Consider the following 288,358-nt stretch of genomic DNA (forward strand, 5'->3'; position numbering starts at 1 on the left):
CCGGGCTGCCGAAGCAGAACGTGCACACTTAACCACTGCACCACTGGGCCAACCCCAGCATCCTTTCTTTTTGGCTTGAAGAACTTGCTTTACCATTTCTTGTAAAGCAGGTATAATGGTGATGAACTCCTTCAGCTTTTGTTTGGGAATGTCTTCATCTCTCCTTCAATTTTGAAGGCTAGCTCTGCTGTTTAAAGCATTCTTGGTAGACAGTTTTTTTCTTTCAGCACCTTCAATATATCATCCCACTCTCTCCTGGTCTGCAAGGTTTCTGCTGGGAAATCTACTGATAGCCTTATGGGGCTTTCCTTGTATATGACGAGCTTCTTTTCTCCTGCTGCTTTCAAGATTTTCTCTTTGACTTTGATTTTGACAGTTTTATTACAATGTGTTTCAGTGACGTCTTCTTTGGGTTGAAACTGACTGGGGACTTCTGAGCTTCATATACCTGGATGTCCATATCTATCCCCAGATTTGGGAAGTTTTCAGCCATTATTTTTTTAAATAAACTTTCTGCAACTTTCTCTCTCTCTCTCCTCCTTCTAGGACTCTCATAGCTCAAATATTTTTTCTCTTGATGATGTCCTAAAAGTCCCATAGGCTTTCTTCATTCCCTTTCATCCTTTTTTCTCCTCTGACTGGATAACTTCAAATGACCTATCTTTGAGTTCACTGATTCTTGTGTCTGCTTGATTGAGCCTGTTGTTGAAGCTCTCTATTGCATTTTTTAGCTCAGTCATTGCATTCTTCAGCTCCAAAATTTCTGTTTGTTCTTTTTTTTTAATATTTTCTCTTTGTTGAATTTCTTATATTGTTCTTGTATTGTTTTCCTGATTACCAAATTGTTTGTCTGTGTTCTCTTGTAGTTCTCCGAGCTTCTTTGATCAGTTATTTTGAATTCTTGTCAGACAATTTATGGATCTTCATTTATTTGGGGTCAGTTGCTGGAAGTTTATAGTCTTCCTTTGGTATTGTCATGTTTCCCTGATTCTTCATGATCCCCAAAGCCTTATGTGGTTGTCTGCACATTTGAAGAAGCAGTCACCTCTTCCAGACTTTATGGACTGACTTTGGTATGGAAAGGCCTTCACCTGTGGGTCGGGGTATGCAGGAGCATGCTGTTACCCCACAACTAGTGGTACAGGGTGCCATGTATGGGGGCAAGTAGTGGCTCTTGGTCTGAGGGGACGTGGTGTCTCAGGAAGCTCGGGTCCACAACATCAATAACTGCATGATCCTTGGTGGTGAGAGCTGTAGTGGATCCACAGTAGCTATAGCCTGTTGAGGTCCTCAGCATCACTTCCAGTTCCAGTTGTGAGGGACTGGGGCAGGTGGCAGTGGTAGCCAGAGCTGGTAATGTGTGTATACTGGCTGCAGGGACCAGCTTCAGATGCTCACATAGTGGTAGGGGCTGGTTACATGCACATGTTGCAGCGGTGAGGGCTAGGGCCAGCAGTGGGGGCTGGGGCCAGCTGTGGGTACATGAGCAGCTATGGGGTCCTGAACTGTTGGCATGCACTTTTCTGCTGCAGGGGCTAGCTGCAGGCACACATGGTGATGCAGGCCTGTGACAGTGGTTGGGACTGGCTCCCAATCCACGAGCAGCTGTGAGTGACTTGGCTGTTAGCACGCACTCATATGGCTGCAGGGCCTGGTCAGAGGCATGTGCACAGTGGTGCAGGCTCATGACAGGAGTCAGGACCAGCAGTGTGCAGATGTGCTACTGCAGGAGATATGTGTTCACAGTGTTCAGGGCATTCATGGTGGTGAAGGCCAGTGAGAGGAGTTGGGGCTGTGCCTGGGCACTTGAGCAGCTGTGAGGGCCTGGGCTGTTGGTATGCCCTCATGCAGCTGCTGGGGCTAGCTGCAGCTGCACACGTGGCAGTGAAGTTTGGCCACAGAGGCCTAGGCTAATATTGTGCACTTGTGTAGCCACAGAGACCAGGGCTGGCTGCTGATGTGGGTCCCAGGGCCCAGGGCATCCACAGCAGTGCTGGCTACAGTCGTACTGATGGGCAGGGTGGGGAAGGACTCAGGCAGCTGGAGTCTGAGAACGCAAAAACCTGTGGGGCCCTCCGCGGTGAAATCTGCAGGCGGTCTGCAGAATCTGTGCTCGCCTTTGGTTTCTTCAGTGGCAAAAGCTGCTGGAGTTCTCTGTGGAGCAGTCCAGGATGGAGTCCTGAGTGATAAAAGCTGTGGGTGTCCGCAGCATCCACAAAGGCTGTTGGAGTCCTCAGCAGCAAAGGCTGCTGGGGTCCTCTGCAGGGTAGGCCACTGGCAACCACGGTCACTCTACCACACGGCTACTAGTGGCCCTGGCCCTTCTTATTTGTCCCTATTAGTCTCTAGATGTGTCAGCTATGTTGGTCTCTGGGTGTGGTGAAACTGAAGTGGGTCCTTCATACAGTGCCCCAGAAAGCTGAGGTAGCTAGTCACTCAGCCCCTTCTCCTTCTCCCAGTGAGGGAAAGTTCCATCTTGGTGCTGAGCAGTGCCTGCCTGTGGGATGGGACAGAGCAGGAAAAATGAAACTGTTGTTCCTACCCTTTTCTGCTGTGATTCACAAGTTTTTTTTTCTTTACTGTGTTGCTGAAGCTTTTTAAATGGACTCCTGAGCCCTCCAGAGCCATTTTCATTCGAGAATAGCTAAGTGTTGGTCTTTGTAGGGGGTGGAGGCTGGATCTCCTATTCCACCATCTTGGTGACATCACTCTAAGTTGCAGTCTAAGAAAAATGGAAACTACAAGATAGTGGAGATAAAACTTAAATTTACGAGAAAAATAACTGGAACCTAGAATTATATAAGCACTCAAACTAGATCTCAAGTGGAATAGCAAAAAGAAAAAAATTCTTAGACATAAGGAGAACCCAGAAAATTGACCTCCATAGACCATTTTTTGAAAGACTGATCGAATTAAGTTCTCTAAAAAATAAATAAGTAGAAATTTGTTTATTTGTTTTTATTTATTTACTTTTTTGGTGAGGAAGATTGGCCCTGAGCTAACATCTGTGGCAATCTTCCTCTATTTTGTATGTGGGACACTGCCACAGCATGATGTGGTGAGTGGTGTATAGGTCCGTGCCTGGGATCCGAACCTGTGAACCCCGGGCTGCCAAAGTGGAGCATGCAAACTTAACCACTATGCAACCCAGCCAGCCCAAAGTTTACATTTTTTTTTTTTAAAGATTTTATTTTTTCCTTTTTCTCCCCAAAGCCCCCCGTACATAGTTGTATATTCTTCGTTGTGGGTCCTTCTAGTTGTGGCATGTGGGACGCTGCCTCAGCGTGGTCTGATGAGCAGTGCCATGTCCGCGCCCAGGATTCGAACCAACGAAACACTGGGCCGCCTGCAGCGGAGCGCGCGAACTTAACCACTCGGCCACGGGGCCAGCCCCCCCAAAGTTTACATTTTTTATCTGCAAAGTTTAATGCCAGAACTGCTTATTTTTTCTTTGTAAATATCTTGTGCTCTTTCTTCTGGAAACTATTAGAATTTTTCTATTCTTAGAGTTTAGGAATTTTACCCAGATATAAATGGGGGGGGGGAGGTTTCCCCTAGTCAAACCTGCCTGGAATTTGGTGTATCCTTTAAAAACTGTAGATTCATATCCTTCTTCAACTTGCAGAAATTTCCTTCTCACATTTGTGTAATGATAATCTTTTGTCCATCGATTCCTTTTACTTCTTCTGTAATACATTTTTTTTTCAGTTGTTTGATTTAAATGCACTGAAGTATCTGACTCATATTCACTATTATTTCCATGACCTTGCATTTATGCTGTTTTTTTGAAATATTCCCTCTACTTTGTTTTCTGGGTCACTAACTCAGGTTTTGGTAGTGAATATTCTCTCTTTTGTATCAACTGTGCTTTAAATTATAAATATATAACTATATATTTCCAGAAATATATTTTGTGCTCTAATTGAGTCTCTACTAGTAGACTTATATTTCTTTTCTTTCTTTGTGTGTGTGTCTGTGTGTGTGTTTTGTTCCAGTTGTTCTCTGTTTTCTCCAGAAGCTCTATCTCTCTGGATATTCATTTTATTTGAATTGCCTTTTTTTAACGACTGGGCCCATTCATAAGTGTTGGCTCACTGGGGTCTACTTATCAGAAAACTCTGACAGTAGTCCTGCAATTAATGGAGAATGTAGAACTCTCTATTCCCTTTTATTGGTGATGTCGTAATGGTTAGGAACCAAGGTAAAACTCATTGCTCCTTTGGTTTCCTTACCTTCTCTGTGGTAAAATAAATTCTGTTGCCAATTCTTTTTTCTTATATTAGAATATTGCATCACTATCCTTTGCCTTCTGACTTTATATTACTCCAAAATATTTAAGAGTGGAGAAAATTTTTAAAACAAGAAATTTAAACAAGGTCTCTCAATTGTAAAAGAGGGAAAGGGAAAATAGCTTGTAATGATCGCCACTCCAGAACATATATCATATTCCACTGAACTAGAATAGTATCATAAACAATGGGGCTAGAATGTCTTCAATGACAGGACAGCAGCTGGTAACCTTTCCTATCTCAGTAGCAAGCTGGTTGGCAACTTATGGCTATCCCAGATCCTGCCTCCCCGGCTGGAAACATTGTGTGCTGTCTCTTGTTGTTTTCTCCCTTCAGGAGGTTTGGTTATTTGTTTCCAAAAGCAGTACCATCCAATAGATAGAAATGTTAGAAATATTCTTTGGCACTAACTGATGTGTTAGCCACTAGCCACATGTGCACTTGAAATGTGACCAGTGAGACTGAAGAATGGAATCTTTAATATCTTAAATTTTAATAAAGGTAAATTTAAAGAGCCATCAGTGGTTAGTAGCTGCCACATTCATAGTACAGCCCCAGAGCGTGCGTTATAGATTTCTCAGCCCAGTTCCTTTGATGAGCATAGAAAAGTCTGGGAATTGCCTTGGGCTGAGGGAGATCAATTACATGCATACCTTGGCATGTTGGAGGTTTTCTAGCAATCCAACCCTCTCAAACCCAACTGAAATATGAGATGATTTCATTGTATGAGTTTCAGTTGGCAGATGACAAGCTACAAAATATCGCTTAGTCATAACCTTTTATCTTGACTCTAATTACCTCATTCTCTCTTTGCAATAGTAACAGTCCCCAGGATCTTGCCTGTGTCCTAACAGCCTTGGCTTAAGAGCTTTTCTCTGCCTCTGCTCTTGCCTTGACTGGGATACTGACACAGAACTAATCTGCGCTTTGCCCCAAGGCTGCGTCCAATTCGATCAGTGCATTTACAGTGAGGCATTATTACCTCTGCCTCTCAGGGGATGCCTGGTAGATGTCTGCTGAGATCAAGCTTTGCTCATTCCTCTGGCCCTCCTGGTATCTACATTTCTGAGTAGTGCAACTGTTTAGAATGTAGAAGAGAATTTGACTCATGCAATTTAACAGACACATGAGTCTCTGATGTTAGTCGATCTGGGATCATTGGCTACAGTCTGAAAAGTGAGCAAAATGGTTCTCTCCTCTTCTCTGTCTGCATTCAGTAACGCTAGCTGGTCTTCCGTATACTGAAGGACACAAGAAGGAGCCAACAGACGTCAACATCTGATTTAGAGGTACAGATTTTTCTACCAAATCCTCTGAAACTTCAACTATAATGAACCCAATGTCTGAGTCCTTGAAATAATAGACGATAGTCTTAATAATGACTTTGCTATTGTATATCATGGATTCCCCAGGATGGATTATCACCTGTAATACTTCTTTCTGCAGGTAGCCATTTTTATATGTCAGGACTTTTTGTTGTTGAAATGAAGAAGAGCCTGTTACTGACTTAAGGGAAAATTGAGATTTGTTGTTTCACATAAACGAAGCTCATGAAAGGCGAGGATCCTTGAACCATGGACCAAATGCTATCAGGACTCCATCTTCATTCTTCATTTCCGCTTCTCCCTCCTTGTCAGCCTCACTCTCTTAAATCAGTTTTCTCAATGAGCCTGTCAGTTCCCAGGCTCACATTTCCCAACTTTGTTGCTGTAGAGAAAATATTTCCAAATTTATTCTAATTAGAAAATTCCTGAGAAAATATTCTGCTTGAATCACATTCTATGACCACCATTGCCTTCCTCTCTCCTAATACCACCAACCCTTCTGTGGCCTCAGAAAAGCTGGCAACTCTTACTAAAACCACTTATTTTTAATGAGAGGATAGATGCAATTCCTCCAAAAGAAGGAATTAATTCCTAGAAAGAAAAGAGATTTTCATAAGAAATTGGTTGATAAATCAGACATCCAGAACTCTCTTGTGACCTTATCCTTTCCTCTAGCTCAGAACCTAAGGAAGGGAATGGATTTAGGATATAGTACCATCGTATCACTTACTCATCTAAAAACATATCTACTCAGGCATTTCTGGAAATAAGTGGAAATTTCTGCCGTTTGTTCAAAGTCATTGTGAAGTTTCTAGAAAACGCCCTTACTCAAAACAGGTACATAGAGAATTACTGAATTTGCTTTGTGAAATAGAGCCAAAAACTTCTGTAAAAAATGAAGTGTAAAACTCCAGCCCCATTGGACTCTCTTCACTGGTCAACTGGACTCTTAGCTCTTGCTTTTCTCTCTTATCCCCCTGCCTATCTTTTCCTTTGAACTTCTTGTCTTTGACCTTAATCAATCTGTAAGTCACTCCTATACACTTTGGTTTTTCCCACTCCTGTGTTTTTTTTGTTGTTTTTTTAAACAGATTTCATTTTTCCTTTTTTTTCCCCCAAAGCCCCCCAGTGCATAGTTGCGTATTTTTTTTAGTTGTGGGTCCCTTCAGTTTAGTTGTGGCATGTGGGATGCCGCCTCAGCATGGCTTGATGAGCGTTGCCATGTCTGCGCCCAGGATCCCAACCTGAGAAACCCTGGGCCACTGAAGGGAGTGCACGAACCTAACCACTTGGGGCTGGCCCCCTCACTCCTGTGTTTTTTGATAATACATGAGCTGTTCCTGCTTTTATTGCAAAATGAATCCTATCCCCCTTGACCGCTCAGAGACTTAGTCTTTGCAATTACCTCTATTCTCTCCTGCATCACTTTTTTTCCCTTTTCTGTGAGCGCATTCCCATGAGTATTAAACATGTTGCAGTGTCTACCATGTTCTTCTCTACTCCCCTTGAGAGGACATACATCAAAAGCTATACTCACTGAGTCTACCCCTATTGTCGTTCTAATCTACTCCAACCAGATGTTCCCATCACTCCATGAACTGCCAAGGTCACTGTGCCTTACATCTTATCAAATCCGCTGTTCAATTCCAAGTTCTCATAATACCTGAACACTCATCAGCATGTTGTTTAGTTGGTCACTTCATCCTTTTGGGAACACTTTTGTTCATTTCACTCCTGGGACACCAGGTTTACACAGCGTTTCTCTTACTCCACCCTCTACTCCTTTATTCTCTTTTGCTAGTTCTAACTGCTTTGTCTTCAAAATTTTGAAGTATGGAGGACTCGGTGCTTAACTCTCTTTTCTTCTTCATCTATAGACTCTTTGCCAGGTGATCTCATCTACTCCCATGGTTATAAGTGAGCAAACACGTGTCTACATCGTGATGACTTCCAAATCCCATATTTTCTATATCCAGCTGCCTATTTCACGTCACCTCACAGATATCTGATGGGCATGTCAAATTAACATATCCAAAACCAAACCTCCTAACATGCTTTTCCCCGATCTTCCCCGCTTCACTAAATGATGTCACCATTCTCAGTTGTTCGGACCAAAAGCCTCAGATGAATTTCATGCCATTTCTCCCTTTATACCCATATCTAATCCATCAACATTTAGGATATTTGTAGATTATTTTCCTAATCTCACTAGTTTTCACCATTTCTCAGCTAATACCCTAGGCTAACCCTTCTCGTCTTTCACCTAGACAAGTATACTAGCCACCTAACGAATCTCTTTGCTTTTACTTCCGACTCTTTAAAACTTTTGACCCAAAAGTCATATCAATCTTCTAAAGCTATAAATAAGATCACACTATTCCCTTCTTCAAAACACTCTAATAGCTTCATTTTAGACATAAATAAACTCCAAATATCTTGCTATCACCTCTAAGGTCTGAATGACCTGGCTCCTGAGCGCCCCTCTGACCCCACCCCTAACCCCATCACGGTTCCCATTGCTCACACCTCTCTAGCCCCATAATCCTTGCTCTTTCTCTAACTTGCCAAACTCCTTTCTTTCTCAGGAAAAAGTTCCTTTGTGATTGCTGTTTCTTTAGAAATCATCCCTCAGATTTTTTTCAGGACCTTCTTCCTTCATCAAAGTCTTTATTCAAATGTTACATCTCCAGAGGTTTTACCTGTCCACCCTATCCAAAATAGAAGCCAACCCCCATCCATTCCCTTCCTCCAGAATTTTCCAATCCATGGGCCATGAATTATAACGGTCGCCAAGCATTGATCCCCTTGCCTCTTGGGATGGGCGGACAATGCCTGGGAGACTGTATCCTCCTATCCCTGAGCCACCACCAGTTCCCCCTCACTGGGAGCAGCCTTAGTTCCCTTAACTCAATGTACTGTTAAATATTAAGTGTTGTTATTTATTATTTGTCATTATGTGAATGAGTTTGGGAAGCACGCTGTTTTAGCCTGTCTTATTTCTTTCTTATTACACTCATTAGTATAAATGACTCAGTCAGATGAAATTATATCAATCAGTCAAATGAAATTATATTATGTATGTATGTGTTTACTTGTCTGCTGTCTGCCTGCTCCAGTAGCATTTTACTCAAAAATCACAGGGACCTTGTCCGCCTTGTATATCTCTGCGGTTTAAATGAGAATTTCTTCTTGTTTGTACCTGATTTTATTGAGATATAATTTACATACGGTAAAATTCACCCTGTTTGGTGTGCTGTTCTATGAGTTTTTTTTAGGAAGATCAGCCCTGAGCTAACTACTGCCAGTCCTCCTCTTTTTTTGCAGAGGAAGCCTGGCCCTGAGCTAACATCTGTGCCCATTTTCCTCTACTTTTTTTATATGTGGTACACCTGCCACAGCATGGTGTGCCAAGTGGTGCCACATCTACACCCGGGATTTGAACCGGTGAACCCCAGGGGGCTGAGAAGCGGAACGTGGGAACTTAACCTCTGTGCCACCGGGCCGGCCCCTGTTCTATGAGTTTTGATGAATAACAAGAGTCACATAACAAACACCACTATCAACCTATAGAAGGGGTTGTAGTCATATCCTCTCTCCACCTGAGCCTCTGGCAGCAACTAATCTCTCTTCTGTTCCTATAGTTCTGCCTTTTCCAAAATGTCAAATAAATGGAATCGTATCAGATAGGTGATTTGCAAATATTTTCCTCCCACTCTGTGGTTTGTCTTTTCCTTCTCTTAATGATGTCTTCTGCAGAGCAAAACATTTTAATTTTGATGAAGTCTAATAGATTATTTATTTTATGAATTGTGCTTTTGGTGTCATACTTCAGGAATCTAACACAAGGTCACAAAAATTTTGTCCTAAAATTTCATCCAGAAGTCTTTAGGTTTTTCAGGTTATTTCTTTCCTTTTCAGTGAGCTTTGGCAGTTTGTATCTTTCAAAGAATTTGTTCATTTTTTCTATATTGTTGGATTTTTGACATGAAGATGTTCATAATATTCCCTGACTTTTATTGTAATGTCTGCAGTATCTAAAATGGTGTCCCCTCTTTCTTGTCTGATATAGCAATGTTTGTCTGCTTTGTTTTTCTTGATCAGACTGGTTAGAAGACTTTTATTTTTTAATTTCGTTGATCTTTTCAAAAGAACAGCTTTTCATGTCATTAATTTTCTCTATTTTCTGTCAATGTAATTTTTTGTTGTTGTTGTTGGGAAAGATTGACCCTGAGCTAATACCTCTTGCCAATCCTCCTCTTTTTGCTTGGGGAAAATTAGCCCTGAGCTAACATCTGTGCCAATGTTGCTCTATTTTGTATGCAGGATGTCTCCCCAGCATGGCTTGATGAGTGGTGTAGGTCCGTGCCTGGCGTCCGAACCCATGAACCCCCCATGGGGGCCACCGATGTGGAGCACACCAAACGCAACCATGCCGAACCCAACCACTACACCACCTGGCTGGCCCCTGTAAATGTAATTTTTGTTCCCTTGTATGTATGTTTCTTTTTACTGGCTGCCTTTCACTAGGTTGTTACTGGGAGGGGAGCGGTTGGGTCAGGAGTCGAGCTAAGTTTGGGTTTTACTGTTGCTATGGTTATCTGTAGGGTGCCACCACTGCCAATTCCTCCAGCCTTACCTTGTGCTCCAAGTGTGGTATAGTTTGACAGAAGATTTTTCTCCATAGTTTTGCTCCACACTCAGCTTTAAGGCTTTCCTGCTGCCTCTGCCTCTGAGAGTGTCTCTCGCCACTTTCTGGCACCTCAAAGCATTGCAGTTCTGTATTTGTTACTTGGTATTTGATAACCTGGTTGGGAGTGGGAGTAATGGAGATGTGTTACAGTTGTTCTGGCCAAGCTTTATCTCAGAGAGCCCCTAATCCCTGGTTCTCAATGATCCTTCTCCTTCTCTGGTGGCAAAAGACTTCTAATGCTCTGTGCCCAGGAAAATTAACTGATCCCCCCAACAGGGAGAAAGGAAGGTGATTTCCTCCTCTCTCTCTCTCTTCCTAATTTTCCCTAGTTGCAATGGGTCTGTACCTTGGGAATGACAGTCTTTCCCTTTCGATTCAAGATTTTTAAAATTTTTCTTAGGGGAGAAATATTCATGTGGGATTATATGCCTTTTCTGCAGAGTTGGTCTCTCCCCTCTTCCAGGCCTAAACCACAGAAGGAGAATTTTTCTCATCTTCTGCCCTGACCTCAATCTTTCTCATGAACACTCCAGGAAGGTCCATGGAGAAGAATCTACTAGTGAGCCTTGTATCTGGATCTCCCAGGCCCTATACTTTCATGCCAGCCTACACTTGGCCTTTAGCAACTCACTAATAATTTTAGCTGCATTGTTCTTACCAATTATATGCCAGCCTCATCTCCCTCCCATGCTCATGTGGAGGTGAGCCAGTGGTTTTGTCCTGTCTCTTCTTGGAGGTGCTTATAATTCCTTAAATTTCAGGCAAGTTGTTTGTCTTGTAACCCTAACTCATGGATGGATTCAAGAAAAGTTATGATTTTATAGATTATCTCGCTCTTTTTTATCTGTTGGGCGGGAACAATTTGTCAGCTTTCTATGTTCTAGGTAGAATCTTTCAATGAGGGTATTTGTTAAAGAAAAGATGTAAGTTTCATCTAACTCTTATGGTATTTTTTTTCTGGCTCAGTAGCTCAGACCCTTTTCTCCCATTTGGGATACTGTTGAAGTTGTTTATCTATACTAGATGCTTAAGATTTTTGGGGAAAAGAAAACTTAAAAAAATCTGTAAACGGAGCCGGCCTGGTCGCATAGTGGTTAAGTTGCGCACTCTGCTTCAGCAGCCCGGGGTTCGCCGGTTCGGATCCCGGGTGCAGAACTACGCACTGTTTATCAAGCCATGCTGTGGCAGGCGTCCCACATATAAAGTGGATGAGGATGGGCACAGATGTTAGCTCAGGGCCAATCTTTCTCAGAAAAAGAGGAAGACTGGTGGCAGATTTTAGCTCAGGGCTAATCTTCCTCCAAAAAAAAAAATCTATAAGAAGGATTTCTACATCCTGGTAGTAATGGAGAATTGATACTAGCTAGCTGCCCTGTATTGGTTTCCTCTTGCTTCTGTAATAAATTACCACAAACTTCATGACTTTAAACAGCACAAATTTTATCTTACAGTTCTGGAGGTCAGAAGCCGAAAATAGGTCAGCAAGGCTGCATTCCTTCTGGAAGCTCTATAGGAAATCTGTTCCCTTGCTTTTCTCAGCTTCTGGCAGCAGCCCACATTCTTGGCTCATGGCCCTGCACCATTCCGGCCTCTGCTTCCATTGTCACATCTCTGTCTCTCTGACCCTGTCCTTCCTTTTTCTCTCTCATAAAGACCCTAGATTACATTGGACCCACCCAGATGGTACAAGATAATCTCCCTATGTCAAAATGCTTGATTTATGCACATCTGCAAATTCTCTTTTACCGTGTAGGGTAACATACTCCAAGGTTCCAGGAAGATGGGCACAGACATCGTTGGGGAGCCATTAATCAGCCTACCACATCTTTCAACATAAATAGGTATAAAACTAAATACAGTATTTGATGCAACTAAATGCAGATATTAGCCAAGAGGTAAGACAGGACTGAGAGCTCTGAGAGAGGGAAATCATATAAGGTCACCCTACAGTTGGCCTAGGATTCCGCGCAGATGTGCTTTCTGGCAATGGCATAGGAAGGGGGAACCCAAGCAGAGCTGAACTGAGGAAAAAGAGAACAGAACGTAGGGAGGCTGCGGTCTCTCTCTTCTTTGCGTTGCTTGTCCATCTTCTTTCTTTCAGCTGTTCCCTTTATCTGTTAATATCCCTTTGACTAATTGCGTTTCTATCTCAACTGTCTTCAGTTTCCCGACATTCTTTCTCATTACAGGCTTTATAGTCAACCAAAGTAGCTATTTTAGGTCTTATTGAATTTATAGTATAAAAGATTGTGTTGAGTGTTGTAAATGTTCAAAGTAAGCACAGTGAAGACTATTTATTTCTATAAGTTTAAAAATCAATCTGAATGAATCTACTATTAACTTTGCTATAGCTCTCAATTGATTTTCCTCTTCTTAGGTCTCTGGTCCTTGATAGGAGAAAAAGTGAAATCTACCTGGTTATAAAAGGTTTCAAATAAACATGTGAGACCGCTCTGGTTTCAACAAATGGTTAATTTCTGCCAGATCTAGTAAAATCGATTTCATCAGGTCAGACTGTGTTTAAAGTGCTATATGTGAAATCACATAAATACAGTCCAGGATTAATATCAAAGATAAATTTAAGAATACAAAAGCCATTAACTAAATTTATTCTGTCAGCAATTAAAATATAAAAACAATTCTTTCAAGATTTGCCTAATTGCTTAAATTATACTGCTTCTTTGTAATATGCCTGTCATGATTTTGACTTTTGTAGCGCTATTTCTAGGTTCCCATAAAAAGGAGTGACTTTGAATTCTCCTTCCCTTAGCAAGTTTTCCTGTCTAAGCAAAAAGTGCCAGTTAGAAATCATTCACAGACCCTATGGCTGTCATTTGCTTTTCACCAATGGAGATTTCATTAACATACTCAATTTCCTGTGAATCTTTTTTCCCCCATAAAAATAGTTGTCATTCCCCTAACACCTACAGTAATGGTTAAGTGTGCAGGGTCTGCAGCCAGACTGTCTGGGTTTTAATCTCCAGTCCACACCTTCCTATCTTGGTAATCTTAGGCAAGTTATTTAAACTCATTCTGCCTCAGTTTCCTCAACTATTTCACAAAATATCTACGTTTGTGAAGAGGCTTTAGGGATTAAATGACTGATACTTATAAAGCATTTGGAATCGTATTGGATATATAATAAATAGTCATTAAATGTTAGATATTGTTATTGTTACTACTGTAACTATTACTGATACTCCCATGACCACAGCAACTCGCCTTTGCATCATTATCCTAATCAGCACTATAATCCTACCAAACGTGTTTACTTCCACTTAAAGAGGAGGCAACTAAGGATCAAAGACGTTAAATGACTTTATTTAGTTGCAAGTAATTGTGGAGTTGAGATTCGAATACGTCTCTATCCACTTTTGGCTACTGAGACTTGCTGTCTCATCAATGTGAATGAAAAGATAAATGTCCTTGAGTGGTTAAATATCTCCTTCCCACGCAGTTTGAGGAAAGATTGAGAAAGGGGCTTCTAGTGCTCAACAGGCAACAGGTGTGGTTTGTAACCCAGGAGAACCACCTGATGGCAGGGTCTTCTCTGAGCTCGGGCACTCTTGGCAGAGCTTTGTAACTGCAGGTGGGGAAAGTGCACAGCAGCTGTTTTGACAGCCTGGTGAGAGAATCTTGTGCCATACGCCAAGACTTGGGGTACCAGCGCAGCCTCTTTGCTTGCCTGTATTCATATCCATCTGTTGTAAGTGGCATTTTGCCGAATCGTAATGAAGGAACCAACCGAAGAGGATTTTCTGAAAAAGAAGCTTTTCCTCCCTCGAAATGTGACCATCTGCCTGGGGCCTGGAGATACCCTGGTTTTATAGAGCCTACATACAAAGTCACACTAAATTCTTATTTCACAGAAATGTCTCAATGATTGAATATTTCTGGAACATGCATAGCTTCCATTAATTTCCAGATGTTTCAAAATATTTGCCTTAAAAATAGAAAGGCAAGGAATTAACATATTTAAAGTCTACTACATACTAAAATATTTGCATATATTATCTGATTTAATCTTCACAATGATTTTAAGAGTCTGGAGCGAATATCTTCTTTAACAAGTACGGAATATCAGACTCAGAGAGGTTCATAAAATTGGCCTGTCTCGTCACACAGCTAATAAGTGGTAGGATTGGGACTGGAATGAAGGCTTTTATCCTTGGGCGTGTACTCATTCCCTTAGCCATGATGTCTCTCCACAGCCACCTCTACAGTGAACCATAATATATGTTTTCCAAAGCCTTGTTTCTTACTTTTTCTTCTGTAGCTTTCTGCACAAGCTCAATGTCCCATATGATTTGCTAGTATTTATAGCTATTTTAGAAGATAAGATTACTGAATAAAAGTTGGTCCTAGCTGTAATAGCTTTTGTCAAAATAAACAAGAGCGAAAGCCCTAGCTGCCTGGATACCATAAGACATCCTTTGAAGTTTATGGATTGTTTTCAACATTACACACTAAGACTGGATGTTTTTTATAAGTGTATTGGGAAGTAAGGTGGAAGGGCGGATATGTGTTTATATAAGGTAGATATTTTTCAAATGAGAATTAAAGTGAAATAAACCCATATGATCCAATGTTCTAATTGGGTTCATAAGCCAGCATAATGGTGAAGAATTGGCCTGAGATGTACTTTGTCTGGTTGAATAATTTAAGTCTCTGTAAAGAGGTAAGATGGGCAATGCTGAAACTATAGAAGTGTCACTGTCTAATATGTCCAATACAAGTGGATATTTAAATTTAAATTAACTGAAATTAAATACAGTTTTAAAACTCATTTCCTCAGCTGTACTAGCCATATTTCAAGTGCTTAATAGCCATATATTGAACAGTGAAAATATAGAATATTTCCACATTGCAGAAAGTTCTATTGGACAGTGCCGTATAGATTTTCAGATTTTTTAGACTGCATGCAGTAAGTACATTAGCTTCTTAGTGGTTGTTAGGGGGTCATATTGGAGCATTGGATTATTCTCAGATAGTAGAAAAGTAGAGATGCTACTTAAAAATCATTCTGCCTTAGCAGTTTTCAAGGGCAATTCTAGTCTATCCTTACTGTTCAGAGTTAAAAAAAAAAATACTAAAGGGATATTAAAGACTGCTTTGCTCTTCTCCTATTAGCTAAATAAAATTAAAAACATGATTAAAATGTGTTATATGACAACATAGACTGATTTATCTGTCTCCTAAAGGTAAATGTTTATTTGTCATGTCCTTTAAATGAGACCAGCAAGCCAATGGAATCCAATGGTATCTTAGTCAGTTCAGGCAGCTATAACAAATTACAGTAGACTGGGTGACTTAAACAACAGTCATTCATTTCTCATAGTTCTGGAGGTGGGGAAGCTTAAGATCAGGGTGCCAGCGCCAGCAGATGCAGTGTCTGGGAGGGCCCACATCCTGGTTTGCGGGTGGCCATTTTCTCCTTGTATCCTAACCTGGTAGAGAGAAGGGAGGGAAAGAGAGCTCTGTTGTGACACTTCATATAAGGGCACTAATGCCCTAAGGAGAGCTCTGCCATCATGATCTAATTACTTCCCAGTGGTCCATCTCTAAGTTCCATCACACTGGGAATTAGGATTTCAACATATGAATTTAGTGAAGGCACACTCATTCAGCCCATAGCAAATGGGTGCCCACACAGAAACCTGGTGAGAATGTCTAGGATGCTTCTGGAATTATTTCAGATGACTTTCCATTTGTGCATTTTGCCACCCTGCCCCTAAGCTTTCCTAATATCTGGATCCCACACATCCATTCCTACAATCTGCCAAGGTCCTTTGCATTGGCAAGGAAATTTGTGTTTTTCCAGCTGAACTTGAACAATTTTTATGCTACTTGGTCCCAAATTGAGACTTCCTAACTAAGAAGAAGAGATGTACTCTCTTAAGCCCACTGTGTGATGTGCCACAGCCTTCCTCAAGCACCTACTTGACATGAAAGATGAATGGGACATTTAATTCAATCTCTGCAACCATGGAGAAGAGAAGAAAAAGGACTTACTTTTGCATGAAAATTGAGCATCAGCAATGGAAGCAAACTTTGAGATCACAGATTTAACCTATAATACTTGATTTAGCATGACTGCAATGACTGAGAGAAAGAATGTGATGTCCGCAGAGTGCTAAAGTGAAGTGACATATTTCTCGGAAGTCCTTTGCCTGTGGTTAACCCAAATCAGCTCTTTTTCTTCACCTGTCTAGTTATGCCGCTTTTCAATTAGACAATTAGCCATCAAGCCTCTTTAGACATTAAGTGAAGGAAGGAGATGCTGAAGACGTTTCATCTGACTGGGAATGATGCATTAGCATCTTGACTGTGCAAAGCCAGGCAGGAAAGAGTGTCTGATGCACAGTTTTCAGGTTGATATTTCCAAGGATGATTTCTCTCAACTTTATTTCAGAGATTGGTTGAGCATTTGAAATATAAATTTTCTTGAGAGCCCTGAATCTAATAAAGAAGATGGAATTCAAAATAGTCTTGGTCCAGGAGTGAGAGCAATGAGGGTTACAAATGAAATGACTTCTTTATCTATTACCATTAGGTAAAGTTTCCCACATCTAAATAAGCATCACTGAAAAGCTTAAGAAAGACATGTGGTCCTGCTAGACTGTTGAACTCTGCTGTTCAATAGAACTTTTGAGTCTCTACCACGTGCCGCATACTTTTCTGGGGTACCTGTGTTTAAAGAGCTTCTGGTCTGTGTGCCATCATAGCCCTGAAGGGTTGTTTTAATTATTAAAACACAAAAACAGCAAGGCATTGATTCCAATATCGTGAATTAAATTTTTCTGGAAATATTATCTTCTGGGACTAGGTAATAAAAAAAACAAGGAGAGATTAGTCCTCCTGGTGAATATCCTTTGATATTTAATTGGGTGACATTTATTTTGACATAGGAAAATATCATTGCTAAACACGGCCAATATGGTAAAAAAGAGACTTATGAAAAATTAAATAATTTAATGGGTTGATTACCAAAAAGCACTGCTCAGATGAGGTTTGATATATGGTGGCTTTGAATACAAATATACTCTTCTTAAGCATATATTCAGTATGAATTCAGTGTTCATCAGCATAAGAAAAGCTTGAGAGGAGCCGACCCCATTACCAAGTGGTTAAGTTCTTGTACTCTGCTTTGGTGGCCCGGTGTTTCACCCGTTCAGATCGTGGGTGCAGACATGGCACTGCTCATCAAGCCATGCTGACGCAGTGTCCTACATAGTAGAACTGGAGGGACCTACAACTAGAAAATACAACTATATATTGAGGAGCTTTGGGGAGAAGAAGAAAGAAAAAAAGAGAAAGAAAAGCGTGGGACAAAGAGTAGCTTGACATTTTGTACATCTTGCAAACTTTTTGCTCTTTTGAATAGAACCTGGGTACACTCCTGGCCTTGAGCCTACTCTAACTTTGGCAGGAATGATTAGCAATGAATGAAACAATATCTGTTTATGAAAGCAATGTTGGAGAGCTACATGAATAACTCACAGGCTAGGCAGCTCCAGAGTTGCAATCAGTTGCAAAGGTGATTTACTATTTCTGCAAAATGCTCTAACTGCATTAATCTTTGCTGGGAACTGAGTCACTGCAGAAAGTGACACAAGATATAAGTAGCTTCAGTCAGAGACCAGAATAGAGTACTGTCAGATAACTTCCAGAGGCTCCGATGAATCATCCTGCTACTTATTTTGAGCAGCCCCACAAATACAACAGGAAGGTAAGAAGCAATTCAGTGCCTTGGTGGCAGGTCTTGGATTCATTTTGACTTTTTTTTTTTTCTTGTGCCTATAAAACTGTCATCCCTAAAATAAGAAAGGTCAAGAGAGAGAAGGAAATATGAGTGTGACTGGTGTCATCTAAGGGCTCTGCTAGGGCCACTGCATTGCACAACTCCCAGGGCTGCCACTCCTGCTGGGTTGAGCAACATGGAGTCTTACAACAGGGTAGCCCTATGGATGTGGCATTCTGGCACTCTGCCACACTATGTCCTTGAACTTACATTTTTATCTCGTCATGCAGATCCACTGGTATTTCCCAAATCTGTCCTATCTTTTCATATTTCTCTAGCTTCCATTGGGGTGTGTGTGTGTGTGTGTGTGTGCATGTGCATGTGTGTAGGAGATGGGGAAGGAATACTTAACTCTTACTCCTCTCGTTTCCGTGCTTAATGGAAGGAAAAACACAGAGAAGACACTTCTGACATCTGTCTCTCACTCACTCCTCTCTGTCTTGCTGAGGGTGAGTGGGTGTTGTGCAAGTGATTGGAATGGACTCCATAAGTTAACAACAGCATGAGTTACACAATAGACTATCCTGGGAAAAAGGACATCTCAAAAGCCAGGGCAACAAGACAGAAAGGCATGCAATTCTCTGTCCCTCCATTATCCCAAGGAGAGGCATGCCAGCCCGGGCACCTACTAAACCCAGAATGGGTTCTGCTCCAGTGGAGGGACTCTCCTCAACCACAGTGCCATGATTGCCTCTTCTTATAGGATAAGCATGAGAAAATGGCCTTGTCAGTGGAGAAACACACAGCTTGCTTGGCACTGTGCAGTCTGGGTTTGTAGTGCTTGCTCTTTACTATATTGTCTGGAAAGCCAGCTACCCCTCACCTGGAGCTTGAGATCGGTGGGATGATGCCATCTCCTAGACCATGGAAAGAGTGGTCCCAGTCCTGTGGAATTTAAACTTGAAGGTTTCCCCTTCAGCTGGGAGAAAGGTGAGCTCCCAGATTCTAGCTAGCTTGTTGGCTAAGCAATATAAGATCATGGTTGAGCAATTCTGCTCCTTCACTAACACCCCCTGGGGGAAGAGGAGATATTCATCTAATTGGTGAGTTTGGGAAATAGAAGCAGGGACGTGTGGCTTAGTATCTTCTGTTTTTCATTTTCCTACAGACCCAGTCTTTCCTTGATAATACAGATTCTCTCCTATTACACGTACTTTTTCAGGAGAGACTATGCTCTCTAGAAGTTTATTACTTGTCTCTTTCTGCCTAAAAAATTGCCTCAAAACTTAGTGACTAAACAACATTTATTATCTCACAGTTTCGTGGATCAGCAAACCACAAAATCCAGGTGTGGCTTATCTTCTGCTTCACAGTCTCTCAGGGGTTGAAATTAAGGTGTTGGCTAGGGCTGAAGTCTTCTCAAGGCTGACTTGGGAAGGAGTCACTTCCAAGCTTCCTCATATCATTGCTGGTGGTTGGCCAGAAGACACTCTCAAGGTCCTTTCTATGTGCTCCCCTCCAGGACAGCTCTCAACCAGGTAGCTTGTTTCATCAGAGTGAGCAAGCTGAGAAGAGCCAGGAAGTGAAAGAAAGGGTAATGAGCGTGAGGCAAGTCAGAGCTTCTTTATAACTCAGTCTTGGAAGTGACATCCTTCTTGCTGTATTCTGTTCATTAGAGGCAAGTCACTTGTCCCACCCACACTCAAGGGGAGGGGACTATACATGGACATGAATACCAGGAGTGTGCCAGTTGTATACCAGCATCCCTGGGATGTGTCTACCGCGTGAGAGTATTAGAAAGGGTTTCACGGCCAAACATCTATATCACTTCCTTCGGTATATACTTCATCAGGAATAAAGCTAATATCTGTATCTCCATTTGCCTGGCTCTGAGTCTTTCTTATAGTTAAATCTGAATTCAGAGTGGGTGAGAGATCTTTGTTCTTACGTTTTTTTCTTCCTAAATTTTTTCTTCTTCACCTACATTGACAAAACTTACTAATTTTTCAAGATTCAAACTTAATATCTTTGCCTTTAAGAAACTTTTATTAAGCCCCAAGGAACCAATATTAACACACTCATCAGTTTCTGGAGGTGTTGTCTAAGTACGCAAGAAAAGATAACTAGGGTTATTTTCCTTGAACCTCAATAGAGAAGCACGTAGAGGCTGGGGTGGGTAACCTTTCAGTAAACTCTACTCCTAACCCAGCCCCTGAAGATGAAACCCGAGGCACCCTCTTGTTCATCTATCTTTTTTTTCTTTTTTTAGCTTATCTATTTTTCTGCAGCTTTATCAAGATAGAATTGACAAATAGCATTGTGTAAGTTTAAGGTGTACAGCACGATGACTTGATACACATATATGTTGTGAAGTGATTACCACAATAAGGTCAGTTAATGCATTAATCACCATACATAGTTACCTTTTGTGTGTGTGTGTGTGTGTGCGTGGTGAGAACTTTTAAGATCTATTCTCTTAGCAACTTTCAGGTGTGGAATATAGTATCGTTAACTGTGGTCACCAGGCTGTACGCTGGATCCTCAGAACTTATTTATCTTCTAACTGGAAGTTTGTATCTTTTGACTAACATCTTCCATTTCCTCCACCCTCCGCCCTTGGCAACCACAATTCTGCTCTCTGTTTAAATGAGGTCAGTGGTTTTAGATTCCACGTATAATCGAGATCATACTACTTTGTCTTTTTCTGTCCGACTTACTTCACTACCAAATTCCATGTCTCTCCTGTAGGACAACTTCAGTCCTGTAAAATGAAGTGGCTGCATTACTAAGCCCTCCTCCTTACCTCCGCATGGTGGAGCCTTACAGTCCAGAGGAGGGCTCCAGCTTCTGTGGGGTGAACTGTGATGCTTGTCACTCCCAATTGCACCCATTCTGGAGGAGGCTGGAGATGAGGATAGGCTCTAATTAATGAGCAAGATTGTTTTCAGGTAATATACATCCTACACTCTACTGAGGAAATAATGTTCTGTTTGTTAGGTAAAACCTATTCAGATCTTAAGAGTCAGTGGGACCTCATTGTTGTGGTGTCTTTGATTTCTTATCTGCTCAAATGGGAGCAATTTGAATTATTTCAATTGGAATAATAAAGAACCTCATTAGCTTCTTAATATCTGTTCTTGTTATTTCCATGAATCTGTGTCAGTCTTGATCAAGTCTTCCGATTCAGCAGTCCAGTTCTGATGAATGAAATTTTGAGTGTGTGTGTATGTGAAAAAGATTGCCAGTTTCCCTTACCATATTAGCAAACAAAAAAAATTAAAATAAGTAATCTATGCATTTAATGAAACAAGATAAGGAGAGAACACAAAAGAGAATAGAAGGAAGAGCTTTATAAAAGAGAAAAAACATAATATTGTAGGCAAAAAAATGCAAATAAACTTGAAAAATAAAATGCTTGTCTGGCAATGAGACTATAAGATAATGCTTATATCAGTTTACACCAATGAATTTAGACACCTAGATTAAATGGTCAATTTAAGGAAAACATAATTGAAAAAATTGCTCAAAACATTTGATTAAATCAATAACCAGAAAACAAAATTGAAAAGTGATACTTCTAAGTATCACCCTACACACGGTTTTCTTGGTGCCTTTCTAGTCAGTCTGCAAGGAACTCTTTATTCTTATGATGAAACAATTCCAGAGCATAGGAAAAGAAGTTCTCAAAATTATTTGCTACAGGTTATATTGCATGCATACCAAAATCAGACACAAATAGTATATGTCGGGAAGAAGACCAGAGAAGGAGTTTCCAAACTGACATAAACACAGGTTAGGAATAGCAGCCTGTTGTATGACGTTATGCCTAACTGCTTGTGGCCAGAAGGGACAGAGAAGAATCTTTGGACTCTGGCTAAGAAGATTATTTTTATTCAAATTTTGATTGTCATATTGAAAAAGAAAGTGCTATGTAATTATATGGATAAGTACATTCATTTGGTAGTTAGTTTATTTTATAAAAGGAGATATGTACATTTAATTCAGTACTACTAATTCCCCCACATGAAAAAGAAAAGTTGTTATTAATCAACAGTGCATTTTACAATAGAGGGCATCTTAGAATCTAAGAAAAATGGCAGCAGACGTGGTAGAGTCAAAAAGAAAGTTCAACAGAAGCAGCCTTGGAGAACTAATTAAAATCTTACAAACAAAGTGAAGGAAAACTTCAAGTAGGAATGTTCGCTTGAAGGAGGCCTTGAGAGGTTCGTTAAAATATCACAAACTGGGTTAAGTATTACTTCAATGAGGAATGAATGGCATAAACTATGAGACGGTAGAAAGCCAAGGCTTTAACCTGAGGGGCAGGGACAGAAAAGAACCAGGAGGAACATTCACATGAGAAACAAAAACCAATTTGAGGAAGGGTAATAATTTCATGTGAAACTGGGTTTTAGTCCTTCCTATTAGTTCAATGAGGAAAGGCATATCAGAATGGATTTGTTCATAACATGTAATGTGCATAGAAAGATACAAGATTGGGGGGCGGGGGTATCATGAATATGATTAAGGTTAGGATAGTGATTAGATATGAAATTATGATGATCTGCCAATAGAAAAGTTATAGGAAATGTGTTTCAGCCATGGCACCTCTCTCCTGAACACAGGAAGAGTGTTGTTCAAAGACTTTTACCTGGAACTAAGAAAACAGATTTAGTGACGTGTGATGGTTAACTTATGTATCAACTTGGCTGGGGCATAGGGTCCCCAGATATTGGGCAAGCATTATTGAGGCTATTTTTAGATGAGATTAACATTTAAATTGGAAGGCTTTGAGTAAAGCAGATACCCTCCAGAATGTGAGTGGGCTCCATCCGATCAGTTAAAGGCCTGAATAGAACAAAAAGATTGGCCTCCCCCGAGGAAAGAGCAAATTCTCTGGCAGACTGCCTTCGGATTTCTGCAACATCTACTTTTCCTGGTTCTACAGCAGATTCTTAAACAAATTCTACAGCAGTTTCTTACAGAAATTATGGTGCATCCACTTTCTGTACTATTATGCAGCAATTATAAGAAGGATTATGAAATCTTTGCATCATAAAATCAATATTTATGGTGTAGCAGGAGACACAATTATTTGTACACCACAATTATAATTTGTGACTAATAGAAGTAGGGACAACCCTAGGATGTCCACATCCTGAACAAAGATTTTTTGGGGGTCTTTGTCTATATAAATAATTTTACTGAAAAATGTATTACAAAATTCATCAGTCCATGTGATGTATAGTGATTAATTAATGAAGATTAGAATAATGAGTAGAGAAGAGATTGTTACATATTTGTAATCGTGTCCTCAGTGCATGTGCAGATTCTTCATGGTGTCCGGGTACCCCATCTCTTCCTGTTCAGGGCCAGGAACTATATCTTTGTGCTCTTTGTTATCAAATGAACATTTTGTCTACTTTTCTATCTCCTGTTGTGAGAAAAGGTAGCAATACTGTTATTGCTCACAGTCTTGATGGTGGTGGTGGACACTCAGTGGCTCAGAGTCCTGATCTCATTCTGTGATAGCATTAGAAATCAGAAAACTCACTAGTCAAGATAAATATATAGAAAAATACAGAATACCATGTTCTTATAACAGTAGTGGGTAAATAACAATTCTAGTATAAAAGTTAAAAGACAAAAGTATTAAAAGAACTATATTATTTTAATGATGCACAAAATAATTAGCTGCAAATGATGACATCAATAATATATCATATGAGGTAAGAGGTAACGATGTAGAGTTTTCGTATGCAAGTGAAGTTAAATTGTTATCAGCTTAAAATAGCCTGTTGTAATGTAAGACATTTTATGTAAGCCCCATGGTAATCATTGTCCCTTACAGTTTTCTTTAGGTTTTTTCTTGCAAGGTTTGACATTTTGTGTCATACAGGACCCATGCACACGATCATCGGAAGGTTTTTCAAAACCTCCAAATCACAGGCATTTCTTGGATTTCCCTCATGTTTAGCATTAACAAAATGATAGATATTAAAATTACATGGGTCCTACATGTTACAGAGGGGAAAAAATGCTTTCATTCAGTCTACATTCACTGTTTTATAAACAGTGGAGACCTCAAGTTAAAAATAGAAAACCAATTCCTATACTTCTGGAACTTAAATTTTATGGAGAAATGGGCCATAAACATAACATATTTTGACATGCAGACTCTGCACTGAGGGGGCATGCAGGAACATTAGCGTCTACTTTTGTTGTTGTTTTGTTCTTTTTGGTGAGGAAGATTGACCCTGTGCTAACATCTGTGCCAATCTTCCTGTTGGTATGTGGGATGCCACCACAGCATGGTTTGATGTGTGATGTGTAGCTCTCTGCCTGAGACTTGAACCCACGAACCCCAAGCCAACAAAGCGGAGCATGTGAATTTAACCACCACAGCACCAGGCTGACTCCACTAGTGTCTATTTTTGACTTGAGGTTTCTGAATGTGGGAAGCTTGATGGAATAACACAAGAGAAGGGAAGAGGATGTGGGCCAAACCCCTTCTAAATCAAGGTCTCTGGGTCTTTGGAGTCATTGGAAAGAACCTAAGCAGTTTGTGTAGCAACATGTAAAGGAAGCCTGGTCTGCCCAGGAAGTCACCAGGCCAAGAAAGCGAATCCTCTACCCAAAGGACTGCTTTTGGGTGAGAAACGTGGTGGAGGTCCACCACTGATGGGCCCATGATGGAGGGAGCTTTCTCCAAGTCATATCAACTAAAATTTCCCAACATCTCTCAAAGTTTGGAATAGTACCATAAGGCACAGAGACATAAATTCCTGCCCTGTTTTAAGTAAATCAATGGTAAGAGTATAAAGAGATTTTATTTCCCAAGCTCACCATTATACAGCAGGATAAGCTGGTGTCAGACTTCTTTGCAAGTTCTGAAGCCTGGACACAAAGAGAAGTTTAAAAACAAACAAAAACAGCAAAGACAACAGCAACAACCACTTTCACTTGCTCCCATCTTTGAAAATCTTCTCTTAAGGAAAACAAAGACATTGCCTAAATTTAAGTCTCATTTATTCCTTCCTAGCTCATGGCATTATTTAAAAATGAAGCAAAATTTATTTTCCTGCCTGTTGAATAAAGCATAGCTGAAGTAACAGAGCTGATTTCTTAAAAAATTTGTTAGAACCCGTTCTATCAATTGAGTGTTTACCCAACCAATAGTGCTTCGCAAGTGTTGTTTCTGAAACTCAGAGTAATTTTTTTTTTTTTTATTTATTTTTTTATTAATGTTATGATAGATTACAACCTTTTGAGATTAGAGTTGTACATTTTTGTTAGTCATATTGTGGGTACACCACTTCCCCCTCCGTACCCTCCCCCCACCCCCCCTTTTCCCTGGTAACCACCGATCAGATCTCCTTCTCAATATACTAATTTCCACCTATGAGTGGAGTCATATAGAGTTCGTCTTTCTCTGACTGACTTATTTCGCTTAACATAATGCCCTCGAGGTCCATCCACGTTGTTGTGAATGGGCCAATTTCGTCTTTTTTTATGGCTGAGTAGTATTCCATTGTGTATATATACCACATCTTCTTTATCCAATCATCAGTTTCTGGGCATGTAGGCTGGTTCCACGTCTTGGCTATTGTAAATAATGCTGCGATGAACATAGGGGTGCAACGGACTCTTGAGATATCTGATATCAGGTTCTTAGGATAGATACCCAGTAATGGGATGGCTGGGTCATAGGGTATTTCTATTTTTAACTTTTTGAGAAATCTCCATACTGTTTTCCATAGTGGCTGTACCAGTTTGCATTCCCACCAACAGTGTATGAGGGTTCCTCTTTCTCCACACCCTCTCCAACATTTGTCGTTCTTGGTTTTGGATGTTTTTGCCAATCTAACGGGGGTAAGGTGATATCTTAGTGTAGTTTTGATTTGCATTTCCCTGATGATTAGCGATGATGAACATCTTTTCATGTGTCTATTGGCCATATTCATATCTTCTTTTGAGAAATGTCTGTTCATGTCCTCTGCCCATTTTTTGCTCGGGTTGTTTGTTTTTTTGTTGTTAAGCCGTGTGAGTTCTTTGTATATTATGGAGATTAACCCTTTGTCGGATAAGTGGCTTGTAAATATTTTTTCCCAATTAGTGAGCTGTTTTTTTGTTTCAATTCTGTTTTCCCTTGCCTTGAAGAAGCTCTTTAGTCTGATGAAGTCCCATTTGTTTATTCTTTCTATTGTTTCCCTCAACTGAGGAGTTACAGTGTCCGAAAAGATTCTTTTGAAACTGATGTCAAAGAGTGTACTGCCTATATTCTCTTCCAAAAGACTTATTGTCTCAGGCCTAATCTTTAGGTCTTTGATCCATTTTGAGTTTATTTTGGTGTGTGGTGAAAAAGAATGGTCGATTTTCAATCTTTTGCATGTGGCTGACCAGTTTTCCCAGCACCATTTGTTGAAGAGACTTTCTTTTCTCCATTGTAGGCCCTCTGCTCCTTTGTCGAAGATTAGCTGTCCATAGATGTGTGGTTTTATCTCTGGGCTTTCAATTCTGTTCCATTGATCTGTGGACCTGTTTTTGTACCAGTACCATGCTGTTTTGATCACTGTAGCTTTGTAGTATGTTTTGAAATCGGGGATTGTGATTCCGCCGGCTTTGTTTTTCTTGCTCAGGATTGCTTTAGCAATTCGCGGTCTTTTGTTGCCCCATATGAATTTTAGGATTGTTTGTTCAATTTCTGTGAAGAATGTTCTTGGGATTCTGATTGGGATAGCATTGAATCTGTATATTGCTTTAGGTAGTATGGACATTTTAACTATGTTTATTCTTCCAATCCATGTGCAAGGAATGTCTTTCCATCTCTTTATGTCATCGTCAATTTCTTTCAAGAAAGTCTTGTAGTTTTCATTGTATAGATCCTTCACTTCCTTGGTTAAGTTTATCCCAAGGTATTTTATTCTTTTCGTTTCGATTGTGAATGGGATAGAGTTCTTGAGTTCTTTTTCTGTTAGTTTATTGTTAGTGTATAGAAATGCTACTGATTTATGCACGTTAATTTTATACCCTGCTACTTTGCTGTAGTTGTTGATTATTTCTAATAGTTTTTCTGTGGATTCTTTGGGGTTTTCTATGTATAAGATCATGTCGTCTGCAAACAACGAGAGTTTTACTTCTTCGTTACCTATTTGGATTCCTTTTATTTCTTTTTCCTGCCGAATTGCTCTGGCCAGCACCTCCAGTACTATGTTGAATAGGAGTGGTGAAAGTGGGCACCCTTGTCTTGTTCCTGTCCTCAGAGGGATGGCTTTCAGCTTTTGTCCGTTGAGTATGATGTTTGCTGTGGGTCTATCATATATGGCCTTTATTATGTTGAGGTACTTTCCTTCTATACCCATTTTACTGAGGGTCTTTATCATAAATGGGTGTTGGATCTTGTCGAATGCTTTCTCTGCATCTATTGAGATGATCATGTGGTTTTTGTTTTTCATTTTGTTGATGTAGTGTATCACATTGATTGACTTGCGGATGTTGAACCATCCCTGTGTCCCTGGTATAAATCCCACTTGATCATGGTGTATAATCTTTTTGATGTATTGCTGTAATCGGTTTGCCAAAATTTTGTTGAGGATTTTTGCATCTATGTTCATCAGTGATATCGGCCTGTAGTTCTCCTTCTTTGTGTTGTCCTTGTCAGGTTTGGGGATCAGAGTGATGTTGGCTTCATAGAATGTGTTAGGGAGTTCTCCATCTTTCTCAATTTTCTGGAACAGTTTGAGGAGAATGGGTATTAAGTCTTCTTTGAATGTTTGGTAGAATTCTCCAGAGAAGCCATCTGGTCCTGGACTCTTGTTTTTGGGGAGGTTTTTGATTACCGTTTCTATTTCCTTACTTGTGATTGGTCTATTCAGATTCTCCATTTCTTCCTGATTCAGTCTGGGGAGATTGTAGGAGTCTAGGAATTTGTCCATTTCTTCCAGGTTGTTCAATTTGTTGGCATATAGTTTTTCATAGTATTCTCTTATGATCTCTTGTATTTCATTGGTATCTGTTGTGATTTCTCCTCTGTCATTCCTGATTTTATTAATTTGCGATTTCTCTCTTTTTTTCTTGGTGAGTCTGGCTAGGGGTTTGTCAATTTTGTTAATTCTTTCGAAGAACCAACTCTTTGTTTCATTGATCCTTTCTATTGTCTTTTTTGTTTCAATATCGTTTATTTCTGCTCTTATTTTTATTATTTCCCTCCTTCTACTGACTCTGGGCTTTGTTTGTTCTTCTTTTTCTAGTTCTGTTAGGTGTCGTTTGAGGTTGCTTATGTGAGCTTTTTCTTGTTTAGTGAGGTGAGCCTGTATTGCGATGAATTTCCCTCTTAGGACTGCTTTTGCTGCATCCCAAATGATTTGGTATGTCGTGTTCTCATTTTCATTAGTCTCCAGATAAAATTTGATTTCTTCTTTAATTTCTTCAACGATCCATTGTTTGTTCAGAAGCGTGTTGTTTAGTCTCCACATTTTTGCACCTTTCTCTGCTTTTTTCTTGTAGTTGATTTCTAGTTTAATAGCATTATGATCAGAAAAGATGCTTGATATTATTTCAACTCTCTTGTATTTATTGATGTTTGCTTTGGTTCCCAAAATATGGTCAATCCTTGAGAATGTTCCATGTGCACTTGAGAAGAATGTGTAACCTGCTGTTTTTGGATGAAGTGTTCTATATATATCTATTAAGTCCATCTGGTCTAATTTTTCATTTAATTCTATTATTTCCCTGTTGATTTTCTGTCTGGATGTTCTGTCCATTGGTGTTAATGGTGTGTTGAGGTCGCCTACTATTATTGTATTGTTGTTGATGTCTTCTTTTAGTTCTATTAAGAGTTGCTTTACAAATTTTGGTGCTCCTGTGTTGGGTGCGTATATATTTATAAGTGTTATGTCTTCTTGGTGGAGAGTCCCTTTTATCATTATATACTGTCCCTCTTTATCTTTCTTTATCTGTTTTGCTTTGAAATCTACCTTGTCTGATATTAGTATAGCGACACCTGCTTTCTTTTGTTCGTTATTAGCTTGGAGTATTGTTCTCCATCCCTTCACTCTGAGTCTGTGTTTGTCTTTGGGGCTGAGGTGTGTTTCCTGGAGGCAGCATATTGTTGGATCTTGTTCTTTGATCCATCCTGCCACTCTGTGTCTTTTGATTGGGGAGTTCAATCCATTTACATTTAGAGTGATTATTGAGATGTGGGGGCCTTCCACTCCCATTTTGTGTCTTGTTTTCCGGTTTTCTTCAGTTTCCTTTGTTTCTCGTCCCATGGTTTAATCTGTTCTGATGTAGAGCTGCTACTCTCTGTTGTTGTCCTTCTACTTATCTCCTCTGCTCTTGGTTTTGTAGCCCCTTTCCTTTTTTGGATTTTTCAGGAGTGAGGGTTTTCCTGAGGATTTCCTGAAGAGGAGGTTTTGTGGCAATAAACTCCCTTAATTTTTGTTTATCTGGAAAAGTTTTTATTTCTCCATCGTATTTGAAGGATATTTTCGCTGGGTAGAGAATTCTCGGCTGTAGATTTTTGTCCTTCAGATTTTTGAATATATCATTCCACTCTCTTCTAGCCTGTAAAGTTTCTGCCGAGAAATCTGCTGATAGCCTGATGGGGGTTCCTTTGTAGGTTAGTTTCTTTTGCCTGGCTGTCCTTAATATTTTCTCCTTGTCGTTGACTTTTGCTAGCTTCACTACTATATGTCGTGGAGTTGGTCTTCTTGCATTGATAAAGTTTGGAGATCTATTGGCTTCTGTCACCTGCAGATCCATCTCCCTCACCAGATTTGGGAAGTTCTCAGCCATTATTTCTTTGAATAGGTTTTCTGCCCCTTTCTCCTTCTCTTCTCCCTCTGGTATACCTATAATCCTTACGTTGCATCTCCTAATTGTGTCTGATAATTCTCGGAGAGTTTCTTCATTTCTTTTAAGTCTTGCTTCTCTCTCCTCCTCTGCCTGCAACAATTCTATATTGCCATCTTCCAAATTGCTAATTCTTTCCTCCATATTATCGGCCCTACTGTTCAGAGCATCTAGATTTTTCTTAATCTCCTCTATTGTGTTCTTCATTTCCAATATTTCTGTTTGGTTCTTCTTTATCGTATCAAACTCTTTTGTGACATAGCTCCTGAACTCGTTGAGTTGTCGGTCAGAGTTCTCTCTTAACTCATTGAGAATCTTAATGATGGCTGTTTTGAAGTCGTCATCATTTAGGTTATATATCTCATTTTCTTTGGGATTGTTTTCTGTGTATTTGTTACCTTCTTTCTGTTCTGGAGATTTAATGTATTTTTTCATATTGCTTGATGTTGTTGATTTGTGCCTCCGCATAGAGATAGAGTTTAGTTGCTCCTTTCACTTGTTTCAGCTGCTGTGGTGGGGGGAGCCGCTGTTTATACTTCACCTACCAGGAACCCTGTCCGTAGTTGCTAACTGGGCCTGGGCCTCTCTTCGTAGCCACAGTGGCCCTTTGTATTCCCTCCTCTGCCATGGGGGCCATCACAGGGGGGCTTCAGGCTGCAGGTGCCTACTGTTGCAGCCCACCTAGATGTGCTCTCTCCTTGGGGTCTGCAACGGTGTTATGGGCTTTTCCAGCGGCCAGGGGTGGGATCACTTATATTTGTTGCTCCGTTGCTCTCTGCACCCACCAAAACTCACTTGTCCTCTATGGGTCGCAGGAGAGCTATTGGCATCTTCTACAGTCTGTGGTTAGTACACCTAGCTATGCTGCTTTTGCCCTGGGGTCTTCCAGCCTTGTGGCTGGCGGCTGGGTGCCTTCTACTGGTGCTGTGCAGAGGCTTTCCCTAAGGCTGCTGTGAGCCTGTAGGGTTTCCCACTAGGCTACTAAGCTGGGTCTCTGGAACTCTCTCCAGCCCCAGTCCTCTCTGAGATCTCCGGCAATCCCTAGCCTCACGGGGCGGGCAACGGCAGCTGGGGGTCGCCCCGCCCTCAGGGCTTCTCTCCCGGCCTCTGCCGGAAGCCCTGAATGCTGGGCGTGGCCCCTCTGCTAATGGCAGACAGAGAGTTTTGTCTGCTGCCTGGCGGAGCTCCGGCACTTCCCCTCCGGGTCGCAGGACCGGCCTTTGAAACTTCCCCCCGCCCCGGTCCTCTCCGAGATCTCCGGCAATCCCTAGCCCCACGGGGCGGGCAACGGCAGCTGGGGGTCGCCCCGCTCTCTGGGATTCTCTCCGGGCCTCTCCCGGAGCCGTGACCGCTCAGCGTGGCCCCTCTGCTAACGGCAGACAGAGAGTTCTGTCTGCTGCCCGGGCGGAGCTCCGGCGCTTCCCCTCCGGGTCGCAGAACCGGCCCCTGAAACTTCCCCCCGCCCCGGTCCTCTCCGAGATCCCCGGCAATCCCTAGCCCCACGGGGCGGGCAACGGCAGCCGGGGGTCGCCCCGCTCCCTGGGACTCTCTCCGGGCCTCTCCCGGAGCCGCGAATGTTCAGCGTGGCCCCTCTGCTAACGGCAGACAGAGAGTTCTGTCTGCTGCCCGGGCGGAGCTCCGGCGCTTCCCCTCCGGGTCGCAGAACCGGCCCTTGAAACTTCCCCCCACCCCGGTCCTCTCCGAGATCTCCGGCAATCCCCAGCCCCACGGGGCGGGCAACGGCAGCTGGGGGTCGCCCCGCTCTCTGGGATTCTCTCCGGGCCTCTCCCGGAGCCGTGAATGTTCAGCGTGGCCCCTCTGCTAACGGCAGACAGAGAGTTTTGTCTGCTGCCCGGGCGGAGCTCCGGCACTTCCCCTCCGGGTCGCAGAACCGGCCTGTGAAACTTCCCCCCGCCCCGGTCCTCTCCGAGATCTCCGGCAATCCCTAGTCCCACGGGGCGGGCAACGGCAGCTGGGAGACCTCCGTGCCCTCCGTGTCTCTCTCTGGGACCCTCCGGGCGCCCCGAGCACCAGGCTGGATCTCCCCGCCAATGGCGGGGAGAGACTCTCCCCGCGGGCTCAGGTGTGCAACTCCAAAGTTTCCCTCTGCGTTTAGGAGTAATTGCGGGGGGTTTAGGTAGGGTTCTGGTCACCTGTTTCCACCGTCGCTCCTCTGTTGTGTTCTCGCTCCTGGCCTAGATGTGTGTGGATCCTCTGGGGGCGTCCGTTGGAAGAAAGCCGCTTGCGGGTACTAGGCTGCCCGTCGGGGTCGGAGAGTTTTCACCTATTTCCACATCCTCCCGGAGGAAAGTCCATTCGCCTTCCGATGTATAGTCGCGTGGGTGTCTCAGACGTCCTGAGATGTTGTCTGGATATCCTTTGTCAAGCGATAAGTGTCCAAATAATTGTAGACTCGAAGGGCGAGAGACAAAGAGGACTACTCACGGCGCCATCTTGGACCAGCCTCCCCCGAAACTCAGAGTAATTTTGAAATTGCATTTTGGAAGTCCCTCCAGGGTCTACAGCAAATTAAAAAAAAAAAAAAAGTTCATGGCAGAATTTTCGACCTAGGAGGATGCACTTGACTTTGGGAAGCATTTGAAAGTGATTTTGAATCACGCGGTTGAAGAGGTCAGTGATCACAAAGAATATGCTATCTTTGAATGTTGCTTCCTTAGGAAGCAAAACTAATGGTGGTGATGATGATAATAGCTTCAACAACTACCGTTCACTCTATTAAATGCTTCCCAGAAGCAAGCTCTAGGCTAAGCTCTATATGCATTATCTCCTTTAATACCTTTGATAAAACCTTCTTAGAGGCCAGTCTCACTGGAGTGAGCAAATAAGGGACAAACTAGTAGAAGATAAGGGCGTAAACATAAATGCAGAGGTAAGAGGGGTAGCATTTATAGGGCATTGTAGCTCATAGTAAGAAATTTGGCTTTTTGGCTTTTCCTCTGAGTAGAAACACAGTCACGACTTACATTTTTATAGAGATAAACTTGGCTACTGATTTTAGGATGGGCTTCAGGGACAACAATGACAGAAGCAAGGAGCTCAGTAAGACCCTATTGCAATAATCATGGTGAGAGAGAACGGTGGCTTAGACGAGAGTGGTGGCAGTAGATATGGCGGGAAGTGATCAAATACTAAACATGTATTTTGGAAATAGAGATGATCAAATTTACTGATGAACCAATAGTAGAATTTGAGAGGTTAAAGATGACATCAAATATTTGGCATAAGCGATTAGAAGAATGGAGTTGGCATTAATGAATGTGGAACAGTTCATAAAACGCTGTTTTTATAGAGGAGAAACTCATCTAGAGCTTAATTTTGGACATGTTGAGTCTGCCAAGTCTACTAGATGTCCAAATGGAGATGTCAGGCAGGCAATTGGATGTGCAGAACTGTAATTCAGAGAAGTTGTTTGGGCTAAAAGTATAAAAGTATGAGTCATCAGTGTGTAGATTAGATGTCTTTTCAGTTCCATGTTAAATAACTTGTCCAAGGCCCATGTGGTAGAGTTGTCTGAATCTGAAACTTGTGATCTTTCCATTAAACCATGCTGTTATTATCATATTATTTTTTATTTGCAAATTTACCAACACTATGAAATCATTCATTCAACAAACATTTGTTGCACCCTACTATGTGCTGGACATTCTGCAAGTTGCCGAGGATAGGGTGATTAAAACAAGATATGTGTGATTCTTTGTCTCAAAAATTGTACTGTCTAGTTGAAAGAGCAGTCTCAGACAATCTGAGAAGATCACAGCTTAAGAAGTCCATGAGCTCCTGCAGTCTCAATGACAAAAATGGCAGCAAAGAAGTGACTTTAGGCCAACTGTGATATTTTTAAGTCAAGATGTAAAATTAAAATTTAACACTTGTTTTGATTGAATCAAATAAATGAATTCCTTTTTGTGAGTTGCTTTTGGAAAATAGCCAAGTTACCATTAAATTTTATGTTAACTGTTAAAACATAATGGTCATACTTGAGTGAGAGCCCTAACAAATTAAACATCAATATTTATTAGGTTCAAATAAACCCTTTTATCTGCAAGAGAAGAATTTTCTTTGTTTTTGGATTAGCACTGGGCCTTGGCATCAGGCCGAATCCTGTCTTCTCTCACGCCCACTTTTGAGTTCTGTTTCCTGCTTCCCACCTACTCTCTCTTAGGGACTTAAATTCACATTGTCTCTGGCTGCCCTCTTTCTATCAAAATCTGTTCCCCAAAAATGATGAGCATTTGTAATAAATACTTTAACGTGCATGTAAGCCAGCTCTGCCTTTCTTGGGGTTATATTTAGTTGGTAATGTGGCATTTCTGCTCCACTGAACAAGGGTTAGGATGTCTATGTCCCTGAGTGTGGTGGCTTTGTAATGGGTCAGCTTGGCTACGCTAAACTATGTTCTCCGGAAGTTCTTCCTCGTGTGCTTTTGTTCAGGGTGGACTATATAGACGGGTGAGATTGTTGTGTGAGATTTGGAGGGCGGAAGTGAAGCAGCAGCCATCTTGTAGCTCACACGTGTTGTCAGTTATCTCCTGGCTCTCTTCATTGACATGGAGCAAAGGCCTGTGACAGCCCAACCTCCTCAGGATCCTCCTTCTGCTTCTCTGATTCCCGAGCATGTGTGTTTAGCTCCATGGCGAAGAGCTAAAAACACATGGCATGGACATGTGTGCCATTAAGGTCAGAGGCAAAAAGAGCTGACACAAATCTCAGTCCATCTTTGTGGGCTACTACTCATGCTTGTGGGTTCCAACTGTTTTTTTTTTTTTTTAATAAATTTTTAATTTTAGAACAGTTTTAGATTTGCAAAATTATTATGAATATAGTCAGGGTTTCTACATACTCCACACCCAATTCTCCTTTTTATTAACATCTTACATTTGTTTCAACCACTAAACCAATATTAATACATTATATTATGAACTGAAATCCATACTTTATTCAGATTTCTTTACGTTTTACCTAAAGTTCTTTTTTGTTTCATGATCCCATACTTTAGTAGTCATAAGTGCTCAGGCTTCTCTTGGTTGTAACAGTTCCTTAGATTTTCCTTGTTTTCGATAATTTTGACAGTTTGGAGGACTACTGGTCAGGTATTGTGTAGAATGTTCCTCTATTGGCATTTTCTGATTTTTTTCCTCATTATCACACTAATGAGTTTGGAGTGAGAAGAACACAGAGAAATTAGCATTCTCATTATGTAATTTCAAGGGTACAGACTATCGATATGATTTATCACTGTTTATGCTAGCTTTGATTACCTGGCTTGAGGTGGTATTTGTCAGGTTTCTCTGTTGTAAAGTTATCATCTTTCCTTCTCCCTTCTATACTGTATTCTCTGGAAGAAAGCCACCATGCTCAGCTCATACTCATGAATGGGGAGCCACGCTCTACCTCTTTAAAGGCAGAATATCTACACCTATTACCTGGAATCCTTCGGCAGAGGAGATCTACGCATTTTCCCCCATTAATTTTTTTTGTTTAATCATTTACTTGCCTCAGTATAGACTAATGAACATTTATTTTATTCTTTGGGGTATAATCCAATACTATCTTATTTTGTTACTCAAATTGCTCCAATGTTAGCTATTAGGAGCTCTTTCAGTTGGCTCCTGTGTCTCTCTGATGTATCCCCATCACAGTGATTTTTTTCTGAGCACTTTCTTGCTTTCTGGCCCTATAAGATGCTTCAGTCTCATATTGTGTATTTCCTGCCCCAGTCCTAGAATCAGCCATTTTCTAGGGAGTTCTGGTTCCTTTTATTGGAGAATGGTATTAGAACCCAAGATCTGGATACTAAATGTCCTCATAGCTACAGTGGAGTTTTTGCTTTTTGGTCCATACAGCTGATGGAGCCAGAATATGTAGGTGTGTATCCTAACCAGTGTATGTTGATATAACTATAAATATTTCCATATGTAACCCTCTGTATATTAAACTACACATGAGTTCATATTGCTTTGTCCAATGATCCAGCTTATTCTTGCTCTTATCCACTTTATATTCATTTTCCTTTCCCAACTGCCTACCCTGTGCACTTCATGATCCAGCATCAGATGGGTATATAACAGCATTACAGAGACTGTTAAACCAGCTTTCACAACTGTGCAAGGTTAAATCCCTGTAACGAAAAGAAATTCATATTTATCTATCCATCCATCCATCTATCCATCTGGATAGATATGATATGATATGAGATTAATATAATATAATATAATATGATATGTCAGTGCTGTTTAGCCAAAGATCACAGGAACACCTGAAGCTAAAGAAGTTGTGTTTATTATTCATTGTTTTAAGGGAAAATATGCACCACAGGGAAATGTGGGGTATCTCAGCAAAAGGATATTAGAAAGATCTAGTAAAAGATTTGGCCTTTGGTTGAGCAATTTTGGGGAGGGTCTAAGGAAGCCGAGGTGTGATCTAAATTGGATGTTTTTGGAAAGTAGAGGCAATTCTATGATTGGATATTTCAATCCAATCCATAGGGAGGGCATCCAAAAGCAGAGATAAAGCTGTCCTTGGTAACGAAGTATTAGTCGTTCCTTTAATGAGAGGGGGATGTTTGGTATTTTGTGTTGCACAGTGACCTTGTTTGAGGTAGATGTTCTGTGAGATTGTTTATGTTCAACAAGAGAACAATATGATTTAACTGTAAGCATCAGTACGTAATAACATTGAGGCTTAGCTATGAATGTCAGATCAGTTCCAAAAAATAAGGTTTCATAAAAAGAAAACCCGTCTATCTATCCATCTATCTATCTGTCTATCTATCTATCTGTCTGTCTGTCTGTCTGCCTGCCTGCCTGCCTGCCTATCTGTCTGTCTGTCTGTCTGTCTTTCTATCTATCTGTCTGTCTATCTATCTATCTATCTATCTATCTGTCTGTCTGTCTATCTATCTATCTACTCTAGCAGTTCTGCTTCTTTAATCAACTGATCTAAAGTGCAAAGTGAAATCCCTGAACTCTTAGGCATTTACTCTTCAGCTTTGCTGAGCTCCCTGCATTTCCCGGATGAAGGATGAAACCAATCACAGAATTACATGGAGGAAAATCTCACGGGGGCAACAATTTAGAGCAGGGAGTTTTATGCAACCCAGCTCCGAAGCATATCAACCATTGGCCAGAACTGGAAAGGGAGCCTCCTTGGCAGGCACAGTGTGACACTACATTAGCACGGCGTGTTCTGCCACGGAACCAATATTGAAAACATTTGTTCTGTTGCTTATTGGGATAGAGGGACGGTGAAAAGCATTCATTCTTGTAGCTCTGAAAGCTTTCGCCTTGAGATACTCGCTGGGTACCATCTGACAGGTTTTGTCCAAGTAAAGAAGAAATTGAGTGTTTTTAATTAGTATGGGACCATGCAGCAAATCAGGTTTTCTTGGGGACATAACGTCATTTAGCAGAAAGAGGACTGGGCTGGGAATTGAGAGAAGTAATGATTAACCTTCACTCTCCGCAGCCAGCTGTGTGAGCCTAGACAAACGACTCACCCTCTCTGCACTTCTGTTTTCTTCGTCTCTAAAATGGAGAGGCTTCACTCATTTATCTCTCATAGCCTTTTTGACTCAAATTTTCTTTGTGCTTTTCATATGGCAGCAACTTGAGTATAAAGAGAAAGCAAATATTCTAGATTTCATTATATCTGTGGAGGAAGAAGCAGAATTTTAAGGTTAAAAGCAAAAAATATCACAATCAGAGTCAATCTGAGATATTTGGTTGGAAACTCAAAATTCCCATATTCCTAAAAAAGAACATTTGGGATTCCTAGCTACATCTCTATCATATAAAACATTTTCAAGATGCTTTTTGTCCTTATGGGAAATAGGAAAAGGGTGTAAGAAGTAGGAAGAGAGGATTGTTTATCCTTGTTTTTTGTTTACGACTAATACACGTGTTTTGTTGAAAAAGTAAAATATACTCATAAGTTGAAAATACATTTTTTATCAGTCTGTAACACTACCATCTTTTTAATGTTTGTTTTTATACACACACAAATATATACACAGAGATATTTACATATGTAAATAAGTCCTTTTTACAAAATATATACTACATAAGCAATATGATTGCCTACTTTTTCCCCAGGATTTATTATCATGCTCTCTCTACATCAGTAAATATAGAATCGCATCAGATTTTTAATGTCTGCTTAGCATTCAATCATATCGATGTGTATGGGAACGTGGGCTCACTCCTTATCTTCATTTGTTGCTATCTGTGATATCTTGGACAAATTTATTAATCTCTCTGAGTTTCAGTTCTTTCATCAGCTAAAATAGGGATAACTTCTTTCATAAAGACCGTTGTGAAGATTAAATGAGTTCTTGTCAAACATGTGTACTTCCCAAACATAGTAAGGCAAAACAAACAAATAAGAAGTCTACCCGTGTGTCAATGTTTACCCACACTTTGTTTACATTTCACTATAGAATACCTCAGAACATTTATTATGCCAATGTCTTAGTAATGAGTGCTTCTAAGGTTACTTACCAGGGAATTCTATTTTTTTTAACACAGTTGAGAAATAATTCATATACTATACAATTAACCAATTTAAATTCGCTGGCTTTTAATGTATTCATAGATATGCAACCATCACCACAATTGATGTTAGAACATTTCCATTATCCCAAAAAGAAACTTTGCAACTCTTAGCTGTCATCCTACCCCCAATGCCTCATCTCCCCTGGCAATCACTAATTTACTTTCTGCCTCTATAGATTTGTTTCTTCTAGACATCTCATGTAAATGGAATCATACAGTAGATGGATCATGGAATCTTTTGGACACTGAGCACAAATTAAAGCCTTTCAGAATAGTGAGAGACAGAGCATGTTTTCAAAAACACTACTTTGGGATATCTAATGTCTGTGCATTCAATAAATAATACTTTCCTGTGTGTGTTAGAGACTCAAATTGTTAGGTAATGACCAACAGTAGAGATTCCAAATGATTTCTGTTTCTGCAAAATATGAAAAGAGGGCTCTTTGTAGGAGGGGAGTGAAGAAGGAAGGAGGGATACAAATTAACCTTTGTTAAGAACTTTCTAGGCGGGGCCGGCTCCATGGCTGAGTGGTTAAGTTTGCGCGCTCCGCTGCGGAGGCCCAGGGTTCAGATCCTGGGCGTGGACATGGCACTGCTCATCAGGCTACGTTGAGGCGGCGTCCTGCATCCCACAACTAGAAGGACCTGCAACTAAGATATACAACTACGTACAGGGGGGTTTGGGAAGATAAAGCAGAAAAAAAAAAACCCAGAAGATTGGCAACAGTTGTTAGCTCAGGTGCCAATCTTTAAAAAAAGAAAAAAAAGAAAAAAGAACTTTCTAGGCAAGTGGAGAGAAGATGGGAAAAGAGCATCTAAACTGGTATCTTAGGAGCCACACAGGGCCCTAACATTTTTTGAGGAAGGACTCTTAAAAAGTGAAGCATTGGGCCAGCCTCAGAGGCCTAGTGGTTAAGTTGGACACTTATGCTTTGGCGGCCTGGGTTCAGATCCCATGAGCAGACCTACACCACTCGTTAGCAGCCATGCTGTGGTGGCAGCCCACATGAAAAAGAAAAAAGAGGACAATTGGCAATGGATATTAGCTCAGGGCAAATCTTCCTCAGCAAACAAACAAATAAATAAATAAAAATAAAAAATGAAGCGTTAGTGCTCCCTGTGATCTGGCCATCCTGGCATATTTGCTTTGACAGGCATAAGAATATGCAGTACAGGAAATCAATAAGATAAATCTTTATGAATAGTGCATAAATTTGGACTAGCAAGCACATTACACAGATATGGACAAATGATATACATTCTACTGACTGTGAAGGGCTGTCTTCCCAGTGCCAGTTCAACTATGAGAATTAATGCCAGTTTATATAATTCTTTATTCCTCTCTGTTTGCCTTGTGTTTGGGTACATCACTAGACCAAGAAATGCCAAAAGGGAGAGCCTGGATAATTTGCTAAAAATGCAGATTGATGAGTAATCAATTAATTAGAAGAATAAAAGATTGTTATCAAGCCAAAATTTGGTGGTCACTGTCCTAAATTCTTTGTGTGCATTATCTCATTTTGGAATTAAATCATTCATTTACTCAACAAATTATTGTCAAGTACTACTATACTACGGCAGACACTGTTCTAACCATTCACAATAGATCAATGAACAAGAGACACAGACCTCTGCCTGCGAGAAGATAACATTCCAGCAAAGTCATCTTGGATTTCCTCTTTCCTCATTCCACATTCAAACTTTTAGCTATATCATGTATTTGTTTTCGAGAGTTTGAAGACAAATTAGGGCTTTTTCACCCAGGTTCTGCTTGGTAATCACCTCTGAGCCTTTAACAAGCGCACGTGCCAGGCCCTCTATCTGGTGATTCTGACTGAGTAGGTGTGGCCCTGGATGGATTTAGACATCTTCATGTTTTTAAAGTTTCCCCCAGGAATTCTGAAGTGCAACTAGGGCTGTGACCACTGTAATAATTACTCACCAATGAAATCAGAAAGGAACAGGGCTGTTATATTCCGTTTCTGTTCCTTCCTAATAGCATGGGCATAGTCTTTCAAACCCAACTGGGCTATTCTAAATCAGCACGTATTCAACAACCATTTATTAAGTACATGTAATGTGTTGCATACTCTGTAGATACTTACATGCTGCTTTAAGTATTGTGTGCAAACATAATTTTAAACTATCACTTTTTGATTTAATGATTTTTAGAAATTTTTGAAAAATTTCTATCTGCGTCACCAATGGAATAAGTAACACGGCTTTTCTAATGAAAGATAAGTATTTTTTATTCTTCACCAAGATTTCTAACTTTCTGATAAGAATAGGGTCATTATGTCAAAATAATACATCGTATCTTCCCTGCATATGGATAGACAGTTGTGCTGGATGTCATCTTTTGTCCCCTCCAAATCCACCATTTGCACCCTGTTCTGTGCCGTGGGAGGCTGACCTCTGAGGACTATGTTAATGGGCTACCCTGAACCCTGGCATTTGATTGGATTTGGCTGGTTGAGAAGCAAGCAAATAAAGGAAGAGAGTGTGAGATAGCCCTGGCCCCTCTCTGTGGACTCACCCACATTGGCTGTGTCCCTTAAATGAAGGGACTCCTCACAAGCAATCTGTACACACAGCTATTTCCGAATCTGGGTTCCTATAACCACTCATTCCCTTTGTGGTTTGGGCCCAGGGTTAGTGAGACTTTCTCCTGATTTTACCAACTCCTGGAGCTTCATTAATCTTTTGTAAATAGTCCGTTTATTAACCTCTTTCCAAATTACCCTATTTAAGTATGCCATCTATTTTATGGCAGTGTTGTGACTGATATGGCAATTCGTGTGGCTCTAGACTCCACTAACTTTCATGGCGCACACAGAAGCAGACCAGAGAAAAGATTCTGCAATAGACAGAACCATCTTTGATCCCTGGGTCTGGCACTTATGAGACGTGGCTTCTGCCATATTATTTAATCTTTGGGAGCATTGTAAAATGCTTTGTAAAGTGAGATAATGATGGACTCTAACTCATAGGTTTGTTGTGGTAATTAAAAGAGATACCAGGGTGGAAGGGATTATGGTTGAACAAGATCAGCTGTACCTTGTTAACTGTTTACGCTGGTGATATGTACGTAAGGGTTCATCATTACTATTCTCTCTACTTTCGTGTATTTCTGAAACTGTTCCTGTATTTAAAAGTAGGCAATGTATTCTTCTTTTTACAAAGAATACTACTGGGAATACTCTAAGAGCTGAGATTGACCATGGATAGAAAAATAATCATTACAAAGCCTTAGTTCAGTCTTTGTGTAGCCAGAAGATGTCCATCAAAGGAGAGATGGCTTTTCTCATTGAAGATACATATTAGAGAGCATAATATCCTCATAGGCTTCTGGATACTATTTGGCCTTAATAAGATGAACAAACGCATGGCAACTTTTGCTCACTATGTAGTGCAGCTCTCCATGTAAATAGCATGAATGGTGCTATTCACACATGGACGCTGCGGGGTTATATGGTACATAGGGAACTATTTCTCTTCCATAATATAAAATTGTCCTGAACCGTCTTCAATGTTCCAGGACTTGTGAGTTTTGCGAATGTAAATCATTATCTTTGATCAACTCCAGGACTTTGAAAAGATTGGAGCTAAGCCTGATCAACTGAGCACATGACCTTGGGAAAGGTGAATCCATTTGTCCACGTGGCCAGCCGGTCTTCCCCGGGTAATTTCCTTTGGGCTTTCACTATGCTCTTCTTCTTCCATTAGGAATTTCCCACGTTATAGATCATTCAAGGAAGCTTCAGAGAATTTAAGTACCACTTTAAAAGCCCTTCAGCTGGTAAGTGGGGGAGCAAAGAACGCTTTTCTACTTTAGATTTTAGTGGAGAATATCCTTAAAAATAAAACCAGTCATTTGACTTGAGTAGTAAAAAATCAGGCACTTCACAGTTAGACTCTCTTCAATTTTGGAGTCACTACATCTGCCGTCTTCAGATCTATTTAATAATAATAATAATATTGATAGTGGAGTAGTTGAGGGGCAGCAATATTTAAAGACAACATTAAGTTATTTAAAGTGGGTCCAAGTTTACTTTAATATGTTTACTATCTTATCAAACTTCTGGGAGAGTGGGAAATTCAAATGGCCTGGAACGGATAGTTTCAGTGACAGATAATAGGGAAAGTACAGCTTTCTTCTTATCACGTAAAGTATGATCTCCATATTGTCATTTTTACTGCAAATTGCAGCGTGAAAAATTAAGCAGAGAATTGCTCGTGAGGTACAAATGATGGCTCCTTATTTACACTCAACTTGTCCTAACATGGAGTGATATTTTAGAATGAAGTCCCTCATATTGTCATTAATGTCACTATAATTATGTCATTATTGATAATATTACCATAACATAATTTTATTAGGAGTTTTTCCTTCAGATCCAGTGATGTTCTAGTATAACAGAGAATAATAGCTCAGTGTAATGACTTTGGAGCGTAATTTTTGTTAATATGCTTCATTAAAATGTCAAGAACGTGCTGAATACGATGACCTCATTTATTTGAGGAGATTTAAAAATCCGCCCCTGTATGTTCATTTAGTTTGTGTGCCTTTGAAATGAATCAATAATACTTTTGAAACGGAAAGTCTAAATTCCACCAAACTCGGGGATAGACAATAGAAATCACTCTATTTTCTCCAACTCCTCACTCTCATCAGTTAACAACATAATACCGGGAAAAGATAACGTGCTAGAATACTTGAAAAAGTGCTGAATGATAAGGATGGAGACCAAGTCTTAATAGTGTTAGGCCATTTCTTGGTTATAGGATGGCAAGCAGTTCCCTTTGCCTCTTCCAAGTCAACTGGCCATCAAGAGACACAGTCTGGTGGCCTGAAGGCTGCATTTAGTAGGCATGTCATATTATGCATTTTCTAAATTTGATTCTGAGTACCTGTATGTGATGTGGGCTCTCTGCAGTTAATTACATTTCCTACCACTGCTTTTTCCCTGTCCCTTGACAGCATTTAAGATTTTTGAGCTCTGAATTGATCCTGGTCTGAGTCTTTTGCAGCCATGGGAACATAAGAATTTTGGATCCTGCTGGAGCAACATATATTTTCCACCATTTCTGTGTCTGAACTCTAAAGGTGTGAACACATTGTTTTCCTCTTTTGGCTTTATTGTGCATTTTTTTCAACGAAGTTCTGCACTCTCTGTATCATAATATTTACCTCACTTGTTCTCATAATGCTTTCTAACCACCTCTGCTTTTATGTAATAAATATTGACATAATATCTGCTTTTAGATTGTTAATACATTTTCGGGCTTATAATCTTCAAATGGACAGATGTCCATTACATCTTCCACTGCTGTCTTTGTTAAAGAGGAATTACTTCATCAGAGACACGTTTTTAGAGCCTCTGACAAGGCAGATATTTTTATAAAAACATCTGACTTTATTGATTTGAGTCTCTTGCCTCAGCTTACCCACAGTCATCTCCAGGAACTATTGTTCACCACAACTCATGTTTGTGCATGTGTTACCTCTCCACTGAGCTCTCCAAAACACCGGCATTTATTATATAGGGGCTTCGTTTACACAATGATTCTGCTTACTCATCCCATATTTTATAACCAGCACAGCCTAGATGAGCAGGAGCAAGTTGTACAGCACTTTTCCCAAGTCACCCTCATCCACAGTTCTGGAGCCCTATTTTCTGATGCTTACATTAATGAAATTTCCATTACTAAGTCTCTTTTAGTTCTGTCTTTAAAAAGATTTGTATGTATTTGAAAAGTCACTTCATATAGAATATTTGTAACAGGCAGAAAATTTAAAAGATAATTGTAAGGCATAAAGACTATTTGGGAATCACTCACGTAGCTATTACCTACCTTACGCGGTAGAATATTGTCCCTTGCGTATAAACCCTCTGTGCACACACCTGCCTCTGGGATAGAGACCAGCAATGGCCTGAGCTTTGTGAGAACCATTCTCCTGCTTTCATGTATAATTTTACCACGTTATGTATACATCCTAAAAAAAAGCTTAATTTTCCCTCTTAAAATTTTAAATAACTGAAAAAAACATTTCTATAACTGGAATCATTCTATAAATATTATTCTGTGATCCGCCTCTTTTGTTTACTATTGTGTGTGAGATATGCTGATGTAAAAGCACATAGTTATGTTATATTCATTTTAATCACTATATAGTATCCCATTGCATGGATGCATCACAATTTTTGTATTTCTCAGGTGTATTATTGATGGACTTTTGGGGTGTCCAGTTTTGCTTTATTACCAATAATGCTTCTATGGACATACTTGTATATTGCTCCTGGCACAGGTTTGCAAGAGGGAACTCAGGGATATCCTAGGAGCAGAATTATTGCACCCTAGGGTGCGTGTACCTTCAATTTTTCTAGATTATGAAAAATTGATTCTGCAAAACTCTTTTTGCTCTTCCTCTAATACACCTGAAAGGATATTGAAGATGCCACCAATTCAACCTACAAATGCACAAGATCAAAAGCTCCCAAACCACCTCAGAAAAGGTAGCCAAATGCCATATTTTAGAATCTACTTGGGAGAGAAATACTGCAAATGTGTGAGGGGACCTCAAAACACTTTAACCTCAGAGAATATGTTTGTGAAAATGAATCACAACACTCAAATGAGTACAGAAAAAATAATTAGGTAGAGCCATGGCAGCGTCAGGAACAGATCTGCATAATTCCAACAGCATTTTAGGGAGAAATGTAAACTAAAGCCTCAAGTGCCTTGTTAAGCCAGTGTCAGTAAAACGTAAGCCTCAGTAAATGAGCTGTGTGTTTGCCAAGTGATGAAATCATCGCAAACACTCAGAAAGAGGTTAACGTGTAGAATCTACACGGATTTCAATATAAACGTCTATGCTTTAAAATATTCTGCGGCAGTATTTGCAAAATGTTTGCAGAGTAGTTGCATTTATAGCGCTGGTCTCATATAATTTACATGTACTTTTCCATAAAAAAATCTCTTGATGTGCAAATGTGAATATCAAATTAGAAGCGGAGGTTTACCCAAACCAACCGTCTCAAGACATATGTAAAAATAAGCAGAATTTGTGGAGGTAGATCGTTTGTTATCTTAAAATGCTTCAAGGGTTCTCTTGTAACTTGCAGAATAAAGTCCCGATGCTTTAACATTAGCATAAACTCCTTCCAAGACGCATTCTCATTCTTCAGCTAAGTTCCCAGTCGTTCTGCATGGACTTTCACATATTATACTCTAGTCATAAGAAACTGATTGTGGTTTTGCCTGCTTTGTAGTTGATGCTGTTCCCTCAATAGAGAAAATCCTTCCCAACTTCCTTCATTTGGCTAACTCTTACTTAGTTTTCATGAATAAACCCATGTTTCAGTGAAACTTAACTAAAGCATTCAGATTTAGCTAAGGATGCCCCCCACTCCACAGCACACCACACAGACCTTTATCTTTCTACTTCCTGTGTTGCATTTACAGTCACTGTTTATATGTCTGGCTCTTCCTGGAGTTTCTATGCTCATCAATATCAATCACTCTATCCGTTCATCGAAGTAAACTGTGAGCCTGACACAGAGTAGGCACATTATAAATTAAATACTTGTTAACTTGAATCTTCGTGAGTCATTCCTAATTCACATGTATGAAATGATTCTTTTGCCATTATCAGTACAGAATGACTAGATTCAAAATTGGGCATTGTTATATTGGGAACCTTCATAGGTGAGGCAATATAGGTAGGTGAATAGGGCTCATGAGAAGGGTGAGCTGAGCAGGACCCAGGAGAGACCCCATTGTCCAGACAAAACAGCTCACTCAGCCATATTTTTCAAAGTAGGATGGACTGCCACAGACTCAGTTTTGTGCAGAGGTTAGGATGGTTAATATGGGGACCCAGCAGTCTTCCCTGAGCATCCATATTCCCAGTGTAGGCAGGTGGTTATTTTCTAAGCCCTGCCAGATGGAAAAGGGGAGGAAGCAAGCTTACTATAGATATATGTTCTACCTCTGCTGAAATTGGCTGAGGCCAGCATTTGGTTGGGAGCCAAGAGTCTGGTGAGTGTGATCAGGAAACGGTGGGTTCTTTTATGAGCAGCATAAGGAGGCAAGGGCAAGAGGATTCAAGCCAAGACCGACAATAAAAGAGAACGGAGGTTAGTCCACTTTGCAAGTGGAGAAAATTTAAGCCCATACTTCTAAGGCCAACTCAGCTTGATAGCTTTTCATTTTACAAAAAAAACCCACTAACAACCATTATCTAATTTGAGCCCAACAATCCTGTGAATTAGATTTAAAGAATTTTGAGCTGGATGTGACCTCAGAGTTCATCTGGTTTGGTGCTTTAAACTATATTTGGCTGTGAAAGCATCTCACTCAAAAATCCAATTTGCAAACATAAGATGCTGTGGCTGAAGCAGGGAAAGAGGAAGAGGGACCTTGTTGCATGTTACTGGCACTCTCCCCCTCCCCCCACCTCCCCTGAGGCCACGTTACCCCTGAGGGCTCTGATTCAGAATAGAGATTTAGAACCACTGATCTACTAACACAATCCCAATTTTCAAGACGAAGATACTGAGGACCCAAAGGTGAAGTGATTCACCCACTGTCCCACAGAGATTATATGGCCAAGCCAGTGATCCTTTTGAGTTGAAACGACTATGAAAAATAGGGGCAACCTATTAGTAATCTTGTTTTGTCAATGAAAAAGCTAAACCTTGGGGCAACTAGTTGACTGCCCAAGGTCACGAGGCTAATGAATTCCAGGGTCAGAACTATAACCCAAGTCATCTGAAGTTACATGTAATAAACTTAGACTACCATCAACATTTATAAATTTATGATGGCAATTATATTACACTGCAATTCATAACCAATTCATCAGAATCAGCTGTAGGTTTTGTTTTCAACGTGTGCATGTTAAGGTCCAATCATATTTATAAAAAATTCAACTTTCCAGTGTTGGAACTTGGGTATGTGCATGTCAGAAAGCTCCCCGAGCTATTCAGATGCATCCTCATGGTAAGAAGACCCAGTACAGAGGTTTAGTGTCTGCTTCACCAGGAAACCCGGGCTGCCAGAGAAGACTTTGTAGAGTGTCATGGGCCAACACTTGTAGATTTATAGTGGCCTTCTGGAGCACTGTTTTGAGGATTTTGAAAGCATGTGCCATCTCAGCAACGTCTACCTTGAGCCTAAAAATGGAGAGCTGAGGAGCACACATTGTATTTTTACCCTCCCTTCCTCCTTCCTTCAGTTGATTAACAAAATTATAAAATGTATAAAGTATCTAGTCATTTAGGTAAGGAGCCAACAGAATAAATATATCTCTGACCAGAATCAATCATAATAAATTTAGATATATTCCCACACCCAAAGAGAGGGGCTCTCCTTTACAACGGTAAGATCTCTAGCATGGCAGTCTTTGTTTTACAGTATATTCCATAGAAATTTTTATTCTATTAAATGTTAGTATACACTAAATTCATATTAACTAATTGATACAAAATTAAATTATTACACATTTAAAATTATAAATTAATTATACAAAATTAAAATATTATCAGACAAGTGAAAGTTACTTTGACCACCAACCTCAATCCCACTTCCTTTCCCGGAAATAATGACTGTTATCAGTTAGGTATGTTATCCTTCCAGATTTTTCTCTGCATTTACACAGATATGGAAATTCAATGCTGATGGCAATCTGAAACATAGATGACTCCTGGTAGGAACTGTTGTCAATCGAGAATACTCATTTTTCACAAGCTCCTCACTCATTGATTTATGCTAAAATTCCATCTCAGTTTTGGGAAACACTCAAAAATGTGCAAGAACAAAGTGGCAAGGCTGGGCCTCAGTTATAAAGTTTGCAGCCTTTGTCTGAGGGCTGGAGGAATCAGTGGCTGCCCTGAGAGGCCCCAAGCCTGAGGCAGGCAGTTGATCTGTCTGAGGCTGACAGTGGACAGTGAAGGCAGAGAGAGTCACCAGGCCGGCTCTTCCCATCTAAGAATTAGAGGAAAAGCCTGGTCTTTAGCTTGCTGGGTTTCAGCTCAGAGGTGAAAAATTAGAAGGATGTTCTTGTTTTCTTTGGATAAACACCCGTAAGTGGAATTGCTGGATCATATGGTAGATCTATTCTTAACTTTCTGAGGAACTTCTGTACTGTTTTCCATAGCATCTGCACCAATTTACATTCCCACCAACAGTGTACTAGGGTTCCCTTTTCTCCACATCCTTGCCAATACTTGTTATTTCTTGTCTTTTTGATGACAGCCATTCTGACAGATGGGAGGTGATATCTCATTATAGTTTTGATTTGCATTCTCCTCATGATTTAGTGATATTGAACATCTTTTCACGTGCCTGTTGGCCATCTATATGTCTTTTTTTGCAAAAAATGTTTATTCAAATCCTCTGCCCATTTTTTAATCAAGTTGTTTGTTTTATTGATATTACGTTGTGTAAGTTCTTTATATATTTTGAATATTAACCCCTTATCAGATGTATGATTTGCAAATATCTTCTCCCATATAGTAGATTGCCCTTTCACATTGTTGATGGCTTCCTTCAGATGATAACTAGACTTATTACGGTATTATTTCATAATGTATATGAATATCAAATCACTAGACGTACTCTGAAACTAATAGTATATTGTATGTCAATTATGCTTCAATTATAAACATTTTTTGAAGGATGGCAAAAGTAGGAATTCAAAAGGATTTTTTTTTCGAGTGTTGAGAATTCTACTAGAACACCACTTTTTTGAAATTTCCTAAAATGGAGGATATCAATACCTGTTGCTATTTACCTGAGTGTGTATGACGAAGCAACAAGAAATAAAACCTTTTATTGTGAAGAGGGGAAAACATTTTGAAAACATTTGTCCCTGTTCTTTGAACCATCAATGTAGGAAAAGAGAATTTAAAAAAATCAGCACACTCCATACACTTTTGGATTATTTTTTGGTCATGCATAATTCACACAGTTCAGCTCATATTTAAGCCTGCATCCTACTCAAACCTATTTTTCAGCGATTGCCTGAATGTCAATGGTGATTTTGCACATTTTACAGTCGCTTTCATAAAGTGGTAAGTGGAAAAAAATTCTATTTTCCATTTCCTGGCAGGTTTTATTTTTGACCCTTCACTTGCCAAAATATCCAAATCCCAAACTCACACTTTAGAGGTGCCATTTTTGGTTCTAGCTTTATTTTTAAAAATTTACAGATGGAGTTAGTTGCTCATTCTATCTCTTTATTTTCTCTAAAGCCATATAACTTCTGGAGTGTGAATGAGAAAGCATGGAGAGGCCTGGTGCGAGAAATAAATTCAGTTAAAAGTTTTCCTCTTGGGTGTAAATTATATATTATGATTTTTATATTCTACTCATATTAACACAACCAATGCACAGTTCTAAAGGTATAACTCCTCTGCCTTTTCATTTTAAAATCTTCTGAAAGAGGAATGTACTATTTGATCATCTACAGACCTGTGGTCCCTACTCCGATTGCTCATCAATCTGACCAGTGGAGCTTTTAAAATATATTGATGCCGGGCACCATCTAGAAGTTTCCGATGGGCATCTCATGTTTGAAATCTTGTCCAGTGACTGTAATAGGTAAACAATCATTGGTTTGTATAACAAGGGTAAGTACAAGTCTTAACTATACTGAGCCATTTATGGAAGAAGTATTTGATGGACGCTTCAATAATAAACCACATACTCCCTAAACTAAGATACTTTGCACTTCTTTTTAATGGTTGTAGGCTAGAATATGTAACTCAAGATGCCCTCCAAAGATAACATTTGTAATTTTCCTCTGTCAAATGTTAGCATGTGTACCACTCAACTGCAGTATTCATTAAAAGAAATCTAGGAACCTAGACTTGTGGATCAAGTATCCTTTTTAATTGAAATGCTTTCGAGGTGTTTGGGATATATTCAATGAATCACTAAGAATATTCAAAAGGGGAAATAAATCTATCTTTCTTCCCTCTCCCTAGAATAATGCCTCTGGATATATATGAATGCATCAAGTTGTCTAAACATGACAAAGTTATTATAATTATTTTCTTACTTATCTCCTGACTCTTCCTTTATGAATATATTACACTACAGTAATTCTATTTAATAGTAACCTAGCAACAACATGCCTGAAGGAGGTTGTTAATTTGCTGAAGATGGAAAGCTTTGCCATAGACAGTCTGTGTAAGACACACATTCTCCATGGGCTAGAGCTCATGGAAAAACCTCATGACTCCCCACCTCAAAAAAGTTAGGCTAACTGTGGAAAAGATCTCAATTCTCTCCCTTTTACCTTTTTGTAAGTAATTTTGAGATATTTGTGATAAGATCCCTGTTTTAACAATTTAAGCAAACAACAATGAACAATTCTTATAGATTTTATTTCTATTGGTTAAAAACCAGATGCATATTGCAAGAGGCAAAAACCTTAGTCTGTGGATCTTGGTTACTTTCTTAGGTCAGTCTCCTCTTGACTCAGGCTCTGATTGACATGACATGAGAAAAGGCCATAACTTTTCATGAGATTTTGACTTTCTATCCTAAATCATTGAACTGTGTGTCTGGGTGGGTATAAATATAGGTCTTGTCTTTCCTTCTGGAGACAATTTAAGACAGGAGGTTGAATAACTCCTGCATTCATTATTAGTTGGAACATTTTATTGATCTTTATGATGAAATATGCAGTAAGAATGTAAAATGTTATTAAAATAATTCATCATTGTTTTCTTTTATGATTTTATTTTTGAGCCTGCATGTTATTCTTCTTGATACATCAGTGTTACTTTATTTTCTCACAAGATAAACATAATTTGATATCACCTTTAAAATATAGTGCCCAAGGCAGGAAATCATCTCCAGAGAAATTTTGTTATTAGCATACATATATGGGGTATGCAAATACAAAAAATTACTTGCACAAAACTTTCCCTAAGGATTTAGAGACCCTTTGTAGCTATTATCTACCGAGTCTTTAATACAATCCTGACACGTGGAGAGTCAATATTATTATATGTTTTATTTGTTCATTCAAAAGGTCCTTATTATTCTTGAGCTCAAATTGAGAGACCTATTAGTATTAAGCACTATTAACTGCTTCTAGGTTTTAAGAAGAGTTTATACAATTATGTACATTCATATATTGTATATGCACATCGTACATTTCACATGAATATGCGTATATAACAGAGCATGTGTGTATAAATGTGCATCTCATGTATTTTATGTATCTGTGTTTGATATTTGTTCAGAATTCTTTTTTGTGGCTTACTTGGACAATCTATTATGATTTACATTATCTCTAGACCATCTACATGGTTCAAAAGAATTAATATTTAATTCATGGCATTTGAAAAGAGAAGAAACTATTAATTTTAGCTTAGTTTAGGAAAGAGAATATGAACCCAAATCACAGGTTAAAACAAATGTCCCAGGGTAGAAGGCTCTTTCGAATGTGTACATGCTGGGCCTCAAGACAGATGTAGATTGTAGAAGTCCATAGCCACTTTTGGGTTTTTGGTTACTTGAGGATTCTCTTGAGAGGGCTGGAGAAATAGGGAGTTATCTCAAAGAGGTAGAAATTATGTCGATTATAACAGCCCTAGTTTGTAGACAGTTAAAAATCTCTTACCTGGGAAAAAAGAGACAACTGTTTCTGGGTTCCTCTTACACAGACTGGTGCATCAAAAGTGACAGGCTTATCAAAGCGTCTGAACGCTTTCCCTGTAAGGTTGAGAAGAAGGCCAGGATATTTGCGTTCATTCCTCCTCTTCAACATAGTACTGGTGTCTTAGTCAGTAAAATGAGGTAAAGAAAAGAAACGAAAGACATGCAAATTAGAAAGAAAGAAGAAAAACTGCTTACACTTGCAGTCAACATGATTATGTAGGTAGGAATTTTTAAACACCCTCCTAGGGCTAATAAGTGAGTTTAGCAAGGTCACAGGATACAAAATCAACTCACAGAAGTCACTTTTCTGAGTTGAGTGTATTTCTGTATACTAGAAATGTATAATTAGAAACCAAAATTTAAAGGAAAAAAATGAAATCAATTACCATAACTGCAAAAAATGAAATATGTATATATCTCACAAAACATATACAGAATTTATATGATAAAAGTAAAAAAATTCTGATGAAAGAAATCAAAGAAGACCTAAATGAGACACATACAGTGTTCATGAATTTGAATATTCAATATAGTAAATGTGTCAGTTCTCTTCGAATGGATCCATAAAGTCAATACACTAATAATCAAAATGCCAGTAGATGTTTTTGTAGATATTCACCAGGTAATTGTAAAATTTATATGGAAAAGCGAAGAAACTTCAACAGGTACAATAATTTTGAAGAAGAATAAAGTGGGAGGAATAATACTACCCAATTTTAAGACTTATTATAAATGACTACAGTAATCAAAACATTGTGATATGGCCAAAGATACAGACACATAGATTAAAGGAAGAGAATACGTAGTTCAGAAACAGACCCACGTAAATATGGACAACTGATTTTTTTTCAAGGAAGATTAACTCTGAGCTAACGTCTGCTACCAATCTTCCTCTTTTTGCTAAGGAAGACTGGCCCTGAGCTAACATCCATGCCCATCTTCCTCTACTTTATATTTGGGACGCCTACCACAGCATGGCTTGACAAGTGATGCTTGTCATAAAAAAATGATAAATTGGAGTTCATCACAATTAACTTTCTTTCTGTGCAGAAAACATCTTTAAAGAAGGAAAAGACAACCAAATCGGAGAAAATATTTGTGGATCACATATCCACCAAAAGACTTATATGAAGAATAGATAAAGAAAAATAAAGCTCAACAATTAGAAAATAACCAACCAAATGGAAAAGTAGGCAAAGGATTTGAACAAAAACTTCACCAAAGAAAATATAAGAATAGCAAATAAGCATATGAAAAGATGTTCAGCATTACTTGCCTTTAGGAAAATACAGATTGAAACCAGGATGAGAAACCATTGTACTTCTTATTAGAATGGCCAAAATTTAAAAGAAAATTACAATAAATTCTAGTGAGATGTGGAACAACTTTATCTCTCAGACATTGCTACTGAGAATGCAACATTTCATAGCTGCTGTGGAAAATAATTAGTTTCTTGTCAATTTAAACATATACCTTTCATATGACCCAGCAATTCTACTTCTAGGCACTTATCTTAGAGAAATGAAAATTGACATTCTCACAAAAAACTGCATATTAGTGTTTATAGGAGCTCTATTCATACTGCCAAAATTAGAAACGACTCAACGTCCTTCAATGGGAGAATGAGTAAATATATTGTGATAAATTCATGAAATGGAATACTATTCAGAAAGAAAAAGGAATGAACTACTGATACATGCAATAAGTTGGATGAATCTTAACGGTACTATGCTGAGTGAAAGAAGCCAGTCTCAATGGGCTAAATAGGATGTACTTCCATTTATGTGACATTCTCAAATAGATCAAACGATAGTGAGCGAGAACATCTCTCTGTTCTAGGGGGTGGGTTTGCGGGAAAGGTGTGACTACGAAGAGATAACGCAAGAGAGTTTTTTGGCATGGCGGAACTGTTTTCTGCCCTATTATGAGGATGGTTAGGTGTATCTATAAATGTGTTAAAATTCATAGAACCGTACATCAAAAGAAAAGGTGAATCATAGTATATGATATTTAAAAAATAATATTAAAAAAACATGGAAATCATCAAAATTTACAGTAGTTATCCTTTTAAAAATCTCTCTTCTGGTGTTTCACAAATATATGCAAACACCCTACCAGTATAAAAACAAAACAAAATCAAACAGAGCAAAATAACAATGAAAAGCAAAACAACATCAACAAAGTTTTAAAACAAGTGCATTGACATAAAGAACGTATTGTTGGAATTCTGCAAAAACGGCATATAATATTCATCTTGTATTAAAATATCCTTCTGGGGTTTATGGTTAAGAAACTTCATTCTGAATAACCACTCAAGGTTCTTTTCTTTCACACTGATATTTTGATTAATAAGTTTTTACTCCAGGAAGCTATCCACAGATTACTTCTGAAATCTTTCTTTGAGTTTGATAGACTACCCATATGCATAGTAACACTTGAATTTTAATGTACTCTCTAAAGATTATCCAAAAGCACTTAATGAATACTCGGTTCGTGTAATCAGATATTGCTATTCACACCTTGGGATTCCAGAGTACATACATATTAAATTGGAATTAATATTTATGGTTATTCCCATAATTATTCTATTCTGAAACACGAAGAAAGCTATAAAGGTTTTATCTGATTATTGACCTAACAAGATCCAACTCCAAATGTATCTACTTCACAGATTTAAGAGCAATGAGTCAATTTACAAGGAAGATGCAATTTACAAATTCTTCACATGTCTGATACAACTAAGATTAAACACTGCACTTAAAAATATTTGAGTCTTTGAAATCATGCATACATTTTAACCTCAAGATTTATCTCTTTTGCTCTTCTGGCTGAAAAGTTTATTAGATGATCTCTTCTTGAGGTGTTCATTTCAGAGAAACCTACCTGAATCTGTCAGAAAAAGCGTGGCTGTTTAATATTTAAAAGCACAAATCCCTATATTTTTACCAGAAGTAGTTTTTGAAAAGCTGTTTTAGAGGATTTCATCAAAAGTAAGTTTGGTTCTCATTCCTTTTAATTGAACAAAGAAATATTGCACTAAATTATTCATTTCTTTTACAAATATATATGTATATTTTTGTAAAAGCACCTATTATGTACCAGGTTCTGAGAAATGCCCTGGCAATATAATGGTGTTATGGACTGAATTGTGTCCCTCCTCTCAAGAATTGCCAACCTCCAGTACCTCAGAATATGACTGTATTTTGGAGATAGGGTCTTTAAAGAGATAATTAAGCTAAAATGAAATCTTTAGGGTGGGCCCTAATCCAGTATGACTGAGGTTCTTATAAAAAGAGGCGATAAGGACAAAAACCCCCACAGAGAGACAGCCATGTGAAGATACAGGGAGAAGGCGGTCACCTACAAACCAAGCAGAGAGCCCTTAGAAGGAAACAACCGCCGGACACCTTGACCTCGGACTTCTAGCCTCCATAATCGAGTGAAAATAAAGTCCTGCTGTTTCAACCACTCCCTGTCTGGTCCTTTGTTACGGCAGCCCTGGAAAACCAATACAACATGGTGAAGAAAATAGATGCAAATATGTGCCCTGCAAATAAATCAAGTAAGCAGGCAGAAACAAAGGAATCGCAGAGGCCAAAATTAACACAGATTCTAAGAAAATTGTGGATGCTACAACAGAATAAAGCAGGGGTACTTGATTTACTTTTCAGGAACATGGAGGTGGTATTTTAAGGTGTGGTTCAGATATGATAGTTGCCTGGCTAAATAAAAGGAAAATTATTCCAGGCAGTGAAAACTGTGTGAGTAAACTCCTGGAGACAGTTTGTCCCCCTGAAATGACTGAGCAATGCCATGTCGATGGAAGCTGCTGAGTAAAGGGGAGAGCAGTGGATTGCAGATACAGAGACAGGTGGGGCTGGATCAAGCAGAGCATTTTAGGATTCACTTTTAAATCTTCAGCTCATTTCTTTCTTTTCTCACTTTTAACCTCACCTTTAGCCTTTGACACCTTCTAGGAGACACCTTCTGGTCTTTCTCCACTGAATTTATTTTCTAGTACTGCTGCTTCAGGCTGCCCTGTTCTTGTGTTTTGAATGTTCTCTAGATCTGCCTTCTGCTAAGTTCTGAAAAGAGTAAAAATTAAAGTGAGACATTTCAAATCTCTTTGATCTTAATATTCTGTGACTCGAGCAACTTTTTGTCTCAATTAATTATTATATGTTGCTTTGAACTTTGGATAGATGCTCAGCAGCAAGATAGGTTAAAGTAAATATGTGCTGGCACCGGCCTGTGGCATAGTGGTTAAGTTCGTGCACTCTGCTTCAGCAGCCCTGGGTTAGCAGGTTCGGATCCCGGGTGTGGACCTACACATCACTTATCAAGCCAGGCTGTGGCAGGTGTCCCACATATAAAGTAGGGAGGCACCAATGTTAGCTCAGGGCCAGTCTTCCTCAGCAAAAGGAGGAGGATTGGTGGCAGATGTTAGCTCAGGGATAATATGCCTCAAAAAAAAAATCATAAATAACACAAATAAATATTTGCTATAAGATTTAAGCCATGGCTCATTAAAAAAAGCCCTACAAGTATGCTCTCATCAGTATAGGCTGTATTTATTTGTTTGTTTTTGGTCATTCACTTACCAAATGTTTATTGACTGTACACTATATACTAACTTATATGTTTAACACTATCCCTCCTTTCTTGGTTCATAGCATCTAGAGAGAGACAGACATTAAGAAGCCCAATACATAAATATGTAATTACAAATTGTGTTGCATGCTTATAAAGAAACAAATGGGTACAGAGATTAAAAAGTAAGTACCAAAAGGATAATCTAATAAAATGGAACATTTTCATCCTTGAAAGATGAGAAAGGATCCGCTATGTAAAGTGACGACAAAAACATTCCGGGTATAGGAAATTGCAAATACAAGTACCTTGACGTGGGGATGACCTGTGTATTCTAGGAACTAGAAATAAACCAGAATGGTAGGGGTATAATGTGACAGCGGGTGAGGTTGGAAAGATAAGCTTGAAATAGATCATGGCTCTGTAGGGTGTGGCCAGGAGTTTGGATTTTATTTAAGGTGCATTGGGAAGTTAATAGATGCCAGCAGAGTAGTAAATGAATTAAAGCAAAAGTCTCAGCAGAAAAATTAGAAAATTATTCGGCAGTCTACAGCTCAGATTTCTTCTTGTCCTTAATAAGAAGGAATCTTTTAAGATTGTGTGTATTTCCCTTTATTTTCTGAATTTTAACTGTAGGTGCATGATTAATTTAATTCTCTGCCCAGACTGGTTTTTATTTAAGCTACTATATTTGTTTCATTCAGTTTCATTTAAGGTATTTTAGAGCAGTATTGTGTATTACATGGTAAAAAGAAATATATCCCCTTTCATAGAAATACTCTCAATAAAAGAATAAGAGTAAAAATTGGGAGAATGATTGCATGTGTGCATTATTATCTAAAAAAATGTGGTGACTGACCTCCATCATACCAAATCTGGTCCAAAAAGCCTGAACTGAAACTTCGCTGTAGGACAAGGTTCAATAAAACTCAGCTCTATTTTGGTTTCTTTACCTGGTAGGTAAAGAAAACTTAAAGTACAATTAAACTGAGAAAGAATAAATCCATTGTGCTGAGGCTTGCTTTTGAAGTTTCAGCAGTGGTATAATTAAAGTAGGATTTCTGTAGGCAGCATGAAGCAGAAAGAGGAGTGAGTCAGCTGATATGAAACGGAGCACCTTTAAAAAACAGCAAAAAGTGTTAAGATTAAAGTTATTTAAGAAGCACAAACCTTTACTGCGTAGAGAGGTTGACTTCTTCGAGCTTTTGAAATTACCTTTCAAAGGCCAGGGGAAGACATTAATAAAAGAAAAACGTAGGATGAAGAATAGGAATAGTTTCTCGATATTGTGATGTAAAAAAAATCCTGAAAACTCTTGCAGATAAAACAATGAAGTTCTATCATTTGAAACATTGAAAATAGGTTGAAACAGAACCACGTGATGTATGATATTGTCTAGGTAGAAAATAATCCTTTGCCCCAAGAAATATCCTATCACAGTTATGTCAACATTGTTTTTTCCTTTATCAATGTAATACACGCTCATTTTGGTAACTCTGGAATTTGCGAAAAGATAGAGAGAATACAAATGTGCTCAGCATTTCCGCCACCCAAAGGCATGACTGCTGATGGCCTGGTGTTCCTCCAGTCCCTTTTCTAATGCCGAGTGTTTGACGGAGATTGTGTTCCATCCTCAGTGTGTGTTCTGCCTCCCCCTTCAACCCGATAACCCTCCTATCATCAGAAACTCCTGGCAACTCAACACCAAAGGTCCACTGTAGTCCACGTAGTAAATGCACAGCCATCAGCTCAATAGAAGCTCTGTTGTGAGGTGGTCAGGCTGTTAATCATTTTTTAACATATGTTTTTAAAAAATGGAAGTAACAAAAAATGGATTATTCATAATCCTAATGGCCAGTGATAACCACTGTTAACGTCTCTACATATTTTCTTTTGATCTTTCTAAATCATTGCCGAATTTTCTGTAGAAGTGTCTCCCAATTTACATTCCCACCAATAGCAGCTGGGGGTCCGTTTTCACTATAGCCCCATTGAGAGTATTATCTTTGCAAACATTATTTATTTTTCTCAGTTTAAAAGGTGAAAATGGCATCTTATTAATGTTTTTTTTTTTTTTGAGGAAGACTGGCCCTGAGCCAACATCCTGCCCATCTTCCTCTATTTTGTTTTTTTTCACTTAAAGATTGGCACCTGAGCTAACAACTGTGGCCAATTTTTTTTTTGTTTCTGCTTTATCTCTCCAAATCCCCCCTGGTACATAGCTGTATATCTTAGTTGCAGGTCCTTCTAGTTGTGGCATATGGGACATTGCCTCAACATGGCCTGACGAGCGGTGCCATGTCCACGCCCAGGATCTGAACCAGCGAAACCCTGGGCCACCGCAGCAGAGCGCTCAAACTTAACCAGTTGGCCACGGGGCTGGCCCCCCTGTATTTTTATATGTGGGACGCCTACCACAGCATGGCTTGCCAAGCGGTGCCATGTTCGCACCTGGGATTTGAACCGGCGAACCCCAGGCTGCCGACAGGCTGCAGAAGCAGAACATACACACTTAACCACTGCGCCACTGGGCTGGCCCATTGTTAATCTTTTAATGTATATTACACGACTGTTATTCAAGTTGAAGTCTTTTTTTTAAAGATTGGCACCTGAGCTAACGACTGTTGCCAATCTTTTGTTTTTCCGCTTTTTCTCCCCAAATATTCCCAGTACATAGTTGTATATTTTAGTTGTGGGTGGGTCCTTCTAGTTGCAGCATGTGGGATGCCGCCTCAAAGTGGCCTGATAAGCGGTGCCATGTCTGCGCCCAGGATCCAAACCTGCGAAACTCTGGGCCACTGAAGTGGAGCGCACAAGAACTTAACCACTTGACCACCAGGCCGGCCCCTGAAGTCTTTTTTTTTTTGATACTTGTCTTTCTTTGAAGATTCTCCTGTGCCCACTACCTTCTTTAACACTTTTTAATCTTTTTCTGCTGTTTTGTAGGATCTGTTTATGTATGAAGGATGTTAATTCTATGCCTGTGGCAATGCTTTTTAAAAAGTTTTGTTGATTAACTTTTAATTTGCTTTCAGTGTTTAGTAAATAGAGAAATATTTAATTTTTACATATCCAGATTTATCAATGTTTTTATGACTTCTTTCCATTTTTTTAAGCCCCTTTGAACAGCTGACCACAGTCTAAAATCTAAATATTCACAATTTGGTCTCCTACATCTTTTTATGGTTTCACTGTTTTTTACAATTAATTCCTCTTATTTATGAGAGTATTTATTAAACAAGTATTAAATGAATATATTCTTATCGAAAAAGTTTCAAGAGATATCTAAATCTTCAGACAATTTGAGAGTTTTCCCTTACTTCCTCCCTCCGTTTTCTTTCCCCTCCCAAAGAAATAAACAAAGTTAATATGTTGATTTATGTGATGTGTTTTTTCTAAGGATCTATAATACACATCTATACATATACATACAAATACACAATTACATAAATAATATTAAATTATATGCCTTCTTTCTTGTCTTTCTTTTTTATTAATAGCAGTCATAAAGATATTTCTTTATCACAGAATATAAATCATTTTTATTATTTTTAACAGTTGCATAGCATTCCATAATATGAATGTATTATAACTTATTCAACTATTTCCACATTGAAGGGTATTTATATTATTTCATTTGGTTTTGTTAAAGATTTTTTTGGGGTAACAAACATTGTTTTATACACATCTTTGTACATATATGTATGTCTTTAATTCAGACTATTAGAAAATTAGAATTGCTATGTCAAATGGAATACATGCTTTAAAATTTGATATACACTATGTATGGATATATACTACGTACGTGCCCTCCAGGAAGGATGTAAAAACCCAGTTGCACTGGGGCTGGCCCCGTGGCCGAGTGGTTAAGTTCGCGTGCTCCACTGCAGGCAGCCCAGTGTTTCATTGGTTCGAATCCTGGGCGCGGACACGGCACTGCTCATCAAAAACCACACTGAGGCAATGTCCCACATGCCACAGCTAGAAGAACCCACAGTGAAGAATATACAACTATGTACTGGCGGGCTTTGGGTAGAAAAAAGGAAAAAAATAAAATCTTTAAAAAAAAAAAGTCAGTTGCATTGTTATAGTCACTTTTCCTGGTTACTTTGCATATTGTCAAATGAAATGATTTCCCATTTAATGAGTGAGAAATTATATTTCATTATTCATTGAATTTGGATTGCTAATGAATTTAAATACTTTTTGCACTATTTGTTTAAATTTCTTTCATTTAGTGATTTGCACTTGTGTATCAGTTTTCTATTCCAACAACTGTGCTGCATAACAAACAACTGCAAAACTCAGTGGCTTAAAAGAATAATCATTTATTTAGCTCACAGTTCTGGGTTGGCTGATGATTTTTTTTTTATTGAGGTAACATTGGTTTGTAATGTATATAAATTTGCACATCATTATATTTCAATTTCTGTGTAGACTGCGTCGTGTTCAACACCCAAAGTCCAGTTGCCATCCACAGTGCACATGTGCCCTTTTACTTCTTTTGCCCTCCCTGCACTCCTCTTCCCCTCTGGTAACCACCAATCGATTCTCTGTGTGTATGTGTTTGTTTGTTGTTGTTTTTATGTGCTACTTATGAGTGAACTCATATGGTATTTGACTTTTTCCATCTGACTTATTTGGCTTAGCATAAAACCCTCAAGGTCCATCCACGTTGTTGCAAATGGCAAGATTTCACCTTTTTTTAAAGCTGAGTAGTATTCCATTGTGTATATATACCACATCTTCTTTATCCATATGTCTCTTGATGGGCACTTGGATTGTTTCCAAGTCTTGGGTATTGTGAATAATGCTGTGATGAATATAGGGGTGCATGTGTCTCTGTTTTCTATAGTGGCTGCACCAGTTTACAGGCTCACCAACAGTGAACAAGGGTTCCCTTTTCTCCACATCCTCTCCAACACTTGTTATTTCTTGTCTTTTTAATAATAGCCATTGTGATGGGTGTGAGGTGATATCTCACTGTGGTTTTTATTTGCATTTCCCTAATAATTAGTGATGTTGAATATCTTTTCATGTGCCTGTTGGCCATCAGTGTATCTTCTTTGGGAAAATGTCTATTGAGACTCTCTGCCATTTTATACAAAATATATAAAGAACTTATACAATTCAACAACAAAAAACCACAAACAACCCAATTAAAGAGTGGCCGGTGATTTTTTTTGGTCTCGGTTTACTCATGCATCTGCAGTCAGCTGCATTTGCGAGGAGGCTTTGCTAATGGTGCCTGAGCTATCTCACATGTCAGAGGGTTGGTTAACCACCATCTGTTCAGGGATGTCATTGGCTGTGATGACTAGTTGACTTGGCTCTACTCCTTATGTCTCATCCTCCAAAAGGCTTTTCCAGGCATATTTTCATGGAGAAAGGAGAAAAACAAGAGAGAGAATGGAAGCTTGTAAGCACTTTTTCAAGTCTCTAGTTATGTCCTGTTTGCTAACATCCCATTGACCAAAGCAAATTACGTAGCTGGGACCAGAAACAAGGGCACGGGGCTGGGACTGTGGCTACAGAGGCCCTTCCCAGAGTGGGAGAGCACTGCAAAAACAGAGAAAAAGAAAATTTGAGGCCATTTTTGCATCCATATGCCATACCCTGTTTTTAACGGTATGTCTGGTTTTTTAAATTGATTTTAAGGATTTCTTTCTGTTTTTGCATCCAGAATAAAATAAGGTCTGCAAGTCAATAAGAAAAGATAAGCTCCATCCGTCCACCAAAATAAAAAGGATGGCTCCAAATCTTGAACAGACATTTCACCAAAGAAAACATCCAAATGGTCAATAAGTCTATGAAAAAGTGCTCAATATCATTATTTATTTGAGACATGCAAATTAAAGCCATAAAATGATATTTTTGTAAAACTACTAAAAAGTTGCCAAGAATGTGAAGGAAAAGGAACTTTCATGCAGTGTTGCCGTAACGTGGTAAACCACTTTGGAAAGCTGTTTAGTAGTTTCTTCCGAAGTTCAATAGACATCTCTCCTGTAATCCAACAACCCCACCTCTAGGCAGGCATCCAAGATACAGTAGTGCACGTGTCCACAAAATAATCTGTGTAGAATGATCATCACAGTGCTGTTCATATTAGCCCAACACTGAAAAGAACCCAGATGTCCACTAACAGGAGAATGAGAAATTATGGTATATTCACACCATACAACACTGCCTGGCAGTAAAAGGAATGGACTACTGACATGCAACATCATGGATGAATCTCACGTTCAGGGAACGGATACGGACACAAAAGAAGCACATGCTACCTGATTCTATTTACCTGAAGTTCAAGAAAAAACAAAGGTAATATATTATGATGGAAGTCAAAATAGTAGTTATCTGGTGGGGGCCTGGGAATTAAGGGAATCTTCAAGCGTGTTGGTGAAACTCAGTATTATGATTTAGGAAGTGGCTGCACAAGTGTGTATGAGCAACTCTCAAGCATTTTGGTCTCAGGACCTGTTTATACCCTTAAAAATTACTGAAGATAGCAAAGACCCTTTTTATTAAGATGAGTCACATCTATCAATTTTTATCATAATAGTCATTAAAGTTGAGATTTTTAAAAAATATATTAATTTAAAAATAATGATAAACCCATTGCACATAAACATAAATAACACCTTTTTATGCAAAATAGCTATATTTTCCAAATGAAAAAATGATTAACAAGAAGATTGATTTTGTTTCTCCCTTTTCACTTGTAAATATTGACTATTGTCTTAAGATAGATATTTTTCCTTGGTTATGAAATTATCTTTGTTTCCCTCATTCCAAGAGTTATTATCCCAAGTAGTTACATTAGTTTTACAGCCTTTGCTAGAGGATAACTTTTTAACGTCCATCTGGTGATATAATGTACAATTTTCAGATTTTAAACTATACCTACATTCTTGGAATTAACCTTACTTAGTTATGCTGTTTTATTTTATTCCTGGGTCTATTTTGCTGAGTTTTTGAGAATTGGGTGCAAACATTTTTGCAACTATATTTGTAAAATAGATGGTTTCATAATTTTCTTTATTTTGCACTTTGTAATTTTCTTTTTAATATTAAGGCTATATGATCTTAGTAAATTGAATTAGAAAGATTTTCATTTTTAAATGTTCTGGTACATTTCAGATCGCATGGGCATTTTCTGTGCCTTAAAAATTTGAAAGAAAGTATGTATATAATAGTTTCCTCCTGGTGCCTTTATTGAAGGTATTTTTTTTTTCATTTGCTTTAATGATAATTGGTTGCTTTTGGTTTCCTAAATTTTTGGATTTTTTGCTATTCAGAACAAATTTTTATGTAGTTGATGTATATGTCTTTTCCTCTATATGTTGTTTATTTGCAAATGTGTTTTATATTTAGCTATGACATATACAAATAAATTTGGTTTTGTCTTTTAGAAGCAAATGTAGATTAAACATTAACTTGTTATTGGTAGCACATTTCAACAGGATTACCTAATTTTTCTTGTGTTCTCAAGATAGATCTGCATTTCATCTAACTTCTGATAAAAGATTTTTTTTCTGAAAATATCACCGTTTGGTTTTAATAGATTTTTACTGTACACATTTTTACCTTTCTCTCTTTCTTTCTCCTTTTTGTAAAAGCATACATCTTTGGTTTAGTTACCAAGATGGATCCTCCATTTCATTTTTGTCTTCCTGGTTCTTGCTATGCTCTAGTCTATCAAATTCAAATAACAGTATTGCAATATAATATTTGGAATATTGCCATATTAAAAAACCAACCAATTGCTTTGAAACTTGTGCTTTGCATAGTTAATATTAGGAACTTTCTCATTTTTAGTTTATTGCTGAGGTAAACACACAATGTATCAGCTATTGAAAGGGGCAGGTTTCTAACTAAATTACCCCGTCAGAGTGTGGCTGAAGACCCTGTCTTCATCGACTCAGTCCACTGCTACATAAAGTAATATAGTTATCCACTGAGAAAATGACAGAATAACAGATGGAAAACCTGTTAGTGAGAACATCAGAGACCAAAATGCTAGTGCCAGTGGTGCGGTGGTGCCAATCCAGGAGTCAGATCAATGCTGGGGAAAACAGAAATTCAAATTTTTGTCTTAGCCAGACTGCTGGGGTTAAGACAAGTAGGATATTAATATTCAAAAGTGGGAGGAAAATTGGAACATATTCCAGTAACTTAACAGGAACTGCAGCTCTGTTGATGCCGTTATTGGAAGGAAATAACTCTGAGTATGAGATGTTGCCCACCCACAAGGAAGGTAGGCAGAATGGGGAGTATTGCTAGCAAAGTATAGCAGGGATGTTTAGAGAGAGACTTTTGAGTCAGACAAAGCTGGATGGCAATCTGAGCCCCATCCTTTGCTGGCTGGGGGACTCTAGGCATTACCCAACCAAACCCATTTAAATTAGGAAGCTAGGAGGTTAGAATTTTGACCCACATCCCTGAATTTCCTTTAAAAGGTGTCATGTGGCCCTGGTTTGATATATGGTTTTAGAAAATGGTTCTTATAGATTTTTAGGAGTTGATACACCATTGAAACTTCTCTTATAAATAAGACTCATTGAAGATTTTCCCTAAGATTGTATTATTTTTATTTATTTGTTGGTTTAATGAAGTGTTAGTGACTATGTGAAGCATTTGTTTATAGTGATCTGATGACTGCTTTTCACTGCAAATGAGAAAAATTCCATCCAAGATGATTCGAGGAAGAATTTTACTGATGAAGCTAAATCTATTCTAAAGAGGATTCTGGATTTTTACCATGTTAACACAATGTTTAGAGAATCGACTTTTTTCCCAGCATAAAGAGCATAAAATTTACTACTGGACTAGGGAACGTTGAATAAATTTCTTGTTTGTTTGCTTGCATGAATTTATAACAAATGACCTGCTAAGGTGAACAGTTTGTGTGGCTTGAGAAAGCTGTGAGATCTGAGACGGGCTGATTCTAATCTAAGTTTCCATCACGTGTATTTCAAAGGGAAGCTAAACCTCCGATGACCTCATGCTGCGGAGCTTAGGAACTGTTCAAAGACAGATGTTTTGCAGTTTTGCCCATAGACATCTTGTCTGGCAGATCTACTCCTGGCACCATGTGTGGGCTTCAGTGAAACAAATTTTGAAGCTATCTAGAGTCCTTACAACAAAAAATTCTCTGCAAATTCAGCATTCAGAATTTGATAGCAGAAATGCGAAAATCCCCCTTTCTGAGTCTTTGCCTTCTTGCAAACCCAGCTACCATCTTATTTGGCATGTAAACATTTTCTCATAGCCCCAGAGACTCCCATCGACAAATTTATTAAACTTGTCTTATCCAGAATGTTAATGTTTCTGTAAATCTTCACCATCTGTTGTACCATCTAATTGCAAATGTGGAGCGAACATAATTCATGATTTTATCATAATAAATTTAGATAAGTGATTTAAATGCACTTGAATATTCTTTATTCAAAGCAACACAGAATTTTCAGCCTTTTCTTCCCTCCTGGGAACTGTTGTGAAGTTGTCCTTTCCCAGTATTCTCTGTCACAAAGGGGTTTTCTTGAAAAAGACACTCTGTCCTCTAGGCCTGTTGACCACCTCCAAGTGTAACAGACAGTAAATGAGATGCCATTAGGTTCAATCTGAGCTGCCTCCCAAGGAGCATGAATAATTGAAATCTTTCACATACATATTTATCTCCTCCTCTCTGCTTGTCAGTCACTTATCAATGGCCACCACTCCAAACATATCTGCCAATGGCTAAAATGCACTATTTGACCTCCACCTCGGTCCCTTTACTTCAATCTGTGAAAAGATTTTACACTGCCTATTTAAAAAACATATAACATTTCTTATTATCCTTATAAGAAAATCACCTTCAAGCTAGTTGTCAAAATATTTCCATGGTGCTATTGTTAAATCAGAAGCTAATACTTTGTACATTTCTGAAGTTTCTTCTCTATTTGATTTGCTAGGTGTATGATTCAAGAGGTAGGGTATACATTTTAAAAAAGGGGTTGTTTCCATAAAGTGAACAGTTCATTGAGAAATAAATGGACAGATGGTCTAAACCTTTAAATGAAAATCTAGCCATAGCGGGGTAGCGGTACTATAAGCCCTTTTGGAATCCAACACAAAATTCCTGAGCCAGATTCTGGTGTTCTCTTAGGTTTTAAGCAGAGTTTGCTTGAGTGGACTGCAAATTAGGTCATCTGATGTCACAGCTGAATCTGCATCATGGGTCATTCATCTGGGTGATATTATGATCTGTCATCAGAGCTGTAGCTCGCAGATTCTACTCAAATCATTTATATCGGTGTCATGGAAGTAATAACACTCTTTCAGATTATTATTTTGTCTTATTCCCTAGAATATGAGCAACCAGAGGGCAGCTTGTGCCTCTCCTTTCTGAATTGTCAGAAGCCAGCATCGGAGTGACGTGCAGGAGGATGAACAACAAATGCTTGTTGAATTAGGAGATTGAATTAGTGAAGCACAGTGGATGGATGCTGAATGAATGACTAAACAGAAAACGTCTCCGGTGAGAAAAGAAAGACTAAGTTTTCCAAGTGAGGTTTTGTGTGTGTGTATGTTTCGACTGATAAAAGCTAGACAATATGAGCTCATCTCTTCGGAGTTTATGAAAACTTACCTGTTGAAAAAGACTGGTGAAGAAATGGTAGGAAGAAGACATTTTTAAAGTTGGTGGATTTCTTGCCAATATCTTCACTTGGGAGGACATTCCAATGGCGTCCTGTGGGAGTGATATCCCGCTCTGAAAGGCACGATACAAGGTGAGGTAAAGGCCATTTGGAGGTGCTTGTGATTCTGCTGCACGATGTTCAGATCCCTGACTCCCCACGGAATGAATCTATCAGACTTAATTGCATTTTCCTTCAACTTTGAAAACATTCCATTGGAAAACACTCCAGGTCAGTTGATTGATCTAGGTCTTTTCAGATAAATGTATATGCAGAACCCACAGCATCTTTCAATGAATCAGATTTTTGAAAAATCTTTAAGGGGCCGGCCTAGTGGCATAGTGGTTAAGTTGACACCCTCCGCTTTGGCGGCCCAGGGTTTTGCAGGTTCAGATCCTGGGTGTGGACCTAGCACTGCTCATCAAGCCATGCTATGGCAGCATTCCACTAAAATAAAGGAAGATTGGCATAGATGTTAACTCAGCAACAATATTCCTCAAGCAAAAAGAGGAAGATTGGGAACAGATGCTAGGTCAAGGCCAATCTTCCTCACACACAAAAAAATCTTTAAGTGTGATGAGGAGAGAAGGTGAGCATAAAACCTTTAAACAAATAGCTCAGCATTTAAAGGCATATGTAGCTTATTACAGTTTTGATGTATGAGTACAGAATCTAGTTATACCTAGATAATTATTTTTCTAATTCTTCTAAGTTATTCTGTTTTATTTAAATATTTATGCTAATAACACTTAATAGTCATACTTTCATAGGGAGTTATTAGAAACATCAGAATAAAGTGAAGAAGCTTGCTCACACTCTCTGAATGAGATCCAAAGAATCAGTCCCCGCATCTCCTCTAACCCTGAGCTTTCAACTCTGGCTATCTCAACCATGCACCACTCAGCCAGTTCTCAATAAAACTGAATGCTCCTTAATCAGCTCTGCTCACAGCTAAAGTCTTGGTCCTTCTTTATGTCTTCCTACCTTGCTCTGTATCGCATCCAGTTACCCCACATTTCCTCTGCTTCCGGTTATTAAGTATGGAGCTAAAAAGTAAGGGAGGTTGTTTCTCCTCTTGTTTTTGACTTTGGATATGATGACTGCAATCAGAGTAATCTTTCTAAAATGCAATTCTGCTAGTGTCATTCAAGTAGTCCTCCAATGGCCCATAAAGAGATCTGTTCAAAAACTCGGGCATCTTCTGTGAGCTCCTATCGGCTGCTGGGGAATGAGTTCTGGTTTTAGGATTTGACTTATTCCCTTATCTTCAAACCATGTGAGTTTAATTTTCTTCTTTGTGGATGTGTCATAAACAAAAGTAATAATCACAGTGCTGTTTTAGAAAAAGGCATTTTATTAGATTTAAGCAGAGAGTCACTTATTGCAAGGGTATGATAGAATGCATAGATTCAGTCACAGCTCGACAGACTTTCCAACATTCTTCTTCCCAAGAAGGAAGCCCCCTTCAGTTCTTGCTGCATGTTTGTCATTGATTTCATCCAGTATTTTCTGATAATAGGTGAAACCAGAAGCCAAAAACAGTACTTTTCTGCTTTAGCTGCAACCACACTGGAGAAAAAAATGTAAAGAAATGTAAAAAGGCAAGAGCAAAACAATTCTCCGTAGCTTATTGTCTGAACACCATTCAAACCTCAAGCTAACTTAAGAATTTAGCAAGTTTCCATTATTACTTAAGCATAAACAGAGGAATTCCATGAAAACTGAAGTCTCAGTGCTTCATTTCAGCAGATGGTATCTCTTTCAGATATCCATAAAGCTGGTACTTAAAATAACCAACACAAAATGGAGAGTAAATAGGAACTAGCATTTATTGAGCATCTTCCACATGGAAAGGCTATGTTTTAATCACACCTCACTAAGGGTTTTTACCAGTTTATCACTGAAGAAGAATCGAAAGGCTAGCTTGCATATAGGTAGCTGTATAGTCTTATATGAACATCAGTTTTGGAGTAAGCTGTATCTTATTTTCATCTCAGCTGTGAGCTCATCCATTCTTATTTAATTCTTTCATTGCTTGCCTAAGGTTTTCAATTAAAGCAAAAAAACACATTGTTTTGTGTGGCCGCCTAAATTGGATGTACATTATCTCACTACTATTGTTAATGTTTTAGAGACAAGAGTAGAGCAATCAGATAAGTAAATATCATATAGTAAATATATATATATAAATTTTATATAGCTATATCATTTGCTTTAATAAGATACATTTAGGTAAATGTCGGCTAACCAGTGTTTTGCAAACAATAGTCTGTAACCTGGTGGTAGGTCATGAAATTGAGATAGTACTAGCATTTTTTTAATTGAAAATAATACAGTAGAAACATGAGTGCAATATATATAGAGAAGTAAGCATTGCTTCTTGAAACTTTTGCTTCATGTAGAAGCATATTTCATACAGAAACATACACACATACATATATATGTATATAATATAAAACGCCTTTTTTTTTTTGTTTTTTGCTTGAGGAAGATTCGCCCTGAGCTATCATCTGTGCCAATCTTCCACTATTTTGTATGTGGATTGCTGCCACAGCATGACAAGTAGTGTAAGTCCATGCTTGGGAACCAAACCTGGGCTGCCACAGCGGAGCATGCTGAACTTAACCACTAGACCACAGGGCCAGCCCCTAAAATGTGTTTTTTACTGTGACAGATAAAAATTTTGAAAAACCTGAGCTATATAATTCAAAGTGCATGAACTGATTAAAGATCCAAAATATCTGTTCTACTAAAATAACAAATAAAAGGAAAGAGATTATAATCGACACTGAATCTTTCTCTCAGATTAAGGGTTAAAGGCATTTCAGATGTGGATTCTTTCCCTCAGAGTCATTGACATGTATGAAATATGTCTAAAATCATCATGAGCATTAATTAAGAACCAAATTTCTGATATTGAAGGTTTGTTTTAGTAGTGAAAGTACAGCGTTAATTATACCAAATTCACATCCTGACTCAACATGGATACGTTTGTTTGGTTTTTAACCCCCACAGATCAGTTTGAGTCCCAGGTAACCATCTCTTAAACCAGTTCCACCAAGAAGAATCAGGTGATACTCTTAAAACAGTCAGAATAGTTCTATTTCTAATACCGAGGAAAAGGCAGCCAGTGAGAAGAGCAGAGGGAGACAAGAGCAGGAAGGTCTCGCAAAGGTGAAAATGAAGAGCAAGATGATGGGAAATCATCGTCCCCAGAACTTTCAAGTCAGAGAAGCAGCCTTAGGCTCTAACTTACCTTATCATGGGAAAGATTAATAAGGGAGAAAGCGATGAGTTAGGACTAAACATAAAACCCATCAACACCGCATGCTTTCAATTGCAGAGTTGGGATTGCTACCAGGTAGGAGCCTCTGCTCAGAGACCTCCTATTTCCAGCCTTGTTAAAGGAAAAATGTCCTGAGGAGCCCAGGTCTTTCTCTCCTGTCCTCACACAGTTAAAATTCCAACCACAATTACAATGGCTAAAAAATATCGCTGTCTTATGACCCTTGGGCTAATTCACACTTAAAAAATAAATTAACTGGAAGGAGAATCAGCCATATCTTCTCTGCCTTGTTCCTTGACCCTTAAGCACATTCACATCTAAAAACTTAATTAGGAAAAGCACCAACTACAATCTTACCCTAATTTGGAGCTATTCCTGTGCTATCATATTTTCATTGTTCGAGTTTTGTGAATTGATTACTTCCCTGTGGTTCGTTTACTTTCCCCAAGACTTCCATTGGCTTCTATTGCTTTTCAGCTAAATCATTTCAAAGAGCAAGTATCTTTCATGTGCAAGAAATAGATACTTGTATGATTTTTGGAACTGTAAAATATTTACTGTGCATCTCCCAAGTACTTGCAGATGGAATATATATTTTGGGGAGCAAAGTTCTGTTTCTTTTTTTTTTTTTTAAGACTTTTTTCTTTGTTCTTCTTACACATGCTTCCCTGGCGCATAAGTGTCAGTTGTTATTATCAAGGGCTATTCTGATGACTTTGAAGATCGCTTAAAGACCAATATCCACTAGCGGAGAAAGAGGCCAAGAAATTACAGGAAGTGATTCACAAAGAGGGTGAGTTGTCTTTCTTTTGAAATTAAAAAAAAGAGAGAGACATTTCAAACATTAAGAAAAGTGTAAAAAATAAAATAATAGAGGATGATCTGCCAAGAAATAAAACAGATTAAAAGGTTTTTACCATATTAACTTTAGATCTCTTATCCTCTTTGTTTATTTTGTATTATTTTGTTTATTTTTAATAATACATAAACCCTTCTTCACCTTCCGCACAATTCTCCTTCTCATCTACTTTCTTCCTCATGAGTCAAGTCTGTCATAAAATTGATGTACTTCCTTTCAGGCATGATTTTTCTTCTTTTATTAAATAGATACACAATTTCCCTGACCTTAGCGTCCTTCTCTATAAAAATGAGTGTAATAATACATCTGCTTTATAGGGTTATCATGAGGATTAAATAAGTTTTTACATGTAAAATGCTTGTAACAGTGCTTGACATGTTATATGGTCAAGACATTTAGTTACTTAGCAAGTTGTTAGTTACCTACTAACAAAAATATCCAGAAACAACGTATACTATTCTTTGAATGTGTTTTAAAATAGATTAATTTGAAAGCCGTGAAACTGATGATAGTTGACCTTAATTGATCTATTTACAAAAGCAATTTTATATAATTCAACCTACTATATAATGGTTTCATTTATATATTTGTGTTGCATTGCATATAAATTTTCAAATGCAAAATTATTTTTAAGATAATTATCAGATGCATTATTGATATTTACTGCTTGACAGAGTTCTATTTTGTCATCACACAGCAATTTATTTAAGCTTTCTCAACTGATGTTCTATGAGGTCGCTTCCACATTTTCACGATTATCAATGGTGTAGTGATGGACATGATTGTATATGCTTCCTTCTGCATGAATTAGTTCATATAAAGTGAGACCTAAAAGTAGAATCCTTAGGCTGAATGGTGTGCACGTCTTTCACTGTACCAGGAATGGGCAAATTATTTGCTCATGTGGTTGAACCACCCTCCATTCTTGTTAGGAATGTACTCATAGCTTCACATCCTCAAAAAGAGGAAGGCTTATTTATTTGCAAACCAAATAGCTCTGAATTAGATCTCACTTTTGTACTAATTTATGTTTCCGTGATTACTAGTGAGGTTAAACACATTTTCACAAATTTATTTTCCATTTGGGTTTTCTCCTCTGTGAATATTCTGTTCTATTATACCCACTTATTTTATTGGCTCATTTACCTTTTACTTACTAATTTGTGAGAGGATTTTCATATTTCTGTACATTCATTCTTTTTCAGTCATATGTATTAAAACTAACTTACTAGTCTAAGACCTGTTTTTACACTATGTTTATGATGTCTTTTTATTCATAGACAATTTTTTAATATAAACAGTCAAGGGTATTGGTCTTTTCCATGGTGATCTGTGCTTGCTGTGTCTTATTTAAGAAACCCTGCCTGACCCAAGGTCATAAATATATTCTCTTGTGTTTTCTGCTAAAATTTCAAGTGTTTGCTTATTGATTTGACTTTCAAACAAGAAAACTGTCCTAAAACTTCTTGATCAAGCCAAGCTAACTTTATTATTTATGTTGTATGTAAGGGAAAAAAACATTGCGGCAGAATCCTAAAGGTGTCTCTGAAAGAGGTCATCAGAGGAGGATGTTTCCAGAACAGAGGTGTAACCTCTATGAAAGAATCAAACGAAAACGATAGAAATGAAGAACTAAGAAACCTGGGCCAAGGATCTGAAAAAGAGTGGGTTTGTCAAGAAATGGGATTGATTGATTTGGGGCAAGTTTTTGAAGGCAATGACATGCATTTTGGGTGTTCCTCATTATTGTATGCAAATGCTAATTTCTGTCTGGGATCATATTCCTTTTGCCTGAAGAACTATCTTTAATATTTCTTAGACAGTAGGTGAACTGATGGTTCCCTCATTATTTGTTTGTCTGGAAAAACCTTATTTCTTCTTCATTTAAAAAAGGAAGATGTTTTCACTGGATACAGAATTCTAGGCTGACAGAGTTTTCTTTTGGCACTTTAGAGATGTTACTCCTTTGTCTTTTAGCTTGCATGATTTCTGAAGAAAAGTCCGCTGCAATTTTTATTTCTGTTCATCTATAACGTGCCCCCTTTCATCTGATTTCCTTCAAACCTTTGTCTTTTGTTCAAGCAATTTGAATAAGATATAGCTAGTGTGTTGGCTTTATTTTTTTCTTCTTTTTGTTGGAAGGGATTGGATGATAGTTTTCCCTGTTGGTAATTTTTTTTTCCTTTTTTTTTTATTAATGTTATGATAGATTACAACCTTGTGAGATTTCAGTTGTACATTTTTGTTAGTCATGTTGTGGGTACACCACTTCCCCCTTTGTGCCCTCTCCCCACCCCCCCTTTTCCCTGGTAACCACCGATCAGATCACCTTATCAATATACTAACTTCCACCTATGAGTGGAGTCATATAGAGTTTGTCTTTCTCTGACTGGCTTATTTCGCTTAACATAATACCCTCGAGGTCCATCCACGTTGCTGTGAATGGGCCAATTTTGTCTTTTTTTATGGCTGAGTAGTATTCCATTGTGTATATATACCACATCTTCTTTATCCAATCATCAGTTTCTGGGCATGTAGGTTGGTTCCACGTCTTGGCTATTGTAAATAATGCTGCGATGAACATAGGGGTGCAACGGACTCTTGAGATTTCTGATTTCAGGTTCTTAGGATAGATACCCAGTAATGGGATGGCTGGGTCATAGGGTATTTCTATTTTTAACTTTTTGAGAAATCTCCATACTGTTTTCCATAGTGGCTGTACCAGTTTGCATTCCCACCAACAGTGTATGAGGGTTCCTTTTTCTCCACAACCTCTCCAACATTTGTCGCTCTTGGTTTTGGATGTTTTTGCCAATCTAACGGGTGTAAGGTGATATCTTAGTGTAGTTTTGATTTGCATTTCCCTGATGATTAGCGATGATGAACATCTTTTCATGTGTCTATTGGCCATATTCATATCTTCTTTTGAGAAATGTCTGTTCATGTCCTCTGCCCATTTTTTGATCGGGTTGTTTGTTTTTCTGTTGTTAAGCAGTGTGAGTTCTTTGTATGTGATGGAGATTAACCCTTTGTCGGATAAGTGGCTTGTAAATATTTTTTCCCAATTAGTGAGCTGTTTTTTTGTTTCAATCCTGTTTTCCCTTGCCTTGAAGAAGCTCTTTAGTCTGATGAAGTCCCATTTGTTTATTCTTTCTATTGTTTCCCTCAACTGAGGAGTTATAGTGTCCGAAAAGATTCTTTTGAAACTGATGTCAAAGAGTGTACTGCCTATATTCTCTTCCAAAAGACTTATTGTCTCAGGCCTAATCTTTAGGTCTTTGATCCATTTTGAGTTTATTTTGGTGTGTGGTGAAAAAGAATGGTCAATTTTCAGTCTTTTGCATGTGGCTGTCCAGTTTTCCCAGCACCATTTGTTGAAGAGACTTTCTTTTCTCCATTGTAGGCCCTCTGCTCCTTTGTCGAAGATTAGCTGTCCATAGATGTGTGGTTTTATCTCTGGGCTTTCAATTCTGTTCCATTGATCTGTGGACCTGTTTTTGTAACAGTACCATGCTGTTTTGATCACTGTAGCTTTGTAGTATGTTTTGAAATCGGGGATTGTGATTCCGCCGGCTTTGTTTTTCTTGCTCAGGATTGCTTTAGCAATTCGCGGTCTTTTGTTGCCCCATATGAATTTTAGGATTGTTTGTTCAATTTCTGTGAAGAATGTTCTTGGGATTCTGATTGGGATAGCATTGAATCTGTATATTGCTTTAGGTAGTATGGACATTTTAACTATTTTTATTCTTCCAATCCATGTGCATGGAATGTCTTTCCATCTCTTTATGTCATCGTCAATTTCTTTCAAGAAAGTCTTGTAGTTTTCATTGTATAGATCCTTCACTTCCTTGGTTAAGTTTATCCCAAGGTATTTTATTCTTTTTGTTGCGATTGTGAATGGGATTGAGTTCTTGAGTTCTTTTTCTGTTAGTTCATTGTTAGTGTATAGAAATGCTACTGATTTATGCACATTAATTTTATACCCTGCTACTTTGCTGTTGTTGTTGATTATTTCTAATAGTTTTTCTATGGATTCTTTGGGGTTTTCTATATATAAGATCATGTTGTCTGCAAACAGTGAGAGTTTTACTTCTTCGTTACCTATTTGGATTCCTTTTATTTCTTTTTCCTGCCGAATTGCTCTGGCCAGCACCTCCAGTACTATGTTGAATAGGAGTGGTGAATGTGGTGAAACTTGTCTTGTTCCTGTCCTCAGAGGGATGGCTTTCAGTTTTTGTCCATTGAGTATGATGTTGGCTGTGGGTCTGTCATATGTGGCCTTTATTATGTTGAGGTACTTTCCTTCTATACCCATTTTATTGAGGGTTTTTATCATAAATGGGTGTTGGATCTTGTCGAATGCTTTCTCTGCATCTATTGAGATGATCATGTGGTTTTTGTTTTTCATTTTGTTGATGTAGTGTATCACGTTGATTGACTTGCGGATGTTGAACCATCCCTGTGTCCCTGGTATAAATCCCACTTGATCATGGTGTATAATCTTTTTGATGTATTGCTGTATTCGGTTTGCCAAAATTTTGTTGAGGATTTTTGCATCTATGTTCATCAGTGATATCGGCCTGTAGTTCTCTTTCTTTGTGTTGTCTTTGTCAGGTTTGGGGATCAGAGTGATGTTGGCTTCATAGAATGTGTTAGGGAGTACTCCATCTTTCTCAATTTTCTGGAACAGTTTGAGAAGAATAGGTATTAAGTCTTCTTTGAATGTTTGGTAGAATTCTCCAGAGAAGCCGTCCGGTCCTGGACTCTTATTTTTGGGGAGGTTTTTGATTACCGTTTCTATTTCCTTACTTGTGATTGGCCTATTCAGATTCTCCATTTCTTCCTGATTCAGTTTGGGGAGATTGTAGGAGTCTAGGAATTTGTCCATTTCTTCCAGGTTGTTCAATTTGTTGGCATATAGTTTTTCATAGTATTCTCTTATGATCTCTTGTATTTCATTGGTATCTGTTGTGATTTCTCCTCTCTCACTCCTAATTTTATTTATTTGCGATTTCTCTCTTCTTTTCTTGGTGAGTCTGGCTAGGGGTTTGTCAATTTTGTTAATTCTTTCAAAGAAGCAACTCTTTGATCCTTTCTATTGTCTTTTTTGTTTCAATATCGTTTATTTCTGCTCTTATTTTTATTATTTCCCTCCTTCTACTGACTCTGGGTTTTGTTTGTTCTTCTTTTTCTAGTTCTGTTAGGTGTCGTTTGAGGTTGCTTATGTGAGCTTTTTCTTGTTTAGTGAGGTGAGCCTGTATTGCTATGAATTTCCCTCTTAGGACTGCTTTTGCTGCATCCCAAATGATTTGGTATGTCGTGTTCTCATTTTCATTAGTCTCCAGATAATATTTGATTTCTTCTTTAATTTCTTCAACGATCCATTGTTTGTTCAGAAGCGTGTTGTTTAGTCTCCACATTTTTGCACCTTTCTCTGCTTTTTTCTTGTAGTTGATTTCTAGTTTCATAGCATTATGATCAGAAAAGATGCTTGATATTATTTCAACTCTCTTGTATTTATTGATGTTTGCTTTGTTTCCCAAAATATGGTCAATCCTTGAGAATGTTCCGTGTGCACTTGAGAAGAATGTGTAACCTGCTGTTTTTGGATGAAGTGTTCTATATATGTCTATTAAGTCCATCTGGTCTAATTTTTCATTTAATTCTATTATTTCCTTGTTGATTTTCTGTCTGGATGTTCTGTCCATTGGTGTTAATGGTGTGTTGAGGTCCCCTACTATTATTGTATTGTTGTTGATGTCTTCTTTTAGTTCTATTAAGAGTTGCTTTACAAATTTTGGTGCTCCTGTGTTGGGTGCATATATATTTATAAGCGTTATGTCTTCTTTGTGGAGAGTCCCTTTTATCATTATATACTGTCCCTCTTTGTCTTTCTTTATCTGTTTTGCTTTGAAATCTACCTTGTCTGATATTAGTATAGTGACACCTGCTTTCTTTTGTTCATTATTAGCTTGGAGTATTGTTCTCCATCCCTTCACTCTGAGTCTGTGTTTGTCTTTGGGGCTGAGGTGTGTTTCCTGGAGGCAGCATATTGTTGGATCTTGTTCTTTTATCCATCCTGCCACTCTGTGTCTTTTGATTGGGGAGTTCAATCCATTTACATTTAGAGTGATTATTGAGATGTGGGGGCCTACCACTACCATCTTGTGTCTTGTTTTCCGGTTTTCTTCAATTTCCTTTGTTTCTCGTCCCATGGTTTAATCTGTTCTGATGAAGAGCTGCTACTCTCTGTTGTTGTCCTTCTACTTATCTCCTCTGCTCTTGGTTTTGTAGCCCCTTTCCTTTTTTGGATTTTTCAGGAATGAGGGTTTTCCTGAGGATTTCCTGAAGAGGAGGTTTTGTGGCAATGAACTCCCTTAATTTTTGTTTATCTGGGAAAGTTTTTATTTCTCCATCGTATTGGAAGGATATTTTCGCTGGGTAGAGAATTCTCGGCTGTAGATTTTTGTCCTTCAGATTTTTGAATATATCATTCCACTCTCTTCTAGCCTGTAAAGTTTCTGCTGAGAAATCTGCTGATAGCCTGATGGGGGTTCATTTGTAGGTTAGTTTCTTTTGCCTGGCTGTCCTTAGTATTTTCTCCTTGTCATTGACTTTTGCTAGCTTCACTACTATATGCCGTGGAGTTGGTCTTCTTGCATTGATAAAGTTTGGAGATCTATTGGCTTCTGTCACCTGAAGATCCATCTCTCTCACCAGATTTGGGAAGTTCTCAGCCATTATTTCTTTGAATAGGCTTTCTCCCCCTTTCTCCTTCTCTTCTCCCTCTGGTATACCTATAATCCTTACGTTGCATCTCCTAATTGTGTCTGATAATTCTCGGAGAGTTTCTTCATTTCTTTTTAGTCTTACTTCTCTCTCCTCCTCTGCCTGCAGCATTTCTATATTGCCATCTTCCAAATTGCTAATTCTTTCCTCCATATTATCGGCCCTACTGTTCAGTGCATCTAGATTTTTCTTAATCTCCTCTATTTTGTTCTTCATTTCCAATATTTCTGTTTGGTTCTTCTTTATCGTATCAAACTCTTTTGTAACATAGCTCCTGAACTCGTTGAGTTGTCGGTCAGAATTCTCTCTTAACTCATTGAGTATTTTAATGATGGCTGTTTTGAAGTCATCATCATTTAGGTTATATATCTCATTTTCTTTGGGATTGTTTTCTGTGTATTTGTTACTTTCTTTCTGTTCTGGAGATTTAATGTATTTTTTCATATTGCTTGATGTTGTTGATTTGTGCCTCCGCATAGAGATAGAGTTTAGTTGCTCCTTTCACTTGTTTCTGCTGCTGCGGTGGGGGAGCAGCTGTTTATACTGCACCAACCAGGAACCCTATGTGCGGTTGCTAACTGGGCCTGGGCCCCTCCTCGTAGTCACAGTGGTCCTTTGGATTCCCTCCTCTGCCGTGGGGGCCGTCACAGGGGGGCTTCAGGCTGCTGGTGCCTACTGTTGCAGCCCACCTAGACGTGCTCCCTCCTTGGGGTCTGTAACGGTGTTATGGGCTTTTCCAGCTGCCAGGGGTAGGATCACTTATATTTGTCGCTCCCTCACTGTCGGCACCCACAAAATCTCACTTGTCCACTATGGGTCGCAGGAGAGCTATTGGCATCTTCTACAGTCTGTGGTTAGTTCACCTAGCTATGCTACTTTTGTCCTGGGGTCTTCCAGCCTTGTGGCTGCCGGATGGGTGCTTTCTACGAGTGCTGTGCAGAGGCTTTCCCTGAGGCTGCTGTGAGCCTGTAGGGTTTCCCCCTAGGCTATGGAGCTGGGTCGCTGGAGCTCCACCTAGCCCCAGTCCTGTTCCCCAGGAACTCGGGGAGCCCTTTGCCCTGTCTTGGGGGATAGCCGGAGATCCTGATTTCAGTGGTAGCTGGTCAGCTGCTGCCCTGCCTGATATTCTCCTCTCTGGGACCCTCCTGGTGTTGTGGATGCTGGGAGCGGCCCCTCCACTAATAGCAGACAGAGAGTTTTGTCTGCTGCCCAGGCAGAACTCTGGAGCTTCCCCTCCGGGCCGCAGAGCCGGCCTCTGGAGCTTCACCCAGCCCCAGTCCTCTCCTAGATCTCCGGCAATCCCTAGCCCCACGGGGCGGGCATCCCTGTTGGTAATTTTTGAGCATCTTGGATTTGGTGTCTGTCATTAATTTTGGAAAAAAAATAAACTATTATTTTTTCAAATTTATTCTTTCTTATTCTACCCTCTTCTTCAGGGATTGCAATTACGTGTATGGCAGAGAGTTTGATATTGTCCCACGCTCTTGGATGCCCTGCACTTTTTTTTCCTTCTTCTGCTCTTTTTTTTTCTCTTGGTGTTTAAGTTTGGATAATTTCTGCTTACCTGTCTTCAAGATCCCTAATTCTCTCCTTGACTATCTTGAGTCTATTGATAAGCCCGTCGAAGGTATTCTATACTATGTTATAGAATTCTGGTATTTTCATTTGATTTTTTTTATGGTTTTAATCTCTCTGCTAAAATTATTCATCTTATGTAGTATGTTTCACAACTTTCTTATTAGAATTTTCAACATTTTAATCATAATAATTTTAAATTAGTAACTTCAACATCTGTCACATGTGGATATGGTTTTAATAATTCCATTGTTTCTTGGTTGTATGTTTTTTCTTGTCTTTTGTTGAAAACCAGACATATTGTGTAGTACGGTACAGACTGAGACAAGTATGTTTTATGCCTGGAAATAGGCACACCTTTCTTTGTGCCAGGCATTTAGCATGGGCTTTGAGTTAATCTAGTTAGAAGTTGGGTTGGGTTTGAAGTCTGTTGTTGCTATGATCACTTTCAGTTTACTACAGGCTTCACAATCCTTTAGGGCTACTTTGTGTTTAGGGAGGAGGCTGGTCTGCTTCAGGGATTGCTTCAGTGGCTGCTCCTTCCTTGGATTTAGGTCTCTCCTTTGCACTGTGCAAGGGTATATATCTTGTCCTTAACTTGCTGTCTGATGCTTGTTAGTTTGTGTATCTGACTAAGCTTCAGCCTTAGATAACCATCATCTCCTTAGTTTTAGGAGTGTGATCTTCTCAATACTCCTGCCCCTCTCCTGGTTTATCTGACACTAGTACATATTCCTGCCCCTCTGCAGGGCTAGTGGGCACTGGTTTTTTTTGGCCCCTCTTTCCTTCTCCTGGCTGCAATAGGTCTTCACCAGTGCCCTAATTATGACTGTACTTTGTTGCCTTTCCCTCTCCCTTCACAGATTAAGACTTTTGTTATAAGGGATTCATTAGAAAGCTTTCACGCCTTCCTGCAGAGGCTGTCATCCCCCTCTCCAAAGTATGCAACATTAAGAAGGCTTTCTTAGGAGTTTTCTAATCATTTTGTTGAGGTGGGTTCATGGAGAAAAGCCTGCACGAGTGTGTGGACTCTCCCTGTGTTTGCTACTCTTAGAGGTGTCATGCTCCCTTGCTAGTGTACATTCAGACTCCACCAACCTTAGTAAAATTTTTCTTTTTAAGGTATGCTTTTTGGTGAGGGAGATTGGTCCTGAGCTAACATCTGTTGCTGATCTTCCTCTCTTTTTTTTCTTCTTCCCCAAAGCTCCAGTAAGTAGTTGTATATCCTAGTGGTAAGTCCTTCTCGTTCTTCTATGTGGGACACTGCCACAGCAGGGCTTGATGAGTGGTGTGTAGGTCCACACTCAGGATCCGAACTGGCAAACCCCAGGCTGCCAAGCAGAGTATGTGAACTTAACCACTCAGCCTCAGGGCCGGCCCCCTAGCAAACTATTCTTATGAGTGTTCCTGCATCCTACCCAATTAAACCAGAATTTACAAGTCATCTTTCCCTCAGGGATTTGTCTCATCTTCAGTTTTAGGCCAGTCCATCACCCTTTTACCTCAACTGGCTGATGAGTTCAAGAAAAAGCATGTACTTGTTTTGCGTCCAGTTTTTTGTTGTTGTTTTTGTATGTTTGGAACAATATTATTTCTAGCTCCCTACATCCCTGGTTGAGAACTGTATAAAGCTAATTTTAAATCACAAACTGTGTGCTCACATTTATGTTCCCAAAGATGAAATTTGGCTACTGAAGACTTGCTTAAGTCATAAAAAGGTACGTCAGTTTCAGAAAAACTGGGACCTCATTGTCTACGGAAGCTCATGAGACCCAGGAACTCTTGTAATTTTCTCGTAGTGACTGGCTTCTGAAAGTTTTGCTGGCTTTTAGACTGTCAGGAGTAAGTAATCTACCTTCTATGATAGTTCATGTCTTCGTTAATGCACATTTATTGACTAAATTGTAATTCATTTTAGGAAATGTTTATGTTCTTTTTGAGCTAAAATGGTATGTAAATAGAAAGAATTGATCTTTATGTTCAAGTCTTCTTTACTATGTGGCCAGGGGTCATCCACGTGTTGAATAACAATAGAATTGAAAAGATATGTAAGGTTTTGAAGGCCCTGGGAAAGAACTTGTGAAAAGTAAGAAAGTGCCTCAGTAAATCCTGAAGCATAAATGCCCAGGTACCTTGTTGACCTTGCCAGGAGAAGGCAGAGAGGTATGGATTATCTTGATCTAAAGGGACCATAAAGAAAGCAGAATACCGATCTATGACTGTAAATTATATAGCCTCATGTGACACCAAATATAAAACTGTATTTGTTTTTAGTACCACAGGGAAGTTGGGAATAACTATTTTATTGATGGCCCTATGATGCTGAAAAAAATCTATATCCTTCGCTGTTGAGTTTCTTGACTTGGAAGGTAAAAGTATTACAATGAGTGGTACAGTATAATGTGTGCTTCATTAAGTGTTGATTTACTGATTTAGTCTTTCTTTAGATCTAGTCTTAGAGAGTGTTGTGAAAGCTCTGGTAGAGGTTTGGATGGGTCTATCTGGACCTTCGTGGGTTCAGCCTCAATAATTCTGCCAATATCAGTGAATAGTTTAGCGCACAGAGATTCCAGTTCTTTGCGAAGATCTTCAATTTCGGTTTGATTTAGACACAAGAACACCAGTAAGTCAACGTCCAAATTATCTACGACCATAGTATGAACAGAGGAGTCTTGAAGGATTTCAAGAAAGAGGCTATCAGGGGGCCAAGCCAGTGGTACAACGGTTATGTTTGCACATTCCACTCCAACAGCCTGGGGTTTGCTGGTTCGGATCCTGGGTATGGACCTATGCACTGCTTAACAAGCCATGCTGTGGCAGGCATCCCACATATAAAGTAGAGGAAGATGGGCACGGATGTTAGCTCAGGGCCAGTCTTCCTCAGCAAAAAAGAGGAGGATTGGCAGCAGATTTTAGCTCAGGGCTAATCTTTCACAAAAAAAAAAAACCACGAAAAAAAGCAAAGACGCTATCAGGAGAACTTTGAGTCTGGCAATTTGCACAGTATACCCTCTCTACGAAGTTAGCAGCTGTGCTGTCTGTCACAGAGGAGGAAAGAACATTGCCAGTTAAACACATGACAGTCAGTGTCTGAGGGTCATCGGAAATACCTACCACCTGAGTAGTTTGTTGACTTTAAAGCAGAGGTTGTATAATAATGGAAAACTTTATGCTTAGTATTGTAGTATCTGTGTCAATCAAAAGCTTGCAAGGTTGTCCTTTAATATTTAGATACATTTCTTCTTGTAAATGTAAAAATAAACTGGACAATTGAGCATTTGATTCCCCCTTAGATCACCTTTATTGATCGTCTATTTTTTTTCCTTTTATTTTCTTAGTGTTATTGGGCAATTGTATTTTGTTTCCAGCGTCATTTTTGTTCATGACATGCATTGGTGTCCTAAGAAGCAGCTTCCTCTTATGATCCTTAATGACTGCGATAGGAACCTTTCGTTGTTTTATTTGTAAAGACGTCAGTTTATTCTAGGTCTTATTCTATTTTTGTTCTAAGGCCCCATAAAAATATTCAGTGAGCTGAGGGAGATTTGACAAAGGGACTATTTTCCATTTAAGCTTTGCTTGCATATTAAACCTTCTATTTCTGGTTCAGGCTTTTCACCAAAAAAGTGTGGAGAGATGTGTGTTCTCATTTGCTCAGGATCTTCTCCTGAGTGTTACCTCAAGCTGTTAAAGAGCCTAACCTTAATGTCTCCAACGGACTTATCCTTTCCTTGCTTGCAGGATTTGATTAGAGTTGATCTGTTTTCATCAGAAAGATTTTGGAGGTAGTCATCAAAAACCTTGTTCAACGTCTAAAGCTTTTCTAAACCCCTCTGATTTCCTATGCCATTTGGGGCCCCTTTGGTGACCCTCAGAGTTTTACCAACTCTACCTTTTCCATTGCAATTTATGCATATGAGATTCTTTCTATTATGAACTAATTGGTATAGCTCTGGGAGCCCTGTCATAAATGAATGTGAAAAGTGTTTATCTTAATTTCTAGAGCAAATTTTAAAAAAATACAATTCACTTAATAGGAGGCAGGAAAGGGGGAATAAACGAACCAAAAATAGATGAAACATGCAGAAAACAAATATCAAGACAGGAGAGTTAAATACACTAATGTTTGCAATAAATATAAATAGATTAAGCACTCTAATTAAAAGACAGATACTGGTAGTCTTGATGAAAATGCAAGACCTAGTTATAGGATGTTTATAAGAGATATACACGTTGAATATAAAGATGCATAAATTTGAAAGTAAATGATTAGAAAAAGACATTCTGTGCAAATACTGAGCATATGGAAGCTGGTCTACAAAGTAGACTTCACTACAAGGCATATTGTCAGAGATAAAGAGTAATAGTTTATAATGGAATAGAGACAATTCATAAAGAAGACATAATTTCTAGAATTTGTATTTTTGTCCTTCAGTTCAGCCCATTTTTATTTCTATTGTCTTACTGTTTCCTTACTCCTGTAATCAATATATACACACTTAAGTATAGTCTCTTTCAGACTTCTATTCTTCATGCACTTGGGACCCTAATTCTTTAAGTTTCCATTTTATTTTATTTTTGCTTTGTTTGTTTCATGTCTGCCGATTTCTCACTTATGATGGAGATAATTCTCTATTTCTCAGGGATACTTTTTTCGTCCTACCTTTGACTGATTTGAACTTGTACTGGTTCAATCAGTACTCTCATTTCAGCTTCAATGTCTTACCTCTCAGGAATCTAATTCTTTATTTTCCTCTTTCCCTGCGGTCACTGAAGGCCAAGCCAATGGCTTGCCCAGTTTGATAACCAATTCCTCCCAGTTTCCTCTATAGTCCCCCTCCTACCAAGTCAACTCTGAGTAAGATCACTAAATAGAAAAAATATATAAAGTGACTAAATAAAAGGGCTTGGAGCTAAAACTTGTGGCATCCTAAATTTAAAGTGGAGAAGATGAGACTGACCACCTGAAGGAGAAAGGAAAATAACTAGGGAGGTGTCCTCTCCTGTCTAAGACATTTTTTTGTCCTCTATCTCATGACTTTGTATCTTCTCAGGAAACTCACAGTATTGATTATCCTTTCTTGTGTTGACCACTTCTCCCTCTCTAATGTGTTCTCCCTTAATATATAAATAAGCTTAAAATTCCTCCCAACATTTAGTTACTTACCATTCACAGAACTAGAGAAGTAACTGAACACAGATCTGAAAGATAAGCTGGAATGAAGGGGGCAGGGCTTACAGGAAGGAACCTCCCAGACCTGGTCTGCAGGCCTTGCAGGGGAGGGAATATCGCTTATTTCAAAGAGCTGGAAGCAGAGCAGCAGAGCTGAAACGGTGAGATGGAGGGGCAAGTTGCGTTCTATCAAACTGGAGAAATACACACAGGATGGATCAGCGGGGCCTGCAGGTCATGTCATGGATTTTATTCTTTGTTTTAATGGCAAAAGAAAACCATGGAAGCATGTTAAGGAGATTAGCACGATCCTAATAGAATTTCAAACTCATGTTTAAAATGGGAGATTCCAAAGCAGTTCTTTTATTGCATATCCACTGCATAGTTCCTTGAATCTTTTGTATTGGTTTCCTATTGCTATGATAACAACTTAGGGCAAGTTGAGTGGCTTAAAACAACACATATTTATCATCTTATAATTGCGGATGTCAAAAGACCAAAATGGGTTTCACTGAGCTGCAATCCAAATGTCAGCAGGGCTGTTGCTCTCTCAGAAGGTTCTTGGGGAGAATCTGTTTACTCGCCTTTTCCAGCCTTTGAGGTTGCCTGCATTCCTTAGCTCATGGCCCTTTCCTCCATCTTCAAGGCCAGCAGCATTGATTCTGACCCTCTGCTTTCATCATCACATCTCCTTCTCTGACTCTGACGCTCCAACCTCCCTCCTTTAAGGACCACTTTGAACACATTGGGCCCACATGGATAAGAGCATCTCAAGATCCTTAAGTTAATCACATCTGCCAAGTCCCTTTTGCCATGTAAGCTAACATATTGGGGGTTCTAAGCATTAGTATGTGGATGTCTTTTGTGAAGAGGGGGCATTCTTCTGCCTACTATATCTTTCTTCATAGATTTTATCACAGTTTGTAATTATAGGTTTTTGTGATTATTGAACATTTGTTTCCTCCTCTAAACCATAAAGTACAGAGACCATAGTTTTTACCATTGTATCCCTAGCACTTATAGCATAGTCTCTGGTTCTTGATAGGTACTCAGTAACCACAGGTTGAATGAATAAATGAACAGAGTCTTAAAGTTAGGATTAGTTTATCCCAGAAGCATTGTATACTTTTATTCAAATATTTTTATAAATCCCTGCAGATTGTTATTTAATCACATCGGGATATTTGTAATTGACTTGACTTACTTTAATCCTGTGTTTACCTACAGTCTATATTCAACTGATTACATGTAGCTGTATTGATTACCTATATTGAGGTTTTGTGCTTCTGGCTCTATGCCATGAGTAATAGAACTAATTGCCTGATTATAACTATTCACGCAATATTCTGTATCATAAAGTGTCATCAACTGAAACTATTATTCTGGCTCTGCAGCTAAACCAAGTGCCCCATGGTCTGTAAATTATATAGTTCAATTGTAAGCACTGCAGAAATTGCTAGCTTGCCAATTTCTAACACAAAATATATTTTTCTGATGCCAAATATCTGATTCAGAATCGCAACATTAAATTGAATGTTTGTTGATTTGCTTTAAAACATCATGCCAACCTGAACATTTCTGGAATATAACCTATATTTCTAACCTTTGTAAAAGACTCCACTGGGTACTCCATCACCCAGGTAAGAAACGTGAAAGTCATTGCTATCTTTCCTGTCTTCTCACTCCATATCTGATCAATCACTGAGTCCTCTTAAGCACCTCTCACACCATTTCATTCTCTATATCCATCTATTTGGTTTATAATCTGATTAGCTCTTATCAGAATATTACAATAGTCCACCAACTGGCTTTCTAAATCCTTGAGATGCCTCATTATATAACCTATATAACCTTTCTTTACATAATGGAGGTTGCTTTTTTTTCCCTCTTTATGAAAGTGTCACTTAAGCACGATTTATCACTTTTAATTAAAAGGACACCTTAAAAAAACCGGAAAACCTTTCAGGTCAAATAGAAGTGGATTCCAGTTTGCAGTGGCCTCAGCTGACTCCTAGGCTCTTGAAGAGCACCTCCCTATCTTTTTAGTTTATAGCAGGGACCGCCAAACTTTAACGTGTATGTAAGAGAACACGTGTGCCTATACATACGAACGAAGTCTTTGGAAGAGGATCTTAAGACTGCTACATTTCCTCAACTCTATTTTTTTCTTCTCTTTCCACAGCACTTCCTGAGTGGTATTTGTAAAATACAAATCTGATTTTATTCAGCCCTTTAATAAACCCTTCAATGACTTTGGTAAATAATCCATCCAAACTCTCTTTCTCTCTCTTTTGTGTCTGTGTGTGGCATCCAGGGTCTTCCATGATCTGGCTTTTGTTTACTTTTCAAAATCCATCTCCCACTGTTCTTTCCCTTGTACATGACATTCTGAGAGAATGTAAGTATTTAAAACTCTCAATCTTTTCTTCTTGTCTCCTGTCTATCTCATCGCATAAAGTGTCCTCAGCTTAGAATTCCATTTCTTTTCTTGTCTCATAATGAATGTGTGTTTCTCCTTGAAATTATAGCTCAGTTTTGCTCCTCCTCCAAAAGTCTTCCCAGATTGACACTTTGTAAACATGCCCAAGCAGTATTGATCATGATTTCCTTTCTGCCAACACTGTATCTTGTAACACAGATCAGACTGCATTCTATTGTGTTGGTTTTCCTAATAGACACTGAAGCACTTGGTTATTGACCAGGTACATACATTCTTATGTCCCACTATCTAGACCAGTGTTTGCACACAGACAGTGCCTAATAAAGATCTCTTGAACAAATCAATTCTCCGCTTGGTCTAGGCTGACTGTGGTCCCCCTTGGAGGGATAGCTTCAGGCAGGGCATTGAGGTATTACAAATCTGTAAGCGAGATGCCCTTCTGAGGACCAAGATATTTCCTAGTGTGTTTCAAAAGAAAAAAGAAAAAAATAGAGGAATAATTAGTTCAGTCAACAGTCTTGATTTAGATAATAATCTAAAAGTTTTCTTTTTTTAAAGGCTTATATTTTACAAGTTGAGTAAGTTCAGCTTATAGGAATGTTCCATTGAGATGGAGATATTTTTCTCACCAAAGAGGGAAGAAAGTTCTGATAAGTGGACTGCACCATGCATGAATATGAAAAAGACTATTTCTCTAAAACCAAGATATTCTCAATGTGAGCCTTTTAATTTAAGGAAGCATGAGTCACTCTAGCTCCACACTTGATTGTAAAGTGAACTCTTGATGCTTACGACAGACTCCCCTCATCAGCACGGTAAACATCTTCATCTTGGACCCCCTTTCTGCAGAGTCAAATATTGCGGAAAATTCTTGAAGTATGTTAGTTTTCCCATGGAGGAATCAATTATCTTCTTGTTTTGGTGCAGGCAGATTCACTAGAGTTTTTTGCCCTATGTATGTAGAGAAATATATTTCCTTGGAGTCAGAATCAATGGTAAGACCCTAGTTGGCACAGATAGCAGCATGAGTATTTCTGATTTTATTCGTACAGATGCTCGCTTCTCACACAAAACTCCTGCTTGTTAGAAAACTAAGCAATGTAATTAACAGTCCAAGTTTGAAAATCTTTTCACAGAAACATCTCAAATATTGAAAAGAATTAGAGAAACTTAGCAGGTTTTCATTTACTGAAATTTGGGATTTTTCTGGTATTCAGGCATAACAACAAGAAAAATAGATTTATATATATTGTCTTAATCATACATGGCAAATATTCTATAAGAGAAATAAGTCTAAACTTAAAGTCAGGAATCTCAATTTGACTTCACAGTCCTCTTTCAACTGGTTGTGTGATGCTGGGTTTACAGTTTATCTACTGATTCTCAGTTCTCTTATCTGTAATGTGGTTGATAATGATGGAATTTTTATAACATTAAATGTATGTGAAAATACTGTGTTTTTTTTCCTGAGGAAGATTGGCCCTGAGCTAACATTTGTGCCAATCTTCCTCTATTTTGTTTGTGGGTTGTCACCATAGCATGGCTTACAAGTGGTATTGGTCCACGCCTGGGATCCAAACCCATGAACCTGGGCCACTAAAGCGGCGTGCACTACACTTAACCACTATGCCACTGGGCCAGCCTCCTGTGAAAACGCTTTTTAAAAGCTCATGCCCTACAAAACTACTGGCTACTATTGTATCATTAGTAGAATATTCATGAAATGTTAAAAATTCAAACTATTATATATCAGGGTTGATGTACAGAATATATTACTGTTTGTTAAACTCCATTCTAAGCGTGGAGTATGCAGGCCATAGAGATTATTACATACTTTTAATTATTAAATACTTTTAAATACAAGCTTCTTATGGGGGTTCTCCTTCTGTTATACTTACAAATGTTTATTTAGAGGTAATTGAATGTTACTTCTTTGCAATATAAAGATTCTGAAGGTCTTACAAGTTAGATTATGATAAATTAAATGAGCTGCATTTAGAGAATCTAAAAAACCGTGCTGGTAGTAGTCAGAACACCGCTGGATTTATAGTAAACCATAAGAGTAAATGAGGTATATTGGATGTCTTTTAATCTGTAAGGAGCTATACAAAAAAGTATATGCGTGTGTATATATAATATACTATTATATACATCTATATATACAATTATGTATATCTGGTGAATGTGAATTTCTGTACAAAAATAAAGTTTAGATTAACTTATACCAATTAATTATGATATATCTTTATATTGATCTTCAACTAGCAGTGATTCTGTTTTCAGCCAGTTATATTCAAAAAAGTATCTTTTGGTAGCCATTCCAGTTGGTTAACCCTGTCAATGAAAAACATAGCATAAACTCAGATTTCACTACGATTTCTCCACCATGCTTATGGTGCATGTGATTGAAATACAAGATGAATGACATAATTGAAAAAGAATGACCTCCACGACTTTAGGAAAGAAAAATTTCAAGTGTCTGGTGTTGAAATGCCAGTACAGACATAGCTTGAGCGTGTGGAGAATGTAAAGACTTCATTTTATAAAGGTTCATTCAATTGCCCAAGTGATGCATTTCAACAAATTTAAATTATTTAAAAAAATATTTTGAATTTCATAAAGGTTACAAATATCTTGGAATAAGCTGGACTTTTTTTGATGTGATTTGTACATTTTTCTTGGTCCTGAGTATCTAATTGCATTTTTTCATTATTTTATGAATTTAGTTAAAACTTTATTCTATTCTATTCTTTATTCTATTCTATGAAGCTTAATTAAAAAATAATTTTCATTTCTCAATCATGAGCCTGGAAAAGTTCAAGACATGACAGAGTAGTCAGTGGGAATAGGGACTGAAGAAAACTTATTCTCACAGAAATCATTTCTAGACAAAGAAATTAGACAAATATTATCTTAAATAGGATTTGAAGGCAGAATATAGTTACTTGCCCTATGCTGGACATTGGAATACACAGTATACATATGTTATTTTATATAGTTATCACTTCAGTTCTGTGAGGTAGTATAATTAGCTCCATTTTATAGATGAGAAAAGATTGGAAATATAGGTAATTTATCTAATATCTCATAGATAATAAGTGGCAGTATCACTTCTTGTGATCCATTATCCCTCTGCTCCATCATCCCTCTGCTCCCAGTGTTTTTATCCTTGGTTTAGATAATGTGGCCCATTATCATAAATAATATCTTGCAAATACTCACAACTCCTTTGATTTTTCCTTTCATGTCACTCCAACTGGATGAACTCAATGACTTAGTTTATTCAATCCTGAGTTAGAAAAGCTGAACCTCTGAACAAAATAGGGAAGATTTAAATCACTGTAAACAACATTTTCCTGAATTCATGATGCTATCAATTCTGACACACTCCCTTGTTTTGAGTGCCACTAAGAAAGAAAGAAAAAACATACGGTCAGTTAAACCCTGACACATTGTTTTAATTTTCCGTTGCTGTGTAACAAATTATCACAAAAGTAGGTGCTTAAAACAGCACAAAATTACTATCTCCCGGGATCCATGGGTCAGAAATCTAAACACAAAGACATCTGTGCAGGGTCTCCCCAGGCTAAAATCAAGGTATTTAGGTACTGCCACTGCTGCTTTCACAAACTGGATATTTTTTCTGCCCTCATTTCCTCTGAAACAAAGATGCCCCACTGTCCCTTTTGTTCTTTGCGTCACTAGCTCCTGACCAGTGTACCAAACAGATGCCTCTGACTGCTGACTCTAGTTTGTGTGTCTGTGCCTTTGCTGCAAGGGAGGCTGGAAAAGCTGGCATAGGGACTGAGCTCTTTGTTACATACAATAGAGCCCCTTCTGCTTGTTTAAGCAAAAAGGAATTTATTAAATAACCTTGAGTATCTCTCAGAATCTTTAGGAGGGCCAAAAGAAGCAGGTGTGAGTGCTACATGGCCAGAAAATAAAATCAAGGCATTCTTGCATTGTGAGATATTTCTAGTGAGACACACTGCTACAGATTGCTACTGAGTGCTTCTCTCCCTCAGGACTGGAATCCAGATGCTCTACCCCAGCCGCCCCTCAAAGTCTGCATATACACTCCTCTGCCACCAGGCTTATGAAAATATCTGATCACTGCACACCTAGCCTTCACTTCACATGCATCCAAGTCTTATGTGAAGTTAGAAGACTGGTAGAACCTAGGTTATATGCCTGCTTAGTAGTTGCAAGGAAGTATGGGGGATATTTTAGTTTCCCAGCTTCTAAAATAGAAGATGATAAACCCATGAGAATGGATGTGGAGTGGACCAATCTACTGATCCACCATAGACATAGTTGGCATTTTTAGGGTTGTGATGAAAGGGGGGCTCTGCTTCCCATCAAGACAGATGAGGGACAGTGTTTTCTGAATAGGATTCAAATGCTAGACAGAGTCAAACTTGATCAGTGTTCACTAGGATGAGGTGAGTGAGGCACTCATCTAGGGTAAAGATTTCAGGAGTACTGAACAACTCGGTAATCAAGATCAATAATATTTTGAGCCAGCCCTGATGGCCTAGTGGTTAAAATTTTGTGCTCTCACCACTTTGGCAGCCTGGGTTCATTTCCCGGTCACAGAATCATACCACCTGTCTGTCAGTTACCACGCTGTGGCAGTGGCTCACATAGAAGAACTAGAAGGACTTAAACTAGGATACATGACAATGTACTGGGGCTTTGGGGAGGGAAAAAAAAAAAAGAGAGGAAGATTGGTAACAGCTCAGGGTGAATCTTTCCCTAAAAAAAGAATGTGAGAAAAAAAGAGAGCAATAATATTTGAATGTCATAGTTAAGAAAAAACAAAATTAATGCCAAAAAATCCAGAATGAACTAAAGGTCAAAAATTTAAATAAAGATTCAGCATCCATGGCATGTGAGCCCTATCGGAGGCTGAGGCAAAAAGAAAAGTCAGTAATACCGACCCTCTCTTAAATCTTGTGCCTGAGGCCGTTGCCGTGCTCAGCTCACGTCCCAGCCCTGAACTGGGATGGTCCTACCCTAATTCACTATATTTTAAAAAATGACAGCCAGCAATACTCTGCTTACATATCACTAGCTTAGCCACCACAGTGAAAAGGAGCTTCTCTTCTCTGGGATATATATGTGAATCTCACAGAATGTACTGATTGATTCCGCTTGAGTCATTGCCCCTTTGTGGGCCATGCACTTTGACTAGAGGGATGGGGCCACTCTGAATAACCACCTTTGGGCACCAAGACTAATCATCTCATCTAGGACATGTGGAAGGGGAGGAGAAATCCCCCAAAAGAACGAGAAGAAGAGAAATGTAAAAGCACAGTAGGCAGAGAAAACTGTAACGTGACTGTTTCATGTGTGCAGATTACTCGAAGAACCTCTTTGCTGACCTCTTCATCATTTCTATTCCCGCCTCCTACTCTCCACTCTCTCTGCAGCATCCGGCGCAGTCTTTAAAATGCAAACCTGATCATGTTTCAGCGTAAAACCCCTCAACAGCTTCTCATTGCACTTAGGATGTAATACCAAATTTCCTCAAGATCTGCTAAACTCTGCATGACCTTGCTTCAGCCTGACTTCCGTTTTATTTTATCCCACACTCCGCTCCTCCCCTCATGCCTTTACAGTGTTCTAGTACACTGACTTCTTTCACATTTCAGGGAATTTGCACATACTTCTCACCTGGATAACTATCTATTTTTCACGCCTAAGTTTAGATGTCACCTCCTCAGCTTAAAATTCTGTTATTTCTCTCTCATAGCACCCTGCATAGCACCTGTCCTATTTTGTAATTACGGAAGTGCTGTTGGGGATCATGGGCACTCCCTCCTCCCCCAACCCTGCCAGACTCTGAAAGCAATAAAAGCAGCCACGTAACTATTTTATTCGATTCTCTTTCCCCAGTTCCCAGCCTTGTACAGGGTCTGACACAGAGTAGGTGATTAGTAATACTTTTGTTGAGTGAAAATAGAGCCCCGACAGACCATAGGATTGATTTCTTTCCTGCTTACTTCCAAGGTTAATTGTCTATCCTTCCTATTTTTCTTCTATTGGCCCCAACATCCTTCCACTAAATTATCCTTTTGTTTAAGTTATTCAGAGTTGGTTTCTATGACTTGTAACCAGAGAAACAATCTTAAGCGTTACAATCCATAGCTAGAAACTGAGAGATTTTCAGGAGCACCTTGGAGGCGATAGGGAGCCACTTTTCCTCCTCAGTAGTTTTTTTGGTCCCTCAGTCTCTGCTCTCACTTGTTTCCTCAATCCTTTCCTGGAAGATCTCCACCTGCTGCCATACCCAAGACCCCAAGCTAGTCCCAAGGGAGACAAGAAGAGTTTCACATTCTCAGCCCTCTGGCACACAGCTCTCCAACCCAACTGAGCTACATGCGACTTTCACAATGTGCTGTATGATCTTGGCCCTCCAGACATCAGCACCTTTTGTTCCTTCTGTTTGCAAAGCCCCTCCCATCCTCAGATCTCACTCACTTCTCTCCTTCCACTGGTTCACTTTTCACTTATCCCTCGAGTCTCAGATTAGGCATCATCTCCTCTGGAAGCCTTTTTTCTCTGCCTCAGAGCACTGCGTTGGGTGTCCTTCTATGCACTCCCATAGCCCCTTATCCTTACCTCATTATAGTACTTCCAGACTGTGTAATGGCCTCTCTACTTGTCTCCTCCTCTCATTGTCTCCTGTATACACTGTCCACCTTAGATTTCCAATGCCTCAGTGCCTATTACATCGTAAACATCAAATAAATATCCAGAATACACAAAGTAGAAAAAAACTTTTGAAATTCCTCAGTGTCTACTTACCTATTTGAACGCTCATTTTCTGCAAAACACACACACATACGTGTGCACTCACCATGCACAGCTGGAACTTGTCAACACTGGTCTAGCCTACGCTTTTCTTCTCCTTGCCTCTCTGCTTCTCTATAATCAGCTGCTGATGGAGGAACAATTTCTTAGACATTTTACCAGCCAAATAGGTGGGCATTCTCAGAGATCCCAGCCCCTGCCTAATACATGCACTCTGCCCACTGTAGTGATATGGGAAAGACCTGTGGAACATGGTTGGTGCTGAGAATGGGGAGAAACAAACTGAAGAGAGTTCAGAAGAGAAGATTTTGGTGACAGCATTTCAGATGGATTGAAGAGGCAAATAATTAAATGTAGGAAGATCTGGGAAAGGAGAAGCTGCAGAGTGCAAAATGTTACGTGTGCACCAACCTAATAAAAAAGGTAATAAATGCACATATTTCAACCTTTGGCCAAAAACATCTTTATATTCTTGCAGAAGCTTCATTAAGAGATTTCTCTGTATTACAGAACTGCTTCCCAATGTGTCCACTTTAGTTAGGAATCTCTGAAATAATTAAAGATTTATTAAGATACCGTTTCAATAGCATGTTCCTTATCCTGTATTTCCTGGTCCTGTATTTATAATAACTTTCTCATAAAATGTATTTATCAAACTTAGTATTACTTCAGAATTGTTTCATTTATTTTTTATGGAAACGTAATTAAAGGACCTATTGGAACTACCATTTGTATTAATGAAACTATTAAATATTCATTTTTAGAAAAATGTCTCTGCTGGTATACTGATGCCAAAGTGGGTTTAGTTTTAACTTATCTAATAATTCAGAAAATATCGTTCTTTATTTTGTTTCAAGAAATGGGAAATAAGAAATTGAAGGAAAAGAATCTAATGCTTTCTGGCATCGAAATATGATAATTGACAATGTACACTTTTAAATTTTTTTTCCTGCTATTTCTCCCCAAATCCCTCCAGTACTTAGTTGTATACTTTAGTTGTGGGTCCTTCTAGTTGTGGCATGTGGCATGCTGCCTCAGCATGGCCTGATGAGCGGTGCCATGTCTGTGCCCAGGATCCAAACCGGCGAAATCCTGGGGCCAGAAGCACAGTGCAAACTTAACCACTCAGCCCCTGGCCCCGTCCCGACAATGTACACTTTTATAGGTGGCATGAGAATTATTTGAAATCAGTTTTATTTTAGTCATTAAAAACATTTTATCATTATTTTATTAATATTTCATTCCCCTAACTTGCCTATGCTATGTAAAGTAAAACAAAATGACGATGGGGATCCATGGTCTATAGCTTAGACAAAGAAAGGCATTTCCAACTTCCCTCTTGGTCAAAGAGACTACAATAAGGTACTTCGAATCCCATTCCCTTCTAAACCCTGCATTTTATCTTTGGGACCACTTAGACATTTTGTAGTATTGAAATTGCCGTAAGATAGTAAAATTTGTCAGAACCATGCTAACGTTGTAGAAATACCTTGAAAAATATATATTCTCACTAAAATGCACAATGGAATTTCTCTATTTTAAAAACCATTTCCATTCTGACTATCTCATGCTGTTAAACAGAGTAGGGCTATAAATACCCTATCTTGTACCATTAATCTTACAAATAGACTCTCAGTGAATAGCACGCTATTAGTGTTGTTTGCTGACGGAAACTAGAGTTGGCCAGCTACTTAAATTGCTTCCAGCTAGTTCTCATTCTAGGGCACTTCTCTTTGTTCTCCCAGAGCATTTCAAAATCTACAGCTTTTTACCTGAAAGTCTAATAAATAAGATAAAAACAATGGGAATGACCAGAATATCCCTTTCAAGTATTATGACTTCTAAAGAGTTGACACAGGTTTCTAAATCACTGCAATTTTTTTGCTTTATCTTGCTTTTGAGCAGTAAAAGTCAACCTTGAAAACAGAGAGACCCAATATGTCAAAAAGCCTCAGAATGTTTTCATTGTTTTCCACGTCTGTGGCCTCATTCTTAGCCGAACATTTTTCAACTCAGTCAACAACTTTACAACAACATCACGTCTACAAGAACCAGTAAGTTTGGGATGGAACTGCAACAATACAGACTCTCTATGATGTTCCTTCATGTGAGTTCTAGGAGATGCTATAAGGAATACATTCTCGATAAAGTGAATCTGCAATTATGACCGTAGAAACTTCTTTGAGATGTTGCCTGGAAGGAATATAACTTACATTCAAATTCACCACAGCACAACTTTTGGTGGAATGATATTTAATGTGCTAGTTTTGAAAACCAGTGGTGCTATCTTGCCCACTGAATATAGACCTTGGTAATTTTGACTTTCCTTTTTTTTTAAATGAGAACTGACTTGGGTATTTTATTTGTCAAAGGGTTGTAAGCAGGATGGTGAAGGACTTTGCTAAGAGAATTGTTGAGATAATTATTTGTGTGTTTGTGATGACAAGAGACTACACTAAAAATTTGGAGATAGTTTTGAGACAATAGAGATCATAATTAAATCTTGAGGATCTACACTATCTCAGTCTTTATTCTAAGTGCATTACATACATGTAACTCTATAAGGCAGATGACATAATTATACTTATTTCATAGGGGAAGAAGTGGAGGACTACAGGGCCAAATGCCACGCTCAATGTCATCTGATTAGTTGTGAAGCCAGGGCTGAACTGATACAGGCTGACTTTAGTGCTGATATTCTTAAGCTCTACGTTAGCATATTAAGCTGTACATTGGGCTTATTTCTGAGAGGCTGTGTTTTCAGTGGAAAGACGGAAGACTTGCCATTCAGTTCAAAGAGCTAGAATGCAGAAACAACAACAGCATTTTTAAAAGAATCCCCAGATTAGGACAGTACGACTGATCTGAAAAGGCACCATCCATCTCTTCCTTCCCTACTTCATTTGCTCATGATTCAGTGTCCTAGCAGAGAGCAGCACTTAGCCAATTTTAGATCAGATGCCTGCTCCTGGTATACGCCCGGTGGTGAGAAGAAGGATCATTCATTGAGAGAGTCAAGTAACTTAGTTATCACCCACTGAGGCCATATATAGTATTAAGTGAGATAATTTTCCAAAAGGAAACCAGGGTATTATTAGAAAGGGGACATGGATGGTAGGTGGTTAAAACAACAAATATTCACTGGTCATCTTTCCACTGCCTATAAGCCCTGGCATCAGCTGTCAAGATGTCTAAAAGAAAAATTTCTTATCTACCAAGATAGGTCATTCCCTTAAATTCAAATCAAAGTTCATTACTCTTTTGAAACATTAACTGACTAAGCAAAATGTAGGTCATGAAGTAACTAACATGCCACAAGGTTAACAGGCAAGCAGGCAAAGAAGCAAGGAAATCTATAAATAGTCTACATCAGCAAGGATTTGCTCTCAAAGGCTCCCACATTTCTCAACAATGCTCTGCCTTTTGCTGTGATCTTTTAGTTCCTCTGGCAAAAGTACCAATTAGGTGCTAATATGCCATTACTGCTTCAGCTTAACACTGTTTAGCAACTACTGATCTTCTAACAAGAAGTACCAGCCTCTAGGTTGTTCACAGGCAACAGCAGGAGAAGCAGCCAGGGAGAGACAGACAGGGACAGAGAAAAGCAGCACTGCAAAAAGGATCAAGTGAGGCCAGCCCAGTGGCATAGTGGTTAAGTTTGCATGCTCTACTTTGGCAGCCTGGGGTTTGCGGGTTTGGATCCTGGGCACAGACCTATACACAGCTTGTCAAGTCATATTGGATGGCATCCCACATACAAAATAAAGGAAGATTGGCACAGATGTTAGCTTGGTGACAATCTTCCTGAAGCAAAAAGAGGAAGATTGGCAAGTGATGTTAGCTCAGGGCCAATCTTCCTCACCAAAAAAAAAACAAAAAAGATCAAGTGAAACACCTTCCAGATGCACAGTGTGCTACTGAAATAAAAATTCTAAGTCATTTAATTAATGGCATATACAAAAACACAAACTTATACACAACACATGTACCATATATATATATATATATATATATATATATCATATCTGGGAATGAATAAATTATTATTAACTAATTGTCTACATATTCATTTTCAAGCATGTCCATCCCCTAAGATTGTAAATTGCTATGAAGGGTGTATAAACTGTTATTGTTAGAGAGAGAAATATGCACTGTAATTCAATATAATTTACAATGTCAAAATGAAAAGAGCTTGGGTAGGAAGAAGGCAATGGTCAGGGGTTGTAAATGGAGCTATTTCTAATGGCACCTTAAGTCTTTAAAAAGAATGTGGCAGTCTTAAATCTAGCTCAAACTAAACAATAGAAATATAAAGAGAGCAATAAAAACATATGCCATATTGGAAAGATAAAGAAATAGTCGAAGGATGACTAGGTAAAAAAAGAGATGAAGAGATGGATATGTAGTTAGATACAGAGAACAGTACAGGGGAAAAGAAAATGACTCCTTGGCAGAATAAATTCAAACATGACAGCCTTATAAAATAAGCACAGAAACATGAGAATCTATGATAGAGTTGCGAGGAATGACACTGCATCTAGCAGCTCTGCTTGAATTCCCATTATATCGTTTAAACACCCTGGGCCTGAAAATTTCAGGCATCTTGCTTTTGCAATGATTCTCTTTTGAGAACTCCCTCTAAATGCATGAGAAAGAATATACTCACTTTCCAGGTAATTGTTTTGTTATAGGTTTCCTTTTGGGTGGTTTGCATTCTAGTTGGGAACTTCCATAGGAAGTCGGCCATGTTTATTGAGTGACAGTAATGCTTTCTTCTTCATGCACGGAGACAATGTATTTTCCCCTTTGTGAGTCGATGTCTCACCAATGCAGAAGCGGAAGCCAGGACAGAGACTCAAATTTTAAACGCGAGTTAGGGCAAATGTCACGCTTGCAGAAAGTGAATCCAGCTTGCTCACAAGTCAAGTTTAAAGTTCATAAAGTTTTTGTTGATAGGTGGAGAAGAGCTAGGTTGAGGAATAGAGACCAAAACCAGGTTGTCACTGTAAGTCAGAAAAGGGCAACAACACAAGTTCAAGCAGACAAACAGAGTTAAAAGCCTAGGATAACCAAAATGTTAGGAACATGAACGTTAGTGTTTTGCTAAGTAAGAAAGGCAAATCCACACTTCAGGTATTTGCAAAATCAGAGGGAGAGGAGCCAAAAAGCAGATCTTTGTTCCCTCATCTAGGGGCAAAGGTTGTTCTACTTTGGTTTCTATACTTCTCTGTCATGCAAAGACAGGAAGGGGATTACGAATGCATATTTACAGACAAGGACAGACAGAAATATGAATATGAATTCATATTCAGAAATATGAATATGAAATATGTATTGCTACTAAGAGATTCCAATTATGCAATAGTGGTCTCTAAACCAAGTGTACATACAAAAGTTGAAGACAAACATGACTAGAGATGCCATATAGGTAACCAGCGCAAGAAGCCACATTGAGAGTACATCCTCCATCTTAAAGGGAGTGGTTCTGAACAAATTTCCACTTATTATTGCCAAAAGGGAAGTGGGTCCAATTTCTCAAGCTCTCTGATTTTTCAAGCAAAGCCAAATACTTTTTTTTCAATTATAAAAGTGTCCACATTTAGGTTGGGGAATAACTCAATTTGTCTGTATATTAGAGTGATTTGAATATTACCTGTAGCTAGAGTGGAAATATGCATTGTCTCAGATAATATGCAGTCCAGGTGAACAAGGAAAATCAATGACATGTCCAATGGTTAGTCTGAGCAACACAGGACTTTACCAAAACTATCACTGAATCCCAAAAGACTACAGCCAAAGGCTAAGGGATACTGTCATCAATAATATATGATCTAGAGAAACTAAAAATAAAATAATGCATAAAATGATTGAGACAGAAGGAAAAGGTTAGTAAAATTGACATCAGATAGAGTCAATAGCAATTCAAATAATCAAAGTATAATTAGTCATGTAATGGTATGGCATCAGAATATGTATTGAGACCTTGTGAAAATTTTGCAAAACAAAATTTTTTGGTGAGGAAGATTGGCCCTGAGCTAACATCTGTGCCACTCGTCCTCTATTTTATATGTGAAATGCCGCCACAGCATGGCTTTATGAGCTGTGTGTAGGTCCAGCATGCCTGGGATCCAAACCTGTGAACCCCAGGCTGTTGAAGCAGAGCGTGTGAACTTAACCACTGTGCCACCAGGCTAGCCCCTGCAACGACACAATTTTTATAGGAGTATTTGACATACTACTATTGTTCCATGACAAGTAAAGCAGATAAAAATTTTGAAAGACTATAAAGGATTTGAATAATATGATTAATAAAGGTGAAATAAAAGATAAGTGTTAAAGATTTTCTACTGCAAATAGAAAACTATATCTTTTTATTCATTTTATATACTAATTATAAAATTCATTATGTACTACTCTAAAAAGGAAAAAAAAATTAGCTCCAGAAAAGGAAAACATTATCCACTCCACATTATCTGATCAGAATATCACAGAAAAAAAGAAATTGAAAATATCTTAGCAAACAAACAGATTAAAACTGAACTATCAGTTGAGGAGAAGAAAAATACTCTTCTAAATAACTACTCAACTTAACTAAAAATACAATTTTGGCATATTTAGAATATATTAAATATGAGAATTGTGTTTATCAAAATATGGATTTCCTATAGCTCTCCTCAGACATAAATCCATATTCTTAATACTTTCATTATAACACAAATGAACAGTCAGTTCAGACCTTAAAGTACAAAGGAGCAGCTTTAGTGAAACTAAGAGGAAGGTATTAAGAGACGATATTAGTCAATACAAAGAATTAAAGTCTGGTTCTTTAAAAATAAAATTGGACATTAGCAAATCTAATTAAAAATGGGGGGAGTGAAAAAGAAAGAGATAAAACTATTGAAAATGAAAGAGAGTAAATATATATATATACATATATATGCATACTACATCGAATACTCTATAATTAGCATGCTACATTGTTTGATTTTATGATCAGCAAAGTAACTAGGTATTATTTTTCAAAACGAAAATGTATCCATTCAATTTTCCAAAATATGAAATAAAAAATTTCCTTGTGTTCTTTTGTGGGTTTTTATGTGGGGGTGTGGTAAGAACACTTAACATGAGATATCCACTTCACGTATTTTAAAGAGCACAATAGCATATTGTTAACTATAGGTATTATGTTGGACAGCACCTCTCTGGAACTTATTCAGCCTGCATAATTGCAACTTTATACCCATTGAGCAGTAATTGCCTGGATGTGTTTAGTACCTTAATTGTGGTGATATCACGGGTGTATGCATATGTCCCAAATCACCAAGATGTTTACATTAAGTGTATAAAATGTTTTATATATCAATTATAGCTCAATAAAGCTTAAAAATATATGAAATTATTAATGACCTTAAGAAGAATAGCTTTAGAGGAATAGGATGGGGAGCTATGAGGTTGGAAGCCACACCTATGTTGAAGTATGAATGAAGGCACCACAGAGACTTAACACCTTGGCTGTAGAGCTGTAGAGTTAAGATGAGAGATATATATACATATATATATATATGATTAAGAAGGAGATACAGTGATTTAATATGGAAGAGGCTCATGTTTTCTTTGGTTAAAGTATATGGAAGGGGATCAGCCCAGTGGTGCAGCAGTTAAGTTCGCATATTCTGCTTTGGTGGCCTGGGGTTCACTGGTTTGGATCCCGGGTGCAGACCTATGCACCGCTTGACAAGCCATGCTGCGGCAGGCGTCCCATGTGTAAAGCAGAGGAAGATGGGCACGGATGTTAGCTCATGGCCAGTCTTCCTCTGCAAAAAGGAGGGGGATTGGCAGCAGATTTTAGCTCAGGGCTAATCTTCCTCAAAATAAATAAATATTTTTTAAAATAAATAAATAAAAATTTTTAAAAATACATAGAAGGAGAGAAATGGCTGAAGTCAAGGGAAGGGTGTCATTGATGGAACAGCTCTTGGAGGAGGCTGTATAGGATGACATTCACAGGACAGACAAGAAATAGTTTCAGCAATACTGCTGCCTAGTTTGTAGAAACAGGAAGGAAGGAAAGATGGAAATATCATTGAGTTAAGTGGGGAAGCGAAGTAAAGGAAGTTGAAGGAGTTTTGACTAAAAACCCATTCATTTTTTTAGTGATATTTAACCAATTAAATTTGAGAAAATTTAAACTTGAAAACACGTCAGTTAGGAGACTACTACCCATATCCACATTACAAAAAGCAAAACAACAGGATATTTTCTTAGCAAAGTCAATCTTCCTAAGAGAATGACATACTATTGAGTATCTTTGAGAATTTGTTTTTCAAAAACACGTTTGTGATGGATGAGCATAAAAATGTGGCAACACCTGAATTATTTAAATTCCAAAACAGTTTTTGAAGAGAAAGGATTGGGCATGGTGTGATGGTGGGGTTGGTGGTGATGGTAGGGCAAGCAACTGGAAAAGAGTTGTGATAATTTAAAATATGGAAGAGTCGTTATGTTTTGTGATCTAGATGGATAGAAAATGGAGTATGGGATTGGGAGACGGTAAAAACCATAAGTTTTTGTGTTGTGTGAGAATTAAAACAAAAACACACACCCACAAGGAAGAAAATATTCTCTCCCATATAAAGCGTTATACCTCTTCAAATTGACAGTAAACCAGCACAGCCCTCAGCCTTGGCACGAACTAATCACTCTCTCTTTGATGACCTTTCAGCCTGGCTCAAATGAAGCGGGATGCCAATAAGCAAAAATGTGCCTTTCGATTTCATCCACTCATGTTCCAAAGCATCTTTTCCTAGCTTTAGGAAAAGTAAGCATCCAGATTTCAAGAACCCTTGCTATAATAAAATTTAAACTTACAAAACATATAAATTAGGAGACTATGACCCATATCCACTTTACAAAAACCAAACCACACAATATTTTGTTAGCAAAGTCAATCTTCCTAATAGAATGACGTAGTATTGAGTATCTTTGAGAATTTTTTTCAGAAACATAGTTGTGATAAATAAGCATAAAAATGTGGCAAAATCTGAATTCTTTAAAGTTCTAAAACAATTCTGAAATTATAAAATTTCAAAGTGGTTTAGTATTGAACACCCATTTAGCTTATTTTTCTGTATTGCTCTCTGAATGGATCAGGGTCTCCATTTCCAGCTATTGGAGAAAGTGATGTGATTTATTGATTTTCATTCATTAGCAGCTGTAAAATAATGTGAACCACAGGAATTTACAAATGGTAAGCTATGTAGTAACATGCAATAGCAAAAAATCCATAACCTAAAGAGCTGACAGTTTGAATACCAGCTCCCTAAATTAGCTAGTAAACTTAGGCAAGCCCTTCCACTAAATTAAATCTCAGTGTTCTTATCTGTAAAATGGTGACAATAGTATTACTTCCCTGAAGTGCTGTGAATTGTTGTGAGAAGCAAGATACATAAAATTACTTTTGTAAACGCTAAAGCCTTAGACAAATATAGTCTTGGCATTCTGTAGCTACAATTCATGGGTTGGGGGGCTTACAAAATTACAAATCAACACCCGCCAAATCAGAAATGACTTATTGGCAGGCAAAATTATCTAATACATTTCCCTGGAAAAATAATGGACTCTTTTTTTTTTTTTTTTTTTTTTTTAATTTTCAGCCATGGCACCCACTGGACAAAAGGGTCACCTTCAAACTTAGTTAATTGAATATTCTGGCACAGGCTTCTTCCTGTGGGGATAAAGTGACAAAGAGTTCTATCACAGGCAGAGCTTAATAATAAAAACTGAGTCATTTAGATTTCTATTTACATTAAGCCTTCGGGCCAAACCAAAATTCTCACTTGCTGTCAGTTATACAGAGGAAAATATTCTAACTGCAATTGCTATTGTTCACACTATTTTGTTATTTTAAAGAGTCATTCTGGCAAGGATTCAGCAAAAAGATAGGGGAAATAACGTCTGAAACAATAACCATAAATAAAACATGAAGTCTACAAAATAGAATGTTTGATGCATATCTGACCTGAATATTGCACCAACCTTGAGCAAAGCAGCTGGATCACAAAGCAAGGAAACGTTTCACAAAACTCTAGCCACCAAATGAAACAGAGAAAGGTAAATTGAGGACAGATTACTATTGTTTCCTCTTGCAAGTTTCTCATTTATACAATTTCTACAATGTGAAATTTTTCACAATCGAATTTTGCACGGCCTAAGTGAATTTTAGAACTTATCTCTAGGAATTCTGGTAGCACATGAGCTGTTGGAGTTATATATTTAAAGGAGGAATTCCTATTTTTTATTTAGTGCATTGCACTTTAGCTTTTATGTTAAATATCAAAATGCAAAATATCAAAAATACAGTTATATATAAAGAGAAACCACTACCATGAGTGTAGATAATTATCAACATTTTTGTGTGTGTGTTTATTTCTGGATCTATTTTTCTGTTTCTTTCAATATGTATGTATATATACATATATATATACACACACACACACGGATTGACATATATATTGACATACATATAACCTATGGTTTGAAAAGATGATTTTTAATGGTTGCTTAATATTTCATTGTATAGATTCACCAAACTTTAATCATTTTCTTCTGTAAGGCTTTCTTTTCTGTGTTAATTATTTTAAAAGTGGAACAGAGTTTTATTTCCTTAGAATAAATTTCCTATAAATGTGTATCTGGGGATGAACTATTTTAAGGTTCTTGATACAAGAGCCTTCTGCTTTCTATACAAAATTATTATATAATATAAAGAAAGGGTATTTAAAGCAATGTAGCCACTTGAAAGAGGGAACAATTTAGTTCAGTTAAGACAAGTAAGTTCAGTTAGATCAACAAAGCAGAAAGGACATTATCAATACTGGGGGAAACATCCAGTCCTATAAGGAAGAAAGAGGATTTTTAAATGCTTCCCTTCCATTTGAGATAACTGGAATCCTGGACATGCAATTGTCCAGAAGGTCTGCTTTCTAAAGAAGGTTTATGTACATGTTTCTAACTGATTCTTCAAGGCAATGGAAAATTTATGTTTATAGTTTGCTCAACTAAATGTATATCAAAGTTCACAAATTTTTCAGAGCAAAGTTTGGAGAGTCCAAATTGATCAATTCTGAATGTATAGTGCACTAATCATGATCATCGCAGGAAACATGACACACTCAAAAAGGATTTCAATGAAGTAACTATTTCCAGAGGGTGAACAAAAGTAAGGGAACCAACAAGGGCTGAGAAGGTTCTCAGGCACTAGCACTAATGAGACCCATTGTAACTCAGGGTGGGAAGGGTCAAGGGAGAAAGCCATGTGACCTGAGCCCAATTCAGGGCTATGCAGCCCAAGAGAGGCTGTTGTATGAGCATGCAGCTACTGTCAAAATCACAGCTCCAAAGACTGGGATTGAGAAAAAGATATAGGAGTATACTTGATCTCTTTCTTTTACCCTCTCATTTCCTGCTGGTCTCCTCTATTGGTGGAATCCAACCAGAAGCCAGAAGCCAGAAGCCAGAATCTGAAGTGCAGTGAAGATGACCTGCAGAGTTGAGCTGTCTGGAGCACAGATCAGGGCAAAGGACGAGAGTGGTGGTGTATGTCATGGAGTGGGAGCGGGTGTTAATGAAAATAGCACATATGATAAAGTAAGAAGGTAATTTATATTATGCTTCTTAAACTTTAATACGCATAGAGATCATCTGAGAATTTTGTTTTTGTGAAGTTTCTGATTAAGTAAATCTGCAGTAGCCCTGAGATGATGCTGAAGTGGCTGGTCCTTGGACTACGCTTTGAGAAGTAAAGACTTATTATCAACATCTTTTCCTCTTTTAGGCATTTTAAATTTTGATTTCAGTAATTTTCTGAGCAATTACCAAAAATCTGGCATAGCACAGTGTGTGTTTGCATAAAGAATCACATCTGATCCATATGACAATCCCATAGAATAGGGGGATCCTGTCACAGATGTAGGGTCTCTTTTGAAAGGGCAGCATCCTTTTGGGTTGATGGGGCCATACAGATAATATACTGTCCAGTCCATGTTCAGATTCTCAGAAGACTCCTTTGGTGGAAGAGCTGCTCACTACCCCTTGGGAGCAAGGCTTGAAGGAGCACATTCCCAGATCGAAGGAGTACATCTAGAATAAGGCTTGTAAGAGCCACAGAAATATGCCCAACTTCCTCTCATCATCATTAATAATCCACATTTAAAGATAATCAGCAGAAATTTCATCAGGTGAGATGGAATGATCCAAGCTTCTAAAGTGATCCCCATTTGCTATTCAGAGAGATATTTCCAGATAGATTTACCTAAGTTCATATTTTTGCACCAGTGGGATTTCTTGAGTTCTTTGTCAATAGGTAAAAGAATATAAAAAGTATGTGTATAGTTAGCATTATTATACTAATGTTGATGTATTGGTTTCGACAAATGTGCCATGGTTACATAAGATGTTAATATTAAGAGAACCAATGAATGGAATATGAGAACACTGTACTATCTTTGTCCCTTTCTGTAAACTTACAATTATTGCAAGGTAAAAATTTAAAAATTATATAAATAGTATATGTCAGCCAAGGGAAAAGGGAAAGTGAAGCGCTCTATGTCAAAATATGTAATTTGCTCCTGTCTATTTATAAAGAAATGCAGCTTGTAAGATGGTTTGGAAAGCACAAATTTTGAAATTTGATAAAAAAATTATAGGATTTGGAAAAAAAATAAAATTTGGCAAGGTTTGGAATACAAAAATTATATGCCAAAACCAGGCAGTAAAATGTGTAGGTTCTGGAGTCAGACTGCTTGGGATCCAATCTCTGCCACCTACTGATATGTAGACCTTGGGAAAGTTACTTAATCACCCTGTCTCAGTTCCTCATCTACAAAATGACAATAATATTAACCCATACCTCTTAAGGTCTGTTGTAACACTGTGATTTATAATAAAAAATATTTTTGGTCTTTGTCCCTGTGTCCTTACACATAGCTCCTAAAGCCATTGGAATCCCTGAATTGATATTTCTTTTTGTATGCTAATGGGATGACTGCATGCTGATGAGACCCCCATCACTTCCAGTGGCTTGGGGCTCCTGGACAGCCTCTGAATTGAAGCTGGTAGCCAGGGAAATCAATGATGTGATTAGAGGTCTGGAATTTTTGGCCCCACCCAAGACTTCTGGGGGAGGAGGAGTAGAGAAACTGGATGTTGAGTTAATCACTAATGGTCAGTGATTTAATCAATCATGCCTGTGTAATTAAGGCTCCATGAAAATCCTAAAAGTATGGGGTTCAGAGAACTTCCAGGTTGCTTCATGCCTGGAGGTGCTAGGAGGGTGGCACGGCTGGAGAAGACATGGAAGCTCTCCACCCCTTCTCTTACACCTTGCCCCATGCATCTACTCCATCTGGCTGTTCCCGAGTTACATCTTTTGTAATAAACTAGTAATCTAGTAAGTGAACCATTTTCCTGAGTTCTGTGAGCCTTTCTAGCAAATGATAGAACTTGAGGAGGGAGTCATGAGAGCCTCTGATTTATAGCTGGTCAGCCAGAAACACTAGTGACAAGCTGGACCTGCGATTGGTATCTGAAATGGGGGGAGTCTCATGGGACTGAGACCTTAGCCGTGGGATCTGACGCTAGCTCCAGGTAAACAGTGTCAGACTTGAGTTAAATTAGAGGACACCCAGCTGGCATCAGAGAATTGCTTGGTGTGAGAAAAACCCCAACATGCTTGATGACCAGAATTGAAGTGTGAGTTTTTTGTGCAGAGAAGGAAAACAGAGGAGTTTTCCCTTGATAGCTGTGCTGAAGACTAAATAAAATCACATATTTAAAGCATGCCATAATGCTGAATAATGCGTGCAATAAATCTACTATTTTTATTCTTAATAATGCCATTTTTCTTATCTATGTTTTTCACTAGATCCCTACATCTTAAGTGGAGGAGCCAATATATTTCTCCTGGTCTGGCTAAAAACACCATTAAAATTTGGCATTGTTATCAGAACTTGACAAATGGGGCAACTAGAACTGAGAGAGTTTACATCTGTTGCCCACGCTGATCACCTCAGTCAGAACATAGTGGGACGAGACCCCAAACTAGTTGCTCTGACATTAAGTTTCAGTCCTCTTGCTACAGTCATGCTGTCTCTTTTATAGTGAATTTGTGCCCTTTTATGGTAAAATGTAGAAAAAAAACTTACTGCACGTAACTATTATGTGATATCTGCTTGGACCTCCCCATCACTTCTGGAGACCTATTTCCCCAGGCTCACCAATTCTCTGGCTGCCTACTCAAGACCACGTAGAACACAGCTTCACACACTCTCTGCAGAGCCTTAGGCAGAGAAAACAGATTACTTTTGAGCTGAAGGGCTTTCCAGGTATTAGGGGAGGGGAATATCTCTCTTCTCCACTATTCTATTAATAAAGTGCACAGAGCACAGCACCTAGGCAAATTAGCCACGCTGCTGGACCTGCATCCTACTTTGCTTAATTGTCAGACTCTAGCACCCAGGGGAGATGCAGAGAGGGCCTTGCTGCTTAGCAATCTTGTCAGCCAATGTCAATCACATATTCAAGGCTAACAGGAAAATTCCTCACAGCTGTTCACATGGCTTGTTCATCCACGGGCAGCAGTCATTGCTGCCCAGTGAAGAGCTGAGCTCTAGGGTGTGTTGACAAAATACTGTTTACAGCTCTTCAGTTAGAGTGAGGGAAGATTCCCAACCATGTCTTCCACTCGTCTACCAGATGGTCTATTTATCATCCTTCATCTGGGTCCCCTCACCCACCCCTGTTGCCAAGCTTTTATCTCTGTCACTTCCAAGTCTTTGTTCATCCTTGTGAAGAGCAGCGTATTGATACTTTAATTTACGATGTGCAATATGATACTTGTTGGTTATGAGAAATGGGTGGTTGCCTGGTAACCAAGGTGCCTGTCAGCTTCCAGGGAAAGAGAAACTTATTAAGCAAGATATCCTTTTTTACAGTATCACAAACAAAGTGGCTACTTTTTTCCTAGGTATTTCAGGTAGTGGAGCTCCTTAGAACTAGGCCCATATCTTCTGACAAGACCAAAGTCACGAAATGGAAAATAGGGAATAAGAATATAATTAACTTTCCAGTGAATATAGTTTTAATTCATTGATATCTGGTGCTGGGAGAGAGGAAAAGAAGACGTCTCATGTACTCAAGTCCCTATGTCTGAATTCATCACTCTAATTGGTGCGATCAGGGTCCCTTAAACCCCGTGACTTCAGCCCCACGGCCAATGCAGAACTCAATTAGGGAATGTATAAAGCCCTAATTTTGGACCAGTTTAATCATTAGACTAGTACTACAGTGATATTACACAGTTTCAATAACTGGACATATGCTTTTTCCCTGTAACCAAGAACCAACTAGTACAAAGCTCTAGTAACTGCCTCTGGTTTGTACCTCCTGCTGAGCCTACCATAATTTCCTATTTGTACGTTAGGTATGTGCCAGAAACACCAGAGGTACTAAAAATAAAAGGAATAAGAAGTTCACTGCAGATGTGTGTGGGGAGGTGCATAACAGTACACATATAGTCATGCAATTTTATACCCATATGTCTATTCATTAGTTTATTCAGCATATTTGTTGACTGCATACTACGTATGATAAGAGTAAAAAATGTGAGGATAAACAAGATAGAGAGAGGCCCTACCCACCTGGAACTTAAACAGCTAGAGAATGGCAAGAAACGTTGAGGGAATTATTATATACCGTAATAAATACTAATGGGGAAGATACAGGCTGCTATGAAAACACAGGGCTCATACTTCAGACATGAGTGGTCAGGAAGAAATGCTTCTCAAATGAAGGCCCTTAGACCATTTGGCCACTTAAGCTAAGACCTAAAGATGAGGAGAAAGTAACTAAGGGAAGACAGAAGTGATGGGTGAGATTTCCAGGAAGAGAGAGAGAGAGAAACACTGCAGAACAATTCCTAGGCAGTATTGAGAAATTTGTTAACCGTCCTAAATTTATTGTGTGATTTTCTTCTGAAAAATTTAAAGCCTGAGTCTATACATTGGGAAGAACTTTTCTCCTTTTATACGCATTGCTGAGACATTCCTGTATTCTCTGTCTGATTTCTTTATCATCTTCCAAGTATTTGGTCCTACAGGAAGCTTTCCCCGGTACTGTAAGCTCTCCTTGTCCTTCTCAGTGCTCCAATGGAATCTACGTTGTAATGGATTGATCAGCGTACCTGTCTGTCTCCCTATGAATCTGTGAACTTTCTGAGGGCAGGGCTATACTACCTCCAGAGCACAGTTGTTGAAACATCAACCTTAATTGGAACGAAAGCTCCTTTGGCTGCCAGGACTCCCAAATCCTGAAGATGCCTAACGTTATCATCCAAGATTTTTCCAGCTCGGTTGTGGGAGCTTGAAACACACTTCTTCATCTCAGGGGATCCACCCAAGCAGTCTGCCAAAGGAGCTGTGCACTCAAATTCAGTTCTTTCTAAGTTGAGGTCAGTGGTTAGTCAATCTTTCTTAGTGTAGCTTAGACTTGCTTCTTTCTGATGAGTGACTTTAGCACACAGCTGTGAGGAGAGTTTCTTTCTGGGCTCAAGCAAACCTTTTAACAATACCAACAGGTATGGAAAAGGAGCTCAGGTATGAAAATTACTCTTGAAGAAACTTCTAACTTTGAGCAGCGATTTTTAAACTGATGTCTGAAATTGAAAAAACTGAGGTTCAAAGATATAAAATAAGTTACAGCTAATTCAGTATTTAGGCTGTTTACAGATGAAGAGCTGTCTGACTCCAACGCTTGATCTTCTTCCACTCTGACTAGATCACACTGTCTCCCAAATCAATTAGCTTAGCCACCTGCTAGCTAATGAACAGCTTCATCATTACAGCCTGACATGCTGAGCTTGAGTTCTTGGCAGGCAACAGCACAGGGAGTCTCTTGATTGTAGGAACTCTCCAGAAGTCTTGATCTGTGGAAACTTTCTGGGCGTGCACGCGCATGTATGTCTGTGCACCTGCGTGTGTGTTTAGGGACTCCTGTGAGAACTTTGGGGTGTTTCATCTTTTTGGCTTCTTCTGCATATTTTATACATAACTTCTTAAAGAATAAGTTGTAGTATTTTCTTTCCTTCTGGGGCTGTCGAGTGTGTAAGACTCACTGCCTGGCTCAAACATGTTTAATCTGTATTTGCTGAATAATTAACTAATCTTATGCCCCTTCCTTCCTAAATCTTTTTTTTTGAATCTTTTTAGAAAAGAGTACAGAGACAAGGAGGGAATCTGACCACATTATCATTTATAATATTCTGTTCAAAACAATGGGAAGAAACCTCTAGGAACACATTTCAGTAATTTGAGTAAAACTGATAGTGGCATTAATAATTTAATAGTTAAAGAAGATTGGACTATATTAATTACTGCCTCCAAAGACTAATTGGCATTATGTAAACCCATGTTGAATGTTTCTCTTTTACGTGCTGCTTATAAGTTACCAGGAAAAAGCAAATGCCAATATTTAGGATTGAAGTTAAGAATTGTCATCCATAAGGTACCAGGGACAATTGTTGAATAATTCAATCTTGGAAAACTCCTCATATATCTTTCTCATCATTATCCTAGGCTGTCAGTAGGCATTATAACTCATTAATTAAATGTTAGCACTTTCATGATAAATTAATAAATGGATCAAACTATTAGAATAGTGAATATGTATTTTGTAAGAGTTTAACTAGTAAGTCTATAGGTCTGTACTGAGAGTTGATATAATTATTAAAGAAATAACCTTGTCACATATGTATGTGTCATATGTATATGTGTATGTGTGCATTATAATTTCTGTATATAAAGAAGAAAGTTAAATTAGATTCTCTACATTTCATTAAAGAAAACAGAAAAGCTGAAAACATTTGAGAATGGCTTAATGGTTAAATTTTTAAATGACACTCGAAGGGACACTCATCTATATGAAAAACTCATGTATAGCTTACATGACGTTACTTCTGCTGTACTATGATGCAATAATATCTGCAGGGACTATTGAACAATTAAGTATTGGCTTCTTCCTTGAGCCAAAATATCCGAAGGTGTTGTGTTTTATGACATTTCTTCAACCATCCATTTCTTTGCAGCTCCTGGTTTATCCAATTTCATCTATCCCCGTTAGCGTAAATGAAGACCTGAGTGTTCTTCCATAGAAACTCTGCAGAGCCAAGTTCATGGATTTGATGACTCTTTGCTCTTCAGAAATAGTTCCTGTTCATCCCCTTCTAAGTTTACAGTTATGCTATCAAATGTTTGTGTTGGTTGAGTTCAGAGTTATACAGAAACATCAATATGAATATAAATGTCTTTAACCCATATCTTTAAATTTTCATAAAAAATCTGTATCACTCTGCACTAAAAATATTCTTCCATGATAAGAGAAGATGAGTCCAGCACAAGGTTTTCCAACCTTGGTGCTATTGACATTTGGAGACGTTTTTCTGTGTTGTAGGAGGCTGTCATGAACATGGCGGAATGTTTACCAGCATTCCTAATTCCTACCCACTAGATTCCAGTAGCCATCCCTGTCCAGTTGTGGTAAAGAAAAACGTCTCCAGGCATCAACAAATATACCTTGTCAGGGGACAGCAAAATCACCCCCAACTGAGAACCAATGAAAATCCTGGAATAAACAAACATTTTACGATTAGTTATTTGCCTGAGCCTTGTACCTTTAAAAGCAATCTGACTTCACCATGAACCAAACATCAATAAATGCAAGCCATGGTCATGTAAACCAATATTAATTATCCAGGAGTCTCTTTATGTTTAAAGTTACTGGTTTCATTACATTTCTATCCTGCTCTTGACATTTGGCTTTGTTTTCTGTTTTCAATTCTTCCAAATGAATGTTTGCCAAGCTTCTCTAACAGTATAGATTTATTGCATTGATGGTGTGAATTGATGGCTTCCCTAAATCCACAGTCTTTGCAATGTGACTTTACAGTTCCCCCAAAAGAAGTAGAGTCTATTTTTTCTTCCTCGAACCTGGATTGGACTTGTGACTTGTTTGGCCTACAGAATGTGGCAGAATTGGTGGTGTGCCAATTCTGATCCAAGGCCTGAAGGTGCCTTGAGTGCTTCCTCCCTGTCTGCTCTGCTTTCACTTAAACCCCTGAGCCTGCCATGCGAACATATTTAGATTTACATGCTAAAGGGATGTGAGAGGCCACACTAAGGACAGACAAGTCATGGAAGCAGAGACCATCTAACAACATTCAGCCTGAGCCAACCTGTCAGCTGACTGCAAAATCATGGGCAAGTTCAGCTGAGATCATCCAAGTCCAGATCAAGGGAATCGGCCAGCCAACCCACAGACTTATGAGCTAAACAAATGCTGATCATTTTAAGTCACTAAGTTTTGGGCTGTTTGTTATGCAAAATTATTAATATATCTACGTATCTTGATTTTTCATATTCTCTCTAAAACTTTGGAACAAACTTAATCCTTTTACTCTCTCTGCTCCAGCTACTCCAAGCAGGATTAGCTATTGACTTAGCTTTTGTCAATAGGTCCTGAACTCTAGACCAGCCTCGCTTGGTGAGGACCCCCGTAAGTCCTCCCGAGCCATAAAAGGGACAGGGTGGTTCAGTAATGGACTTTAGTTTTCATATTCTTCAAAATGACCTATCTTAGTTTACAATAACTATGGTTTTGATTAATATCACAATCTGAAAAGGTCTTTTAAATATCTAGTAATAATGCTTATGTAGACATGTCAGATTTCAAATAAGTTGGCTGGACAATAGTTAAAATCATAGCTGAGGCTTGGCCTGACTTCCCATGAGGATTTAAAACTTGAAATCTCTTCACTTTAATGCATAGAAATCATCTGGGTATTTATGTATTAAAACCCATTTTGGGGGGCTGGCCCCGTGGCTGAGTGGTTAAGTTCGCGCGCTCCGCTGCAGGCGGCCCAGTGTTTCGTTGGTTCGAATCCTGGGCACGGACATGGCACTGCTCATCAGACCACACTGAGGCAGCGTACCACATGCCACAACTAGAAGGACCCACAACGAAGAATATACAACTATGTACCGGGGGGCTTTGGGGAGAAAAAGGAAAATTATAAAATCTTTAAAAAAAAAAAAAAACCATTTTGGCATTGTTCTGGCCTTATGCTGTAAATCTGATCTTTACATATGCTGGGATTACTAGTATCTTCAAAAATTTATCTTATCTGATTAAATTCCCTGATACCTTGGTATTATTCCCCCCTTAAAAATGGGTCAGTTGGTGTAATTTGTCTGATAAATACCCCACAAAGGTACAGGATACAAGCAAGATTGTTACATGAGATTTTTATGGTGTATCCCATGGGACTAGTTTCAGAAACTGATGGCAAATGATGTCTGGGGATTTATGAGTCTATTAAATGTCTATTTTACCCATTACTTATAACTATGCTATATAGAGACTATTTAGTATCTGAATGAAATGTACTCACTTTTTTTTTTTTTTAAAGTTTGGCACCTGGGCTAACTGTTGCCAATCTTTTTTTTCTTTTTTTCTGTTTTATTTCCCCAAACCCTCCCTGTACACAGTTGTATATCTTAGTTGCAGGTCCTTCTAGTTGTGGGATATGGGATGCCGCCTCAACGTGGCCTGATGAGCAGTGCCATGCCCGTGCCCAGGATCTGAACCCTGGGCCGCTGAAGCAGAGCACGCGAACTTAACCACTCGGCCACGGAGCCCACCCTGTACTCACTTTTTTATTTGTGGACACTTGCCTAATTAAAACATTAATATATCAGAGAAGATGAGAAATGAGAGACACTGGTGACCTTAGGATTGAGACATGCGCACGTACAACTAAATAATCACCAGAGATTATTGTCAGAGTGCAATAAAGGAAACCTTGTTTGGTGGAAAACACAAATGATAACAATTAGAGCAGCAGATAATCATATAATCAAAGAATCAACCAATTTTATAGCTCTGAATTTCAGCAGCAGGTGTAATGATATTCCTATTGCATAACTTGAAGACAGGAGATATGTTTTCTAGTTCTATTTCTGACACTTACCAATTGTGTAAATTAGGCCTGTACGTTTAAAATCTCTGGGTTCCACGTACCCTCTGTGGCTTCTCAAGGTTCTAAAATTCTTTGATTTGTGTCTTCAATAGTCTATACTGTGTAATGATGAGAAAATTAACACAGCCCTAAAATGCAACTCTAATATTATTTTAGAAAATAAGCATATTGCAATATACCTGATCAGAGTAATCATCATAGACCAAAAAGATGTGGACAACAGTCTGAATATTCTATTGTTAATAATAAACTGCCAGGTGATATGATATTATTTTTAGTAGGAATATTAAACCTATAAATACAAATTTGGAAATATAGAGATTTCAAAATAAAGTCAGTTTCTGGTAAATGGTGTGGTCTCAGTACTTTCAAGTTTATTACGAAAACATATATATTTCACGTTCTGTAAAACCATGGAAGGGAATATTGTCGCAAACTTAATTTCTCATTAGGAAAACTGAACCACCTTGTCCCTTTTATGGCTTGGGAAAGGACTTATGGGGGTCTTCACCAAAACAGCAATAGACTGTTTGCAGTTTGCTTGGGCATGGTCTCCTTTATGAGACCTCTTTGTCCACTTGTTGCTTCTATGTTGTATTTCCTCCTGCTCTCCATGTACCAACGTCTCTTCTTATGAAACATCTTATCTCAACTTTTTCAGTTTCTTTTGGAAGGGGATAGGTACCTTTAATTTTAATATACCAAAACAGAAATAACATTTATTCCTAACTAAAGGTTTAATCACACCACGCATAAGTTGATGACTGAGAAATTCATGTCTCCAGATCAAGTCTTCTGACAAAATTCCAGACTTTTATATTCACCTGCTTACTGGACATTCCACATGGAAATCTGGAATTTTCAATATTCAAATTCAACACATCCAAATCCAAACTTGCCCAAATATCCCTTTCTTCCATTATTCTTGATATATATTTGACATCTTACTCCTGGACACCAAAGCCAAAAACCCCGGAAATAATGACTGCATTTATCCCTATTCCCGCCCTCATCCTCCTTGTCTAGCCCTTCCGCAAATCTTGTCAATCCTACTCTTTCATTTATTTTTAAAATCTAGCCCATTTATTTCCACCCTCATTGCTATTTCCTTCTTAAAGACCTTAGGCATCCTTCCTTTGATAGCATCACCATCCAGTCTTCATACCCATTCTAGACATGTACTATATTACCTCCAGTGATTTTTCTAAACCATACATGGAAACCATGGTATTCCCTTCCTTACGTATTTCCCATTTAGTAGAGCAGGGTGGCAAACGCCTACAGAGGTCAGCCAGTAAATACTTTAATGAAAAAAGCAACAAGCCAACTTTGGCCACCTGGAAAGCATGGGCTCCACCTAAAGAGGACAGTAATTACTCTGCTCCAGCCAGTTATAGTACAGAAATGTGGGCCCAATGTAGCCAGATGGTCTGATATTTCAAGAGAAGCCAGAAATTTGTGTGAAGTCTACCAATTTTTAAATGATTGCAGTGAATTAATGTTTTAATGTGTCTGGCCTGAAGGATAAAGTTAAAACTCTCCATCATATTAACAAGGACCTCTGTGATCTGGTATAACTCTTCAAATTTCCTTTTTCAGTGCCATCCTCACAATTTTCTCTTTAGTTAACTAATACCATTTGTCGATAGCAGATAGTTCCAAGCAATTTTGTGTTTCCATGAGCACCCCACCCCTTTTAGATGTCTGCTAACCATCTGTGTATTTTTTTATACTAGGACCACTTCTTCTCAGCCCCTTGAATATTTACCACTCCCTAAAGGGTGCTATCTCTGTATCTTTTATCATAACACTTGCAATCCTGTAACTGCAATTCTCTTTGCATTTCTATCTCCCCACGGCTCTGGGAGCATTTTGGAAAGAGAAACTGGGTCTTCTTCTTTGTATCTCCAGCTTTAACACAGGTCCTGACACATTATAAGCACTCAATAGATGTTGAGTAAATGAGCTGTCAAAAAGAATAATGTAAATATTTCCTGGGCCTTGTTTAGAAAATATGGCTTTTATGGATGAATCTAAAGAGAAAATTGGATCTCAAATAGTTTTGAATTAATCAGAATCCTATTGGTAGACAGAAACCACACGATTACATGAGCAGGCATAAAGTTGTTAACCAGGTATCGGAAAAGATTAAAAGAGAACTATAGGCTATGACAGTGGGAGCATTGTCAGGAGACAGCCACAACTCCTAAGGCTGCAGAAACAAAGGAAAGAGGTTGGAAGTGTTAAAATTAAGCAGCTTGGAGGAGGAGAGGGTCCCATGGAGTGAGGGAAAGTGGGAACCTTAAGGAGAGGGTTTGGCTGAGCTGGTGCTGGAGCCTCTGAGCTGGAGGAGGATCTCACAGACTTGTGACCTAGACCTCTAAGGAGGAGGGTCCCAGACTGGAGCTGGTGCATGTGAGTAGGGCACAATGAGATCTGGTTCTGTAAAATTGAGAAAAACTGTAATCTAGATTTAACTGTTGCTTCTGCAAAGAACTGTTACTGCAGAGTGAAGAAGAGAGGAGGAAGCGATGCTGCCAAGAATGAGAGGAAAAGAAGGCGTGGCCCCCTTTGCTTCCTCCAGGCCTTAGAAGCTCCCTCCGGCTTTAGAGTCTCCCTCTCGTGCCTCTTTTTGGCAGAGCCAAACATAGGATCAGCTGACAAAAGAAATATGATTTGCAGAGTCCCAGCCCCAGCATGAAAATGCTGAGGATACAGGGTTGAGGTTGAAGCTGAGAGGAGATAACTGGCATAAAGTGTTGAAAAGATAATAAGAAAGACTGAGATGAAGAAAGTAAGCAAATTACATTGAGTAACAGCTGAGCAAAGACACGGTTAAAGTAAAGGTTGGCTGACTTTCTACTTTATTCATGCAGTTGCTTCTGTCTAGGCTTTACCTACATCTCCTTTTGTCAAACTGAAACTTATCATTTCAAGCCCATTTGAAAATCTACCTTTTCCGTGGAACTCTTTCTAGGACTGTAAGAAAAAAGTAATCTTATCTACTCCAAATGCTATTGAATTTTCTAATTTTGTTAAATTATTAAAAATTAATTGGTACTACTATTTCCTTTTGGATCTGAGATCTCCAGAAAGAAGCAGAAGCGTATATGTACAGTAGGATCCAGTTATAGACAGCACACAATCAGGCTGAAAATTGATCAGTGTAATCCACTATACTGACAGGCTAAAAGAAGAAAATCGCATCGTGGTATTAACTGATTAAGAAAACTTATTTAACAAAATTCAAAAATCTTTCATGATAAAAATAGAGGAGAATTTCTTTGACTTGATAAAAAAAATCTATTAAAAAGTCCATCCACAGTTAACATTATATTTAATGATGAATGACTGTTTCCCTCCTAAGATTGGGAACAAAGCAAGGTAGTACTCTGTCACTACTCCTATTCAACACTGTGCTGGAAGTTCTGGCCAGTGTAATAAGTCAAGGGAAGGGAATAAAAGACATATAGATTGGAAAGGAAGAAATAAAACTGGCACTATTTGCAGTTGATATGATTGTCCATATAAAAAAATTCCAAAGAATCTACCAAAAAACCCCTAAAACTAATGACTGAATTAATAGGTCACAGAATACATGGTAAACATGCAAAAATCAATTATATTTCTGTACACTAGCAATGAGCACATGGGCACAGAAATTAAAAATACAATATCATTTACAATTGCTTAGAAAATGAAATAGATGTAAATCTAACAAAACATACTTAGGGTTTGTATGCTGGTAACTATGACATAATGATGAAAAATATCAAAGAATACCTAAATAAATGGAGAAACATGCTGTGTTCGTGGATAGGAAAGCTTAACTTAACAATGATGTCAATTCTCCCCGAATTGATATACAGGTTTAACCCAATTTCTATAAAATCTGAGCCATATTTTTTTGTAGATATAGATGAAATTATTCTGTACTTAAATGGCAGGGCAAAGGAATTAGTTATAATGATACCTAAAACAATTGTAGAAAAGAAGAATGAAGTGAGAGGAATCTCTCTATGCAATTTTAAGACTTATTACATAGTTATAGTAATTAAGACTTGTACTGGTGGAAGGATAGACATGCAGATGATGGAACAGAATAGAGAAAGCAGAAATAAAACAACAAAATAGGATATATGTCCAATCTGTTTCCAACCGTGTTGCAAAAGCAATTTAATGGAGGAAATGCTTTTTCAATAAATGGTCCTGAAGAATTGAGCGTCCGTAGGCAAAACCAAAACAAACCATAAAGAAAATCAAACAAAAAAACTCCTTGACCTAATCTCACAACTTACATAAAAATGAACTCAAAATGTAAAATGTAAAACTATAAAACTTTTAGGAAAAACTCATGGGAGAAAATCTTTAGGATCTAGGGTAGGAAAAGAGTTCTTAGACTTGACACCAAAAGCATGATCCATAAAAGAAAAAACTGATAAATTGGACTTTATCAAAATTAAAGAAGTTATACTATGTGAATAATCCCATTAAGAGGGTGAAAAGACAAGCTACATAGTGGTGAAAATATTTGCAAACTACGTATATGACAAAGGACTAGTATCAGGATTATATAAAAACTCACAAAACTCAACAGCAAAAAAGTAAACAATTAGATCAGGAAATGAGAGAAAGAATCGAAAGCTATTTCACCAAAGAGGATAAACAGCAAATAACCATGTGAAAATGTGTTAAACATTATTAACCATTAGAGATTGCAAATTAATACCTCAATGAGACCTCACTATTAGAATGGCTAGAATAAAAACAGTGACAGCACAAAGGATGTGGAGAAATTGGATCATTCCTACTTTGCTCGTGGGACTATAAAGTGGTACAGCCCTTCTGAAAACACATCAGTACTTTCTTTAAAGTTTAGCTGACCAGGCATATACTATATGACCCAGTAATTGCTTTATCAGGCATTTATTCGAGAGAAATGAAAACTGTATGTGAAAACCTGTACACAAATGCTGATAGCGTTTTTACTTATAATGGCTCCAAACTGGAAACAACTCAGATATTCCTCAACTGGTGAATGGTTAAACAAATTGTGGTCCATTCAAATCATGGAATATACTCAGCAATAAAATGAACTAACTATCAATGCATGCAACAACCAACAATCTGGATGAATGTCCAAAGAATTAAGCTGAATGAAAAAAGTCATTCCCAAAAGGTATATCCTGTATGATTCCACACGTATCCCATTTTTGAGATGATAAAACTAGAAAAACGGAGAAGAGATTAATGCTTGCTAGGAATTAAGGAGGTGGTAGGGAGAAAGGAAAATGGGCATGGATATTAAAAAGGCAAAATGAGGAATTCTCATGATTATGATGTCCTCTATCCTAACTTTATCAAAGTCAATATTCTGATTGTGATATTGTAGTATAGTTTTGCAAGATGCTACTGTTTTGGGAATGGGTAAAGCAAGATAGAAACTCTCTGTAATATGCCTTACACATGCATGTATCTCAAAATAGAAAGTTTGATTAAAAAAATTCCTCAGTGATTCTAATTTGAAGACAGGGTTAAGAACCACTGCAAATTTAACATAGTCCCAAGCAATTCCAGTTGTCTCCTCAACACTGAAGCAGGAGAGCTGTCAGTTGCCATTTACTATTAAGCATGGGCTGTTGTTTACCTTAGAGTAAAATTATAAGCAAGTAAAATGATCACCTGTCCCCTTTCTCTGAAATGCATTTTCCATCTGATCTTTGAAAGCGTTAAATTTTGTAAACTCCGGTCTAGCCATGTGGCATGTGTGTACGTCAACTGAAAGTTAAAATGCTTCCATAGTCCTTTGAAGCAGATGGGAAGAAGTGTGTGGAGAAAACTTATAGCTCTGAAGGACACTAAGATAACAGCATAGAGCAAATTAAAAAAATAAATAAAACACCTGGCCCAGCGGCATAATGGTTAAGTTCACGTGCTCCGCTTCAGCGGCTTGGGGTTCGTGAGTTTGGATCCTGGGCTCAGACCTACCCACCTCTCATCAAACCATGCTGTGGCAGCATCTCATATACAAAATAGAGAAAGATTAGAACAGACGTTAGCTCAGGGAACATCTTCCTCACCAAAAAAAAAAAAAAAAAAGAATGAATAAATAAATAAAACAGTAATGTTAAAATAAGGAAAGAATGAAAACACACCACTTGAACATTTCCTAGGCTTAATCATCAATGGATTCATTTGTGTGTTGTAATGGCATATTTATATTTGGAAAGAGTATGATGGATGCTAACTGTTTTAATCAGAATAAGGGTATAGATAGACACATACATAGATATATAGATACATAGATAGGCATTGCAGATATGTAGTTATGTAGATAATAAATGAGCTTACTATTCCAAGTTAGTCGTATAAAGGCCTTTCGTGATGGAATAATAGATGAGTTCACAGTTGTCTGGGCTGCGACTTTTAAAAGTAGTTGCTTGGAGAAGTCCACTGCTACCCGGAGTCAAGTTACTTAACCTGTTTAAACTTCAAATTCGTTATCTCCAAAGCTGGAATAATATTAGGATTAATAATAATTTGTGATGTTTGAACGAGATAATGGATACACCATTTAGCACAGTGCCTGGAATCTAATGAGTGCTCAAAAAGAATTAGCTGCTACTACTATTATTAACGTCTTTGCTATCATTATCTTAAATGATTTGTTCTTCTTATATAAGAAAATTATATTTTAGATCTTGATAATTCATTTTATCTTTCCTAGATATAGAGCAAGAATAAGAAAACAGGCTGGAGACATGGCTGCAAAGAGGATCTGTTCGAGCCCTGGCTCTCCAGTTGGCAGCAGGCAGCTGCGGACCGAACAGGGTCTAGAATGAAACCAGAACCAAGGTACAGCTTGCTTATGCATTAGGTAGTAGCAAGGAGAACTAGCAGATGCCAAATATTGATAAAATACCACATACTTGATCAATTTATTTCCTTCAATTCTCACAAATTCCTCTATAATAAATATTACTATTATTTTTACTTTATGGGTGAAGGATCTGAGGACAAGAGATGTTTCCCCAGCATCATTGTGTTAATAGTTGATGGGAGTCTGAATTTGAATTCAGACCTCTCTTATTCCAAAATTCACACTCTTGATGGTAATCTTGGGTCTTCAGGAGCAAGGTGCATGCTTGCTGCCAAAGGATTAGGCCTGGATGTGTTTTATCCCACAAGTGTTAGAGAAGTCACTGTGGGTGGCGGCAGGCTGCTTCCACCAGCTATTGATCTCAAAGAATTACGCTAGCAGTAGAAATACAATTGAGATGATAAATCAGCACCTTGCACCCTGGGAGAAGTGGAATCTGAAGGGTGATGTATTTTCTTGAGACAGTTCTAATAAACTCTGTGGTCTCTTTAGTGAAGACCTAAGTAGTGTTGTAGCATAAGACAAGGACAAGCTAATCAGCACTCATTCTCTGTTCTCTTAGCATTCTATGTGTTCTATCAATATAATGCCCGTCTCAGTGTGTAGTAACTACATGTTTACAGGCTTTTTTCATTAGTTTTAACTATGAGTTCTTCTACTAAGACAGAAATTGTGCCTTGTTCCTCTCCTATTCCTAGGACATAACTGAATTCCTTACCCATAGGAAATCAATTCCTGTTTGTTGAACAAGTGGGCAAAACCACTCTAACGTTGCCATACAAATCTAACAAAATAACATTTATGGAAATGCTTTGTGAACATCAGATAGCTATGAAATCAGAGGTCAGTAAACTACAGCCAAATCAGACCTATTGCCTGTTTTTGTAAACAGTTTTATTAGAACATAGGCTAACTTGCTTATTTGTTCATAGATTGGCTATAGCTACTCTCACCTTACAGTAGCAGAGTTGAGTAGTAGCTAAAGAGACAGTATGGACAACAAAGCTGAAAATATTTACCGTGTGATTGTTTATAGAGAAAACATGTTCACCCCTGTGTTGGACACTAGTTGTTTCGGGCCAATGAATGCGGTGATTTTGTTCTTGGATGCTGGAAAGCGGAGAAACAGGGATTAAGGATGTTCTGCCATAGTTCAGGCAAAAGGTAGTGATAACTTATTTCCATCAGAGCTGAATGAAGGGCATGCATTTTTATTCATTTGACAAATGTTTATTCAATACCTAGAGGGCTTTAATTACTATTCCAGGTATTCAACCAGGTTATACAACAGACATTTATTGAGTACCTACTATGTTCAAGCCCCACTTCTGCTCTCTTCCACTTCATGTTCATTCTACTACAGCAAAACTGACACTTGAAGGGAGAATTACCAAAATCAGGCAGCAATTTGGATATAGGGGTTAAGGACTAGAAGAGCTTTATGTATTTCTATCATAGCATGCAACATATTAAGCTATGGTGTATTGCATGTATTGAAATATCTGTGTCCCTTTTTTTGGTGGTAAGACCCCAAAGGACAGTCCATCCACATATTTCTCTTTATAGCTCCAAACTTGAGACAATACATGGCAAAAAATATTTATTGACATTAAATAAATGATTGGGAAACTAGAGAGAAAACTGATCATAGATGGGAAGATTATGGGGTTCATTTGGGATATGTTGTTTGAAGCAGTCATGTAACACATCCAAGTCAGAATGCCCTCTGTTACAAGGCATATGTATACTACAGAGAAGAGAAAGTAGACTCAAATCAAATGGCAGAGCCCATATTTTCTGATTCCCAGATTAGCACTCAGTCTTTGCCATGCATTAACTCAACGATCAGCAGTCAGCACAAATGCTTACTTCTAAATGGATGGGAAGCGTCGCTAAATTCTCATTAGCATAAAAGGTGTAATCATTAAAGTTGCGTTGTTTAGAGAACAAGGGAGTTATGAGGTATTGGCATCAACTTCCCTAATGTTGCCTCCTTCATTACAACCCAGTCCACCAGCTTTAACAGTTCATTGCCAGCATCTTGAGTGGCTTTGCACTGCCTTTGATAATGAAACGAAACGCAACTGTCAGTGAGAGCCACTCTTGAGAAATATTATTATTCACAAATTGTATGCACTTCAACACTAAAATCAACATTATCACAACATACTACTTGTTAAAACTAAGACGTTCTTTTTTCAGTCCAGTCGAGTTTTGCTGAATATCAATAGGGTAATGGATACAGCAGTTTTTTTGCCAATTAACATACATTTCTTCTGTTGGAATTCATGCCATTTTTCTTAATTAATCCTGACCTTTCATCTTGCATCTTATAAGCTTCTTAAGAAGTTAGAAATAAATAATTCAATCCACATATTTTCCCAAATGAGACAAGCTGTTTTACTCTATCCTCAGAGAATAAATTAGATAGCTATTCAGACTAAGCTCATGGAAAATTGGATAAACAAATGCAAAAATCATATATCTTTTGCATGAAGCACTTAGATGGGAGGCTTTCGGCTGCTGAAGAAAGCCAAGAAGATTTCTAGAGATTTTAGAGAAAGACAGTGTCATGGGAGGTATTTTCCTGTTTTGTATGTTGAGGAGGGCCTCTAGCTTTTAGGATTTATAAACTTGAAAGCTCATAGTCAGTGTTTGAAATTTAAATCACACCCTTGTGTTCTTTCATACTTCCCTGATACTCTCCATAAAGGGAATATAAAAGGCACGTGTCACTAAATCCTTTGCATTTTTTCACCATGTTATGAAAATGGCTATTTCTTCCCCATTATAATTGCATGGTCTCTTAACAATACTATCTAATTTTTTAAAGTCATGCTAAAACCATAGAGATCTCCTCACGTCATCCTCAAACATTTGAATATTGAATAGTCAGAGTTTGCTGCTGCCACTGAATGATTTTATTATACCTCACCTTTTCAGTCTTATCCCATATTATCTCCGTCTATATATTCTGTCATCAAGGAAATGTGTAAATTCCTGCTATTTACCAAAATATTATCTTTCCTAAGGTTATTCCCTCCTCTGCCAGAAATATCTTCTGCCATGTAATAATTTCTCTCCACTCCCCTACGTCCACAAACGTCTCTCTGTCAGGTGAAATATTACCTATTTTTCAAGGACTAGGTCTTCAAGAGAACCTTCTAGAATTCCCTCAGTCAGAAGTGTTCCCTTCTGCCCCATACATAGATTTCTCATGGTATTTAACCTACACTACTTTGCTTTATAAATTTTTATTCATATAAAATCTATATACTTACCTAATAACTTAAAAGCTATTTCAATGATTAGAGTATGTTTCCCCAACTTTTAGCAAAGTACCTGTCACATTTGATGAGTTTACTAAAAATTTGTTCAAAGATTAATGGAATCTCTACCTATATTAGGATCAAACTTGCTAGAAAAGAAATAAGAATTTTATATATGTAAGAGGTGATTCTTTACCATTTTATAGAAATCTTGGTCAAGAAAATCCCTTTAAACAATATTTTTTAAATGAAGATAATACTCTTCTGATGAATTAAAGAGATTAGGGTTATGGATGCTTTGCTTATGTAATTTTTAGTGAAATAATATAAACTATTATGAGCTAAAGGTAGTTAAGAATAAATTCATTTTGGTGACTAGAATTATGAAATGACGTGCCCAAGCCCGCACATGTCAGGGGTTAAGGATTAGAATCATGGCCTTTTAGCTTCTCATTTAATTTCTGAGAACCGTCAGCCAACCGTCTTGTCAAAGAAATATCTTTTGATTGCTCAATCTGAGGGGAGATGAAAAATAAAATGGAAAACCTATATGCTGGATATATGGGGAAACATTTGCTCATGTAGTAAAATTTATGTTTCTACATCAAACTCTTCACTCACTGTATTTCCTCAGTAAACTCATAATCTGAATATTCCTGCCTCATTTCAAATGGCTACACAATTCATTTAGTCAAATTCATGTTTATGATGTTCCAAGACTATTGAGTTTTACTCGCTCAGTTACGTTAGATTTTTTTTTTTCTTCCCTCCGTTAGCTATTTATACGTTTCTTGTGATTTTGTTTGGTTCAACAATGCTTGCTTTTGCTAGCAATATTATTTGAGAATGCATTCATATTGTTCCCTGTGATGTTTAGTAAGATGTAAGAAGTTAGTTTCTTCTTTTTCAACATTTTCTTGCACTTTTATTGACTTTCGATGGAAATAATTCTCTTAATATTTTAAAACCAGTCTACTTTAAATTTTCCAAACCCTATCATGATGTTATTATATTTTAGAAAGATATTTTTTCGCTATTTGCTCAAAATTCTTTGAGAGGAAAATGACTTCAAATAGATATTTATTTAACATTTACCTTAAAAGACAATGTATCAGAGCCTGTGACTCGGAAACTGTTTTAAAAATCTGAGCTCCATTTTGATTTCTAGTCCTGTGTTTATGCATTAATTGATGGTGTCATTATCACTGGCTAATCTCTTCAAGACATTAAAACCAAAGGCTCTTTTCTCTAAAATCCGCCCATACCATTAAATGATCACAGTCACAGCTAAAGAGGATATTGGTGATCTCTGAATGGAAGAAACTGGCACATGCCAGAGCTATGAATGAAAGTGTTTGAATGGGAGAAAGGCATTGACCTAATTCATCTTGACCTCTTATTACAACCAACATGTGTGGTAACTAAGGTCACAACGATTGTTTTAGTTTACTTCTTTGTCAGCCTGAGCTGATTGAATGACAGAGGACTTCATGGATAACAGATGATTATTTTGCCCTTTGATCCAGGCTGTCCAGCCTTGGCTGATGCTGATTTCAAAATTGTACTCTTTCCCGGGTACCATGTTAGCTGTCATTTGGAATAAGTGAGATCTATTTCGTCTGATTCATTCAACATTTTTTTGTTAGTTTAATCATCTGGCTTCTGTTTTCATGATGTCTTCAGAACATTGGTGCTCAGGAGAAAAGTACTGCTCCTTAGGGAGCAATTTGGTACTCTCTGGAAGACTCTGGGTTAATTATCACGATAATTGGGAAGCTCCACTAACATTAGCAAGAGATGCTAGAACCCCTTCAATGCAAGAGATAGTGAGCATAATGAAGAATTTTCTTATGTTCTGTATGACTTTCAAATGTCCTAATGGTCATCCATATAGATTAAAAATGTTTTAATAACTATCTGAGCCCAGAACCTAACGAAATTTTTGCTGATTTTTTATGTACATTGCATTTCCCAGACACTCAGCAATGGTGAAAATCAAAAGAAGGATATGCTTTACTTATATTATTGGAAATTTATACCAAGAATTATTTGTTGTTTTGGAAAATATTTTACTGAGAACAAAGTATATTTGAGATTCAGATCACCAATACCCAGAACTTTATTGGTCTTCATTCGTAGTCGAGATATGAATAGTCATTTATACATAGGTGCAAGCATCAACTATTTAATTAAATCTTCTGGTTTAGTCATGTCCAAACATTTAGACATAGAAATACATGTTATTTAATTGTAACTTAATGTTCTCTTCATTCTCCTTTATGTTATGGTTAGGGCTTTATATTGATTTTATTAGAACTTTTGTGTGTTGGTATTCAATAGTATCTGATGAACTTCATTCCAGGATAATAGAGGTGGCATTATAGAAAAATGTTACTAAAGGGGACATTGAGTATCATGAAGTGAGGGTCACTGTTCTAATTAGAGTGGACTCACTTTAACAGAATTTAGAACATGCTAAAGGATCTTGAGATCTCCTTTCACTTTCATTTGTGGTTCACACCAAGACTCAAATCAAACCATACCTCATTCGCTTTAGAAAAAAAATAATTGCTTGCGATTGAATTGAAGAAGATTTACAGTTCATGGAAACAGTAGCTTCATTTAGGGATCCTACACTTGAGATCCACAAGTTAAACCCTGCTCTCTACATATTTTGGCTTGGCCAGCATCATGGTTCAAAACTGGTTTAGTTTGACTGACTTTAGATGAGGCGCATACTTTAAGCTGCGCTAACCTGGCTGGCATACACCAGAGGAATGAAATGGCAGCTCACCTGCAGCAGGAACAGGTTTTTGCAACTTGGACAAAATTGGCTCCCACTGCCAAAAAAAAAAAAAAAAAAAAAAAAAAGGTGGGTGCGGAGTGCTATAAAATATCAGTTTATATTTTAATGCAAGGTTATATGTTAATTATGAAGGTAGATAACATTATCATGTTGTATGATGTAAAGGGTGGGAACAACCAGCAAGAGCAACATAGGATTTTACAGCCAGGGTCTTGTATAACCTGTTTTACACATCTACATGTGTATTGTTATCTATAAATCATATTTCCTTTCTGAAGCTCAGTTTTCTCAACTTTGAACATGAGAGGTACATGACCGACTGTGGTGTGTAATGTTTGTGCTCTGTGCCCATCCCTTTGGATCACTTTTTTGTCCAATACTATTTTGCTATATCCCTCTTTCCCTCCCCACTCCCAGTTTCTGTGTGCCCTTGCTTTCAACAGCAAGCAAAAGACTGCCCTTGGGCTACTGAAACCTATTTTGCCAGCAAATGGGAGCAGACTGAGTTACCTGGAAAATTACATTCCCCTTGGAGATGCCTAGCTAATGTCTGAAGGCAGTGGGCATATGGAAGCTCAGATCGCTTACCTCGGATCAGTAGAATTCTGAGGCGTGATTTATACTCTAAAATTTCCAAGCAGATGAGATTAAAGCTACCCTCTACCCTTTTTTCTGACACTGCACCCTGGCTCGGCTTCCTTCACTTCCTGTATCTTTGTACACAGAACCTCATTTCAGGGTCCGATTCTGGGGAAACTCAACTAAACATCTGCTAATCAACCTCATAGTACTAGTGTGAGAGAGAACATGATACACGAAAATGGAGTTTTTAAATATTATAAAATGCTTTTCTTAAAAATTTTGGTAGAATTTTCAAGGCAAAATCACAATCTTTTCCCATTCCCAAAACTTAGTGAAACAGCTAACTTAATAGAAAATAGCACGAGGACAACCTGTCTAATCCATCCTACCTTTTACATAACGAGAAACTCAGAAACTCAGTACAAGTCAAGAAGTGGTGTTTTGATGACAGCTACACTGCTTCTGTAACCAGTTCTATTTGACCCTATGACAACAATGAGGAACGACGTGGCATTATGGTATTCTTTTTGCTATAGTTTTTTTAACTCAAATTTTAGATTATTTTTTGGAATGAAACAGGCTCTTCATTGTTTACAAAGTTATTTCTGAGTTGCAAAAATTCTCTCTCCCTATTTTTCCCAGTATCACCATGTTTTGCTCTGTGTTCCCCCATTCCATCTTGGCTGCCACAATCAGACAAACAGAAAGTGCGAGAACACTTTTCCTTGCATCTGTAGTGGAAATCTTAGCAGCAGACAGTAACTGCACCAGGTCTGCCACATAGAATGTATTCTATGATTTTGATCGTGTGGTCTATATACCCAGAATTGTCTTCTTATGATAATCTTACTATTCTCCTATGACAATCGCTGTGTTTCATTACAATGTCCAACTAGCCTCAAAGTTAGACTCTACTGTATTGACAAAATCTGAGAACCAAACTTTGGGTTCTCTGGTAGGTCTGAATGTAAGTGGGCTAAAAAGAGACACATTAAGCCTAAACTAATATTTGCAACTGTTTTGTTAATTTGATTGCTGTATGGTCAATCAGCATGTGTTTAATGATTCAAAAGCAAACAATTAAAATATAAAGCATGTTGGGGCTGGCCCGGTGGCACAGTGGTTAAGTGCACACGTTCCGCTTTGGCGGCCTGGGGTTTGCCGGTTGGGATCCCGGGTGCGGACATGGCACCGCTTGGCAAAAGCCATGCTGTGGCAGGCATCCCACATATAAAGTAGAGGAAGATGGGCAGGGATGTTAGCTCAGGGCCAGTCTTCCTCAGCAAAAAGAGAAGGATTGGCAGCAGTTAGCTCAGGGCTAATCTTCCTAAAAAAAAAAATAAAATAAAATAAAATATAAAGCATGTATTCGAAAACCACTTGTTTTCACACTAAATGATTTTTTAAAAATCCATTAGTTACTTGTTTTAGAAACATAACTTCAACATAAAAGATCAGTTTGATAAGTTTTCTTTCCCTTATCTTACACTATACAATAGGGAACAGCCTGGAAAGAAACACTATGGCCGTCAAGTTTAAACATCTTTTTGCATTAGCAACACAAAGTGATTGACTTAAACCAAAATTCTTGTTGTTAATGATTTTAATTTCAAACTTGATGTACTTATGAATGAAAACCACCCCAAATTATTCACCTTTTTGGAAGACAAACATACATATCTGCATACTTATTTATGGGAAGGATAATGTAAACAATGATTTGGGAGTCATCTAGCTGACTATATAGACATAGATCAGAATATGAAAATTGATGGCAGAAACGATAATATTTATGTTCAATATGAAATTTACCATAACCTGAAACACAACTCTATTATAAAAATTCAGTAACTTCTGTTCTTGCTAGTAGCTATGGCAATTTTAAATAATATTTGTGTTTTAATAGCTTTAAATTGGAGACTGTATGTGGAAATTCTAATTATATAAGATGCATACATAAGTATTTATTCCTTAAGAAAAAGGCAAATACGTAATGAAAATATGCGAAGACACGACTCCTTTCCTCTATTGTAGGCTCTAGCTCTGTAGTGAGGCAGAACCCATAAACAGAAAGGAAAGTTACAGGGTAATAAGTGTGTTGATGTACATGATGCTGTAAGAACACATCTGAGGGTAACTAATTCAGACTTAGGAACTCAAAGAAGGATTTTCAGAGGATGTGAAGAAGTCATCCATATGAAGATTTTAGGTGCGAATTTTCCAGAGAGATAGAATGTGGGAAAGTCCAGGGAAGGTGACTGTGTGGGTACACATGCGGGGGGAGAGATAGATAGATAGAAAGAGAGAGAGTGTTTTAGGAGTGGAAAGAAAGTCAACGGAACATGAAATTTATGAAGGACAGAAGGAAGTATGAGGTGGTTATAAGAGATAGATTAGACTGAAGAGGAAAGCAGGAGCCAACTAAGCAGGTCTATTAGATCAAGAGTGTGTCCTTTGTCTTAAGAAAGATGAAGAAAACGGGGAGCCTTTCAGAGGCTTTAAGCAAGAGACCTGCAGGCTGAGATGTACATTTTAAAGAGCTTACTCTGATTGTAATGAGGGAGAGCGGATGGTAGGTGTGGGGCCGGTGAGATGGGAGATAGGAGAACCAGTTATTAGGCTTTTGCAGTCAACCGTGAGAGAGAGGAGTCCATGTGTACCAAAGGAGTGAATGTGGGAACAGATGAGTTTAGAGACAGCTAAAAGGAAGAGACAGGAGGACCTGGTGATGTCTTGACTGTGGATGGTGGGGATGAAAAAGGGAGGGGCATCAAAGAGACAGTGAGGCTTCCAATTGGGTAACTGGGACACCACACCATGGTGCCTTTTACTGAGAGTGCATTTCTAGGAGAAGCAGAATTAATATACAAGGTTTAGATTAATGATCAGAATTTTAAGTAAATTATTTAAACTGAAAAGTTGTGATTAAACTTTTGTAGGTTAGCAATCTGTCTTCCTTTAATATATCTTAGTTTAGATTGGTCTATTGCCTTGATAGCAGAATGTAGGCTGTGTTCAAATGCTGAAATGGACACTTATAAACTATGGGACAAATTACTAAAGAGTTTTGAGATCATGTTTTTTTCCTGCTTACTTTGGATAATATCATATAACTTGCTGAGTTGTTTTGAAAATCCAGTAAGATAATGTATGCAAAGTACAAGACAAGTAAGCAAGTAAGGGTTAGTTCTCCACTCTTATCCCCACTTTATGTCGATGTTCATCTCTCTCTCTGACTACAGCAGGAAAAGCTCCCCTGCATTTAAGGATTGGTGTGATTACATTGGAGCCACCCCAATAATCCAGGATAATATTTCTACTTCAGAGTCCTTAATCTTAATCACATCTGTGCAGTCCCCTTCACCAGGTAAAGCAGCATATCCACAGGTTTGAGGGATCAAGTTGTGGACATCTTTGGGGGTGAATTGAAAATGGTAAGCTCAGCAGTGGCTATGCTGTGGCGGTGTCCCACATACAAAATAGAGGAAGATTGGCACAGATGTTAGCTCAGGGCAAATCTTCCTCAGCAAAAAAAAAAAGAAAAGAAAAGAAAAAAGAGGACAAGGAACTATTTGGAGATAGCATGATAAGAGGCCAGAAACTATATTCACTCTCTGCTTCATATAGATCTGTGCTGCCCAGCTTCTGAGCTCAAGTGCTCTTTATCCACATGAGCATGTCAATGTGGACCTGACCTCTTGACCATTAAGTCTCTCTCTCTTCTGTTTCACAGTTCTTTCCATGACCTACAGCCTCAGCAGACACTGAGGAGATGTCATGAGATTGTGACATGTTTCCTCCATATGACCCCAGAGCAGGAAATCGTGGCCTTGTCATATGCTTTCATATTCATACATGAGTAGAAAGCAACAACCAGCCTTCTTACTTGAATACAGGGCTGGAGAAAGGGAAATAGGGGTGAAGGGTCTTGAAATAAGGGGAAAAGTTGAGCTGGGAATCAAACTCTGGGAGCTGTGTATGTGCCTCTGGTCCTGTTCTGTCAGGACCTGTCCTGGATTTCATGTCCTCTCTTGACACCTCACCCCTCCCCCTAAATAAATAAACTTCAAAGACTTCTATGATATTTTTCAAAGAAGGCTATGAGGGGCCAATGAAAACTCAACTGAGTGCTGTCATATAATACAAGCTCACAAATATTCATTGAAAAAAGTGAATTTATAGATTGCATATATATTTTAAAGGAGAGAGCTTTAAGAGAGCAAGGAGACTAAGCAAAAGCTTGTTTTATTGTTATTCTCCAAAATGACACTTTTTAAGTCTTACATTTTCAAAGTCTGATTCTTTTTTCTAAAAAATGGTGATGAATTTGATCATTTTTACTATTTTAGAACTATTTTGATGGTGGAAGAAAATACTGCTTTCAGTGGGCGGCATCCAATTTTCCCTTCTCCATTAGCAATTCCTAGAGCTTCTGGCAAAGAGAGCATCTTGCAATCTGGATGGAACCATGACTCAGAAGCTTTGAAGTCATGTTAGGGTTTTGGTTTCTAGTGTTTTGGAACATTTCCTGCCATATCATATACTGGAAAATGCTTATAGGTTGTGTTCAGAGTTACATTTAAAGGACAATATTTTGGGATTCATATTTCTCTCATTGCAGGTTGATGATAAATAAACTTAATAATGCTGTATCCACACATGACCCCAAGTATAATCCCTTTCATTGAATTGGCCAATCATTTTTAAAAAAATGGTATCTAACAAACATGTTTTCTCATAAAATTAAACTCTTTTTCCCCTAAGTCATCTCAATTATCTATTTGGGCTCTGTTTAGAAAGAGACACATTTAGATAGAAAATCACTTTTGTGTGAGAGTTAGACATAAAATTTCAATATCATTTATAACCAAATTATGAAATATTTCAAACGCTGAAAAGTATAATTTTATAATGTGAATCACTCTATCCACTATTTGTTTATAACTTCTAATTTTCCCTTATTTTGCTTCAGATTTGCTTCCTATTTTTCAATAAGGAAAACACTTCAGATGCAGTTGAGGTCCCACGTACCCATCTTTTATTTCCAGAGGTGCCCATTCTCCTGAGTGTGGTGTTTATTATTCCCACGACTGTCATACACTTTTTTACATATAATGTGTTCATATCAATGAACAGAATTGTTATGAAGGTTTTTTTCATGATATAAAAGATCACTTGGCATATATCATTCTGGAACTTGTTTCTTTTATTAATTGTTTGATTCAGATTTAGTTATGTCGACTGATGCTACTCTAATTCAATCATTATATCTTTACGTTGCAAAGTATATCTATAGATACATATGCAAGAGTTTATCTACTCTCCTATAATAGATCATTTATTCCCAAACTTTCAATACGGCAATGATGTAGTTCTTGAAAATGTTTGCATGTATATATGTGTGAGAGTTCTCTCTAGAGTGTTTGCCAAATGGAAATGCTGGATGAACGGATGTGTCTATCTTAAAATTTACAAGAGATTGCCCAAGTGCTTTGAAAAGACAGTGAACTGATCTCTACTCCTACTAGCAGTGTTTGAGAATTCTAATTTCTCCAAACCTTCATGGACACTTGGTATTGTCAACTTTTACAATTTTTGCTTAATCAAATAGTCATGAATGACACTTAGAGAAAAGTAAAAGCTAAAAGGAAATTGATCACCTTCAGATCAAGCCCCATACTTTTATAGAGAATAAACTATAGCCAAGATGGTAAACAATTTTTCTAAATTCATAGATTTAGTTCACAGCAGGGGCAAGATGAGAACAAAAACTTGCCTTAAATTCAGAATTCAGTTTGGGCTTTGTCAGAGTTCAATAGTTTATATTTGAGTGATTTTTGAGGAGAACAACACATTGCTTGTCATCTGCAGTGAACTTTAAGAACCATATTCCATATTTTTATTGTCTTATTTCTCCCTCTCTGTAATCACATAAAGATGGCATTGCTTTTGATTTTTAAATTCTACTTTATATAACTTTGAACAATAGATGTCACTGTTTTGCCAATAAAAATAACTATGAAATTATTTCATTTGATTATTTTTCTTGATAAACAATCCTTGCACTGAACAGATAAGTTACAAGGTTCCGGTAGAAAAATCTCAAGCAGTGGCGGCATCTTTTAAATATTAATATCTGCTAGTGTTTTTGCTAAAAAAACAAATTAATATACTCAAAACATTACTTTCTAAATCACTTTAAATATAACTAATCTGAAACTGCTCATTTTATGCCTATATAGTGATGTTTTGACATGTAGGTGTCATTCCAAAGAGAGTTAGAATAAGGTTATTTGAGGAATATGGGCTCAGGTCAGAGAAAGAAGCCTCTAGGAGTAAGATTAATTATAGTTTAATTCCATCTAATGTCTAGTAAGCTGACTTGATTGACAGGGAATCTATACAAAATGGAAATCAGAGACAGAGAAGCCAAGAAAGAAGAGATATTGAAAGTAATGCAGTTGGGTCCAGTTCTGAGGGATGGCCAAGTGACGGACTGTATTCCAAACCTCATGGCTGGAGTCAAGGCCATATTCAAATTTATATCAATTTGCATAAACAAATCAGAAGTTTTCAAGAAGCTGAGGAGAAGTTGCTAAGCTGTTGGCAGCAGGACGATGACCTGGGAGAAACCATGGAGAGTGTTAGGAGATTGTTAATGATAGTGTGTATTTTTTACACCTAGGGCATATTATGGATGAAGATTAGTTTAAAGTACAAGAAGACGCTACAATTTCACATCTCTTTCCTTAAGTTCTCCCCTGATTGTAACACACGCTGCAGAAGCCCTAGGAAGGTTCTGCCTGATGCCAAAATTAAAAAAATGAATTCAGAAAGTTTGGTGAATGAGCAACAGCCAGGCCCTGAATCTAACAAGCTGTATATCAAAATTGTGTTTTTAAAGTGGTTGAGGATTTATGAAACACTTTTACGCTCATTGTTCAGGCTGCTCTCTGACTCCTCAGCCCATTGCAAAATGCCTTCTGGACCACTCATGTCACTCAAGCTGATCTCACAAATGTTATTAATGACCTACAAATTGTCAAAACCCACCAACCTACTCTTGTCTTTATTCTATTCAATAATTGCTTTCTTTTTAAACGTAATAAACTACTCTCTCCCTTTAAATCTCTCCTCTCATGCTTTCTGTTCCACTTTTTTTTTTCTGGTTTTTCTTCTACATTTTTGACCTGTCTTTCTTATCCTCCTTCGCTGACAGTTTTCCACTCTCCTGTTCCTTAAATATTCATGTTATCAGATTTCCACCTCTGATCCTTTTCTCTCTGAATAATTTTCTGGATGATTGTGTTGGTGGGAAATATTTGAGCCACCTTATGTAAAATTCATCATTCAACAAATATTTATTTTCCCCTATGTTTCAGGTGCTAGGGACATGGGAGTCAATAAGAATAACTTTGTCTCCTCTCTCAGTCCTTTATTTCTTATGAAGAAAAGGGCATGTGTGGGAATATATTGAATTACTGACTCACAGATCTATACCTTCTCCTTCATTGCTCTCACCCTTCAAACACATTTTCTAGTATCCTCAGTCTCTACCTTAGCAGATAGGAAATTATGGGATTACATCTTTTAGGAGAGGTTTATTAACAGAAATTCAAGAGAAAAGACATGGGTCAATATTCTATTTTTGCGTATTAAAGTAGACTTTTGGAACTGACAGAAGAGACTGTGGTCTTGCGAGAAAAGGCTTTCAGAAGTGCAAGAGGACGAGTTTTTGGTTTTCTAAGATACAGACTTGTAGGACTCATGACATAAAGTTTATTCCATAAACAAGAGTTTTTCCTGCATACCTGCCCGCCTGCCCAAATAAGATCCCAAGGGCTATTGAAGGGGAGAGGACACAAGAGGGATAAGAGAGGGACAGGTGTGATCTGTGTCCTCTTCCCTTTGAGCCATATCCTAAAGCGTAGTGGTAAAACCCAGCAATGACTTAAAGACCCAAGGAGCGAGATAACCTATGTTCAGATCCTTGGTTGGGTTCCTAGATGCTGACAACTCCTCTGCAAGTGTAGAGAGAGCTGCATGTGTCCAAGTAATGGCTGAATCCAAACCTAAGGAGCTTCAGGGCAGGTCTCTGGAAGGTGGCAGCTAAGTGCCAAATGTTTTCCTGTAGGACTGACTGTGGCAGAGATGTAACAGTGGATGCCAAAAGACCTGGAGGAGCCCTGTGGCTAAGAAAAATGACAGCACTGGCAAGTGTGCCATGGAGTTTCTTGCTAGAGGTCAGGTTGGACAGCTGAGGCCAGGAGGGTGCCAGTGTGAAGATATGACTCCTTCCTTACACCTACTGTTGGCCAACACAAACAAATGCCACAGTCTAGGCATTCACTTGTGACGATTGCCCACAAGAAAATTTTACTTCCTGCTGTTGAGCAGAATCACTTTTCAAAATAGATTGATTTTTTTAAAAAACAAAGACAGCTATACTCTTTCTCCTACTCTTAAGTAGGTGAAATTGATGGGAAATAGAAATATCCCCACAAGAGTGTTGAGTCTATATAAAGTGTCAGGGATCACGTGAGATGCTAATGATATAAACTGAGTAAGACATTGCTCCTGCCCTCAAGGAGTGTAAATTTTATTGAGAAAGACAATGTTGAGCCAGCTTCTGGCTGGTTTTTCTTTACTTACACCAGAAAAGTCAGCCCGCTTACTGCTTTGAATGTCTGTCCTTTCATTTTAGGTCTATCAGATTCCTCCTTCATCATTCCAGACTTAGGAATGGATCATTTTTTTGAAGTTTTCCCCTGCCCCTTTGGCTAAATTAACTGTCAACTTCTATATTCCCATAGCACTTTTTATACCAGGATAACATACTTTGTATATATTTCTCAACTGTATGAGGCTTTGTCTCCTCATTTAAATGATAAGCTCCTTAAAAGTAGGAACAATTAAATATCCCTGTGTCTGTCTTTAGCATCTAGTACGTAGAAGATTATCAATAAAACCTTATTTTATTGAAACTTTTTATGTTGATTCTCCGAAATCACTCTGTGAGATTAGTGTTGTATTTTTAGACTCTCATTTTTTTTAAACGGATTTGAAAATGAAGAATATAGAGGGTCAAATAACTGGTCTAAATCACATAGCTATTAGGTGGCAAAGCTTTAAATCAGATGTGAAATATCTGACTCGAAATCTGACATTGTTGCTCACTTAGTGCATCTGGTTTCAATCTTGGCATTTAGAACCCTGTCCAGAGGGTCCACATAAGATTAACAACTTAGATTCACTAGTGTGGACCAATGTAGCCTTCTTGTTCTGGTCCCCACACGCCTCGTGACAAATAGAACCTGAGCATGGTATATTAATTGTACCATGTCATAACTTTTATTTTCAATTATTTCAGAGTAAAACCATTTGTACTTGTTGCTTTGATGATTTCTCCCATTTTCGCCCTCCCAATTATTCCATTCATTTCCTTCGTCACCCTTCAAGCCCTTGCGTTCTAGCTCTGAGTGGTAGACAGCTTCATTCACGTTCAGCATCGCTCCAAACACACGATTACAGAAGGCTGCCTGGGTCTGTCTGATTTTTTCCCTCAATTATGGATTTGGTTCAATATCTTCTTTAAGACATTAAAACCTTCTGTCCTTTTTATTCTTTTAAATTTCTGAGATCACTTTTATTTAAGATTAGAAAGGAAATGCCTTCAATAGGAAAAAAAAAACAGATTTCAAAAAAATGATGTGTTAAGATTTTCTATCAGCAGTTGCTCTTTTTGAGAATAAAAAGAATTACACAAATACTTCATAAATGACAGGTTTGCCTTGAAGATAATATTCTACACTTTGAACAACAGACAATTTTGACCTTTCTTTCTTAAGTGGCACATACTAGACACTGCATTTCTGTTATTAGAATGATATTTTAAATCAGTAATTTAATTGCAAAGAAAAAATAATTCATTCATTCATTTAACCAGCATATAAATATTTATCTAAGACTCTCATACTGTTTTATTACGTAGATTATTAAAAATAATTTTACTGAAAAAGGTAATAATAGTGTTAAACCTTACTATCCCAGATTAATTGAGGGAAGGAGAATTTGAAATTATGAAATCTTAAATTCAGTATTTTAAAAGCAGTTGTAGTAATTGCAAGTTCATGCAGCAATTGAAAATAAATTTGTCGGCTACAGGAATGGAGAAAAGCTACTTTAATTAATAGATAAGCATAGATTGTAATTAGCATGTCAACTTTTTGTATGCCAATGGATGTTTCCAAAGTACTGAAAGTATTTATTTTTCTCACTTTAGGAGCCCTGACATTTTACAAACAATCTTGTTAAAGCATTAATTTACTTTACAATCCTTTTTTTTTTTTTTTAACTTCAGGGCATCTGTGTGAACTGTCAGCAATTCTCTTTTAGTGGACCCCAATTAATTTATTTTCTAAGTTTTTCATTTACATAATATCTTATTTTCTGACATTCATATTAAATTTTATGCTATGTGTTTTTTTTTAATTGTTTTAAAGATTGGCACCTGAGCTTACAACTGTTGCCAATCTCTTTTTTTTTTCTGCTTTATCTCCCCAACCCCCCCTGTACACAGTTGTATATCTTAGTTGCAGGTCCTTCTAGTTGTGGGATGTGGGACACCGCCTCAACATGGCCTGACGAGCGGTGCCATGTCCGCGCCCAGGATCCGAACCCTGGGCCGCCACAGTGGCGTGCGTGAACTTAACCACTCAGCCGCGGAGCCGGCCCCCTATGCTATGTGTTTTGAGATCATTTCAAGTACCATGTATATTCTGAGAAAAAATTAACATCAGTGAAAATATTAGTGTACTTGTTAAAGAAGAATGGCAACTCAACAGCAGCAATTATACGAAGACTAGTTAGCAAGCGAGTTTTTACTGAAGGAGAGATTTTAAGCTGTGTTCTGCAGATGCGTATGCAAGAATCCATGGGAAAAATTTACAATTGTATATATGTGTGTACATGTGTACACACACACACAAACATGAATAGATTTGTTTGCACAGCCCTTCGAAAGGAAGAGTTAAGAAAATCTGTAGGTGAATTGCTCTCAGCACTTTCCTTCATTTTTTCCTCAATTTCCAAACCTGCAATAGATAAGCAAAAATTAGATAAAAGCCCACTGATAACCAATATCTATCTCTCCAGGGGGCAAATGAAGCATTCAACATTGTCCTGTAGTCTCTGTATCCACTTTCCAATGATGAGTACCATTAGTTACCTGTACTGACATGCTGCTCTCCCTTACTTGCTAAGTTTCAACACAGAATAAAAATCTCCTTAATTTGGTTGAGATTCATTAGGATTTATTACAAGAAATTTTATCAATATGTAGTTCATCTACAAAGTCATGTATAAAACCATTATTTATGTTATTTATGTCAACAAATATAGTATTATCAAGATAGAGTAACAAGTTATCTTATTAAGGGCATGACCAAGTTGAATAAAATATCACAGGAAGGCTCAAAGAACGAAAAGGCAATCAGGACTTAAAAGGTCAAAATTGCAGAGAGCTATAGAGACAGAAGGTAGATTAGTGATTGCCTAAGGCTAAGGGATAGGGGGTTTTACGGATGATGCCTAAGGAGTGCAAGATTTCTTTTTGTTGAAATGAAACGTTTTCAAATTGATTGTGGTGATGGATGCACAACTCTGTGAATATGCTAAAACCCAAAGGTATTTAAAAAAAAAAAAAACCACGGAGAAAAGAGAAATACACTGAGATTGTCATTACATACACTGCTGCTTTTTCCCCTTGGAGCATTTGCTGATTCTTGGTCCTGAACAGTAAGCCCAAACAAAACAGTAGCCAAGTAAATATTGTTGCAGTCTCACAGGGCCACAGTCTCATCAGTGTCCAAGATTGAAGGTCAGGCCTACTAAAGCCAGTAGGACTGAGTTTGGAGAAAGGGGATCACAGAGAAGTAAGATATAAACCCTGTGTGTAAATCCTCCTTCAAGTATTTGCTAACTGAAGCTGTGCGTGCATAAAACAATATTCAAAAGGGAAAAAACAGAGCCAGCCCTGATGGCCTAGCAGTTGAAGTTTGGTGTGCTCCACTTCAGCAGGGCAGGCTTCAATTTCTGGGCATGGAACCACACCACTCATCTGTCAGGATGTGGCAGCAGTTCACAGAGAAGAACTAGAAGGTATTACAACCAGGATATACAACTATGTACTGGGGCTTTAGGAAGTAAAAAAAAGAAAGAGGAAGATTGGCAACAGACGTTAGCTCAGAGCAACTCTTTCTCAGAAAAGAAAAGAGTGGGGGAGAAATAAAGCAGTTGAAAAGAGACAAAAACTCAGCAGATAATTTAGCAAGGTCACAGTTTTGTGCACTCCATGGTGTGTTCCAACTCTAGTCCCTTTAATCCACAGTATTTTTTGCCCTCCCAGCCACAAATTTAGAGTATCTGGTTTCATCACAGCTAGTTTCTTGTATAGCAGGGTTTCTCAACCTCGGTACTATTGATGTTTCAACCACACAATTATCTGTTGCAAGAGGATGCCCAATACATTGTAGGATGTTTAACAGCATCTGTATCCCTCTACTCACTACATGTCAGTATCACCGCCTCCCTCACATCCAGTTTTGACAACTGAAAAAGTTTCCACACATTGTCAAATGTCCCTGGGAGGCAAAATGGTTCCCATTTGAGAACTACTGTCCTACAGAATGAAAACTACAGAAATACAGAGGAAGAAGAAAGAGGACATTTCTGACAAGCGTATTTTAAGATGTTTTAAGCTTTCCAGGAAGACCTTTATATCTAGATAATTTGGACAATTTTTCTTTGTAAGAGAGGTAAGAACTGTAGCCCTGTATTCATCATTTCAGGTCTGATCCCTTGCCAGTGGCTTCACTAGACTTGCTCTTCTTTTGGAAGTCAGCTCGTAATAATTTCAGTTTCTTTTGAATCTCAGCCAGAATATCTACTTTCTGCTCCAAAATGGACAATAACTGGGCAATGCAAAGATCAACATCATAGTTTACCCCATCGGCTGTGTCCTGGATGTTGGTCCCTGGCCATTGGCTTGATTTCCTCCCAGAACTCGTTGTATCCTCCATTAATGGAGTGGCTACTGGTTGCATTTCTTTAGTCTCTTCCTCCTCCTCAGTCTGTATACAAGGTCTTTCAATAAATTTATCCCTCTGAAAGGACATTTCTGAATTTCTAATGTGTTTTTCCAACATCTTAGGCACCTCCTGTCCAACTGGATAGAGACAACGATGGTGGGGCCTTAAATCAAGAGTTAATTCTTTTACTCTATTTGCATATCTTAAAGTGTTGAGGGTGTTTTCGCAAGAGGTCATCCCTGGAGAAATAGTAGCAATCATGCAAGTGGAGGAGTTCTGGCCTATGAAGGAGTCCCGGAGCACCTGTGTGAGTTTGCTGGCTCTGAATGGCGTATGGGACTTGTGCTGACCCAAAGCCCGAATGCATTCTTTGAGAGCCAGGAGACTCTTATTGATCTCCGCCCCTTCCAGCTGCCTTTTCCGGTTGGCCTTGGCAGTGTCTGCTCCCCTTTCGTTCCCAGCTAAGTCAACGAGGGAAAACTTGCCGTGCAGTTTCCCTCGCGACTTTAGAATGATCTGGAAGATGGCGTGGCTCCTGGAAGAGTGGGCGTTGACAGAGGTCTGTCCTGAAGTCCGGCAGCTGTTCCCTAGTTCCACGAGGTGCAGCACGTCCTCCACACAACATACCTCCTGTTCCTGCAGCCCGACCACCTGGATTTGCTGATTGCCATCCTCAAGGACTTGCAACTTCTTCTTCCAGTTCAACAAATCATACACCTTGCCCCCGTAAATCTCAAAAAAGCTCCCATAGACTTTGAGGTCTAGCTTCTCATAAGTCAAGGTTTTGAGTAGGAAGAAGACATCCTGCGCCACCAGGGCATAAATGCCTTTAGAACAATCTTGGTCCCTTCCAGAAAAAGTTCCGCCCATCGTATGCGTTTTCCCACTGCCCGTCTGCCCATAGGCAAAGCAGGTGGCCATGCCCTTGCGGAAGATGGACTCCACCAGTGGCTGGGCAGTGAACTGGTACACTAACTCGTTGGAGGCGGTGTCATCGAAGGCATGATCGAAGCAAAAGATCTGGTTCTCCAGGTAGCGAGTGAGGTCCACCTTTTGCTTGGACTCGTGTACCATGACCACGTTGTTGGAGGGGATGGTGATGATATCCAGGTCCTTCATGGTGGTCTCTTGCTGGCTGAGAGGCCGCTTTCTCACGCAGACGCAGATGCGATGGTCTTCCCGCGGTTCCAGGAGGGACACCTTGCTGAGGTCCAGGTGCCTGCGGTACTCTTCGATCATGCACAACATCTCGTAGTTGGGGTTTCCCGTGTTGACTCTGAGGGCACGTTGGGCTCTGATCTCCATCTGCAGCTGCCTGCGCTTCTCCCGCTGCTTTTGCAGTTTCTCAACTTCCCGAAGGCAGGGAGACTTTTTCTGCTTCATCAGGCAAGGATTGCTGGGGACTCTCACAGTCAGGCTGTCCCCTGAGGGCGTTTCGTTTTTCTGGGGGATTGTTGCAATCCACCGCGTGGCTTTGCGCTGGTCCCCGATGGCCGAAGAGGGCCCTAGAGACAAGGAGGGCAATGACCTGGACGGTGGGGGCTGTTCAACAGAAACCAGAGCTGGATTCAGTAGGAATATGGTCTCTAGATCAACCTTCTTGCCTTTTTTGACTCCTTTTTCAACCCACTCTACGGCGACCCAAGCATTTTCTCTTTTGATCTCGGTCACCACAGCGTGGTGGATCCGTCCGTCGCTGCGCTGGATCGCCACACAGAGGCCCAGTTGAACTCCGAAGTGTGGCTTCAAGGGTTTTGAGGACGAGAGGTGGGGAGCGACAGGGAAGCATAACTGGCTGGCCATGGTGAATGATGGAGGTGTCAAAGCTCACTTCCGGGGGCCATTGGGGTTGGAGCAGCAGGACTTGAGCCCAAGCCAGCCTGAAGCACCCAGAGCACTGAGTGCTCTTGCGTTTTACACCTGCCTTTGTGAGCTACCAGCACTAGGGTCCCCGGGGCCACTTACGTCACAAAGGGATGGGGAGAAGTGGCGGCAGAGCCTAGGGCCTCTAGGTCAAAGGTGGAGGGGAAAAATCACGTTCGTGATGCCAGGCGCTAGGTGCAGAGGCAGTTGGAAAAGAGAAATTGTTCTCTGCCGCTGAGAACGAAAGGATCAGAGTTGGGAGTGGGGTTTATATAGTCCAAGGACGTTTGTGCCTAAGTTTTAGAAATGTCCGTTCTCCGCGTAGACTTCACCTGCAGTCCCAAAGCGAATTGCTTTAATCTGAGAACAGGTGAATGTTCCCTTAAACTTCAACCCTCCAGGGATCAATGGGAACAAGTGAAGGTGGAGCTGACTGCCAATCACAGGCTTCCAAAGACAGGATCCCAGAGAAACTTCCTCGAGCCTTCCTGCCATCTTTCTTCCATCGCCCACCCCCTTCGAAACTTTAACAGTTGCAGCTTAAAGTTGTTCCTGTTTAATGGGATTTCTCATTATGAAATCAAAACGAGTTGAAGGTAGCGGGTTCTCGTGGTAATTTGCTAACATGGAACTTCCTCTGGTGCAGCGTCTGGGTTTGCAAACACAAGATGTTTATCACGTTCCAGTGGCTCTGACAGCTGTAAAGTGAGTTTTGTTGCACTCCAGTCACCACTATTTTGGAGATTATTTCAGTGATTACCTTTCCAAACTCCTTCAGTAATGACACTTCTGGCCTCATTATCCATAATTTGGAGAGGGAGGAGAGACATTTAGTGGAAAGAAAGAACGCATCTTACAGCCCCTCCTCTCCTTACCCTAAAATGTGTGTGTGTCCTTTAGAAGCTGTCGGGGTGGAGGGGGTTGGGAGATGGGAAGGCAGCTAAGAGGATCAGAGGCAAAAATGTGTTTTGGTAAGATTGCACAGTTTTTCCATAAGATGATTTGCTTGCAAAAAACAACAACAAAAAACGACATCATCTGCCAGATAGGCCAACATGAGGATTAAGGTGAGCCCTGTGTGTAACTTCCTCTCCCCCGCACAGCGCCCCCCTCCCCCCCACAGTGTCTTCTGGTTTGTGAGTCTGGTGGTAGTTCCACTGACAGCTCCATGGTGTCCTTCCTACCCTCCCTAGGACCAAGTGACATTATGGAAATAAATTCTTATTATAAACGCACTTCTTTTTAATGGAAAGTTCCTTTCTTCAGTAAATTTACTAAAGCTTAGATTTTGAAAAGAAGGTGTGGGGGGTATTGGTATTGAAGAGGCTCTATAAGTAGGCAGTGCTAATTTCAGAGGCATGTTGAGCACCAGTGGAGGGAGAGGAGAAAGGGCTTTCCCTAGTTGTCTTTTTATGATTATTAATTTTTTATTTGCCAAATTATCAATATTTAAAGTTGTCCTTTGAATTAGTTTTTTTCCCTTAGCTTCAGGGGCTTTGTGCAAATGTTCTTAATCCCTCTATTTTTTATTAAGTTAAATTACATTTTTTTTAAAGCATTCCTGCTTTAGAGTATTTAATAGTTTTGGGGTTTTTTACCTTCACCTTTGAAAAAGCTAGATCTCTCTCAAAATTATGCAAACTCTAGCTCTTCCTGGTTAACCATATGTTTACAACTAAACCAATGATTTTTGTAGATAGACAATACAGGACCAGGTCCATGGTGGTACAAAAATCAGAGACTAAAGTTTCTTTTACTGTCCAACAGACCCAGAAAGGTCTTTTGAGCCATTTCAGGGCTTTTTTTCCCCTCAGTTTTCTTCTCTCTTATATAGTTTGTCTAGGATTCTCATTTGCTCCCACGGTTTAATTTCTTTTATGTGTATATAAATAAGAGAGAGAGAGAGAGGGACCTCTTAGGTATTTTAAGTGCTTTTAGCAGCTTCAACATCTCTCCACTGATGAAAGCCTAAGAGAGATCTTTGTCTTCTCCGTCCTCAGCCCATCCTAATTTGGAGTTAGTCCTTTTGCAGCCTCTAGAAATCTTCTGTTATGGTGACATCTTTTAATCTCCCAACCAATTATTACCTTGTTTCCTTGGGCAAATTTATCCAGTCAGGGACTCAGTCTAGTTCTCAGACTGCCCCTAGAGTTATTTTAACAGGTAATTCCTTGTTCATCCCCTGCTTACAAACGTTTCAGGAGCTCTCCATCATCCTAATTGACACAGTACACATTCCATAAGAGGGCACGTGACGCACCTTGCTGTCTGGCCTACTTTTTCATCCTCAAGCTTTACCGCCATCCTCACTTAGTCTGAAGTTGAGCCATACTATGAACTTGAGGGCCTTCAAACATAGCACTTTCTTTCAAATTTCTAGCTCAGTGGTTCTCAATATTGGGATACATGAAATTCACCTGCAGAGCTTGTTAAAACACATTGCTGGGCCCACCCTAGAGATTCTGATTCAGTAAGTATGAGGTGGGGCCAAGAACGTGCCTGTCTACTAAGTTCCCAAGTGTTGTTGATGCGGCTGGTTCAGGGACCACACACTTTGACAATTGCTGTGTTAGCCATCTGACTAGAATCATCTCTCTCTGCCTCATTTCCTTGAACTCTTCCATACCTATCTCAAATATCACTATCTCTAGGAAAGTTTCTCTGACTCTGTTGATAATAATCAGGCAAAATAGCATTAAATTGAGACATCCCTTCCTAAGAAATAGTGTCTATTACTGGTTGGATTTGTTTGATCAGGGGAACCCAAAATATTCATTTTCAGTAGTGACTATAAAAAAAATTCCCCATAGGTTAATTAACAATAGTCTATAGAGAATCATCTGAGTGCTTTTATAGTTCTGATAATCTGGAACTTCATTTGCAGCATGAATATCTTTTTTTTAATCTGCTAATACAAAATTCAGAATTCAGATAACATCTACCTAACCTCTCACTTTATGGAATTTATTCTGAGGGAGCAGTCCTTCTAAGAAAACATTGTGAATTTTAATAATAAGATAAAAAGGCATTTGTCAAAGTGTGAAGACCTAGATACAAGTTATGGTATTATTCTTGGCCATTGCCTGGATGGCCATTTGGTAGATGAGCAGTTTATCCAGACTAGAGACTGAAGCCACCATATTTTTTTAGTGAATATAACTAAGCGATAAGTATATACAAAATGTTTACCATATGCTATTTCCTATGCCAAAGGAATCCTACCCTCAAGGAATTATCATCTACACTTTTAGTTCTATGTACCTACTTAGAAGCTCATGCCTTGCCAAATAACTGATGCACCCTCTTCATCTCAGATCCCCTTTTTTCAAAAGCCTGATAAGTATCAGGTGTAGGCCGGCAAGCTAAGGTAGTGTGGGAGGAAGTAAGCCCATGAAATGAGCTTAGTCATTTTCATTTGTTAATTACAGGTATATTCCCAGGCTGAGGCCTGTCAGAGTTACTTTACGGGAGAGAATGTGATTCTTAGGCTCATTTTCGGTACAAACCTCTCAGGAGAAATGCATCAAATAAGCGCCTTTCTCGCACTGTTTTAATGGACATCTAGCAGCTGTTGGGTTTGTTTGATCACCTTGGGGGCTGTACTTTTCCAGTATATGGATGTGATCTCAGATTGATTTAGTTCTTGGAGGAGCTCAGTAGATTTTCCCAAATCTCTTTGAAGAAATGGAATTTATCGTTTCCAGTTTAAAAGTTCTTTTTTTTTTTTAAGAGTAGAGAGGTACCTTACTAAGTGTATGCTTTTAGAAAATAAGGGAAAAATTATCTTTTAGAATGAGCGTCGTGTTTTACCATTACAGCTAGTATCTCTGCCATCTCACATTTCAGCATTTTTCCATGCGTTATACTTAACCAAACAGGTAAGTCCGCACTTCTCTGGCCTTCTCATGGGTTTAATAGGCAAGAATTGTTTCTATGACAACAACATGAACTCAGTCAGAGCCATCTTTCCCCGGCTTACTAGATAGCGTTGCTTACCTGGGGATATTTATATGGTTCCTATATATCTGTCAATTGTGGAAGTTAGCCTGTGAAGTTAGCCACGAGGGTAAAACTAACAACTGTCAGTTTCTCACTTTAAACCCATTTGTGCAGGTCAGCTTTCAGCTTTCAGTTTTATTTAGCATGCTGAGGGGAGAGGCTTGGGTTTCGCTTATAATCTCCCCAACAGTGCTGTTTATTTGTAACTCACACTGCAACTACAGAAACTGTGTAACTCATAAGCAAAATAGGTGCCTTTCGAGTTCAGCTATGGCTCTTGAACTTGAAAGCCATGTGCTGTATTCGTGCCCTTAGAGTCTTCTTTAGATTATGCAATTCAGGATATTTAAATCAGTTTGCTATGGAACAAAATCAATAAGGAATATACAATATTTTTGTGAGAAATAATTGTAGGAGCTTGGATATTTGTCCTAGAGAAGGTTTGAGAGACAGACCTTCTATATATATGTAAAAGGCTACCTAAAGAAGAGGAACCTAATTTGTTCTGTTTGATTTAGGGTGTGTGAACATTCCAGAATTCAAGTGCTAAGCCATCAAGACTCAACTTAGCATTACTTCCCTTGAAAAGCCTTCCTTAAAATCCATTGCTTCCTTTCCTCTACCTCCGTGACAGCTAGATTAGTTGCCATCTTCAATTCCCACCTTTATTCCATACTTATCTTTGACATTGCACTTACCATTTTTTTTTAAAGATTTTATTTTTTTCCTTTTTCTCCCCAAAGCTCCCCAGTACATAGTTGTATATTCTTCGTTGTGGGTACTTCTAGTTGTGGCATGTGGGACGCTGCCTCAGCGTGGTTTGATGAGCAGTGCCGTGTCCGCGCCCAGGATTCGAACCAACAAAACACTGGGCCGCCTGCAGCAGAGCGCGCGAACTTAACCGCTCGGCCACGGGACCAGCCCCTGCACTTACCATTTTTGTTTAAAAGTATCTGCATCTTTCTCTCTAGGTAAATAATTAAGAGCCTTGAAAGAAGGGAGAATACTTTACTTCTGTTTATATTCCCAGTGTCTGGAATATGGACTTACGAAGCTTCCTGGAACTATTAAAAACTGGCACAATAAATGGGTGTTTCGGAAAGAGACTTCAAGTCAAACTAATGAAGGACTTCATTCAATCAAGTATGCATTCAACAAACCTTAATGACTGTCTCCTAAATGTCAAGATCTGAGCTAAGTACTAGATATGAAATAGAGAAGAAAACGGCCCTAGACTCTACCCTTATGGAGCTTACGACGTCATTTTTGGAGACATATATTAACAAATAACCACACATACACATAAGCAGAGACTAAAAAACAATGACAACTTGGTAGGAAAGATAGCGCACACCATATTTAAATAACAGATCTGAGAGTTGGGCTAGATTTGTGTTCTCAAACCTGGTTATACACCAGAATGATCTGAGACTGTACAAATGCCTGGCTCCACTCAGACCTGCTCCAGCGGCCAGAGCCAGAAAATCTATGTTACTGAAAACACCCCAGGTGATTCTTAGGTTCCTGTGAAGCCAGAAAGCATTGGACTGGATGCCCTCGAGGTCTCGTTCTATTCAGAGAGTTTTATGATCTCATGGTTCGGTGAACAAAAGGATGAATGATCTTTCGATACACTTGTGGCTCTGAAATTTCTTTTTTTTAGTATTTTGAATGTTTGAAGATCCTCCTGCTTCAGCAAATGGGACACAATGCAGTTTTACTGGGCAAGCTACTTTTAGGTTTCTGCAAAAGGTTTGCTGCAAAATCTCATTTTTGGTGTTACTGTCTATCAACATGAAGTAAAATTCCATTATATCAAGACCTCATGTCATTAAAGGAGATTTAGAAGCATGAAGGCATCTCATTTATTTTTGTCTCTTCCACAGTGGTTTAGAATGTACCTTGTACATGGTAGATATTAAATGCTTGTTCAATTGAAATGTTGGAGAGCATGAGATAAATATGTGATATTTCAGAATACCCGTGATTTTTGGTTGCTTTTGCCTATTTGCTAAATGTATAAGATGAAAGTTATACCAAGACTGAAAACTCTTAGCTTTATACTATATCTCAGTGTGATCTTTGTAGGTGATATTATAAGCACTACTTATTGTTGGAGCCTGGTGTCTGCCTGTCAGAGTAACATATATTTACCATTTTGCAACAGTTTTTATATTCTTACCTGGAAATACAAAGCAAGAAGACTAACATTCTAAGGAATAGGACATGATGTCAAAATAACCAGTTGATTCTGGGGGAACAATGTATTTCCTTTAAACATTTGGTTGATTTAATAGAGGTAACTAGTTGAGCTTATAATTCAAGTACCTGTATCTAATGTTGCACAAGCTGCTATGATTCAGGAATTATTGGGAAACCTCTAGATATAACCCTTTGCTATTAGTGGATATATATTTGGTTTGGTGAATAAGGGATATTGCGCTGGGATAAACAAATTTTGGGTAAGGTTGTGCACTAAAATCAGAGTTAGCAATTGCAGTTTAAGTGAATGAATGAATAAAGAAATGACTGTCAAATCTCAACCTGGGTTTTTCAGCCAGAGTGAACGTTACAAATGTAATTCAGATCATATTATAAATCTGCTTTAAAAAAATCTTCAATGGCTTTCCATTTCACTGCTTAAAAACTCAACCTTTTCTTCCTGGCATTCAAGGTCCTGGATAATTTGCCCTTTGCCAATTTCCCTAGTTATGTAGTGTCACCCTTCCCTCCTTTTAAAAATGATATTCCAGCCACACTAGTCTTCTCTTAGTTTTTTTGATGCATCCGGCTTTTTCCTGACTCAAAGACTTTGCCTACCAAGCTGTGTTTGGGACTGGCTCCTCCTTATTCTGGTCTTCCACTTCATAGCTGTGTGCCTTTCTCTCTTCTTGGGCTTGAATTCTAACTCCACTGCTTCCTAGTTCTGTGACCTTGAACAAGTTAGCCTCTCTGTGCCTCAGGTTTTTTCACCTATAAATGTTACTGATGGTATCCACCTCTTGGGCTGGTATGAGGAAAGTGTACAAAATAATGAAAAAGGTGCTTAGAACAATGCCTGGCATGCAGTAAGAACTTAGTAAATGTTGCTTATTATTACTATATTTTGTAAGTACTGTATTTACTTGCTTCTTTTATTGTTCATTCTCTCTTTTTTCCATGAGACTATCACTGCATGAGGGAAGAGGACAGCCAAGCCACAGAGCTTTAGTACAAAGAGCGTTACACCCAGAGTAAAGAGACCTAGGTTTGTCAGCTCAGGCACTGATTCTTAGTTATTCTTGAACAAGAAACACCACTTTTCTGAAATTCCATTTCCTCATCTGCAAAAAAAAAAAAAGATTGGGCCAAATCTCTCAATTCTTATCTGACCCTTAACTAAGAATGTTTCTAATTTGTAAACAGATAAGCCTCATTCCAAAGGTGATAGAATTATTTCCACTGGGTAAAAGATTCCTGAAAGTACATTTTGGTGTATCTGGCAAATAATGAGAATTCTTTGCTGAATTATGATAGATAAGTGTTGACCAAAGATTGTATGAGAAAATGCTTGGGTTTGATGGTTACCTCCAGTTTCCTACATTCGCTCACAAGTTTAAAAGACACTGGCAGATGAATTTATGGTAAGATAAAGCCCTGCAAAAAACAGATAAAGAGTTTGGTTCTCACTCTGGATTTGGGCCCCTTGGTCCATTTTGATTTCTCCAAGGTGTGTTGGACTTATCTATAAGGTATTATGTTTTTGATCTGAATAAGAAACGTATAGAAAATTCAACTCATCCAGATTTTATCGAATATAGGTGAGTGTGACTGTGTGTAATCAATTTATTCTCATGGCCTTCTTTTATTTACCATAAGTAGCACGATGTATGGTCACAACTATTAGGGAAACATAGCAGATGATTCATTAAATATTTCCAGCAAATTCTGATTTCATTTCATGGAAAACTTACCTTCTGGGAAAGAGAATTTTTGAAAGTGAAAAATGCATAGAATGGCCGGCAGTTGTCCTAGAATGTGTCTACATTGTAAATGGCATTTTCGAGATGGGCCTTGTTTCCTGCTTTATTAGAACATAATATTATATGAAAGAGCAATCTCAAATAGGATAGGAGAAGGCAGTCTAAATTTTATCAGGTTTTATTCTGAGTTATAATTATTGGTCTCATTCATTAATAGATAAATTTTATCAAATGAATAAAAATTAGCCATTATAACGATTTACCAAAAACCGAAAGTACTATGTTTTGTATTTTATGCTTTAATGAGGCACAGTCAATTTTTCTTGTGTGGCGATCCTATTAATTTAGATTACAGTTTGGGGTTAACTTCAATCTGTACCCTAATAACACTATCATGGTTCCATCTATGTGTAAGCATTTCTTACCATTGACAAAGTACTTATACACACCATATCATTTTTGATCTCCTAGCAAACTTTTGAAGTAAACAGATATTGTCTCATCTTACTAATGAGAAAGCTGGAACTCAGAGAAAACCTTTACAAATTGACATTTATAAAAAGTGACTTGAATTGGAACAAGGACACAGATATTTACAGTAATTTTAGGGTTCTTTGAAATATGTCACAGAGTACACCAAAAAAACTACAAGAATCAAAGTTCTCAAATATGCACACTGGGAAAGTTATTCTCTCTCTAACTCTCAGATATTTTGTTTTGTTTTTTGGTATGTCAAATACGAGTAGTAACTGATGTCAGCAATTCTGGGACAAGGGCAGTGTGTGATAATGAATGTTACACTCTTAGCATAGGGCCTATCTAGAGTAAGAACTGAATAAACCATATCTTCAAGGAAAAATAGTAATGGAAGATGCTCAGGACTGATAAAAGGATCTTGAATCTTTCTGCTTTGTGTAACCCAGGACTTGTGATTTATCTGTAGACATCTATAGGCTTTACCTATAGAGTGTCTTAGTTTCTCTTTTTCCAGGTTCACTTGTGAAAAAATGATTTTGTGGTGTTATATGGCCAGAGGGACACATGATTCTTGATATTTCCTGCAGTAGCATCACAGCCTTTTAGATTTGAGAAGACTTAATAATTCATATTGTCTTTCACTTTGTCCTGTTTTTGAATACTCTGTAGACAAGTAGCCAATCCATCACTCTTCTGGCTAGGAGGAGATGGGTTTTGAGCACCTGCCTGGTCAGTGGAACTGAGAGCTATCAGTCATTCGACGCAAGTTCACTGAGCACATATTATGTGTGAGGCACACACTACGCATACCATTAATGTTATAATCTTGCATGTGGCATGCACTTTGCTTGGAAAAAGTGCTTATATGAAATATATTAAAATTAATACAGATATATTTTTAAAACGGGATATTTTCTCTTGTGTGGGAAATGTTTATACATATAAAAGGACAATGATGAGATCTGTCACTTTAGTGATCAGTTTAAAAGATGCCTACCATAAGGACTTTTCTTTGCGGAGAGAATAATGACAATTGTAATTCACATCTGTCTTTGATAAAATGTTAAATGGTGAAACTAGAACCAGGATGTATGTGATAGTAGCGTCAGAAAGGCAGAAAGAACCAAAAACATAGAGCAAGAGAAAAAAAAAATCTGCCATGTGTTGATGGCTCTGATGTACTAAGCGCTTTACATCTTACACGGTTTTGACTTTGAAAGTTGTTTCTCCTGCTTCTCTATCTCAGTGAATCTGCCCACTTGCTCAAGCTCCAAAAGCTCTTCTCTTCCTTCCTGTTCCCCTCATTTCATCATTAATTTCGTTCTAGCAATTCTACTTTTTGGAAACCTCTTGAATCTGTCCACATATTACTATTATTTCTGTCACTGTCTTATTTTGGGCCACCACTATCTCTTATCTGACTTACAGCAACAACCTTCTAATTGGTTCCTTTTCCTCCAGGTTTGTCTCTAATCCAGCCAATTCCATGTGCTAAGCCATCCAGTGTCTTTTCAAAACCACATGTCTAAGGCACTTTCTCCCCTTCCATGAAGTCCCACTGACAAGGCCGTTCAAGGTATTGGTATCTCCATCCTTTGCCTTCCAGCCTTCCAGTCTTACCACTCATCCAACTCCATGCTCCAACTCCATGATAAGCTAGACCCAACTATGCCATGGCATCATGGTAAGCAGCCCATGCATTAGGATCAGGTAGACAGAGTATCAGTTCTATGCTTATTGGTTGCTGATCCTTAAGTTTAAATGAGACGTAAATTACTTAGTATGGTGTGGACCCATAGAAAGCTCTCTAACAAAGGGTGATTGATTGCTATTTTCTTTGCCTCATTGTCCCCTCCATGTAGAACTCTATCCCTCCCTCATCTCTCTTATTTCTCTTGGTTCCTCCTTTGTCTGCTTCGGGTATTTCATACTGTACATGCCATTTTATATAGGAAGGTTTCCCTTAGCTCTTAAGATTGCATTAGACAATTCTCTTATGCTTCATTGTTTACCTCTTTTGAAGCACTATTCTGAATTTGTCACTTGCATGTTTTCTACACAACAAAATAAACTCTTTGAGTGCACTGAGCACATTACTTACACTTTTTATCTCCAGCATCCATATAGATGCCACTCAAAAATATTTGTGAAGGAGCAATGAATAAATGAATGCTAGAACTAATAATGATAGATACTATTTATGGAAGTTTTATCATGTCCCAGACCCCGGGCTAAGTTCTCAAGTATCTTTGTCACTTTCTCTGTCTCTCTAGGCATATATGTAACACTGTCTCTCTCAAATACATATATATTTGTCTGTATATATAAGTGTAAAATATACAAATATTTTATATAAAATTTTGTGTATACCATATATGTGTGTATATCTGTTTAATTCTTAAAACAATTTTATAACTCTCTGAGGTGTTACTATCTTCATTTAATTGATGAGAAATTTGAAATTTGAGGCTCAGAGGCACTAATTCTTCATTGCTTAATAGTGCCTGGGCTTTGAGCTTACATATAACTCTAAAATCCGTGTGATTTTTGCCACACCATACTCTCTACAATTCGTAGCCTAAGTGTTATAGTGAAAGAAATTTCTATTATGAAGAGAAATGGAAGAAAACAGAGACTAGTCTACCCTAACAAGTTTAGAAAATAAAAGAATAACATTTTACTGGAGTCTCATAATTGTTCAAAACTGTCAGTAACTAGAATTTTTTTTAAAGATTTTATTTTTTCCCTTTTTCTCTCCAAAGCCCCTGGTACATAGTTGTATATTCTTTGTTGTGGGTCCTTCTAGTTGTGGCATGTGAGACGCTACCTCAGCATGGTTTGATGAGCAGTGCCATGTCCGCGCCCAGGATTTGAACCAATGAAACACTGGGCCACCTGCAGCGGAGCACGTGAATTTAACCACTCGGCCATGGGGCCAGCCCCAGTAACTAGACTTTTTAATTCATAGAAATGAAAGATATTATAGAGGTAGGACTTGTACTGTTTCACTTTAGGTTATGGAGTTCTGAGATGGCATCTGACATGGCAACATTCTTGGCTCCCTCTTCATATTCTGGTACCCTCAATCGGTTCCCATGGCTTTTAGCGTTTTCTTGCTGTTGCTAATGTGTTTTTATGTATGCTCGCACAGAGTATACTGGAGTCTCTGATCAAAACATTGCTGAAGAACACATATATTGATGCTGGAAGTGTGTTCTCTAACTGGGGAACTGTTTCACGCATCTGAAAGGAAATCAACCTTTTTGCCCAGTGCAGCTAGCTCTCATTCTGAAGTTTGAAGTGTGACTTCATGGGGAGCTAAGGTCGCAAGACCTCCTCTGTTCTTGCCTAGTTTTTGATCTTTCTCCTTTCTGAATTTGTAAACAAAACCTTCTCTCCAGGCCTGAAAATCCTGACAGTGAGTCTCCAGCCAAAAGAAAATGATTCTTCCAAAGTGTGGAGAAAAGTTGGCCAGATTTGAGAGTGTTTTGGATTAAAAATGGCAACTGTGGGCCAAAAATGTAAAGAACTAACACATTCCCTCTCCTTATTCTCATTTGTACATAAATTACAGATCGTGTGGCTGTGAACCAGTGGTAGAGAAAGAAAGTAAGGCACAGCTTCCCTGGCACTTTGTGTATGAGGCTAGTTGCTCACTTTATGGTGGAGAGATTTTTATATGTAAGATTTCCCTTTATGTTTTGCAATTTATCAACAGCATTTTACATGTCAAAACATACCACTATTTTGAAGCCATTCCGTATCACCAGTAATAACAGTTCTTTGTTTCTTGCACCAGAAGTTCAAGCTCTTATTTAATAAGATTCCAGGAACTGGTTGATCCTGCATCAAGATAAAAAGACAGATGGTTTCAGTTTTGACACACAGTCTTTTCACTAATAAGAAAAAAATCTGTATAACAGTCTTTGGCAAACCCCTATCACGACATCTGAAAACAAATTTTACAAAACAAATAAAACAACCCTGTTGTTCTTTTGGGTTATATTCGTGTAATGCTTTTCAATTTACAAAATTCAGTTACACTTATTAGCTCTTGTCTAATAATTTGGATTAGGCCCAAAATCTTGAGAATCTACTTTTTTTTCCTCCTTTTTTTCTGTTTTTGTTTTTTTGAGGAAGATTAGCCCTGAGCTAACGTCTGCTGCCAATCTTCCTCTTTTTTTGCTGAGGAAGACTGGCCCTGAGCTAACATCTGTGCCCATCTTCCTCTGCTTTCTATGTGGGATGACTGCCACAGCATGGCCTTCTGAGCAGTGCCATGTCTGCACCCGGGATCTGAACTGGTGAACCCCAGGCCACCGAAACGGAACGTACAGACTTAACCGCTGTGCCCCTGGGCTGGCCCCGAGAATCTACATTTTAGTAACTAATGAGCTAGACTCATGTAATCTTCACTACAATTATGTGAGGCAGGCTGTATTATTTCTTTTCTGAAAGGAGGAAACTGAGGCCCAGAGAAGTTAAATTATATGCCCCAAATCACGCACAGCTAATCATTGTTAGAAACAGGGCTTGAAGATCTTCTTATTACAAATCTTATGTGTGTTTTATGACATTTTGTGTCAATTCCACAACTAGACATAACTCCCTTAGGAATTAATGTCAATCTTAGCTATTTCCAAATTATTTAGTAACACTGCAGAAAATAATCACTCCTGAGTATATCTAAGAATTTCCCAAAATGAGCTCTTTGAAAAATTTCCAAATCATTCCTAACTGCTGTATATTGAGCAATAAAAGAAATTGCTTTCTTGTATTTTCTCCTTTGTGTTTGTGTACCTGCTCACAAAAATCATCTCATACATAATGTAAGGTAATAAACTACAGGTTGTAATGGCTACAAAGCTTTGCCCATGTGGAAATAGAACTGGAAATCCATTACCAGCAATGTATCCTTCAAATGCAATTCAAGTTTGACAAACATTAAACAACTGGAGCAGGCACTTGCCACCAATGTTTCCTCTGAGTGCTTTCTAGGGGTCTCATCATCATGCTATTATTCTAAAACGCTGGGAAGAATTAATGGTTTCCTTCAGGTAGATTGCAGTGGGTTGAAATACCACATAGAAGTACCCATGGCCTATTTTCTTTGGGGGAAGATAATGTGAGCTCCCTGTTTGAAAACTGGTCTTTTTTAAAATGCTGGTTCTCTTGAAATTGCATTGTCTTTGTGGCTCCTAAAATTATGTTGCCTTGATTATAATTTCAAAGAAAATTGATATTTTCTCAACGAAATAAGCAATTCTCATTCAGTTCTGAAAACATGACTATAACTGGTCAGTAGCAGTTTCCTTGGGCGTGAGACAAATAGCTTGTGGCTACAAAAGGATTTGAGGAGATTTCCGTACCAAGGAGCAGCTCACCCAACTAAATAAAGTACCCTGCCCACAAGACTAGCGGTGAGCTTTTGAAGAGGCGTTCTTTGGGAGAATTGAAACATCTATTTTTGAAGTCTTCTCTTGCTATTTTAGAGGAGAAGAGGTTCTTAGAATCTATTGTTTATTTCCTGGGGGAACAAAAGCTTTATAATTGACAGCTTTTTCTCTTTGAAATGCATACTGAGAGACCTTAGTTTTTGCCACCGTTATCACAGTGAGACGAAAAATTTTGACTTGTGTACAGGGCATGAGTGAGGAGATTCAAGGAGAATACCATCTCCAAAAGGATCTGCTTCTTAACCACATAAACTTTTGTTTGGTAAGAAGAAATTCTTTTTCTTTCTTTCTTTTTCTCTTTCTTATCTTTGCATTTTCTGTTATGGAAAAATTAAAACAACTCAAAGAATAGAGAGAATAGGATAATGTAATATGTACTCATCACCCACAAAAATTTAATCTATATCCCTCCCTACTCCTACCTTGACCTCCCCACTCCCCTTGACCATAGTTTCTTTCCATTCGATTTGTTCAAATACATTGTATTTCTCTGATATTTATGTTAGTATCTTTTAATCTGTATGTTACACCTCCAATCTTTTATTTTTTCAATTTATTTGTAGAACAAAACAGAGAATTTGTAGAACAAAACAATTCATTGCTCTGTAGTGCTTTCCATATTCTAGATTTTGTCAATAGCTTCCTTGCGATGTTAACATCTTCCGGGATCCCTCTGTTTCCTGTAGATTGATAGGTTGATGAAGAGGCTTTGTTAGAATACTTCAGAGGTTGGGTTACCTACTTCTTATTTGATCACATACGGTAGCCACATAATATCTGCTTGGCTCTCTTTTTTGGGGATGTTGTAGTGGGTCCTATTATTATTTAATGAATAATCTCTCTCCTTCCCATGCTTCCTTCTCCCCACCCCTCAAGAGGAGTACACCTCTCCATTCCATCAGTGTTGAGCTTAGCCATTTGACTTGCTTTAGCATATGGAGTGTAAATGGATATGACATCCACAACATCTGTGCCAAGGCATCAAATGTGTTTGCAAGGTCTGGCTTAGCCTTCTGGAACGCCTGCCTGCTGCCATGATCATTGTGTGTTTCAAATAGTGGTTGCTTCTTTCACGTCGGGCACACATTGTGAAGTCAGAAGAAATAAACCTGAAACCAATTCACAGTTTGGAGTTAAAGTCAGCTTAACATCAGCTGACTGACAGACCCAATTGTATTGTAACCAAGAAATAAATGCTGTTGTATGCTACGGAGTTTTTTGATTTTTTGAACAAGTTTGTTGCAGCAAAAGGTTAGTGATAGATATAATATTGATCAGTGGATTGAGGTGTTATCAGATTGCTCCGTCATCTTTTAACTTAATGGTTTTGGCAACCATTGATGATTACTGCTTAGATACATTTTTATTGTGTTTGGCGAAGTGGTGAAATTCTATCATTCGTTATTTGTGTATTACTCCCAGAAAAGTACCTGAGGAGGTACTCTGAGATGTTTTATAAAGTCAGGATAAATCTTTTTGTATTCTTTCACTTTATTTGCTAGTCTTAAGAATAATGAGCTAGTGCCCTAGCATCCTCCGTAGGTGACTAATGAGATTTTCTTTTGTTTTAAGGATTATGTACTCATGAATTTTATCACTATAAAAAATATCAAACGGGGCTGGCCCTGTGGCCGAGTGGTTAAGTTCAAATCCTCCACTTTGGCAGCCCAGGGTTTTGCTAGTTTGGATCTTGGGCTCAGACATGGCACTGCTCATCAAGCCATGCTGAGGCAGTGTCCCACATAGCAGAACTAGAAGGACCTACAACTAGAATATACAGCTCTGTACTGGGGGGCTTTGAGGAGAAAAAGAAAAAGAGAAGATTAGCAACAGATGTTAGTTCAGTGCCAATCTTTTAAAAAAAATCAAACACTACTTGATGTATTTCCATCAATTGCTGATATTAATTGCTGTGATTCTCATATTGTCTACTCTTAAATGTTATTTCCATTTAAACCCAATATTGATAAGTTTCTGAAACCATAGAGCTGGAGCCCTTCACTTATATTTTTCTAGTGGAGCTACTTATTCTTTCTCTAAAACCTAGAAATCACTACTAGGGTTTAGGGAGGCAGGAAAATTGCTGACAGTAAAATTCCTTAATGGACTGAGTCAAGGCAGTGTTTGCTGGCTGTTAGAAAATCCCCAGAGTGGGTGCAGTGTATTGGCAAAAAGTTCCGAGATATACCATCTAAGATTTAGGGACCTTACTATACGTGAAGTTTCATTGGTAGGGGATCCCTGACATAAAGATGGCATCCCAGTTAAGTGATCTTCAGTAAACGACAAATAAAGGATTAACTGCCTGGAGCATTAGTCCCACTAATTCAGTATTTATAGCCATTCAAGTTATTAGCTTTTTAATTAACACTGAAAGATCTGAAAGTACCTAATTGTATTCCATTCTAATTATATTAACAAATTATACACATGAAAATTAAAATTCTGTTTTTCTAATATTCTCTTTAAGAATGTGCAAATAGAGTTGATGTTTTCTTAATAAATGTCTCTCAACTGTTATTATGTTTCTAAACAGAATAGGAAAAAATCCAAGTTAATAGTGCTCATTTAAGTATGTTGCATCCAGTTGGGATTATAGAATTAAAACAGGCTTTACACGAGGGTATTAGAGATATACCACGTCCATTTATTTAATTCATTGTAATAATAATCTACTCATTGAATTATTTAACACATCTTTTTATAAAGGAGTTTGTGCATTCAAGTTTGAATGTGAGCAGATTAGATTGTTACATTTATTTCCTTTTAGACAAAATCAGCTGGAAGAGCTATTTCAGAACCTATAGAATTAGATGTGAAATAAAAGAAAGCAAATGCAAATTTGAGAAAAAGAGTCAAAATTCTAGTTCTGACTCCCTGATTGCCCACTTGGGCTAAACTTTAATGATGCTGTCTTGGGAATCTTACTGAGTGGAGCCTCTCATCCTGAAATCTTTCAGTTCTGCTATTGAAACATCAAGACAAATTCTTGTTTTAAGGTTGTTTTTTATATTTTACTTTATACCTTAAGGATACGTGCGGTCTGTGCTGGTAATATCATCTAATGGATATGTGATAGAATGATCCAAATATTTGGTTCACTCCAGGATGTCAGAACTGAGGGCAGCTTTCTCGGTCAGAATAATTTGTCAGTCCAAGAGGACTTGGTTTGACATATGTCTAGTCTAAAGAGATGTGGCAGGATTATATATAAGATGCTAATGACGTTGCCCTGCCACACTCAGACTTAAAAACTTTTATTGTTCTCCATCCCTGTCTGAGATATGATATAGGAAGGCTGCACTTCTCCATGGTCAGCAAAAGTAGCAGTCACATAGTTAGAGAAGAAGTCATGTTTTCAAATTCAGAATCTTCCTTGTGATGAAAGACAGGAAGACGTGGGAAGAATCATTGTTGAGATAACCATCCCAACCCTCTCTGCAGCTACCTCCACCTCTTCTAAGCTGAGAAGCAGGAAATGAGACAGAGACAGGTGACCTATATGTCCTTATAATTCTATATGTCCCTTAAGGAGGGCCCTATACCTCATCTTCCTCACTCAGTTAGGTGTATGAGGTATTAGTAGTTGTAATAGTCTTTAATTCTCTATTGCTGTATAACAAACTACCCCAAAATTGGTGGCTTAACACAACTACCAACTTATCATCAATCATAATCTCTCGTGATTCTCTATGTTGCCTGGGTTCACTGGATAGTTTTTATGTTCCATATGATGTTGACTGGGCTGAAATTATCTGGGGGTTCAACTGGGCTGAAATGCCCAAGATGGTTCACTTGCATGATCGTTTTGCTGATGAGCAGCCAGAAGACTGGGCTGAGCTAGGCTAGGATACTGGAATGGGTACATGTCTCTCTCTCTTTGCAGATAGTCTCAGGGCCTCTTCCTCTTCGTGCTGTCTCAATATATTTTCTCCAGCAGGTTAGCAGGGCTTCTAACACAGCAACTCAAGCCTTCCAAGAAGACAAAGAGAGAGACTTCCAGCTCTTCTTAAGGCTTAGGCCCAGAACTCTCACAATGACATGTTTGTTACTTTCCATGCACAGATTCATCATTGAAGGGGACTTCCGCAAGGGCATGGATGCAATGCATTGGGGATCAACTCTGAAGAGTAGCTACCAGGAGAATAGAAACTGCCTTTAAGTTTACAGATCTGAGAATAGACAGGGTATTGCATGCTTTTTCCTGGTTGCCCCTGAAGGTGGCAGTCCCCATACTGTTTCCAGCAATGTGGGAATGTACAACCTAGCTTCATGGGTTTACTGGGCAGACGGACCCGAGAGGACAGCCTGACTTCGGACTCAAAGAGAGTCAGTGAACCAGGAGAGGCTTGCAGTCTTGGCAAAGGGATGCTGGATGCTGCATCTGATAAATGAGATTTATGCAGAGAAGTTCCTTACGCCTTTGTAGAAAACTAGTAGATCGTAAAAGCCCATGAAAAACCATGTATTCTATCTCTCTCTAGAAACAGAATCATTCTCATCACTGCCAGTGGAGAACCTGATATTCTATAATTTGACCTATAACGTTAATCCCGATGTCTAGGTAACATTTTTTTTCTATTTCAACATGCTGGAAAAAACATAACCATTAAGACTGTTTTCTATCAGAATTCATTCATTCATTCAACAAATATCTATGGAGAGCTTAGTTTTAGGAGACACAGCAATGGGACAATTTATTAAAGACTTGCTCTCATTAGGCTTTTGTTCTGATATAAGAGAGGAGTCAGACAGTCCAAAAATAGAATATATAGTGCGTGATATGTGATTTTAAGAAATTAAAGCAAGAAAGGAGTTACCCTGTATGTGTGTGGGAGGGTGGAAGTGGGGACAGTGGGGCATGCCTTGCTGAGAATATGCCTTTAAACTCCTGCAGGAGGAAGGGGAACAAACCATACTGATATCAAGAGGGAGAGCATCCTAAGTAGAGGGAATAGCAAGTTCAAAGGCCCTAAGGTGAGAGCACATCTAGCTTGTTTGTGGAATTGCAGGACAACCCTTAAGGCTGGATTAGGATGAGCAAGGAGGAGGAAAACAGAAGATGATGAGTTAAGAGAGGTAAAGGAGAGCACAGTTGGAGAGTCAAGAGGCTGGCAGCCTTTCTCAACTCTGCAAGAGAATTATAGCACATAAAAATGATTTGAGTGACTTTTTTTGTCAATAATTTCTAGGATGGCCCAGAGCTAGTACCATTCCAGATGCATAAGAAATAAGTAAATCCGTTATATGCAAGGGATGCCTTAGAACATCAAGGCTGAATTTATTCAGGGAAGCCCAGTTGAGAAATGGTGGCTTTCTAGGTCATTACACGATCTTTGATATTACTGTGAGTTACATGGAGAGAGGGGTGAGGTTATCTAATGTACATTTTAAAAGCATCAGTGTGGATGTTTGCTAGGGTGGAAAAATGTCCCAAACTTCTAGTCATGCATTTTCATACATCCTAGGAAGTCAAGGATATGAGGTTTGCCCCATCTAGGTGTTGAATATATCTCAATTTTTTAAAAATTTCATTGAGTATGGTTTTGTGCATGGGAATAAATCCAAAGAAACAAAAATATCATTATAACTCATGATCTAAATAATTTTAGGGTATATATAGAAGCCATAATGGGTTTTATATATTTATTTTATTTATTAATTTCTATGGAAATATGTGAGACTAAACTTCTGCATTTTCAAAGTACTTTAGAATGTCATAGATCTCATTCTTTTTATTCCTTCAATCATGACTATCCACTGTGCTAATTTACAGTATTGCACAAAACAGAAGTGACTCCTCTAGAAAAGAGAGAAGGAAAATGAGGGAGGGGAGGAGAGAGAAGGAGAATGAGAGTGAGAAAGAAAGAGAGAGTGAGAGAGAGAATGTGTGAAAAGGAGCCTTGGTTCCAGCTCCTGGTTCCCATTTTTCCTAAAGTCTGGTTGTTCACCAATATACATATATTTTTAATCTCTTGGGTATACCAGTGTACTTTAGATAAATTTCCAATTTTTCTTAGGCTAGTTCATGGTGAATTATTTTTCCCATCTGAGAAGCATCTTAACAAAGACAACTCTTAGCTAAAACTTTCATTCTTGCAGAGCCATGACATTACATGACTTCTACTTGCCATACTGGACAGATAGAAAGGAGTTAACTGAGTGTGTTATTATCTTCAACACATTCAATCTAAAAGCAAGCTGATCCAATAACAAGCTAATTGATTTTGTCGTGTCATAAATTACCATCAATTGCCCTCTTTGCTTTTCTGCTCTTCAGAGAGAAATTTTCTTTAAACGGAATTCAAATGGTGTTTGTTGGATTTTTCTCCATCTTAAGCGCCTTCGAAATATTTCAGCGGTGATCACCTGCCAGGCCATGATAATCTGTGATCATGAAGATGAAGGAAATATTTTTGTAGGAAGTATATTTAAACAATTCTGCAGTGTACGAAACCATCTATCCCTGAATGCTTGCCTGTTGTTCAGGTTTGTTATGATTATTGCCTGGCTTATGACAAGCAGCAAGAATATTCTGAGTTTCTTAAAATGCCAGTCTAGCCTTACATTTTTGGAGTCTATTTCCCTAAAGGCTATGTTATCAGGTGCACCCATTTTGTTTTGTTTTGTTTTGAATAAATTTTTATTGTAATGTGATATACCTACCAGAAACTGCACAAGTTGTCATTTACAGTTTGATGAATAGTCACAAATTGAATACACTTGTGCTGCCAGCGGCCAGATCAAGAAACAGAACATTACCAGCCCCATAAAACCTCGCTCGTGCTCGCTCCTAATCATTACTTCTCCCTCCAAGTGTAATCACTTTCTTGTGTTCTGATAACTTTAAATTAGTTTTTCCTGCTTTTTAACTTTATATAATGATGCAGTTTTTACTTTGCATCGTATAAATACTCTTTTGTGGCTGGCTTCTGTCTTTCAATAACAGGTTCATGAGATTCATACAGGTTGTTTTAGGTAGCCATCATTTGTTTGTTCTGATGGCTGTACAGAATTCCGTTGTATAAATATACTACCTTGTGATTCTGAGTTACGGAATTGACACCAGATTATGGATCTGAGCAGGACTCTCATGAAAAGAGTGGGACAGAAAAGATGACATTTCGCTGCAGGTCACTTTCTCAGCAAAACAAACTCTGAGATGGCGATTAGTGTATAGGAAATTCACTGGAGTGTATTCTCTCAAGCAACACCCGTGGAAGAGGGGAAGCAGGATGAAGCAGAGGAGAAGTTGAGCTGTGAAGCAGTCACAACGTGGCCTTAGCCAACCCCACCTAGAATGGTCCTTCAAGACCAGGCTTAATTCTGATCGAGGGAGCAAGGCCTTTTTATCCTGACATTGACCAGTTATTAGATTCATGCTGCCTGCCATGAGGGGGCTTGACCTTGAACCAGGCAGCCCACTGCAACACAGCACCTTCTATACTTCTCATTAAAGAACTATTCCTAATCATCAAAATCTAACAGGTCCCTCCTTGTCATCCCTAGGGACAGGGTCTTAGTGATCCTAATAAGTATGCAGACAGGAGCATTCAGTCAAAGTTAGAGCCCTTCTGACTTGTAAATGAAAAACAACTCCCACAAACTTTAAGTTGAGCTGAGAAAAAACTGTTAAAAGAAATACTTAAAATTAAATTATTATTTTGTGTTGAATGTCATGCTCTCTTGTCTCTTGGGTTCTTCATCGGGCTTATATGAAGGGAAAAGAAAGAAATCTCATCAGATGGCCCCACCTTCAGTGCTGAACATATCTCCATGTCTGCCTTTCATGGTAGCAAAGAATGGAAGAAAAAGAAGGTAAGGGGAAGAAGAATGAGAAGCAGCATTTATTGACCACTCCCAAGATGCTCTTTACATATTTTATCTCACTAAATCCTCATCACCATGTGAAGTACCTACTATTATCCCCAATTAAAGGAAAAGGAAAATGGAACACTGTGGGTTGACCGTTAATATATTATGAAGAAAACTCACAGTTAAGTTTATCCAATTCCAGTTTGCTTTTTCTTCCAACCACAACATACCTTCAGTCCCTAAAATGAGAGGAAATGAGCATAAAATCTAGAAGTAAAGCAGGTGAGTATTTCGCCCTTACCTGTAAGTAGGTATGCATAATTTAACTTCAAAGAACCAGGAGTTGCTTACACCATGTCTTCTTTCCCAAACTTCAGCACTGATTTTTTTGTGCGATGAAACACATTTAGCGCACCTGCCCACTGGAAAATAAGCCCAATGATGACAGAGATTCGGTCGCTTCCCAATTCCTACTGCCTAAAGTATGGCTACAGAGAGTTCAATAAATATTTGTTGATTGACTAAATGTACTTATCAGCTTCCACAGTCCTGTGGCACTTAAATACCCACTGATATGCATCCAATTAAGCCAGTCAGTTAGCAAGAGATATGAATTATGGAATTTATTTGTACAAACATAGAAAATCACTCAGGAGTTTCTCCATTCTCAGAAAACTAATGGAGTTATAGCATCATTCAAGGGCACACACTTATGACTTAGGTTTTCAGTATAAAGAACCCTTTTAAAAATGGAAGATAACTTTCACTTTCTTCTTGTCTCTTCCGGCTTTCTCATTCTTTTCCTTTTCCCTTCATCAGTTTTATAAAAAAAATATGGTGGAAATAGCTTCTGAGAGAAGAAAACACTAAAGGAGTCAGAAACAGGGACTCTGAAGGGGGAAATAAGGACCAGTGATGGCAACGTTCCCAGAGGTGGCAGTCAAGGACTTGCAGCCAGAAAAAGTTTACTTATAGCTGGAGGGAACAAAAGGCTCCTTGTGAAGACGTTGGCTGTGAATTTTTGTTTCAAGCTTGTGGAATAAATAACACTCATACCCCAAACAGGAGAGAACTGAAGTCAGAAAATCTCTTTGATGACACACAAAAAAAGAGTTGTGAAATAATGCCGCCTGGTACTTTCCTGTTGTGAAATTCCTTTGCAGTGGAAAGGTCACTGAATCCCAAGCTCCCCTGCTTTGGGGCATCTACAAGGATCTCATAATATCAAATTCATTTGCCTGTAGGCATTGCCAAATGATAAAGAAAACTGATGTCACTGATTCTCCACGACTGGATCATCAGAAAGGGCAGAAAAACTGACCATTACAAAAAAGAGTTTGATTTACTTTCCTTCTGGAGGGTTTAAGGCCAAGTTCAAAATGAGCTAGTCATTGTACCTGCTGCATTTTCTCATGCCCGCAAGCAAGAGATGACCTAGCTTACCACTCTCTGCCCTCCGAGTGTTTCTCCAGTCTTTGCTCAAACATGTTCGGAGTCAGAAATCCACTACATTTTTGGACAGCTCTAATGGTTGGGGAGTTCTAACTTATAATAAGCTGAAATCTGCTTTCTTGAAAGTAATTAACCTACTGCTTCTAGTTCTGTCTTCTAGAAAATTTGAAAGGAGATTAATTCCATTTCCTCAAAAACAGTCTATAAGATAATCAGGATCAGCTCTTCTTTAGGTAAATAGCTAAACATTCTTCAGTCGCTTTAACCAAGAAGGATAGGGGTGCTGTGTTCTGAAAAGGCATCTGTAAGCATCATTTTTAAAATGTGGCTCTCAGACCTAAACGCAATTTCAGAGTTGGTCTAAGCAAATTGTCTACACATTTTTTTGTTTATACATCTCATAAAATATTATTTAAAATAACTGTTTGCCCCTCCATACCTTTAAATTGACATCTAATTTTGTTTGCTGTTGAGACTTTATTAAATTAACATTTGTTAAGTAGAGTCCCAGGGTGTTGGATGGTGAGCCAAGGTTCCACAAAAGACCACTGGGAATTGAATTAGAGAAGTTCATGACTCACAGGTCCCGGAGGAAGCACATGGCATGCTTCGAGGGGTCACAAGCGGAGGTCAAGGAAGGGTGCAGGCAGAGAGCGAGGCAGGACCTAGGACACTTGCCTTTATCAGGGTCTATAGGTGGAGCACTTTGGATTCCCAGGGCTAAGACTGAATTGGTCAATTCAAACCAAAAGGAGTGGGGTTTTGGTAAGCTCGATGGAGTCTTATCTAAGGGGCACATAAGGGGAAGACCCTGGGAGGTAGGGAAGAGTGTTTATGACAAGGGCCATAGGGAAGTCACATCAGGACCTGACACTTACTCGTGACTCTGCAGACCGTTATCTCAGGCATGTGCTTGCATGAGGGGCCAATGTCAGTTTAAGGCCCCTGAAGGCCACTTGGCCAAACAAAATGGATGCCAGCAGCAATTCCCTGAAGTAGCTTAATTAAATTCTTGATAATTACAAATTGTAATGTCTAATTCCCAACATCCTGTTTATATTTGTTAAATATATTTTCCTTAAAACTTTGAACCATAAATTTCCCTCATGCAGCTTATGGAAAATATTCATATTTTAATCCAAAAGAAAAAAAAAAGCCAAGACCATGGGTCAATGATTGGTTGGTTGACTTATTGGTCAACCGTTCAGCTGAATCAGAGTTATTTTCTGACTGACTATATCTGAGTTCATTTTTCAAAGCACATAAACGCATTAATATGCATCTCCTTGACAACCACCTCACTATTTAATTCTAATTACAAGAGAGGAAGGTAGATAAGACCTAGAGTCTTGCCTTACCTTTATCACCTGGCTGAAATAAGGTACTATCTTTGCAGGATTTCTTACCTGAGCTCATTTTGCTTTGCTGTGATGGGACTTTCTCTCAGGAGCTGTTTATTTGTGAATTATCCCTTTGTCTGGCGTCCAGAAGCTTCACATCCTGGGGCAGTGCCATACAGTAAAATTCAGGATGGAGGAGAGGAATAGCTCTCTTCTGTTGAGTGAGTGTGTCTGTGTGTGTGTGTTTGTGAGGGTGGTGGGTGACTATCTGGAAAGGGAAGTGTAATGAGCGGTTAACAATGGATTCTCCACTCGCTTTTGTCCCTTTCACAGTGCCAGAATTTATTAGGGTCAAGTTCAAAGGATCTCTCCACAAGCAACTGAGGTCTGGAAGGACAGTAACATCCCGGCGTTCCTTTACAGAGACTCAATCAAATATCCCACATTAAATCATATGAATATCATAAAAACATATTAATTAACACCAAACATAGCATTCAATATGCAAGGGGTTACCAACCAAAGTCCACAAAGGCCTTGGCACGGTTCAACGAGTCCGGAACCCGAAATGGGTCCAGCAGAAAGCAACCGCGGCGGGAGGCACGGGAATCAGCAAGGCGACCAGCAGCCTGTCATTCTCTCTGAGATGGCTCCCTGGGGTCTGTGTTTCTTTCTCTCTCCCTTTTACGGTGCTTCCACATCTTATCCAGGTCTGCAGCTGTGCCGTTTGCTTATCGCTGGAAGTGTCTGTGGGTGTTCCTTTAAGGCGTTGTCAGTTACACCCGTAACTCCATTTTCCGTGCCTTTCATAAGTCCTTGGCAGAAGTTCTTCCATTTTGTATGCTCTCTACGGGAAGCCTGTTCAGCAGATTTCAGCATAGAACAATACTTCAGGGCAAATGGCAACGTGTGCTTTTACTAGCTTAGATGAGAGGACGAATGGGGAAATAGTCCTGCAGCCTGTGTAGTAGGGAAATGTCTCATTGGTCTGTCTATAGGAAACACTTTATTCTCTGAATGGTTGGTGGCTTCACATGGCAAGTCTTCAACATTTAAGGAACATGGATGTATTTGCCGGGCTCTAAGTAGCCAACTATGAATATGACACATTACTTCTTCTGAAGAAGCTCAGAGTCTAGGGGGGAAGAAAGGATTCTAAGAGCAGTTGGTTAGAGTTGGGTCTATGACGAGTGTGGGAAAATCACAGAATTTAGAATAAGATGAACCTGAGTTCCCCTGTTCCCTGCTCTGTCCTGCTGCCCTTCAGCATGTTTCTTTACACTTATGGGCCTCTGTTTCCTCATATATAAAATGAGGCTAACAAATACTTTGCAACTTGCTATGAGGACTCAAGCAGTTAATTGAAGTCCCCAGAATGCACTGTTAATGTGCTTGATTAATAGAAATTATCTAGAGCTACGATAAAGGTGTGGACCATATGTTATATGGGCAGTGCTTCCCAATCTATTTTGCACCATTGGGCTCGTAGAAAATGATCATCTTTGTGTGATCCCCTGGGGTAAATGTCATTGACTTGCTCCCTGGGCTGAGGGGATCTGTATCTGGGCACATTTGTGATCCCTTTGGCTCACACCAGAGCGCCATGGCACACTGGGTGGGAAGAGGGTGAAGAAGTAGGATATGGTAATCTCTATTTGTCTCTCTGCCCCACAAAAGCATCTAGTTCCTTATTTTCAGGCCCCTTCTTCTGCCTCCATCTTTCTTGTCTTGAGAACTCTGGCAACTCGAATAGCTTTTTAGGACAACTCACCTACTTACACGCCCATCAGATCATGGAAATAGTTCAGAGAAGTGGCTCCAGCAGTCTTGCTCCACCCTTCTCCAGTCCAGCTCAGACTCTGCCCAAGGCAGAACTCAGCATAGAAACTGGGGGAAAGGATGCCAGGAAATTTGAGGCTCTAGAGCACATTGTCTGCTGACCTCCCTCCCAGGTGGCAGGCAGCTTTCTGTAACTAACGAATGTGTTTGACAAGCAGGATTCCAGTGGGAGGATTCATTGTTTTTCTTCTCAGGACCTCTCCCTGCCCCTACCCCACACACTTCTATACAGAGGTATTTCTCTAGGATTCACATCATATTTTAACTTCGTTTATCTTTTTGAATCTCACATAGCTATTTGAAAAAGTATTTGTTCCAGTGGCTGTTTAAAAATGCAATGTGTGGTGGAATAAGTGAACATAAAAACAGTTTGGTTGGTTGGACAGGTGGGATTGCAAATATGTTTTTCGGAGAGTAGGATGAAATAAAAGAAAAGAGGAGTTCCACTGATATTGTTTGTTTTAATAGTAAGGAAAAAAACTACTGGAAATTCCAAAAGGCAGAATTCTACTCAAGACAGAAGCTTCTATTCCTTTCTTGCCCAAACTTTTAAATCCCAAAGTCTTAACTTTTCAGATTCTTGGATATTCGATTGATTATGATTGATAAGCCAGGTTATCTTTCCATTGGTACCTTACTTTCATCACTGGATTAGAACATAGTCTGATTAGGAACATACCTCCATAAATCTTCCTGCTTTCCTAAGGATTCAAATGTAAATAGATCTCTCTCTCTCTCTTTTTTTTTCAGTATTTGAGCATTTAAGATTCAGATACATTTTCATCTAAGAAATATTTTAAACCAAGACATATTAGACATCTAAGTTTCAAAAACCTATCTTGACTCTTAAGGAAAATGAGTGTTAATTATCTCTCTAGGTTTTGAATGCCTCACTCTGAGATTTAACTAAGAATATTTTAGACTGTATTACCTTTGACTTACACTGTAATAAGGCAAGAACAAGGTGCAAGGCCTCATTCCATTCGCAAACTATGTGACCTTTCAAATGTGCCCTAGAATTCTTAATGTGAAAATTATGGGAATTGAAATATTCAGCCTTTTCTAGTGAGGTGAGTAGCGGGGAGAGTTCATTTGACAAGGGATATTTATGATAATTTATATATTCCTTGACTTTATGAAAAGGTAGCCCTTAGAGCTCACCGCCAATGCAAATTTATGACATTTCCTTCAAGTGGGGACTTTGCCTCTCTCTGGTTGTAGCTTTGATCTGAGTTGATATTAACTGAAATTCTTCCTATAAGAGATATATCTTCACCTTGGTGATCTAATTGAATCATCCCAGACAAATTTTGAATGGGCTGCATGAAGCCAGCCACAGGAATGTATCACAGGGAATGAAAAGCTGGGCTCTGGAATCAGAAGTTCTAAGATTTGAGTACAAGCACTACCACTTCATTATGAAGTGAAGTACTGAGTGGTAGTTTAGTACTAGATTTCAGTACAAGCCCTACAACTTCACTACTAGTAAAGAAGTGAAGCACTGAGTTGTAGTGAGGTTCTAGATTTGAGTACAAGCCCAACCAATTCACTACTGGTAACGAAGTGAAGTACTGAGTGGTAGTGAAGTACCAGATTTGAGTACAAGTCCTACTGAGATTGGGCAAGATGACTTGTATACATTCAGTTTATTCATCTGTACAGCCCTAAGCATTAAAACATGTACAATATAGGGTAATTAGAAGTATTAAATTAAATATATGTCTGGCCTATAATAAATACAGAAAATGTTGGCTATTATGAGTCTAGCATTTGAGAAAATGTCTAGTACATGAGAAACCCAACATAACTACAATAGAAATAAAATTTTCTAACACTCATTGATTACTTACTGTGAGACAGAGACTCTTCTAAGCATTTTATATATAATAATGCATTTAATGGATTGAATGCATTAACTAAAAATGTATTAATCGATACTAATAAGGTATTCTTGTAAGTGAGCTGTTCTTAACTTAAGACCTCTATGATATTTCAGGAATCCATGGATGGTTTTTGAGAAAAATACCAACTCCTTGAAATTTATGCAATTTTTTAATTATACATGCCTATATGCATTTTTTAGAAAGGAGGGAGGTAATATAATCAGATTTTCAAAGAGGTTCTGCAACTCTCAAAGTGGAGAGGAATGACTGATACAGATTATCATTTTGATGGCCTCTTCCAACTGTGTGGGACAAGATGTGTGAAGTTCAGAAAATGGTTAATTAACTGCCGAACATTACCAGTGTCCTGGTTTCTGTGATTAATATCACAGAACGTGCTAACTCATCTTGCAAGATTCTCTCTCATTGTAATAGGTTAGTATTCACCAACGGGTTTATCTCCCACATCTACTTCCAGTGTCTGTATAAACTGAGGGCTGTTGGGAAGAAAAGTAAAAAAAAAAAAAATCCTTCATTTTCCTTAATATTTGCATTTAGAATAGAAAGTTTTAGCGAAAGCTATGACAGGTCAATTCAGTAGGTTTTCCGATCGATTTCTTCATCTTTGACCCTTTTATAAGGAACATTTTGGGGAAGAACCTAGTGCTTCTTCATACTGCGTTTCATCTCTGTATCTCACACCGTTCTTGTCATATAGTCGTTGCTTAAGAAATATTTATTGAAGAAATGGATGACTAAATAAGTCCTTAAATTTTAGTAATCCCATATAAATATCTAGATCAGCATATACTATTCCATATGGGGGCAGACCAAGGATTTACACAACTTTGTACCAAGTGTGTTGCTGATAAGAACCAATGCCAGCTGAAGAGAATTGAAATGGAGTTTTAAAGTTTTTACTTTTTCAGGCCATTTGTGGTATTGGCCAGTTATGTATATTGAAATTTCTAAGGGGCCTGGTTTTAACTAGTTTTCTCCCGCTTCTAATGAAAGTTGCTTTATCACTCATTTCTGATTTTGTCCACCATTAAAATAAATAATCTGTATAGAAATGTAAAAACTAAAAAGGAAAATCTCTTGAAATCCAACAACCCTGATATGGCTCCCATTAACATTTTTTTAATTGAGATATAATTCACAAACCATAAAATCCACCCTTTTAAAATGCACAATTCAGTGGTTTTTAGTGTGTTCATAAGGACATACAACCATCATCACCATATAATTCTAGAATGTTATCATCACCCCTCACAAAACTCTGTACCCATTAGTCTTCATACCTCCATCCCCCTATGCCCCCCACTGGACTCTAGCAAACGCTAATCTACTTTCTGCCTCCATAGGTTTGCTTATCTTGGACATTTCATATACGTGAAATCATACAATATGTGGCCTTTTGTGCTTGGCTTCTTTCTCTTAACATAATGTTTCCAAGGTTTATCTCTGTTGTAGCACTCCATTAACAATTAAGGGACACAATTTAAAGGCATCTCTCTGAGCCTAGTTGCATACTCTGTTTTAAAGGAGCAGCTGGAAAGCAAAGCTGTATTTAATTTGGCCCTTGCGTTAAACGAAACTAAACAGGACATTGTAAGCGTGAATTAATAAAAAGAACGCCATTGACCATTCTACCTGACTGTTCAAGACTGTAGAAAGATGGATATTGTTAGACATACTGAGCAGTGTGTGTTGTTTGCTGAGGTGAATTTACCAGGTTTGTCTCTCAGTCTTTTTGCTCAGAAACTTAATATACTCTTCTCATGAAAAGTGGACCCGTTTCTTAGACAAAGGTTCATATCAACTGAGCTCATAAAACTTACCTATTGAGACACATTGAAAATATATTAATTTATAATGAGAAAAAACTGTGCAAGAGGCAGAAGGATTTTGGTCCACAAGATCCACACACTCTCTCACTGAAGACGCACCTATATGTAAAACAAAATTATGATCAGAATGTTGCTTAAAGAGAATCAGAGTAGAAGGAATTAGGTAAATGGATTGTTTAATAGCTTAATACGCTCATCTCACTGAAAAGATAGTCTTATAAAATTTGCTAGCTAAGGTTTTATCTTCTGAATGGATTTGGGGTGGATGCTGAGATCTTTATTTCTCTGTTGCTTCCTTTGAGGCAAGCTAGTCTCGTCTTCTGACTGACACATTTGAAGAAAAAATTATTACAGTCTATCAGGTGATTGAGGAATCTCTGGCCCATGAGTTCCTTTTGTCTGTTTAAGTTATTTTTGCATATCTTTACCTTGGCTTACTGCCCATTGCTTAAAAGAGAGCAGTCTTAGTTTTGAGTTCTTCAGAAGGCATCTCCCTGTGCGTTCCAGGTACATACCAAGTACCAAGTACAATGGATACCTGTCGCAGAAGCGAACAACTCAAACCTGTAATTGCAAAGTATTTTTCTTCCAATTATAACATCTCTGTGGCTGCTGGGGGGAAAAAAGTGCACATCTGGGAGGTATTGGAAAAGATCTGAAATAAACATGTTTGATGATGCTGGTGTTGTTGCTGTATTCAGACATTCTGACAAAATTTTCTTTTGACTCAAAATGTGCTGAATAACACAGAAGTTATCTCAAAAGTTAGTTGTCTCAAAGCAGACTTTTTAAATTGAATTTTTTTGTTGTTAAATGATATTTTTCGCTAGTGCCATCTTTTTTATTTTTATTTTTTTGAGGAAGATTAGCCCTGAGCTAACTGCTGCCAATCCTCCTCTTTTTGCTGAGGAAGACTGGCCCTGAGCTCACATCCGTGCCCATCTTCCTCTACTTTATATGTGGAATGCCTACCACATCATGGCGTGCCAAGTGGTGCCATGTCTGTATCTGGGATCTGGACGGGCGAACCCTGGGCCCCAAAGGGGAACATGCGAACTTAACCATTGCACAACTGGGCCAGCCACTAGTGCCATCTTTAACTCCATTTGCTTCCACTAACGATCCTCTGATCTTGCTTGATTTGTTAGCTGTCTGCTAGCAGGGATCAGGTCTGAGTCAAATCTATATCAGCAGCACCAAGCCCAGTGCCTGTAATATCCTATATGAATAAATGAATCTATAACGCAATCATTGTATGTGTGAGGTGTCATCAAGTAAAGGAACCCTCCATGATCTTTATTTTAAGTGAAGAAATGCTGTTTACCAATCTAAATTTTCATAAACTCTGTTATCCAGTCTGATATGAGAAAGGTTAGTTTCCCAGTGTTCAGGTAAAAGAAGAATTATAGATATTCTGCAATAGACTTCTTAATTTTCAAAATAAGAATAAGAAAGGATTTAATGTAAAAATTATGCAAAATGATCATGCTTTGATCTCTAAGAGAACATTTTATGATTTTTTAGTCCCTAATATCAGCACTTTTTGTGATTATATTACGGAAATTCCTTCTTAAAGACAGTTCTGAAAAATAGAGTACTGATCAACAGAACATTAAAAGGATAACCAATAAAATAAACAAATGATTCTCAACTGTGGATTGCATCAGAATCAATTTTAGAAACTTTATCTGTCCAATTCTTCTAAAATGGAATATTCAGGATGGAGGGCATATTTCCTTTTGAAAATGTTCATCAAGTGCACTTCTGAAGCAAATCAATGAACAAATATCACCAAAAGAAAAGACAGACCCAAATGATAGCATTTAGGTCTTTCTTATTCAATGCCAAAATGATGAGTCATTTTATTTTCAGAAAAATACCACAATCTAGTATGGTCGGTGATCCATATGGAATGTTTCAGTAACTGTAGGAAGTAGAAATAAACGATGAGAAAGATGGACTTGTGGGAAAACAGAGTAGGCTGCCATTTCTATGGAGCTAGAAAAACCCAACTGGGGAAGAGAAAACAACCACAAAACAAACATTACTTCCCTCATCTGCCCACTGAGCCCTGAAATTCATTTTCTAGAGAACATTAAGTTTCATTCTACAATTAGAAATAACACTTAAATTCCTCTGCCAGCTATGACAGAATAGGGAAACAAATTTACACTTCCTGCTCCAACAATTAGGAAACTAGGCAAAATATATGAAATTGTTTTTAGATCTTCAGGAACAGGCATTGCAGGAGACAGATCCTTGAGAGATGGGACGCAAAAGAAGATGAGCCCTGTAACTGTCCCAACCTATGACCTGGAGTTTTTCAAAACCCAGCACAGGGAGGGGAAGGCTGAACAAAGCCTGGGAGTCTGGTCAAGTTAATAAAACAAAATTTGGAGTTTGAGAAGGCCAAGGCAGCTAAAATTTGTAGACAACCTCACCAGAGAAGAAAGTTCTAGAGAGCTTCACGGAGAGAGAAATAGGGAGTGCTGGCAATCTACAGAGGGTTGCCCTTGAATCTTTGAGTACCAATGTGCACTAGTGGGTGCAACAATCTCCAGAGCTCACACTGGGGCTGGGAATAGTTGCTATTTTCATCATCCAGAGTGGAAAGAAATCCGGATACATGAGACATTACACAGATTCCTCAAAAGAACATTGCTTAGTAATGGGCCAAATTAGTCATGGACTAAAAGCTACCCTGGACCTGACTTACACATCTGAAAAACAAGCCTCAACATGATCCAGCTGGTTTTAAATAACTTAACTGTATCCCAGAAAAAAAGGTCAATAATATTAAAATGTCCAAAGCCCAAACACATAAAATTCATGATGTGTGCATCCAATCAAAAATAACCAGGCATTCAAAGAAACATAAAATATGACCCATAGCCAGAAGAAAAATCAATCAGTAGAACCAGATCCGGAAATGACACAGATGGTAGTATTAACAGACAAGGGCATTAAAATAGCTGCCAAGTCAGGCATCCGGTTATACTGGCCTTGAAGTGCAGAGACACTGAGTTATAGATACAGCAACTGTAGACTTTGAGAAGCTGCCAGCATTAGCAGGGCATACAGTACCAAAGTAGCTAAGAGGGATAATCTCTAGACCAGGAGATGTAGAGGTTGTCAAGCCTCTCTGCTACCATACCTTCAAGAAACCACAACCTTCTTTCCTCTTCATGGGAAGAGGGACACCAAATGAGATTTATATCCCAGAGACTGAACACTACCTGAAAGGGACTTTTACAATTTTGGATCTGATGAAGCATTTTTTTCAACTGAGGCATAATTGACATGCAACATTGTATTAGTTTCAAGTGTATGACATAATGATTCAATCTTTGTCTATATTGAAAAATGCTCACCACCCTAAGTTTAATTAACATTCATCACCATACAAAGTTAGGAAAAATTTTCTCTTGTGATGAGAACTTTTAAGATCTCTTCTCTTAGATGAAGTTTTAAATTGTATAGAATACTTATGAGTTCCCCTTCCCCTGAGCTAATCATTGCATGAGCAATTGTGAGAATGGCCAGCTTAGTTATAGGCAAAATAAAGGAGTTGTATTTTCTCTGCACATCCCAGTTATGTTTGAAAATCTGACAGCAGACGCCACCCAATTTCTCTCCAGTATGATCAACTCCATTCAGAATGACTCTTCGCTTTGATGTTTTGTTGGTGGATCCTCCCTGAAATTTTTTCTACTTCATCTCAGTTACTTATATTCCCCTCTGACCTGTAATTGTAAGGTTGAGTATTGCTTCTGTCCACTTTCCTATAACTCAAGAGTGCCACGGGTGCTGGTATTGTGCACGGGAAGAGAGAATCAGAGTTAGACCTGGTATTTTGTGAAATATCTATACCACAGTTCATCCCCACCTCCCTCCGCAGTTGTGGGTTTATCTTACTTCAGGAGGCAGGGATATTGGGGTTGTGATAGTTCACCAGTTCAAAATGGTTTCCTGGGAAATGGTGGGCATTTATTTTTTCTATTATTTCTTGGATTCTATAGTTAAGACCTGTTTCCCTTGAAATCAAGGGCCAGTAGTTGGAATTCTCATGATTATTGCCTCAGGCTTATTTCCCTGGCTTTCTTTTGGACTGTGGTATTAGCATTAAGAAATTTGTCAGACTATGCTGTTTCTTTCCTTGGCCACCACTTTTGAATTTGTGGCAGAGGCTGAATCCCTTTTCTTATTTCATAGCTACTAATAGATAATTTTGTTGAGGTTTATTTTTTGTTGAGGTTTGTTATTTTTTATTTACTTTATCATAGAATGATTAAATTTTTTTTCGAGGAAGATTAGCCCTGAGCTAACTTCTGTGCCTGTCTTCCTCTATTTTATATTTGGGACGCCTGCCACAGCATGGCTTGATAAGTGGTGTGTAGGTCCACGCCTGGGATCTGAACCAGTGAACCCCAGGCCACCGAAGTGAAACGTGCAAACTTCACTGCTACACCACCAGTCTGGCCCTTAGAATGGTTAATTTTTATTCTTCTATGGTTACCTAGAATCTGTCTTCTGTTACCTTTAGTTAAATGGAAGGGAACTAAGAGTTTCTCTATATAATTTTTTACATAATCCAAAAATCATTTACACAAAAGCCATAATAGATGTTCACCCATCTCATTTAACACATAGAACACCTACGTGTTTTTTGCTGAATAAAACAAAACGTTAGAAAATTCGTCTGCAGTAGCTATATATAAAGTTGTCCAGAACACTGAATTATCCAATACTGAATCATTGCTCCTCGGTGAAAAATAGAGTTAGATTCCTATACTAGTAATTACCAAAACCATTAGCCTATTTATTCAACCAGTAACCTTGGCCATATGACTAACAGACTCTGGTCACATTTTTGTTAATAGATCAATACATAATGTTGTTCATGTGTGTTTCTGTTTAAAGATACCTTATTTAATATATATTCTTGATTCATCAACATTGAACTCATGGCCAAAAGCTCTATGGCTCATGCCTCAACAAAACTTATCTGGTACATGTTTCCTCCGAATAGGAACTAAGAAGACAAATGATTTAGGAACACTAGACAGTACTGGCTTGAGAGCTATTTGAAACAGTGACATCACCAACTAAAAGCACAAAAATGAGAAAAACTTGGCACTAAATAGAGAGCAAAAAGGATACTTGTTTTACAGTGTGAGGGTTGAAAGAAGAAGACAGAGCTCTGCCTGTTTGATATCAGCTGGGAATTTGCACCCCAGGAGGCTCACATTTTCGCTGTTCTCTGGTCCGTACATGTCTGGGATTGACTGCAAAAAGACCGCACGTATTGATTTTGAGGTTGCAAAGAAGTTTTCAGGAGTAGGCCTATCTGCAAATACCGAATCTGCAAATAATCAAGATCAGCTGTATTTATATTTGCAACTAGATGAACATTGAAGGCTAGAATTGTGAATAGTTTTAGTTTTCTAAAATATTTATGAGTTGATGAATTTTTTAAAAAGTAAACAACAGAATTAGCTTAATTTACATATTTTAATATATTTTTATTTATTGGTTTCTATTACAATATAATTAATATAAAATATATCTCTATACAATTTATATTTTGCCTTTTAATTTAATACATTGACTATATAAAATAACTTTTTTGACATATATGAAAAATAATTTTAACTTTTTACTTTTTGCATTTATTTTAACTTGGATTTTAATAACATATACTAAATTTTGTACACTTTTAATATAATTCCACTTCACTTTTTTTCTTATCTAACATTGCGAATGAGTACAAGTTGACATCATGCTTAAAACAAAGAACAAAAGAGGGCCTCAGAGAATAATTTTTAAAGAACTAAAGGTAAATAAATACATTCTGACTACTGTCAATGTAGGCTTATGGAACATAATTTACTTAGTTTGTTGGCTTGATTTACAACTTTTAAACAGGTGTAAGATATGAAGTCTCCATTTGTACTTCTGTTCTGGGCCCCACAAAAGTTAGTAGTTGATCTACTGCTAAGAGAGCGATGATAGTAATAAACTGATTGATTTTTTTTTTTTTTTTTTTTTTTGGTGAGGAAGATTGGCCCTGAGCTAACATCTGTTGCCAATCTTCCTCTATTTTGTATGTGGGACACCGCTACAGCATGGCTTGATGAGCAGTATGTAGGTCCAGGCCAGGATCTGAACTGCCAATGCCGAGTTGCCAAGGTGGAGTGAGCAAACTTAACTGCTATGCCACCGGGCTGGCCCAAGATAATAGTAATAAAAACAGTAATATCCACTGATGACAGTCACTCCTGTATATGGGAACTCTTAACACTGCACAGGGCCATATGTGTAGGGAGGATGCAGATCAGGAAAGTCAACATCTGTGGAGGGAGGCTTCAAGAAAGAGGTGAGGTTTGGAAGGAAGAGTCTTGAGAAAAGCTCATATAACAATGATGTCTCATTCCTGGGATGAAAAGCAAACACCTTCAGAAGTTGTATTCCAAGTGCAGGGGTTTGTTATTTATGACGCACTGGTTAGATTAGGAGGGCGGTGGCACAGAGCTTGTCTTCATCAAATGTTAATAAGTCAAAATTACTATCATAAGTAATACTACTCTTCATAATAACGAAGTAGAATCCCTCTTTATCACGTCTATTTACGTTATCAGTGGACAATGTACGGAGGAAAGATTTTATGGTGAGACAAGTACACGTAAACCTTTCAAGTGAGCTGTCAGTAGTGATAGAAATAAAACAATGTGAATAACAATGAAGACTTCGCAGGCAGGTATAGCTGAGGCAGCTCATCAGAAGGCCATTTATTAATACGGAAATTTAGTCAACCTTGGGAAACTCAGTTACTTCATCTGTACAATGGGGGTAATAAGCTATTTTGCAGTGCTGTGAGAATGAAATGAAGTGATGTACATAAAGCACTGTTACAGTTCCAAGAACAGAGGTCCATTAATATTAGTATTATTATTCCATTAAAATGAAAATCAGATCATGTCACTCCTTGGCTCAAAAACCTCTTAGGGTGCCCCATGTCCCAGAGAGTAGAAGCTGAAGTCCTGACCATGCCTATGAGGCCATGCATGCCCAGGCCATCCCCATCCCTTCCCTCTTCCTTTTCTCTCTGAAGTCATCTGCTCCCACTCTGTCTTCCCTCACTGCTCTGCTCACACAGGCCCCCTTGCTCTTCCCTAACGAGGTCAGACACTCCTAGCCAGGACATCTGCATTTGCTGTTCCTGTCCCAGCATGCTCTTCTCCTGCATCTCCGCAGGCCGTGCTCCCTTACTTCCTGCAGGTGTTGACTCACACGCCCTCTTCTCAGTGAGGCCTTCATGACCACTTTATTTAAAATTGCAACCTTCCTTCTAAGTAGTCTCTACACCTTTTGGCTGCTTTATTTTTCTCATTGCTGCTTATTGTGTCATCTACCGTGACACATTTCTTATTGCATCCATTTTTTGGTCTCTCCTCATTGGAAAGTAAGCTCTATGTTGGGGCCGGCCCTGTGGCATAGTGGTCAAGTTCGTGCGCTCCACTTTCACAGCCCGGGGTTCCTGGATTTGGATCCTGGACATGGACCTAGCACCACTTGTCAAGCCATGCTGTGCTGGTGTCCCACATAAACCAGAGGAAGATGGGCACAGTGATAATCTTCCTCAAGCAAAAAGAGGAGGATTGGCAACAGACCTTAGCTCAGGGCCAATCTTCCTCACACACACACACACAAAGAAAGTAAGATCCATGTAGGCAAGGCTTTGGGTCTTATTTTGATCACAGCTATATTCAAGTCTCTAGTGCACAATCTGGCCCATACAAGGCATTCATTAAACATTTATTGGATGATGATGATGGGATGTTTGATGATGAAGATAAAGACAAATGCACAGCCACAGCATCTACCTCATTTGTTCATTTAGCCCTTTAATTGTGATACCAGCCCTGATATCAGTTTCCCCACATCAAACCCAGCATATATGAGGTTAAAACCAAAGTGCTCATTCCCTGCTTCCTCCTTGGCTTCCTGGCTCCAGAATCCACTATCCACCATGGAGACAAAGGGCCAAGGACAACCTCCTGGATTCATTATCTCTTCCCTGCAAGGAGCTACAGACTGGTGGGAAAGCTGCTGTCCAGCAAGGGCACGGGCTTCCTCCTCTCTGCAAGTAGTCTCAAGGCCAAACACAGGCTGGTGGAAAAGCTCCGACCAACAAGGACATATGTTCCCCCTCCCCTACCTAAAACCCCAAATAAAAACCCTTACGTTTAGCTTTTTGGAGAGTTTGGGATTTCAGCATTATTTGCCCTTTCTCCTTGCTCAACGCTGTGCTATAATAATGTCCTACTTTCTTCCACTACACCTGGTGTCAGAGATGGGCTTGCTATGCAAGGGGTGAGTGAACTCACTTCAGGTTTGATATCAATTGTGTATCCTATGTTGCGGATGAGAGAGAGAAACTAATGTTCCTGAATATTTTGTTAAGGCAAAGTGGAAACTGTAAAGAGGTTGACAGCTGCACTTTAACCCCAGTCATACCATTACATCACCTATGCCTTGCAGCCATCACCACCTCTGGTTTTCAGGTGCCGCAGTCATGACTCGGATTGGAGACCATGAGCCTTGAGTCCGTTCATTGACCAACAGAATGCAATCCTGCTGTTTCACTGTCTTGCATTTTTATTGGCAAAAATGTCATATATTAGTAAGTCTTTTCTTTTCACATTCCTGTGGGAAATTATTTTAGCTTACAGCCTTAGAATTCAGAAGGTATGTAGAAAACTGCTATCTATCCTCCCAATATTCATTCTCTTTCTTCTTTTTTTTATGGTAACATAACTTTTATTTTGGCACATGGCTGCCTGGGAAGAGAACACATTTCCCACTGTTCTTTGCTGGTCAACGTGGCCATCGAACTAAGTATAAGTTCTGGCCAGGGGGATGTTAATGAAAGTGATACGTGAAGCTTCTGGATCACTGCCTTAAAAGGAAGGTGCTTCTGTGAGTGGGATTGTGGGTGGGGTAGAAAGTTGTCTTCACTGTGCAGACAAGGGCAACACCTAAAGTTTACTGATGGAAGGATCGTGGGTCCTCAACCCTATAAAGTTGGCCTACCCACCCTGAGAAGCCTTCCAAGATGATTAGATTTAAGAGAGAAATAGACTTGTCTTGATGAAGCAGTATACTTTTCAGGCTCTTGTTATAGTAGCACAGCTTTCATATCAACAAATACAATGGAACACAATTTTAATAACGTTTTTATTCTGAATTATGTTGTCAAGACTAGTGTAATAACTAAAAAGAAAAGTACTGCATTTATTGAGCCATGCCATGTGCCAGAAACTCTGCTAGGCAAGGATCATTTTTAACTCTCAAAGCAATTCTGTAAATTAGATATTATCCCAGGTTTATAGATGAAAAAGCTGATATTTTGAGAAGTTCTGAAACTGGCCCAAGTTTACTTTATTAACTATTAAAATCATGAATTAGTCTATCATTTCCAGAGTGTTTCTAGTTATAGTGGCCCATATCCTGACACACTACCAATAGCAGAGACTCAAAAGAAGTAATGGTGAAGCTGATACCTAAAGGATGAGAGTGATTTACTTTGTGAACAAGAAAGGGAACAGCATTTCCGGAAGGAACAGCATGTGCAAAGGCCCCACTGCAGAAGGGAACATGGTAAGTCCGAGTGATTAAAATAAGGTTTCTGTGGCTAGACTAGAGTGAGCAAAATTGTGGTGGGAGGTAAGACTGGAGAAGTAAAGACCTGTCTCTACAAAGTCCTAAATGAGATAGTAAAGAAGGGTATCTTTGAGCAACTGAAAGGTTTTAAGAAAGGAGATAGTGTGATCAGATTTGTATATTAAAATGATCCCTCTGGTATAAGGACAGATAATGGATTTTAGAGGTAAGTAGCATGTTAGGAGGCATTGCAATAAGATAAGATATGTTGATAGTTTGGATTAACACATTCACAGTGGATGTGAAGGAAAGAGGACAGATAAAAGATATTTAAGAAGCAAATTGAGACAATTTGATGAAGGCCTGGGAGAAACTCCCAAGGTCTCTACAGATCTCTGCTTTGGGGCATCTTACTACAAATTCCAAGTGTTTAGAACATAAATAATAAACTATAATAAACAACAGTGAAGTTGCTGATCAATAGAGGCATAAAAGCTGTGACCAGCATGTTCACGACAGAACCATTGATTCTGAATAAAGATCAAAAAAGATCATCAGAAGTGTTTGCACTTGAACTGAGCTTTGAAGGATGTAGAATTTTATTACTGGGCAGGGCAAGCAAGATGCCTATCTGTTAAATGCTCGTCTCTGAGAAACCCATAGTGCCTGCCATATCGCTTGCTTCCTTTTTCACCCATCGGTCACCAAGCTTAGTGTACTATAAACCTCCTACCTTCACCAAAATGAACTATGTCCAAGGGCCTGACTCAAAGACTGCCTGTAATGGCTTTCTTATAGTGCCTGGCCAACAGCATATAAATTGGTCTGGTGTCGTGCTCTGTCTGTTTCTGCGTGAAGACTGGCTTAACCAATCAGAATAACTCAATTAGTCACTAGTGGATTGAAGATAGAGAGGTAAGTTGGAAAACAGCTCAATCGTTTTAATGGTGGAGTTTTAGCCCTTTAGGGGCACTGCATGCCTGTTATTAGTAACTGGCTAGATAGCCAGGACTTGAGAACAAGCCTAGATTCTTCTTAACATTCCAATTCTCCATAAGAACTGGCTGTGTGGTGCTTTGGAACTTTGCCCACCTTGCTCGATTTCCTGTCCTGAGCATATATCTGTTCCTTGCAACAAAAGCACTAAGTTGATTCTGAATAAACAGTTTTTCACCCATTTTAATAATCTCACCTGTTTTCCAGAAAATGCAAGATAATTGAAGCTTTAAAATTACAAAAATACTGATCTCATGCTTCTATTAAGTAGAAACATTTCAATATTTTAAAATGCAAAAATATATAAATGGGTTTTAGCATCACCATTATCATAAAGTTTCAGAAATGATTTGCAAACGTGAAAATGCTGAAATTTGATTTTTTCCTAAGAATTCCTTAGATACTTAGGTTCAGTAGCTTGAATGATGATGGAAGGAAATCTGTACCCTCTGATCTATTCAGTACTTTGATGTTATATATTTCAGTGAGAATATCTAGCTTTTTCAAATGTAAAGCCAAATATCTTATTAACTATTTCAAAGAGGTCAACTTTTTTTATAAATCTTTGTTCACATATAATTAATCCTCTATGATGCACAATGTTTCCTTCAAAATTAAGGCTAAATATTTATAATTTTACCAGAAGTTTCCAGTATATATTTGCAGACAGGAGAAAAATCTGAAAATTATAGGGAAAAGTTTTTTGTTACTAGTAATAATCAAAAGTTATTTTCTATATTAAATTTCTTGATTGCCCAATATTTTCACTAAGTTGTAATAAAATAATAATTGACATTCCAGTGATCTGCTGAGCCCTACAAGATATTGAGGCTTATTGTGAATGAGCACAAAGACTGAATCTCAGAATCTTATCATGGTTTCATATAGAGTCTACATCAAATTAGGATGTTAGAACCTGGGTTGAACAAATTAAGTCTTTTATTTGCCAATCAATTTCGCTATTAGTAGGCTATTATTTTAGGTTTGTATATTTATAGAAAAAATGTAAAGAATCTCCCTTATTATCAAGTGTTCTGTTAGGATTTTTTGTGTGTGAAAGTTTCTAAGAGATAAGAAGTTGTGTTTTACTCATTATTTATATTTGCTCATAGGTTTCCTTTAACTCTTTTTTCGGTATCAAATTTATCCATATAGATGGCTTAAAAGTACAAATAGTAACACAAGACATAAAAAAATGGCACTTTTTTGCCTCACTTCTTCCAAGCCCTGATTCCTGCCCACTCCCTAGCAACTACTTTCTTCTTTTTAACTGTAGTTTTTGCTATTTATGTCTGTATTTTCTAAATAAGATATCACATTACTTTTCGGTGATTTTTTTTGAAGTATAGACAGTATCTCTTGCCAGTCTTCCAGAGAAGGAAGCCTTTAGCACCCACATACAAACATTACCTACATTTTCCTTCCTCGTTTTTCCCAATATAGCTGTATGACAGTTTGTGGTTTAATCAATAGTCATTTCACTAAGAAGATATGACACACAGTTGTGTCACATAGTGTACTAAGATCACACAGTTCTTCCTGTAAATCTTTTTGTTTTCCCCAGAGTTGATAGTTGCTTTTTTTTATTACTTAGTTTTCTATGGACCTATCATTAATTCTTCTCTTAAGTTCTTTACCAAAAATGTAAAACTTATTTCAACATAGTCCAATATGTCAGATATTCTATTACTTTCATTATTTTCCTCTTGTATCTCTGTATACTTTTGCTCCAAACTGGATAGATTAGCTCCTGTGCAGCTATCATCCTGGGACCTGCTTTCACTTTCATTATGGGAATTATCTTCACCTATCTTTTATGCAAAATATAAACTTTGACCCTTACCTCACACCATATACAAATATTAACTTGAAATGGATCATAGACTTAAATGTAAGTGTTAATACTGTAAAGTTTCTAGAAGACAATATAGAAAAAGGGATAGTGACTTTGGGTTGGCAAAGAGGTCTTCAATAGAACATTAAAAGCACAGATTATAAATAAGAAAATAGGTAAATTAAAATTAACCAAAATTTAAAAACTTGTTCTTCAAAAGATACACCTAAGAGAATTAAAAGGCAAACCACAGACTCAGACAAAGTGTTTGCAAAATATATATTTAATAAGGGAATGTATAAAAAATATATAAGGAAATATAAGGAAATCTTACTACTAAATAATAAGACAAAGCAATTTAAAATAGAGAGCACAAAAGATTTGAATAAACACTTCACCGAAAAGGTATACAGATGACAAAAGAAAAGTTGGCAACATGATTAATCATTACAGAAATGAGAATTAAAACCATGATAAGATACCACTACTGTTCCAGTCATTAATTGATTACTTCTCAGGTCCAAATTTGCCCTTCACTGCAAGCTCTGTGATATTGGACTGGATTCCTTAAGTATTCCTCCTCTCCACTGAGCACGATGTTGAACTTTCTCAGTAGAGGGCTCTAGAGGTACACTGCAGGAGGAAGGGGCCTTCTCTTGCTGGTTCTAGCTGCTGCATTGTCGTTCCGTGGTGCAGATGTGTGGACATCCTGTGGTGCACTGACCCCGCCCTGTGCCCAGAATTTGTGGTCCCTGAACAGACCTGGAAATGTCTATCAAAGTCAATAATAAAGACAAGAGAGGTCAAGATAAATACTGAGATCTGGGGAGCATGACCAAGAGAAGCAAGAGCTAGGATAAAAAACTAGTATCTTCTATAGGTGTGAGTAAGTGCAAAATTTCAGAAATTACCACATACAAGAGATTTTGTCCCTAGTAGATTCCTGTATGTTTCTGACTATATGTTAGGTGGACCAAAACCATTTAAAGATATTTGGCAAAACAAGACAGCTCAAGTAACTCACTCAGATTCCTGTAGCTAGCATGTGGTAGATGCTGGATTTGAACCGAGGTGTAGTAGTCTATGCAATCTGGCAACATCACCCCAGCATTTGCCAAACTATATTTCACTGGACACCATTTTTACTCAATGATGACAGTGTTATTACATGGAGAGGGAGAGCTCATTGGCAGTTCAGTTTGGAAAATGCTGATAAAATAGCTACCTGTATTGCGGGACATTTTTAGGAATATATTTGTTGTTAAAGATGTATGTAGCATACGACAGGTATAGCTACCCCCTAACTGCTTTCCTTAAAGGAGCATCTCTTGGGACTGATGTTCTGCAGAGCATAACTAGGAAATTATTGCATTGCAACTTGCAACCCATGATGACATCCTAATAATTTAATCCTGCTTTCATGCTAGAGAGACATAGCACTATGTTCTCCAAACAGTTTCAATAAGAAAGCCACCATTGTGTTATTCCGAGTGTGGGAGATGTGAATTCTTCTACTTCTGTCTGTTTTTATAATACTTCAGCTTCCTATAAACAGGCAGGAGAATCAGGCTAACAGTCACCTGAAAAAGAAAATCTACATTGCTGATGGTTACTTGGGCCTGTGTTGATGACTATCCCTTGGGTAGCTTTTCTGGATGCTTTATAAGACATGTACTGAATGCTGTAGATCCTTCTATCATATTTCTGCTTTATAACTGACAGTTTCAGGCACTTCTGAGGATTCACAGGCCCCCTCCACTTCCAGTAATTTTGTTTTTTTTAAACAGAGCCACTTCTCCAGATCCTTCTAAAAGTTCTCCACAGTAGTTACTTAAGCTGGCTTTTCTATTTTCCTCTCTATAGTTTCCAAGTGCTTAGAGATACAGTCTTTAACTTAGGAAATCCTTTCAAAAAGTAATAGGTTTCAAGAGAGCTGGTAGGCCACTGAAGAGAGTTAAGAAACAGCTCCAGAGGATACAAACTATATCTGATGTAGAAGGTGGTCAGAGATACTTCAAGCAATTTTGAAGCTATTTTTTTATTTTACAAAAATAATAGAAACACATTGAAAGCAATTCAGGAAATAGGGAAAAAACATATAATTTCATTGCTGTGATTCAATCACAATTCGTGTCTTGGAGTAATTGCTTTTCCTATGCATTTCACCCCCATTCTTTGCCGAGTTCCCTTCCAGTATTGCATTCCGCTCTTTCACTTCTGAGTAAATCAACATTTCCCATGATGTTTCATGCTCCACATGACCAGAACTTTAATGACTCAAAAATGTTTCAGGAATTTATTTAGTTAGCCACTTTTTGAACCATATTCAGATTATTTTCTATTTTTTCTCTGTAAATCCTTCTGTAAGAAACATATAGTGCATAAAGCTTTTCCTCATATTTTGAACTTTTTATGATAGCTTCCCTTCCATGGAATTATGAGGTCAATGAACACGAACATTTTTATAGCTCTTATGCTTATTATCAAAGTGCTTTCTAAGAGATTCTACCAATTTACAGTGCTACTAACTATGTATAAAACTCGGTTATTTAAGGATAATTTTACTATTAGGGCAACTGTCGAGGATGCTAGATTATGCATTTCTCTATTTCCAGATTTTATTGACATTACGTATAATGGGGGATAATTAAGATATCAGTAAACAGAACTCATAATCTGCTTTTGTTTCCCTCCACGTCTATAAAGTAAATACATTTAAAAGCAAAGCATTTAATTGCCACCTCCTACACACTCTTCTATCTGTTGAGGAATTGTCCGTTATATAGTAGAGTAGAGATGCTTTGGCAGTACCAGCCCAGCCCTCATTGTTGTCTGAGAGCCGCCACATCCAAGCCTCGGGTGAATGGGTGGGTGGGTGCGTTCTTCATCATGTTTTGTTATACTACCTCTTTCCTCCCCAGCTACAGCTCATGGAAACACAGAGAGCTACCTGACCCAATCAGATTCCCTCTCTCAAGACTGCACTAAGAGACCCAGAAGCCTTCAGTCAGTCAGCATTTTCCTTGGAAGTGAAAGTTCACCAATACATGGGAAGTCAACTAGTCGTTTGCAGGTCCAAAATGCTGATGAACAGCAGAAAGAGGGTTTCTTTAGAGAGAAACAGAGACACTGTAGGAAAAGGGATGGATAGAAGATGAAAGGTTGCTTTGGTTCCTTTTGGCTTTCTAGTTTCCCTGTTCAGTCCCGAGTATGAACAGGCTATTAGGGCTGTCTAGTCTTTTATGAGGTAGTTGGGTATTAGTCTAATAAATTTATTTTTGCTTAAACAAGCTTGTGGTGTTAGCCATTACTTGTGACCAAATGATCCTTGACTCAGGCAGGCAGACAATAAACTGTGAAAGAGAGAGGGTACCTCTGCCAAGTCAAGTTGCCTCCCACAAAGTCAGTCTCCCACCCACACACCCAGTGCTACAGCCAGGGGCCAATGACTGACTGGTGACCCCTTGCCTCCAGGGGCACAAATTCAGAGATGTAACGTGTATACACCATGGCTCCCCCTGGGATCAGGCTAAGGCTGGAACTTCCTCGGAAATTGCACTCTCCTTGGCTTTTTTATTCTGCTTCTCCCCCACCTTTACTATTTTCTTCTAGGAACATTTACCTTATAAATCACTAACATTCAAATGCTTGGCTCAGGGTCTGCATCTGGGATAATTCATCCTAAGACAATGGTGTGTCTTGCAAAGGCGAGGGACAGAGTAGATAATTACACATAGTAAAGTGAATGAACTGCCAACTACTGTTATGCACTATTTGAAGTTTTCAGGATGAATTACTTCATTCTAAAGCTTACCTTGGAAGAATGGCAATTAAAGCATTATTATCCCTTTTAATCTGAAAACCAGATTAAATCTGACATATTAACTGTAGCCCAGTCTTCTTACTAGTAAGTACGTGCTGTGTTATGTGCCATGTATTAATCTGTGCCAATCTTCCTCTATTTTATGTGGGATGCCACCACAGCGTGGCTGGACAAGTAGTGCCATGTCTGCACCCTGGATCCAAACCTGCGAGTCCCAGGCCACTGAAGCAGAGTGTGCAGACTTAACCACTATGCACCAGGCATGCCCTGGGGCCAGAATAATTTTTGATAAATGGTACCTATGCTCTGGTTTAAACTGTTATACAGTCACTGTAATGGTATCCATATTCTGGGTAGAAATAATATAAATAATCAAGCAGCAAAGGGCCAGCTAAGTTATTTAACTATATATTGACTATCCATAACAAAATGTTATATGCTGGCATATACTTTTTAAAGTACTCTCTGGTGGCGCAGCGGTTAAGTGAACACATTCTGCTTCAGCAGCCTGGGGTTTGCCCATTCGGGTCCCGGGTGCGGACATGGCACCTCTTGGCAAGCCACGCTGTGGTAGGGGTCCCACATATAAAGTAGAGGGAGATTGACACGGATGTCAGCTCAGGGCCAGTCTTCCTCAGCAAAAAGAGGAGGATTGGTGGCAGATGTTAGCTCAGGGCTAATGTTCCTCAAAAAAAAAAAAGTACTCTCTTATGTCATCATAACACTGTATTGTAAATTACTTTTTGGAAATTATAGAGCGAATAAGTTATAGCCAGCAGAATCTCAGTATTTTGATTTTAAACTCTTGGACTATTTCTCTAAGTGATACAAATGAATACAGTCTTGCACCATATAATGATGTTTCAGTCAATGACGGACTGCAGGTACGATGGTGGTCCCATAAGATTAGTACCATATAGCCTAGGTGTGTAGCAGGCTATCCCATCTAGATCTGTGTTCACACAATGACAAAATCACCTCATGACACGTTTCTCAGAATGTATCCCCATCGTTAAGCTACACATGACTGTAAAGCTATTCTTTCCTATTGCGGATGTTGTATTACAAATAATGGGTTCATCAGGGGAGAATATGTTTGAAGGTCTCATGGTAGGGTGGATGATACATGAAAAAGGAGGCATATTCCTTGCCTTCAAGCAGCTTCAAATATAATGAAGATAGGAATTTTATTCGTCTTAGTTGTATTTATTTACTTGTTCACTTATGCTATGAGGAATCTGAAATCTTTCTTTGGGTTGCTTTTTCTCAAGAACTGACAACCCGCAGCAGTAAGATTTAGAAGACTTATTCCTGACTTAACACTACTTTAAAAAAAATTTTTTTAATTTTATTTATTTATTTTTTTGAGGAAGATTAGCCCTGAGCTAACATCTGCCACCCATCTTCCTCTTTTTTGCTGAAGAAGGCTGGCTCTGAGCTAACTTCCTTGCCCATCTTCCTCTACTTTATATGTGGGACACCTACCACAGCATGGCATGACAAGTGGTGCATAGGTCCGCACCTGGGATCCAAACTGGTGAACCCCGGGCTGTTGAAGCAGAACATGCAAACTTAACCGCTATGCCACTAGGCTGGCCCTTAATACTGCTTTTAAACATTGGCATTTGATTTTTCTGTGTTTCCACTTTCCTCCTTGGTACCTTAGGCACACTTACATTCAAGGTGTATACTGTCTTAATCTGTAAGTAACTATTCTAACACTCCCTCCAGCCAGAAATAGTCACTAAACCTAAACTAGACACGTACTGAACCAAATCTTAAATGTATACTTCATCCAGAAAAAGCTAGGCTTCTGGAGAAGTCTAAATTTCAGTAAGTTTTCAAACTTTCTAGCTGAGTCCTTACTTTCCAAGCTTTAAAGACCTGTGAATAAATACAGAGTTTCAGGAAAATACAACCCTGGTGAAAAGCACCAACCCTCATCCGTATGAGGAGGAGACGATACTTTAAGCCAAGAGCCTATTTCCTCTTCAAATCTCTCTCTGCTTTATTCTTTTCACCATAGTTGCAGCTCCCTCTCAATACATCTTCCTCCACTTAATCTGTATTCCCCCTCTGGGCCATCACTTTGAAATATACAGTACCTGGAAAAAACGGCCTCCGGAGAAGATATGATTCCTCAACATATTTTATGGGTGAACCTACAGGAGGAAGAAATAGAATTTTTTAAAAGCCCAAGATTTAATGAAAATGGGAACAAATCATTGTGGGCTGCAGTTCCGGGGATGAGCTACAAGCACATTAGGGAACATTGGAGTGGAGCGTGCTTTATATCCCTAACGTCTTGAGCACACTGTGATTTAAAAGGGCCATTAAAGATTATGCAAAATGAGAAAAATTAATGCGCACTGATTTACCTTTTGATGAATCTCCTTTTTTATTTGACTGTCCTCTGCCTTCTTGCCTTAATTTACCTGCCCTGTCAGTTAGCTTGAGTTCAGAAATAGCAAAATCAACTGATTTGACCTTATGAGGGTCAAGTTTAACTTGTTAATGGAAATCACATGGCAGGGTGAACAGAGAGAAAGACTTTGGGATCATAAAGAAAGGAGTTCAAATTCCAGCTCTGTTACATACTGTTTTTCCTTACATAAGTTGTCCAATTCTTTGATTCCTCACGTTTTCATAGGTAAGTAGAAACAATACCCACCTATTTGTTAGCAGTTCCTGTGAGGTGTAAGAGAGAGAATACATGTAAAGTGTGTAAAATGCTTTGCATGCTGCCTGAAGTATGAAGTATGAACACCCTTTAACATTATAACAGAATTTGTAACAATTCTTATAATTCCAGGTGAAATATTTGTTTTCAAAACTACATATAATTTAGAAAATATACATTGCAAGCAACTTAAGGGGACAGACCTCATTTTGCCTTCTCAACCATCTCCTGTGAGTTCCTCAAAGTATCTTAGTCATATTTTAGGTTTCTGATAACTAAGTCTTGAACATATTTTGAATCATGAAAAGTAACCATAAGTACATGTGTTGGATTTTTTTTGTATTTTAACATTTGTATGAATTGGAAAAAATAATGTACAAGGTTAACAATTTGAATCATTACAAAAAAGTAGAAAGTAAAAAGGAAGTTGCGTAGTGAAAGGACATTAGTGAAGAAAACTAGTGAAATCTGAGTGAAATGTGGAGTTTAGTTACTAGGAATGTACTATTGTTTCTTAGTTGTGGTTTCTTTGCTGTTGGTTTCTTAGTTGTGACAAATATACGATGGTGATGAAAGATGTTAAAAATAGAGGCCTATCAAAAAAATAGGAAATAAAAAGTGTTGGCGAGGATGTAGAGAAATCGGAATCCTTGTAAATTGCTAGTGGGAATATACAGATGGGTAGCTGCTGTGGAAAACAGTGTAGTAGTTCCTTAAAAAATTAAAAATATAATTATCACAGGATCTAGCAATGTCACCTCTTGGTAAATACCCAAAAGAATTGAAAGCAGAGAGTCTAAGAGATATTTGTATGAATTTAATAATTCATAGCAGCGTTATTCACAATGGCTAAAACATGGAAGCAACCCAAATGTCCATAAAAGAATGAATGGTTAAACAAAATGTGGTAGATACATACAATGGAATATTATTCAGCCCTAAAAAGGAAGGAAATTCTCACACATGCTACAATATGAATGAACCTTGAGGATATTATGCTAAATGAAATAAAACGGTCACAAAAAGATAAATAGCATATGATCCCACTTATATGAGGTACCTAGAGTAGCCAAAATCTTAGAGATAGAAAGTAGATGGTGGTTGCCAGGGTCTGAGGGGATGGGGGAATGCGGAGTTAGTGTTTAATTGGTGTGGAGTTTCAGATTTACAAGATGGAAAGAATTATGCAGATGGAGATGATGATGATGGTTACACAACATTATGAATGTATTTAATACTCTGAACTGTATATTTAGAACTAAAGTGGTAAATTTTATGTGTATTTTACCACAATTAAAAAAATAAGGGAGGGGCTGGCCCGATGGTGCAGCAGTTAAGTTCGCGTGTTCTGCTTAGGCGGCCCGAAGCTTGCAGGTTTGGATCCCGGGTGTGGACATGGCACCTCTTGGCAAGCCTTGCTGTGGTAGGCATCCCACATATGAAGTAGAGGAAGATGGGCATGGATGTTAGCTCAGGTCCAGTCTTCCTCAGCAAAAAGAGGAGGACGGGTGGCAGATGTTAGCTCAGAGCTAATCTTCCTCAAAAAAAAAAAAAAATAGGGGAAATTGGATGAGGGGTATGTGAAAACTCTGTACTATCTTTACGCCTTCCCTGTAAATCTGACATTGTTGCAAATTAAAATGTTGATTTTAAAGAAATGACCTCCTTTGCAGCCCAAGCCTTAAATCCCCAGGCCCCCTCCTCAGAGGGAACTACCAGAAACATTTCCAGAAACACACAGACAGAGTGAGAATTCTCAGGAAAATTCCCAAATGGGAACTGAGAAACCATCCCCCCTTACTGCCAAACAGCCACATAACACTCTTTCCTTCTTCTCGACAATGACGAGAGGGAGATAGATTATGATGGCTTCTCTAAAGCAAGATATGCCAAACAAGCCGGCTGAATGCTTTCCTCTAAGTCATCTGCATAACCGTGCTGAAGGAGATGGATTGAAGCACATTTTCAAATCCCCAAGTGTGTGTTGTTTTTTTTTAAGAATCTGCTTCCTTGCTCTTTTTTGATATTTATGTCTTACTAAGTAGGTTAGGAACCAACTTACCTTCTGAATGCAAAACTAAGGAAAGGCAAGTTGTAACGGAATTCAGCATAGGTGGGAGTGAGATGGAATTTTGCCGAGGGCCACCCACTCCAATCCCTGGGAAATCCACGATAGTGTCAGGACAACCACCTGCATCCCCTAGCCCTCTCTTGCTGGGATCAGACCCAGTCAAGCCCTCTGGTGACTTGATTTATTTATAAGCCATGGGTACCTGCTCTGTCATGTGTCATCAAGGGGTAAGTGACAAATTAAAGGCCCAAGGACAATGAAATGATTGAAAATTCTCCCTAGCAATAGGAAGAAGCCTGACAGTAGAGTTGATAATATCTATTTTTTATTCTCTGCACTTGAAAGAAAATAAAAGTTTCATGAAATCTTTTGAATATTCTCTCTCAGCGTCCTGAAATTTCCATCTCATTGTGATTTAAGGCATCAAAGAATAGTTTATCCCAGAAAAAGGAGCCCACCTCCCCTGCCCTCAACTTTAGCAGAACTGAAACAAGCAGAAAAAACCCACATCCAGATACATGCACACAACCATACCCACGCCCTCCCCGACGCATTCTGTATCATGGATAGAATATTATAAAAATTGTTCCTTAACTTGGTTTTAGTTTTCACTAAACATAGTGTTGAGTTCACCAGCACAGAAAGGCTGACTCTCTTTAGTGGGTGCATTGTTTGCCATTATAGCGATGTACCATCATTTTAAAAATATCAGCTCTTTTCACTGATACATTCCTAGTGCTCAAAACAGTGCTTGGCACATAGTAACGCAGGAGAAATAGTTATTAAATAAAGAATGGTTTCAACCACTCCCCACTGACAGATCTTTGCATTTTTTCTTGCCTTTGCTAATTAAACAATGTTTTACTGAACGACACTCTATATGTCTTTAAATATATGTGTGAAATTTTCTGTAAAATGAATTCCTAGAAGGGGAATTGCTGTATATAGGGGGGTTAAACCTTTTCCATTTTGATAAATAGATAATCTATTAATTTAATTATCCCTGAAATACTTGATGGATTTTATGAGAGAGATTTTTTTAGACCTGGCTTTAAAAACTCTTACTAGTAAATTGTTTGGAATTTTTTATGCTAATAAAGAAGAAGTGTGCCATGGGTAATCAAAAGGTAAATAACTCCTAAATAATAGGTTTAGATTTGAGATGTTTTTGTTCATACGTATGGATGGATCTGGGTTTTTTTTTTAATTAAGAATTTGTGGCAGTTGAATCAGATACAAATATTACCTACTGAGACCTAACTCTAGAAAACTAGTAAGTGGCTCAACCACCTACTCAAAATTTTCTCCTGCAAGCCCCATGACGTCAGAGATAGACATCTTTGCCTCCTACATTAATATAAAGCACCAGATTCATCAGAGGTGAGGTGCCTTGTTTACTGATGTTTTTCTTTGAACAGATGCTGTGAGCCTAGTGGCTAAGACTGTGGGAATTGGAGATGTCAGACCTCAGATGGAACCTCATCTTGGTCAGATAACTAGTCATGTGATGTTGAAAGTTGCTAATTTCTCTGAGCCTAAATTTCTCCATCTTCAAACTATTTATCTCATAGTTTTGATGTGAGGAGTAAATGAGATATTATATATATATATTTATATAGGCTATTTTAACAGTGCTGAGCAGATAATCAGTGCTTGATAAATGATAACTATTATTTCTTGAGCATAATAATATAAATATGAGTCTATTTTTTTTTAGCTGTCCTTAGATGTGTGGGTTTATTTCTGGGCTCTCAATTCTGTTCCATTGATCTGTGTGTCTGTTTTCGTGCCGGTACCATGCTGTTTTGATTACTATACCTTCATAGTGTATTTTGAAATCAGGAAGTGTGATACCTCCAGCCTTGTTCCTTTCTCTCGGGGTTCTTTTGGCTATTTGAGGTCTTTTGTTGTTCCATATAAACTTTAGGATTCTTTGTTCTGTTTCTGCTAAAAAATGTTGTTGGCATTTTGATAGGGATTTCACTGAATCTATAGATTGCTTAAGGAAGTATGGACATTTTAACCATGTTAATTCTTCCAATCCAAGAGTATGGACTAGCTTTCCATTTCTTTGTGTCTTCTTCAATTTACTTCAACAATGTTTTCTAGTTTTCAGTGTACAGATGTTTCACCTCTTTGGTTAAGGTTATTCCTAGGTATTTTATTCTTTTTGTTGCAATTGTAAATGGGATTGTATTATTAAATTCTCTTTCTGCTACTTCACTGTTAGTATATAAAAACCTAACTGATTTTTGTATGTTGATTTTGTATCCTGCAACTTTACCATATTCATTTATTATTATTTCTACAAGTTTTTTGGTGGATTCTTTAGGGTTTTCCATATAAAATCATGTCATCTATAAAGAATGACAGTTTCGCTTCTTCCTTTCCAATTTGGATTCCTTTATCTCTTTTTCTTGCCAGATTCCTCTGGCCAGGACTTCCAACACTATGTTAAATATGAGTGGTGACAATGGGCATCCTTGTCTGGTTCCTATTCTTAGAGGGATAGTTTTCCGTTTTTCTCCATTGAGAATGATATTAACTGTGGGTTTGTCATATATGGCCTTTATTATGTGGAGATACTTTCCTTCTATATCCATTTGATTCAGAGTTTTTATCATAAATGGATGCTGTATCTTGTCAAACACTTTCTCTGTGTCTATTGAGATGCTCGTGTGATTTTTATTCTTCAGTTTGTTTGATTTTGTGTATCACATTGATTGGTTTGCAGATGTTGAACCATCCCTGCATCCCTGGAATAAATCCCACTTGATAATGTTGTGTGATCTTTTTAATATATTGTTCTATTCGATTTTCTAGTATTTTGTGGAGGATTTTTGATCGATGTTCGCCAGTGATTTGGCATATAATGTTCCTTTTTTGTGTGTTGTCCTTCTCTGATTTGGTATCAGGGTAATGTTGGCTTTGTAGAATGAGTTAGGAAGCTTCCCCTTCTCTTCAATTTTTTGGAAGAGTTTGAGAAGGATAGATATTCAGTCTTCTTTGAATGTTTGTTAGAATTCACCAGGGAAGCTGTCTGGTCCTGGACTTTTATTTTGGGGGAGGTTTTTTGATTACTGTTTCAATCTCCTTACTGGTGATTGGCCTATTCAAATTCTATATTTCTTGTTGATTCTGTTTTGGAAGGTTGTATCATTCTACAAATTTATCCATTTCTTCTAGATTATCCAATTAGTTGGTGTATAGTTTTTCATAGTATTCTCTTATAATCTTTTCTATTTCTGTAGTGTCCATTGCAATTTCTCCTCTTTGCTTTCTGATTTTATTTATTTAAGACTTCTTTTTTTCTTGGTGAATCTAGCTAAAGATTTGCCAATTTTATTTATTTTTTCAAAGAAACATCTCTTGGTTTCATTGATTTTTTTTCTATTGCTTTTTTAGTCTCTATTTCACTTATTTCTGCTCTGATTTTTATTATTTCCTTCCTTGTACTGATTCGGGGCTTTGTGTGTTCTTCTTTTTCCAGTTCTTTCAGGTGCACTGTTAGATTGTTTATTTGAGATTTTTCTTCTTTGTTGAGGTACGCCTGTATTGCTATCAACTTCCCTGCTAGAACCACTTTTGCTGTATCCCATAAATTTTGGCATGTTGTATTCTCATTTTCATTTATCTCTAGGTATTTTTTGATTTTTCCTTTGATTTCTTCAGTGATCCAATTGTTGTTCAGTAGCATTTTGTTTAATCTCCACATATTTGTGGCTTTTCTGATTTTCTTTCTGTAGTTGAGTTCTAGTTTCCTACCATTGTAGTCAGAAAAGGTGCTTGGTATTATTTCAATCTTCTCAGATTTATTGGGACTTGTTTTGTGGCCTAATATGTGCTGAATCCTGGAGAATGTTCCATGTGCATTTGAAAAGAATGTGTATTCTGCAGTTTTTGGATGGAAGGTTCTGTATATATCTACTAAGTCCATCTGGTCTGATGTGTCATTGGAGGCCGATTTTTCCTTATTGATCTTCTGTTTGGATGATCTATCTATTGGTGTAAAAGGCCCCTATTATTATTGTGTTCCTGTCTATTTCTCCTTTTATGTCTCTTAAAAATTTCTTTAGATATTTAGGTGCTCCTATGTTGGGTGCATAGATATTTACAAGTTTTATATCTTGTTGTTGGATTGTTCCCTTTATCATATGTAGTCCACTTCTTTGTCTCTTGTTACAGTTTTTGTTTTAAAGTCTATTTTGTCTGATATAAGTATTGCTACCCCAGCCTTCTTTTCATTGTCATTTGCATGGAGTATCTTTTTCCATCCCTTCACTTTCAGTTTGTGAGTGTCTTTAGGTCTGAAGGGTGTCTCTTGTATGCAGCATATATATGGGTCTTATTTTTTTATCCAATTGGCCACCCTATGCCTTTTGATTCGAGGATTTAGTTCATTGACATTTAAAGTGGCTATTGATAAGAATGTACCTATTGCCATTGTTTTGCTTTTTTTCTGCATGTCTTAGTAGTTCTCTGTTCCTTTCTTCTTCTCTTGCTCTCTTCCCTTGTGGTTCGGTGACTTTCTTTAGTATTATGTTTGGATTCCTTTCTCATAATTTTTTGTGTATTTATTATAGGTTTCTGGTTTGTGATTACCATGAGGTTCATATATAATAACCTGAGTATATAGCAATGTATATTGTTGACAGTCTCTTTATTTTGACCTCCTTCTAAGAGTTCGACTCTTTTACTCCCTTCACCCAACATTTTGTGTTTTTGATATCCTATCTAATCTCTTTTGTTGTGTGTGTGTATCCCTTACTATCTTGTCATGGAAATAGGTAATTTTAATATTTGTCTTTTGAGCTTCATATTATCTTCATAGGTGGTTGATCTGCTACCTTTACTGTATTTTTGCCTTCACCAGTGATTTTATTGCTTTTTTTTTTTTTGAATAATTTTCTTATTCCTATTTGTGGTCTTATCTTTCCCACTTAAATAAGTCCCTTTAGCATTTCTTGTAAAATTGGTTCCCTGGTGATAATCTCTTTTAATTTTTGCTTGTCTGGGAAACTATCTCTCCTTCCATTCTGAGTGACAACCTTGCCAGGTAGAGTATTTGTGGCTGTAGGTTTTTTCCTTTCAGCACTTTAAATATATTATGCCCCTCCCTTCTAGCCTGTAAGGTTTCAGCTGAGAAGTCAGCTGATAGCCTTCTGGGGTTTCCTTTGTATGTAACTTGTTGCCTTTCTCCTGCAGTTTTTGGGATTATCTCTTTATTTTTAATTCTATAATTTTATCTATCATTTTAATTATAGTGTGTTTTGGCGTGGGCCTCTTTGGGTTTATCTTGTTTGGTGCTCTCTGTGCTTCCTGTACCTGGATGTCTGTTTCCTTCTTTAGGTTAGGAAAGGTTTCAGCTCTTATTTCTTCAAATAGATTCTCTGCCCCTTTGTCTCTCTCTTCTCCTTCTGGGACACCTCTCATACAAATGTTAGTGCACTTGATGTTATCCCAGAAGTCCCTTAGACTGTCCTCATTCTTTGAAATTCTTTTATCTTTTATCTGTTCAGCTCGGGTGATTTCCTCTAGTCTTTCATCCAGCTTGCTCATCTGTTCTTCAGTATCATTTGCTCTGCTATTGAGTCTCTCTAGTGAATTTTTCATTCGCAGTATTGTATTCTTCATTTCTAATTAGTTCTTTTTTATATTTTCCAATTCTTTGTAGACGTTCTCCCTGACTTCATCCATTCTTCTCCCAAGATCAATGATCACCCTTTTGACTCTTTGAACTATTTGTCAAGTAGATTCTTTATTTCTGTTTCATTTAGTTCTTTTTCTGGGGTTTTGTCCTGTTCCCTTACTTGGAATGTATTCCTTTCCCTCCTCATTTTGCCTCTTCTCTGTGCTTATATCTATGTATTAGGTAGGTGAGCTACTGCTCCCAATTTGGAGAGGTGGTCTTATGTAAGAGATGCCTTATGAGGCCCAGCAGTGTGCTTTTCTCTCATCACCAGTTCAAAACATTCCAGTAGTGTCCCCTGTGTGGGCTACATGTGTCCTTCTGTTGTGGCAGGGTTGCTCTTGCTGAAGGCACTCAGGGAGACTAGGCTGTCCCCTTCACTGACTGGTTGTAATGCTCAGCTGCATGTGACTGCTATGGACCCTTCAGTCACTTTATCAGGTGTGGGGAGCCCTAGTACAGTTGGCTTCAAGGTCTAATAGCACATTCTCTTTGAAGTTTTTCTGTTAAGTGAGTAGGCCCCCAGAGTGGCTAGTTGCTAGTCTCAGGCACTCACAATTTCTGTACACCTCTGACCTACAAGATTATTATCAGCTCTCTCAAGATTGCAGCTGAGTGGGGCTGGTTCCAGGCACAGGAGCACCCAATTGTTTCAGGTTTTGGAAGATGGGGACAGTCCCCTGTGTGGCTGTTTGAGAAGCACAAGTCTTCTTCTGCAGCTGACAAGCCCCAGCGCCCACAGGGCTACATGCCCTGTTGACACAGTCCTGCCCCATGTGTATGCCCCAACCCACTGAAGCAGACCCAGTCCCCTCATTGCAGAGGTCCCTCATATTCCACCAATGCCCCACATACTCCACCTGCTTCTTGCACATGCCCTACCCCTGAAAGGTGGACCCACTGCTGGGCTACAGAGGATCCAGGCGCCCAGCCTATGCAGACCCACAAGTTGCCTGAGGGTTTGCTGTTGGGTGAGGCCAATCTCTAGTGTGGGCTGCCTGGTCTTGCTAAGCTGTATTAAATTGGTACCCTCATAGGTGCAGCAGACCTTGGGCTAGCAGGCCAAGGGAAGAACTCCAATGCCATCTGCCAGTGTCTGTGTCAGCATGCCTGTACTAGGTCACAATAATGGCTGCTGCCAATGTCTCAGTCCTTGGAGAGGTCTCACGTCTCACCAAGATGCACCCAGATCCTACCAGGTGAGCCTCTTTTCACCAAAGCACTGTGAACCTTTCTTTCTGGTGCTTTTATATTGCTTTCTTAAACAGCTGAATTTGTATATGGGCCCTTTAAGAGTAGGCTTTTTTTCCATTATGTCTGATAGCTTTTCTGGGGGTATTCTCCGTTATCGGTAGTAGCCAGCAAAGCTAGATATTATAACGCTTGTCTCAGCTGTTCTGAGTCCAAAGGATGCTTATAGCAGTCATGCTCCCCTACTCAGCTCCCCCACTCTTCCAGGGAAGGAAAGCTTAGGATTGCTCCCAGCCACCATGAAGCACTGCAGCTCCTGAAGGGGGCTTTTTTTTTTTTCTCTCCAGAAAGGAATTTCTGCCTCTTCCACCTCAGTCAGGACTGTCTCTTGGCGGTTCTTTTTATCCAGTTTTCAGTTCTCTCTCAGGGGTAATTGTTCTAAGAGTAGTTGTGAATTTGTTGTGTGCACGGGGAGAAGTGAGTTCAGAGTCCACCTGTACCGCTATCTTGACATCAACCCTGAGTAACGTCTGTTAAAACCTGGTACTAAAAGGAGCTCTAACAGTCTAATTTTTGTTTCTCCAAGAAAACACCTCAGAGTTTGGGATCACCTTTAATGTGTTGGGGCTAGCATAGTAAATGTTTAGTAAGTGTCCTCCACCCACCAAAACACTTAAGTTCTCTGAAGTATTGTCTTCTGGACTAAACAATTGTTTTTTTGTTTGTTTGTTTGTTTTAAAAAATGCAAAGAAACACAGAAAGAACAATATCTTTCATTTATGTCCACCATTTGAACAATAAGAGATTTGAACATTGGCATTGAATTTTCCTACTGAGATAAACAAAATACACAAACAGAAAAGAGAAAATTTGAAGAACTGCCCAGGGTCATTCCATAAGTTAGTACCATGTGGATAGGGATCTCTTTGGGATTAGTACAACAGGTGCACACTCCACAATGGCAATCCGGGAAGGGTGGAGAACTTAGTGGTAGCTGGTAGTGAGGGTGGCTCCCCACTCATCTTGCTCTGTTTCAGGCCTGGTCCCTGGGCAGTACTGAGAAGGAATCTTTGAGGTGCACCTTCATGTTAGGAATCTATTTGATATCTAGACCCTTCTTCTGAACAGGACTCTTCCAAACCTGTGCCTAAATTGGAACCTCAACTGAAAAGCTCTTGTCTGATTTTTTAGTGTTTTTTATTGTTGTTTGTCATTTCTTTTTAATATATAGTCCCATGAGAGGCAATCTTTTCTTCCTTGTAATAGAAGATTGATCCCCCTGCCTCACCCCATGTACTCTTTAAGAGTTAAAAGTCCACTGAAATATGTGAATAAATGTTTACTTTATAGCATGTTTATTTATCCTTTCTTAAGATAAATAATAATACCATACATGTGCAAAGCAGTATGGATTTGTCAAAGCATTTTCTAATGTTTAAATATCTCATTTCTTCCATGCTAGTCTCAAAGCAGACTAAAGAGTTGTTATTTTTTTCTATTTGACAAATGAGTAAAACTTCTGATTGGGGAGGATGGATTAACTTGCCCTAACTCATACAATGAATAATAATACTCTTAAATTCTATGTTTTTCAAAGTGTTTTCATCCATTATTCATTTGATTCTTGTGTTAATCGTTTTGGGTAGTTATTTTTAAAATATAACCCCTTTTACATGATCTTGTGAGGATTCTGTTTACCTTTCTAGACTGATCATTCTCCACCCCCTTCCCCAGGGAACTCTCTGCTACATCCATACTGAACTATTGACACAGGTAGAAATATGCAATAGTCTAGAGTCTTCACATCTGTGTTTTTGCACATTGTGGTTTTTTGGCTTGAGGAATCCTTTCATTCCTGAACAAAGTCACCTCTGTGATGTTTTCACTGCACACTCTGTTTGGAATCGCAACCACCTATCCCCTACGTACTTAAGTAACGTCAATTACTTAGTCGAATTATGGTCCAAAGTTCTAATGTAACGTTACTCTGTTAGCCATTGTATTTACGCCTTTCTTATCAGTTAGATCTGGTCCTAATCCACACAATTTCACATCTTGTTTTAAGAACACAAAAATGGATGAGGTGGCCATAACATAAACCAGCCTAAGACAAGTGAGAATTGGATATTTCAGTTGATGAGATGTGAGGACAAATATTAGAAGGCGTTTTATATACTTGTTAATTCTTTATGCTAATATCTGGTTGAGGGATGGCTCAAATCCAGGGAGTTAATGTTTAAGTTTTGAGCTCTTGTAAATAAAGACTAGGTCAGCCCTGTGTAGCTCAGGTCAGGGTACCTATCACTTTCACAATGACACCCCAAGACCCGGACCTCAGAAAACTTCCCTGCAGCATAAGAGAAATGCTTTAAAAGTTGATTGCCTTCTGACTGCTTCTCTGATGGATTGTTACTCTCTGCTTCTTTATCACGTACCTAACTTTGGATTCAAAGCTTTCTCTTTTTTTTTCTTTTCGTCTTTTCAAGGTTTTGTGGTCAAACCTTCAATGTCCTCACTTCTTCAAAACTCTTTCTGTTGTGGCAAAAGCTTTAGCCATCGTCAGTGATGTATTCCCCTATCAGCTGTGATGCACTCAGCTCCCCAGCCTCCACAGGGACTCTAACATATTGATTTCAGACAACCAGAGAGAAGGACTCCTGTGTTTTGTAACCTAAGTCTCACCTTGCAGCCCTTTATCAGTCTTTGATAACTAGGATTAGTCTTTGGGGCTAATCGTTCAGATACTTACACTTTTGGGGATTAAGAGCCAATAGTCAGAATAACAAAGCATCATCAAAATAACTGATAAGATATAATGCACGGTACTTCCATGTGCACTGGGTATTGTCATTTTTATAACAACCTTAGCTAACAGATAAATAAGTAGACTTGGGGTAAAGTGATTTGCCCGCAGATGTTACTATAGGCACTCTAGCCACTGCCTAGATGGTCCTTGTCCTCTACTCCTAGAGACATTGCTTGCTTCCTATCAGAACTTCCTCTTAGGGAAGGTGTTATTATTGCTCTGAATATCTGCGTGTTCCCACTGTAACGGAGACTTGCATTTCTTTGCATTTTAATCTGTTCATTTATTCATTCAACAACAAATGCTTGTTCATTACAGCCAAGCTGTCATGATAGATGCAGGGAGACAGCAGTAAAAAAAACAGGCAGGTTTTCCCCACATGAAGTGTTGAAAATTTATAAGAGCAATTGAGGAAAAGACCACAAAGGGGATTAAGATGATGTGAAAGGGTACAATATGGAATTCTAAGCTTGACTCAATAATCAGAGAAAGCCATTTTGAGGAAGTAATATTTAGCTTGTGAGTAAAAGTAGAAGTAAATGTTCGTTAGGCAAAGGAGGGTGTAGGGGATAGAGATGCCCCTTTAAGGCATGGCAATGTTGGGATGGGAGCCCCTCGAAACATGTCTTATGTATCAGTTTGTATTCACTTCTCATGGATGTGTATCTAAGGTAACAAATTCTCCCCTTGGAGAGTGGCACTTCTTACTCACCTCAAAGTGCATTCCTGTCTCTTTCCAGAGCTTTGAGGAGAGGTAAAGAGTGACAATCTTGGTACAATCTGTGCCAAAAATTGGAAATATACCACCCTCAGGAATTGGAGTCCAGATGTAAGAAAATGAACATGCCAAATAGTAGGCAGACCAATGCAGAGGCTAGGCACAAAGGTAATTCAGATTGGAATGTTAGGACTTGAACCTGAGTCCAGCAGCTTCTATGTATCATGCCATGAAACTCCCAGATGAATGTTATGACTTATTAATCACTCAGCTCTATGACCTACCCTAAGGCTGTTTGACTCATTTCTAAGTATGAGTGACAGCGATGTGATATGAATACAGAACGAGGCTCATTTGAAGCCCCCAAATCTATCAATGGAGACAGCTGCCCAGCTTGGGAAACTTTCTTTCAGAAGCAGCACATGCAAAGACAAGAAGACACTGGGACATTCCAGGAAGAGGAGACTGTAGCAGAGTGAGAGCATAATGAGTGAATTAAGAAATTTATATTATTCAAGGAATCCAAGAAGTCGTAAGTGGTAAGGGAGGTTATTAAGGAATGGTTGACTTTTCTGAAAGGTTTGGAATTTCATTTCCTAGGCTGTGGTCTTCTGTGACTGGGCAAGTCTGACCTGCTGCAGGAGAGCAATTCACAGTTTCTGTGACTTTAACTTAAGAGCATATGTCACCAAGTTATTTTTGGCCTCAAACAGATTTGCGGCTTCTGGAGTTTCAGATTTCTGCTTTAGAGTCAGTTTTGTTATGTGTCTTAATCACTTTTTACCGGCTTGTGTTTTCCCCTCATGTGAAGTGAAATCATCACCATCTCTGCAAAGAAGGGCTGTGTTTTCTTTCCACTCACAGATTCCCCTTACCTCTTAACTGAAATATTGCACCCTGCTGCCACCAAAGGATTAATTTTTCATGCCTGACAATTCAATAGATAATGTTATTTCTTTGTAACATGTGAAAGGTAGTTTGTTATGGGCTCTAACCTCCAACACCAGCCAGTCATTTGCACATGAAATGGAGTATTGTAAGCTAGAAAGTTCAGGAATCCCCTATGCCATGGCCTCATTGGTCCAACAATAGTATCCATCGTTTCTACTCATTACTGTGAGGCCATTTTACAGAGTGACAGCTCTCTGATAAGGGCCAGATTCCAGTGACCTTCCTCTCTGATGTCATCACTCATGTACACTAGAATTAGGCAGCAATTCCATTCCACAGGCATGGTGAGCAGACTCTGCTAATGGATTTTGGCACTGTGCTGTGGCCACCAGAGTCACTGAATATGACAAAGCATTTGAGCTTTGTGAGTTAAAGGGAAAAATCTACCCATGTGAATAACCCATGTTTTTCTCCCCTTGACTGCAAGAGTTTGCTCATTTCCTAAGCACAAAGCAAGTTTAATTAAAGCCAACGGAGCAGGGGAATGCCACAGTCGAATGCATTTTTATGTAGCTCGCATCCTCGGAGCCAGGCAAAATATGAAATGTGATGATACAAGCTTTGTTTGGTAAACAGTCTCCCTCACTCCAGGCACTTCTCTTGATCCCTGGGGCACTTTAAAGTATTTACTGAGTACGGCTCCAGCTCTTCCACCTCCTCTCTGTGGCCCCCGATCTTTCTGATGTATTAACAACCACACTCAGCTTCAGGAAGCATAAAGCAGAAGCAAAACTCAACAAGGAAAGTGCCTCCGCACTTGCCTTTGGCACAACTCTGGGCTATGCCTGCTCCAGCAGCCACTACTCTCCCTAAAGTAGAGAGGGCATTTCAGAGACTCGATTCAGGATTCCCACACCTGCTTTGCTGCCTGGGCAACAGCTCTTGCCCATTTGCAAAGAGGTCATTTTTTTTTTTCAGTAGTACTCTTCCATCTGGAGAGAAAAGTCTTTTTGAAGGTTAGAAAACAAAGTGAATTTATGCTTACTCTTATAGAATCCCATAGAATAGGTTGGTTTGAAAAGAGAAAATGTAATGGAGGTTTCCATTTAACAGTATCTCTTTTTATATTCTGTCCTATTTGTTTCTACCCTTAACTATATTTATTAATACCATTGTATCACTACACAAACTCTGACTTTTTATTAACAATTTATTTTTTAATTGGATTTGGAAATGAGCAGATTTTTGCACACTTGGGTCATATTCAGAAACCAACAATTTCGACATTGATGAATTCAATTTTCAGCAAATAGTTAATGGATGCTGACTATGTGCCAGGTACTATTCTAGACTCGAGATGCAACAGTTTATAAAGGTCCTCAGGGAGCTTATATTTTAATTAGGAGACACAGATGATAAACAAAATAATGAATTCTATAGAGGGAAGTGAAGGGAGGAGGAATGTGGGTTAAAGGGTTATGATTTTTAAAAAGTTGGGTAGACAGATCCTTCTAAAGAAGATGATATATTCATTAAGCCTTAATGAGGTGTGGAATACAGTCATAGAGATACCTGGAGGAAGTGTTGTCCAGGCAGATAGAAGCATCCAGGCCTGGGCCTGAGGCAGGGACACTCTAGACACAAGCTCTGGAACCTGCATGAGGGCTAGTGGGTCTGCTCAGAGTGAGTATGGTGGGCTGCATTGTGTTCCCCTAAAAACTCATATGTGGAACCCTAATCCCTGCTAGCTCAGAAGGTGACTGTGTTTGCAGATGTGGTGTTTAAAGAGGAAGTTAAGTTAGATTGAGATCATTAGGGTGGGCCCTGATCCAATATGACTGGTATACTTATGAGAAGAGGAGATTAGGGCACAGACAGAAACAGAGGGATGGCTATGTGAAGATGTTAGAAGAAGATAGACATCTGCAAGTCAAGAAGAGAGGCCTCAGAAGAACCCAAACATGTTGACGTCTTGGTCTCAGACATCCACCTTCTAGAACTGTGAGAAAATAAATTTCTGTTGTGTAAGCCACCCAGTCTTTGGTGTTTTGTTACAGCAGCCCTGCTAACTAATACAGTGAACGAAGGGTTATGTAGTAGGAAATGAGACCCCAAAGCTCAGGGGGATGTGGATCAAGTCAGGCCCTTGGGCCACTGTCTAGAGGACTCTGGCTTCCACTCTGAGTGAGATGGAGGGGTCATTAGAGGATTTTGACAGAGGGGTATCATGATTTTACTTCCATTTCAAAAGAGTCTCTATGCTGCTGCCTTGTAAATGGACTGCACAGGAAGCAGGAATGGGAGCAGAGAAACCATTTAGGAGCCTCAATCATTCAGTTGAGAGATGGTAGCATCTCAGATCAGACAGCAGTAGGGGTATGATGAGAAGTGGCCATATTCTGAATATGTATTGAAGGCAGAGCTCATAAGAGTTGTTGACAGATCTGTTGAGGAATGTGAGACAGGAGAAAGGGTCTATCATTCAAGGGTGTCATGCACACACGTCGCTAATGCCACACGATGCAGAGATAACATAGAGTTTATGGGAGATGATCTTACAAGCAGGGAGATAGCAAAACACTCACATTCCCTGAACTCTCATTATTCCACAACATTGGCCAAGCATAGGTGTTCTGTATACACCAAGTTTCCAGCAGAAAGGGCCTGCCTTAGCCAACAGACTGGATGTGAAACTGAGAGTTCTGAAAGAGAAAAGGGGCCTTGACCCCACAACTTGTTACATATTTACAGATTAGGCTAAAAAAGGCTAGGAATGCACAGTTTATCTAAGTAACAAGGAACGGATGAAGGAATTTCATGGCCAGGAAGAATGCTGGGGAGTGTGTGTGCAGAGTGTCAAGTTCTGCATATTCAGGGCCCAGGAACAGTCCTGCATGCTGGGAATGATAACATCAGCTAAAAGCCTTTCTCTTCACAGACTGGTGCAGTCTCATTGAGCTAGCTGTCTGTGGAACTACCAAAAGTTGACAGGAAATGAGCCTTCAGGACCACCTGGATTTTTCTCTTCCAAAAGCCAAAGCTGAACCAAGGCCTTTGTTGTGAACAACTAGAAACATAAATTTGGTATTAGGTGAAGGTTTGTTTTGAGTTTAGTAGAGGTAAAATATCTGGTTAGGCATCCAAGTGGAGATAACAAGCAGGGATTTGAATATTAAGAGCATAGCCTTGGGGGAGAGGTTTGGGCTGGAGACAAATTTTGGGGAGTCACCAGTGTAAAGATCCCATAAGATAGATAGAAAAATCATCACAGAAATGTGTGTAGATAATGGAGACAAGAGGTCCAAGGGCTGAGCTTTGGGTCATTCCATCACTAGGAGGTCAGGGAGATGAGCGGAAATGGGCAATGGAGACTGAGAAAGAACAGCCTGTGAGGTAGGAGGCAAACAAGGAGAATATGGGTCCTGGAAGCCAAGCGAGTGAGGTGTTTCAAGGAAGAAACAGTGATCAATGGTGTCTAGGATTGAGGATCTGGAAATGATGATTGACTTTCCAGTGAGTATGTCATAGGTGACCTTGATAGGGGCAGGTTCAGAAGTAGGGGTGGGGAGGACCTTATTCGAGAGTTTCATAATGGGAGGAAACTACCTCAAGACAGGAAATACAGAGTCCTCTTTCTAGAAGTTCTGCTATAAAGAGGAGCAGAGCAATGGAATGGTAGCTGGTGAGGAAGTGAGTCAAGAGATGTTGTATAGATGTTTGGGTGTTGATGACTATGATCCAGGAGAGAAAGAAAAACACTGTTGATAGAGAAGAGAGAGGCTAAATTGCTGAAGCAATGTCCTTGTTAGATGAAAATGGATCTGATTTTGTGCACAAATGGAGAAACCTGAATATTTCATTCATGGCCACAGAGGCCTATCTCTAGAAAGAGGATCTAATGATCAGTCTTGCTCACATGTGGGGGAAGAGAAAAACAACTTTTAGTCCACTTCAAATAAACAATATTAGCCTTTTTAAAAAGAGATCAGAATTATTGCTTGCTTATTTACTTATTTGAGATATAATTGACATATAACATTGTGTAAGTTTAAGATGCAAAATATGTTGACTTGATGTATTTACATATTGCAATACGATTACCACTGTAGCGTTAGCCAGCACCTTTATCACGATACATAATTATCGTTTCTTTTTTGTGGTGGGAACAATTAAGATCTGATCTCTTACCAACTTCAAAATTTATAATACAGTATTATTATCCATAATCACTATGCTGTGCGTTGGATCTCCGGGACTTATTTATCTACTGGTTGCAAGTTTGTACCCTTAAACAACAACTCCCCGATTTTCCACATCACTCCTTGGTATCCACCATTCTACTCTCTGTTTTTGAGTTCAGCATTTTTAGATTCCACATATAAGTGGTATCACGCAATTATTGCTTTTTTAAACAAGAGATTGTTTAAGAAGCATTTACTGGAGCACACACAGCATGATAGTTCAGCTCACAGCTCAGCAATCAAACTACCAGCTTAGTTAAAATCCTGTCTCTACTACATTCTAACTGTGAATTGATGAAGTTATATATGCCATGCCTTGGTTTACTATTCCGTAAAATGGAAGTAATAATAACCATCTCATATGAGATAATGTATGTAAAATATTTAGAACAGAAATTGGGCCATAGCAAGTCCTCATTAAATTTAATTATTAATATTTTATTTTGAGGCACATAGCAAGATTGTGGATAGGTCATGTACAAGGATGAATAAAACATGGCACTCAAAGTGGCTTGAGAGAAATGGAAGAATCAGAGAGCAGCCACTTCAAATAGTAGACAGAAATTGTAATAGCTCACAATTATTCTGAGTCAACGTGATTGTGTCTTCTGGCCACGAGATATTAATCTTGAGCTAGAGAGATTCACCTGATCCAGACTTTGCCAATTAAATTTTCGCTCTCAAGAACTAAGAATCTTGCATAGAGATTAGAGATGTAAGGCCTTTGGAGCTGACTTATAAAGCAGGACCTTGGAAAGATGGTCCCTCAGCTCCACTGCTGAGTCTCTCAGACCCACCCGAGTTCTTGTGCTTCCAGAAGCTAGTTCAGCTTTCCTTTGATTCTATGAATCACCCCATTATCTTTCTAACAAGTAAGGTTTTACTTCAATAAGCCAGAGCCCATTCCTGATGTTTATCACCAAGACATCTTAACTTCTACACTCAAAGTTGCTCCTTATAATGTGGGCATTCTGGTCTGTGTCACAGTTAATTCCTAACAGAAATCTTAAATCTCATTTGAACTCTGACTCGACTTTAAACATAAGAAAGAAGTTAACTTCCTTGAAGTTACTCAAGAAACCTAGTTCCTACATTCATTAGGAGGACCTGATCATCGTCTCATTTTACGTGTGGGAAGCTTTTGGTAGCATGTGAGAACTGTGAGTATGAATTGGATCTGCATTTTACCAAATCTTCCTATACGATGGTGTTAAGTATGATCTTCAATAATATGAAAGTTCTTTAAGAATTTTACTGTTGATTTTAAAACACAACTGAATATGTTTTGGATGCTGAAAACAAGAAATATTCTACAAATGGGTCACAATTCTTACTCTACTTTCTTCCACTGCCGAATTTATAAAATGCATAGTGTAAACTTCCAGCCTCTGCTTTATAAATGCTCTCTCTCTGGTTTATTTGCATACTATAATTATTTCAGTCTCCTCTCAAACTATTAAAACTCCATGTTTGGAAATAAACAAGCAAATGGTTTTGGTTTATGCTCTTCGACGCTATTGATCATCTCATCCCATAAATTCTTCTCCTTAGGCTTCAGTATATTATTATGCCAGCTTTCTGACATAAAGGTAGTTTCTCACAGTTTTGTGGGTTTTTAAAATTTAATTAATTAATTAATTAATTTTGAGGAAGATTAGCCCTGAGCTAACTACTGCCAGTCCTCCTCTTTTTGCAGAGGAAGCCTGGCCCTGAGCTAACATTCGTGCCCATCTTCCTCTACTTTTTATGTGGGACGCCTACCACAGCATGGCTTGCCAACCAGTACCATGTCCACACCTGGGATCCGAACTGGCCAACCCCAGGCCGCCCAGAAGCAGAACGTGTGCACTTAACCGCTGCGCCACCGGGCCGGCACCTCTCACAGTTTTTTGACATTTTGGTTAATGAGAGTCTTCTAATCTTAATGATTTCTTGTATTCCATCATTTTCAATCTTCCATTAAAACAGGCTTGGGGAAGGTCCCTCCTATTGTACTATTTCATACCCCTCACTGGTCATAATTATTGACTGGGATGGAAAATATGACCCAGATGAGGCCAGATGAATTCTTCCAGAAATTTGGACACTCTGATGCCATCCTTCCCTAAACTGAGAACATGTAATTTCAGGAAGTATGAAGTGGGTTTCTGTTCCAGGTACCTGCAAGCAGAATGGTTTGAGCTAATACCTATGTCCTTGAGATCAGATAAGTGACAAGAAAGTATACTTATATACACCACAGTTATGGAAACAGTTTATGGAGAAGAAAGGCATAGGCTACAGAGAGATCCTCAAGAGTTATCCGTTACATAATCACAATTAGAGAGAAATACCTGTACTTTAAGACTGCTGCTTGCTTCCGATGAAATTTACAATTAAGAAAAAGAAAATCAGTCAATGGAGTAAATATCCCTGAGTCTCTTTGACAAAATAATGAGTTGCCCCAAATCTCTTCATGAGTCTCTCAAACTCTCCCCCAAAGGAACTTTTCTCAATCCCACGAGCCTGACATAGGTGTTTAATTATCTTATGATTTGTTGCAGTAAGAATAAGGCAAGGGCAGAGAAGAAAAAATGGACATGATTGAGTGTCTTAGTGAAATCAGGCTGCTATAACACTAATACCATAGACAGGGTGGATTAAAAATTAGCATTTATTTCTCACAGTTCTGGAGGCTGAGAAGACCAAGACCAAGGCGCTGGCATGTCCATTGTCTGATGAGGAACTGCTTCCTGGCCTGTAGAGGGCCAGCTTCTCGCTGTACCCTCACATGGCTGAGAGAACCAGCTCTAGTCTCTTTCTATTCCTGTAAGGATGCTAATCCCATCGTGGGAGCTTGACCCTCACGACCTCATCTAAAACTAATTATCTTCCAAAGGTGCCACCTCCTAATAACATCACATTGGGGGTTAGGTTTCAACATATGAATTTTGGTGGGACACATATAAAGTCCGTAAAAATGAAGGTAGAATTCTTTTTTAAATACAGTTTTGGGTGTGTTTGACTATGGAGTTAACCTGTTTTATTTTATCAACTTTATAAAATTTTATGCTATATAGTATTTAAGTTAAATTTATATAGATAAATCAAGTACATCATTACTATTTCTTTTAACAGGTTGTACAGGCTTCTTCATAAAGCCTGTGGATTAAATGCTTTCATTTAATCTTGCTACCAGCCAAATACGCAATGGAATTACTGTAAAAGAACTTTTTTTAAGATACAAAATCTGAAAGACCGTTACAAGAAAAAGAGTTTTGTAACTATGTATGGTGATGGATGGTAACTAGACTTATTGTGGTGGTCACGTCACAGTGTATAAAAATATTGAATCATATGTTGTACACCTGAAACTAACACAATGTTATATGTCTGTTATACCCTAATAAGAAAAAAATCTAAAAGAAGGGGGAAAGTAGTGGGAGGAGGCAACAGCCATGAAATTTTGGGAGCTGCACAGCAGACGTCAAACAGTAACTTGCCACAGCGCCAAAAGAACGTGATCTCCAATAAGGAATCCGGAATGGCAAAATCCTCAATAGACACTAGAGCTGGCAGCACCAAGGGCCTGTAATACTAGCCTGTCCTGGTTGACCACGTGCTGATGAAGTTCCTTATCTCCTTTTTAATATCAGGCAGCCTGATTCAGCTGAGTCACTCATTTCACCCTACAGATGTCTTCTTCGAGTACCGCTGGGTACTCAAGATCCGCCATGTGGAGCTCAGGAGCTCAAAATAAGAGAGCGGCTCACTCCCTTTGATGGAATGTCTGCCAGATGCCCGGTTCCTGTCCCAGCCATCAGCCCTGACAGATTCTCTGGCTGTGGTGAGTCTTGTGTTTTCCAGGACGCACTCCTGACCTTGCCACTGACCTCCCCCTAAGAGATCCTGGTCTCCCGTGAATCTCCATCTGAGAGGGACGAGATGCCTCTTTCCTTACCCAGCTAGTTTTGCACTTGCTATGGAGGGTTTTGAAACTAATAATATACTGGAACGATACAGAAGTGGGTGGCAAATCTATAAACAAAAGGAATAATTCACACAAGTCAGGACAGTGGCTGCCTCTGAAGGGGCTGGGTTGGGAGGCAGGTGTTACTGAGAGCAGCACCCAGCGGGGCTTTTAAAGCCCTCACAATATCTTATTTCTCACCCTGGATGGTGGGTGTTTGTGTTATTGTTATTCTTGAAGCTATACATTTATGTATTAAACAGTTTTATCTGTATAATGCTATATTTTGCAATTTAAAAACTATCATATTTAACTAGACTTATTGTGGTGATCATTTTGCAATATATACAAATATTGAATCACTGCATTGTACACCTGAAACTAATTTAATGTTATGTGCCAATTATATCTCAATAAAAAAATACAAAGAGATAAGGTCAAATGTGGCAAATATCAGAAAAATAAAACTGTAATAAAAAATGAGCAAACTCTTTATGTACTAATATGGAGACATCTCGACGATGTGTTTTTAAATGGTAAAAGCAGATGCAAAAAAATGTGCATAATATGATGCCTTTGAAAAGTGGGGAGGGTAGTAGGTGATGGTGCTTATGTGCTGGAATTTACACGGGTGTCCAAAAGGATACACAACACAATGCTAAAGTTGGTTACCTACAGGGTGGCTGGGGAATAAGGTGAGAGGGAGATTTTTCATTGCAAATTCATTGGTACCTTTTGAATTTTGAACCCTGTGAATGTATTACCTAAAGTGAGTTTTTGTTTGTTTGTTTTTTTGCTGAGGAAGATTAGCCCTGTAACTTCCATTGCCAATCTTCCTCTTTTTTTGCTTGAAGAAGATTGTCCCTGAGCTAACATCTGTGCCAATCTTCCTCTATTTTGTATGTGGGTCACCACCAAAGCAAGGCCCACAAGTGGTCTAGGTCTGTGCCTGGGATCCGAACCCACGAACCTGGGCCACCAAAGTGGAGCACACTGAACTGAACCACTACACCACTGGCCCGGCCCTGTAAGTTTTTTTTTTTTTAAAGTTGGATGTAAGACCCAAGTTTGGGTTATAAACTCCCCTTTTTAATATGTATTTTCTGTGAAAGAAAGAGATACAGTCGACATTATTTTTACTGGCCACCATTTTTTTTTCCTGAAAATATGATTATAGCCATCATTACGGTGAGGATCCCCCATGTATGAGTCTGAACTTAGGACGTGGTGCACACATTCATTTTGTCGCTGTCACTCCCATTCTTCCCATTGCAGCTCCCTGTACAACACAGCAGCTTGGTCATCCTGCTCTTGTCTGTCCTCTGCACGTGGTCAGTCAGCAGGACTGCAGGGCGGGGCCATCTGCATCCTGTTCACGGAGGGGGCTGGCTGTTTTCCATGACCCTCACTATGAACGGCCCTCTCATGCCTATTTCAGTTCAATAGGCTTGACATTAGTGATGAGTCTGAAACTGGATACCTTCTGTTAACTTCTTGTACGATCTGTGTAGGTTGGGAGAAATGCTATCATTACCAGTCCTTCCAAGTGCTCCTTTTCCCTCTAACATCATGTTAATAACCCAGAAGAGATCTGAAGCTCAGGGCCACTGATTCTCTGAAAAGAAAAAGACTCCAGCAATCAGTTTCTTTGAATGCTTGAAAAATTCTCCATTTCTCCATTTAATAATCTCCTACCATCTTAATCAGGAATTATACATGCAAATCATTCTGTTTTAAGATAATTGAAATTCCAAATCAAATTCATGCTGTGAAATAATGAGAGTTTCTAAAATTGTCTTAAGATAATAGGACTGCAATAACTTGGGGTATGTTTGAGTGGTCAAAATAGAGTGAGAAAGCAAGCAATACCAGAATAGTTTAAGTTAGGGAGGTAATTCAGTGTTCACATTAAAAGTGAGGGCTTTGAGTGAGATGGAACTGGGTTCAAATCCTGATTTCCCCAATTACTAGCTATCTGATTTTGGCAGGATTGTATAAGACTGTAAGCATAGTGGCTTAAACACGTAAGATGAGGGGGCTGGCATGATGGTGTAGTGGTTGTTTGCACACTCCACTTTGGTGGTCTGGGGTTTGCAGTTTTGAATCCTAGGTGCAGACCTACACACTGCTCATCAAGCCATGCTGTGGCAGCATCCCATATATAAAATAGAGGAAGATTGGCACAGGTGTTAGCTCAGGGACAATCTTCCTCAAGCGAAAAGAAGAAGATTGGTAACAGATGCTAGTTCAGGGCCAAATCTTCCTCACCAAAAATAAAATAAAATAAAATAAATAGGAAGATGGTTATTTGTTTTCTGCAACAAGAAGGATGGAAGTAGACAGTCCAATGTTATCAAGAAATGAAGCTCCTTTTATTTTGCTGCTCCTCCATCCTTATTGTGTGATTACTATTCTCCTGATTAAAGACAGCTGCTGGACCTCCGGACATTGCATCCATATTCCAGATGGGAAAAATGAATGATCAAGAGTTAAGGGCAAAAGGGAATATGCTAGTCCAATCTTTTCATTTTTCCAAAGCTTTCCCAGGAGCCCCTCTGAGTAACTTCTACTTACATCTTACTGGATAGAACTGGGCGACGTGATGACTTTTACCTGCAAGGAAATCAGAGAAGGTGAATTTTTTTGCCTGTGCATACTGCCTTCTTTAACAAATTGGGGTTCTGATTATAAGGAAGAAAGGGAGAATGGATATTAGCAGAGTCTACCACACTCTTCTCCTCTCAAAGCTTTGGTTTCCGTATACTCATATGGAGATAACAATGCTAAGCAGGTTTATATGTAGCCTTAAGATACCCAAACACTTGCCAAAGTTACTTAGGTCAGTTTTTCCCCCACCTCCTTTGGCAAGGCTAGGTCGTGCAATTGTAAAGTTTCCTCATCAATCTGCAATCTATCTTGGCATTCCTGGCATTCTTAAATTATTATTTCATTTCAGTAAAGTTCACCATTTTTGATGCACAGTTCTATGAGTTTTGGCAAATTGTAGACTGCCTTTTGAGAACTTTTTAACGTACTGATTTCCTCCTGATTCCATATGGTAGAGTTTTTTCCATTATCTATTGGATCTTTTTTCCCTTTTTGATTTGGGGGACTCATCATCTCCCATCTCAGACTGTCTATATCCCATAAGCCTCTTCCTCTGTGAGGATCTTGTGTATTATAGGTCTCATGAATTGGAGGAGATAATCAAGCCACTTCCCCAGTCAGTTCTGAAACAGGTGAAGAGTAACTATGAGAATCTACTAGAACTCAACGAAAGCTCGGTTATTGCTTAGGCTGGATTAGAGGAGCTGCTCAGCTTCCTGATACCCCCTGTCCCCACCTTGGAAGTTGCCTTGGAGGATTGGTGGATTTCCAGTGCAGACACTTACCTGTCATTTTCCCAGAGAATTACAGCCTGGCTTATGCCCATCAAACGCAGAAGAGCCCAGACCCCCGGAGTACACCCAGGTCTCCAGGCTTGGCCTCTGCCTAGACCCATGTTTGCTTGTTTCATGGAAGTGGGAGCAATGGGAGAACACCTGTCCTTAAGTCTCTAACAGACAAAGAGCTTAAACGGGGATGCATTACACATGCTCAGAGACATTCCTCCAGTTTCGCTAATCAAATAAGACTTCTCCGTGAAACAGAGTAGGCAGGGTTTCAAAGAAGCACACCGTGTTTCTGCAACCCTTCTCCTGTCTGAGGAGAGGCGTTTTAAGTCTCCATCCGCATTTGGAAACTTAAAGAAAGGGAGATAGACACTCACCCCTTGTGCTATATTCCAAAACTGGTACGGAAGTGGTATATTTTGAAGAGTACACTCAATTTGTGCGCTAACGATTTGTAAACGATACACTAACTTCACATGAATTATCTCACTTACCCCTTAGACGATCATACGAGGCTGGTACTTTTATTGTCCATTTTACCAGGGAGAAAAACGAAGCACAGATAGGTTAAATGACGATCAAGGTCTATAATTAGTAGGTGGCAATCAGGATCGTGGCCCGGCATTCTAACTCTAGTGCCTGAACTAACATAATTCTTCCTTAAAATGGGAAGGACTCTATACAACGTTTTCTCTTCCGGGACCCAATTTATTTCTAAATAAGCCACGTTTTTCTCAGTCATCTATGACCTCGCCTTTTGTGCTCTATAACCTCTGGGTCACTCTCCCTCATTCAGTGATGATTCTAACACCTGAGTCATTGTTTTTCCCTCCTTGCTTAAGTGTTATCAGAAGTCTGTCATTTTTAGGATCTCCATGAATTGTCTTCCCATCCATTTAGTCTCTCACTTTCATGGCCTTTACCTCCCCACTGATGGGTTTTTTCCTTCTTTTTCACGGTTATAACTCTTGACCTTTCATCTCCCAATATCTATCATTGTCTAATTTGCATTGTTTTTATTTTATTTGACAAATCTGAAAACAGGAGATCAATGTGTTTCTGCAGTACAGTTGTTTAATTGCCAAAAGTAAAATAATAAAATTGTATCATCAATTGCAAACAATTTTTAAAAAATTGAATCCCTTCCAAAATGTCAAATTCAAATATTAGAGTTCTGGCAATTTCTCATCCCTCTGTATTATTTAAGAATGCAGGGGCCGGCCCAGTGGCGCGGCGGTTAAGTGCTCACATTCCGATTCAGTGGGCCAGGGTTTGCTGGTTCGGATCCCGGGTGCGGACATGGCACCACTTGGTACACCATGCTGTGGTAGATGTCCCACATATAAAAAAAAAAAAACAACGTAGAGAAAGATGGGCACGATGTTAGCTCAGGGCCAGTCATCCTCAGCAAAAAGAGGAGGATTGGCAGCAGTTAGTTCAGGGCTAATCTTCCTCCAAAAAAAAATAAATAAGTAAGAAAGAATGAATATGGCTGCGTTTAGTAAAAAAATAAAACAAAACTCAATTAACTGTGCCATGCCATAACCCTGATAGAGGCTCCCGTATGAAATAAATTCAAAGAGACAGAAGCTGGTAGGGTAGCTTCCCAGAAGCATTAGATTTCCAGATTCCTTCTATCTTGCTCCTCTGTTACATCAACACAAAGCTTCCACTTCCTGCTCCAGGATGGTTGCTTATGCTCCAGCCATCACATCTTTAAGGAAGTTTCCCCAAAGCTGTATGTGATACTTTCACTCACATGCCTTTAGTCAGAACATATAAACCTAATTGCAAGGGGAGCTGTGTAATATCATCATTCTATGTGGCCATGTGCCCCGCCAACTTTTTGTTTTTGTTTTTAATTTTTAACTAAATTTGGAGAAATGAGCAGACATTGAAGGCTAAAGCATTTTCTACCACTCTTCCGAGTCATATACTCTAGCAGTCTCTCTAGAATTCTTTTAACCTCAGTGAGATCTCCAAACGCATCGACTACTCCTTTTCATTATCCATCATTCTTCTCACGTCCAGGCTCCTTCCTTAACCCAGCCAAGAGGCAACAGTCAACCATCAAATTTACTCCAGTCTTATTTTCATGCTCTCCTTCTCCATTGTTCTCACTTGACAGTGAATTAAACCCAGAAGAATGGTTATGTCTCTGCTTATGCATCTAAACATCTGGCCATTGCTAGAGGAAAATACAACTGTGCTTTTAGTTTAGTTTTAAAATCACGACCACAATCTCAAAATTTACAACATATTTAGAGTATATTGGACTCAACTGAGAAACTATTGTGAATAATTGCCTCACTCTGAGAGCCTCGAACACACCTTTCTCCCTTACTTTAGGCAGGTGAACTTATCTCACACTTTTTTGATAAAATAGAAACAATTAGACAAGAAATTGTCCACCCTCCCACCTCTACTCCAGTGATCCACCTATATCTGTACCCTTACTGTCTGGCTTTCCTCCTCTTCCAGTGGAATAAGTGTACCTGCTCCTATCATAGATTAATTTAGGCTCTGAATTCTACTCTCTCTCTCTTTTTCAAGAATTTCTCACCTATAATCATCCTTTTTTTCTCTTGAGTCATTAATTTCTCCGTTTCTCTTGGATTACTCCCATAAGCATTAATAGATGCCTTAGAAATTTCCATTAAAGAAATAATAAGAGCTTTCCTTGAGCTCGTATTTCCCCTCCAGCTACAGTATGACTTTTCCACTTGGCTTCACAGCAACGTTTCCTAGAAGAATTGTTTATAGTCACTCTCCTCACTTTCTCGTGTCAACTCCCATTCTCCAGTACGCTCAATTTGAGCTTCCGTTTGTATAGTCTTTTGATAGTTGTTCTTGCTAAGGTCACTAATGAACTCCATGATGCCAAATGCAGTAATCATTTCTCGTTCTTTCCACATGACCTCTGAATAGCAACTGATACAATTAATCTAGAATGCTTTTTCTTGGCTTTCAAAATGTATATTCACCTGTTTTCATTATTGTTCCTTCTCAGTAGTCTAAATATAGGTAGGCCATAGAGCTCAATGCAAGATTGTTTCTCCTCTACATACATTCTCACTCAAGACACACTCATTCCCTGGATAGTATCATTTAACCCCAAGGTTTTACACATATTTTTGTCTCTTCATTTTTTTCTCCAATCATAACTTCTTCCCTTAATTTCAGACAATTGTTATCTAATTGCCAACTCATCTTTTCTCAAATGTTGCATTGGTATTTCAAATTTAACAAAGTTGAAACAAAACTCTATCATCTTCCCACCTCCACTACTTCCTCAACCAAAACTTTCACCGCCCTCAGTCATACCATATCAGTAAATGAATAATTACTATTCACTCTGTTGCTTAAACCAACAACCAATGAATTATCCTTGAGTCCTTCCCCAACTGCTAGTTCTAGTTCATTATCAAGTCCTGTTGATTTTATTTCCAAAATGTATCATTTCTCTTCATCTCTATCACTACTACTCTATTTCTTGGGCTACTACAATAACCCCTTTAATTGGTCTCCAGACTCCCATTCTTAGCTGTTTTTGTTCATTCCGTGCAGAGTGATCAGTAAGTTAAAAAATAAAATGAATTCAAATCATGTAACACCCCCTCCCAATAAAATCTCTCAATGACTTCTCCCTGCACAGAGAAGGAAATTCAAAATTTACTTTGTACTATGAAATGCTGCATAAAGAGAAGTGGATTCGTCAGGATTCTCCAGAGAAACAGAATCAATAGGATATATAGAGATACATATATGGAAATTTATTATGAGAATTGGCTCACACAATTATGGGGGCTGAGAAGTCCCATGATCTGCATCTGCAAACTGGAGAACCAGGAAAGCCACTGGTGTAAGTCAGTCTGAGTCTGGAGGCTAGGATCCAGGAGCTCTGATAGGTAAGGGGAGGAGAGATGGATGTCTCAGGTCAAGAAGGGAGAGTGAGAATTCACTCTTCCCCAGCTCTTTTTTTTTGTTCTATGCTGGCCCTCAAGGGATTGGATGATGCCCACGCACATAGTGAGGGCAGATCTTCTTTATTCAGTCTACTGATTCAAATGTTGATTGCTTCTGGAAACACACTCACAGAAATACCCAAAAATAATGTTTTAACAGCCCTCTGGGCATCCCTTAGCCCAGTGAAGTTGACACATAAAATTAACCATCACATGGAGCCTCCTACCTTGTACCCTGTCACTTTCTCCCCTGCTCATCATGCTGGAGCTTTACCTGGCTTCTTCCTGTTTTGTGACTACACCATGCTCTTTCCTGCTTAGGCCTTTGTAGTTATGATTATCTCTGCCTGAAAACAAGTTTCCCCAGATCTTTGCAAGGGCACCTCCTTCTTGCCATTAAGGTCTCTTCTTATAAAAGACCTCTTTGGAAAAACTTTCATGGCCATCTTACTTGAAGAAGCCCATAGACATTGGTATCCCATCTTTCTATTTTATTTTCTTTATAGCACTCAGTACTATTTGATGTTTTCTTTTTAATTTATTACTTATATTCTCTCTCCCCTCTCCCCAATAGAATGTATGCTTTTAGAGGACATATACCATGTCTGTCTTGGTCTCAGATAAATTCTCAGAACTTCCAGTGTTGTCTGACATATCATAATTACTCAATATATATTTATTGAATGAATAAACAAATAAATGGATTCTCAGTGCCAAAAGAACTAGACACTAATAGCTGCTAAATGACCATTACATACTTCTTTTCCTCTGTAAGATATCTGATCCTACTCACCCACAGCCTGTTTCATTTTAGACTTGAAAAACTACATTGGAATTTTCCTAGTGTAACTGAATAAAATTAACTTAGTTTTATATCACACACACACACACACAGACATACAAAATTTTGTACTTGCACATTTCATACAAATGAAATCCCAAATCACTAATATGATAAAATGGTAGCACTGTTGGATCAAACAAAAAGCCTCTCTACCAAACTTAGTTTATCTATATTCCTCTTTTGATCTTACAGAATATTTCTTTTCTTAACAGCTTAAGAACAGTTCTACTCTAAGTAATTTTCCAATCTGTTTCTTATTTGGCAAACAAATTGAAATGAGATTAGATATGCTCTTCTGTGAAACAACAAGAGATTTCTATAATTCCATTTATTGGCTTCGAGAATGCAAAATTCTTGCCTATTCTCTCCCTTCCTTCCCAGGCCCTCTTTTCTAGCACCTCATTCCTACCTTCAAGAAATACATGGCTCCAGATATCCTTGTGTTCTGTGTTCATTAGCCCACCTGTAGTAGCTGGGGCACGTTAAGTTATGCTGCAGAAAGTACACTACCATCTCAAAGCTTAACATAACCAAAAGTGTTTCTTTTTCATAGAGTCCACTAAAAATCAGGGTGACTGTCCAGGAGAGTGTCATCCATATAGCAACTCAACAATCTGGGCTACTTCAACCCTAGGGTTCTGCTATCTCAGCAACAATTCTCTTAGGTTGCTGAGACAGGAAAGAGACCACCATAGAGTCAAGTCATGGTTGTTCTGTGATTTGGCTTGAGAGTAACACCCCCCATTTCTTCCTACAGCCCGCTGACCCTGTCCAAGAACACTGTTCTGTCTAGCCGCAAGGAGATTAGGAGAAGTGACTTGTCCTGTGTCCAGGAAAAGAGAAAACTGAATAGGGTTGAGCACTACAATTTCCTACTGCATCCTTCCAATTCCCTCTTCTCTTCCTGCCACCAGCGTCTTGTACCTGCCTCTTCTGGTTCAGATCTAGGTGGGCAGTTAAACTTTCTCCATGCTTCCTCTCTTTCCTGCTCCCAAAACCTATGTACACCTTGCCCACTAGGCTGCAAGGTTTACAAGCGTGGGGATCTTGCCTATTTTATTCATCAATGTGTTCCCAGCACCTAGCACTGTGTCTGAAGTACAAGAGTCTCTCGATAGACTGGCTTAAATTACCAAAGAAATGTGTTTTCATTTTACATTGTCTAATAATATAATAATACAGACTCATATGTTTGTTAAATTATTAAACACCTCTAACTTCTGTGGAAGCATTCACTTGATGGTCCAAAGTGGATGAAAGGAGCACAGATTGTGAGAAAAGAAACTGTGACCTGATATTTTGTTTTTATGTGATTTTTCTTTGAGTGAAGGATGGTATATACGGCCGCATGCATCTCTGATGCTTCCTATATTAACTTTGCAGGCTCTACTTTTATTACTCCCAAGGGGTCTGAAAATAGTATCTATTTGATGTGCAGAAGCCCTGGTTTTGTCCACCTCAGGAAGGAATTAGTATGCTCTAGGAAGCAGTCCTGAGTCTAATGCGGTGCATTCCATCCCTGTTTTTGAGCTTACCTCCTCCCTGCCTGATTTCCACCTCCAGCTTCTGGTTCCTAGAGCATCTCCAGTTACCTCAGGTGTTTTGAATTTCCAAATCAATTTTCAACATAAAATTAAATTTTAATTCATTTTGACTTGGCAAAAATAAATAAAACATAGGCAGAGTTGCAAAATGGAACAATGGGATATGGCACCACTCAAAGGACAGTGGGGGAGGACTCTAAGTCTTGATAGAATTTCTCCAGTTGATTACACTGTCCATGTATTTGGAAGGCAGGCTCCTGATTAGGCATCTTGACATTCCTGGGTTACAATCTGCAGACCTTCAGAGGCAAATCTTTACATGAAGATTTAAATAAGAAGGGAAACAGGTCAGACATACAAGAGGAAAATGAGAAATAAAATTTTTGTTGAGAATATTCTGTTACCTATACAAGATATCTTTGCAAAATTTCTTTACATATATGTGTATGTAAAACACCAACAGACATCTATCTTCTTAGCTTCAACTTACACCTAAAACCTGTTGAATTTTAAGTTCACTTTTAAAAAGCTTCATATTCTCCATTGCCTTCGCAAGTCTCCCAGCATATCATAATCAAAGTAAGCAGAAAGCAACACAATACATCCTCCTAATGCAAATTTTGTCTCCTATTTCCATTTTGCTTTTGCGTACTCCACCCTCTCCTGCGCTTTAATATAAGTGGAGTAAGAATATCCGTGTTAGAGTGAACCTTTGGTAACCAGCCAGTTAATATCCCACGTTTAAGTCACTAAAGTGTTTCAGAAGCGTAGGCTGCACTACAGTGGAAAAAACTCAGTAAGACTCTCCCACTTTGTATGGTAGAGTCATAGCCTTTTGCTTCAAGTGAAAACTTCATAGAGTTTGAGAAGATACCCCGTTACCCGACTTCTCTCAGGGCTGAGCAAATTTGCCATCCCATGCCCCATATACTTTTGGGGGAGGTGTACAAGATCCACTGATTCTATGAGTTTCCGTCCTACCCTTAACTCAAGAATCAATATTTCGAGAAAGATGGGGGTTTTTTCCCCTTTCTTTTCCCATTCTCGACTGGAATATTAAAATTCTGAGATGTCAGTAATGCCCTGATGCACTAGGGACTTGAATCAGCTGAAAACTTTGTTATAATTTAGCTCCAGGTTCTCAGTGGAAAGAGTGGCCAAAGATAGTGGCCCAATATAGGCGGGACTGCTGACCCCAGAGAAGCTGGAGAAGGCTAAGAGATGAGACAAAGGGCCCTAAGAAAGGAGACTGGGTGGGGCTGAGTGTTGTCGAAAACCGTGAAGGGTCGGAGATTTGACCTTACTTGCAAACTAAGAAAGGGTAAACTTTGCTCTGATGGGAGATGTTATTTGGTTTCACTGCACAGTATACAAACTTGTCCTCTGCTCTGGAAGGAGATGCTCTCTCCATCTTCCAAGGCTCTTTGCTATAGAAGTATCCTTGGAAAGAGAGCTCAGAATAAAAGGGAAGCTAGTAGTGCTTCTGCTCCCAAGACTTGACGGATCTCATTGGACACAATCCTATTTCAGGATTTCTCTCCTATTCCCACTACTTTTTCAGAAATCAGAAGGATGCATGCATACATATATACACACATGGGCACATACCTACACATACATGCACAGATTTCTTTCCCTGTAATATTCCTGCCTTCAACCCACCATAGCTTAAAATCAGGATTGACTGAGAAAATTTATACTCTCTTTCCATAATTATTAAAGTTCAATGTAGGCTCAGACAGCCTAGTTAAAGTACCCTATCCAGTTCTCTATAGTAAAGTGATTTTTTAAAACCATTTATTGAGGTATGATTGATATGTAAAAGGCTGTACATATGTAGTGTAAACAATTTGATGAGTTTGGGAATAAGTACATCCGTGAACCCGTCACCACCATCAAGGCCATAAACATATCTATCACCTCCCAAAGTTTCTTCTTGCCTGCTTTATTCATTTTTTCTTTTTGAGATTGGCCCTGAGCTAACATCTGTTGCCAATCTTCCTCTTTTTTTTTCCCTCCCCAAAGCCCTAGTACATAGTTGTATATCCTAGTTGTAGGTCATTCTAGTTCTTCTATTTAGTATGCTGCCACACCATGGTTTGATGAGCAGTGCTAGGTCTGGGCCCAGGATCCAAACCAGCGAACCCTGGGCCACCAAAGTGGAGTGCGTGAACTTAGCCATTCAGCCATGGGTCCAGCTCCCCCTTTATTCTTATTATAATTATTTTTGTGTGTGATAAGAACACTTAACATAAGATCTACCCTCTTAACAAGCTTTAAATATGTCTGCGCTATAGTATTGTTAGCGAAAGAGACTATAGGGTATAATAGAGCTCCAGAACTTATTTTATCTTGCATAACTGAAACTTTGTACCCTTTGATCATCACCTCCTCATTCCACCCTCCCCCCAGCCCCTAGCAACCACCACTCTAGCTCTGCTTCTGTGAATTTGGCTATTTTAGATTCCAAATATAAATGAGATCATACAGTATTTGTTTTCCTGTGTCTGGCTTATTTAGCTTAGCATAATATCCTCCAGGTTGTCAAAAACGGCAAGACTCTTTTCCTTTTTTAAGGCTAAATAATATTCCATCACATGCATATGTAACATTTTTTTATCCATTCATCTATCAATGGACATTTAGGTTGTTTCTGTATGTTGGCTATTGTGAGTAATGTTACACTAAACATGGGACTGCAGGTCTCTCTACAAGATTCTGATTGAAATGCCTTTGGATAAATACTCAGAAGTGGGATTGCTGATCTTATGGTAGTGCTATGTTTAAGTTTTTTAGAAACCTCTGTACTGTTTTCCATAATGGCTGTACCAATTTATATTCCCACTAGCAGTGCACAAGGGTTACTTTTTCTCCACATCCTCACCAACACTTATCTTTGTTTTTTTTTTAATAACAGCCATCCTAAAAGGTATGAAGTGATACCCCATTGTGGTTTTGATTTGCATTTCTTTGATGATTAGTGATAGCAAACAACTTTTCATTAACTTTTGGTGTCACCAACTTATTCAGGAATTTATGTAAAGCTAAGGGGCCTCTTCTAAGACAAAGGCCAACACATGGATAATGTTACATATAATATCAGAGATTACAACTCTAAGAATCCCATTCATAGGTGCCTTCAGCTCAACACCACTGGTTTCATAAGAAGAAAAACTACATGTCAAACATAGAAAACCCTGGATTAATCAGCATTTGGTGAGAGTGTTATGTTCAAATTTACGAATTTTTTATTTAACAGAAAGACAGCAACATTTATTTCTCCTTTTTATTTGGAATTATTTTTAAATAATAATAATAATTAACTTTCCTGCATTTGATCATAACTTTTATTGGAGGCTTAGATTCTGTCCTTGGTGTTATAACTAGAATGGATTCTCCATGTAAGAATATTGAGTTAGCTATGCATATTTTAGGACAGGGATTACAGACCTTCTCTACAATGATCAGACACAGTAAATAATAAAGCAGCCTACTTGACATACAAAGAACAATGTGGTATAAGTAGAATAGAATACTGTGTGATGATAGAGTAAGACACTTAGCTTCAGTGTGAGGTGGTAATAAGGAGTAGTGGAGACTGTGGCAAACCAGTGTGCATGCACTATTGAAACTAGGCAGCTGCTAATCACCTACAGCAAGTCATTGGCCGTGTTAAATGCTATCTCTATATAATAAGATATTCCTTTAATTTTTAAGAGAAGATATAAATATAGGTTTTTGTATGAAATCTCCCATTTTAAAAACATACATTTTTGACTATATTTTTTAAACAGTATATGAAGCAAACCAAGTTTATTCATTCATCATACTTGGCCCACAACATAACAAATTTCTGTTTAGGAGATCAAGATGAACATGTTTTATCCAAGAATCTACTTTAAAGATGTTTTAAAAATGAAATCTATATGGACTACATCTTAAGGTTCCAGTTATTCGAGAATAATGATTGAAGTAAGGTTTTACTGACACTTTGCATTCAGTGTTTTCTAATTTGTAAGGTGTTTTCTTACACCTTAGCTCACTTGGCCCTTTGAACATCTAGTAAAATATTCATAGCGGTTAAAGAATATCCCTGTTTGTACATGAGAAATTTGAAGTTCAAAGGAAAATTGAGGTTCAAACATCACATAGCTAGAGAATTTCAGAGAGAAAATAACAAATGAAGTCTTGGGACTCTGGCTGAAGCATCATTCCTTCTGTTTCAGTCTGTCTCATATAGTAGATAGTTCCATTTTGTGTTTACTATTCAAGGGGATATAAATTTGTTGAACGACTACTATACGTCATACACTGCTAGGCATAACAAATCTGTGAGCTGGTTAATATGCTCCCATTTAACACACAAAGAAACTAAGGCAAAGATATTAAGGAACTCAACCAAAGTCACGCATAGAATAAGTGGCGGAGCCTGTCTTGGAACGCAGATCTGTCTGTATTTAGAGTCTGTCATCCAGCTGGAGAGTTCAGCAATCTCACAGTAATGGCTCACAGCAGAAGCTCCAGAAAGGGGAATGTGTGTAGGCATGATGTGACTTGACACGTCCTCCATCTCTGTTATGTTTTGGGGAATGAAGCAATGAGCTTGACTAGCGCTGTAAGCCATAATTAGATTGTGGCCACCCAGGGTCTGCCTGGCTGGCCTGCAGGTGCATAGGATTTACATTTGACCCTTTCTAACCTTCATCTGTTCCCTCTGCACTGGAAATGGCAATCATGCCCACTCTGCCCATATCCTCAACGTTAGACAGTCTGCACCTTCCAATGTGCTCCTATGGGGCACAGTTCAGTACCACGTGACCCTGATCCCTGGCCAAGGCTGATTGGCATCGGGTAGAGATCTAGCCAGGTTGAGCCAGTTAGATTCTCTTTGTTGGGAATTAGGAGAAATAAAAAAGCAAAACACTATAGAAGCAGAGTTGATCAGTGTTGGGTATACTAGAGCTGAAAGGTCATGTGGCCTCAGGCTGAGGCCACCATTTAGATCAGTCTCAAGGCAACTTGTGTAGGCAGAAGTGAAGAAGAGTTTGCAGGAAGAGAAAGAAGATGAAGAACATGTTTATATTGCCTACTATTGGCTAGGTATTGTTCAATCTATTTTCCATGTTTACTCCCAACAGTGATTCTATTTTATGAATAAGATGATGGAGGACCAGGGAAGCTAAGTAACTGCCCTTAGTCTACACAGCTAGTAAGAAGTAGAGCAAGGATATGAACCCAAAATGTGTACATGTAACCCCTATGCTCCACTCTCTGTCTAATTATACACTCTAATCCTTTTTAAGTCCTCATCCTCTTTGATCCTTGCAGCATCTGATATAATGTCCTCTTCTCCTGTTTTCTTCTTCTTCTTCTTTTTTTTTGGTGAGTAAGATTGGCCCTGAGCTTGATGAACGGTGTACAGGTGCATGCCTGGGATCCAAACAAGTGAACCCTGGGCCACAGAAGTGGAGTGCACAAACCTAATCACTACGCCACTGGGCCAGCCCCCCTCTTCTCCTTTGACTTTCATAATTCTTCACTTATGTGGCTCTCCGCTTGATTTCCTCCTCCTATTTCCAAAGAGTCTGTCTTCCCAAGGTCCTGACTTACTCCTCCTCTCACAACTCTTCATGATCTATATCTACTCTCTCCTAAAAGGTTATCTCTTTATGAAGCTATGCAGCCCTGGCTTCCTATGCTCCCAAAATAGTAGTTCTTGTCTCTGAATTTTGACATTTTGGGTCTTTGGCTCCAATCTTTATATATACATAATATTTATCATATTATCCCCAAATCATCTATTTTCTGCTGATTTTCCCGGTGTTGTTTGATTTGATTTTGTTGCTAATCATATCACCAGCCTCTAGTCACTATTCCTTAAAAACCTGTCATTTCATCCCCTGAACTCCAGTTTCCTAGTCCCATTATCTATACTATCCCATCTGTCTGGAATTCTTGTTCTTGATTTATTTCTCTTACCCATTCTTCAAGGCTCAATTCAAAGGCCATTTTTTTCCTATGTAAATTTCTCTATGCAAGGAGGAAGTAAACCTTCTTCTGTCTAAGTATCCATAACGTCCCTTGGTATACACTGCCATGATTATTTTGCTGTATATTTGTGTACATATTTGCACTGTGAGCTCTGGTAAGTTCCTTGAGGATAAAGACTTTGTTCAGCTAGAGCTATATCCCCATCTGTGCTTAGCATAATGCCTGACACATAATTGGTACTTTTGACTATCATCATTATTTACTTGGCTTAAAGTAGGCGCAAGTTCAAGGTAAGGGAAATGAAAAATAAAAAGGAGAAAAGGAAGGGAAGAAGGGAGGAAGGAAGGAAGAAAGGAGGGAGGGAGAGAAGGAGGGAGGAAGGAACAAAAGAAAAGAAAAGAAAAGAAAAAAGGAAAGGAAAGGGAAGGAAGAAAGAAAGGAAGAAAAAGTGAAATAAAGCAAAAAGCCAGCAAAGATTAAATACTTGAAGTTTTCTTGTCTTGGGGAATAAATTGCATGTTTTAAAAAGTGAGCATTTAAACACTATGGGCTTATAATTTTTTTGCTCAGGACCCAAATGTTGCCTCATAGTGCACCTGTCATGACACTTCCTTTTTTTTTTGAGGAAGATTAGCCCTGAGCTAACTACTGCCAATTCTCCTCTTTTTTGCTGAGGAAGATTGGCCCTGAGCTACCATCCGTGCCCATCTTCCTCTACTTTATACCTGAGACACCTACCACAGCATGGCTTCAGAAGCGGTGCCATGTCCGCACCTGGGATCCGAACTGGCGAAGCCCGGGTCACCGAACTGGAACGTGCGGTCTTAACCACTGCACCACCGGCCGGCCCCAACACTTCCTAATTGTGGTTATGCTACACATGGCATCACATGATCATTGTAGAGATGTGTGGTTTCTGTGAATACCGTTTATGGAACATCTCCTTGGTGTCGCTGTGCTTTCATATGTCAGGATGAAGTCACCCTGGGAGCCCTGCCAATGAGAACCCCTGCAAGATATTAAAGTATATTTGGGGAGTTGGCGGGGCAGTGGCATATTGATTCCAAAGCCAAAATAGCCTTGAAGAGTCACTGTAGTCTCACCCACACCTAAGTCGCTTGCTTGCGGTGTGGGGGTCTGCCTTTAGTGATCTGTGGCAGATGTCAATTGATGATGTCATCACCCAGCAATTTATAAAAGCAATCCGTAGCTGTTTCTTCCATAGTGCCACCAGGTGATTTCGCCCCAGAAAATTCATCTAGAAATGAACACTTTTGCTCTCATTTCAGATCTGCAGAAAAGACTTAGTCCCAGGCTTAGCATAAAGGCTTTCTCTACAAAACAATGTGCCTTTGAGGGGCAAGAGAGAACGTTCCAATCAAATGGTCCTAACTACCTATTTGACATTGCATTGCCTCAGTAACGTGCCAGTGGGGCTCGCTGACTGTAATTCCCTGGTGAGGACCTGAGTTGGGCCTGGGCACACGTGCTTTGTGAGAAGAGGCTTGATCACTTCATAGATATTCACACTCTACTCCCAAGACCCCAGGGAGAAATCACAGTTGAGACCAACCTAGGGAATCCACGTAAGCCCTTTTGGGGACTGACCATGCCCCACACTTCTGAATGTTTAAGTTTCTGTTGTCTAAAGAGCAGAACCATCAAAATTTATTGCTCCTTGGATAGGAATTTTTCCATAGTCTCCAGTTCTTTAGCTAGGAGGAACTTCACCGATCAGGTTAGATTTTGGTCTCTGATCCTTTATCATTCTCCTTCTTTGGCTTCAGCAGTGAAAGTGAAAATTACATAAAGCTTCCTAGTCATTTCTTTCTCTTGTACCAAATGACCTGAAATAGAGTGGATTTGTTACCCTCTCTGAAGTGTGAGTTGCAATTGATACTCAGCAGAAGGTCTCTAATTTGAGAACATGACTGAATACCATTAGCTTCAAATGATCTGCTTTCTCAAATTCTTTTAGTCTTTGCAGTGGTGCCTCAGAAATTGTCAGGGTAAAAATGGCTCAGTGTTTTTCTCTCCACATTATAGGGACTGGATTAGTAGATGCTGCACTGGTTTACAAAACTCCTCTTGTACTGTGATTTACTCCACTATCTCAACATTCAGGGGGAAACTGAGAGAATTTCAAAGACAGATAATATGAATCTTGAGTGTTGACTATAAATGTGACTGAAATATAAAAACCTACATGAAGCATATTTTAAAAAGGAAGCCAATGGCAGGCAGGACTGATGAGAAGTGATCGAAAGGAAAGGATGGAATGAAAGAAGCAGCAGATGTTTATTCATCACTTACAATGTACCAGGCACTCTGCTTGGTACCAAAACACATCATTGCTTTAATCTTCTTAACATCAATGGAGGATAACTATTATCACCTTCCTCTTCAGATGAGGATTATCAGGTCCGGAAAGGTGAAATAGCATGCTTAAGATCATGTAGCAATTCAGTGCAAGGGCAGGAAACAGAGTCCTGATGTCCTAAGCTCGAAATCCCAAGCTATTTCACTCCATCCTCCTCCTTCAGTTATCAATAATTATACATTTTCTTAAGATATATTTTATCTTGGGCCAGCCGCCATGGCCTAGTGGTTAAGTTTGGCACACTCTGCTTCAGTGGCCTGGGTTTGGTACCCAGGCATGGACCTATACTGCTCATCAGTGGCCATGCTGTGGCAGTGACCCACATACAAAATAGAGGAAGACTGGCACAGATGTTAGCTCAGGGTAAATCTTCCTCAAGCAAAAAGGGGAGGATTGGCAATAGATGCTAGCTTGGGGCAAATCTTCCTCAACAACAAAAAAAGGAAAGAAAAGAAAAAGGTAAATTTTATCTTCATAATTTTACCTTGAAGAAACTATAGTAAGTAAAGTAATAATGTAGGTAAATTAAAGGTATTGACTTGGCAAGTCACTGTCATATGGCTCTTCATTATACCTCCTAATGGCTACCGTTAATGCCACTTCTTTGACTCACGTTGAACCAGAGTTAACCATTTATCTCATCTCTGTCTTCTCCATCCCTCTCTAACCCAAGATAGCATCTCTCATTTCTCTTTCACTAAATTGTATGTGAACCTTATCATAAACAATACATTTCCATTCTAGTCCCTCAATAGAGAAATAATTTAGCATAGATAGATTGAAAAATAACAGGAGAACGTTTTTAAAAAATTTGTTTATTACATAAAGTAAAATGAGACTGAGGTTTAATAGGTTGTTTGGGCAAAAAATTAGTTTGTTGGATGTTTTCTCGCTAGCCTGCGTTAACTCTCTTCAATTGCTAATATACCTAGTCACTTTATAGGTTATTTAAAATTTATTTTTCACCCAAAAAGGAGGCAACTTCTTTCCCTCTACCACAGCCTTCTATGTCTCCCCTGTGTCAGACACAGTGAGTGACTTGAAAAGCACAGTTCTGAAATAGAGCAGGCCTATCCATAAGGCCCATTAATGCAATGTCCTCTAGCCAGACAGCATCATTTATAACCGTGAGAGTGAGGCTGGGACAGCTCCATATCTGCAGCTTCAGCTCACCAATTTATGCAGCCAGAGCCAATGACTCAGGAAGTCAGAAATCTCCCAAGGAGCAGTAAACGCACACACGCAAAACAAGAAATAGAAGTAGATAGAGGTGTTCATAAAATGAGAATCAGATCAATGAGGGTATAACCAACTGGAAAAATAAACATCCAGGAAAACAATCAAGTCAGGTCATGATTTAGTATCTGAAGGACAAGAGAGAAACAAAACGTTCTATAAGGTTTTAGTGGCAGGGTCTTAAAGTGGCCTTTACTTCCTCATACAATTCGTATTCCTTGATCATTTACATGAAATTCTTGCCCAAGTAAGGGTTTGTACAAAATGAGGGCTTGAAAAAATTATGTCAAGTTAATAAAGAGGAGTGATATGCCACTGAGCGTTCTGGAGTGAGTTAGCTTCCAAGAGATGTCCAACGCAGAGAGGGCTGAGCAAGAGAAGCCTGAACTTACCCCCGGGGAAAGGGATGGAAATTAGTAGCTGTAAATAATAATGCTCTCATTTGCTTCATAGCACAATATGCTTGAACGTGCCTGGAGCACAATGAATAACTAAAGATTTGTTGAGGCATAAACATGGGGGCAAGGCTGTGAAAGTTTTAATTACAACTGACTAGATGCCCACTACCATCTTTAGAAAAGACTTACCCCCTTGACATATCTGTTGATGCTTGATGTTCTGGTTTCTTGATAAAGGCTTAAGTCTTCACATTAAAAGGGCCTGTCAGAGGCTGACCAAAAGTAAACCAGACACTCACCTCTGAACTTATGCTGGTGAAATTTTGAATTTCAATTATGATGTAAATGAAATCTTTAGAGTTTCCAAAAAGAAAAGATAAAACCTAAAACAAAAACTGTTTACCTAAAAAGGAAGGAGACTTAGACAGTCGTAGATTTCTTATCTGCAAAACAAAATGAAGGAAAACGGTAGAGCTGTGTCTTCAAAGACAGAAAGAGAAAGGAGAGAGATACCTAGATCTAATAGCATTCAATTAGAGGGGAAATGAATGTATTTTTCAGACATGTAATGACTCATAAAATTCATCTGGGGAAAAAAATGAAGCATGCACTCCAAAAGAGCAAAAAGTAAATTCCAAAAGGAGAAGGAAATCATGCATAGGGAAGTGCTACTCAAATTTAAGAAACATGGAAGGACAAGGCGGAGATAGTAAATGAAAATGGACTAAGGGTTTTATTTCAGGGTTGGTTGTAGATAGAAAAACATATCTGTGAATAGATGTTTATTAAAAATTAAGGGAAACCAATAAGAGAATTGCAAAGAATGTATAATTTCCAAACTGCTAAGTAGTAAAAAGGAATTAATCAAAAGTTTTTTAATCCAGCAAAACTCTGAAATAGGAAAAAAAAAAAGTAATGGTAAAAATGTATGGTCATAATTAGCATATCACTAATCCCAGTAAATTTACTTAAATGAAATTTCCCCATGAAATTCCTTCATGGTTTAAAAAAAAATCTAACTACATGCTATTTTCTCAAGGCACACTACAAAGAAAATGATACCAAAAAAAGTTAAAAATAAAGAGACAAGTAAAATCAATAACAGAAAAATGCTAATAAAATAAATCAGTAGTGGAAATACTAATAGATCATTTAGAATTCATAGAAAAAAGCAATAAATAGGATAAGGTAGACTATTTTATATCAACTAGAGTTAGCATTAGCTAAGCAATTTAATGATAGCTCCATTTAGCCCTTATGAGCAATCCTATAAAGTTAGCACTATTATTATCTCATTTTGCAGACTCATCTGTGAAAAGGGGAGGCTCAGAGAGTTTAAGAAATTTATCCAAGATCACAAAGCTGGTGAACGGTAGAGGCAAAGCTTTGTGACTCCAAAGTTTATATAATTAGTCATTGCTGTATATTTTATTTAGCAGGAAAATTTGGAATTCTCTAAGAATATTTTATCATGAGTTCATTCTAGAGGTGACTAGGCAGAGGAGAGACTGCCACCCACTCTTGATCCAGGTACGAGCAACGTCCTAGCAAGGAGGTTTTGATCCCTTGGGGGATGCCGATCTGCCATGTGTTGGGGGTCAGTCCAAAGGAAGAGGCAATTGCCTAGGGCATGGCACGTACATCTGGCAGTCGGTAGGAGGGAACCCAGATGCTGGTGGGCCACGAAAGTGCTGCATGCAAAATCATGGGACTAGCCCTGGGTGCCTGTGAGGTTCTTCTCTCACCCTGTGGATATCACCATACTGGAAGGAATGTGACATTGAATAGCAAATAAAAATCAATCACTATAAAGAAGGGAGAGAAAAGAAAGAGATAGAGAGACTGTGGAAAAAGGAAAATTTTATATATTTAGTCCCTTTCATAGTACCTTTTGCCAGGTTTTGAACAAGGGTTTTCTCATTGTAATTTTGCACATGGCCCCACAAATTATGTAGCTGACCCTGTCCATATATATATATGTATATATATATATTTTATATATATATGATTATATATTTTATCATATATATAACAGATACATTATAACATATGTTATAATTTTAAGGATAACAAATGGAAGAATGCCAGAGATTTTGTCATAATTCCTTTAAGAAACATGTGCATGTGAGCAAGGAGAGAAAATGGGGAGCGTAAGGAACAGGAAGTGGTAAACTGGAGAGATGTTGGAGCTGAAATCCAATGATTTGGTGACCCACTCGCCATGAGGAGTGAGTAAGGAATCTAAGAGGACTCCCAGGTTTCCAACTTTGATGAGCCAGGCTAAAAAATATTGAAAGAAAAGATGATCTCACTTTTGGGTGTGATGGGTTGGAGGTGCCTGTGGGAAGTACATTGAAGAGAATTTGGATTCAATTGATCAGTTGTTTATATTCAGAATTCAGTTGATTGGTTTGGGTTAGAGATGTCGATTTGGGATTTATCACCATAGGGGAGGTAATTGGAACTATAAAAGGTGATCACTCAGATCTAGTTTAAGAGAATAAAAGTTGAATACTATAACAATATGCATTATCACTATTTTAACTAACATTTATGGAGCTATGTGTCAGCCACTATGCTAAGTGCATTTCCACATTTAACTCATTTTGCCTTATGTCTCCACTTCGCTGGCCACTGTTCATATTTTTACCACGATTACAGAACTTGGGCATTACTTATTTTGTTTCCTTTGTTGGAAGCACCTCAAATAAATAAGTGAGAACTATATTCTTTGGTATATTGCAGAAAACAGCACTACCTGAATTTTCATGCAAAAGATGAAGTTCTTTCGTAAACCTTCCCACTGCGGCTGATGCTGATAGCTCCAACGTGACACATTCCTTGTGTCTGCTTAGACAGAGAAGGCTATGCCAGCCAAAGTTGACAGCCGGGAAAACAGCCAGGCTCATTTTACTCTGTGTTCTTACGTGAAATCCATATAGACTTGGAGCCAAAAGCAGTCATGAAAGCATGACAGATAAGTAATTAATATAGGTTTCCTTTCTTTCTCTTTTTTTCTTTTTCTTATGGCCAACTTTCCTTCCTCCCTTCCCCAAACTTGTCAGTTTTCAAGGAAAAATGCATCAAACAGGGTTTGATTCTGAGCCATAACAACAAAACAGATTGCTTGTGAATATAAGCTATTGATCTCTGTGTGTAATAAAAAGATCTTGTGTCAGGAAAAATCTGAGGACATTTAGCAAGCTAAAATAGGAATCCAAAACTCTGTCTCTCTATATTTATAGGCATGATATTAAGGCTGCTGGGCCAAAAGACCACTATCTACCTGCTGCTAGTGTAACAGTTGAGCATTGTGAGGGCCCAGGTGAATTCTGCTCCTTGTAGATGCTAGGTGTGTCTGATCCGGTGAGCTCTGTGTCATAAAAAACTCCTGCATAACAAATGCCTTATCTGGTTCCTGAAAGGAAGGTTCCCGATTATGTGCAGTTTGCACCCTAGAGATGAGAGGAAATTTAAGGTCAACTCTCTAGAACTGGAGGCGGACGCCTTTAATCAGGATGTTCTCTTCAGCTTCGCTCACTCTCTCAAACAGCTTAATTACTTCTATGGGAAAAAAATCCATCTGCATATTCAAATCATCCAGTGGAATCCAACAGCACATGAAAGGGACCATGAGATTAAAGGACAAAAATGTGTACAGTGGGTGAAATAACATTTTGTTGCTTTTTCAGATTGAGTTCACCTTTTTTGCTTTCACTTGCTAATTTACTACCTAGGGAAAAGGGATTGTCTGAAAAGATTGATTGATTGGTTAATCAGATTATTAATAAATTCTATCATGTATTCAGCAACCCATCACATGCTCTGCTTTCTCGGGCTCCTCCCTAGGCTAGTTACTAGATTGAGGAGAATAAAGAAGATGTCCTTTCTCTAATTTCTATGCAGTTTGAGAAAGTACTTTGTGACTGATAATTCACTGTCGAGGAAGTTTACTGTAACTGAACACTTTTGATGTCCTGGAGAATTTTATTCGAATGAATTCTGCGGGGATTTTGAAATAAGGAAAACCACTGAAGATAATTGATGACTGAGAACCGGCATTAGCAAGCAAGGCTTACGAGCAGGTACTGCAAATTAATTCCATTTAGTTCTAAACCAAGGTTATGTTTTATGCTTGGAAATTGATTTTAAAGGTGGTTGTTGGACACATGAAAGGAAACCCCTAAGCCTTTATCCTTTCACTCTATTAGCTTTTATATGGATGCCCGACAGCCACGGGGCAGGCACCCATGTTTTTGTTATGTCTTTTGTGGCTTGGGATTGCGCACTCTCTATGGCGGTAACAACAACAAGGATAGTAAAATAGCTAACTCTGTGCTAAACACTTTATCTATAGCTCATTTAATTTTCTCAACAACCCTCTAAGGCAGGTACTATTATCATCTCCAGAAAGGATGTAATTTGCTCAAGGTTACATAGCTGTTTAGTAAATATATCCGCTATGCTAGCAATTGAAAATAGGAAAACTCTTGATAAATTAAACAAGAGGTTAAATACTGGAAGGATAACTGGGTACAGAGAGTAGATGGGAGTGCTTCCAGGGAACCAAGAAGCAGGAACCATTGCAGCAAGCATCTGGTCAGGGTCGTTCTAACAAAAAAGAAGCTTGCAATTGTCACGCATCTGCACCACAGTTGTACTTGGAGAGGAAGAGAATAGAACTGGTGCCAAATGCTTTTGGTGTGGGGAGCAGGTCTCTGGGTTTACCATCCTGCTGAAGAACATACAGACACAAAGAAGAAGACATGTTTGCTGAAAGGAGATGGGGATGCTCTTTGGAAAGGGGGAAATGAACACCACGTGACCACACCTGACAGTGCTTAGTGCAACGATGGGGCCACATTTGAATCCCACACACTTAAGAACTTCCAGAATTTATATGAACATCCTGTGTATAGCTCAATGGTAAATGCTATCACCATTATACCATAAAAAAATATATCATTTGCTGTAACAAATTAAGAAGGTTTTAATCTCAGGATAGACTACTTATTTTAAACTTTAGTTCTTTGAAGCCATTTATCTCTTTGAAGAGTATAAGTGAATTTACATTCACTTTTCTCCCGGATCCTTTACCTTTTTGTCATAAACCTGGAAGAGTCTGAGTGTCTGAACTGGTCCATAGCCCAGTCTTTGGGAACCACTGTATGTTATACACAGACGCTAGAGTGAAACAATTTTATTTTGTTTCTCTCTCTGTGCCTGCCCCTGTCCACCTACTTCCCCAAACATTCTCTTTGCTAACAACACATAGTTACTCCCAGGCCTCTGAAGTTTGAAGTGCGTTCTGCTGTTAACTCCCCAAATATGCACCCTTCTAAGCTGATTCTATGATTACCATAAAATCAAAGCCAAAGACACTGCAAGAAAACTATAGACCAATGTCCCTGATAAATATTGACACAAAAATTCTCAAATACTAGGAAACCAAGTGCAACAACATATTAAAAAGATTATACATGATGACCAAGTAGCGTTATTCCTGTAATGCAAGGGTGGTTCAACATATAAAAATCAATCAATGTAATACACCATCTTTACAGATTGAAGGGGGAAAAACATACATGATCATCACAACTGAGGTAAATCTAAAAACTATGAACTCTTAGGAGAAAACATAAGGGAAAAGCATAATGATATTGGACTTGGCAATGATTTCTTAGATATGATACCAAAGCCAGGGGCAACAAAAGCAAACATACACAAATAGGACAGTATTAAACTTAAAATACTTTTTGTGCATCAAAGGGCACAGTTAACAGAGTGAAAAGCAATATATGAAATGGGGGAAATATTTGCAAATTGTCTATCTGATAAGAAGTTAATATCCAGAATGTATAAAGAACTCCTACAACTGAACAAAAATCAAACAACCCAATTAAAATATGTACAAAGGATTTAAATAGATATTTGTCCAAAGAAGATATACAAATGGCCAACAAGCATGTGAAAATATGCTCAACATCACTAAGCATCAGAGAAATGCAATCATAGCCATAATAAGATGCCATTTCACACTTATTAGGATGGCTAATATCAAACAAACAAACAAACACAAAATAACAATTTTGGGTGAAGATGTAAAGAAATTCAAACCCTTATGCATTGTTGATGGGATAGTAAAATGGTGCACTACTTGGAAAACAGTATGAATGTTCCTCAAAAAACTAAAAACAGAACTACCATATTATCTAGCTGGGTATATATACAAATGAATTGAAGAGGTGTTTGTATACTCATGTTTATAGCAGCACTATTCACAATAACCAACAAGTTGATGCAACACAAATGTCCATTGACGAATGAAGGGATAAACAAAATGTGTTACATACGTACAATAGAATATTATTCAGTCAAAAAAAATGAAGGAAATTCTGTCATATGCTACATGTTGGATGAACCTTGAGGACATTTTGCTAAGTGAAACAAGCCAGTCACAAAAAGATACACACTGTATGATTCCACTTATTTGAGGTATCTAAAGTAGAATAGTGGTTACCAGGGGCTAGAGAGAGAAGGGGAAAGAGGATTTGTTGTTTGAAGGGTAAAGGGTTTCAGATTTGCAAGACGAAAAGTTCTAGAGAACTGTTTCTCAACAATGTGATACAGTTAATGCTATGGAACTGTATACTAAAAAATGGTTAAGAGGGTAAATTTTATGTTGTTTTTTACAACAATTGAACAAGAAATGAATGTCATCCAGATGCTTCCTTTAGGAGGAAGACTGTGTTTCACTATAAATACATATGTCCTTTATGAGTCAATTAAGACACAGGTGCAATCTGGGTTATGCAGGAAGGTGAATGATACACTATTAATATACAAGTAGAGGTGATTTACAATTTCGTGTAAGCGCATTAACAATGCCAAGGTGACACAGAACAGTATGCTTTAACTGTTACACTCCATTTTCCAGTTCTTTCCTCAAAATCATATTAAGCATGATGTACTAAACGTGACTTACTCCAGAGCATTCTGTCTTCCCTTCTAATGCTATCAAGGTTAATTTCCTGAACATCTTGACTTTAATTACCTCTTCCATGCCTGATGGAGAACTTTTTGCTTAAGTAGGAAATCAGGAAAATTAGATTGTTAAAATCTGTTTTGTTTTGTTTTAATTCATCTTTTCTTCTTACCTGAGCGTGGAGGTGACTCAAGCATTCTGCAAGCTGTAATTTCAAAGACTGCCCAGAACCTCAGACATGTGCCTTTGAAAGTCTGAGCTGATTCTGACTCTCTTAATCATAGCTTCGCTCTCTGATACTTGTAGATACTGCACTCACAACACTCCTCCGCCAGCCGGTCATTCCCAATTTCAAAGCACATGTGATGCTTAGCAGCCACACCACGCTTCCAATTGTAATTCAAAGAGGAACGGCCTAGATATTTACTTGATCATTCCAAATCAGCAGAGACCCCCAATAATGATGGATTTTAAGAAGCATCTTCTTCAATATGGAGAATTCGAATTTTATTGAGACTGAAACATGGGAAAAAATGAAATCAATACTTGTTATCCTGTACAGTCAAAGCAGTAGTTCTTGTAAGAACATAAGAATTTTATATCCCACCAAGAGACTGAAATAAGAGTGAGACTGTGAGACTAATCATAATGATATATTAATAAATATCAAATTGTCATTAGAAAAGAGGCACGGTCCCTTCTGGAGGAGGCGTGTTGCTTATTTGAACAAATAAAACAATCCATTGAATTTCAATATATTTTCTCTTTACAAAATAAAGTAGGCAGCGGAGCATGCCCTAGGCCAGAGGGCTGAAAATTTCCAAGGCTTTGCTGACGCTGTTTGCCATCCTGTCAGGGGCTTGAACCTCACTGACATATTAAAGGTTCTGCCCAACTTACAGACTGTCCTGTTGTTGCACACCCAAGGTGAGAGAAAAAAAGAATTTGTGTAACTCTTTGCCCTCAGGCTCTTGCCAACTAGAAAAGAAAACAAATTTAAGGAATACAACTGAATATCTGGACATCTGTTTAATTAAGGTGTTTATTAAGCAAAATTGAATTGGCTGCCAGGACGCTTGGATTTCCTTCTCCCCCGGGATGTTGTCATATTAACTCTGATTCTTACCATGTGTTTCTTTTATCATCATACTTTATCTTGTACTCTTGTCATTATTTTACTTCTGGATTTTTATCTCTTTTATATCTTTTGAAAATATTTTATTCTTGACCACTATTTTTTTTTACTTTTTGATAAGTCTTGATCTTCCTTTTATCTTCTTATTATTTTTCCTGTTTATCTCATTTGCTGTTGTCTTCTACTTCTTATATTAAAGCATACTTTAGCTCCTTTTAAGTTAATAGTTTGATTATTAAAATCACCTGATTTAGAACATTTTATTATATTTTCTTAACTGTTAATTTTTTTCTCAATTTTTTTGTAATTTTAATCTACTTAACCATCTGTGCGTTCCTTATTACTTTTCTTCTTGCTATGCTGCTCTTAATTTGTTTCTATTTTTATGACATGGCCATGGGATTGGTAGCCTGTGAGCATCCATGTCATTAACAGGATGTTTTAGAGGCCTTCGTCTGCTCATAAAGCCCTGAAACCACCACACTGGCTCCTTCTAATGAATTTCCACCTATTCCGAGATTGATTCTTGAAAAACCTTTCCCTCATACAACTTGAGAGGTACTCTGGCTAACTGTGCTCAGGCTAACACATTTTTCTTGCATATTTCAAGTCTCAATTTCAACGTCACTTCCTCTGAGAATCCTTTGACTCCACTGGTTGCCCCCAATATGGACTCCCATAACCCTCTCGTATTCCACTAGTTTGACATTTACCATATAGAACCATGTCAGTCCTGCTCACTTCACCTAGTACGATCTTAGTTCATAATAAATGCTCAGTAATTGTTGAACAAATGAATAAGGCAGACTCACCCCATTAATTAGGATGACGTTGCTTCTTTTCATATTATAATTTTTGGTCTTTACTTAGGGAGCTCTGGATTTCCGACATTTGTCTCCAATAGTTCCTTTGGCAAATTGAATAAAAATGCAAATCACGGGTTGGAAGGGACACTTCTGGTGAGAACGCATTTCTTCCAGGGACGTGCTCTAGGCAGGGTCTAGTGATCTTGACACGACACACCAGATTAAGCTGCTTTTGTGGCTGCAGTTGCTTCAGCAGATGTTCTGCCTGGTCAACAAACAAACGACAAAGTTGCATTCTTAAAATTAACGAAGGCTTGGAGATTACACATTGGAACATTCAATTACTACTATCTCTCCACTAAACTGGTGAGGATTTCTCGCCTCACTCTCCTTTAACGTCCTTATTTCTACCAACAGTCTCTTCAAGAAAATCTACCTTTTTTCTGTCATGTGCCCCAAAACTTTTCAAGGTTTTACCCATTACCCAATTCCGAAGAGACTTGCACATTTTTAGGTATTTGTTACAGCAGCACTCCACTTCCCAGTACCAAAATCTGTATTGATTCCCTAGGGCTGCCATAACAAAGTTCCACAAACTGGTGGCTTAGGACAACAGAAGTATGTTGTCTCACAGTTCTGGAACCCAATAATCCAAAATCAAGGGGTTGGCAAGACCAGATTTCCTCTGAAGCCACTATGAAAAGGTCTGTTCTGGCTGTTTCTCCTAGTTTCAGTAGCCTCAGGCATTACTTAGCTGTAAATGACCTTCTCCCTGCCTTTTCACATCACTTTCCCTCTGTGAGCATCTGAGTCCAAATTTCCCCTTTTTATAAGGACACCAGCTATATTAGATCAGGGCTCACCCTAATAACCTCATTTAACTTGATTATCTCTATAAACACTCTATTTCCAAACAAAGTCACAATCTGAGGGGGTTAGAACTTAAACATCTCTCTTTTGGAGGGACACAATTCAACCCAAAACAGCAAATCACTAGAGTTTATGAAAATAACACACAATGCTTTAAGCAAAGTGCATTCTATGTGCTCAATATGTAAATTTAGAATTGACATAATATAACATTATCTTAATTTTGAGTTGGCAGCATTTAAATCAGGGGTCTGGGCAAACTATGGTCTACAGGCCAAAGGTGAACTGTTGCTTGTTTTTGTAAATAAAGTTTTATTGGAACAAGGCACGCTCATTTGTTCATATTTTGTCTATCGCTCTTTCCACGCTGTGACAGTAGAAACTCACTGAACTGTAAAGCATAAAATAGCTGTCCCTTTAAAGAAGTTTGTGGACCCCTGATTTAAATAATAATAACTCTCTCTTGAGTGTGTGCCATGCGCCAGCTCTGTACTCTATGTTTCACATCAGTCATTTAACTCTGCTTATTCTCTTTTTAATAATGAGGAAACTGAGCACTAAGCAATTTAAACTTTTTGCCCAAGATCACGTTGCTAGTAAGGAATGGGACTAGAATTTGAATCTTTGTGGATTCCAACCACCAACTTTTTTTCAATTAAATTGTATCTCCCTAGTAATAAGTCCCTTGTCATCTGTGGTATAATAAGATATTTGGTCTTTGTCCCCAGTTCCTGGCACCTTTGGAGCTCCTAAAATCTTTGGGATTTCCTGAGCAGCAAGGGTAATAGGAGTATCTCTTGTTCTAATGAGGTGACTCTTGGAAGGTCCCTTAGATAGCTTCAGAGGGCTGGCCACCAGAAAAACCAAGCCTAGATTAGAAGGTTAGAAGTTCCAGCCCCACCCCCTAAACTCTGAGTGAGGAGAGGAGCTAGAGATTGAGGTAATCACAGAATATTCTTTCACCCTCTAGGTTCTTCTGGCTGGTCTAACAATTAAATTGACATGAGACAGATGAAGAGGAGAAAATCAAAGTTTAATAACATGTGTACATGGGAGAAACCCAGGAAAACTGAGTAACTCACCAAAATGGCTGAGGCCACCACCTTAAATACCATCCTCAGCTAAAGACAAAGGACGATGTTGGAGGTAGTTGTTTGGGACTTCAAAGGGGAGGCAGGCAATTCACAGGGAGATGGAAAAGCAAATGCTTGGTAAACAAATGTTTACCATACTTTGAAAAGACAATGGGACATGGGGAAGACTTTGCTTAGATGGGCCTTGCTGGGTTCCTCCCTGTCTACCACACCTAGTTTATATTACACTATAGTCATCTTATGGTATTAACTCCTTCCTGGGACAGGCCTTCTGTCTTAAATTCTTTTAGCCTGTTTGAGGGAATGTCAAAGTTTCTTTCCAAGTCTTTTGCTTAAAAATAATCACACCAGAGAGAAACATTTTAGTGTGGCAAATTCTGATCCCCCATAGCCACAATCATGTCCATGTAATGAAACCTCCATTAAAAGCTCTCAAACAACAGGGTTTATGGTGTTTACAAATTGGCAAATACATCCATGTTCCTGGATGTGGCACGCCCCAGCTCCACAGGGAGAGATGCTCCTGTGCTCGGGACCCTTCTGGACCTCTTCCTATGTACCTCTTAATCTGGCTGATTATTTATATTCAATTATAATGAACTATAATAGTAAATATAGCATTTTCCTGAGTTCCATGAGTCATTCTAGTAAATTATTGAACATGAGGGTGGTGCCCCTGACATTGTTGCCAAGTGAGATAGAAATGTGAGTAACCTGGAGACCTGATACTTGCAACTGGCATCTGAAATGAGAGCATTTTCATGGGACTGAGTCCTTAAACCTGCAGAGTCTGATGGTAATTCTGGGTAGTTAGCATTGGAATTGAATTGAATTGTGGTTCGCCTAGTTGGTGTCATAATTCCTTTATTTAACAAAGATTGAGGGACCAAAATATGCCAGATAGATTTCTTTGGCTCCTGGGTACTCAAAGACAAATGAACTTAGACTGACCTCCCGGAATTCAGAGTCCGTTTGGAGATACAAAGGTAGAGAGCTAATTACAAAACTATGGGATAAGAATTGTAACAGAGCCATGTTCAAAGAGCCTCTTGAGTAGAAGGAAGAGGTAACTAACTTGACCTTGCAAGGGATTGTAATGAACTTGTTCTGTGTAAGTCCACTATCTCTTCCTGACAAATAGCAACAAAACTGACCAACTACAAAGACAAATTCCAAAGATCTGAAAAATGTAGGATTGGTGATTGAAGTGCAATTATAACTGTAATTAGTGACTTAACTACTAAATCACTCATGGATTACCACAATTATTCAAAGTCCCACATATACACGTATAATCGGTTCCCTTTCACTAGCAGTAACACTGGGTAGTATTGTTGCCTTTGACAACTTGGTTCATGAATGAATGTTTATATCTTGTTTTATTTTATTTTTTCCAGTTTTATTACAATATAATTGACATATGACATTATGTAAGTTTAAAATATACAAAGTATCAAAGTCCCACTTTTCAATAAAAAGTACACAACAGGAGATATTGGAGGGCAATAAAAACATCTTAGGAAAGAAATCAAGGGAAACTTGAATAACTCTCATATTTAAATGTTAACCTTAGAAGATTTGTATTAGATTATTCTAGTTTTGGTTTTGTTTTTAGTGAATTAATATCTAAGGAATTAGTTTATAATCTTAAATTGAATTTTGCATAATTTTTAATAATAGTAATTTGCGGAAAGTTATGTTAATTTATAATTAATAAACAATAGAGGGATAAAGAAAAATATATTTATACATTTCTATATGAAATCAAGTATTAGAAACTCTAGATGGCCCACTGGTGACCTATGATACTATGGATACATATGCTTATAATACAATATAATATCAGTCACCCTGACTCTAATGTCTGGTGTATTGCTCTAATAAAGTACCTGTACAGGATGAAAAATAAAAATCAGTTCATAGATGCTTTAATCACTCAATGCCTTAATACCCCCAAATCCCAATGAAGGAGAAAGATGGAATGTGTCATCTTGGTTTACAAATGGAAACAAAAAGAAAACAAAACAAAAAATATAGAGGGGACAGCCCCATGGCCAAGTGGTTGGGTTCTCGTGCTCTGCTGTGGTGGCCCAGGGTTTCGCCAGTTCAGATCCTGGGCACGGACATGGCACCAATCATTAGGCCATGTTGAGGTGGCGTCCCACATACCACAACTAGAAGGACCTGCAACTAAGGTATACAACTATGTACCGGGGGGATTTGGGGAGGTAAAGCAGAAAAAAAAATATACAGAAAGATAAAGCAATTGATCTGAAGTCACAAAGAAAAGAATGACAGAATAAGGATTCTTCTCAAGTTCTCTTGGCTCAAACTCTCCCATTCAGCAGTTTCATTGACCAATCAAAGTGTTTCAGAGAGAGAAAAAAGACAAATAACCTCATACTCATGTTTTAAAAAAATATCTTTGAACAGAAGTCTGATGATAAATTTAGTAGTGCTGTTTTCTCTTGTAGCACACCTAGGTACGTGTTTTTTTTAAAGCTACATCTTAGTAGGTTTAAGAATATACCCTCTAAAGGAAGCCTTCTTAAGCAATCAGTTTCCAGGCACATTTCTCATCAAAATTAAAATATTATAATCTTAGGGAATTTTGATGAAGTTACTTTCTGACAAGACAAAGACAATGTAAGTTCTGGAATGTCTGAGACCCTAAATTTGAAACAAGTCTTCCAGATTGTGCACCTTCAAACATAATTGAGACAAGTCAATGGGTGTGTCCTGATGTATATAAGTTTTGCTTTCAAAGAAATACAAAAAACATGTTAACATTTATGAATTACTCTTTTTTTGTGTGTGGCAACTGAGCTAACATCTGTTGCCAATCTTCTTTTTCTTTTTCTTCTTCTTCTTCTCCCCAAAGCCCCCTAGTGCATAGTTGTATAGTTGTAGGTCCTTCTGGTTATGCTATGTAGGACACTGCCTCAGCATGGCCTGATGAACAGAGCCATGTCTGCGCCCATGTTCTGAACTGAGGAAACCTTCGGCCGCCAAAGTGGAGCGCACAAACTTAACCCCTCGGCCACGGGGCTGACCCCACAAATTACTCTCAGTGTAAAGAGAATATGGAGATTTGATAAATACAACTAATAATATGCATTATGTTAGGCATTGTTTTTAAGCTATGTTCCATGAATTTAAAAACTAGAGATGGAAACATTTGGGTCAAAAAGAAACTATAGCAATTTACTCTTCAAATTCCAGAATTTAATTTACTCCTGTTACGGATGTTCCCTTCAACTTCAGCCCATTTCTATATATCTGTTCATCAAATGTAGATTTCCACTCTGGGTCTTCATTCATCTGTCTCAGTTTGATTACTCTGGATACCTGCATCTCCTTTCTTTGTTAGCCTTATCCCTGACTGTGGCTGCTGACTGCACTCAGCCTTGCTATATCATTTTAGTCTTCAGATTGAGCCTGTATCTGTGTTAGCTTGATCTTGATTTGAACCACTTTAGCGTTCTGGATCCCTAACCTGGATACATGCCATGAATAGGTATCCTCTTGGCTAGCTACCAGCTTCTTTTTGACTCCCTGATGGAAAAATGAGGTTTGCCCTCCTTGCCTTCCTTCATCCACTAATATAGTGCTGCATTAGTAAAGATGTTGAGACAAAGCAATGGCATGATAGCTCAGAAAGGAAAAATTATTAATGATTTTACTTGCATCATGTTTATTATTCTCTTGTTCTTCCTAAATATATAAAGTTTTGAATACAGGTTTTTTGTTTTATTTCATTATTTTATTATTATTGCCTGCCAGTAAATGACATTATTTTTATTCCCCAAAAGTATAATTGAATTTTATAACTTTCAATTTTCATGGCATGAACCTAAGGAAGGTGTCTTGTTACCAAACCAAAGTGAGTCTGCTTCTTGGTGAGTTGAAATCAAAGCCTTCACCAGAAGTAGTTGTCACACAAAGTAAAATTTATTTGCAACAAATAAGGAGACCATGGGGAATTATTTGCAAAACTGTGGCTCCCTGAGAAAGGGAAAGCAGGGGCTCTTTATTTCAAATTGGGAACAGACCTTCAAAAGGGAATTTTCGTCTTCACATGTAGAGGAGGGTATTCACTCATGCCGGCACAGTTGAAATACGTGCTTCCACATACATCACATCTCATGGTAATAAGGCCTAAGCTCCTCCTGGTGCAGAGATCTTAACATTAAAATAAAGTGAAGGTAACTCTTGGGAACTTCTCAGCCTGTCTACCCAGGCATCACTCTTGCTGTGGGATTTGGACTAGCTCAGGGTGATTGGTGATTATACCTCTTAAAATAACTAAGAAACAGTTAAGTGCTTCCAAAAGCTCCTTTGAGTTACTTGGGGCAGTTAGTCGATGACAGTCTTATTAGCTGTTTCAATTAAAGTGTGATTTAAAGAGCAAAGTGCCTCCCCTCCAAAAAATGGGTACACATTTTTGATTTGTTATTTACATCTAGAGATTTAGGATTATATAATAAATTTACCTCATTTATTTACAAAAGTTATTTCATATATACTATACGTTACAATAGCTCAACAAAATTACCAAAGGAAGCTGACAATCTTATTAGAGAGGCTTTCAGAAACCAAACCATAGCCAAAGGTAACTGATTTCTTGGTTACCTTTTCTTACATAATTTGTAACTCTCTTAGGAATATTTTCTAAAATGTAGGTTCTTTGGTTTTGCATAATTCCTCAGAATTCTATTGTGTTATAGGATTTCTCCTTTCTGCATGCTTACCCTTTTTATAGGCAAAATTCATTGAAATGTAGAGGTCAAGAAAAGTTTCTAATTTAAACATTCCACAGAGGTACCAAATATCACTGAATATGACATAGTTGTGTGAGTTTCTCTACTAGGATTTGAGCATAAAATCAGTAAATACTTTAGTTACTAGCATCTCTTTATGAGGGTAAGGTAAGGGTGGATCATCCAGCAGAGAAAGACTGATTAAAATTAGCAGACATTTTCTCCATCCTTAATCCCTTAATCTCTTACTATCTACAGTTATAAAATGACAAAATTTCCCTGAGGAATAGCCCCCCTTTCTAAACATGTATTGTGTATTGAGACAACTAATACACCCAACAGAGAGATAAGTGGAAAAATAAATACTGTTTCATCTGATGGATTTAGAGGGGGAGACCATACCAAATAATTATAATTACACCATGACACACATTGTAATATAGGATGAATAATATGTGGAACCAGGGAGCTTGAGTAAGTATGCCTGAAGATATCAGAGATTTCATCGAGGATATAACATTTTAATTTTTAGAAAATCTCAGTCTTTATTCCAATTAGAATTTTCAATCATTTCTAATGTGAATTTTAAAAGTTATTGTATTTTACGGTTACTGAGAATAACACTTGTGAAAGGAAATGGGAGATATCAGGATGGGGCAGGGGACCTGTCAGACAGTGATTCAGATCTAGCTGATCTCTGCCAGCCTACCAGGAGCTCTGGAGCATGCCTTGCCTGATAGAGGAGTGGTGCACTGAGAGAAAAGGTCAAGGCCTTTGTACCATCACCTTGCTCAGTCATTAGCTAGAGGATGCCTCCAAAGCAGAATGCCCTTGGCTACCACCACCTCACTTAGTCACTGGCCAGAGGCCATCCCAAGAAATAATGTAACCTTAGCTTGAAATCTGAGGCTGACTCAGGAAAGTTAACAGCTGTAGACTGTCAACTAAACTCTTCTCCCCATATCTGGGAAGTGAGTCCTTTCTTGAAGGGGAATCTGAGTAGAAAGCCTGCGCATCTGCCACAGCACTTAAAGGAGTGCTTAAGTTTGTATAATGCAAAATCCACCAATCATTGTAGTCAATTTGGTTAATAGGTTAATAATAACTTTGTAAAGTGAAGCGGAGTAGAATTTGCCACTCAAAAATATGTCTCTGGCATAAGAATTATCTTGAGCTGGTTACTTTTAAGAAACAGCAGACACAGGAGGTAACCAGTAGAAGTTATCCCTTTGTAAGAGACATTTACGTTTATAAGGAAAATCTTCATTTGTAACAGTGCCTTCCCTCTGTATCAGGAAGAGGAGGATGACAACGTTTCTAGAAACTTTTATCAATGGAGAAGGCACTGACCTAAATCTGCATAACAACCTTATCCTTGTTTACTGTGCTTTTCCTGATAGCCTCCCATCATTGCCTCACTGCCTGCGGCCCCATCTTCCTTTGTCTTTAGCTGGGGATGGTATTTAAGACGATGGCTTGGGCCATTTTGGAGAGTAACTCAGATTCCTGGGTACCTCCCATGTATATGGGAAGTGTTACAGGCTTTTAATTAATACCGGCCCAGATATCAGTTCCCCTACATTGAACCCAGCATATATGGGGTTAAAACCAAAAACACTCATCCCCTTTCCCTGCTTCTTTAGTTACACTCATATGTAAATATCTATTTCTTTAACCTTTGACTCCCCAAGCTTTACAACCAAACAGAAGTTAGAAAATGTTAAAGCCCAGCTGGCCTCACACTGAGCCCACAGTAAAGATCTGGCTAATCACAGATCCTTGAAGTTTATTACAGGAAACTGATGCCCAGAAAATATCTAGAAGCTGAAGCTTCCCTGTCCCCAGTGCCTTGGCTTCCATGCACCGAAATCCACCATCCACCATGGAGGCAGACGATCAAGGACAGCCATCTGAGGATTCCCTTATCTCATATCCCCCCCTCCCTGAGAACAGCCTCACAAGGCCAAATGCAGGCTGGTGGGAAAGTGCTGATCAGCAAGGTCACAGGCTCCGCCCTCCCTACAAGCAGCCACATTCCTCACAAACTTTTAAAAACGCTTTACCTGCTTCTTAATGGGGAGCCAGTATTTCCTAGGGCGTTCACCGGCTGGTACTCCCTTTGTCTGGCGAAGAAAATTAAAAAGCTGATTTTTTCCTTTTCACCCCAGACTCTGTTCTTGTTATGTGGATTGGCACCAAGTTCAGAGACTGAACTTTCAATAACAGAGGTATATATGTTATTAAACTTCTGTTTGTTTTTCTCCTGTTAATCCCTTTTATTATAGGGAGTAACTCAGCCAAGAACCTAGAAGGATAGAGAGAAGATTATTTTTCCTCTCCTACACTACAATACCATAAAACATCATCTATGTGACTATATTTTAACTGTTTGGTCACTATTTGTTGTTGTTGTTGTTGCTTTAACAACATGACTGATTTTATCTTAGATTCGCAAAATCATTGATGAGCTCAACTTGGACCCCAATAAAGAAGTGAAGTACAGAATGCAGCTGACTTGGTTTTCATTGAAAAATAAAAACATTGTTTGTGGTCTTTGCTGATATAGAATGAGCAATATCATTAGTTAGTTAGTTATAACTATTAGTTATAATATCATTATCAGTAAACTGCACTTACTTTTAACTTAGTAAATTCCTATCATATCCTTTCCTTACCCTTGACTAGATAGAATTAGATGGTGCAAATAAGAGCCATATAATGCATGTGGGACATTGGAGACGTCCCAGCGACATTAATCTCTAAGCTTTCTGCCAACAAAAAAGCCTGAGGACACAAAAGTAGCCATGAGGGAAACAGATTTATGGGACAGTTGAACTAGAATTCCTTAAAGTCAAATCCAGATTAAAGTTACAATCATCTCCTTGACCAAAAGGAGTGGCAATCTTTCCAAAATGTCCCTGAACCTTCTTCCAGTATTTTCCATTGGCCAAGAACTGTTTCAGTGGCAGGGTGGATAAGTCCTACCTGTGATACGATATAAAAACACCAGGCTTGGAGTCATAAGACTTGCATTCAAACCTATCTTTGTGACTAAACAGCTGTATGACTGTGCATAAATCAGGTAAAATGTTTGAGCTCTGATTTTCTCCTAGATAAAATGCCAACTGTAACTCACAGCGTAATTGTGTTAGCCAAAGACGTAATATGTATGAAAGTGTCTTGGAAATATTCATTCTTGCTTAAAAATATAAGAAATTAATGGGAATATCTGGCTGAGAGGGATACTAAAATCTTTGCTGCAGTGTAGTTAGGGGAGAGAGAATAGAAAATTCGCCCTCTCCTACCGTCTATGACATAGAGTAGAAATATTTCACTCTCCAAGCTGGCCTCCCCCTGTAGTCTAGTTCTTACCTGAAATCTACATTCTTCAAGATCCTGCGCAAGTCCCTCTTCCTCCGTAAAACTTCTCTGATCATCTAGGGCCCCTTTCCCCTGGTTAATTTCCTAAATCTTTGTGTTAATTTGTTACCTTATATTATTCGTTTATTTTTACGTACTTTAACTGAATGTCACGAGAGGGAAAAACAACAGCATTTGACTTGGAATCAGGGCAGGAGGATTTTTGTCCCATTTCATCATTTTCTGCATTTTGGTCTTTATTACAGAATAAGGAACATTAATAGAACAACTTCTAACATCTCTTTCTGCTAGGAAAAAAAATGCATGTGTGTTATTCTACTGTTTAGTGTTTTCTCCGGGGGAAAAATCATAAGGCTGTGTGTAGGTTTTCTACTGAAATGTTCTTAGGGTCTTATTTTCAGTCTTACACTTTGCTTTTTTAACCCCTGCAATCACGTTTGAAAGTAAAAATGAAATCTCTTTATGGCAAAGTGCTCCTGCCTGAGGATAAAGTTCTGTGACTCCCTCTTAGAGACTCAAACCATTTCTCCATGCCCTGTATGAGCCAGTAATTCAACATTAAATATCTAATATTTTAGTAAGATCCATTCTCAAAATTATTCATTACATTAATTGTAAGAATTTTAAGGCATTTCATTTTTCTGACTCATAGAATGTGAATATAATGATCAAAACTGAGTCAGAATGAATAGATGACATAATTTTTTAATGAGTTCCGAGCTGGTATAATTTTAAATTTTTTCTTTTAGTCAAAATGATTAAATTTGGGTTGCTAATTTTAACCTGCCCTAGGATTCATCAGGCAAATTAATACACATGTACTCTATCTCAGCAATGTTCTCTAGAATGTCTCGCCTCTATAATCTTTTCTGGACTTTGTGGGCCAATCCCCAATCTTGGAGAAATCTCACCATATGCATCGTCTGTCGTGTTCCACACTTACGACAGTTATAAATGTTTTCCAACGACTTTGCTATAATTTCATTCTTATAACATTGCTAGTAAGGCATTGAATACTGTTAATATCCAAGGGCTGACCTGGTACAGCAAAGTGATGGAAAACATTTATATGTGTTATTGTTACTCTCATTTTTCTACATGTAGAAATTGGAGAAAAACTATAAAGGAAGACTTTATGTTTTCAGTGGATGTAACAAACTCAGAATCACTAACTGTCCTAATTATATACTAATTCTTTCCATAGTTATGATCATAAGCCTAAAAGTCAGCCTACTATTTGCTGGCATTAGATGGATACCTGAATTCATATTTGCTTAAACTAGATCCTTCGGCTTTATCATAATTGAATAGCTATTTACCTATCTGTTAGGCATTTTCCCTTCCTTCTTTCTTTCCTTTCTTCCTTCTTCTTTCCTTTTTCCTGTCTTTTATTTGTTTTCTTTTTCTCTTTCCATCTATACAAATTTAATACATTCTAGAAGCATAATGGCATATTGTTTCTTGGCATTCGGTCTAAGCTTAGAGAATTTTGACCTTGAATGCTGCCAAGACTTTCCCATGTGCCTTGGGTCCAGGTGTGGTTGCTAAGATACTTGTTATTAATCCTCCAATAAAAGATATAGAGGTCACGGTGTGAAGAAGATATGTTTATTTTATTTTTTATTTTTTTAAGATTTTTTTATTTTTTCCTTTTTCTCCCCAAAGCCCCCCAGTACATATTGTATACTCTTCGTTGTGGGTCCTTCTAGTTGTGGCATGTGGGACGCTGCCTCAGCGTAGTTTGATGAGCAGTGCCATGTCCGCGCCCAGGATTCGAACCAACGAAACACTGGGCTGCCTGCAGCGGAGCGCGCGAACTTAACCACTCGGCCACGGGGCCAGCCCCAAGAAGATATGTTTATTAAAGAGTCTTAGTAACGGATTTTGTTTGGAGTTTGGAACACTTCATGTGATTACAAAATATTTTAACTTTTTGATTGTTTTTCTTTCCTTTTTTATATGATAAATTATCTCAATTCAAAGTGGGAAAGCTGTATATGTTTATAATAGCAGGACACCAGTTTTTTAATTATAGCTTTTATTCCATAGCCATTTATGTCATATGGTATATTTCTTTCCAAAAATTGATATGACTTCTTTTTCTTGTTCTTTTTTTTTGATGAGGAAGATTGGCCTTGAACTAACATCTGTTGCCAGTCTTCCTCTTTTTGCTTGAGGAAGATTGGCCCTGAGCTAACAACTGTGCCAATCTTCCTCTACTTTGTATGTGGGATGCCACCACAGCATGGTTTGATGAGTGGCGTGTAAGTCGGTGCCCAGGATCTGAACCCACTGACCGTGGGCTGCTGAAGCAGAGTATGTGAACGTAACCACTATGTCACCAGGTCAGCTCTCCAAACTTGATATGACTTTTAATAAAAGATGAATTGCCATAAAGAATAACTTTTTTGAATATACAAGAGGGGTAAAATTAAGAACACAGAAAATTTAGGCTACTATAAGTAAGGTAATTGGTCACTAACTTTAACCCCCAGCTTCCTGAAACCTGACACGTAAAGGTAAACTTGTGAAATTATATAATTCCTGTGGTCTTATACTAGGAATCTTACCTGCTTATCAAGAAATGCAGGCATTTTCATGAAAGTAAATCTCTCAATTTTTGTATGAGGGGGATATTGAATGTCATAATGGACAACGTATCTGATAGTAATGCTGCCAGTAGAAGCAATGGCCACTTTGAATTCTGCCTGCCCACAGGGGAGGCACCCCTTAAATATTTGCTGAACTGATTTGAACTCCTGATCTCAATGCCTGCTCCTAGGTCAGGACTGTTGCCTGGGCTCTCATCATCTCTTCTCAGTGTGTTTGCAACTGATCATTAACAGTCTCTAGTCTTACACCATACTCCACCCTCCTATTACAACAAAAAGTATGTACTTTTGAGTTCAACAGACCTGAATTTGAGTCCTAGCACTATATCACTTATTAGTTCTCTGTCTTGGGCCAGTAAGTGATAGTCTTTCTTCTTTACTATCTATATGCAGACCTACTAATAGTTCCTACCCCAGAGAGCACGAACGTTGAATTTAATCATAGCATGCGCAAGAAACGCCCAGCACAGTACCTGACTCACAGTAAGCACTAGATAAATGTTATATCTTAATATTTTTATCTTTCTGAAATTCAAATCTGAATGTTATTCCATTATTTAAATTCCAACAATTTCTCGATTGCCCACAGAACAAAATCTCAACTCGTAAGCATGACATGCAGAGCTATGTCTGCATCCATGAGCTAGCTTCTGCTTATTACTGACAGTACCTGGTCCCAGCATTCTCTTCATATCAGTCATGAAGCCATCGTCGTCATTCATATCCCCATGCCATTTTGATGCGACACACTCAGCCTTAAATAGCTGCAGGCCTCGTTCAGCTTTTCCACTCTCTCACCCTCTAGGTGGACAATTACCCATTCATTTTTCATAAATCACAAGTACCATCACCAGGATGTAGCTTTCCTTAAACTTCCATGTTTAAAGTTGTCTTCTTCCCCATCTCTTCCTACTTTATGGATCTCTGTCACCATACTTTTCATATTGTATGAGACTTGTTTATATCATGATCTCCAAACAGGTACATCACATGCCCCACTCCGTATAATTTTTTAATTCTTTCAATACGTGGATATTTTTATTTCTGAAATACATTCATATACAGTCATGTAAACCAATGGTCTCCAGAACAGAGTTAGATGTTGAGATTTGATGTACTTTTGAGTTCAACAGACCTGAATTTGCACTATACGAAATAAACATTTAAAAAGATGAGATAAAAAGATAAACAGAAATGTGAATATTTTTGTCCAAAATCTCAAAATCTAACCGTGTTCTGGAAACCATTGGTTTACATGACCGTAAGCTCCTGGAGCACAGAGCCCTCGTGTTTAGCCCTAGTACCAACCTTAGTGCTCAGCTTTATTCTAGGTGTTAAATAAATATTGTTTGTAGAGTGAATGGATTAATGAAGCATCTTTATTTATATTGATCATAATAAGGGGTGAAGTATTTCAGTGGGGTAATAAACTGGCCACTGGTTTATAACTTCATGGATCTCTAAGTTTTTCAAAGGTTAGAGCTCAGACTATCTAGATAGGTGGATAAATAATAATAAAATAACAAGAAAAGCAGGTGATATTTGTTGAGCAGCTCTTATGGACCATGGAGTGGATAGGCAGCATATCTTTGAGTTCATCTTCTTTGAATAACAACTACTTTTCCACAGTGAAATTTTTGATAGAAAATGAAGAAAGAGAACTTAAATTTGAGTAATAAGGTTGAAATCTTTTTTAAAAAATCCCAGAATGCAGACATTTTGATTTCTTAGTTTAAAGGTGATCCAAATACTATATGTTCAGATTTACAGATAACGACGTTAATAGTACTACTGTGACTAATAAACATCATCACCAAAAGTTTACCCATCACTTCCTCTATACCAAGAACTGAATAATTTTGCATCTGTTAATTACCTTAATCCTCACCCAGCTCTGTGGGTTAGTTAATGTTCTTATCTCCTTTTTACAGGTAAGGAAATCACCGTACAGAGGGTTTTAATAGATTGCTCGAGATTACAGAACTAGGAAGTGACGGAGCTAGGATTTGAAGTCATGTATTCTGGCTACAGTTCCTATAATTTTAATGATTATTTCATACTGCTTTGCACACGTCTTACATACTTCTAGAATTAATTAACCATGTGGAAAAGCAGAATAAGAGCACCATCCATCCATTGAAATCTGTGGTTAATAATAGAGATCAGAATTTTAAGTGACAGAGCACTACAGTGCTCCACAGCGTTGCAGTGGAGCCTTTTATAATTGAGCCACACAATTAGTCCTTTGTGTTTTAAAGACTTAGATGAGTCCATAAAGTGGGTAAAAACACGTGTGGGTATTCAAAGCATCTTTCTTTTCTTTATCTACATTTGATAGCCGATAGAATAGTTGAAATTGCTGCTAAAGTCTCTATAAAATGACTTAATCAAGTGAGATATCCCTTTGATATGGTAATTATTATTATGACACTTTGGAACTTCATTAATTGGATTTTTTTTTTTGCCATTTTATTGGCAGCCAGATAAAGATTTCTATTACTGTGAATGGTCACACACCATGACATTACACTACAACTGGAAAGTAATTATCTTTATTGGACAGTATCAAATATATCAAGTTAAAGGTCGATGGTATATAAACTTTGTTATTGGAATTGAAAATGTCCCTTTTTTATTGCACTATGTATATATAACACCTTTACCTGAGTTTTCCACTTTAGCTAGAGTAAGAATTAATAAAAAAAAATTTGCTGTTGAAAGTATAAGAAGTGCAATTAGGAAGACCATGTGTTTCTACCTCAGATGAAATAGATGTTGAATTCTTCTGTTAAATTGTTTCGAAATATTCCATGCCCTTAAAAACGTTGCAAGCTTTACCCATGAGTAGTTCACCCTTCTGTCAACTCTTACAATGTACAAGTCTTGAGCTCAGAAATCATATTGGTTTGATCTTGCAGGAGACCGCGGATCCACCGGCCTGGTAAGGTAGAATGTCTCTCATCCAGGTGAAATATAAGTCAGGCTTCTCAATTTTAATAGTTGGTGTGCTGAATGAAGCGAAAACAGATACAGAGAAGCAGATAAGGATCAAGGTAGACCGTAAGCTTCCCTTTTGTAAGTAATAGAATACAGTTCTGCTGGTATGCTATTTTGTAATATGCACCTCAGGACCATTTTAAGAGAGCGATCCAGGAAATTACAATGTCTTTTAACCTCCAATGGAAACAAAAACAGAAGTCCAGACCGGCACCATTCCAATGGGGATTCACTAGGCACATGTATCCCATGAGCACGTGAAAGGTGGCTCATCTGAACTGAGATGTGCTCTAAGTATAAATACATGTTAGAGGGGCTGGCCCAGTAGTGTAGTGGTTGAGTTCACATGCTTGTCTTCAGCAGCCTGGGGTTCACCGATTCCGATCCTGGATGCAGACCTGCACACAGCTCGTCAAGCCATGTTGTGGCGGTGTTTCTACAAAATAGAGGAAGATTGGCAACAGATGTTAGCTCAGGGCCAATCTTCCTCACTAAAGCAAGAACAACAAAAAACACACGTTGGACTTCAAAGATTTAATGAAAAAAAGAAGATAGGATGTTTTATTCATAATTCTTATATTGCTTACATGTTGAAATGATAATAGGTTGAATATATTGGGTTGAAAATAATATATTACTAAATTTAATGCCACCTGATCTTTTTACTTTTTTAATGTGGCTATTAGGAAATTTAAAACTACACATGCAGCTCACATTCCATTCTCTTCTATTGGAAAGCTCTGCTCTAGACGTTAGAGAGGAGCATCTGGGGCCTCTGCACCTGTAGAACAAATTCTGAGCACTTTCACTAGCCTACTGCCTCAGGGTCATAGCCTGTTTTACAGCCTGTCAAGACAAGAGAAATCCAGAGAAGGTATTGTGAGAAACAGTGAGACAGATAACATGCTCCTCTTAGGAAGGGATGTTTAACGGAGCAGGTAGAGAAGAGTGGCAGGTAAATTGCTTGCCTCCTCTTGCTCCCAGGTGAAAAGCTTCCTTGTCTATTTACACAGGAGAGAGAAAATGAGAAGAAGTGTAGGAGACAGATCAGACTGGGCTAACGCAACCTTATTCCCATCCTCAGTACACCCCCAATAGCAAACGTGAAATGTGGTTTATCTTCCTGGGACCAGGGAGCAGTGTCAACCTAGGACACTGGTATGCATTACAATAGATCATTTCACTTTGAATAATGTGGAGTCTCTCCCATGATAAAATATCCAGGGAAAAAGTGAAAATGCAAAATAAAATTCCATCATTTATTTTATTTTATTTTTTTTTCTTAAGATTGGCACCTGAGCTAACAACTGTGGCCAATCTTTTTCTTTTTCCTTAAAGATTGGCACCTGAGTTAACAACTGTCACCAATCTTTTTTTTTTTTTTTTTCCTGCTTTAATTCCCCAAATCTCCCCGGGTACATAGTTGTATATCTTAGTTGCAGGTCCTTCTAGATGTGGCATGTGGGATGCTGCCTCAACGTGTCCTGACAAGCCGTGCCATGTCCGCGCCCAGGATCTGAACCAGCGAAACGCCAGGCCGCTGCAGCGGACCACGCAAACTTAACCACTTGGCGACGGGGCTGGCCCCTCCATTATTTTCTGTAAATCTGACTCTGTAAAAATTAACTTCAAAATTCTTCTATTCCCACTTCTCGTTCTGCATACTCTTATTTGGGTGACCCTCACTCCTATGACTGATTGGATTTTAGATTTTTCTGGAGCAAATGCCACCTGGCCAGTATTAGGTGGAATTATTATTCCCTTTCATGTACCAGGCCCCTCTGCTCACAATCGTGTGACTTGCACATGCATCCTATACGTGGAGTATATATCCTAGCTTCATTGACTTTGGATTTCCCCACAGGACATGCTGCGGTCAACAGGAAATGAAGAAATAGGATGCTTTCCATGGCCAGTGGAAGTTTAAGGGTGATTGTGTGGTTAGGTTAAGCTCTTTTCCATTCTTGGCCACTGGCAGGAAAATGGCATGTCCCAGATAGGAGCTACCTAGCCTGGCCCCAGAATGAAAATATGCATCTTGCTAAAGTGAGCAGAGGCAAGTCGAGCCACAGCTTATGTAACAGGAGAAAGAAATGTTTACTGTTGTCAACCAGGATTACTTATGTTATCTGTTACCACAGCAACTTTGCTTGAAGCAACAACTGTAAGCTGGTGTGTTGCTTATGCTTTATAATTATGGATTCAATGATAATTAGGCAAAATTATGATTCTGATACCCAGGGCACAGTACAACGCAAACCCACATACTCTTACCAGGTCATTGTAGAGGCTTGGTGGCATGTGAGGGGCAAGAGGTTAAAAAAAAGAAAAGATAAATTAGCAACAGAAAGCATCTTTGTCTCATCCTCTCAGCTTGCCAATCACTTTGTGCCAATTGTTTAGAGTTCTTCCATAGGAGGCGTAGCGGTGTGGAATGGAGAGAAGAATCTGTAATAGCCCCATTCCAGTCCTCTTTCCTCCTGAACACTGGAACAATAGTATTGTTCCCCCTAAGGAAATATGTGTGGCAGAATAACAAGTATGAACCCATCACCAACCAAAAAAGCACAACTGAATACTTTGTGAAAATCAAAGTCAAGATATACACAACTCTTCATTAGGTGATTAGCATTTATGAAATATAACACATCTTCCCTATTATATTTGATTGCCAATTTTTCATTATGTTAGCTATATTATGTTTTACAAAGATGGTTTGTGCCATGACACTAAAAGAAAGCGTGAAGTTATAAGTAATAGTAGTAGGAGATGAGATCTATATAGTACTTCGTAATTATCAGACTGCTTTCACTTACATTATTACGTGATGACGTTTCTCACAATATCCTTGAAAAGTTGCACATGCCAATTATTATCATACTAGTTTTAAGTGTGAGGAAAGGAGACTCAGGGAGACTTGAGTGTTCAGCCAGGATTATGTAACTAGGAAGTGTCTGGGTTACGTGGGTTCCACAGCTTCTGTATTTCACTCAGTGCTCTCCATACAATGCTCTTTATACTAAGACTTTGTAGATGCCCCACACATACCTTCCCTGCTCCCTGACCACTTACATACGAACAGGAAATCTGAGTTAAGTGTACACCACTCTGGACTTCCCTTTATCAAAGCAGTTATCACAACACTTTATATGTCTCCCCCTAGTGTCACAAGTAGGCCCTAAATTCCATGACGATAGGAACTATACCTTATTCTTTTTTTTATTTGCTCCAGCTCCACTTCCTTTATCAAGTCCCATAAATGCTGCCTTTTAAGTGGCCACTAGAAAATCAACATATTTTAATACTCTGAGAGCATCCTCCTTCTTGGAAGGTAAGGATAACTTTAAGATTAATAACAATACATTATATCCACTGAATACAATAAATTATTGTTAACTTATCTCAGGCAAATAGCTCTCTCTCAAGAATATAACTGGCTTTTCCTACCCCCAGCCCCATCTTCCCACACAGACACCTCTTCAGGTATAGGAATCTGTTTATGATCCTTATCATGATGGCCCTCTTACTACTTCCTTTTTACAGATAACCCAGATGATACGGCTTGGTCATACTACTTGTCAAGGGAAAAGAAATGATACAAATATAGGTCTCAAAACAATGACTCTTAATCTTGACCACACATTAGAATCATCTGGGGGAAATTTTTAAAATAGCAATCAGATAGACATTCTATTTTAATTAGTCTGGGGTGGGACCTAGACATTAGTGTTAAAAACCAAAAGAAAAGAAAAACTTCTAGAATCTAATGGATAGCCAGGATTTAGAACCTAGGCTTCTTAAAATTATGTTGTACTGGTACCTAGTAAGTCTTAAATTTATGGATTTCAGGAAATTCACTGGATGGCAGCAACCAGAAGACTGGTGGCAGCGCTCACTTTCCTTCAAGAATTTCCCGGGGTAGTAGAGTAAGGAAAGAGGGAGGCATTACTTTAATGGTCAATCTGCCAGCTGGAGAGGGGAGTAAGGCTCTCGTTAAATTTGACTGTCATATGAAATTTAGTAATACAACCATTTCCTTATCACTAATGATACCGGCTCAACATGAGGTTGACATAAGGGATGCCGTATTGTAGAAAAGAAACCATATTGTAACTTTAGATGACCTAACTAGCCCAGACAGCCTCTGTAGATTTTATGGTCCCTCCCAGCTGCAATAAGATGATAGCTTTGTTCTTTTGAGTTCTCTAGGAATGTGATGACCTCCAGGCAGAGAGTCCATGCTGATGGCCATCATCAAGGACAACTGAAAGATCAGGGTATAGGGTGTTGTTTCCCATCTCTGATGCATATCCAGCAAAATAAAAGACTATCAGAAACTGAGAGCAGGTGTCTGCCTCACCCGGAGACCAGCTGCCTCCCCCACCTGGAGACCAGCCCTTTAAATAACTGGCCTGTAGTCATTGTTCTATAAGATTATTCTTTTGGACATTAGCTGGCCATCTTCCCCCTTGCTAGCAATCTGTAGTAAAACCTTTTCTCTCCTACCACCTTGCCTCTTGACTATTGACATGTCTTGCAGTGGGCAGACGACCCCCCTTGGGCGGTAACACTAACTCTTCCTGTATTAGTTACTTCTCTGTGTACAGGTAATTAGAATTCCACTCCGTTACACAGCCTGGCTTGTTCCTCTCTAGTTCAGGCTATTTCCCTTTCAGCTGTAACACAGACTGTTGGTTGGGAGATCATGAAACAATTGCTGGGGCTAAGCCTGATCCTTTATGAGACTTCAGGAAGTGCATCAGATGCTGTGGTCACACCCAGCTTACCCCTGGCTCAGAGAGTATTTTAAGTAAAGGAGAGCTCCGGAAGTCTCCAGATGAGAGTAGTAATGACAATTAGGAAAGGTGGGGTTATGTCTCAGTTAATCATAGCCACACAAACAGAACGAAGAGAAGAATAGAAAGGAAAAGTCCTTTCCCGTGACAGTAAATCTTTTTATCCAGTAAATTTGTCAGTTTGTAGCTTACTTTCTAATTCTTTCAAGTAATGAATCTTTTAAACTGTCAAAATGGGGAAAACACAGATTTTCTTTTGTACAGAATTTAATAATTTGAATAGATTGTTATAAAAATATCTAACCCATCATAGTTGCAAATATACCACCTTTTGAAAGTAAACCATCAGACTAGGAACAAGAGGAATTTGTTAACTTCAGTAATTAAAAACAAGGAAAATAATATTCAGAACAAATGGTGCCATTTGAAAGACACATATAGTGAGAATGGGGAAAATTAGAAACATAAAAAGAAACCAAGTAACACATGCAATATGATTCAAGAAGACCCAATCTATGAACAATCGAATAAGAAGATTATCATTGAATAAAAAATACAATGGTGAGGGGGCCAGTCCGGTGGTGCAGAGGTTAAGTTTGCACATTCCACTTTGGTGGCCTGGGGTTCGCCCGTTCAGATCCTGGGTGTGGACCTACACACCGCTCATCAAGCCATGCTGTGACAGGCATCCCACATATAAAGTAGAGGAAGATGGGCACAGATGTTAGCTCAGGGCCAGTATTCCTCAGCAAAAAGAGGAAGATTGGTGGCAGATGTTAGCTCAGGGCTAATCTCCCGTCCACCCCCTAAAAAAATACAATGGTGAGGATAAATAGCACATTGATTACTGCAAAAAACAAACAGTGCATTAAAGTTGCAGATGAAGAAATGTTTCTCACATTCAAATGAAAGGGAAGATAAGGGAAGAGATAAGAGACTAGAAGATAGAGCCAGGCGATGTAATATATATATACACACATACACACACATATATATATGTATAAAACCAATTCGAGAATTAGAGAAGAGAGTAGACTAAAAGAGAAGCAATAAAAGAAAAATAACCAATGAACACAAACTTTGCGTTATGCACAATAACCAAAGAAAGGTATACTAAAACATCCCAATGATTTACATTTTTCTCTGTGATTCTCACAGAAGGTGGTTGATGCCTCTGCAGTCCTGAGATAAGTTCTGTCAGCTATCTTCCTGCTCTGTTCTGTTCCAATATATTTTTCTTGAAAATATATAATTTAATTTTGCCTCAAAAGAGTAGAAAGAAGAAAGATTCGATGAATAGCAGGCACTAGGAATTAAAAGAGACTAAGTACACTTAGACATATGCTGGTGAGATTTTTGACTTTAAAGCAAAAATAAAAACTTCAAATCTTATAGGCAGAAACAAACAAACAAAAAGGCTTAAAGCAAAGAGAAAACAAATGTTGGCATCAGGTTCCCTGTCTACAACTCTGAAAGCTAGACTACCCAGGCATAATTTCTAAAGAGTATTGAAAGGGAAAGACTGAACAAAAAAATCCATATGTAGGGTATATTTTGTAAAAGTGGTGGCGATGGTAGAATATGTTTTGGATTATTTCCAGTCATCTCTATCAAAAAGGCAGAATATCCAGGCATGCAGATCATATCTCAAAAAAAAAAAAAAAAAGTTAAGTAACAAGTTTCTCCTCTGAATCCCAAAGTGTGTGTGAGTGAGAACAAAGCACTGACAACCACAAGCCCCATATAGTCTCAGGGACTCACTGGGGCCTCTGAGGGACCTGAGAAGATGAGAACCCTCAAAGAGCAAACTGAACTTCATGGGAAGAACCAGGGGCCAATTTGAGAAGAGCCTCTAAAACTGGGTGGTATTTTGGCATACTTTAATATATGGGTTAATGCAAGTGGTCCAGAGTAAAATCCGAAGGGGATGCAGTATTTGGGCCCCATGAGCTCTCAAAAATAACCAGAAGGATCTTTCTTCCATTGGAGAGACATGGTTGGGAGTAGTATGAATTAAGAGAGATAAAGAAAATAATAGAAAAGGAAAGAGAAAAAGCAGAAAATATCTAATATACAGAAAAGAGAAAGAGGGCAGATCCAGAAGATCACAGAAACTGCAGGTAATATTTCTCAACTGATTACAGACACAAGAGAAGAAGGAACATCAGAGCAAATGAGAGATAATCTAGTCTTACCCATCAAAATCTTAGAAAGCAAAGATGGCGTACAAATGAGTAACTTAAAAGGATCATGGTTGACTCTCACAGAAAGTTAGTGTAAGAAAAGAAAGGAAAAGGAGCAGAATATTGTCCCTATAGACAATGAGATCACACAACAAATATATGCACATAAAACAGATAAATCTCTAACTTATATTTCAAAACAACCTAAAAGTAATCCAAAATATGAAATAATAACATAAATAATAATTAGAAAACTCATAAATAAGGTGATAGAATTCAAGAAAGACAAGAAATAAAAGAAAATTTCATTTCGGAAATAAACACTAAACTGAAAGAAACACAGGAATGAATGCTCTGAGATAAAAAGAAAAAAAGGACAATTCAAACACCAAGAAAACAAAGGAAGAGATAAAAATATTGGATAAAGTGACAGATAAAGAAGACAATGAAAGTGAATTGAGCATATATTTTTAACAAGTGTCCCCAAAGAAGAAAGCAAAATAGTGAAACAGAACAAATGCTATAATATATACTCAGAAAAATGTCACTGAAATTTACAAAAGCAAAAAATACTTGAAATTACATCGAAAGGATACCATGTATTAGGGAAAATGATGTCAGAATGCTTCATTTGAGATGAAGCTCTAGAAGGAAAAGAAACAAAAAGTGTGGACAAAATGGCAAAATGATTACATCGCTTAAAGGAAAAAGCAAAAAAGATAATGAACAGATTTTTATTGACAGTATCATTTAATGCCAGAAAAATAATTAACATTTTCTGATAGTCAAAGAAAGAAAATATGTCAGTTGATCATATATCCATCTAAATTCATATATAACTTTCACAACAACCTGTCATAAACATGCAAGAACTTTGGGAAGTACTTGTGATATAACAGAATAAGGACCTCCAAAAGTCCACAAAAGGAAGAAGAACCCAGGCAAAACTTGTCAAAATCAACTTTTTCAGAAATTTAGAAATTAACCAAAGGCTGGCAACAATGTGAGGAGAGTTTATTCAAGAAAACTGGCTGCATCTCAGTAAGAAAAGTAGGGTTTATGGAGTCTTAATTAGTTCAGTTCCCATCCTCCTCTCCCAATCTGCAGCAGCTTTGAACAACAGGAGTTTCACGGAGATGATAGCTGTGAAAATCAGAGGGCCACCAGCCACTGGAGAGGGCAACACGAGATGGAATAAAAGCCCCATCCTTAGATAATTGTCACATATGGACCAGGTTGGAAGCTCCTCAAAAAGCTCCGTTCTCAGAGCTTGTCTTTCCTTAACCTGACTCAGAGCTTGCCCTGTGCAAACAGCTTTATCCTTGGGGTATTTGTCCCAAACAATCATAGCAACTGTTTAGCATCACAGCTGCCTGAGGCAACAATATCCATTGTGGCTAATAATAGGCTGACCAAGGAAGCTTAAAAGGAAATACGAGGGAATAAGACTCCACAGGGAGCTCTGTAAAGTTCTAGAATATTCTGAGTAATCTAGAATACCACAAACATGGGCAAGGTGGTGCACATGCCAAGGCATAAGAAGGTTCTAATGTCTCACCTCTGGCTGACTTTGGGGCTCTGTGCAAGCAGGAAGTGATGATTATGGCAGCATTGTCAAATATTGGAGGCATATCCCAACATACACACACAGTATCTCAGCAAGGGCTGGGAGACTCACTGCTTCAAGGAATTTAAGGAAATCCCTGTCCAATTATTAGCAGACCACTAAGCTAATCAAGCAGAGACGTCAGTAGCCATACAACAAAGAATGTAGACTTTACCAAATTAGTCCAGGAAAGTCACTAAACAAACAGCAATAACAATGACAAATAAACGACTACAACAAGTGGCAAAAACTTAAAAAAATATAACCCTGAGAAGGGGGGAAAATCTGACTTCCAGAGTTGCCACATTAAAATATTCAAAATGTCCAGTTTTCAACCAAAAATTATGAGGCACATAAAGAAACAAAAGTATGACCCATACACAGGAAAAAACAAAAAGAAATTAAAAGAACCTGTCCCTCGAGCAGTCCAGACATTGGACTTATTAGACAAGGACTTTAAATCAACTGTTTCTAATATGCTCAAAAAGCTAAAGGAAATCATGTGTGCAGAGAAACCATGAGAACAATGTCTTGCCAAATAGAGCATATCAATAAAGAGACAAATTATAAAAGGAAACAAATAGAAATTCTGGAGTTGAAAATTTAACTAGATAGACTCGACATCAAATGTGAACTGGAAGAAGGAAGAATCAGTGAACCTGAGAATGGGGCAATTGAGGTTATTCAATCTAAGGAACAGAAAGAAAAAATAGAGAAAAATGAATATAGCCTTAGAGATCCCTGCAATTCCATCTAGCAAACCAACATACACAAAGTGGGAGTTCTAGAAAGAAAGAGACAGGAAAAAAATATTTGAGACAGAGAAAAAAAAAGAGACAGAGAAAGGGACAGAAAAAATATTTGAACAAATAGTGACTAAAAGTCTTTAAAACATTAATCTCACATCCAAGAAGCTCAGAAAACTCTAAAGAATGTAATTTCAAAGAGATCCTCACTCAGACACGTCATGGTCAAACTGGAAAATGGCCAAAGAATCTGGAAAATGGCAAGAGAAAAGTGACTCATCGCTTACCAGGGAGCCTCAAGAGGTGAGAAACAGCTATTTCATCATCATAAACCATGGAGGCTGGAACACAGTTGGTTGACATGTTTAAAATACTGAAAGAAAAAGACTGTCAGCTGAGAATTCTGTATCAAGCAAAATTATCCTTCAAAAATAAAGGAGAAATTAAGATACTCTTAGATAAACAAAAACCGAGACTTTGTTTCCAGCAGAATTCCCTTATAAGAAATACTAAATGGAGTCCTTCAGGCAGAAATGAAACAAACAAGGAGCACCAGTAGAATGACTACATAGGGAAACATAGAATGCAGAACAGATGCATTTTTGTTTGTAACATTTCTTTTCTATCTAATTTAAAAGACAAGGGCATATAGCAATAATCATAAAGCTGTAGGGAGGGCTTATAGTATATAAATGTGTTATTTGTATGACAATTATAGCACAAGGGAGGAGGGACGAGATGGGGTTATGTAGGAGCAGAGATTTTGTGTTGTATGGAAATTAAGTTGATATTTATTTGAACTAAATTATAAATTAATATGCTAATTGTAACTCCCTGGGCAACGACTAAGAACACAACTCAAGAAGTATAATGAAAGAAACAATAAAGGAATTAAAACAGTACACTAGAAAAAATATATATATAACACAAAAGGAGGCAATAATGGAGGAACAGAGGAACAAGAAAGACATAACACGTATGGAAAACAAATAGCAAAATGGCGGTTGAATGGACACCGACCCTAGAAATTGAGTTGTAAATTGTTCCTTAAACAGACATTTGGTTTCCATTTAGCTTCAGGGAAAGTAGGAACTTGCATGGCCTCCTTGAAAAAAAAAAGTAGCTTCTTTCTATAAAATTAATTAATTCACTAATTAATGTCTCAATTAACAAACTTTCTCAATTTATTTTCTTGCCTTCCAAAAAGAATCTCCCCTCACTATTGCTAGAAGATGTTCATGATTTCTCAGTATCAATAAGACATTTTCTGTGTCATCAGCATTAAAGAAAAAGCACCCTCAGGCCTTTTTATGTACAACCTGAATGGTTTCCATCCCATTTGCCCTATGTCTTGATGGGGTATGAAGAAATATCACTCATTATTTCAAAAAGTTGTATCTGGGTTTTCATGGATAGTTTGGTCAAACACTTGCAAATTCAACATTTTATGAAAAGACAGCACTTCACAACTTTTCAAATGCCCTGTTTCATTTGCCCACTTTCTATAATGTGCAACTTTAACTAGAACTGCAAACATAAACACCATTCGATGTGTATCTTTATTTTATAACAAGATTGAAATTCTAAGAATGCCTGAAAGATTGGTCAATTTTCTCTAGGAATCTTTTCTGTAATAGCATATTACCCTTTAAATAATATCCAGCTCCTTTAGTTGGTGCGGTGAGAACAAACTGCAGGTTAGAAAGATGGGAAAAGTATTTTCAGAAAATAAACCTTAATGTTTTCCTTCCCCCATTTGAGTTACAATTACCTAACAGTAAAGTGCCTAGGGACGTTCTAAGAAATAGTTTAGAGCTGATTTGATCTTTTACTGGAGCAAAAATATGGATGACTATACAACCAGTCAAAAAAGCAAAATATGGAAAAATATTTTATATTATATTAGCAAAACTTGGGTTTTTTTCCCTTTCCCGAACAGATGTATTGCCAGCTACTCTCAGCATGCAGGCAATTGTGTAGCAAAAGAGAACAACATTAAAAGAAAGATAATTTAAACAATGACTAATAGCATAACTAGCAACTTTTAGGCCAAAAGATACTGGTTTTCAACTTGAATTTGGCCTCATTAATATTATTTTAAAAAATACAAATCCCTATTATAGAAAACACTTCCATCAGAAAGAAACATGTTAAAGTATGTTAAGCACATTAAAAGCTCTGAGAAACTTTATAGTAAAGAAAACTTGTTTTTCTGGGCATTTCCCAAACTTTTGTAAGCAAACACAAATTCTATTTTGTGGACTTTTTATACTAATGTCATTGAACAGTTTAAAAAAATGTTGGAATAGAATTAGTCACCAAAATAAAAATCAAATTAGCAATGTTTGTTATCACTATTTTATAGTCATACCACGTATTGATGGTAGTCTAACGGAAGATACACTCTCATAAATTGCTGGCGGTTAGTGCAATTGCACACAGTGCTTATGGAAGACTATTTGGCAATATGCTCAGACGTTTTATAAATTTTAGGCCATTGGACCCAGATATTAGCTCTTATGGATTTCTCCTAAGGAAATTACATGAACTGAAGCATAACTTTACATACAAAGATATTCATCACAGGATTATTTGTAATATGCCTAAAATAGGGGAATGAGCAAATAAATTATAGGATATTATATATTGAAATGTAAATTTGATGAAAAAGAATATTTAAAGGGATGAGAAATGTTTATGTTATATAATTAGTTGAAAAATTATATGCACAGTATGTGTACCATTGTTTAAAAATATATGCACAATTGTACCTAAAAACATGACAGAAAGGTATAAGCTAAAATGGTCATTGTGGTTATTTCTAGTGAGGATTATTTTACGTATTTTTGATTTCCTGCTTTGTTTTTTCCATTATTTTCCATTTTGCTATAATAAACATATTCTTTTCATAATAAAGATGGTATTTATAAAATAGCACATGATGCTGTGTCTTATTTTTACCTCCAGTAAAGAAACTTGAGAAAAACTGAGACTGTGTTGTGGGCACTTTGATCTCTGGAAGCCTTTCATTCAAAAGATTCGAAATATTGAGTCAAATTATGCAACCATACCATCAGCTATTCATTATACTCCTTCAAAGCTTGCAGTATGAAGTTACATCATTTTGTAACTCCCCACATTAAAATATAGTTTTGCTTTTAAACTTTTTCTGTAGATTTTTAAAAGATATTATATATGTTTCAAATATATTTTCAATAGCAAAATACAAGAGAAGAATTAGAAAGCATTAGAAAGAAGCTTTATGGCATCTGCTCAGAGAGCATAGCACTTGTCCTTTGCAGCCTAAAAAGCGGAGCGAACTGATGTCTTTCCCCCTAGAAAATCCAAAGGGCTGTCTAGCTATTTTGATGGCTGAGCAAAGGAGAGGTGGCTGCGGTGGTTAGCCTCCCAGAATTAATGGGAGCTAAGAATGGAGGAGCGCTTCCTGTGATACAGCTATCAGCCACATGCAAGCGGTCTTGGATCCTATTCTAAAGCCCACCTGGAGGAGGAAGGCAAAATCAGCAGAGATAACCCGAAGGCAGCACTGTATTCCTATGAGCGAAGGAAGGAGTACCTTCCAGCAGAAGTGAGATGCATTCAGCCATATCAAAGAAACTGTAAACTGTAAATGAGATATCCCCAGAGATGGCAAGAGGATCTCTGAAGAAACCATGCATGAAATGATTAGTCAGTTCTGAACATATTCCAAGAGGGTCTGTATGCTAATAACTACAACACTATCAGTCAAGTCAGAACTTCCTTCTCTCCTTATCTGTTCTTCCTTCCCAGGCTGCAACCCTGGAGGAGTTAGAAATGCTATTGGGATGAAGGAATTCCTGTTGGGAAAACAGCAGATTTAAAGGGACAGTGAGAGACAAAAATAAAGTTATGATTACATTCCATAGGTTGTGCTTGCTCCAGTAAACATTATTTAGTGAGGAAAGAGGAGGATTGTTAGAAAAGTACATGAATCCCTGTTAAATTCAGATTTCATATAAACAATGGATAATTTTTAAGTAGTACTGCAAATGTTGCATGGACTATCCATACATTAAAATATTCACTGTTTACCTGAAATTCAAATGTAACTGAGATTTTGGTATTTTCATTTGCTAAATCCGGCAATCCTACTTCCTTTGTATTACTTAATGCTTTTTGGACTGAAAGACTTGCTTGATGTCAGAGGCATTACCCTCTCTTTCTTTTTATTGCATTTCCTGGTATATTTTCCCATTGACTTATCTTTAGCCATTCTGGATCACGTTATTTTTAGATGCATCTCATGTACACAGCAAAGAATTGGGTTTTGATTTGTGTACTTCAATCTGACAGATCTAAGTAAGTTAAACTCATTTTGATTTATTAATATGGTTAATATGTTTCGTCTCAATTCTGCCATATCATGTTAACATATATTGCCTGTTAATGTAAAGTTATGTCACACTGTTGGCCTGTTTTCTTTGAAGTTTAATTTTTTATTTTATATTCCCTTGGTAAATAGAGAAGATTATATTTTTATTCTAAAAGATCTTTATACTGATTATTCTTTGGCTCTCTCTCTATGGGGTTGCTATGGACTTTCTGCTGCTCTTAACTGTTAGCTAATACCAGGTGACCCACTCCACATGGCTGGCTCTAGTTCCAGGTTTTTACTGTCACTTCACTTCAGGCATGGGAGGCGCTGGCAGAGTGGAGGAATAGCACACTGATATTACTAGTGCCAGAGTAATCCATTCCCCATTGTGGTTTCCTTCTATACAGACCAAACATCTGTAATTAGTTCCTTTTTAAAGTTTTTCCTGAACATACCAAATTTGAGAATGCCATACATTTCCTGCCAACCTTGACTGATACACAAAGTATTTTATTAATAAATAACAAAAGTCATCCCAGTGGGTGGCTACACTGAGAAAGAAGAAAGATCATTGAATATAGAAGATAATTCTGAAATATTTCCCAAAATTCATAAGGAGGAGGTAGGGATAAAAATAAGTAAAGGTGAAATACAAGGTATGTAGATCATAGAGATGTGTGATGTATAAAATCTGTATTCCTAAAGGAAAGAACAGAGGTGGTAAAGAATCAATCAAAAAAGAAATAAATAATAGGAGAGCTGACTTGAAGAAAAAAGAAACTACAAATTGAAATGAATAAACAAGATCCAGGAAAAATATCGAGGAGATCTTTCCTTAAGTTGGACTGGAAAATACTTAGTAACCATGAGATATAGCACAACCACTGATCATGGAGCTCTTTTCGTGGTGAATTCAAAGTCAATCTCATAATTCTTCAACAAGCCCCTGGAAGCAGCCATTAACAATCCATCAAATTTGGAAGATGGGATAAAATCTGTTTGCCATCCAAAAATTTAACATAAAATTTAAGGATTAAAAGACAAGGAAATACTATTTCTTAAATATATAGGCTGAAAAAATGTAGCTACCCAAAAAACATAGACTCTTTGTGACAAAAAAGTCCATAAAGGTAATAACCCTGCCATCTTGGTTACTGTTTGCCAGCACCTGGCACCCTGTGAATGCTCAATAAATGTTCACTGGGTGAATGAAAGAAACAAAAATGCAGCTGGCCTCCGAAATCTCAGTGACATAAAACGTCAGAAGAAAACTGAGTAACATTTACAGAGGAAAAATAAATATGACCCAGTCACTCTGTAGATAAAATAGTTCTCAGACGTGGCAGGCTTAGAAAATGCCTTATCTAAACACCCTTCCTGAAGGAAAAAAATCATAAAAATATTTTATGCAAACAAAAATGTTTCAGAGTAAAAATATATGAAAGTCAGCTCAGAGTATCATGTGTTATGATAGTGTTATAGTTATCGATCTCAGATTAATAAGCAAAAAAAATAGTTTATCCTGAGGAAGTATTCAATGGTGAGCATAATGTTCAAGAAGGCAATATTTAGTATATGGAAAAATACAAAAGCAACGACCAGTGGCCTTACTAGTAAACTATGGTTGGCTCATATAATAGATTAATATGAAGTCATTAAAATTATATTTTCAAAAATTATTTAGTGGCCTATGAAAAATGTTATAGTTTGATATTAAACAAAATAAGAGTATATCAAAAAAAACTAGATGAGTTTTGATTTCAGATTCTCTGCATTATACCATATTTTATTACACCATATTTTGTTAGTTCCAAGGTACACAGATTTTTCCATTTTAACATCCTTCAAGAGATATCCATTTTACAGTTGATGGGATCTTAGAATAATTTAAAAATAGTAATTTATTTATGATGAATTGAAAATAGAATTTGTTGACTTGAAGTCATTGATCAGATCTTATTGATCTTTGTAGCCCTTTCTCCTCACACATGAAATGCTATTGAATTTATAGTACTTAATGTATAATGGCATTGTTGAATGACTGAAATAATTCATGAATGGACATTCTATCATATTTTTATGCTTCAAGAAATAAGAAATGCTTCAGCATATTAATACATTTCTTCACAATCAGCAAACTAAAGGATTACATTAAAATTTTACTAAAATTTTCCAAAACAAAAGGAACATGAAGACAAAATAGAATGATTTCTTAGAGAGAATGCTGTAAGTGGTGCCTTTAAAAAATATCAGTAAGTTGAAAGAGACTGTCTTCATCCGTTGTCTACAGATTGAGCTGATTGTTTCTCTAGTTGAAGATATGAAACCAACGCCTTCCAGGGACCATCAATATTATTAATCTCATGTTTCTTTTTAACTGCTGACTTTTCCTGTACTATGCTGGGTTTACAGGTATTGATTACCAGAACTATGGGGGAGATTAAAAAGAATTTTTAAAACCTAAATCTTGTGCTTTTTTGAAGAGAACTTCTTGTGTCTTTGAAGTTTAAAAGAACACTAATGCAAAGTATTATGCTAAATCACATTTTTCTACCATGCTTTAAAATCTGGAAGCAATGTTATAGTAAAATACTTCAGAATATATGATCTTCTCCCTATTTAATTGGGAGAAAAGGTGATAAATATCCTCAACTGTGAAGTCACATGTATTTTTGATGTATATTCTGCATGGAAATCCAAGGAGCTACTTAGTTTACCCTAATCGTCTAGAAAAATGATTAAAAAATAAAACAAAAATCAATGTTAGCATCTTCATATCCAACCATCAACATGTCAGATTTAAATTGAATTTACATTAAAAACATGTTGACATGAATGATTTGTTCAGTTTTAGGTAAAACAATATTATCATTATCCATCTGCTTAAAAAATACTTGATGGCATATGATTTTGATATGTAGTGGGTAGTCACTTTTCCATACTGTGTATACTATTTATTTAAAATAAGACTGTAATGTTAAAGCTGCTTCTAGCTCATATAATAGTTTTCGTGTTTAAGGCACATAAAGCTCTTCAAATAGATGACTGAACTTCTTAAGTCATGCCAACATGCTTTGATTATGGAAAACATTCTGGTGGAATAGAAACAACAAGAGTTTCAGAGTTGATCAGACATGAGTTATGCGGCCTTGGGAAAATTACGTGATCATTTTCAGTCTTGGTTTCTTCATTTGCAGACTAGTAGCAGTCATAAATTCTCATAGATTATGATTGAAAATTAGATAAAACCACATATGTAAAGTACCTTCTAACAATGCTAGGCATATGGTACATGCTCAAGCAATTTTAGATCTCTTCTTTTTGTGAATACAGAGAAATTCAATTTTGGGATAAAATTTCCTTAAACTGTGGCCTTTCCTTTGGAAACAAATTGTTCATATTTTGTCTAGATATTTAGGAGAGTGCTACAAATTCAAGCACAGTGTGTTCAACGAACATAAACAGCCTAGAAAGCTCAGATTTAATCAGACAGGCTTTTCTGCAGGTACAAAGTTGTTGTGCCACAAAATGGATGTCTTAGTGAGTCCACAAGTAAACGTTTAAATTAGAAATGGCCTTTGGCAAAATTCTAAAGCCAAGCTTTGTCTTCAGCTCCAAAACTTCTGTCAGGACCTAGTTAATTTGCCTAGATTCTTTAATCCCCATAGTTGGGCTCCTATGTGGTCATTTTTTGAGTTGTCCTAGACCTTTTTTTTTTTTTGAGTTGTCCTAGACCTACAGTAGCTGCTGGTCAGAAACCTTGAAGAGCAACCTGGTCTATGCTCTTGTTTCAATAAATGGGCATCGGCATAGATCTCTGTTTCTGTGAACTGATGGCACGGCTCTCCTGGTTCCTCAGGCCATGCTGAGAAATAGAGCTCTGCCTGGCTTTTGCCAGTCTTGACTCTTAAGCCCAAGCTGATGGATAACGGAGTCCTGATACCTTTTGATAAAATTCACCAATCCTAGTTAACAGATTGTCTGTCTAGTTTTCCACTATCAATCCCTCCAGATTACCTGTCACAAGAGAATACAAAATTGGGAAGAGATATGATCATCTTGGGCCTGGACTATCAACACTTGCTGTGAACTGAATTTGGTCATCTTGTTTTGGCATAGCTGATACTCTCGCTTGGCTGTCAAGCTAATGTAATTCATAAGTTAATACAAAAGCTTTCCTGATATCTTCATACAAACACTAGGATAATATCATTCAACAAATCTCACCAAATGAATTATAAAAAATTCTACTCAGTGGCCAGCCCCATGGCTGAGTGGTTAAGTTCGCATGCTCTGCTTTGGTGGCCTGGGGTTCACCTGTTCGGATCCTGGGTGCAGACCTACACAGGGCTCATCAGGCCATGCTGTGGCAGTGTCCCACATAGAAGACCTAGAATGACCTACAACTAGGATATACTGGAGTTTTGGGGAGATAAAACAAAAAAGAGGAAGACTGGCAATGGATGTTAGCTCAGGGCCAATCTTCCTCAACAACAACAACAACAAAAAGTTAGAGAGGAAAATTATAAAGCAAGGGAAGGTACAGGTTTCTAGGAAGAATGGAAGGTCCAAAAAATTCACAAGCTATTTTAGGAAATCAAATTGATCAGTGACTATGAAAATATATTTAGTTCATTTTTTACATTTAAAAAAAGAGAAAAATTTTTTAAAATAAAACTTGATTGGGAAACAGTGAGTGAGTTGTACAAATTTTCTAATGCTCTTCATGTGGTTCAATGAGGGATAGAAATGCTAAAACTTTTAAACACTTCTAGGAAAAAAAACCCTGATAAGTATGTGTATTAAAATGTAAAGGATAACTTCCAAAGGAGAGACTCTGAATATATTGCTTTTAATTTATCATGAAAAAGACAAAAAAAAAATGTAATTATGCCAGCTCAGCAGAGGTGAGGGAAAGCTAAAAATAGAACCAAGAAAAACAGATATGTACTTATTAGTGCCTATTCTACTAGAGCAAAAAAAAAAAAAAAAAGCCTGGATATATGATCTTTCAAAGAGGTGTATTTAATGCAAAACCACTCAGAAGAGTAGGAAGTGAAGAGATAGAACACACTGAAGTGGTAATCAAAAACTTCACGACCTGAGTGGTTCCAGGTCCAGCTGATCTCACAGGCAGTTTAAATCAATTGGATTCAAACTTCATAGAACAGAGAATCACTATTTGTGAAAGTATTTCAGAGAAATAGCCCATCTTATTTTTTGTAAAAAGTACTACAACAAAGATATTAATCATGAGAATTCTGAAGCTTGCCTTAAAGTCACTGCAGGGTAAAGTTGCTCTCTTCCCTCCCTGCTGTTCAGCTTGTACTAGAGGATCTAGTAGCCAGGGTTAAAAAAAACAGAAAGAAAACGTGAAAAGAGAAGAATAAAAATTGAAAATGCAAGATGAAAATCTTTTATATATATATATACATGTGTTGTTGTATACATAGAAAATCCAAGACCATCACTAGTCAGAGCATCAGAATTAATAGGAATTCAGCAAAGTTTCTAGGTACAAAACAAAAAACCTTACATAAACATAGTTGCCTAAAAATCAAAATCCTTACAATAACAAAAATAAACATTTAGAAAATAAAATGAGAAAAATATTCTATTCACTTTAGCAATAAAATCTATATGAAATGCAGAAATAAATTTAACAAAATGATATCTAAGGAGTAAAAAAAAATTTATTGATAGACATTAAAATAGACCTAAAGCAAAAGAGAGCTATATACTATGTCCATGGTTAGGAGATATCAGACTACAAAAGAAATACCAAAAAAAATTAAGTGTTAAACTGAAGAAACTGGACATAGAAAGAAGTAAACAAAAAGAATTAAAAAAGAAGAGACATAAAAATAAAGGCCAAAATTACTCCTATCAGATATAACCACTTCTACCTCACAAATACAAATAAATTTTACAATACAATGACCAGTTTTCTAGGAGAATATTATCTACGAAAATTGACTCAAGGAGTGGGAGAGAACTGGGATTCAATCACACGTATAAAAGGACTTGAAAATGTAATGAATGATTCACTCCCTTCAAAAATCACCAAATAAAGATGATTTCATCAGAAAATTGTATTGAATAGATAAGTTCTGTCATTCAAATTCTTTTGAATCCTGAAAAAGATTACTCTTAACAAATTAGCACAAATTTATGGTAACCTTGCTGCACCATCCTCACAAGGATAGCACAAAAAAGAAAATTATAGGGCTGTGTTTTTCAATTGTCCAATCTACTCACCTCAGAACCATCTGAAGTTTTATTTTTAAAATTCATATTTCTAGACTCCAACTCACTTCTGCAGAATCAGAATCTTTGAAATGAGCGTGAGTGAGCAGGTGGGCATATGTATGAGGCTAAGGGAGCTATGCTCTTTATAGGCTTGCTATCTGATTCTGATGCATGCATACTGAATTTTAGAACCACTGCTATAAACTAATTTAAGTAGTCATGGTAGCAATATAAATTCTATAAAATGTAAGAAAATCAAATACAGAATAGAAACAGCTCTGAAAGAATGCATAAAAACATAACAAAAGATTATCTCTGGATGGTTCTTCAGGGAATTCCCAAAGAACTCCAAGAAATTGTCCATGCTTTGTGTGGTGTAGAATATTAATATAATCCATATTGTTATTATTAGCCAGTCATAAGTTGAGGTTCGGAAAATATATTTTTACACTGTAATTTTATTAACTAGTATTGATTGTAATTTAATTTGAGGTGTCTACTATAGACTGAAAGAAAACATTCTTGCATTTCCACAAACTGAGGTTATATAGGAGAGAAAAAATATTGGCATTGTGGACCTTAAAATATGGCAGATACTATTTTTCATTCCCATCTTGTAGAACCAGAATCAATAATGATCTACGTAAACTGAATTACGTCAATTCTATAGCAGGCGAATAACCCAAATGACATTTAAATGCCTCTTCTAGCTCCAGTTTTAAAATTTTCCCATTATACTTAAAGTTTTATCAGTAAATGAGAAATCTGCCTTATATTATTGATCGGATTGAATTTTTTCATAATGAAATGGAACATTCTCATTTTCAAATACTATGAAGCACCTTGAAATAGTTAACTGTTGAATATTTCCTTGATCAATAATTATTTCAAATTCTGCTTCATGCATCTCCAATGCAGATTTTATGAACAGATATGCGTATATACCTTGATGATTCAGACTGTGGTTGAAGCTGTTAAAAGAAGAATCAATGATGCTTTCTGAACTATCTTCAATGTGCTATTTACATCATCTGGGCATAAGTTAGCTAGCATTGTATTCACTTTCTTATTGCCCCATTATTTTTTTGTTAACTGAGTAGCGTATTTCAGTGAAATATTTACATGCTTTGCTAAAAGATTTGGGTATAGTCTCCCCTGCTCCAGCTCATCATAGTAAATACATGTTACAATCTGCTGCAGGATTAAAACCACTCTAGATAACCCAGTTTGTGAATGGTCATCTTGACAATAGGGCTGAAGAAGCTTGTAATTTGTGCTGGTTATGGGGCGGGGGTAAGATTTGCTTGCTTTAAAATCATAAAAATATTTAGATTACTATAAAGGGTAGGAAAAATTGGCAGTACCATTTTGACTAGACACACTGGTTGTTAAGATTACAAACAATAATTCCTTAGAGGAATGATTATGCTGGCAATTATAAAGAAAATGAAGACATTCAGGATTGAGAAGGGAAAAGGATTGTAATACCAATGCAAGAATAGGTATTGCCTTGGAAAATAGAAACAGACTGGTTCTTCAATTTTAGGGAGAGGCAGCAGGTATGAGAGAGACGAAACTGACAATGCCAGGTAAGTTTGCTCTGGAGGGCATGATTTTGCCTTATCTTTATGAGCAGAGACAAGGTTATATCACCCTGTGTATTGGTGAAGGCTTTGTGGAGAAAGGCTCTTGAGTACACCTTGGCTTCCTCCTGGTTACACTGGGCTAAAGGTATTTATATGTGTAATTCTTTCCTTTCCCTCTTTCAATATGCAATGCCATCTTCATCTAAAGTGCTATGAAGTCACCAGCAGAGACAGATGTCAACACAGCCAATGAGGATTGACTGACCAATCAGTATGCTCATCTAATAATATGGTGGGTGATCTAGAACGTCAAAGCTGCGTGTACGGCATCATTTAAGTTGATAAATTAACAGTAGGCAGGAAGGTATAAATTACTTTAAGCCAGGCATTTTATAAAAATTTTCTCTGATTCTTACAATGCTAAAAAGTAAGAATTATTTTCCAAATTTTATAGACATGCTCAGAAAGCTTAAGTAACCTGCCGAAGGTCACACAGACCATAAGTGGTAGGATTCAAAGCCACGTCTGTCTTTTGCCAGTGTCTATATGTGTTCCATTCCTCCACACTGGCTCACCACTTTAAGTGAATTGTTTCATCAGTAACACATTTAGTATTCAAATTTCTTGATATTTAATAAACTTATCAAGTGCCTGCAATATCATTCATTTCTAACATAATTGTCATATATTTCAGCATCTGAAATGAACTGTCACAGAATTATCAGCAGTCATTTAAAGCAATGCAGTCCAAAATATATACTAGATTACTCATAATTCAAGCTAATGCTTTCCATTAACAAACTATTATAGGCAATAAAAAGAATCAACATTGATCTTTTAAAGCTAACATGCATAAACATAAAATAAACATCATAAGACCACTATCAGATGGAAAATGCAATCTTAGTGAATATAATTGAAGCACAGAGCAATACTCAAAACAAATTTGATCTTGTAAATCATTTAATTTCACAATTTTCCTAATACTTGAACCACATGCAAGTAGCCAATCACACAGAAGTCACCATCCTGATTTTCAAAGGGAACTCCTTTCAATCTATATTGCTAAACCCAAATCTTAAAAATTGGAATTAGACCTTTATTAATACTCAATTCACATGTGAGAATGTAAATGCTTTCTTTCTCATGTTGCCATCTATGCCTAGTCATTAAACCAATTGAGCTGGGGATATATGTGAGATTGGTTAAGTTATCAAAAAGAATGATCCCCAGGATATCTGGTTTCAAGAAAGTTTTGAATTTCTTTTAGTCATCTATTTTCCTGGTTATAATTATTATCTCATTTATAAAAATAAAAAAAAAAAGAAGAGAAAAATCATCTATAATCCTATTCCTGAAATTAATAATTTTCCATGGACTGTTTTTGGCCTATGCATATCCTGCACAATGCTGCTGTTATAGATAATATACAATAGCATTGTTCTAAAAATTTTGTCTCAAAATTACTAAAGATTAATTGATGGACTTAGATCTCACAGTCAGTAGAGATAGAAACAAATGGACAGATGTGGGCTTATTGGGGAGGCAGATAAGATTTACTAATGACTTGGAGGACGAAGAAAAGAAAGAAATCAAATATGAATCTCAGGTTTCTGGTTTAAGCAAGTATGTTGATAGTAATATCTCTTACCAGGAGGAGGAAGTCTGAATTAAGTGGCCACAAGAGATTCTAGAGTGGAAGTGTCGATATCAAATGAGGTGAGAGATAGTAGTAGGAAATGGGTGTTTAGGGCTCAGAGAACAGAAAATTGTTGAAGATGTAAATTTGGTAGTCATTTGCATTTGGATGACATTAAAGTGTGAACAATGAATGATGTCAACTTGAGTAAGAATGTAGAGAAAACAAGAGAGATTGGCAAAAGAAACTGAGAATGCTAGGGTGGTGAAAAAGAAAGAAAATTAGAAGAGAGTATTTTCATAAAGGCAAGGAAAGGAGTATTTCAAGAAGAAACAAAAGAAGGACAAACTCGCTTATGTAAAGGAGAATAGAGTAGTCCCCATCAGATTTAATAACATAGCGATTGTAACGAATGTTCAAATACACACAGTTTCAGTGTAGCGGAAACTATACTGGCTTGGTTGAAGAATGAATGAGCAGTGTGAGTTTTAGTCATATTATAAACTAGATAACATTCTCCCAGCGTGGGGTGCGGTGGCTCTGGTTTGGGATGTGTGCAGCGAGTGGTCTAGTCTCTGCGTAACACCGTCAGCTGAAGTCAGTATTGGAGAAGATTGCAAGGATCCTCTGCAGCCAAGACTGAGGGTGTCCACAGCGGCGAGGAGGGCTGTTGGGTGTGTTGGTGGCAAACGCTGCTGGAGCCCTCCTGATCTCTTTTTCTCCCATGGGAAAATTCATGGCTGAGAGGCTCCCTCTTGGCACCTGGACTGGCTCACCAGCACACTTGTGGTGGCAGTGGCACCAGTGTCTGATGCACAGGCCTCTGTGGAGTGGCCACAGAGCCAGAGTCTAGATGCCTTTAGAGCAATTGCAGAACCAAGCTATGGAACACAGGCGTGCATGGAGCTATGGTGGCTCAGGGGTCCAGGATGTGTGCTGTCTTACTGCAGTGGCAGCTCCAGTGACCTAGGCCCAGGCACTGGGGAGCAGCTCTGGAGCCTAAGTCCCTAAGCCACACATGCCCATCTCAAGATTCTTAAGGATTCTTAAGATTCTTAAGATCACATCTATAAAATTTCTTTGTTATGTAAGGCAACATATATACCAATTTTGAGGACCAGGAAGGATGTGGACATCTTCAGAGGGCCATTATTCTGTCTTCCAAGTTATTTGATTTAGTTTACAATAATCTTGTTTAGAATTTTTGTATCTATATTCATGAAATATCTGTGATTTTCTTTATTCTTATTGTTCCTGTATGATTTTGGTATCAAGTTTACATTGGTCTCAGATAATGAGTTAGACAATCTTCTCTCATTTTCTATTACACAGATGATGTATAAATTGAAATGATCTGATTCTTGAAATTTTATATATTTACTTTTTTGGTGAGGAAGATTGGTGCTGTGCTAACGTCTGTTGCCAATCTTCCTCTTTGGGCTTGAGGAAGATTGTCCCTGAGCTAACATCTGTGCCAATCTTGCTCTATTGTGTATGTGGGATGCCACCACAGCATGGTTTGATGAGCAGTGTGTGAGTCCACGACTGGGCATCTGATCCCAGGAACCCCAGGCTGCCTGCCGGAGTGGAGCATTCGAACTTAACCACTACACCACTGGGCTAGCCCCTTGAAAGTGTTTTGAAAGTAGAATTTGCTTGTAAAATTGTCTGAGTCACATGTTACCTTTGTGAAAATATTTCTAACTTTCTATTTTTTCAGGCTTTATATTTATTCTGCCTTTATATTTCTTGTCAGTTTCAGTATGTAAATTTTTCTAGGAATTTATACATTGTATCAATTTTTAGAACTTAAGTGTAAAGTTGTTCGTGGTGGTAATTTATTATCTTTCTAATCACTGGCATTTTTCTAGTTATGTGCCCTTTCTTATTATAATTAAATTCATTTATTAACGTGTTTATGCTTCTCTTCTTTTGTTCTTAATAAATTTTGCCACTGTTTCACTTATTTTGTTAGCCTTTTAAAGAATCACTTTTTAACTTTGTTGATTCTCTTTATTATACATCTTTATTTTTTGTTTTATTCAGTTTTTCTCAGATCTTTAATATGTCTTTACCTTTGGTTTCTGTGGGTGTATTCTGTGTTTTTCCTAAAATCTCAGTCTAGATATTTAGCTTATTAATTTTCAGTCTGTGTTCTTTTTAATACAGGGCTCGAATGCTATGAATTTTCCTCTAGGTAGGTTATGCTTCATTGCATATCATGATTATTTCAGCTATCTGAAAATAATAACCACTATTTTGAAAATATAGCTTTGCTAGGTATAGAATTCCAGGTTGAGAGTGACTTTCTCTCATAAGTTTATTTTTGCTGAGGAAGATTCACCCCGAGCTAACATCCATGCCAGTCCTCCTCTGTTTTGTATGTGGGTCACCACCACAGCATGGCCACTCATGAGTGGTGTAAGTCTGCGTCCGGGGAACTGAGCCTGTGCCACCGAAGCAGAATACACTGAACTTAACCACTAGGCCACAGGGCTGGCCCTCTCTCATAACTTTGAGGATTGGATCCCACTGTCTGTTTGTTTCTTTTTTGCTATCTAGCAGTCAGCTGTCAGTTTAATTGTATTTGCTTTGTTCGTGAACTGATATTCTGTCATTTATCCCTCTTCCCGTATGGCTCCAAGTTTAGATCTTCTCTTTGTCTTTGGTGCTTTGCAGTTTCAATGGAATATTTTTTGGAATGATTCTTTCCCATTTATTTTGCTTGTATATTGTGGGTTTACTATGTATATTTATCTTTTGATAAATGTACATCATTAATTTTAAACAAAGAAAAAATCTCAATGTCTTTTCATTTATCGCTTCTCTATTATGTCCTTTGGAACTTCATGATGGTGATTAGACTTTTTATTCTGTAAATAATATGTAAATAAATTTACATTTATTTTTATATTTCACATCTTCATGACTCTCTGATGCATTCTGGGTATTAACTCCTTTCTGTGGTCTAGTTGACTAATTCTCTTTTTTTTTCTTTTCTGAGGAAGATTAGCCCTGAGCTAACATCTGTGCCCTTCTTCCTCTATATTGGGACACCTGCCACAGCATGGCTTGAGGAGCAGTGTGTAGGTCCACACCCAGGATCCAAACTAGCAAACCCTGAGCCACTGAAGTGGAGTGCATGAACTTAACCACTGCGCCACCAGGCCAGCCCCCACTAATTCTCTTTTTAGCTTAACCTGTCTGTTGTTAACCCATCCATTTAGTTTTTCATACTAATAATTGTATTTTCTTCTAAAAGTTGTATTTGATTATTTTTAAAAAATCTTTGGTCATTTATTGTAGACTCTTGCTGCTTCATCAATGTTGGCATTTCTTATTTCATATTTTAAATAACTGAATCCATTTGTTCTATATTTTAATCTGAAATCAGTTATATTCTAAAAGTTTGTATCCTCGGTCAGTTTATTCATTTTCTTCCTAGATCTCACTCAGAATGGCTTGTTTCCTTGTTTCTCATAATTTTTTAATTGTTAATGCAAATTTATTTCACTGAGCTCATAGGAATCCCGGCAGCCTAAATGATGCTCTCAGGCCTTTGCTTCTCCCAGGGTCTATGGTGCTGCTACTGAAGTGGGGGTCATTTTAGCACTCTTTTAGTGTCTCTACTTTAGTAGCGGAGCAGGAGTTTTAAATACAGCTCTCCCATTTTGCCACTGACTTATAGCTCAGTCTTTGGATAACAGTATGGATTATATAAATATTTTCCCTCAGTATCACCTAACTTTTGCATGTCATTATCCCTGCTCAGATATCATTTTCCACCTCTTTTTGGAAGGATGGTTAATAATTTCCTTTACTTCCTGCAAGCCATAATGCGTAATAAAACTCTGTTTCTTATAGGCTCTAATTCCACATTTGAAGTGAAAGAGCCTTTAATAGTGTTTAATCTCCCATACACTCAGAAGTGTATGATTTTTAAAAAAATTGTTCACTTTTTAGGCAATTCATTCTTCTTTATCAATATACATAATCATACTTGACTGTTTAGATTACATCTTTTTTTCTAAATCTTAAATACATCACACAATTTTTGCATAAGTTATAGACACAGAATTTGTTTGAAAGATGTTTTAGCCAGTATTTAAGCAAAGAGAGTAGAGGATTTCTCTTTTTCTAAACCTCATTTACTGTTACTGAAAGTTTTTTAAGAATTGTATTTCAATTAATTAGTTTTATATTGTCTTTGACTAGGGCAAATTGATTTCTATTCTTAAGGCAATATAAATAGTTGTAACTTTTTGTTCTTTATCACGTTAAAATTATTGAAACAGAACAAAATTGAACTTTATTGTTGGGTGTTATGTGTTAAAGGGCAACGGAGGAGTTAAATTAAATATGATATAAAATATAGACTGCCTTTTGTTCAGTTCAGTGCTCACGGATTTTGCTGGTATAAAATTTCATGGAGATATATATTTTGTGGATTTTATGTTTCCTTTTTAAAATCCCTTGCTAAATCTGAAAGTATGTGTATTGGTTCCTACAGCGAACAAAATCAAGGAAGACCATATAAATCATAGCATCTGATAATAGCCTGATATGTTTGTACTCTATCATTCTTTTATCCAGTTCTACCTTAAAGAAAGTAAATTATTTGGGGTTCTGAAATATTTGAGCAAGGCTAAATTTGTTTTCCTGGCTGTGTAAAGTACGCAGCACGTAGGCTGCAACTATGACTAACTATTTGTGCACTGAAAATAAAAACAACATACCAAAAATACTTCATTGAGCAAAGTATCCAGATTTTTAGAAATTTTAGGCTCATTGAACTCTCAAACTTCGCGTTTTCTCTTTCTTTTTGAGGACTTTCCGTTGTTAACACCATCACTGAATACCTTTTGAGACAGTAAGTGAACAAGTTGATATCAGGATGATTTCCACGTGTCTCTCACTAATATTAGGATTTTGAATCATGACATAAGATGTAGCTGCTTAGAATTTCCCTATAGATAACAATATCAAGGAAGAATGTTTCAATTACAAAGAAACCGCACTGATTCATTATTTTCGTAAAGCAAACATATTCACAAACGGTTATGATTTCATAGAGGGCATTTTGTTTATCCACATGCAGGATATCCTGAAAGAAAAAAATAATAACCCAATTGATTTAAGTATTCCACACTTAAACAATACTTGAGTTGATAGCTCTAAAATACTTCTAAATTAATTTTCGTCTTAAGCAAAGTAAGAAGCAACTTGGAATCATAAGAAACCCTGAAAAGTCCGTATCAACTGAGGGAATGAATTATAACAGATCATTCAAGCCAGTTGATTTAGCTTCTCAAGAAGCATAGTTGCTTAAACCACGTACAAGTTACCAAGTTGAGGTTTTGCCTCATATATAATAGATTTTCACATGGAGTATTTCTTTGCCTATAAATACATCATATACTAAAATTCTAAAAGGCTAAAATTCTATGTACAAAGAAATGATCATTTTCTACCAAAATTAGTTTATCCTATTAACTTGTTTAGCATAATATTTATTTCTAAGATGAGGGAAAGAGCATGGATGGGTGTGTAGAATTTAGTCCAGGCCTGGCCAAATAGTAATAGATGCTGAAATGATGGAGTTTGAATCAATATGTTATGTGTCGTATTTCTTTTGGTGTCTTCTAATAACAACTCACCCCAGAGATGGCAGATTGGCAAGAGGTGTTTCTGAATTCATTATAGTAGTGTTTGTTACACCAAAGTTAAGACGTAAAAGTCGTATTGAATGATATATGTTTATTGTCCTTTTAAAATTGAAAACCTGGAGATTCATCACAAAGTTTTATGGCTAAAAATTAAACCAGGTGATTCTTAGGATTTTTATAGAAGAGGGTTTCTTTCAGATTCGATAAAAACTAAAAGGTTTTGATCTGAATGAAGGGCCTCATATTATGCAAAAAATCAAGAAAATAATTATAGTTATTTGGATATTCCCTATATCTGAGAGGATTTTTAGTTTCTTATTGGTAGAGAGGATTTATTTCCACATGAATACTTACAGCAAACATACATTAACATCTATAGATATTTCATTTTCTTTTCTATTGGGATAAAAGAAAAAAACGTGAACTTTTTTCTTTAATGTATTTTGTTTCTACTTTAGTAAATAATAATGGGTAGAATTTGGAGATTCTGTTTTCCTGAGTCCTCTAACGGTTTATAGACTGAAGAATTCTATGCATTTCTGCCCCTGCTCAGATAGAGCTGGCCCTCTGACCCAGAGACTCTGAGC

General features: G+C 38.2%; 1 protein-coding gene and 1 long non-coding RNA gene across 4 annotated transcripts; one reads left to right on the forward strand and one right to left on the reverse strand.

Annotated features, from left to right (window-relative positions):
• The first annotated feature begins 5,114 nt into the window (after positions 1 to 5,114).
• LOC139039974 (uncharacterized) lies at positions 5,115 to 214,821 on the forward strand. Of its 3 annotated transcripts, XR_011493515.1 has the most exons (5): positions 5,115 to 5,342; positions 5,507 to 5,578; positions 67,087 to 71,496; positions 122,168 to 122,295; positions 214,279 to 214,821. It is a non-coding gene; the product is annotated as an uncharacterized lncRNA (long non-coding RNA). The 3 variants fall into 3 exon arrangements; XR_011493514.1 differs by having other exon boundaries at positions 5,115 to 5,578; XR_011493516.1 differs by lacking the exons at positions 122,168 to 122,295; positions 214,279 to 214,821 and adding an exon at positions 94,583 to 94,865 and having other exon boundaries at positions 5,115 to 5,578.
• KIF2B (kinesin family member 2B) lies at positions 141,817 to 143,868 on the reverse strand. Its single transcript, XM_014833967.3, has one exon. It carries the CDS (start codon positions 143,866 to 143,868, stop codon positions 141,817 to 141,819), a length of 2,052 nt encoding a protein of 683 aa, XP_014689453.1.
• Positions 214,822 to 288,358: the final 73,537 nt, after the last annotated feature.

Source organism: Equus asinus, chromosome 13 (genome assembly GCF_041296235.1).
Source record: "Equus asinus isolate D_3611 breed Donkey chromosome 13, EquAss-T2T_v2, whole genome shotgun sequence".
NCBI lineage: Eukaryota > Metazoa > Chordata > Mammalia > Perissodactyla > Equidae > Equus > Equus asinus.

What these genes read in the sequence shown, in the direction of transcription:
- KIF2B (XM_014833967.3), bottom strand. Translation starts at nt 143,868, where the DNA reads ATGGCCAGCCAGTTATGCTTCCCTGTCGCTCCCCACCTCTCGTCCTCA.